Source organism: Vanessa cardui, chromosome 28 (assembly GCF_905220365.1).
Source record: "Vanessa cardui chromosome 28, ilVanCard2.1, whole genome shotgun sequence".
In the NCBI taxonomy this organism is placed as follows: domain Eukaryota; kingdom Metazoa; phylum Arthropoda; class Insecta; order Lepidoptera; family Nymphalidae; genus Vanessa; species Vanessa cardui.
In genome coordinates, this window is record NC_061150.1 from 526,177 (window position 1) to 781,678 (window position 255,502).

The 255,502-nt window shown below is 34.6% G+C and overlaps 11 protein-coding genes across 14 annotated transcripts; 5 read left to right on the plus strand and 6 right to left on the minus strand.

Moving 5' to 3' along the window:
- The first annotated feature begins 293 nt into the window (after nucleotides 1-293).
- On the plus strand, nucleotides 294-21,703 carry LOC124541745 (aldo-keto reductase family 1 member B1-like). The gene is made up of 7 exons (XM_047119689.1): nucleotides 294-409; nucleotides 13,157-13,299; nucleotides 16,205-16,346; nucleotides 17,770-17,964; nucleotides 18,782-18,981; nucleotides 20,538-20,693; nucleotides 21,226-21,703. Exons 1-7 carry the CDS (start codon nucleotides 338-340, stop codon nucleotides 21,263-21,265), a joined length of 948 nt encoding a protein of 315 aa, XP_046975645.1. The 5' UTR covers nucleotides 294-337; the 3' UTR covers nucleotides 21,266-21,703.
- A 1,139-nt stretch (nucleotides 21,704-22,842) lies between these two features.
- On the minus strand, nucleotides 22,843-29,487 carry LOC124541583 (zinc finger protein 681-like). 2 transcript variants are annotated; one of them, XM_047119499.1, is made up of 7 exons: nucleotides 29,309-29,487; nucleotides 28,207-28,851; nucleotides 27,268-27,357; nucleotides 26,239-26,343; nucleotides 25,729-25,851; nucleotides 24,212-24,334; nucleotides 22,843-23,137 (listed from the first exon to the last, which is right to left on the minus strand). In XM_047119499.1, exons 1-7 carry the CDS (start codon nucleotides 29,423-29,425, stop codon nucleotides 22,949-22,951), a joined length of 1,392 nt encoding a protein of 463 aa, XP_046975455.1. In that variant the 5' UTR covers nucleotides 29,426-29,487; the 3' UTR covers nucleotides 22,843-22,948. The 2 variants fall into 2 exon arrangements, with proteins under 2 accessions (XP_046975455.1, XP_046975454.1); XM_047119498.1 differs by having other exon boundaries at nucleotides 25,729-25,863.
- An 854-nt stretch (nucleotides 29,488-30,341) lies between these two features.
- LOC124541717 (WD repeat-containing protein 74) lies at nucleotides 30,342-43,356 on the plus strand. Its single transcript, XM_047119653.1, has 8 exons — nucleotides 30,342-30,501; nucleotides 30,867-31,021; nucleotides 37,415-37,637; nucleotides 38,759-38,930; nucleotides 39,972-40,061; nucleotides 40,781-40,973; nucleotides 41,269-41,429; nucleotides 43,127-43,356. Exons 1-8 carry the CDS (start codon nucleotides 30,438-30,440, stop codon nucleotides 43,338-43,340), a joined length of 1,272 nt encoding a protein of 423 aa, XP_046975609.1. The 5' UTR covers nucleotides 30,342-30,437; the 3' UTR covers nucleotides 43,341-43,356.
- A 787-nt stretch (nucleotides 43,357-44,143) lies between these two features.
- On the minus strand, nucleotides 44,144-46,998 carry LOC124541690. The gene is made up of 5 exons (XM_047119619.1): nucleotides 46,753-46,998; nucleotides 46,139-46,227; nucleotides 45,322-45,446; nucleotides 44,812-44,888; nucleotides 44,144-44,289 (listed from the first exon to the last, which is right to left on the minus strand). Exons 1-5 carry the CDS (start codon nucleotides 46,829-46,831, stop codon nucleotides 44,153-44,155), a joined length of 507 nt encoding a protein of 168 aa, XP_046975575.1. The 5' UTR covers nucleotides 46,832-46,998; the 3' UTR covers nucleotides 44,144-44,152.
- Nucleotides 46,999-47,398: 400 nt separating this feature from the next.
- LOC124541692 (segment polarity protein dishevelled homolog DVL-3) lies at nucleotides 47,399-59,098 on the plus strand. Its single transcript, XM_047119620.1, has 9 exons — nucleotides 47,399-48,531; nucleotides 51,345-51,516; nucleotides 51,884-52,066; nucleotides 52,649-52,794; nucleotides 54,354-54,511; nucleotides 54,912-55,013; nucleotides 56,046-56,128; nucleotides 56,840-56,981; nucleotides 58,623-59,098. Exons 1-8 carry the CDS (start codon nucleotides 47,647-47,649, stop codon nucleotides 56,977-56,979), a joined length of 1,869 nt encoding a protein of 622 aa, XP_046975576.1. The 5' UTR covers nucleotides 47,399-47,646; the 3' UTR covers nucleotides 56,980-56,981; nucleotides 58,623-59,098.
- A 9,180-nt stretch (nucleotides 59,099-68,278) lies between these two features.
- Nucleotides 68,279-88,873, minus strand: LOC124541472 (UDP-glucose 6-dehydrogenase). Its single transcript, XM_047119385.1, has 2 exons — nucleotides 87,210-88,873; nucleotides 68,279-69,751 (listed from the first exon to the last, which is right to left on the minus strand). Exon 1 carries the CDS (start codon nucleotides 88,661-88,663, stop codon nucleotides 87,224-87,226), a length of 1,440 nt encoding a protein of 479 aa, XP_046975341.1. The 5' UTR covers nucleotides 88,664-88,873; the 3' UTR covers nucleotides 68,279-69,751; nucleotides 87,210-87,223.
- A 3,010-nt stretch (nucleotides 88,874-91,883) lies between these two features.
- On the minus strand, nucleotides 91,884-103,571 carry LOC124541527 (U4/U6 small nuclear ribonucleoprotein Prp4). Its single transcript, XM_047119443.1, has 14 exons — nucleotides 103,218-103,571; nucleotides 102,554-102,663; nucleotides 102,017-102,111; nucleotides 101,187-101,345; nucleotides 100,161-100,266; nucleotides 99,337-99,407; nucleotides 98,857-98,986; nucleotides 97,805-97,926; nucleotides 96,038-96,168; nucleotides 95,218-95,302; nucleotides 94,069-94,210; nucleotides 93,566-93,635; nucleotides 92,963-93,084; nucleotides 91,884-92,008 (listed from the first exon to the last, which is right to left on the minus strand). The coding sequence occupies exons 1-14, from the start codon at nucleotides 103,378-103,380 to the stop codon at nucleotides 91,916-91,918; spliced, it is 1,599 nt and encodes a 532-aa protein (XP_046975399.1). The 5' UTR covers nucleotides 103,381-103,571; the 3' UTR covers nucleotides 91,884-91,915.
- A 228-nt stretch (nucleotides 103,572-103,799) lies between these two features.
- On the plus strand, nucleotides 103,800-125,626 carry LOC124541581 (U4/U6 small nuclear ribonucleoprotein Prp3). Its single transcript, XM_047119497.1, has 15 exons — nucleotides 103,800-104,183; nucleotides 105,281-105,445; nucleotides 105,844-106,018; nucleotides 106,286-106,484; nucleotides 107,991-108,074; nucleotides 108,971-109,092; nucleotides 110,690-110,878; nucleotides 112,198-112,325; nucleotides 114,139-114,329; nucleotides 119,753-119,900; nucleotides 120,995-121,148; nucleotides 122,713-122,768; nucleotides 123,825-123,974; nucleotides 124,609-124,741; nucleotides 125,425-125,626. The coding sequence occupies exons 1-15, from the start codon at nucleotides 104,056-104,058 to the stop codon at nucleotides 125,536-125,538; spliced, it is 2,136 nt and encodes a 711-aa protein (XP_046975453.1). The 5' UTR covers nucleotides 103,800-104,055; the 3' UTR covers nucleotides 125,539-125,626.
- Nucleotides 125,627-128,687: 3,061 nt separating this feature from the next.
- LOC124541574 (AT-rich interactive domain-containing protein 5B-like) lies at nucleotides 128,688-205,593 on the minus strand. Of its 3 annotated transcripts, none has more exons than XM_047119491.1 (13): nucleotides 205,259-205,593; nucleotides 181,308-181,449; nucleotides 180,730-180,839; nucleotides 137,990-138,194; nucleotides 136,733-136,905; nucleotides 135,729-135,920; nucleotides 135,200-135,371; nucleotides 134,370-134,490; nucleotides 133,615-134,135; nucleotides 133,189-133,316; nucleotides 132,307-132,382; nucleotides 131,390-131,544; nucleotides 128,688-130,379 (listed from the first exon to the last, which is right to left on the minus strand). In XM_047119491.1, exons 1-13 carry the CDS (start codon nucleotides 205,277-205,279, stop codon nucleotides 129,294-129,296), a joined length of 3,102 nt encoding a protein of 1,033 aa, XP_046975447.1. In that variant the 5' UTR covers nucleotides 205,280-205,593; the 3' UTR covers nucleotides 128,688-129,293. The 3 variants fall into 3 exon arrangements, with proteins under 3 accessions (XP_046975447.1, XP_046975445.1, XP_046975444.1); XM_047119489.1 differs by having other exon boundaries at nucleotides 132,307-132,379; nucleotides 136,733-136,908; XM_047119488.1 differs by having other exon boundaries at nucleotides 136,733-136,908.
- Nucleotides 205,594-235,322: 29,729 nt separating this feature from the next.
- On the plus strand, nucleotides 235,323-243,388 carry LOC124541606. The gene is made up of 9 exons (XM_047119526.1): nucleotides 235,323-235,484; nucleotides 236,677-236,819; nucleotides 237,052-237,113; nucleotides 238,486-238,629; nucleotides 239,295-239,380; nucleotides 240,221-240,303; nucleotides 240,854-240,946; nucleotides 242,112-242,196; nucleotides 243,082-243,388. The coding sequence occupies exons 2-9, from the start codon at nucleotides 236,682-236,684 to the stop codon at nucleotides 243,207-243,209; spliced, it is 819 nt and encodes a 272-aa protein (XP_046975482.1). The 5' UTR covers nucleotides 235,323-235,484; nucleotides 236,677-236,681; the 3' UTR covers nucleotides 243,210-243,388.
- Nucleotides 243,389-250,881: 7,493 nt separating this feature from the next.
- Nucleotides 250,882-254,351, minus strand: LOC124541536 (U4/U6.U5 small nuclear ribonucleoprotein 27 kDa protein-like). The gene is made up of 2 exons (XM_047119451.1): nucleotides 254,263-254,351; nucleotides 250,882-254,181 (listed from the first exon to the last, which is right to left on the minus strand). The coding sequence occupies exon 2, from the start codon at nucleotides 254,174-254,176 to the stop codon at nucleotides 253,718-253,720; it is 459 nt and encodes a 152-aa protein (XP_046975407.1). The 5' UTR covers nucleotides 254,177-254,181; nucleotides 254,263-254,351; the 3' UTR covers nucleotides 250,882-253,717.
- Nucleotides 254,352-255,502: the final 1,151 nt, after the last annotated feature.

Below are 255,502 nucleotides of genomic sequence, written 5' to 3' on the forward strand. Positions count from 1 at the left end.
AACCCTATTTTTTTTTCAAAAATTAAATTTAGCCTATATCACTCGTGAATAATGTAGCTTTTAAATAGTGAAAGATTTTTTTCAAATCGGTCCAGCAGTTTTTGAGTCTATTCTTTCACACAAACAATCTAACAAAGTTTTCCTCTTTATAATATTAGTAAAGATATATGAAATCACATACAGCCAAACAAAATAATCACAACATATTATTAAAATTAAACTGTCGCGTTAGAGAAACCAATCCTTAACAACCTATATCGTAAATAAAAATAGATAAGGTCACACAGCGCGCTCAGTGCCGTGCTGAAAGTGCTCCGATACACTTGCATACTCTAAAATGGCGGAAGTACCTCAAATCGTGTTCAACAACGGCAGGTCGTGTCCCGTCATCGGCCTGGGGACCTGGAAGGTGAGTCAAAACATTAATTGAACGATAAATATTAATCTAAGGTAGATTAATAAAAAAAATTTATAAATGTACTTTATAACTATATTTTTGTGCAATAGTGTAAAACAAAGTCGCTCGCCGCTGTCTGTCCCTATGTATACATAGAACTTTAAAACTACTACTTTACTTGGTGGTAGCCCGTCTGGTTATGTACCACCCACTCATCAGATATTCTTCCACCAAATAACAGTACTCAGTATTGCTGTGTTTCGGTCTGAAGGTTAGTGAGCCAGTGTAACTACAGGCACAAGGGACATGACATATTAGTTCCCAAAGTTGGTTGCACATTGACGATGTAAGGAATAACTAATATTTCTTACAGCGTTATTGTCTATGGGTGATAGTGACCACTTACCATCAGTTGGCCCATATGCTCGTCCGCCAACCTATACCATAACAAAAACTACGCAATGGACATTAATGCAGTGTTTCTTAATAGATAGAGTGATTCGAGAGGAAGGTTTTTGTTTATAACACATGGACAATATAGTAAAGAAACCAGAAAAAGTCTGTAGTATATTTAGTATCAGCATTGCACTCGTGCGAAGCCGGGGCGGATCGCTCGTTTTATAATCATTGAAATGTATTATATATTATGATTAAATGACATAAAATGATTATATATTGTAGCCTATATGTTATTCTGATGTATAACCTATATTACTGTAAGATTTCATCCAAATCCGTTAGGTAGTTTTTTCGTGTAAGATTTAATATTACTAGGTGTAGGATTGATTGTAACTTACTGTTTCGGAAAGAACGACGCACGTAATACGAACCGGCCAGCGAAAAGTAAATATTGTTTCATTAAATGATAATCTATCAAGGTATATTACAACAGGATCCCAGAAAACGTTCAACAATATTCAATTATAAAATTCAAAAGAATCGTTAAAGAGTGTTTGTGTGCTAAAGGATATTACAGCACTAACGACTTTCTAGTTGACTGCACACCTTGGGAATAAGATGATCGCCTCCAGGCTGTTTCAAATAACAAGAATATATTTATTATTGTATATTGTAAATTGACATTATAAAAATAAATAAAATTTTAACAAAAAGAAAAACCGACTTCAAACAGAACACAATTTTAAAACAAATAAAAATGCTCTAAAAAGCAATAAAAATAATTACATATTTAACATATTTTTTAGAGTCCTCCTAGGTAAAATGTAATGAAAAATATTAGACTACTTAAAAGTCGATTTACGATTATATAACGTAGTTTTAGTTATTGTTATATTTGGAGCCTCGAAAGAGCTGTAATCGACCTCAGTAAAAAAACTTTGCAAAAGAGCTACTCGTATGCTATGTCGTACATCACATCATATACACAAAATTTGATTAAAGACAGAAAGAAATTCTGCCCCAAATCGCACCCTAACTATAAGCCGTTTAGGAGTTCCGTCAATACATAGTATAAAACAAAGTCGCTTTCTCTGTCCCTATATATTTAAAACTACGCAACGGATTTTGATGCGGTTTTTTTTAATAGATAGTGTAATTCAAGGGGAAGGTTTGTGTATATAATAAATGAACAATATAGTAAAGAAACACTGACAATTTTAGAAGTTTGCAATGTGATGTCGTAAATAAACAAATTCTTTAGTATATTTAGTATCAGTATTGCACCCCTGAGAAGTCGGGGCGGGTCGCTAGTTGATTATAATATTCGATTATGACAATTACATGAACATAACCACGTTCCGGAAGGTGATTCAAATATCCAAGTAACCCATAAATAAAAGATTCGACCGAGTATTGCTAACGTGCTCTTCAGAATTGTTCCGTTCCCTCCCGTTCCCTTAATTTGTCATGGATCCTGTGCTCAGAACCTTACCAAACTTTCACCAAACTACCCTTAAAGTATATCCTTTATAATAAAAAAAGAATTATCAAAATTGGTTAACGTGATTTTGAGTTTTTCACCTATTTGTCGCGCATATACATAATGCAAATTTAAGACTTATGTCGTTTTCATACGGATACCATCATCGGAAAAAAAAATAAAAAAAATGGGACCCCACGGGAAGCACTACCTTTCGAACAAAAAAAAAATTATCAAAATCGGTCCACCCAGTGAAAAGTTATGAGGTAACAAACATAAAAAAAAAAAAAAAAAAATACAGACGAATTGATAACCTCCTCCTTTTTGAAGTCGGTTGAAAAAATAATAGATCCCGCTGAGTTTCTTTCGCCGGTTCTTCTCAGGTCTGAGGTATTATATTCCGAACCGGTGGTAGATTTTCGACAATCAATAAGAAAGTGTAAACACTTCTATTTTTAATAAAGGTTTTTGACTATATATATATACATACTAGTAGTCGCCTGCAACTACGATCGTTTTTTTTTTTAATAATGGACAACATCACATCCACTACTCTGATCCCAATGTAAGTAGCTAACGCACTTGTGTTATGGAAAATCATAAGTTACGACGTCACAAACACCCAGACCCGAGACGACATAGACAACTAATCAACTTTTTCTACGTTGACACGGCCGGGATTAGAACCTCGGAATGGCGTTGCCATCAAAACACTACTCGACCACGGAGGTTGTCGATTAAGTGTGTTGGTTGTCATGTATAAGGCAAAAAAGGAGTATATAATATCCTTTCTTGCAGTTCATGTTTGCTTTACTTTACTTTACTTTATGTTTGCTTCGCAGCGGTTTGGCCGTGAAAAGGCGACGGACAGACAGACAGAGTTACTTTCACATTTTAAATATTAATATAGATAAAAGCGAAATAAAATTCACTTAAACAGTGATCACGATATCTCAGAAACTATAATAACTATAAACTTGGAGATGAGCTCCTTATAGGGTGTAGATATCCGAAACTCCACCCCTAAGGGGGTGAAACAGATATGGAAAATTTTTTTATAAATTTTGCGCGCTTAAAGCCGCAAGTTTTTTAAAACCTTCATTACTTTTCAATTTCATTCCTTTATGAAGTCGTAAACTCTTAGTACCTTTTGTAACTAAAGCATTGAACTGACAACTGCATATAAGGTTCAAAATTGTGTAACATATTTTTAAATTAGATAGATTATCTTCTACTGAATTGTCAAAATATGTCTGTCAGTGTCATACATTCTCGATCGGTGAAGCAGATTATCGCTCGCACTGAGCACGCGAAAATAGATCTTAAGGTGACGAACCTTTTCTAAACCCGACTGTACATACACCAATTTTTTACATTTTATATTAAACATTTGGCGTTTTATATTTTATACTAAACATCAGCAGATCTTCGCTGGAAATCATTCTTGTCGTCTTCTTGGGAGACGTGGTCCACACTGACATTATTTTTTTTTGTATTTTAAAATAATATAAACATAATCTATAATAAATAATATATAATAAAAACATGTAGCAGTATATGAGTAATTCGTATTACTACAGTACATACACCATTAGCCTGTCAGTATATTGTGTAATGAATTTAAAAACACTCCTTATAAACTTCACAACAATAAAATGCATTATTATAATCACAGCGAAGTATTTTACTTTAATTTCAACTTTGTACAAACAAATAATCACAATAGATAATAATTATGCATAACAAGATGTAATATAAAAAAGCCATTTCCGGTATTTGGAGCCTTTCCGACTCCGCACGCGTCAAATAAGGTTTTATTGTATTACATAGTATAAAACAAAGTCGCTTACCGCTGTCTGACCCGGTGTATGCTTAGATCTTTGATATTACGCAAGGGCGATGTGGTTTTTTTAATAGATAGAGCGATTCGAGAGGAAGGTTTTTGTATATAACACATGGACAATATAGTAAAGAAGCACTGATCATTTTAGAAGTATCTAATGTAATGTAAATTAATAAACGCGGAGATAGTAACTTATTCAAATCAAATCAATTTTATTCAAGTAAACTTCACAATGAAGCGTTTTTGAATCGTCAACAATTAAACACTACCACCGTTTCGCAAAGCAGCTTCTAACGAGAAGAAACGGCAAGAAACTCGCATTGTTGCTTTTTTCATATAAACATATTTACAATGCTGTTATTTACAGTAATTGGTGTCCTATCATGGAACCCGAGCCTAACTCCAGGCGTTTCTTTCGAAAAAGTATTCTTTTAATGAATAATACGATTTATTTATTCATTTATTCTTCTTTTTAAATTGAATAAAGATTTTTGATTTTAATACGGAATTATTAAAATTAGTCACAGTAGCAATACCTATTGGATTAGTGACCAATTCAAAAATTGCCTTCAGGTGGCGCATTTGTCAGACCCCTTATATAAATTAAATAAATAAATATTAGACAACATCACATACATTGCTAAAGTATAGTACGGCTTAAATTAGATGTAGCATCGGAAAATGCGACGGAATGAAAATAAAACCGATTACTGCCGATTTACACGACCAATAGAAATAGCTCCCTATCGCGTCATTCGACGCTATTCGTCGCTACAGATTCTCGCGTCAGTGAAAGCAAGTGCATGTAAATCGACGTGTCAAATTAACGAATATATTAGTTCATATGATATTACAAGTTTGTGCAAAGATCATATTCGCATGAGAAATAAGTATTGATAATTTGGGATAGCGTACTCCATTCGGATGCGATCGGTTTTACGAATTTTGCCGATGCGAAATCTAAGTTGTGTCGTACTATAAGTAGTTATTGCACTTGTGTTATGGAAATCAGAAGCAACGACGGCACCACAAACACCCAGACCCAAGACAACATAAAAAACTAATGAACTTCTATGTCGACTCGAGGTCTTTGAGGTCGTCAATATAATTCATAAAAAAAATATGTATAAAATGCTTTTACAGGGGAACATTGCTAAAATTGTCCGTATGTATTATAATACGTCATACTTCAAACTAGTTCATTCCCATTCACTTCCTAATATCGTGTAAAAAATGATCTAGCGTCTCTTTATTTCAAAAATATTAATCAATTTACACGATATTCGGTAATTGTGTTTATTGACATTGATACATCAACAATTAACACATCTGAATTCACAGTTCGTAAACAAATCGTTTTTTTTAACGCACAGATGTTAAAAAATGTTTCATGTAATTTTTTTTAGTATACAACCTGTCATAAGTCTAATGGCTGTATGATGCAATACTTAGTACAGTTAAAGAGTACTGAAAAATAATGAAAAATGTCATTTGACATTTAAAGGTTTTTGTTTTTTTTTTTTATTGTAATTATAGCACTATTTTGGAATGGGTCAATGATATTCTAATAAACAGATATGTTATATCCATACTAAACAAAAGAAAAAAGTGTGCCGCGCCGGGCACCGTTTATTTTAGTTTATTTTTACATTTCGTTACAAGTAAGAAGGATAGCTTGACAAAAACAATAATTAAAAGGGATAACTAGATGTTTTAATTATGTAAAACGTATTACTAAGTAATTATGATGTATTATAAGTATTATAACGTATTACTACGTAAAACGACTAAGGCAAACGTCCCAATTAGGACGTTTTCTCGTCTTCACTTTTTGCGCGTTAATGACATCTGTTTACTAGAACATCATTGGAATAGGTATAAAGAAAATGTAATTGATGAACTAACTTGTTTTACTTATATTAGCTTTTATATCATAATTATTATAAACGCAAAAGTTTGAAATAATATATAGGTTATTTTTTAACCCGGATAAAAGTACCCGTTTGGTCGCCATGATAAAAATAATGAATGAACGAATAAGTGAATTATTTTAAGTACTCGCAGCCTACTTGAATGATTCATGATTTTTTAAATATACTTATAAAATTTTAATTGAAGTAGTAATATTTAGTACGGTTTTGATTTTTATAATACGTTTTTTTAATTGAAATAACATTTATTAGTATGATTATTGATTCGGTTATCGACACCGTATTGTGGGACTCCCGCCAATTCCCCTCGTGGCGTGGAGCGGCGACTGGTACTGCCTGGCACGAGAAAAACAAATGGCGGCGGATTTTGAACGGGCAAGGGAGAAGAAAGCTTACATTCGTGGATGGGTGGTCAAAGGATATAATTATATACAATAAGCGGATAAATAATATATATCTATCGATTGGTAAATTAACATAGTGACATAAATTAATGTTATGTGAGCAGTTTTGAGTCGAGATGGCCCAGTGGTTCGAACACGTGCATATTAACCGATGATTGCGGGTTTAAACCCAGGCAAGCACCGCTGTTTCATGTGCCTTATTTGTCTTTATAATTCATCTCGTGCTCTGCGGTGAAGGAAAACATCGTGAGGAAACCTGCATGTGACAAATTTCATAGAAATTCTGCCACATGTGTATTCCACCAACCCGCATTGGAACAGCGTGGTGGAATATGTTCCAAACCTTCTCCTCAAAGGGAGAGGAGGCCTTTAGCCCAGCAGTGGGAATTTACAGGCTGTTGTTGTTGTTGTTGTTGTTGAGCAGTTTTATTGCAATAGGCTATTTGACAATGCGAAAAATAAATTGTGAATTATTGTAATCAGTGTATATTAGTTTAAAAATGGTTATTTACTAATGAAATTTGAAAATAATACTTAATTTATTCAAAAATCCATAAATAAAAATGCAAATTTTGAAACGTTTGTCATGTGACACAAAATGCTCCTGATTGGCCGGGCTTATGATGAAGTCACTTTGTTGTAGACTGTCAAGTATAAGTTGGCGTTCCTGTGGCAGCACCTGCTACACATTTGTCTTGCCACTTTTTTGTTTATTTTACCAATATCTCCCTAGAAAATAATTCTCTTCATCTCATTTTTAATATATTTTGGGTAAGTTTTCTCAATAAGGGTAAATAAAACAAATAAGATATTAAACGAACAGAAAAAATTAGTACATGTTTTTGCCACACGCCAACTTACACTTGACGGGCTATATAAACCTTGCTTTTCTACTATATGTACCACAGATTAAAATACAGGAAAGTGACGTCATCGACCCCATTGCAGCGCCATATTGTCCAAGTAGCGTTTTTGTGCGCTATTTAAATATGGAATTTATAATATGATATTTTTCGACAAATATGTACTAAAAATAAAAAAACACAACTTTTACTGGGTTCTTTAATTTCCACTAAGTAATATAAAATGGATTTTAAAAACCAGTCAAATAGCCTATTATTGTTAGATTATTTATCCTGTGAGTATATCTAAATATACACATCAACACCGTCTAGGGATATTTTGTATAAAATTCTTAAACTCAAAAAATCATATCCGGTTTTAAAATCTTTTGATGAAAGACTATTTTGTAAACCTTCTTGGACGATTCTAAATTTGAATTTGAAAAAAATAAATAAAAATAAAAATTTTACGCGACATAATGGTAGCGATGGCCGAAGGTTTCGTTTACCTACCGTCATATTAAGATTTTTTTTGGGTCCAATTTAAATTTTATAACAAGTTATCGATTAATTTCGAGTTAAACCTATTGTGTTTATCATGCAGCGGTGCCATTTAACGAGAGAAGAAATGCTAAGGGCAGGAGGCATGCTCCAAGCTGGGGCTACTCAACAGAGAATTGCTGAGGAGATTGGAACAAGACAAAACGTCATATCTAGGTTATGGTCACGCTACCGTGCTACTAGTGAAGTGACTGAAAGATATCCAGGTGGGAAGCGCATAACCAATCAACGACAAGACCGATATTTGCAAGTTGCCGCGAAAAGAGAACCAAATGTTACGGCACTTCAATTGGTTCAGAGGCTCCAGCCAGAGGACCAGTTGCTTGTGAGTGACCAAACTGTAAGGAGAAGGCTGCATGAAGCTAACCTTCATACTCGCAGACCGTTTCGTACTCCAGCACTACGCCGAGGAAATCGTGGACGACGACTAGAGTGGGTTCGTGTAAATTTGCTGTCGGATGATAACCAGTGGTCTGTAGTGCTGTTTACCGATGAGTCCCGGTTCTGTTTCCATCCCGATACACGTAGAGTACGTGTTTGGCGATTCCCTGGTCATGATAGCCGTCTGCAACATCTTCAGAAAGTCCATTCATACCACGGCGGCATAATTATGGTTTGGGCGAGAATTTATCTTGGTGGAAGAACAGACCTCGTTTGGATCAGAAACACCATGGCGGCCAAAAAATGCCGTAACGAGATGCTTGTGCCAATAATTTAGCCCCATAGACTAAAAATGGGCCAAGAATTCACGCTGATGCACGATTGCACCCGTCCGCACACAGCGGGAGTGGTGACGAGATGGTTGTAGGAACAAGACGTATCGGTCTTAGGCTGTCCCGCTCAATCACCTGACCTAAACCCCATAGAGCACGCGTGGGCCATACTCCAAAGAAGAGCTTCGAGGAATTTTCCTGCAAATATTGCGACGGATGAGCCACTTTTTTGCATCTTAGTCGGACCTGGGCCAATGTACCGCAGCAAGACTTGGATAACTTAATCCAAAGTATGAAAAATTGTTGCAGGACGTTATAAATGTCTTGGATGGTTTTACAGACTACTGATTTTTCATATGACTGTTAAAAACAATAACTTTTCTACATTTTTCACATTTTCTCAAGACAAACATTAATTTTTAGTTTTACCATTATTTTACGGTTTTTCTTTATTTAAGGATAAAATTGTTTACGCAATATAATATGGTTTATTTTTTATTCTGGAGTATAGTCAGATAAATGGGCTTTATAAAAATATAAACATGTTGCATATTATCTTTAATAAATTTTGAAATAATTGAGTAAATTCAAAATATCCCTAGACAATGTTGATGTGTGTATGACACCTGGCACATTTTTAAATTATGTAATACAATAAGATTGAAGATACAATATCAGATAAAAATCGATATCAGCTAGCGTAAAAAATAGTTTTTACATTTACGATAACGTCGATAAGACGACGAAACAACAAAATAGTGAAGTATTTATTTATTTTAACCCAATGATATTCTAATAAACAGATATGTTATACCCATACTAAACAACAGAAAAAAGTGTGCCGCGCCGGGGACCGTTTATATTACATTTCGTTACAAGTAAAAAGGATAGCTTGATAAAAACAATAAGTAAAAGGGATAACTAGATGTTTTAATTACGCAAAACGTATTACTACGTAATTATGATGTATTATAACGTATTACTACATAAAACGACTGAAGGCAAACGTCTCAATTAGGACGTTTTCTAGTCTGTTTATTAGAACATCATTGATTCTAACCAAATAACAACTTAACATATTATTAATAGATACAAGAAATACACAAATGAATTATTATATAAGGTAACATCGAAATGATCGAAAGCCTTTGCACGAATGCTTACACTAAATATACAACAGAATATGTTCGTTTACATCACATTAGAAACTAAAAACATCACTTTTTCTTTATTATATTATCCATGTGTTAGGTATATACAAAACCTTACGCTCGAATCACTCTATCTATTAAAAACCGCATCAAAACCGTTGCATACTAAAGATCTAAGCAGACATAGAAACAGACAGCGGTAAGCGACTTTGTGTTATACTATGGAATACATACAATAAAAAAAGTAACTGTCAGTTAGTAAAAATGAAAGTGTTTAAAATAAAATACTATCTGCAATGATGTTGTAGTAACCAGATACGTTATTAATGCGCAAAAAGTGGAGACTAGAAAACGTTCTAATTGGGACGTTTGCCTTTAGTCGTTTTACGTAGTAATACGTTATAATACATCATAATTACGTAGTAATCTGCGTAACTGAAACATCTAGTTATCCTTTTTCCTTATTGTTTTTATTTAGCTTTTCTTCTTACTTTTAACGAAATGTAAAAATAAACTAAAATAAACGGTCCCCGGCGCGGCGCACTTTTTTCTGTTGTTTAGTATGGATATAACATATCTGTTTTAGAATATCATTGATTATCTGTATTTGATTTGTGTTGTTTTTTTCGAGATCAAATTTAAACGTCACTCACCATGACACACGTGGTGAGTGAGTGATATTGTCAGCCCTAATTGTAAAACAATCTTAATGTTTATGTATTTAGAAATTTTCCTAACTATATTATAGTATGAGATCTATTTTTGTATATCTGTGTACTTTGACACTTAGATTGATACCACGTCAGCGCTGTAATAAATTAACCTTTTTTTTTACGTAGACGACACCGGGACGAGCAGTTAGTATAAACACTTTTAGAACTAGAAGTAAGAAATAGGCTAACCTCTAAAACAATTATCTTTTATTTACAATAACAATCAATCATCAATTCAATTCGAGGTAGGGCTTTATCAATTCACTTGGGCTTTATGCAAGCCCGTCTGGGTAGGTCACCCACTCATCAGTTATTCTACCGCCAAATAACAGTACTCAGTATTGTTGTGTTCCGGTTTGAAGGGTGAGTGAGCCAGTGTAACTACAGGCACAAGGGACATAGCATCTTAGTTCCCAAGGTCGGTGGCACATTGATGATGTAAGGAATAGTTAATATTTCTTACATCATCGTCATTCATCGTCATTGTCTATGGGTGATGGTGACCACTTGCCCATATGCTCGTCCGCCAACCTATACCATAAAAACTTCTACCAAAAAAAAAACATTTAGTATACAACACAAATGACCACACTGCAGAGTAATAATCATAATGGTGATCCCAATGTGTCAAACGCAAAACTACCGCCTATTTTTTTTTAAGATAATGTTTACATGACACAGATGTTGCTTGTACATTCCAACAATACCATTTTCCAACCGTACTGCTAGCGCGCACTGGTGATTTTTGTCACGGTGACTGTTTCGTCACTCTTGTCAAGTCCGTGAATATGTATGGAGTTGCGCGCACATTACGACGTGACAATTCGGTGACATTTGTGTCCGCCGATCGGCGAACAAGCTCGCGAAGAAACTGTCAGCGTCTTTACGTTCTTTCATAGCAATGCGCGCACAAGCGATAAATTTGTCATTCTCGTCGTCAGTCTTTCGCTGACGACTTTGGCGCGCGAAATGGCGTTACCATCTATTCATAACGTAAAACATCGTGAATACGATACTGATAATTATGTTCTAATAGAAGAAGTGGAAAAGAGAACAGCTCTTTATGATAAAAAATTGATAAAGTATTCAGATATTCACGTGAAAATTAAAGCGTGGGAAGAAATTAGTACCCAGTATTCTCTTCGCTTTCTTTTTTTCCCGAGTCTCACGAGTTCACAGAGAACCACCGTCTCTTCGAAATCCATAGTGGCAAATGAAACTTCGATTTCGAAAATGTTTTATCACTGTCTCTATTAATGAGCGGACTCCGCTTTGGAAACGTGATGTGACAATGACAAACACTTTAAAGTCACCGTGACAAAAGTCACCAGTGCGCGCTAGCTCTAAGAGGAGAAAAGTCAAATAAGCATTTGACAGCAAATTGACGCGTTATCATTGATTGATTGTTTAATCTGTTATACTCACCATGAATTTGCGAAAAAATCCCGTTTTGCACGTCGACGATACCTATCGGAACTATGGAAATAAAACTAACGTTGATATAAGTAATTAAGTGTAATAGTGTTGTATTATTAATAAAGATATATTAATCATAAACGGAAAGGAGGAGCTGAGATGGCCCAGTGGTTAGAACACGTGCATCTTAACCGATGATTTCGGGTTCAAACCCAGGCAATGTAAGTGCGCTTAATTTGTGTTTATAATTCATCTCGTGGTCGGCGGTGAAGGAAAAACATCGTGAGGAAACATGCGTGTGGCTTATTTCATCGAAATTCTGCCACATGTGCATTTCACCAACCCGCATTAGAACAGCGTGGTGGAATATGTTCCAAAAACTCTCATTAATGGGAATTAGCCCAGCCGTGGAAAACTTACAGGCTACTGTAATGTCCCTTAATTAAGATCGAAATATGCCTAAAATAACTTTTTAGTAAATACATGTGACAATTATAATGAACAGCACAGTTATGTAATCTTTAACATAAATCTGTTTAACTTATTAAGAGCTTAAATAAAAAAAACGCTATTTATCATTAATATTTTTGTTTTTTTTTTAAACATTACTTTTTATGGTTATCAATTAATCACTATTTAATTATCTTATTGGATATACTCCATGTTTTATTGTAACATTGAAAACTTTGTTGCTTTTGTGTTATTTTGTAATTGAATACGTGTGTACAGTACGAAACATGCAGCATCGGCAAAATTCGTAAAACCGATCACATCCGAATGGAGTACGCCATCCCAAATTATCAACATTTATTTCTTATGTGAATATGATCTTTATACAAACGTAATAACTTGTAATATCATGTGACCTAATATATTCGTCAATTTGACGCGACGATTTACACGCACTTGCTTTTCGAGTTGAACTGACGGGGGAATCTATAGCGACGAATAGCGTCGAATGGCACGATAGGGAGCTTTTTCTATTAGAACTAGCGCGCACTGGGAACTATTGTCACGGTGACTGTTTCGTCGCTCTTGTCGAGTCCATGAATATGTATGGAGGTGCGCGCACGTTACGACGTGACAATTGGTTGACATTTGTGTCTGCATCTGTACATATTCACGGATTTGACAAGAGTGACGAAACAATCACCGTGACAAAAGTTACCAGTGCGCGCTAGCTCTTAGTTGTGTAAATCAACAGTAATCGGTTTTATTGAATGCTACATCTAAGTTATATCGTACAGCGTACTATAATATGTTTAAATAAATGTATATAACTTTACGGAGTTGTTTTTTATTGCAGTCTAAGCCCGGTGAAGTGACACAAGCCGTAAAGGACGCGATCGACGCCGGCTACCGACACATCGACTGCGCCCATATTTACGGCAATGAAAAGGAAGTCGGCGAAGCATTAAAGACTAAGTTTGAAGAAGGGATTATTAAACGGTGAGCTTTATAACACTTGTGACCTTTCGTTTATTCGTTTGTTTTCTTTTTTTAATTTCTGTGTTTTGATGAAATAACTGGATAAAGACCCTGCTTTTAAATACATATAAATAAAATAAATATGAGACAACATTACACACATTACTCTGATCCCAATGTGAGTAGCTGAAGCACTTGTGTTATGGAAAATCAAAAGTAACGATCGCACCACAAACACCCAGACCCGATACAACATAGAAAACTAGTGATAATTTATATCGACTGGAGAATCGAACCCGGGACTTCAGAGATTCGACCACGAAGGTCGTCAATATTATTCATAAAAAAATGTACTCCCATTCACTTCCTAATATCGTATAAAAATGATTTAACGACCACCACTGGACCGAAGAGAAGTTTATATTTATTATATTTATTTATTATTTATGTTTCAAATAACTATTTTTAGAACCAGAAGTAAGAAGTAGGTTAACCTCTAAAACGGTTCTATTTAATTTCAAATAACAATCAATCTACCACAATAAAAAAACATTTAGTCAGACAACACAAATAACCATCAATAATCACATTACACCGTAATAATTATATTCGCGATCCCAATGTGTCAGCCGCAAAACTCCCGCCTTTTTTTTTTAAAGGGAAGTTGTGTGACTTGACGCAGATGTTGCTTGTTTATTCCAACACTATTTTTTATAATCGTTTCGATAATCAATCATCTGTATTTTCTATGTTGGTGGTGAAAACTAACAATAATAATTCTAGCTATCAAACATGGCCGACAGTTTAACTGTCATTGATATTCCAAGATTTAATATCGAACTATCTCTACTATTTTTGCGGAAACATGTTGTCGAGTGAGCCGAGATGGCCCAATGGTTAGAACGCGTGCATCTTAACCGTTGATTACGGTTTTAAACCCAGGGGAGCACCACTGAATATTTATGTGCTTAATTTATGTTTATAAATTCATCTCGTGGTCTGCGGTGAAGGAAAACAGCGTGAGGAAACCCGCATGTGTCTAACTTCATAGAAATTCTGCCACATGTGTATTCCACCAACCCACATTCGAACAGCGTGGTGGAATATGTGCCAAATCTTCTCCTCAATGGGAGAGGAGGCCTTAAGTCTAGCCGTCGGAAATTGACAGGACTTTTTTATGGTATAGGTTGACGAACGAGCATATGGGCCACCTATAACCCCACACATGGTGAAAAAGAGTAATGCATTTTTCCAGCAAGAAATAGACAACAAAAGTAGGTCAGCACTCTATTTAAGATTAAAATAGTTAAACTAATTAAAACGTAGTGATGATAATGTCTAAGCCATCAATCATTGTGTTGACAGTGTCTGATAACAAGGTCACGTATTATACTTTTTGAAGTTATACAGCTCTTGATGAATAAAATATGTGTATGTAAAAATAATAATGATTTCGACAACATACAACAACAACAATATTATTCTTAGTCCAGTCTTAGTCTGGGTAGGTACCACCCACTCATCAGTTATTCTACCGCAAAATAACAGTACTCGGTATTGTTGTGTTCCGGTTTGAAAGGTGAGTTAGCCAGTGTAACTACAGGCACAAGAGATATCTTAGTTTCCAAGGCTGATGGCACATTGACGATGTAAGGAATAGTTAATATTTCTTACAGCGTCATTGTCTATGAGTGATGGTGACCGCTTACCATCAGGTGGCCTATATGTTCATAAAAAAAATGTGAATTATAATCATGTTAAAATTGTCGAATACTGAGCTGCAATAAAATATTTGTTTGAGATAGTATCAAACTCACGTCTGCACATAAAACCGTCGTAGCTTTCCGTGTTTAACAGTGGAAAATCAATCGCTAATACAAGGTTGTCAGCAGTATGACGTCATTTGTATGTATAGACATTTTATTGACAATATCAGGATCATTCATGATTCATTACACAGTATAAAACAAAGTCGCTTACCGCTGTCTGTCCCTATGTATGCTTAGATCTTTGAAATTTCGCAACGGATTTTGTTGCGGTTTTTTTTAATAGATAAAGTGATTCAAGAGGAAGGTCTCTGTATATAATAGATGGACATTATCATGCTGCTCTTATCCCAATTTTATTCTGTGTCGGTGCAGCATGTCTTCTCCTTCCATACTTCTCTGTCAGACGTCATCTCACAAGTAACATTCTTTCTATCCATATCGTCTTTCACACAATCCATCCATCGTTTCCTTGGTCGTCCTCTACCTGTGTATCCATCCACATTCATGCTCAAGGCCTTCCTCACAGTGTGTTCCTTATTCCTCCGCATTACATACCCATACCACGATAGCCACCCTCCACATAACTTCTCGTACATAATACATGGACAATATAGTAAAGAAACACTGACAATTTTAGAAGTATCTAATGTGATGTCGTAAATAAACAAATTCTGTAGTATATTTAGTATCAGTATTGCATTCATGCGAAGCCAGGGCATAGTTTGTGATAAGCGGGCGTATATTCAAACTATTTTTTTCAAATACAGTAAGGTTTTAATTAAGCAAATCAATTACACAGATAATAAATATCGTTACGTTAAAATATCATATGCAAAAACACATAGGAATCACTGCAGTGGCGGATTTACAAATCTGTTTTTCCCGTTATTAGTATGATTATGAACTAGGTGATATTTCTGTCAGTTACTAGATTATTTTTCGAACCCGCTATGTAGTGACGAGTATACGGATTACGGACGTAATGTAACATAAAATTATAAGTTTTTCTTTTTAATTTCTGTAAAATAATATCAAATTTGGGCTAAATTCGCAACCCTCTAAATCTGCCGCCCTAGGCTCCAGCCTACTTAGGCTATTGGTAAATCCGCCACTGAATCTATTATAAAATACCATTTTAACTTAATCAATTTTATCAGGGAGGATATCTTCATCACTTCCAAGTTATGGTGCACCTTCCACCGTCCAGACCTCGTGGAGGGCGCTCTGAGGACAACACTGCAAAACCTCGGCCTGGAGTACTTAGACTTGTACCTGATTCACTGGCCTCAAGCTTTCCAGGTAAGTGCCAGAAATCTCTTAGTTAATTAAAGGATTTTTTTATGGTGTGTACCACTTATGAGATATTCCATCGACAGTAGGCAGTATTGTTGTGTTCCGGTTTAAAGGGTGAGTGAGCTAATGTAACTACAGGCACAAGGGACATAACATCTTAGTTCCCAAGGTTGGTAGCGCATTGGCGATGTAAGGAATGGTTAATACAACTTAAACCGCCATTGGTTATGAACGATGGTGACCACGTCCCATCAGGTGGCTTATATGTTCCTCCATTAACATCTGATATAAAAATAGAACTTGGCACGTCACCTAGTGGTGATACTCGGTGGTGTCTACTCAGACGGTCATGGCCCTACCACCAAGTGAAATAATAGTATGTCAATAGCATATCGAAAAGTACACAGCATGATTGTCGATCAATAACTACGAACGCATTTTGAATAATTTAAACGAATCGATTTAACTGGAGGTCATAAAAAATACATTAAGTAAAACTACTAAATACAAAAATAAACCGACTTCAAAATGAGAAACAGCTAGTGAACTACTGGACCGATTTTAATGGAACTTACATTAGAGGTAGTGAAATTAAAATATATAATTTGTGAAACTACTCGACCGATAATAATCGAACTTACACTGTTCCCTAAGTTGAACTAACGGTTTCAATCCCAAGGAAACACCGCTGAATTTTTATGTGCTTAATTTGTGTTTATTATCTCGTGCTTCGTAAAAGAAAACATTGCGAGGAAACCTGCATGCGTCTAATTTCAACGAAATTCTGTCACATATCTACCACACATTGGAGATTTACTAATGCGTGGAGGAAAATGCTCCTAAATCTCGCCTCAATGGGAGAGGAGGCCTTAGCTCATCGATGGGAATTTTCCAGAGCGTTATTATTATTATCTATATTAATATTATAAATGTGAAAGTTACTCTGTCTGTCTGTGCCCGTCTGTTGCTCTTTCACGACCAAACCGCTGAACCGAATTTGATGAAATTTCAACTCCAAGAAAGGACATAGTCTACTTTTTTGCCTGACACATAAAAAACCAGCACCCTAAAACAACTGCTAGTATATCATACAACAACAACAATAGCCCGTATATTCCCAATGCTGGGCTAAAGGCCTCATCTCCCTTTGAGGAGAAGGTTTGGAACATATTCCACCACGCTGTTCCAATGCGGGTTGGTGGAATACACATGTGGCAGAATTTTTGTGAAATTTGTCACATGCAGGTTTCATAACGATGTTTTCCTTCACCGCTGAGCACGAGATGAATTATAAAGACAAATTTAGCACATGAATCAGCGGTGCTTGCCTGGGTTTGAACCCGCAATCATCGGTTAAGATGCGCGCGTTCTAACCACTGGGCCATCTCGAGTTATTACAACCACAAAATAATTCCTCTAATTTTCACAGGAAGGAGGCGAACTGTTTCCAGTAGACGACGCAGGGAAAGTGATCCCGTCGTCCGTGGACTATGTGGACACGTGGAAGGCTATGGAGACCCTCGTGGACATCGGCCTCACCAAGAGCATCGGTATATCCAACTTCAACAAGAGACAGATCGATAGGGTGATGGAAGTTGCCAGGATTAAGCCGGCAGTTTTACAGGTAATTCACTCATTCTAATTATTTTGAAATCTTAAAATAAAAATACATCCTATTCAAGTATGAGCTGAGATGGCCCAGTGGTTCGAACGCTTGCGTCTTAACCGATGACTGCGGGTTCAAGCCCAGGCAAACATCACTATATATATGTGCTTGATTTGTGTTTATAATTCATCACGCGCTCGGCGCTGAAGGAAAACATCGTGAGTAAACCGGCATGTGTCTAATTTCATCGAAAGTCTGCCACATGTGCATTCCACCGACCCGCATTGGAACAGCGTGGTGGAATATGTTCCAAACCCTCTCCTTAATTGAAGAGGAGGCCTTATCCCAGCAGTGGGAAATTTACAGGCTGTTACTTTACTTTACTATATTCAAGTAGCACCTTCCAGAATCAAGAATCTTAACCGGTAGCCTTTTAGCCCTGTGTTTAGGATTTATATTATGCTGTCAGTGAAGAATACATTGTGAGGAAACCTGCACACTGCATAGAACCTAAAATCGAACATAGCCAGTGGCAGCTAGGTGAGGAGGCCCCAGTGCATAGAAAAAGAATCGGGCCCTCACCCCCTCTGTAACTTATAATTACCCTTTAAACTTATAAATTCCAAATAAGAAATCTTGTGCGCAGGGTCGTGATTTTCTAGCTTCAGAAGCTTAAGGTTTAGTTTAGAGGGCCCCCTGGACACCGGGGCCCTGGTGCGCTGCACCTCCTGGCCCTACGATAGCTAGGTCACTGAATATAGCCCTACTTACTTATGATACATACAAGACAAATTATATAATTTCATTTATTTTTTTTCTTTTTCTTATAAACTAGATCGAAGTCCATCCCTATTTGAATCAAGATAAACTTATCAATTACGCCCGATCCCTCGGTATGGCGATCACTGCGTACTCGCCCCTCGGCTCCCCGGACAGACCCTGGGCGAAGCCTGGTGACCCTCAGCTCTTGGAAGATCCTCTACTCAAGGCAATTGCTGAGAAATACAACAAGACCGCTCCTCAAGTCCTTATCAGGTTAGATATTCAATTTACTTTAAAAAAAACGTAATATATAACTAGCTGAAACTGCGGTGTCACCCGCGCGAAATACATATAGGCTACTACTATACTATATAGTATGTTATTGTTATCAGCATGTAACATTTATAAAATTCATTTTAAAGAATTAAATATATTCAATCAGTAATAAATGATTAGTTAACTTGGTGGTAGGGCTTTGTGGAAGCCCTCCTGGGTAGGTACCACCCACTCTTCAGGTATTCTACCGCTAAACAACAGTTCGCAGTATTGTTGTGTTCCGGTTTGAAGGGTGAATGAGCCAGTGTAACTACAGGCACAAGGGACATAACATCTTAGTTCCCAAAGTTGATGGCGCATTGACGATGTAAGGAATAGTTAATGTTTCATACAGCGTCGTTGTCTATGTTTGATGGTGACCACTTACCATCAGGTGGCCCATATGCTCGTCCGCCAACCTATTCCACAAAAAAAGGTGTACGTAGATACTATGTATTTTTAAATCTGAACAAAATGCAAGTAAAATATTTTTTTCGAATTAATTGGCAACACTGATAATATTAAAATGAATATTATTTGCGAAAACAGTACTATTGAAATTTAATTTAAATATTGTAAACAAAGCTGTTTACATTAAACACTTACTGTTATCAACTTCGATACTGACACGACTATAATAAAAGCCGGTAAGCCTTATAAATAGTACTTCAACATGTTAATAATGGTACTATTAAAAACTTCAGCTAAAGAACTTTATTAAAATATAACAGCTGTTTTCAAATGAAGCATTGATATGATTATATATCTCTCTCTTTTCTGCAAACAATGAGAGCACTTTCGCGAAAAGAGACGGGAAGTGTAATGGTGTCGGTGAAGCGCGCGCTTTTTAATTTGACCAATGAGAGCGCGCTATTTGATTTGACAATGATCGCGCGATTTTGTAACTGACCAATGAGAGCGCGCTGTTTGATTTGACAATAATCGCGCGCTTTTTTATTTGACCAATGAGAGCGCGATATTTTATTTGACAATGGTCGCGCGATTTTTTATCTGACCATTGAGCGCGCGATGTTAGAGTTGACCGAAATATTTATAAAAACAACTATGGTAATAATTTAATACATTTTATCTGAAAGGTGCCATTCATTTATGACGTAAGACAATTTTTATCGTATTGTTTTCGTACGAATGGTGGGAATGAGTTTCTATAGTTCTTACGTTAGATCAAAAATTGCGTAAAGTTAAAATTATTAAAAAAAGCGCGGTACCTTCTTTAGAACCTTTTAAATTTTAAATAAAAATACGTTGAAACATAAATATTGAAATGAACCAAACGTTTGTTCATTTTTCCTTTAGATTCTTACGTTATAATAACTGTTATAGACGGCTGATCTATTCTTATTTTTTTTCTTTTAATAGGGGTCAAAAACTGGCAAAAATAGTTTTACGTAATAAATAAATAGCCTCAAATTGGTAGAATATTTAAACACCATAAAGTACACTGAAATTTTAATTATTTACAAACAGATAATAAAATTATATTTTCGCCACAGATACGCCATAGACCGCAGCCTGATCGTGATCCCGAAGTCAGTCACCAAGAGTCGAATCCTCTCGAACTTCGACGTTTTCAACTTCCAGCTGTCCCCCGAGGATATCGAGACGATTGGCACCTTAGAATGCAATGGCAGACTCTGCACCATGAGCGAGTAAGTATCTTTAATAAAACCTCCATGGTCCTGTGGTTAGAACGCGTGCATCTTAACCGATCATTGCGGGCAAACCCAAGCACCATTGCATATTCATGAGCTTAATTTGTGTTTATAATTCATCTCGTACTCGACGGTGAAAGAAAACATCGTTTGGAAACCTTCAGCGTGGTGGAATATGTTCCTAACCTTCTCCTGAAAAAAAGAGTAGGCCTTAGGCTGTTGTATCGAATGGTGTATACACCGGTTTTCAGCTTGTAAATTTCCCTCGGCAGGGCTAAGGCCTCCTCTCCCATATTCCACCACGCTGTTCCAATGCGGGTTGGTGGAATGCACATGTGACAGAATTTCTATGAAATTAGACACATGTAGGTTTTCTTACGATATTTTCCTTCACCGCCAAGCACGAGATGGATCTATGAACACAAATTAAGTACATGAATATGAATGCACGCGTTCTTACCACTGGGTCATCTCGGCTCGTAATATGTATTCGATAATTAAAAAAAAAACTTATTTTTCTTTGTTACAGTTTCCACCACCCGGATTATCCGTTCGCGGATGAATATTAATCAAAATATTTAATTATCACCTTAGGAAAAATGATATAGAATTATATTGTAATTTATTACTAAAAACTATTTGTAATAGTTTATTGTTTCTCTTGAATTGAAAATAAACAAATTGTAACGTACCAACTTCACGTATTATAACAATTAAATTTCAACCAATATTTAAGCTTTGTCAAAGAGTTCCAAGTACTAACCCTTAATATATAAGCTACATTAAACCTATTAATTAATTTTGTAAAATAATTTTGCCAGTTTGTTATAATTTAAAAAATAACAATCAGTATTACTTCAAACGTAAAAGATAAGAAAATGGCGCTAATATTGACACAAACATTTATTATCTGTTGTAACCAGTCATTGTTACCAGTCATTAAAATAATTTTGTTTTCTAACTATAATTAATTGTTCGAAATGCTTCAATAAATATGTTCAAACAGATTTTTGTATTATTATTTCTCAAATCAAATTTAATATTATTTTAGTGTTTTATACTATAACTAATTCACAGTTCTTAGGTCATGGCGACGCCAGTTTTTATTTTAATGTTGGCGATATGTTACAAGTTTGCAACGGTTTTTACTGACAGACATTTTGTTTACCGTCATTTATTTCCCTAAAAAACTAAAAGTTTTAATTTTAACATATAAGCCATTAGCTAAAATTATAAATCGTGGTGATTGTATGTGCCGCTGTGGTGTTGCGTCAGATAGCCAAAAACTGTCATTTCAATATGTAATTCATTATTTTCTCAAAATGACTGACAGCATTTTCGCGGCAATAATAAAATTTAAAACAAATAAAACGCACAGATTATATAAAATAATTTAATTTTTGTTTGGACGTACTGTATAGAACAGGAACTATAGTCACAGAGAAAATTATTAGGTTTGTGGTAGGCAACGGATATTTGGAATTCAGATATCGCTTTGTCTCTGTTTAACGTAACATTTTACGATATGTGTGAAAGAGATGAAACGTATGATATCGAAATCGACTTAACATTCGCTTCATCTCTTTCTCACAGATGAGGTACTGTAATGTTAAAGAGAGATAGGGCGAATATCAAGAGTTTCATGTTATCGTACTTTGGAGTTTGGATGCTTTGACGTAGCAGAAAGATATCCATATTTGTTTAGATGCGGTCGAAACGGTTACTCGTCATCATCAAAGTTCCAGTAACATCCGATTTTAGATTAGTTTCGACACATCGGACACATGGCTAGTATCAATGATGTTGTAGTAAAAAGATATGTTATTAACGCGCAAAAAGTGAAGACTAGAAAACGTCCTAATTGGGACGTTTGCCTTTAGTCGTTTTACGTAGTAACACGTTATAATACATCATAATTACGTAGTAATACGTTTTGCGCAATTAAAACATCTAGTTATCCGTTTTACTTATTGTTTTTATTTAGCTATCCTTTTTACTTGTAACGAAATGTAAAATAAACGGTCCCCGGCGCGGCACACTTTTTTCTGTTGTTTAGTGTGGGTATAACATATCTGTTTATTAGAATATCATTGTTTACAGCTTACAGTTATCGTTTTACCGCATCTAAACAAGATGCGGTAAAACGATAACTCGTCATCATAAAATGGATGACATCTGATGTTACGGTAACATCCGGTTTTAGATTAGTTTCGATGTATCGGACACATGGCTTGTATGTGGGGAAGTATGAGTCAGGTCTGGTCGAGCTGCGGCACGGGCCCCTTGTAGCGGTGCACGGCGCGCATGTGCTTGACGGCGTAGTGGCGGCAGCTGTATGCGCGCGCGCACACCGCGCACGCCACGCGCGCGCTGCTGTGGCACGCGCGCCGGTGCATGTGCAGACTATTGTTAGCCTTGAACGACGCCGGGCACTGCTCGCACTGACAAAACACGCTATACTTATGACTACAGATTATAATATAGATTTCCTGAGTAACTGCGATCATTCAATGGAGGCGAATCAATTAACACATACCTCGCTGTCTCAATCAGATGACATGGCATTCTGGTGGTAGTATTTAATAGGCTATTTGACTGGTTTTTAAAATCCATTTTATAATATTAAGTAGAAGTTAAGGAACGCAATAAAGTAGATTTTTTTTAATTCTAGTACATATTTTCCGAAAAATATCATATTAAAAATTCCATATTTAAATACCGCGCAAAAACGCTACTTGGACAATATGACGCTGCAATAGAGTGGGTAACGTCACTTTGCTGTATTTTAGTCTGTGGTACATATAGAAGAAAAGCAAAGTTTACAAGAAAGTGACATCATCATAAGCCCGGCCAAGGAGCGTTTTGTGTCACGTGACAAGTTTGAAAATTTGCACTTTTATTTATGGATTTTTGAATAAATTAAGTATTATTTTCTCGTTTCATAAGTAAATAACCATTTTTAAACTCATAATATACACTGATTACATATGCCTATTATTGACGATTCAAAAACGTTTTACTGTGAAGTTTACTTGAATAAAATTGATTTGATTTGATTCTGATAAATCATTTGATATTGACTTCGTGCAACGTAATACTTAACTTACAAAAGACATAACATCTTAGTTCCCGAGGACCATTATCGATCAGCAAGATCATCATCGTCATATATATCCATAATGGAGGAAAAAAATTGTAAAATATTATAATTTGGTATATATTTTATGTCACGGAATTTAGTGCCTCTTCTGGTGGTAAAATTTCACTTCCATCAACATAAACGCAAACAAATCACAGTATCCAAGTACTCGTATGTCTAGCAGAAGCAGGAATAATACAATATTATAAATTTAATATATACTGTTTCCCTCCTCATCACATACATATTAATCTTTCTGTCTTTATGTTTTTGTATTTGATGAGTTTGCGTGATGTGTGTGTGTGTGTGTGTGTGGTGTGTATGCGTGTGTGTGATGCAGTGTATGTACGTGAACGTTAAAGATTTTATCTTCTACCTTGAACTGTTTCTCAGTGCGGTGCGACTGCCTGTGCTGAGCGAGTAGATACGCTGCGTGGAACTTCGCCCCGCAAGTCTCGCACACAAACGGCTTCTCACCACGGTGACGTCTCTCGTGATTCTAGTCAACAACAACAACAACAACAGCCTGTAAATTCCCACTGCTGGGCTAAAGGCCTCCTCTCCTTTTGAGGAGAAGGTTTGGAACATATTCCACCACGCTGTTCCAATGCGGGTTGGTGGAATACACATGTGGCAGAATTTCTATGCAATTTGTCACATGCAGATTTCCTCACGATGTTTTCCTTCACCGCTGAGCACGAAATGAATTATAAAGACAACTTAAGCACATGAATCAGCGGTGCTGATGCACGCGTTCTAACCACTAGGCGATCTCGACTCAAGTAATTTCATATAAATAAATAAATATTGGACAACATCACAAACATAACTCTGATCCCGATGTAAGTAGCTAAAGCACATGTGTTGTGGAAAATCAGAAGTCACGACGGCACCACAAACACTCAGACCAGAGACAACATAGAAAAATAATGAACTCTTTCTATCTTAATCGTCGTGGGATAGCCATGAAAACCGGTCTACACATTACTCGACCTCAGCGGTCGTCAAAATCATAATAATTCATTAATAATTCATATCAATTTTAGACAAAGTACTCAAATGTAAACTTTAGTCATTCTACCGCCAAATAACAGTACTCAGTATTGTCGTGTTCCGGTTTGAAGGGTGAGTAAGCCAGTGTAACTACAGGCACAAAGGACATAACATCTTAGTTCCCAAGGTTGGTGGCGCATTGATGTAAGGAATAGTTAATATTTCTTACAGCGTCATTGTCTATGGGTGATGCTGACCACTTACCATCAGGTGACCCATCTGCTCGTCCGCCATCCTATACCATAAAAAAGTCAGTACGTGTGTCATCGTAAAATTGTAAATAGCGTTAGATTATAATCTATCTCCCGTATTTGTAATCTGTCGAAAGATTGTGAACTTTCAATTGTTCATAATTTAGATTAGGTTAGAATTTTTATAATTCAACTGAAATTTACTTCTATAGATTATAAACTAGCAAATAATAATGCGTTAAATTGAAAACAGTATATTACAGATCACAATCGCGCGAGCCGAGATGGCCCAGTGGTTAGAACGCGTGCATCTTAACCGATGATTGCGGGTTCAAATCCAAGCAAGCACCACTATATATATATGTGCTTAATTTGTGTTTATAATTCATCTTGTGCTCGGCGGTGAAGGAAAACATCGTGAGAAAACCTGCACGTATATAATTTCATCGAAATTCTGCCACATGTGCATTCCACCAACTCGCATTGGAACAGCGTGATGGAATATGTTCAAAACCCTCTCCGTAATGGAAGAGGAGGCCTTATCCCAGCAGTGGGAAATTTACAGGCTGTTACTTTTTTTTACTTTACAATTTTACGGTGACATGTACACGAATTTAATAGTAAAAAGGTTCCATTTATTTATTCATACCCTCATGGCCATCACACCAGCGCTCTGGAAGTCGCAGTAATTGCATTTGAACTTCTCGTAACCATGCTTCGCTCGATAGTGTTCGTGCAGGCGAAGCTTGTTCCCGAAGCGTTTTCCGCAGTGCTGGAATATATACTGTTACCGTACAGCTGGAGTTTAAATGGAATAACTGGGCCTTAAGATACAGGGTTTCTTATTTAGAGGTACAGGGCCTCTTTGATGTATTAACAATAAATATATTTGATTTTGATTTGAAAGTATTAAATATCATATAACTGTTTGATGTTCCGCTAAGAACTAAATAGAAAAGAAAATTAATAGTGCTATTTCATATTAGTGGCGCCCAATGTGGGGCAGCTATTAAAAGCACTGTTATGACAAAACCGGCCCTGTACGTAATGATATTAGATATAAAGCTTACACCGATTGAGAATGAAGATTATACTATATAGTACTAACTAGAAACCCAGTAATTACTTAATTAAACCTAAATAACTAATGCTAACGTACCTCGCAAACGGGTCCCAAGCCGGCGTGTTTGACCGCCTTGTGCATTCTCAGGCTCGCCTTCTGCATCTTTTTATGGCACACATCACACTCAGTGAGTTCGCGACTCTAAAAGAAATTACGTATATTTTAATGACAATTAATTTGTTTACAGTCTTTTCTAAAATTAAAAAATAGAGTGTTATAAATACCCAACAGCGGGGCAGTATCCTTTGCTAATTTACAGCCTTCTGCTGCAATTTCTAGATATAATTCTTTCACACTGCTTAAATGCAAACTGCAAAATGCAGATATTATACAGGATAATTAAACAACAACAACAGCCTGTAAATTTCCCACAGCTGGGAATTTTCCACAACAGTGTTCCAACACGGATTGGTGAAATAACCATGTGGCAGAATTTCTATGAAATTAGACATACATAGGTTCCCTTCACCGCCGAGCTCGAGATAAATAGTAAACACAAATTAAGCACATGAAAATTCAGTGTTGCTTACTTGGGTTTGAAGACGCAATCATCGGTTAAGATGCACGCGTTCTAACTAATCGATCTCGAATTTCACTACACAGGTAAATTTCCTCAAGGTGTATTTCTTAACTATCCAACACGAGACAACAACAACGGCCTGTAAATTCCCACTGCTGAGCTATAGGCCACCTCTCCCTTTGAGGAGGTTTGGAACATATTCCACCACGCTGTTCCAATGCGGGTTGGTGGAATTCACATGTGGCAGAATTTCTATGAAATTTGTCACATGCAGGTTTTCTCACGATGTTTTCCTTCACCGCCGAGCTCGAGATGAATTGTAAACACAAATTAAGCACATGAAGATTCAGCGGTACTTGCTGGGGTTTGAACCCAAAACAATCATAGGTTAAGATGCACGCGTTCTAACCCCAGTGTCAAATCTTAACCGAGTGCACCTTAGCCATCTCGAATTTTACTAGACAGGCAAATTTCCTCATGGCATATTCCTTCATTATTCAACACGAGAAAAATTAACAAACAAATAATTCGTTAAAATGACTCACCGATTCACACGTCCTGCGTCTCTTCTTAACGTTGCAGTTCGTTACATGCTTGACTAACAACTCTTTGCTGTTGAACTCCTTTTTACAATACTGCAATACAATGTATACAATACAGTTCGTACTCTTCGCAATTGCGGAAAATTAATAAATCCTCTTTTAAGCTGTTAAAATTCCGCAATTACATTTACAATTAGTAAAAGTTATGAAATAAGTACTTGAGACTTAAGTATAATATTTGGCAGTACGTCAAAAGTCTCAGACTGAGTGGGGAATACGCTCGAACTCTGAAGTAATAATTAGTGTACAATCGATTTTTTAGTTAAACAAGTAACTCATTAGTGATAACAAAGTAGGGCTAAGGTAAGTAGGGTAAGTTGTAGGGCTTTGTACAAGCCCGCCTGGGTAGGTACCGCCCACTCATCAGATATTCTACCGCTAAACAACAGTACGCAGTGTTGTTCTGTTCCGGTTTGAAGGTGAGTTAGCCAGTGTAACTACAGACAAGGGACATAGCATCTTAGTTCCCAAGGTTGGTGGTACTTTGACGATTTAAAGAATAGTTAATGTTTCTTACAGCGTCATTATCTATGGGTGATGGTGACCACTTACCATCAGGTGGCACATATGCTCGTCCGCCAAGCTATACCATAAAAAAAAAAATTTACTTCATTATTTTCCACTAGTTGTTGCCTTTGGTTTCGCTCTCGTTGCAGAGATTTGGTTGTCATGTGTTAGGCAAAAAAGTAGCTTGGAGTTCAAATTTGTTTCATACCAAATATCCTCAAATTCAGTTCAGAGGTTTGGTAGTGAAAGAGCGACAGACAGAGAGAGTTACTTTCACATTTATAATATTACTATACATTTGTTTATCTAGTTAATTCATCCTCCATTTTCAAAACTAATAAGTAATTAAAAAAGTAAATCACTATAAATACTCACTCTGCATTTAAAGTTGTCAGTACCATGTATAGATGTTAAGTGCCGATTCAAATTATCCTTCAAGATGTAATCATTGCAGAGTTCGCATTTAATCCTGGTATTATCAGCACCGGGGTGGTGCCTCGCCATGTGCATGGTAAAACTTCTCCTGGATAGGTTCTTCTGACATAACTTGCAAGTTATCCTGGAAGTTTTATCGTTATAATCATATAAAACACTTTCTTGTTCCGTGCTGATGTCTTTTTTGTCCGTTTCAGTAATTTTCTGTGAATCTTGTGCGATTGAATTGTCTGTTAATAATATTAAAGGCATGTCATCTTCATCATCTGATTCAAAGTCTTCAATTTTAACCTCAACTTCCTTAAATATATCAATATTTGGTAATTTATTTTTAATATTCTGTAGTGTATTTTGATTATTGTCATTAATCAATTCAGGCTTATTTTCTATGTGTAAAGTTTTTGGTTTTTTATCATCATTATCTGTAACAATGATTTCAACGTCTATTTTGTGTTCATTGTCTCTCTTGATAGCTAGAAGCACTGTTTCAGCATCTTTACATTTTTTTCTAAAGTCTATATTACTTTGAACACACTTTAAGCAATATATACACATTTTTTGAGGAAGACCATCATTAATTTGCATCTGAAATTATCAGGAAATTATTTAACGTAAGAGAAAGATGGAGATAAGAATTATATGTAAGTGAAATATGTATTGTAATGCAAAGTTCTTCATTTAAGGTGTTATGTACATTATTGAGTCCACTAATGACAGGACTCATTAAATTATTTTCAAGAGGATCAAAATTGTCGTTAATCAGAGAAATTTTAGCATTCCATTTAATTTATTTTATTTGCCAATTTTCCGGATAGTCGTGAATTATACAGTAACTATGATAAATTCTTATTTATTTATAGTTAAGGGCTCAATGTTAATAATTAATTTGTAATAATATAAATAAGGACATAGTATCTTGGTTTAATGTTTTACCATTTGAGCTAAGCTGTAAATCACAGACAATTTAGATTTTTTTAAATGTAATTTTTCCAAATACTGTTTTAATAAAAATCAATATTCAAAAATGCTTATGATATCTCACCTTCACACCTGTTGCTGCGAAAAGTGTTTGTACATCGATGGTTTCATCTTTATTGGTAAATATCGGACTTAGGTCGTTTTTACCGAAACAAGTTCTACAAATACTATTAAAATCCATTTGTTTTAATTTATATTATTATCCAAATTGTTATGACGCAAATTATGTTATAATCTTCAAAATATTGACTATAGGAGTCGTTACACTTATGTAAACATAGAAAACATAAATAAAAAACAGTTTTAAGATATCGAAATTAACTTTATTATTCTCTCCACGAATGAAATTAATATTAAATATAATATTAGGAAAGGGGTTAATTAATAAATAGTGGTCTGGTGATTCTTTTAAGTTCAAATTGTTAACATAGTAAAAACTATATTGACAATACTTATAAAAACACACATAGTATGTTGCTTTTGTATTGTTAAATTTGACGTCTAATCAAAACTAATAAATATGAGGCTGACCGTTGAACGGAACGTTAAAATATCCATATTGGTTAAATGACTTATTTCGGTATTATTATTTTTTTTTAAATCAATATCTATATTTTAATTAATTAATTATAATAATTTTAAAAATTAGTATTTCATAACTTGGTACATTGCACAACATATGGAAATAAAGCATAAGCAAATGTAACAATTAAAACCGAATATTTAAACGATACAAGACAATGCGTTGAAAATAATTTGTTTTTGCTAATTTTAATATAAAATCTAAATAACAAAAATTTTTTTTTAAATAAACATTACTAATTTGTCATACGTATTGGAACGTAAAAAACAAATCGGTTTCACGGAGTGATTATTAATAATTTTATATATAACTTACAAAGTACATGAATTTAAAATTTTGACAAAATATATAAACACAATCATTTTAAAGTACATGTTTTTATAAAATTCAATGATTTTATTGTAAGAAAATTAAACTCTGTTTTTTTTTATATATTATCAGTGCCAAAAGAAGGTAGTATGCGTGAATTGATAATAAAAGTCAATGTCTCGTTTCATTTCAATGAACTGTCACAGTGACAATGCATGAGTTTCACGTGTTTTTGAATGAAAATTGTGTACATTTATTAAATAAATTGTTTTAAAATACTATGTGATTATCGCACATCAAAATGGTTATCACAGAAGACAAAGAAGTTGATATATTCGTAGCTAGTAAAATAGGATCTTTCAAACGTAAGTTATCATAGCTAGTGTTTTATTTATTCCAATGTTATTATAAACTGTTATATACTTTTATATAAATAAAATATGATTATATTTTTGAATAAAAATCGGCATTTTTTTAAGAAAATAACCTAATTATTCTCTTTCTTTTTTTGGCGCCTATTAAAAAAGTTTTTGATTTAAATAAAAGCTTAACTGGAAATTGGAGGTAGGACTCTTTGATGCTTGCTTTATACTAAATTTTATCAAATTCAGGCAGAGTTACTTTCGCAATTTATAATATAAGAATAGATTATTAAAAATATTATTAATAATATTGATCCCAGTAATAAATAATGATCCCAAAATCAGTAATAAATCATTCTTTCTTTTAGATATAAAATACCACACAGACTCAACAAAAAACAACAAGAAATGCATAGAGAACTTGGTTGAAATTAAAAGCTTACAGAAAGACGATGCAATAACCTCCATGGTATGGGGGAATGAGGAACAAACACAAATATTAATCGGAAAGAAAAACCAACAGGTAATCAAAGAACCAAACTTTCATATTTACATTACCTTAGGTCAAACAGTCTTGCTACTTTAAAAGACAGTATTACTAGACACCGTATTTAAGTAATTATTAAGATATCTTTAACTCAAAATCAACATATACTTAGTTCGAGTAGGCTGTTACAAGCATTTTTGAATCGTGATTTAACAATTATATTTAGTAACACTGCCACTGGTTCGAAATGCATATTCTACTGATAAGTAAAGTAAGAGAAAACTAAAATCAAAACACATTTCATTCCGGTAGACAAAATTTTAGTCATCATTTTACATGATTATATGCAGTATTATTGTTTATAAAAAATACATTGGTGAAAAAGGCATATTATTCGATACAAGATTTTGTAGATGATAAAAAAGCATGGAATTAATACCTGTTGACTTCTAAGCAGGATACATAACATACATATATAATTGTATATAACTAATATGATTGTATTTTTTAAATGTTTAAAAGTACTGATTTTCTTGTTGGTTCTTCTCGGTAGGATCTACTTTCCAAACCGGTGTTAGCTAATTGTTAAATGACAATTCAAAAGTGCTTGTAAAAGCCCCCTTGAATAAAGTTTATTTTGATTTTGAGTCAAAGCTATCATCAATTTCGAATGTTCCAGCAAAAAACTCAGTAGTTACTCAACTCCAGCATGTAGTTACATATAGTATGACACAAACTAGATGTAGCATCGGAAAACGCAATGGAATGAAATTAAAACCGATTACTGCCGATTTATACAACCAATAGAAATAGCTCCATATCGCACTATACGACGCTATTCGTCGCTATAGATTCCCGCCTCAGAGAGAGCAAGTGCATGTAAATCCACATGTCAAATTGACGAATATATTAGGTCATATGATATTACAAGTTATTATGTTTGTGCAAAGATCATATTCGCATGAGAAATAAATATTGATAATTTGGTATAGCATACTCAATTCGGATGTGATCGGTTTTACGAATTTTGCCGATGTGACATCTAAATTGTGTCGTACTATAGATGTTTATATAATAGTTTAACTATTACTTATTCTGCATGGAAATCAATATACACAAACTAAACACCAATATATTATTAATTAAAGGGTTTTTTTTTATTCCAAAAAGTGTTAAACCTATTATACTGTATCATCCAAACCAAACTATGCCCTAAGCGATTATTTAAAGGGTGGGTAGTTAAATATCTAGGTTTGTGCTAACACCCACTAACTCAAGTATACTAAGTAATATAATTTTACATGGTAATAGTTTTGTGCAAGCATGTCTTGGCAGTGGCGGCCTCGCGGTGCAAAGGGCCTCGCGCCCGAAATTTGAAAAAAAATCCAAGTGCCTCGTAAACTCTTGCCCATATTAAGATTCGATCTTGAGCCGCCACTGGTAACATACACTCACGGCCTCGCAGTGCAAAGGGTCTTGCGACATTTGAAAAAGTACATAAAACATTGGGATCAGAGTACTGTAAAAAAAAAGAAAAGCCTCGCAAACTGTTTCTTGCCCACATTAAGATTCGATCTTGCGCCGCCACTGTGTCTTGGTATGTATCACCCAATCATCAGACATTCTATCCACAAATATCAATCAAATCATATATATAACGGCACATTGCCGTTATCATTATTTTTGGTACCCATATGTGGCTGCCGAGCGATCGTGGGTTGTCGGGCGAAGATAATTAAAATCACGTGTATGAGATTGTTTTACAATATCCAATAATTATTACAACGAAATATTATCAGTAATACAAACAACTCAGGTAATGACGCACCACCAGGCACGTTTTGTTTCTGCGAGATGCAAATGGATTGTTTTCCGTTTGACTTCGCTTACACAAGAGACTGAAGTCAGAGCGAAGAGCCGTCAGAACCGCCATAATTTGAAAAAGGTTGCTATCCGATGTTATTATCGCTTTTGACGTTTCTTGACGCTCTTAAAATACAGTGGCGCCGTCATATATTTATTACCGTTTATAAATCAAAAGGGCCCTGTACTGTACTGCACCCTAAAACTAGGAGCCCCCGTATCTTAGGCGCCAGGTACTTCCCAAGCAGTGTTTGCATCAATTAGACTAATTTATTAAGTTTTAATTTCCTGGTGGTGTTCCTCAATAAATATTAGAGATAGATTTTTGAATTAAACAAAATAATCTGGGAAAAAGAAACATACTTCCTTTATTTAGTTAGTCATAGTATCACACAATAGTAAATTAATGTAACACAATGAAAATGAATGAATTAGTCAATGATATTCTAATAAACAGATATGTTATATCCATATTAAACAACAGAAAAAAGTGTGCCGCACCGGGGACCGTTTATTTTACATTTCGTTACAAGAAGAAAGGATAGCTTGATGAAAACAATAAGAAAAAGGGACAACTAGACGTTTTAATTACGTAAAACGTATTGCTACGTAATTATGATGTATTATAACGTATTACTACGTAAAACGACTAAAGGCAAACGTACCAATTAGGACGTTTTCTAGCAGGGGCGTAGCTACCGCCGTATCTGCCGTATCAATTATACGGGGCCCCCGGGCCACGGGGCCCCCAACTAGCGTAAGCAAAAATTATTAAATCATCCCAACTTCTTTTTTTTATTTCACAAATGACAAAATTAAAAAAAAAAAACAATTTCTCTTATTCCCGCGTAATGGCCTCTACACACTGTGCTGTGACGAGCGATATCTAATGAGAGCTCTGCTGCTGAAGCAAAGTTTGTTGTTGTAGATGTTTTTTTTAGTTTTTTGTTTTTAAGATATTTTTGAGGAAAAAAGCAATAAAGAAATCGTTTTCCAGTCCGCATTTTTAAATTTGGACCGATAATTATTGTTTAAATACTGAAAATTTTCCAGTGTTTAATTTCTTTTATAAATCAGAAGATAAAAGTTAATTTAATAGATTTAAATGATACTTTTTTAAAATAAATATTTGAAGTTGCATTTTTGACAAATTTTGAAAAAAAACTAAACAACGTGATAACTCAAAAACGGTTCACTTTTGCATGATGCATATGGGGGTTAAAAACATTGCAAATAATCACCCCTATCACCTCCTAACGAAAATACGTTGAATTACCAATAACCCTGTATGTTTTATTGAGTAACTCCTGGAAGACTGCTTTGGTGCATCCGATCCCTAAAAAGGGCAACTGCCCAGACCCGTCCGATTAATTATAGGCCTATAGCCATCACCTTCTTGTTCTCATTTTCGTCGGGGGCGTTCAGCCGATGATCTTCTAGATTACCTTACTCATAGATGGCCAGAAGCAGTTGAGAGCAAGGAGGGGGCATTAGCGCATAATTTCAACGGGTTTCTGGGATATTAAGCTTTATGGTAGATCGGAGCATTAAATTCGTTATACATGGTGAATGCTCTGATTTAAAATTCGTTAATGCTGATGTTCGACAAGGTTGCTATCTATCACCCACTCGGATTCTTCTACATATCAATGACTACTGTAACATTCATTGCTATGAAGATGACAGTGCCGTAGACACCGTAGGTGGCCGGTGTATGAGACACCGGCCACCGGCTGGAGAACGCCGGAACAAACTTGTGTGTGAAATCGAGTCTTCATTATACAAATTCTCGGACTGGGGCCGGCTAATCTTAGTCCAAATATGATTGATTTATTACTCTATTAACATATCTGATGGCGGGGAAGTAGCTCCCTGCCTTCACCGGTTCACTTAGTAGCTACGGACCTTCGGCTAAACTTCCATTCAACCCCAAAAAGACAAAAATTTGCGCGTTTACTGCTAAAAAATTTGCCAATTGTCGTATCTCCACGATTTCAGAAGTTTCCTATAGCCGCCACAGCTAGTATCGGAATACTTGACGTGGATAATTCAAGCATGTTTCGGTCAGTCCGCGGTCAACTGGAAGGCAAAGCCAAATTGGCTTCAAAAAATCTCGGTGTCCTTAGCAAGTCAAGACAGGATTTCACGTCGGCCCATCGCCTATACAAGACGCAAAATCGACCCCACATGGATTACTGTTCTCACCTCTGGGCGGATGCTCCCCATTACCAGCTCCTTCCATTTGACCGTATTCAACGCAGAGCGGCTGGAATTATATAGACTATCAAGCCTTTTCAGACCTGCTTGATTCTTTGGATTTGCGTAGCGATGTTGGATCACTGTGCACCTCCTACCGAATTTTCCACGGGAAATATTCCGAGGATTTATTCAGATTTCACCTTCGGACATCTCGTTAAAATTCAAAGCTTCACACGCACCACCTTGATGTTTAAAAATCCACATCAGCGCGATTTTTAAGGCAATTTCTACCTTGCACAACAAGTCTGTTGAACTAACTTTCGCCGACGGTTTTTCAAAACCAATACGACTTCGGAATCTTAAAAAAAAAACGTACTCCTTCCTTAAAGGCCGGCAACGCACTTGCAAGTTCCCCAGTGTTGTAGATATCCATGGGCGGTGGTAATCACTCTCCATCAGGTGAGCCTCCTGCTCGTTTGCCCCGTTTAACATAAAATGTCTTAGGTTGTCTTTTGAATACATTTGTATAAATTATGTATGATTTTAATATATGTATGCTTAATTTAAAATAAACCTGTAGCTTTTTTTCTGGAGCTCGAAAAGTTAAAATTGTTGTACAACGGGCGGACAGTACGGGGCTTATTAGCCATCTCTTCCAGACAACCCAATCAGAGGGAGATTTTAAAACCATCGGCGTACGCGGTGCAGTCATAAACTTACATACAAATATTTACACACTAATACATACTTAGATAATAAAATAATATATAATACTTAGATACTAATAGATAATAAAATGGTATAAAAATACATAAAATTATACAACATAAAATTAAACATAATAAATTTTATAAAAAGGTAATTAATTAAAGTCGTTTAAATTATTGTTTAGGTAATAGTTTTTAATGGCTCTTTTGAAAGCTGAATTTGATGGAGTCTTTTTATGTTTACTGGAAGGGAATTCCATAACCTTATAGCCTGTACCTACCTATACAGGAAACGAATTGTTTAAGAATATTTCTCGGGAGAACGTCGAAGAAAACCGGAATAAACTTGTGTCTGAAATCGAGTCTTCGTTAAACGAAGTCTCGAACTGGGGCCAGCTAGTTCATTTCAACCCCAAAAAGATGCAAGTTTGTGCTTTAACCGCTAATTTGCCGTATCTCCACGATTTGAGAACACACCGATTGCCGCTACAGAAGGCAAAGCCAAATTGGCTTCAAAAAATCTCGGTGTGCTCAGCAAGGCGAGACAGTATTTTACATCGGCCCATCGTCTTAAACTTTACAAGGCGCAAATTTGGCCTCACATAGAGTACTGCTCTCACCTCTAGGCGATTGCTCTCCAGTATCAGTTCCTTCCATTTGACCGTATCCAACGTAGAGCGGCTCGAGTTTTCGACAATCATGCCCTTTCTGATCTCCTTGATTCTTTTGGCTTTGAGCAGAGATGTTGGATCACTCTGCATCTTCTACCGAATTTTTCACTGGGAATGTTCCGAGGAATTGTTCGAATTAATGCTGCTGACTTTTACCTTCGGACATCTCGTCAAAGTTTCATCAAATTTTTATTTGCCAAAAAAAAGGAAGGTGAGTGTGTATGTATTTGATTTCAATTGTTTATAAAAATTTTGGAAAAAGTTACAGACAGATAATTATGATGAATAAATATTTCTATTAATTTTATGCATTTTTTTTTGTGAGAAATCTTTACCCTTCCTAAGGGCCCCCAAACAAATTTTTATACGGGGCCCCGCTAAGGCACGCTACGCTTCTGTTTTCTAGTCATCACTTTTTGCGCGTTAATAACATATCTGTTTACTACAACATCATTGGAATTAGTACTCATACTGCACTAAGGGAAAATAATGATGAATAAATACTAATTTCTTTGCATTGAGAGTGTAGCAGTTTTTTCATCACAAGGCCAGTTCCAAAAAAATGTCTTTATGATTTTTCTTCACGGATAGCCAGATAGGCGGCCGGATCTCCGGCTATCCGGCCACACGGTTTTTATTTTATGGAATAGGTTGGCGGACGAGCATATGAGCCACCTGATGATACGTGGTCACCATTACCCATAGACAATGACGCTGTAAGAAATATTAACTATTCCTTACATCGTCAATGCGCCACCAACCTTGGCAACTAAGATGCCATGTGCCTTGTGCCTGTAGTTACACTGGCTCACTCACCCTTCAAACCGGAACACAATAATACTGCGTACTGTTGTTTAGCGGTAGAATATAGAATATCTCATGAGTGGGTGGTACCTACCCAGGCGGGTTTGCACAAAGCCCTACCACCAAGCAAAACCGGTCGGCCATCGCATCAATTTCATCTCTAATAAATATATTTCAACCCACAGGTACAAGTATACGATACAATCCAAGGCTTCACAAAGTCATACACAGCTGATTTTGGAACCGGTGACATAGTTGGACTTGGTAAGCACAACAGACGTCTGCTGGCGGCTCTGTCCAGTGGAGTGGTGCAAATATGGAGTAAGAAGGAGAATGTGGTGGTCAATACTGGTGGTAAGCTGGATAAGATGAGAGTGTGTGACCAAGACACCACCTTGTTCGCTACTGGTGAGTACTATATCGTATTGTTTGGAAGAAAAAAAAATTACCTGTTGCCTGTAAAGTCGTTATACGGGCGAAAGTTTTACGTGACAACGACTTTGAGTGGTAAAATGATTTTAATGTGAATATTCATTCGTATAGTAGGATGAAGGATGAAATAATAGTAACAATTTAAAACATTTATTTATACAAATAATTATATTTAAAACATTAATTTATACAAAGAATCTCGCACTGAATTTTGTCTGTCTCTCTCGCTCTTAGGCGGGCTAACCACGCCCGAGTGGAAGGGCCGCGTGCCTCTCACGCGCTCTCATTGTGAGCGCATAACGTGAGCGGAGCGTAACGCAGTTTCTTGAAGTGTCTCCCGGCAAACCAATTTATAAGACGTCACGTCAAAAGGGAGCCCTTTTTTTCTTCCTATTATACTGTATAAGCAATGCATTCATGAGAAAAAGCATTGTATTATGTAGATGATAAAAAAGCTTGGAGTTAATATTTGTTGATTTCAAGGCAGGATGTATTATATACATTATGCATGTAATCAATCAAAAATCACTATCAATTTTGTGTATAATACATAGAAAATTTAGTAAAAAAAAAGATTAATTCTTTCTTTCTTTATTTTGTTAATATCATAATCAAATTCAACTACATGCATACACACACGAGAAAACACATATAAAAATTGTAAGTTGTGGATTATTAGTAAAGTTATTATGATAATTATTGGTATACATCATGATGAATATAAGGACATATATTAAATACCTACGCTTTCCATTATACAGGAATAGCATAACTACGTCACCATTAATTTAGATACTCGGAAGTAACTAGTACCTATAGTACAGGCGCGGCCTAGTTTAGGTACTAGAGTAACGTGTACCACTTAAAAAAAAAAACAAATAAATAAAAAAAATAATAATAATTCTGTAGTATATTTAGTGTCAGTATTGCAACCGTGCAAAGCCGAGCGGGTCTCTTGTGTTGAAAGAGTAACTACTGACTTTCTTGTCAGTTCTTCTCGATAGCTTTCTCAAATATAGTCTGTTAAATGACGATTAAAAAGTGCTCGAATAAAGTGTATTTTGACTTTGATTAAATTATATCAATTAATCGTTAAGGCGGTGAAGAGAACGACCTCAAAGTTTGGCGGATAGGAGAGCAGGCTCCTCTGTTCAGCGCTAAAAACCTGCCCCATGACTGGCTGCAACTCAGGCAGCCAGTGTGGGTCTCGGACCTGACCTTCCTCAGCCCGGAGGTATTGGCTGTGTGCTCGAGACATGGTTATGTTAGGTGAGTCTATTGATAACCATAAGTGCTGACGTATGTAACTGAACGGTAAGGAATCTCATGCTACACCAATAACAATCTATAGAAGATTTAAAATACCGCGAAATAGATTATAGATATTTGAAATTTTACGGTGAAGTACACTTGGTGGTAGGGCTTTGTGCAAGCCCGTCTGGGTAGGTACCCACTCATCAGTTATTCTACCGCCAAATAATAGTACTCAGTATTGCTGTGTTCCGGTTTGAAGGGTGAGTGAGCCAGTGCAACTACAGGCACAAGGAACATAACATCTTAGTAAGGTTGGTGGCGCATTGACGATGTGAGGAATAGTTAATATTTCTTACAGCGTCATTGTCTATGGGTGATGGTGACCACTTACCATCAGGTGGCCCATATGCTCGTCCGCCAACCTATACCATAAAAAAAAGTAATATGGCGGATGCCGGGTGGGGGGGTGTCACACAACGTTCAACCAATCAGCGCGCGACATGCATACGTTCTTCGCCAGTTAACAATTGCAATCATGTCCATTATGATGACACCGCAGTTTTTGGATTTCTATTAAAAAAAAATATGCCCAGTATATGCTATGATGTGCCGCTTGAAAAAAAAGTAGAAAAAGTGAAGTAACAGCCTGTAAATTTCCCACAGCTGGGATAAGGCCTCCTCTTCCATTAAGGAGAGGGTTTGGAAGATATTCCACCCACTGTTCTAATGCGGGTTGGTGGAATGCACATGTGGCAGAATTTCTATGAAATTTGTCACATGCAGGTTTCCTCACGATGTTTTCCTTCACTGCTGAGCACGAGATGAATTATAAACACAAATTAAGCACATAATGGACATAATATGCAATCATATTTCACGGTTCACTATATTTCGACGAACGAATTTTGTAATCTTACGGTGACATATACATTTCATAATCTTTTTTTATCTGTAGACTGTAGATTCCTTTAAGAGTTTGTCATGTCCAGTAATTATTCCATGTTTGTCCTATCCTTTATTAATATATAGATTATATATTATTTGTGCCAACTGCAGGTTGTACGACACGAGATCACAAAGGCGGCCTGTGTGCAACGTGGAATTCCAGATGGCTGCAACTTGCATGGCACCCGCCTTCGATGACCGGTGAGTTATACCCAACAACAATAACAGCCTGTATATTTCCCACAGCTGGGCTAAGGCCTTTGAGGAGAAGGATTGTAACATATTCTACCACGCTGTTACAATGCGGAATGGTGGAAATTAGACACAAGCAAGTTTCCTCACGAGATGAATTATAAGCCCAAATTAAGCACATGAATCTTCAGTGGTCCTTGCCTGAGTTTGAACCCGCAATGATCGATTAAGATGCACGCGGAGTTATACCCATTAGTTCATAATTATTCAAGATAGGATTATTTTTCAAACCTTATAAATGCCATCGATTCTTACTTGTTAAGACTTTAATTAGGACCTGACTGAGATCGCCAGTGTTACAGGTGGTGTTTTGGTGATGATAGGAATGGTTAATATTACAGCGCCATTTTCTATGGGTAGTCGACCACTTACCATCAGATGGCCCTTTTGCTCGCCTAACTATATCATGAAATTTGACGACCTCCGTGGTCGAGTGGTGTGTACACCGGTTTTCATGGGTACGCCACTCCGAGGTCCCGGGTTCGATTCCCGGCCGATTCAATGTAGATTATCATTAGTTTTCTATGTTGTCTCGGGTCTGGGTGTTTGTGGTATCGTTACTTCTGATCTTCCATAACACGAGTGCTTTAGCTACTCACATTGGGATCAGAGTAATGTATGTGATGTTGTCTCATGGTTATGTTGTCTCAACTTATATGTATTTTTAGACATGTCCTGGTGGGATTCGGTCGTGGCCAGCTCCAACAAGTGGACCTCAGGAGGGGGAAGCCGGACAAGGCGTACAAGGGCGCGGTGGGGGCGGTGTCCAGCGTGGTGGCGGCGGGGGGAAGGGTCATCAGCACCAGCCTGGACAGACATCTGCGGGTACACCAGGGAGACAGCAAGGAGTTACTGTATAAGGTACGAGTAATGAATCGACTGTTACTGACTTCGTAGACTATACCATAGACACGAAGGCCTACCGCCACCGCTGAGCACGATATGAATTATAAAGACAAATTAAGCACATGAATCAGCGGTGCTCTCCTGGGTTTGAACCCGCAACCATCGGTTAAGACGCACGCGTTCTAACCACTGGGCCATCTCGACTCTACGTGACAAACAACCCCCTAAAACACATAATAATGCCACAAGACCAACCCCTACCCCCACTCTACCAGCTTAACTAACAAAATCGATAAAATCCAATTTCCAGCAATACATGACATCTAAGTTGGCGTGCGTGCTGGTCCAAACCGCGACCACGACGCCTCTCAAGAGAGAGGACCCAGAGGTCAAAGAGGAGGATCAGATCGAAGGCGCGGAGGTGAAGGAGGAAGATATGGATGATATCTTCGAAAATATGGAAACTATTGGGTGAGTGTTAAAATGACGATTTATTTTGTGATTACATCAAAACATAAGGCTTATATCATATTAAATATTGGACTTATTGGTTTCTATTATGTGTAAGTATTTAATTCCACAGGTAATTTTAACTTTGCCTAATAACAAATTTTAAAGCTTATGTCAATAATATATAAAAAAATTACTTTACTGATATATTCTGTATTCAAAATTAAATTTAAGAGTATCTACTGATATGCTTACTGGTTTTTCTCGGAGACATCTATTTTTTGTACCAGTTTTAGCTTGACTTTTAACAGTAACATGATAACAAAAAGTGCTTTTATGAGCTTACTTAAATAAATAATACTTTGATCTTGAACCCGACACGAACCTCCCCTCATCTTATCAATTTAAATAGGTAGTTAATTTAAAATAACAAAACAATTAAGTAATCTAAATTACTCCTTATTAAGGTTATCTGCCAGTGAAGGCTCATCAAAATCGGTTCAGCCGATCCATATATTAGCCAGATCATACAGATAATAGTTGAAATAAAAAAAAACCGGTCAAGTGCGACTCGGACTCTCACACCAAGGGTTCCGTACATTATCTATAAAAATGAACAAAAAAAATATGTTCTCCCACACATTCCACCTGCAAATGTAAGTTGGTACGCACAATATTGAGTGATTTACCATGTAATTTTAATATCATGGACTTCTTATAGGTTTTCCTATAATCTATAAGGAGAAAACTAATTTCTGTATTTTTTTCAAAATTTTAGGTTCAGTAGTTTCGTAGATTAGAGGGGGGGTGAATGGTCAATTTTCGTCTATTTTCTTGAATAACTTGGAAACTATTTATTTTAAAATTTAAAAAAGAAAATACATTTAAGATCTTCTCAACAAGACCTTTCGTTTGATATGCCACACGATGCAGTTTTCAGAATTTTTTTTTTTAATTTTCCCCTTCCCCCCCAAAAATGACCCCCCATATATAGATTTCATCTGCTCACGTCACACCTCTGTATTTGGGTTACAGGAATTGATATGTGTACCAAATTTCAACTTAATCGGTCTAATAGATTCGGAGATAATTGACTGTAAGCGACGGACGGACAGACACACGAGTGATCCTATAAGGGTTCCGTTTTTGTATTCAGACATACGGAACTCTAAAAATGTTATTTTGGCATATACACTATGTATATGCATATGCTTTAATAAAAATCTGTTATTAAGCGAACTTCTTTTAATATTACAAACAGATACTTCAATTTTATCATATGTCTAGATATTATTAAACTTGCTACAGTAACAGTGCAGTGTTCAAGATTAAAACCATATGGTGGTCCAACTATTCAAAAATTATGTTTTTTATGGTATAGGTTGGCGGACAAGCATATGGGCCACCTAATGGTAAGTGGTCACCATCACCCATAGACAATGACGCTGTAAGAAATATTAACCATTCCTTACATCGTCTCTGTGCCACCAACCTTGGGAACTAAGATGTTATGTCCCTTGTGCCTGTAGTTACACTGGCTCACTCACCCTCCAAGCCGGAACACGACAATACCGAGTACTGTTGTTTGGCTATAGAATAACTGATGTGTGGGTGGTACCTACCCAGACGGGCTTGTACAAAGCCCTACGACCAAGTAATTTAAATTCTAAAATTTAATTATTAAATTCCTAACTAATCATTAAATTTAATACTTACAGTGAAAAACCAAGTTTGAAAAGAAATAGAGACACTGGCATAGCAGAACCAAAGAAGATGAAACCGTCGACAGAGGGCAGCACTGTAGACATAGAGGACAACGAGGACCCTGAGGAGGCGATAGTGAAACTCCTCCGGAGCACAGAGAAGCAGAAGAAGAGAATGGAAAAGAAGAAACGAGAGAAGAAGGCAAAGAGCGTGTTTCATAATGCTTAGAATAAATATCTGTTACTAAAAATTGTTGTTATTTATTTCGTACTGAAATATTAGTGAAAGAAATCAAATCAAAATATACTTTTTTTGAGTAGACTTATACAAGCGCTTTTGAATCGTCATTTAACAACTATTTTAAGTGAAGCTACGACCGGTTAGGAAAGTAGATTCTACTGAGAAGAACCGCCAAGAAACTCAGTAGTTCTAGTTAATACTTTATTAAATAATCTTTTTATTGAACAATTTTTTGCTTTTTGAGCAATAAGTAATTGTTTTTGAAAAGTTCATTATAATAATTATATGTTATAAAAATAGACTGTCTCCTGTTACTAAGGAATGAATATTTCGGTATTCTCAAAATTCCCCAAATCCAGGGCGTTATGAGGCTACCCATCATCGTATTGTACCATCCGTCGCAGGTTTCTTAATTAATTTATTTGTAAATAGATAACTAGTAAATTGCGCTTATGCCTGGATATATATGTGTTTAAAACAAAGCCTGTTTTATGAATACCAAATACGGTAAGTCAAAAAAAAATTTAAAAATCCTTTAAATCTCCCTTGTGAGATATGTGTAGCGTCAGAAGAACAATTAAATGAACGTAATAAAATAAATTATAAATTTGTTTTGTAAACTTGTCAACAAAAAACTATTAAGATGTAGTTGTTTTGAAATTCTAAATTAATAAGATTATAATGCTTGCAATGTACAAAAATAAATAACTTAACGTTGCTGACGGTACAACGTTAAATGACGTCACACACAGGAAAGAAAATGATTGAGCAAGGTAAAAAAACGTCTTTTATAAAGATAATTATATTTTATTCGGCGCATGATTCTCCTTATCCGGCCAGGTCGGATCGCAGGCAGTCTTGACGAGGTCCCAAAGGGCATCACTGTTTGATTCCATTTCAAAAGGCAGTAACAGCCTTCGAGCTTCATTTTTCACATCTAATTTTAATTATTAAGGAGTATACTTGTGAAATACAAATAAAACTGTAACATAACCTATATTAATATATGTCCAAAATATATATAATATTTTAGTTAGAGCATACTCCTTCAGCACCGCTGATTCATGTGCTCAATTTGTCTTTATAATTCATCTCGTACTCAGCGGTGAAGGAAAACATCGTGAGGACACCTGCATGTGACAAACATAGAACTTCTGCCACATGTGTATTCCACCAACCCGCATTGGAACAGCGTGGTGGAATATGTTCCAAACCTTCTCCTCAAAGGGAGAGGAGGCCTTTAGCCCAGTAGTGGGAATTTACAGGCTGTTGTTGTTGTTGTTGTATAAGGAGTATACAATATACAAAATAAATATACAAAATAAATATAATACAAAGTGGTGTTTGCCTGGGTTTGAACCCACAATCATCAGTTAAGATGCCCACATTCTAGCCACTGGGCCATCTCAGCTCTTTTTTATTAATAACAATATAATATTAGATAGATAAAAAAGGATACATCCTTTGGCAATGTTTGGTGGTGCACTAAAGTCCAGACGAATGCCTGTCAACTCTTTTGCTAGCTGATAGCTTTCTCTGTTAACATAAAAACAATTACACACTCCGCTCGAGTTATGATTCTTTGTTAATTTTTTTTATTAAAGATAATTCACAAAATTTGATTTCTGTATTAGATCCAATGTTATTTTACTATTATTTTCCTGCACTGATCTCTTTTTTTTTTGCTTCATGGCTTTTATTTGTACCAAGAGGGCACAGATTATTTCACCAATGTCATGTGCGATGGAGAAGACACGATGGAGATTGAACGGTGCAGTCGAGATTGCAGGCTTAAATTAATCTGAATAGATCTCATATTTATTCAATGATCATACAATACGTTGGTTTGTCAAGGGATATGTATCTTCAGAACTGTAATGGCTTAACATCTATAAACATCACAAGGCGAAAGACTTAATGGATGTGATCAAGTTTAAAATAATTAAAAATAAAAGGACTTATAACTCACTTAGCATTATCCAGCCGATGTTGATCACTGTCCGTGATAGTGAGCCTTGACTCAAACACAGCACATACCCGTTCTAACTCACTACCCCTCCGAGACAGTTCGGACAATTGCTGAGTCAGCTCTTTCTGGAAATTAATTTTATTTATTTAACTTTATTAGGGAAACAAACAGTACCAGGGCGGGTCTCAGTACCCCGGAAAACCCCCTCGGTGTTGGAGGCCCGCATAGGCGGGCTGACCGACAGAGCATCACGGTAGCATGCGTAAGCGATCCCGTGGCGCGCCGAAAGACGGAGAGTTTACCGCTGGTTTTTTAATGGGTAAACCCGGTGGACCTGGGCGCACTGTGCGTCTAGGAAACCGGGGAGTTCCACACACCAGCCAGCGATAAAAAAAAAAGAAAGGGAAACAAACAGTACAAGTCACTCTTAAAGCTATAACATAAAAATTAGCAAATATACCAGTAAAGTTTCCACTTAACTTAAAACATAGTAAGAATAGAATAAATTAATATTATACACATTATTGAGATGAGTTGGCTCAGTGGTTAGAACGCGTGCATCTTAACCGATGATTTCGGGTTCAAACCCATGCAAGCACCACTATATATATGTCCTTAATCTGTGTTTATAATTCATCGTATGCTCGGCAGTGAAGGAAAACATCGTGAGGAAACCTGCATGTGTCTAATTTCATTGAAATTCAGCCAAATGTGCAGAGATCCATTTCTGTTAACTTTTGGACAGAAAAAAAATACAGACGAATTGATAACCTCCTCCTTTTTGAAGTCAGTTGAAAAGAAAAGTCTTCAAACTTACTTTGATCGATAACTCTTGAGCGAGTTTGTTTTCCAATTCATTTCTTTTCTTACACGCCTTTAACTGTTGTTGTTGCTTGTCGATTCTATCTGAAAAATTAAGATTAACATATGAAACAAACATACATTTGTGCCAAATCAACAGATGATTATTTAATTGAAAAACCGAGTGTAATGCAGAAAATATATGAACTAAATAAACGTATATATTATTCAGGATTCTTCATTGGCGCTAATGATGGACAAATCTTGGAAAGATAAAATCTTTTTTGAAGTTAAGAATAGTTCGCCCAAGTCCTGGTTGCACCCAGCCGTGTTGTACAGACAGACTGAATTGAACTTACAATTTCATATTTAAATCATCATATTACTATTATTTCTATGTGAAAACATCACTACGTGAATCATTAATAATGAAATTATAATATGTTTAATATTAATATCAACGAAAACTAGCTCGTACGTTTCTTTTTTTTTTAAACTTTTTTTTTATATTTATTGATCTTAGGAAGACGGAAATAAGGTCTTAAAATGTTTTGACGATATATTTGTATTATTGTAAATGTAAAATAAAAAAAACTCGAAAAGAGTTGTGATGTTTACAGTAAAACTTACCATCGACTTTTTTACAGAAAGCATCGAACTCTTCACAGACTTGAAGGAACCACGGTTCTGACACATTCATGGCACTCATTTTAAAGTTTTTAAATTGTTATTATTCAGCTTATTATAGTAAGATATACTTTAAAATCGTATCATGTACATGTACTGATTAGTTTGAATTTAAAAAACGATTTTGTTGTTGACATTATATGACATTAATTCAAAACACGATAAAGTGATGCCAGTATAATTATTTTTTATTTACGTAATTGCTTACCTAAATAAATATCTCTGTTTATAAATAAGATTAATGTTCTCTAAAATTCAAAGTTCATTAGTTATTCTTAACTACAATATTGTACACAAGTTGCAGAACCTATAAAGTAGTTTTCTTAGTGATGCTGAAAATCGGTATCGAGTCCAAAAATAAAATCGGTATACACTTATGTTACTAGGTTACGATCATTCATTTTGTTCCATCACAATTTGGGATAATTATAGCATAAAAAGATGGTTAATAAATATTACTAAAACTTCTTAATGTATTATTAAATATTAAAAATTATTATTTTAAAAATAATGACATTTAGTTGAAAGCCCAAAGGCTTCTTATCAATTATCATTATCAGTGATATGATGATAAGAATTATAGATTGTATAATATTTAACATGAAAAAGTTTCTTTAATATAAAATATATTTTTAATTTTCATAGTTCTAATAATTGAAATACACACGTATTGATGTAAACATCAGACAGGAAAAGCTAGACAATTTAATATACCTAGGTGACGGTGGCGCTGCATATAGTCATCGAACGGAGTGATTTTGTGGCCATTTTTGTGATGGCGGCCGATATTTATAGATCGTAAGGGTGTTGTTAGTTTTCAATAATAAATGTTATAAAATGGAGGAGACAAAAGTTATTTATTATATAGATGACGAGGAGACGCCGTATCTGGTTAAAATACCGATATCGCCTGAAAAAGTGACATTGTTGGATTTTAAGAATCAATTGAATAGGCCGAACTACAAGTTTTTTTTCAAATCAATGGACGATGACTTCGGTGTTGTTAAAGAAGAAATAGTCGATGATAACGCTCATTTGCCGTGTTTTAACGGTCGTGTTGTGTCGTGGCTAGTGTCGGCCGAGGGTTCCAATCCATCAGACGGTGCATCACAGTGTACCGACAGCAATGCTGGTAAAACGAAACAAAACATCCACGGAGCACCGACGGTGCCTCTCACGAGGGACACCTGCACGGACACGGACAGTACGATAAGCTCCCGACCGGGCCACAGGGCTTCGTGTGACAAATACAAATACAGAGGTCTACGGATAAATGGTCATTCAAAGTATGGTAACCATGGTCTCGAATATGAGACTGCTTCCGTTCTCAGCTCAGACCTGGACTCCACGAGCTTGTTCGACAGTCAATCTGAGATTACGACCACCACGGGAAGGCATACGAACGCGTCAGTCGATAGGGCTCTTACAGAGTGCAGTAGTGTGTCGCATTTGCAAGTCAGTTCGAGAAAGAGACCCCAAAGGAGACGAAAGAGGCCCCAAGTTATGTCGAGGACGTCCTCGTACTCCTCGATAACGGACTCCACAATGTCAATGCACATAATAACGGTGACTCTGAACATGGACACAGTGAATTTTCTCGGGATTTCCATTGTGGGGCAATCGAATAAAGGTGGTGATGGGGGTATATACGTGGGGAGCATAATGAAAGGTGGTGCTGTGGCTTTGGACGGCCGTATTGAACCTGGAGACATGATTTTGCAGGTAATTTTAATAATTTATTAAATTGACAAAATAAAATAATGAGAGGAATAAAAATTATGTTAATTAAAAAGTATGATTCAGATGAATATCGAGTATTATTGTATGAGTCTCGTGATATTGTCATTCATAGATAATGTCTAAATATCGAGCTCCACCGAATAAAAATAAAAAACATGGTAAATATCCCGAAATTAATAACTTTAGTAATAAAAATAACCATGTTCATTTCAAATCTTAGTATTGAAGTTGTAAATAATATTAAGAGCAATATTCAGTATTGTTCCGTTCTGTTTTAAGTATGAGTGATAGGCACAGGGGATGTAACATCTTAGTTCTATAAGTTGGTTGCGCATTGTTCATAAATATTTTTAATATTTCTTACAATACCAAAATCTTTGTTAAGTAGACACCACTTAATACCAGGTAGTACATATGCCAATCTGCCAACCTATATGACGTAAAAATAAAACTATTGCTTTCAAAAAGTCATCACAGAGTCAGTCACCAAGAGAGACGAGAGAACTCACATCCACAATTATATATTATATTGATTACAACTTAATTTAGAACAGTCCGTCCCAACTTATCAGTAAAATTTGTACGAAGTTACTCATTTCTTCTGTTTAAATTGAAATTTCGAAATAACTTATAGAGTATCTTTATTTTAAAGAGATAAACTATGCTAACTGTCAGATTTTGGATGCTATTAAGTCAGTCTTACTTATGGTGTCCATATTTATATCTACATTAGCTTACTAGCTTACGTAATGTAAAAAATCCTTTATTCAACTTATCTACGATACACTCAGATTATATAAAGGCGAGATATCTTCATTCAGTCAACTTAACTTGATTAAGTAATCTTACACTCATTGTAACTCGTATCAACTAAAATCTGCTATAATCTAAATAGTGTACTTACCGAGGATTTAGATCAATGCCAATGCATTAACACGAAATAATTACAAAAACAATAAAAAATTAAAAAAAAAGAAAACACAACAATAATAGAAACTATATTAACTAATTATAACTACTGACTAAATTAATCTACATAAAAAAAAAACAACAAATCAACAATAGTTTATGTATCCTAAACATGTACCGGTCAGCTTCCAAATTGCATTCCAAGAACCCAATGCTTATTTTCAATTGTACCATACATATTGCAGTTTATCCTATTTACTCTCTAGTGTGCTATGTATGTCTGCACCTATATGTTTGGTTGGTTAAGATCAAGAGTACATCATTTTTAAGACATACAATTACTAATAAATCTATTATATTACCAAAAAGAGTAACTACTTTTTAGTACTTCTCAGGATCTACTTGATTCTACACTACACAGAATCTACTTGTCGAACTGGTGGTAGCTTTACATGTAATTTAACCTAATGTAACAATAAAAAAGTGCCTTTATGAGCCTTGAATAAAGAATATATCAATATTTTTAAAGATTCTATCATCGGTAGATCTAATAATTTATTCGTAGATTTATTCATTTGGTATTGTATGGGCGCCTTATGGGCAAAGGCTATGCATATGGAGGTTTTGATTTCAGTCCATTGTTAAAGTGATAATATAAATCAATAGTATTATTGATGGGAGTAAATGTTTTATGTCTATGCTATGTTTGATAATTAGCAAAGATTTAATGCATATAAACATCAATTACACAATTATTAAATTGAAATGTTAATTGTTTTCTTAATATATGTAGTTATCCTTACACACACACATATAATGCAATTAATATAATAATAATGAACAGAAACATTTGAGCTTATGTATAAGCAATATTGAAGATAGTATGATACAAGTATTTGATGCCATATTTAATATAGCTACTGCATTGTATCAATTGTTGAAAGATAGGATTGTCAACTTATGTGCCTCGGACAGCATGTCAGCCTGTTGGTCCTGAGCTTGACCTTTTTCTATTTGTGTTAAGTTCTTATGTAAATAATGCACCTGTATTCTTAGTGGTAGTATTTTGTCGAAGCCCATCTAAATAGGTATCGGTATCGGTATAATATAACCCACCTATCAAAAATTCTACCACCAATTTGCAGCAGTAGTTATTGTGTTCCAGTCTGAAAAATGAGTGAGCTATTGTATCTATAGGCACAAGGGATATAACATCTCAGTTGCCAAGGTTGGTGGCGCATTGGTGATGTAATGAATGGTTAATATTACTTACAGCACCATTGTCTGTAGGTGGTATTAAACACTTTCCATCAGATAGTCCATTTGCTCATAAAAATAGTGACAAAAACCTGTACTTGAGGACATATTTAAAGTATCTCTAGTATCTCTTACGCACTTTGCTAATCTTCGTTAAGAATGGCTGCTGGGAAGATATAAATCATATGAGATATACATATATTTTTCTAATAACTAATAAATCATGAATATGTTACTAAAGTTCGATAGATATAAATGGATCATAAAAATATTATATGTTACAAATTGAAGTACAACCTACTCATACTATAATACAAAGGACTATCCCACATATAAAATAGAATCTAAGGCCTTATTAATACAATCTACAGAAATTTTATAATCGCGAAAGTAGCTCAGTCAGTTGGTCTGTTATGCTTTCCAACCAAATTGCTGAATTGAATTTAATGTATTTTCATATGAAGCAGGCTAATCTCTGGAACGGCTAGAGCGATTTTGATGTGGCTTTCACTGGTAGATACCATACGTAATAAGAAGCAACTTGACTACAACAAATTTGTTAAATTTAAACACTCACGAAGTCAGCTACTTTGAAATGTTTTTCATCAATGGAAATATTTATATTACAGGTGAATGACGTCAATTTCGAAGACATGACAAACGATGAAGCGGTGAGAGTGCTCCGTGAGGTGGTGCAGAAGCCGGGCCCCATCAAGCTGGTCGTTGCCAAGTGCTGGGATCCCAATCCCAAGGGCTACTTCACCATACCACGGACGGAACCTGTCAGACCCATCGATCCTGGTGAGTTTCCAAACGAATTTTGCTTGTCTGATTTTATTGGAGGTATTTTATATTGAAGAAATTCAATAATACATCACATTAACAGCCTGTTAATTTCCCACTGTTGGGTTAAGGCCTCTGACCTTGAGGAGAAGGTCTGGAGCATATTCCTCCACTCTGCTCCGATGTGGCTTGGATCGTGGATTCACTTGTGGCAGAATTTCGTTTAAACTATACACTTGCAGGTTTCTTAATGAAGGTTTCTTTCACCGCGGAGCACGAGATAAATTATAAACACCAATTAAGCACATGAATATTCAGCTGTGCATGCCTGATCTTGAACACTGACCCATCTCTGCCCTACTTCTATAATGTTTGTTGTTTTTAGGTGCCTGGGTGGCGCACACGCAAGCGCTACGAGAGGCATATCCCCCTCCCCCTCTATCCACCCTCCCCGCTGCCTCAATCCCCGAGCGGGCCTCCGACGCAGGCTCCCTGCCTTCGGAACCACAGTTGTCTGTCGGAATGGATATGGCGTTAGTCGTGAGGGCGATGCTAAGGCCTGATTCTGGTAAGACCTAATACAAAAGCCTTTTATTTCTTGAAGAAACAATTTTTAGTTTTTTAATTTAATTTGTTACAGTAGACCGAATACTGGTTCCAAAACATATACAAACATAGCTCATTGTAAAGTAAAACGGATCTCCACTAAAGCCATATTAGGGATGATAGGGAAACTTCGCCTAATGTTAAGGAAAAAAATCATACCTGATTCCTGTGGCAGGATGTGTTACAGCAGATTTACAAATAATGTTTTCCAACACCAAGATGAAACAAAGTATGACTGAGAAATAAATATCTTAGTGCTTGTCGTGAAATGTTCCAAGTATTAGATTTTCTTATGAAACTACGAGATATTTAAAAAACAAGAACTATTTGAATTAAATTAAAAAAAAAACTTGTAATGATAACTTTTTGTTCCAACCGTACTGATCGCAACATGTATAGTCTGTTCCAATCGAAATAGGAATAAAGAATAATCTTTATATATTGTGTTGTTTATGTTTGGAATGGACTGGACCACTAATGCGCGAGAGAGATAGCATTATATCAGAATTTTCTCAAATGTTGTAATTATTTTGTTTTTTTCCAGGTCTGGAGATACGTGACCGCATGTGGCTGAAGATAACCATACCGAACGCGTTCATCGGCGCCGACGTCGTCGACTGGATCCTGCAGCACGTGGCCGGCATCGCGGACAGGCGCGACGCGCGCAAGTACGCCTCGCACATGCTCAAGGTACGGTCGGCAAAACAGTTTCGATCTTGTATTTACTTTCTTTATATTGACGACCTCCATGGTCGAGTGGCGTGTACACCGGTTTTCATGGGTACGCCACTCCGAGGTCCCGGGTTCGATTCCCGGCCGAGCCGATGTAGATTACCATTAGTTTTCAATGTTGTCTCGGGTCTGGGTGTTTGTGGTACCGTCGTTACTTCTGATTTTCATAACACAAGTGCTTCAGCTACTTACATTGGGATCAGAGTAATGTATGTGATGTTGTCTCTTATTTATTTATTTATTTTATATTATTTTGTTGTATTAAAACTGGAGGGTCGACAGAATAAAGGGGATGGTAAAATATTTATGCATTGATTAAATTTATGTTTATAAAAGACTTGACTGGAAAATGTACTAAACCAATATTGATAAAACTACCCTGACTGACGACCTCCGTGGTCGAGTGGTATGTACACCGGTTTTCATGTTCCGGGTTCGATTCCCGGCCGAGTATTGGGTCTGGGTGTTTGTGGTGCAGTCGTTTCTTCTGATTTCCCATAACACAAGTGCTTTAGGTGTTAGCTACTCACATTGGGATCAGAGTAATCTATGTGATGTTAAAAAAAAAAACTTAGCAAAAGATCAGTGCGTTTTCTCCCAATTTTTTGTTGTGCTAGTTTGGCGGACGAGTATATGGGCCATCTGATGGTAAGTGGTCACCACCGCCCATAGACAATGGCGCTGTAAGAAATATTAATCATTCCTTGCATCGCCTAGTGCCACCAATCTTGGGAATTAACCAGTCATGTCCCTTGTGCCTGTAGTCACACAACAATGCTAAGTACTGTTGTTTAGCGGTAGAATATCTGATCAGTGGGTGGTACCTACACAGACGGGCTTGCACCCAGCCCTACCAACCAACTGCTTCCACATATTGCATCAAAATCCGCTGCATAATTCTAAAGGTATATCGGAGATGTCAATAATACGGATGGTGATTTGACGAATCGCAAGCGTTGTCAGCATTGCATAACGCTTCGACGGAGTCTAGATTGGGTCGGTGCGAGTCGGCGACACACCACCTCACCACCACTTTGCCACCGTACAGACAACTCGTCTAGAAACTGTCTTACGACTCGTTATCATTGTGATTTAAAAAGTGTATACAAGTAAATCGTTTGAGTGATAACGGAACTTTTATTAACAGCACTTTTATAACGCCCGCACATAATGTCTGATTGTGAGAACAACCACTCAAATCAACCACCTCTGCCGTTAGGTATATATAGTGACAGACAGCGGTGAGCGACTTTGTTTTCAACCCAGACACCGGCTCCAAATATACCAATAACTATAACTACATGATATAATCGTTAATCGACTTTTAAGTAGTCTAATATTTTTCATTTCATTTTACTCAGGAAGACTCCAAAAAATATGTTGAATACGCAATTATTTTTATTACTTTTTAGTGCATTTTAATTTGTTTTAAAATATTGTTTTGTTTGAAGTCGGTTTTTCTTTTTGTTAAAATTTTTATTTATATACTGTGTAATGATGATTGTATGTTCTCACAGGCTGGTTTCATCCGTCACACGGTGAACAAGATAACGTTCAGTGAGCAGTGCTACTATGTAGCTGGAGAACTGTGCGCCGACCTCGCCGCCCTGCGCCTGCGCAGCGCCGACCAGGACAGCCTCGCCTCCGACACGCTCGCGCCGCTGCCCAACCCCAAGTCCGTATACACACACACACACACACACACAACAACAACAACAACAACAACAACAACAACAACACCAGCCTGTAAATTCCCACTGCTGGGCTAAAGGCCTTTGAGGAGAAGGTTTGGAACATATTCCAATGCGGGTTGGTGGAATACACATGTGGCAGAATTTCGTATGAAATTTGTCACATGCAGGTTTCCTCACGATGTTTTCCTTCACCGCTGATCACGAGATGAATTATAAAGACAAATTAAGCACGTGAATCAGCTTGCCTGGGTTTGAACCCGCAATCATCGGTTAAGATGCACGCGTTCTAACCACTGGGCCATCTCGACTCACACACACATAGATGTATAGATTAGTCGCAGTGTGTGGAGTTGAGATGTAATTTTGTTTGTATCTCCTCAGCATGATGGGTCCCGGGTACATGCCGTACGCGGGCTCGTACGGCTATCAGCCGATTCCCTTCAAGTACTCCTCCTGTGTCACCAGTGAGCATACCATATATGGGTGAGTTGAAAATTAACAATATACTGATATATCATTATATTGACGACCTCTGTGGTCGAGTAGTGTGTACATCCCATGTGTGTGTTCGATTCCCGATGTAGAAAAAAGTTCATTGTTTTTCTTTGTTGTCTCGAGACTAGGCGTTTAGCTTCTTACATTCAACATAATCGCACAATCTTTAGCTACTTACATTGGGATCAGAGTAATGTATGTGATGTTGTCCAATATTTATAACATTACATTATAGTAGGACACAAATTAGATGTAGCATCGAAAAATGCAATGGAATGAAATTAAAACCGATTACTGCCGATACACAACCAATAGAAATAGCTCCCTATCGCGCCATTCGACGCTATTCGTCGCTATAGATTCCCGCGTCAGAGAAAGCAAGTGCACGTAAATCCACGCGTCAAATTGATGAATATATTAGGTCATGTGACATTACAAGTTATTACGTTTGTGTAAAGATCATATTCGCATGAAAAATAAATATTGATAATTTGGGACAGCGTACTCCATTCGGATGTGATCAGTTTTACGAATTTTGCCGATGCGACATCTAAGTTGTGTCGTACTATACATACATATATCATTGTATTTAACTAATATGACTGTATTTTTTAAATGTTGAAAAAGAGTAACTACTGATTTTCTTGCCGGTTCATCTCGGTAGAATCTACTTACCGAACCGGTGGTAGCTTCACTTAATTGTTAAATGACGATTCAAAAGTGCTTGTAAAATACTACTTGATAATAAAGTTTATGTTGATTGATTGATATATAGATACTGTCTGACCGTCCCTACTTCGAAAGAGTTAAGTAAAGATTTAATCCTGAGATAAGACATTACTTGATGGAAAGACCTATACTTAGTGATACGCCAAGCCCTTGAGCAAAAATGCAGCGATTGTACCAATGTACTCTAAGAAACATACACAGCAAAACCACAGGGTGGCTACCACTCACCATCAGGCAGGCCCTTTGCCCATCATAAAATACATATTATATATTTAATCATTTATGTTACAGGTATAATCGCGAAGAGAGCGTCCTGTCGGGCAGTGGGGGTTCGAGTGCCGGGTCAGATCATCTTACCGCAAAAGAACCGACCGGTAAGCTTTAGAATCTCTTACTTGAGTTTAAAATTGGTCTCAACTCTTCTACGGTAATTTACATAATATATAATATAAGAAAAATTTTTTTTGATAACCATCCTTTTAAGTGTCATGTCAAAGCGTCAGCAGCGATGTACACGGCTTAGTGATATTATAAAATTAATGTAATTTGCAAGTCAATATTTTTTTGCTAACCAAGCGTCAGGTCAGAGCGTCAGTAGCGACATGTACGGTTTACTTATGTAAAGTGTCACAGGTTAAATTCTAATCCCTTACCACAAGCCTAAATCTTGATTGGAGGCACTGTTACTATACTTCTTTAAAAAAAAACACCAGCAGACCACCTTCACGTAGCAGGTTTTTTTTTTATGGTATAGGTTGTCGGACGAGCGTAATAGGCCACCTGATGGTAAGTGGTCACCATCACCCATAGACAATGACGCTGTAAGAAATATTCACTATTCCTTACATCGTCAATGCGCCACCAACCTTGGGAACTAAGATGTTATGTCCCTTGTGCCTGTAGTTACACTGGCTCACTCAACATCAAACCGGAACACAACAATACTGAGTACTGTTGTTTGGCGGTAGAATAACTGATGAGTGGGTGGTACCTACCCAGACGGGCTTGCGTAAAGCCCTACCACCAAGTAAAGTAAAAATACGATATGTTATTATATGTTAATGAGCTGTCCGCTTGCGTTCCAGCGGCGAGCGAGGCGAAGTCAGCGTCGAGCGGGTCGGGCGCCAGCGCGGCGGCCGAGGGCGGCGGCGGCGGCGCGCGGCGCTCGCACTCGCACTCCAGCGGCTCCGACCGCGCCAACGACCGCCCCGTGCTGTTCCTGTAACGGTGCGCGACCCCCCCCCCCACCACTCAACAGTCACTCAAAATCAAAATAAACTTTATTCAAGTAGGCTTATAAGCACTTTTGAATCGTCATTTTACAATTAAGTGAAGCTACCACCGGTTCGGAAAGTAGATTCTACCGAGAAGAACCGGCAAGAAACTCAGTAGTTACTCTTTTTTAACATTTAAAAAATACAACGTCATGTTAATTAAATACAATTATTTCAATTAATGTATACTACCAAAGCTCGGCTCAACTGGCGAACATGACAATCTCCATAAATGCATGCGTGTTGTTCGACCACACCTCCCCCCCCACTCAACTGTCACTAGGAACATGATAACCTATATAAACGCATACATGTTGTTCGAACCATCCAAAACCAGACAGGCACCGCTAACCGTCAGGGCGTCACGGTAGCATGCGTAAGCGATCCCGTGGCGGCGACCGAAAGACGCAGAGGGTACCGCTGGTTTTTTAGTGGGTAAACCCGGTGTGCTTGGGCGCACTCGGCGTCCAGGGCTCCGGGGAGTCACACCCGCCCCCCCACTTTCCATCACGGGGGGAAGTGCGTAATAGCGTTTTTCGAGCGAGAAAAAAAAGGCAGGCACCGCTGAATATTCATGTGCTTGGGTGTTGGGTGTGTGAAGGAAAACATTGTGAGGAAACCTACATGTGTCCAATTTCATCGAAATTTTGCCAAATGTGTATTCGACTAACCCGCATTAGCTCTATAACCTTCTCTTTAAAGATATAGCAGGCCTTAGCCCATTTGTGGGATATTTACAGGCTGTTATTGTTGTTGTCGTTGATAATCTTTGGGCATTAAAAGGGTCCTATGTTCAAATCTAAGCGCACGTTACTATTCGTGTGTCACTTATGTTTGAATCACGCGCTAGTTGAAGGACAATATCGTAAAAATACGTAGAGCCTATGTCCTTGGAGTTTAAGGTTGAATAAAAATTTCATCAAATTCGGATCAGCTATTTAGTTGTGAAACAGCAACAGACAGACATAGTTACATTCACATTTATAATACTAATATACATGTGTATAAATATATAACTGTTGGGAACTCGCAAGGCCAGACAAAATAAATTTTGATGTCCGTAGTCGAGTAGTGTGTACACCGGTTTTCATGGTTACACCACTCCGAGGTCAGGGTTCGATTCCCGGCCGAATCGATGTAGATTATCATTAGTTTTCTATGTTGTCTCTGGTCTGGGTGTTTGTACCGTCGTTACTTCTGATTTTCCTTAACACAAGTGCGTTAGCTACTTTTTTTATGGTATATGTTGTCGGACGAGCGTATAGGCCACCTGATGGTAAGTGGTCACCATCACCCATAGACAATGAAGCTGTGAGAAATATTAACTATTCCTTACATCGTCAATGCGCCACCAACCTATGTCCCTTGTGCCTGTAGTTACACTGGCTCACTCACCCTTCAAACCGGAACACAACAATACTGAGTACTGTTGTTTGGCGGTAGAATAACTGATGAGTGGGTGGTACCTACCCAGACGGGCTAGCACAAAGCCCTAACACCAAGTAAACTTACATTGGGATCAGAGTTATGTATGTGATGTTGTCCAATATTAATAAAAAAAAAGTAATTTAATTTTTTTTTTATTTCTTTCCAGGACAAAGTTCTGAAGCGTCCGCCACTGCCAAATAATTATAGGAATTTACGTACGTATTAAATGTTATGAACAATACTATACATTGTATTATAATTATTATTAGTAACGTCATCGGATGTAAACACCATGTATTGGACCAGATTCGGTCCATGGTATATGTCATGGACCAACCGTGGACCGTCGAGAAACGATGGACCGCGTTAACGAACAACGTTTTAATTTATTATACATTTAAAATAAAAATTATTAATTTTATAAGAATTAATACTGTTTTTTTTTTTGTTGATACAATATGTTATAGTAATTATTTTTTTTGTATTCGTGTAGGGATTACTATGTTTGATACTTCATTTTTGTACGTCGGTAAGTTTTGTAAATGTTATTTTTTCTATAGTACATTTCAATGGTAGGAGAACTCATTGCAAAAGAAACTATTACATAGTATAAAACAAAGTCACTTACCGCTGTCTGTCCCTATGTATAGATGTATAGCTTAGATCTTTGAAATAACGCAACGGATATTGATGTGGTTTCTTTTTAATACAAAGTGATTCGAGAGGAAGATTTTTGTATATAATACATGGACAATATAGTAAAAACGCTGATGATTTTAGAAGTTTCTAATGTGATGTCGTAAATAAACAAATTCTGTAGTATATTTAGTATCAGTATTGCGGACATGCGAAGCGGGATTATAAACTACAAACAGATTTGTTAATATATCTTAATTTGAATTAATAATTAAGAATTAATTAATTCTAAATTAATGTTAAAGTTCATCAGATACTCTGAACGTTACTTTTTCTCAAACCACAGATAAGGTATTCTACGGTGTTTAAAATAGTACTTCAAAATTTTATTTATCCTAATTAATAGCCGCAAAGAAATATATCTTGTCAAAATAAACACCTTTTCTTGCCCGAAAATTTATTACTATTTTTATTTCCGCTAAAAACGCTGTCAGTCGTTTTGGTGACGTCACACCTGTATAAATAGGGTTCATATTCATTCAACGCTAATTGTTATAATTGGTGTTTTTTTTTGGGATAATAATAAACAGAAGTCTGGGTTACATGTATGAAAGTATAGTACGACACATATTAGATGTAGCATCGGCTATTTCTAATTTCTAATTCGTAAAACCAATTACTGGCGATTCACACAACCAATAGAAACAGCTGCCTATCGCGCTATTCGACGCTATTCGTCGCTATAGATTCCCGTGTCAGTTCAACCCGAGAAAGCAATTGCATGTAAATCGACGCGTCAAATTGACGAATATATTAGTTCATATGATATTACAAGTTATTACGTTTGTGTCATCATATTCATGTAAGAAATAAATATTGATAATTTGGGATAGCGTACTTAATTCGGATGTGATCGGTTTTACGAATTTTGCCGATGATACATCTAAGTCGTGTCGTACTATATCATATTAAAATCTCAATGTTATGTCAATTTGTTAAGTAAACTCCTAGTTATCCTATCATTGGAATGTACTATACTATATCTTAAATTGTAATGTGCCATTATTTAGTAAAAAATATATATTTGTATAATTTGAAAATAACCCCTAACACATATGTGATTTGATAATTTAATTATATATTATTCGAAATTAATGATGTATTAATTTTGATGGGATTATAATTTGCTAACTCTTTTATACTCCCTTGAGGGGGTAAAAATGTTAGCAAACTTTTTGGTCGTTATTTTGTGCAAAAGAAAATTAGGAAGCCATTAGTAAGAAGGGGGTCAAATATTGAATGAAAGAAAAGAAATGCTTTCCACCGTTAAAATGAGTTTTTAAGTGACTATTTAATTAGATTTATGATTTTTTTCATTCGACCGTATATCTTTTAATTAGCCAGATTAAAAACGCATTTAATCTTTAATTTTTTTTTTAATTTTCATAATTAACGGTTTTCATCCTTTGCCTAAAATATGAACAATGAAAAAATAACAATTGTTTTTTTTTAATTTAATTTGAATGAATATTTCGTAATTTGTATTAATCTATTTGCTAGTTTGAATGAATATAAATACGTAAAAATGGTAGAATATCAATATAGACAAGAGACATGGTAATTTTGGATTTAGAATGATGAAATCAAATTCATTTATTCCACGTAGAAGCATTTATTGTTAGTCAAAGTAAAAACTTACCGGTTCTGAAACGATACTGACCTGATCCGTTAAACCGGCGATAGAAACTTAGCACGTTTATAAAACTTATTTTGTAAATGTTTACAAATAAATTTAATACGCGGGACTCTTAACAAATGCAATAGTTTCTATGTATTTTTTTTTCTTTGCATGTCTTTATAGTCTGTGCTAGAGATAATACTTTTTTTTTATCTACAATACAAACTGAAACGGTAATAACTTACGCGTCAATTACATTAGCACTTGTTATAATGCAATTTATTAGTTATCTGATACGAATTCTCCTCCATTTCTGTTTGGGGGTGTAACCCTGAGGGAGTATGTTCGGTTACATACACAAGGGGCATAACCGCTCGGATCTCATTGTTGGTAACGCGTTGGCGATTATATTACCTTCGTCTCCCTTATATTTTAATGCGCCCTTAGGGGTTACTTTTGCTTAACAACTAATAACCGATTTCTATATTAATAATTAATCGTTATTGAATTACATAATTGCGATTTTCAAACTTATGTATCGTATAAGTGAAACGGATAGTTTTTTTACTAACTGGACGTATGTATACATTTCATAACAGACATTTTTCTTTTGTATCGAATGATAAAATACTCTCGATAAATGAAACCGGACGTGACTAAGCCGATTTTGATATTGTTGAAGCCAATTATTAGTTTACGTAGCGACGCCATATTTTTTAGTCTTTTGTGTAAAATAAATGTAATTGTATTCTAGTAATTGTGAATAGGTTTAGTATTTAATGTGAAATATATAGACTATGTAAGCATGGACGCTAGGTAGGTGCTCTAGATATAGTATTTATCGAATGGGAGGGGTGGGTTTTTTAATTTCTGACGTCAATTCGAATTTAGAACGTTCGGAAACGGCGTTTTCCATCTGTCAAAGAATGAAAATATTATGAATACTAAAGAGGTTATGTTTATTTAGTATTTATATTATTTTATTTGTTTTTTTTTCTATTAATTCGAATTTTCGTCAGAAATTAATACGCGTCGGATCTAGATTGTAGTTGAATTATATTTTTCATACAAATAATATTACTCCGTTTAAACAGCAGTTCTTTAAAATGAAGGATTTTTTTTTGACCTCATTAGTAAAATAATCTTAAACGGATCATACAAAATTGTCTTTTAAAATGTTGATTGCTTTCTAACAATGATATCAGTATGTTATTTTTATTATTAATACACATTTAATGATTTTAATATAAATTAACCTTCAAAAATAATTGGAATTATGTAAAAATAAAAGTCAAAAAATGGCATAGATTATTAAGATCACAAATGTCAATGTTTTTAATTTATTTTTCCCGCCATTCGAAGCAACTGTCAAACAGCATTTTTTTATGTAATGATTTGATAATAATAAAATTATTGTTATAAATTCAATGAATGTAACTCCTTTTTCGACTGGTTTTATGTTTTTTGTTTTCTTTATAAGGCGAAATGTAATTTAAAAGCGCAGATTGAAAATCCTTATCGATGTAATGACAGGTCAGCTGTTAAAAAAAGTCAAAGCTTTATTTAAAAAAAAAAAAAATAGGGCACACTTAAGAGAATGTATACGGAGATTGATTGAATCGGAATTTTATGTATGAGGGTAATACTATACATGTATTTAATATGTTCTAGATTTAAGGGACGTAGTTATAAAAAAAATATTTATGATTTTTCTTTTTTAGTACTCTGAATTACGCCCTACAGCCTAGTTATATTGTATAATCTGTAGAATAAATAAAAATTGTATTTATATGTTATTTTAAAATTAGTTCGAACATATCAGAATGCTTTTAGCCATATTGGAATGCAGTAGATTTTTTTTTTAATTTTTAATCTATATCGTGCGTATTTATTATTATCAGTGACGTCATAAATTAATTATAATTGATATCGAAAGGTAAAACATACATCGAAATATTTCTTTCGTCACTGAAAGCACAAAAATACGGAGTTTATTTTAAATATATTCTTAGTATCGTGTATCACATATATATGCGCCATATTTAATATTGTATGTCTATACAAAATCTATGATTTTATTTTTTGTCTTTTTCTTTTCTAGTCCCCGAAGGCTTTCTTCCCTGCGTATTGTCATTAGCATAGAGTATGCAATTTGCAAGATTTTTATTTTTATTTGTTTAACAGATTAATAAATGTTTGTATATTGTCAACAGATTAACTTTGAATACAGATTAAATAATATTTTTGAGATGTTTCCGTGAGATTCAGTGTAATATACAATATTTGTTAATTAATAATCATTTTCATATTAAATTTAAACATGAGTCCTAAATAAAAAATTCAATTTATTTTGTTTTAGACGTAATTTTGTAAAATTGGTCGTGAAAAGATTCTCATGTATTAAAATTAGATATGTTTTCCGCCTTCGTACGGGGTATCATCATTACATTTTTATTGTCCAGCTGTTTGGGACTACAGTGACAAACAAACATACAGAATAATTATATGTGTATTAATCCGTAAAATTTACAACGTAATCGGTTATAATTGCTTTGTATTTTATACTCCGTGTTAAATTGCATACTTTATAATGATGATTTAAACTAAGCGTGTAATGGCCGTACTCGGTCGCGATCGATAACAAATATTTTTAGATTTTGTATAACATTAAAAAAAATGTATTTTTAAACATTTTTTTTCTTTACATTGTAAATAGATAATGATTATTTCGACGATTTTATTTTATAATACTCATACGGTCACATTAAAAGCATTTATTTTTCGTTTTTCGAGCCGCCATTTTGTAAACGTTTTTGAAATTGACGCTTCGAAATGTTTTCGAAATGGCGGGAATGTCGTTGTGATAGTGGCAGCCTAAAATATTTAAGTTGTGTATTTTTTATGTATATTATTAATTATCGTTATTTTATTTTTTTGAGATAATTTCGATGGGCGATGTTTATGACGTGTAATTTTTAATAAACAAATAGCAATTTGTAATTTATTATGTTGTTTTATTGATAATTTTCATCCCGCCTTATGTACACGATTTTGTCGTATAATATACTATGTTGCAATGACGATCGAATGGTGTGTACACTGGTTTTCGTGGGTAAGCCACTCCGAGATCCCGGGTTCGATTCCCGGCCGAGTCGATGTAGATTACCATTACTTTTCTATGTTGTATTGGGTCTGGGTGTTTGTGGTACCGTCGTTACTTCTGATTTTCCATAACGCAAGTGCTTTAGCTAACCTACATCTGAGTAGTGTATGTGATGTCTCATATTTATTTAAAAAAAATATTTAAAATATAAACGAGCCTCTAATCTGAAGCTAATCTACTAATTATTCGTAATTACGAAAAGAAATAAGCAAGTTTCACCTGCACCTGCAGACATTTTCTGCCACGCACAACTACTCTGTGGAACCGGCTTTCATTGGCAGTTTTTCCGAACCGATACGACTTGGAAACCTTTAAGAATAGAGCGTACTCCTTTATTAAAAACCGATAACGCATATGCAAGCCCCTCACTGTTCCATATGCCCATGGGAGGCTGTGGTCACTTTCCATCAAGTAAGCCTTCTGCTCGTTTGCAACCTATGACATAAAACAAGAATCTACTGATTTTCTCATGGCCTTAAACTTTTATAGTGAACACTTTCCTCCAAAATCAATATTAATTACAATACACATGAAATTTAGTTCTAGTTCTAGTTTGGCCTGAAAAATTAATTAGTGCGTCGAAATACTACACAAAAAATCAGAACATTTGCAGGTATGGGTTTTTCAAAGTACTCCCTTGTATACTAAGGTTTAGAGTTTGTGGTGTTAGGCCTTAAGTTTGCTCTTCATGAGTACTACCTGTTGCAGAACTATCGAAGTATTCAGGATATCGATGATATCGTTTTGATCAATACTATCGCTAAAACCTTCACTAGAACTGGATAGTCTATCGATATGCAACACAAGTACTACGACTATGAATATCTTATGATAACTAAAGTTTTTACTGATCTATTCAAACGAATGGGGGTTAAAGTATTCTTATAGGTGAGTCTTAACTGCTATTCAAAGATAAATTGATAATGTCGGCTAAGTGGAACGCAGTCTTGAACATTTTTAATATTTACATAATCTGGACTTAACTCGAATTGCGTAAACGGTAGCAAGTAAAATCGATCCCGTGACATCCTTAAAACCGTCAGGTCATCGCTGATCTTTAGTGGGCATAGACATCAAACACCGGTGACTCCAACATAGGCCCCCATATGAAAGAAAGGCATATAGGTCGCAACTAATTTTCACGGTGTCACTTAAGCCCATTACACAATGAAAAAAATAAGGAATAGCACAGCAACCAAAACACAATAGGCGATAGGCAATATTACAATATTCAACCAATCACGGCGAATTAGTACCTGCAGCTGTTGGGTCCACAAAGTACGATTATCAAAATCATAACCTAATTGTTATGACAATTCGTTTAAAAAAATCCCTTTGATTGGCTGGCTGTAAGAAATAAGAAACAAATTCCCACCGCGACGGAAGTTTCATTCTTATTTCTTACTCCCTATTTTTGAATTATGAGTTGATTAACGGTGCTGCCATCGCTGCATTCCGCTATTTCTTATTCCTTATCTCTTTACCTTATTTTTTTTCATTGTGGGCTTTATAATACATATAAATTATAATGTGAAATAAAACAAAAAGATATTTGATTACTCATTTAATTACAATAATTATTTTACACTGGCAATATACAATGATAAAAATAACATTAGGTATATCGATTGATTGAAATATAAAAAATATACATTTATGAAAAATAAAATATAACATTTACCAAACGTCGCCGATTCAAAAAAAAAAACATTCATGAGAAAAAAAATAATCAATTTCACTAAATGCCAACAAAATTTAAAAATAAAAAATAATACTTTAAGAGGAATATTTTTTTCTTACAAGCTAAGTGTGACAAAGGAATACTCATAATCTCTTTAAGAAATTCAATCATAAATTCATTTTAAATTACAATTATAATAGGCATTTAATTAAGATATACTAGAATCTATACATTACTTAAACAATACATACTATAAATATACTCCTGTTTATATATGTTATGCAGAATCGGATTTAGAGGTCTGGAGGCCCCCGGGCCACAAAGCAATGGAGGCCCTAGACCAATAGAAGCGTGACCACCCTAATAATTACATTATTATGAATTAATTAGATTTTTTTTTTAATTTCAATAAGTAAGCTATGATTTATTTACTTGTATCGGTAACTTTTAAAATATTTAGTAGTAATATTGTTATAATTTGACTATATCTCGGTATTTGTTAACTTGCTGAAAACTGTGGCCCCCACTAATGTGGAGGCCCCAGGGCAGTAGCTCCGGTTGCCCTCCCCTAAATACGGCTCTGATATTAAGGGATGAATGAAAGACAACTTCACGTAGCGGAGATGAATGAATGAATCTTGAGAGGAATGTCTGGTGTTACTTGAATGGATGAGTACATAAGACAGGAAACAGTGGCGGATTCACAAATTTGCTGCTAGTACGCTAGTAGGCTATTCGATTTTTGCCGCATTTACTGACTTTTAAACGATACGTTTGTTTAGTTCACAATCACAATTTATTCTAAAAATAAAAAAACTATAATTCGTTTTCTATCTTCCTCATTACATCGGTTTTTTTCCGTTATTAGTATGATTATGAACTAGGTGATATTTCTGTCAGTTACTAGATTATTTTCCAACCCGCTATGTAGTGACGAGTATACGGATTGCGGACGTAATGTGTATACAATACATATAGTTATAAGATATTTTTATTTCTGTAAGATAAAGACAATTTGGTCTAAATTTGCCACCCCCCTAAATCTACCGCCCTGCCTACCTATTGGTAAATCCTCCACTGTCAGGAGGTCGATGATGAATATGATGTAACCCATATGTTAACACGCTATGCCAAGTAGACATATAGAAAGATGCTGTATAGCTTTGTATGGGTGGCTCCAATTAATGACGTCACAAAACCACCACGACGCCGATTTAACAGTGCTATAGGTAGAATCTCATCGGCGACACCCTCAGGGTTTTAGAAGTCTGAGTCTAGTAGCTACTCCATGCCCGATGACGCTGTAATGGCCAGTAGGTTCAAACATATGTTATAACGACTTATGCCGAGCGTAAAAATTATTTGTAACTAGTCCATTCTTGGACTTCAAGTTTTCTTCATACAAAATTTCACAATATACAGTTCAGAGGTTTGGTCGTGAAAGATCGGCAGACAGACTTACATTCAAATTTATAGTATTAATATAGGATTAAAAACCGAAAATTTAACGTGTATTTTTGGTCGTCTTCGAAACCGTTTAGTTGAATTCGATTAGTGTTGCCATACGTGTGTATTTTTTCACGGATTACCAACCATTTCTTTTGTAGCACGCGACAATACATCAATCTAAAACGCCAATCTCTATACCGTTCAATCGATCGCCATGACAAAGGATATTTAAATCACCGTGAAATTGTTAACACAGTTAGATTATCTGTCGAGCGAGATTGTAAACCGCAAGTGTTGTCAATCTTAATACATGGCTTGCAATTAAACGCATTATTTTTTGTTTATATAATCTATCGAAGTGTTACTAGCACCACAGACGATAAAAGTAATTTAAAAAAAGTTATTTCATTCCAATTGAAGTAGGAAATTATATAAACTAAACCTTTGATTTTCTTTTTTTGGTATGGCAGTGAGTTGTCTTCCAGTATTTTGAAGTGTAAAAAAAAATAATCTTTAAAAATCATAGCAATCCTTTGAGATAATTATAAAAAATGTAATTAATTAGTTACCTGATAACAGATTACATTATATAAATGTATAATTTCGAGACATTTATGTACATATAATTATTAAATACACAGAATATAATTAACACTTATAAATAAATAATTCGGCAGTAAAGTGTTGCCATATCTGGTGTTTTGTATTTTTCATTCGAACACAAGAATACTTAATTAAATATAAAATTACAGTACGTGACATATTAGATGTAGCATCGGCAAATTCAATTACTGCCGATTTACACAACCAATAGAAACAGCTCCCTATCGCGCCATTCGACGCTATTCGTCGCTATAGATTCACGCGTCAGTTCGACCCGAGACAGCGAGTGCGTGTAAATCGACGCGTCAAATTGACGAATATATTAGGACATATGATATTACAAGTTGTTACGTGTGTGTAAAGATCATATTCACATAAGAAATAAATATTGATAATTTGGGATAGCGTACTTAATTCGGATGTGATCGGTTTTACGAATTTTGCCGATGTTACATCTAAGTCGTGTCGTACTATGTGTATAATATGTAATGCATAGATTCACTTTATATTTGAGACATAACAAGAGTATATACAAATCGACCAGTATTTAATGAAAACGGTTACAAAAATGAACAGACAACTCCATATACATATTAAGCATACATAAAATCCTTTGACTTATGACCTATTCAATCTAGAACCTTCAAACTAGGAACTTAAGTTGAATTAAACTCTCCTGATCATACATTCACGTGCTTTATTCGTGTTTATAATTCATCTCGTGCTCAGCGGTGGATGAAAACATCGTGAGGAAACCTGTATGTGTCTAATTTCACATTGGAACAGCGTGGTGGATCTTCCAAACCTTCTCCTCAAGGGTAGAGGAGGCGTTAGCCCAGAAGTGAGAAATTTACAGGCTGTTGTTGTTAGTCATACAGCAAAACTTTTGTGTTCAGGTTCGAAGGTTGAGTGAGCCAGTGTAACTACAGTTACCATATACAGTCTGTTACTTTATGTTAAACTATATATGGACCATAGACAACAAAATATTAGTTTTTTTTTAATTGCTCTAGTTTTAATTATTATATGGGTCAATTAATCTTTTATTAATATATTAACATTTTAGAATATAAATAAATATCTTTAATATTGATTTAAATAAAGGTCATTCATTCAATTAAGAAATGTCAATTTTATAAAGACTTTTAATTAATATCAATTTATTCTTTTGATGTACGAGATATAGATGCGCTGGTTCATAAAACATACATATATATGTATAATATATATTCACATTAATTAATTTTGTGGGTTTTATAAAACGCTAATTAGATGCCGCCTCGGCGCGGGTACTTATGACCAAATAACATAAAATCCTTATAAATTGTAGCTCATGTGTTATTCTTATATATAACCTATATTACTGTTAAATTTCACCCAAATCCGTTCAGTAGTGTTTTCGTGAAAGGGTAAAGCATACATACATAACAAACTTTTGCATTTATAATTTAAGTATGAACGTGTGGTTTTACCATCAATCATAGGATATAGGGTACAATGTCCAATTCCATCTTCTTCATCTCTTTTTTAAGTATGGATGAAACTCGTAAACAGTCCAAGTTAGGATATGATGTATACTGTTGAGTCACAGATAAAATGATCGTTTTATTAGGCATTTAAAATTGGATCTTTGAAAGGAAATTGTGCGTGTTCTAAATTCAAAAATTACGTTACCATTAAAAACCGGTCAAGAGTATTTAAATACAGAGCAATTAAACTATACGCGTTACAGATAATATTCGCTATCATTAAAATAAACTATAAAAAATAAAATTTCTTAAAATTTTTAGGCTAGCGATACAATTATTAAGATTACAATATTTGTCCGATAAAAATAATTTTACGATTTAGACGATTTTATAATAGCTCAATCTTTCTATAAATTTGAGAGAGAAAAAAAATAAAAATCTCTAGCAAAGGCACAAAGAAATTATGCCAAAATAAAAAAAAAAACATTTCATCCATAATTTCGTTAACGTCACAGATTAAAAATAAATGATTGAGCTATATTTTTTTTTTATTTATATTACCTTCTATACCTGCGTCCATAGTTATTATAGTAGATTGTATACTGAATTTTCGTATCTGAAACAAAAAAGAACAAAATTTTATTTGAATATCTTAATGTAGTATCAGTGAAACAACAACAATAGACAGTAAATTTCCCACAGCTGGGCTAAGGCCTCCTTCCCCTTTGGGGACAAGGTTTGGGACAAATTAAACCACGCCGTTCCAATGCGCTTGGGGGAATATACATGTGGCAAAATTTCTTTAAAATTTCACGCATGCAGGTTTCCTCACGATCTTTTTCCTTCACACAAATTAAGCACATGAATCAGAGGTGCTTGCCTGGGTTTGAACACGCAATCATTCGTTAAGATGCACGCGTTTTAATCACTGGGCCAGCTCAGCTTCACGGAGCTTTGGTGTGACCACGAAACCCAAATAGACAACATCGAAATGACGAGAAGTCAGTCCAGCATCAATAATGGATTATTCAAGAAATTATCCATGATTTTTTTAAATTTAATAGTAACAAACAAGCCCCACCCTCTACACAATTTAAAAAAAATTGAATCCTGTCGCACTCCTTTGTAGTTCTGATTCCTTGTCAGATTGCCGCAATCGATTTATTAGCCACAGATAATAATAACATTTGTAATAACATAGATATTTCACATTTTACGCCGAATTTGAACCGTCGTAAATAACGATTTTATCTATTGCGACTAAAAGATAAAGATTGCTTAGATTAACATATTTCATGCGATTTGCCAATAGATATACTATACTAGCTGTGCCCGCGACCTACGCCTTTGAATTTAACCAAAAAAATATATTATTTTGGCCTAAGTTACTCCTTATTATATCAGTTATCTGTCAGTGAAATACCCGTCAAAATCGGTCCAGCCGTTCCAGAGATTTGCCGGAACAAACAGACAGACAGATAAGAATTGTAAAAATATGTTATTTTGGTATATATAGGATATATTTATTTATAAGGACAACTTACAAAACATACACCATTCATAGGTTTTAAAATAAATAATTACATTTTTAGCTAAGTGTTGTTTCAATTAAAAGTTATCACGGCATGGAAAGGACAGTATTTTCTATTAACCTAACACAACTTTTTTTTTCTACTTCTATTATACAAAAGGGGAAAACAAAAAATACTACCAATAATAATACAATATAAAATGTAAATATATTACATACATATATAATTGTATTTAACTAACATAACTATAGTTGTACTGAGTGACTACTGAGTTTCTTGGCGGTTCTTCTCGGTAAAGAAATCTCGAACGAACCTCTGGTAGCTTTACTGGGTATAATTGTTAAATGAAGATTCAAAACTTACATCACTACATAGCATAAAACAAAGTCGCTTTCTCTGTCCCTATATCAGTATATATGCTTAAATCGTTAAAACTACGCAACGGATTTTGATGCGGTTTTTTAATAGATAGAGTGATTCGAGAGGAAGGTTTTTGTATATAATACATGGACAATATAGCAAAGAAACACTGATAATTTTAGAAGTTTCTAATGTGAAGTAAATAAACAAATTCTGTAGTATATTTAGTATCGGTATTGCACCATTAGTATATTAAACTTATAGTACATTTAAATTAAAAAAATATCCCCGATGTACACAACGGATTCGTTAAGTATAATCATTAAAAGAGTACTTTTTACAAAGAAACGCCTGTATTTAGGCTCGGGTTCCATGATAGGACACTAATTACTGTAAATAGCAGCATTGTAAATCTGTTTATTTGAAAAGAGCAACTATGCGAGTTTCTTGCCGTTTCTTCTCGCTAGAAGCTGCTTTCCGAAACGGTGATAGTATTTAATTGTTAACGATTCAAAAACGCTTCATTGTGAAGTTTACTTGAATAAAATTGATTTGATTTGAAGTTACGATCTGTCAAAAGTTCAAACAAAACTCGCCACAGACAACACAAAAACACTTGACAATGAAACTATTGTAATAATCGTAAACAAGAACTGTTGACAATATCGAATTGTTCTCGACATCGCCGTCCTCTCCGACCGATTTTTTCTTTATGTTATAGGTGGCAAACGAGCAGGAGGCTCAACAACAACAACAGCCTGTAAATTCCCACTGCTGGGCTAAAGGCCTCCTCTCCCTTTGAGGAGAAGGTTTGATACAAATTCCACCACACTGTTCCAATGCGGGTTGGTGGAATACACATGTGGCAGAATTTCTATGAAATTTGTCACATGCAGGTTTCCTCACGATGTTTTCCTTCACCGCTGAGCACAAGATGTATTATAAAGACAAATTAAGCATATGAATCAGCGGTGCGTGCCTGGGTTTGAACCCGCAATCATCGGTTAAGATGCACGCGTTCTAACCACTGGGCCATCTCGACTCAGGAGCAGGAGGCTCATCTGATGGAAAGTGACTACCAGCGCTCATGGACATCTGCAACACCAGGGGGCTTGCAGGTGCGTTGCCGGCCTTTGAGGAAGGAATACGCTCTTTTCTTGAAGGTTTCCATGTCGTATCGGTTCGGAAAAACCGCCGGCGAAAGCTGGTTCCACAAAGTGGTTGTGCGTCGATACACACTAGCTTGGACACCCAACTTCACACAAGTAGAAGTAACACATAAAGAGTTTATTACAAATTACTATGATCGAACACAACAAGAGCCTGTAAATTCCCACTGCTAGGCTGAAGGCTTCTTCTCCCTTTGAGGAGAAGGTTTTGGAACATATTCCGCCACGTTCCAATGGGGGTTGGCGGAATACACATGTGGCAGAATTTCTATGAAATTTGTCACATGCAGGTTTCCCTTCACAGCTGAGCACGAGATGAATTATATAACACAAATTTAGCACATGAATCAGTGGTGCTTGCTTTGAACCCCCAATCATCGGTTAAGATGCACGAGTTCTAACCACTGGGCCATCTCGACTCTCAATGACCGATATATAAGAGAAATACTTCATTTTATATGTTGTTTTGTCGCTCTCTCATTTAAGGGTACGGTCAGGTGTATTGTTTATAAATATAATTATTCAGGCGTTCATTAACAAAGCGATCCTGTGGTGTCTGTCGAAAAGACGGAAAGGATACCGCTGTTTTATTAAGTGGATACTCCGGTGTAATAGGGGACAAGGCGCTCTGAGCATCAGCCAGTCTTACATACCACCCCCCACTTTATGCGGGGTAAAGTCATAACACGTTTTTCCAGTCAGATAAAAAAGAGGTGTCGATATAAAAAACGAATCTCCTTCTTTGGGAGTTCAAAGTTCGTAATTAATTTTATCAAATTTGGTTTAGTAGTGAAAGCGTAACAGACAGAAAAACAAACATAAAGTTTTGTGCGGATAGGAAAGATAAAGGTAATCGGCATTTCTCTAATACAACAAGTATGATAATAATACATACTATAATAGGGCTTATAAACCCACATATAATCCTTCTCTATTAATCAATCTATTCATTGACGAAAACCACATCAAAATCCATTGCGTAGTTTTAAAGATCGAAACATACAAACGGGAAGCGACTACGTTTACTATGTAAACATTTTAAAAACAGGCGTAATAAAATCTTATCAAAATCTACGTTATCACGTTTAGAACATATAAAAAATTAATTAAACATCAAAACTACATCTATTAATTAGCGATGCTATCGTCAGCCAATCCTTATCGGGAACCTTACATATAGCGACACTAATAACACATTTACATAAATTGAAACACATACATATTAGGTATATTTGTACTGTCAAAAATTCGAGATGGCCCAGAGGTTAGAACGCTTGACCATCTCAACTGATGATTGCGAGTTCAAACCCAGGCAAGCACCGTTGAATATTCATGTGCTTAATTTGTGTTTATAATTTTGACGACCTCCATGGTCGAGTGGTGTGTACACCGGTTTTCAGGGGTACGCCACTCTGAGGTCCCGGGTTCGATTACCGGCCGAGTCAATGTAGATTACCATTAGTTTTCTATGTTGTCTTGGGTCTGGGTGTATGTGGTACCGTCGTTACTTCTGATTTCCATAACACAAGTGCTTCAGCTACTTACATTGGGATCAGAGTAATGTATGTGATGTTGTCTCAGTTTTTTTTTTTATATTTCATCTCGTGCTCATAGTAAATCTGCCACCACGCTGTTCTAATGATTGTCTTATAGACAATCATTAGAACAGCGTGGTGGAATATGTTCCGAACCTTCTCAAAGGAAGGAGGCTTTAGCCCAGGAGTGGGAGGCTGTTGTTATATGTCCTGTCCACTACACATAGACTTTCATTCCCCATTCCTCATCCTCCTGCCTTATCCCAATTTTAGTCACAGATATAACGAAAAATAAAGACGATTATTGAATAAAATTTACTAAATTGTGTTTTAACAGAGATTTAATATTAGAGTTTCTGGCCGGTTAGAGAGGGGTGCTAGGGATGTATAATTTTTTTTTAATTTATTAAACGTAAACATGGTGGTAGGGCTTTGTGCAAGCCCGTCTGGGTAGGTACCACTCACTCATCAGATATTCTACCGCCAAGCAACAGTACTCAGTATTGTTGTGTTCCGGTTTAAATGGTGAGTGAGCCAGTGTAACTAGAGGCACAAGGGACATAACATCTTAGTTACCAAGGTTAGTGGCGCATTGACGATGTAAGGAATAGTTAATATTTCTTACAGCGTCATTGTCTATGGGTGATGGTGACCACTTACTATCAGGTGGCGCACATGCTCGTCCGCCAACCTATACCATAAAAATAAAAAAAGCCTTTCTTTTGGATAAGCGCAGTTTTCCTGGGACCAAATAGTCTATATTTGATTCTGCTATTAATTCCGCCTTGAACCCTTTGTCGTATTAGACGGTCGGGCAGATTTTGGCCCCGCCTTGTATATTTCATAATAAATCTATTTGCATACGTCGATGGCAGAACCTGGCAGACTTTGTGGTTGAACGGTTTAACGATGTGCTGTACTGTTACAGCACTGTTATGGGGTATGTACAGGAGGTATGTTAGCCAGCAACCCTACAACAACAACAGCCTGTAAATTCCCACTGCTGGGCTAAAGGCCTCCTCTCCCTTTGAGGAGGAGGTTTGGAACATATTCCAATGCGGGTTGGTGGAATACAAATGTGGCAGAATTTCTATGAAATTTGTCACATGCAGGTTTCCTCACGATGTTTTCCTTCACCGCTGAGTACGAGATGAATTATAAACACAAATTAAGCACATGAAACAGCGGTGCTTGCCTGGGTTTGAACCCGCAACCATCGGTTAAGATGCACGCGTTCTAACCACTGGGCCATCTCGACTCTTAGAAACCCTACCCTCCTCGGTAATTGTTATGTAATATTAATTCTAAGGTAGTTTTTTTAACTTTCATTTTTAAAGTACATATGTCGTATTTTGTTTATTAAATTTTTTTCGTTACGTTTGAAGACATCGTAGGTATATATTCTTACTCATTGTATTTAGATTTATATGTATATTTATTTATTTTATATGTATTGATAATATAATTTATTAATGGATATATAATTTGTGTATTCTACATTTATATTTATCATAGTTTTAATAATAGACTCATTTTATTTTATTTATTAGTACAGCACCACCTTAGATTCTATGACCTATCCTACCGTTGGTTGCCTGGAAGAGATCGCTATGTAGCGATAAGGTCGCCAAAATTGTACGCCTGTTATATCAGGGCCAAATCTTTGTTATATTTATTTTTATTTCTCTGTGTGGTGTATAATACAAATAATAAACTAAACTATATCAATCAACATCGACCTTTCAAATTTCAACGTCAAAATCATGACCCTAGAACATATACTTAAGCCATAAAAATATATTTTTTGTTTCTGCCCGATCAAGGGTCAAATTCGACATTAAAAACCTAAACACGCCTTATCCCCGATTAGAATCCATGTAATGTTATGACGTCAGCTGTCAAATTTTATATTGACACTAAGGAGGTTTCATATTGACAACTCAATTTGATATTAATGATTTTTTTTTAAACTAACAGTGGACAGAGCCGAGATGGCCTAGTGGTTAGAACGACTGCAACTTAACCGATGATCGCGTGGTCGAACCCAGGCAACCACCACTGTATGTTCACGTGCTTAATTTGTGTTTATAATTCATCTCGTGCTCCGCGGTTAAGGAAAACATCGCGAGGAAACATGCATGTGTCTAATTTCAAAGAAATTTTGCCACATGTGTATTCCACCAACCCGCATTGGAACAGCGTAGTGGAATATGTTCCGTACCTTCTCCTCAAAATTTACAGTCTGTTGTTGACAGTGGTCTGATTTGGAATTATATGTGATATTGTCACATTTAATTCACTGTAACATCACGATTCAAATATATATTTATAACAAAAGCTATTCCAATAGAACAACTACAAACAAACTACAGATTTACATATTCCATTCAATTTTCTAATAGCTTAACTATATACACAACTATAGTACGACACAACTTAGATGTATCATCGGCAAACTCAATAAAACCGATGACTGCCGATTCACACAACCAATAGAAATAGCTCCCTATCGCGCCACTCGACGCTATTCGTCGCTATAGATTCACGCGTCAGAGAAAGCAAGTGCATGTAAATCGACGCGTCAAATTGTCGAATATATTAGGTCATATGATATTACAAGTTACACGTTTGCGCAAAGATCATATTCACATGAGAAATAAATATTGATGATTTGGGATAGCGTACTTAATTCGGGTGTGATCGGTTTCACGAATTTTGCCGATGTTACAACAAAGTTGAGTCGTACTATAACAATTTATGTTTAACTAGCGACCCTCTCTTTAATAGGAGAGGAGACAGGACCCAGCAGTGGAAAATTTACGGGCTGTTACTTTATAATACAACACTATTACACTAAACTATTTATGTCAACTTAAATTTAACTCCCAGAGTGCCCATAACCACTTCTTCGACGTTCCATGTCTGTATATCAAAACAAAATCAAATCAAAATATACTTTATTCAAGTGGGCTTTTTCAAGCACTTTTGAATCGTCATATAACAATTAAGTGAAGCTACCACCGGTTCGGAAAGTAGATTCTACCGAGAAGAACCGTCAAGAAACTCAGTAGTTACTCTTTTTCAACATTTAAAAAAAAGTACAGTCATGTTAGTTAATACATAAAACATATATCCTGCCTGTTGTTGCCTGTTTCTAAATAACGTTTCAATGATCGTATCGAAAGATCTACATAACAAAAACCGATCAGGCATCCTGGTATTAATCTTCAAATTCCCACGCTTTAATTTAAATTCAGAGTTTTTTTTTTTATTAACACATCAATACCGAGGAGACGATTGAATTAATTCAGCGCTATGTAGCGCTTACATCACGAAAACCTAACGGTACCACATTCCAGTCTTAGTGATTCGACTTAATCAAATATACTCTCGTGAATATAAGTTATTTATTATCTGTCCGAATAAAAAATGAGGTTCTATTAGTCTAACTGAAAAAAAAAATCTCATACTAGAAGCTACAGATAGTAAATCATTACACAGTATAAAACAAAGTCGCTTACCGCTGTCTGTCCCTATGTATGCTTAGATTTTAAATTACACAACGGATTTTGATGCGGTTTTGTTTATTTATATATAGAGTGATTCGAGAGGAAGTTTTTTTTATTTATTTATTTTATCTTAGAGTCTCCAACAAAGGACACACACACACAAATGTGTACTTAACAAATTCAAAATAAAACAGCATAAGAGTTACACAAGTTATGTGCTCCTTCAATTATAGGATACCAAAGCATGCATAGCAAAAATATTTTTTAAACGTAATAAAAAAGAGAAAATAATAAAAACATGGGCAATATAGTAAAGAAACACTGATAATTTTGGAAGTGTCTAATGTGATGACGTCAATGAACAAATTCTGTAGTATATTTAGCATCGGTATTGCACCTGTGCGAAGCCGCTACCTCGATAGTTTACATAAAAAATCAAAGTTAAAAAAAAATTGATTATTAATATAATAACGCACGTCTGGACGCGCCCTAAGATCACGTATACCTGCGCGAGCGCAGGAAACAATAACACCAAGGCCGTCGGTTCACCTTGCCGTGATCGTCTGATGCATTTCTGATGTTTGATTAATTAATTGATCGCAATCATTATTATTTCATTAGACCTTCGTTTCCAAAGTCACCGATTATTGACACAGACAGACAACGAAATACAACATACTAGCTGCCCCCCCCTGACTTTATACATAACCAACATATAAAGTTTTTCATGGTTACGTCACTCCGGCCGCGTGGATATAGAAAATTTTCATTAATTTTCTATGTTGTCTTGGGTCTGGGTGCTTGTACCGTCGTTACTTCTACTTTTCAATAACACAAGTACGATAGCTACTCACATTGGGATCAGTGTTATGTATGTGATGTTGTCCAATATTTTTTTTATTACAAAGTGGTCACTACCGGCCTAAGACATTAACGCGGTAAGAAATTTTAACCACTCCTTGCATCGCCAATGCGCCACCAACCTTGGGAGCTGGGATGTTATGTCCCTTGTGCCTGTACACTGGCTCACTAAGTCTTCAAACCGGAACCCAAAAATACTAAGTATTACTGCTTGACAGCAGAATATCAGCCTAACAGCAATAAGCTACAATAAAGATTTTTTTTTAAATCGCTTCATAGAGAAATTCTTATAAAAGATATTTTTTGTTTTACAAATTAAAAAATTGTAAAACGATCCTTATTATACACATATGTGAAGCCGGGATGTATCGCTAGTTCTTCAATAGTATAAAAAAACAACATTTTTTAATGCTACTAATATTATAAATCGAAAGTCAGGATAAATGTATGTTTGTAACTCTTCCACGAAAAAAACTACACATCGGATTTCGATGAAATTTCACAGTAATATAGATCATACATCAGAATAACACATAGGCTACAATTAACAATGATTTTAAGTAATTCAGTCATAATATAACCAGTGCCGGCGTTAGGGCCCAGGGCGCCAAATTTGGGAGGGCGATAGGTGGAGTTGGAATACTTCCCCCAAACAATAAAAAATATTAAATAAAAAAAAATAGAAGCTACATAACTTTCCACGTCTACTTCGTTAGCTCTAGGTCACGCTAAAGGAAAGATAGGTTTCTTAATAAACGTTCACATTGGTTCAGGGCTCAGAAAAAAATTAACACCCGATTTCGGTTTCCTTAAGTGGGCCGAGTGGGCGCCAAAATATTCTTGCCCAGGATGTCAGTCCCTGTAACGCCGGCACTGAATATAGCGATACATATACACCGTGCGAAGTTGGAGCGGGTCTCTAGTTTAAAAAAAAAACTTTAGATATTTTAACAAGAAATGTCTTAAAACATTTACGACCACATCCAACCCACATGTGTTGCACAGACGATACAACAACGCTTTGAACGAAGAGGATATTACATCTGCATTACAAAAAAAAAAAAACAAATTCCCGCCTTTTATTTTCCCGCGCAACTGTTTTATTTTTTCTCACACAACGTTATAAGATCGATAGTTTCGTGCAAATGAATTCATATATACATCCTAAACTAAAGCGCTTTTATAAATAGTACTGAATTATGCAAGCGATTACATCGCTTATAGATTCGTTGTTTATAAAGATTTTTAAATAGATACGCCGATTCAATTATTTAATAATTAATTAGATATAAATCTAAAATCTATTTATTTATTTATTCTTAATTGCACCCAATCTTACAATTGAAAAAATAAAATTTTTGGTACATAAAAGTTGCATGAGGTGCAACTTTTGGGTAAAGGATCATAATATTGATATAAATGGGAAGGGTGCAGTAACTTTTATAAAAAAAAATCTATGTTAATATTATAAATGTTGAAGTAACTCTTTCTGTATGTCTGACACTCTTTCACTTCCAAACCGCAAATTTGAACTCCAAAGAAGGACATAGGCTACATTTTTTACCTAACACATGACAACCAAAACTCTAAAATGCGAGCTAAGCTGCGGGCGTCAACTAGTACATATGTAAAAGCGAAAAGCCGCTCACAGACTTGAAATATGGCAGGTAGGTTCCTTATAGGGTGTAGACAGCCGCTAAGAATTTACGAAACTGAATCCTTAAGGGGGTCAAATTGGAGTTAAAAGTTTGCTATAATACAATAATAATTAGTCATTCGTTATTCTTCTCCCTGGCTCGTTTTAGGTCGACATCCGCTAATAGATTTTACAAAACTCCAACCCTGAGGGGGTAAAATGAGACTTACAATTTGAGCTTTATAAATTACGCGTGGGTAAAGTCGCATCTTCAGCTAGTATTATGGAATATTTTACACTTAATTAACAACCGCAGACAGGATGGAACCGTACCATGGTTATCAGTCCAGCAGTGGTCTAAATACATCGACACGATCACAGCCATTCCGACTTGTGTTCCAAGACCCTACCAGGGTTCAAATGGGCAACAATCCCACATAACCTTACTTCTCTTTCAGGGATCCGGCTTTCTGGGGTTCTTTTTGAGAAGATATATAAGAGCAGTGGCGTTGTTAGGTGGGGAAACGCCCGATGCATGGAAAAATAATCAGGCCCTCACCCCCTCTTTCCCATCCCTCTTTAATTAATAATTACCCTTTAAAATTATAGATACCAAATAAGAAATCTTGTGCGCAGGGTCGAGATTTTCTACAGAAGCTTAAGGTTTAGTTAAGAGGGCCCCCTGTTCTCCGGGGCCCTGGTGCACCGAGCTACGCCACTGATTAAGAGATTAGTTAAGTCGTGATTCATTATAAAATTAAAAATCGTGATCAGCAGTGAATCAAACTGATGACTTCAGATTATAATCACGTGAAGAGGCGATGGCCCAGTGGTTAGGACGCGTACATCTTAACCGATGATTGCGGCTTCAAACCCAGACAAGCACCACTGAATATTCGTGTGCTTAATTTGTGTTTATAATTCATAACGTACTCGGCGGCGAGGGAAAACATCATGAAGGAATCTGCATGTGTCTAATTTCATAGAAATTCTGCCACATGTGTATTCCACCGAACCGTATTAGAACAGCGTGGTGGAATATGTTCCAAACCTTCTTAGCAAAGGGAGAGGAGGCTCTGATGTTATTATTGTTTGTTTGTAGCCACACCCCCATAGGGGTTACGATGTTAAAAATTCAAACAAATAAAAAAACACTAGTAAAAAATACAATAACAGACATGGACGCTTGTATTTTTAATACAATTAAATTCTCGAGTTAGATACAGCATTTCCGAGGTAAAATGTAACCTAATATGCCACAGACATACATTAAACTCATAACATATATTTATATAAACTTGTTGTTATGAATGTTTGTGAATTCAAACGAAAATCATATCCTTTTGAAAATAACGAGAATTTGTTACAAAAACCTATACATATTTCATCGTAACATCATCCTTGCTTCTTAATACTCGGAATCCAACCCCTCCCCCCTCCCGACCCTGAGACCGTATCCTGTTGTGACTCAGGCGACTTTATCAGTTAGACGCTTTGATTTCCCGCGATAAATAGTATTTTACTGCATATATTACGATATACTTTTACAATCGTAATAAACCAATGTTTATTGAGTTGTTATATATATAATATAGATTAACGTAACGTAAATATGTACAATACTAGTGATCCGCCCCGGCTTCGCACGGTTATTTGATACGTATCGTTATATTATGACCAAATTGCATAACAACAACAACAACAGCCTGTAAATTCCCACTGCTGGGCTAAAGGCCTGCTCTCTCTTTGAGGAGAAGTTTTGGAACATATTCCACCACGATGTTCCAATGCGGGTTGGTGGAATGCACATGTGGCAGAATTTCTATGAAATTTGTCACATGCAGGTTTCCTCACGATGTTTTCCTTCACCGCTGAGCACGAGATGAATTATAAAGACAAATTAAGCACATGAAACGGTGCTTGCCTGGGTTTGAACCCGCAATCATCGGTTAAGATACACGCTTTCTAACCACTGGGCCATCTCGAAATTGCATAATATGATTATTAATTGTAGCCTATGTGTTAATTGTATTCTGATGTATAACCTATATCACTGTAAAATTTCATCCAAATCCGCTTAGTAGTTTTTTCGTTATAGAGTAACAAATAAAACATACATGCATACATACATCCTAACAAACTTACGCATTTTGTAATATTAGTAGGACTAACTGAACCGGCTTTACGCGACCTAAATTTACAAAACTACCTATAGTAGACAAATTGTCACCCCATTTTGCCTCCTCAAGGAGTGACATAAAATATATGTCCTTCATGACTTCAAACTATCCATGTAAAAATTTCATCAAAATCGGTTCAGCGGTTTAAGCGTGAAAATATGCGACACAATTTAAATGTAACATCGCCATAATGACATTATATAAAAAAAAACAATAATTCGTCAATTTGGCATTACAGATTATTACGTTCGCGTATTTAGTCATTTTAAATACGCACTTAATTCGGGTATTGTCGGTTTTACGAATTTTGCCGATCTAAGTTGTGACGTACTCATACTACATAGTATAAAACCTACATAGTATAAAACAATAACCGATGTCTCTCCGTCCCCTAATGAATATTTGTGAAGATATTACGGATTTATAACTCAAGGACGTGGCTTGCATTGTCTTAGGATAAAAAAACTGTCGTTGTGTCACTCTGCATTAAATTTAGTATCAGCATTGCACCCGAGCAAAGCCGGATCGGGTCGCTAGTATAGACACATAACTAATAGATATATGAGGCAGTCTGCACCGAGATTATTAACCATAGTAAAATATAGTAAAGCTACATATATAATTTACTACTAATCAGTATATTAGTCGCATCTTTTCAGAGCTATTCTAAGAAATGAGTCTCAGTGAGTCGCAAAATAAGCAATCCTATTTTATTTTCCACATTATTACAGAATATTTATAAAAACACATAAAATTTAATTCGTGCTACTTGTATAATTAAATAAAAAAAATGAAAATTGTTCTTTAAATGTTGATTATTTAAATGTCAATAATGACGTCACATTGCATTCCATTTTTTTTTCGCTCCACTAAAAAAATCAAAGACATTACTCATACATACAGGCATGTCGATTAAATTAATTATTTCAATACTATAAATTACCTTTAAATTTGTAGTGTACATAGTGAAAGCTTGTAAATATATATAGTACGACACAACTTAGATGTCGCATCGGCAAAATTCGTAAAACCGATCACATCCGAATTAAGTACGCTTTCCAAATTATCAATATTTATTTCTCACGCGAATATGATCTTTACACAAACGTAATAACTTGTAATATCATATGACCTAATATATTCGTCAATTTGACGCGTCGATTTTCATGCATTGTTTTCTCTGACGCGTGAATCTATAGCGACGAATTGCGTCGAATGGCGCGATAGGGAGCTATTTCTATTGGTTGTGTAAATCGGCAGTAATCGGTTTTATTTTCATTCCATTGCATTTTCCTTTGCAAGAAAATTTGAACCAATCCAATATTTATAGATTTAGGTGACAAATTTAGCGCATGAATGTACGTTCAGTCAAAATCTAAATAAACTTTATTCAAGTGGGCTTTTACAAGCACTTTTTAATCGTCATTTATCGACAATTAAGTGAAACTACCACCGATTTGGAAAGTAGAATTCTACCGAGAAGAACCGGCAAGAAACTCGGTAGTTAGTCTTTTTCCACTTTAAAAAAATACAAAGTCATGTTATTTAATACAATTATTTAAATTAATATATCCTGCCTGGAAGTGAACAGATATTAATTCCACGCTTTTTTTATCATCTACAAAATCTTGTATCGAGTAATACGCCTTTTTTACCAATGTATTTTTTATAAACGATTTGAATTTACGAGACGGCAAAGTTAAAAATATCTGCTGAATTTTATTACAATTTTTCAGTAATATTTAAGTTCAATTGAAACAAGCAATCTTCGTTGAGATTTACTGTGTAGTCTTGCCACTAGACAATCTAGGCAATGCCAATTTTACTGATCCAGATTAATTAAGAACAACACATTACATCTCAGATAAAAAAGCTGATAAATTGTAGTGTGATATAGTTTGTATGTGTTATAAAGCCAAACAATATGATTTCCTTGAATGCTTTCCAAATTTAAATTTAAAATATATTGATAGTGTGAAATGTACCTATAATAAAGCGAAACAAAAAGACACATCAAAAGGTGGGCAATTTCCTTGAATGCCTTCCAAATTTAAATTAAAAATATATACTCTGTGCTCAGCGACAATTGCGCCATAGCATAGCATGATAACGACGAAAATTATATAATAGAGGAAGTTAAAGTAATGGGTCATACAAATCATACATAGTAACTTTTGATAAGGTTGTTATATTTTATATTTAATGGGGAATAATATAATAAGTTGTAACTAGAATTATTCATAACAAACAAAAACAACGACAATAGCCTGTAAATTCCCACAGCTGGGCTAAAGGCCTCCTCTCCCTTTGAGGAGAAGGTTTTGAAACATATTCCACCACGCTGTTCTAATGCGGGTTGGTGGAATACACATGTGGCAGAATTTCTACGAAATTTGTCACATGCAGGTTTCCTCACGATGTTTTCCTTCACCGCTGAGCACGAGATGAATTATAAAGACAAATTAAGCACATGTATCAGCGGTGCTTTCCTGGGTTTGAACCTGCAATCATCGGTTATGATGCACGCGTTCTAACCACTGGGCCATCTCGACTCATCAAACAATCTATACTACTATATTATATATGTGAAAGTATTGTCTGTCTGACGCTCTTTAACGACAACACTAATGAACCGTATTTTATGCAAAAATAGGGAATCAAAACTCATAAATTGGCAACCCTTTTCATTTGCGTTTGACGGGGAATCCAGAAATTATTAAGGGAATTACAGAAAAACGTTACGGTGCGTTACAAGAGGGGTCAAAAATCTTCAAAAATTGTGTTTACGTAATACTTGAACGCTCCCTCAGCCAAATATCCGACCACACAACGAATGCTAGTCATGTTTAAAAAGTTAACATATCTATACATATAATAAAATTGGAGTGTCTGTTTGTAATAAAAATACCCTCTCCTACTCAATGCATATGTGCAATGCAAAATAACATTTTTTACAATTTTTATTTGTCTGTTTCTTCCATCTTATCTCTGGAACGGTTGGACCGATTTTGACGGAACTTTTCACTGGCAGATTATTGATATAATAAGGAGTAACTTTGGATACAATAATACTTTTTTTTTGTTAAATTCAAACGCTTGTACGCGTTTTGCTCGCGGGCACAGCTAGTAAACAGTCGCGAATCGCTTCGAGAAAAGATGGTACGGCCGTGCCCGTTTTGCTCGAGACTTGGCTGGGGCACTGCCGAGCCCACAGATTATGAATTCTTTTTAGCACTATATATTTTAAGCACTAATAGAGTATATTTAGATGCTAATTTTCCATACTATGAAACATTTATACATAACTTGTATACCATTATTACATGTATTTTATTTTTAAATCTTTAACTAAAAAATACTTTTAAAATGCCAAGGTTTTTTTAATAATCCAAGTACACATTTAAAATATGTATTTTGAAAGTTAAAAGGTATATTATTTTTGTATTTTTTCCCTATGCACATACATTTGCTATAAATAGTTTACCGACATTATGTTTAAGAGACAAAAGTGTAAACAATGAAATCATTATATATATCTTATATTCAGTATATAAAGAGTACGAAACATTGCTTATATTATATTTTAAACAAATAAACATATGAGTCGAGATGGCCCAGCGGTTAGAACGCGTGCATCTTAACCGATGATTGCGGGTTCAATCCCCGCCAAGCACCACTGATTCATGTGCTTAATTTGTCTTTATAATTCATCTCGTGCTCAGCGGTGAAGGAAAACATCGTGAGGAAACCTACATGTCACAAATTTAATAGAAATTCTGCCACATGTGTATTCCACCAACCCGCATTGGAACAGCGTGGTGGAATATGTTCCAAACCTTCTCCTCAAAGGGAGAGGAGGCCTTTAGCCCAGCAGTGGGAATTTACAGGCTGCTGTTGTTGTTGCTGTTGTAATATTTATATATCTTCGTACTCTGTCTTCTATATCTATACTCATATTATATATTTGAAAGAATCCCTGTTTGTCTGTCTGTTGCTCTTTCACAACCAAACCGCTGAACTGAATTTGATGAAATTTGGTATGAAGCTAATATGAACTTTAAGGAAGGCCAGACTATTTGCTTTTTGCCCAAAACCTAATGCCCCTAAAAAGCAAGCTATACCGCGAGTTACAAGTAGTATATATAAAAATAAATAACTTCGTTGCTCTGAAATAATACTTTACATATGATTTAAGGGGTTTCTAAATGGTGTCTATCAAATTTCATTTCATCGTATGGTACGCCATACAACACATATTTTTCTGTATATTATATATTACAAAACACAAGCTTGTATGTGTTTGTCATAGTTGATTTTGACCTTTATAAGCAATTAACTTTACTTAGAAGTAAAATGACCTTTGTGGACTAGCGACAAGAGTGCAAATCCAGAAGCATCAGTTGGAAGAGGCCTTTACCAAGAGGTAAATATTCAGATAGAAAAGTTATCTATCCATTAAACTCTTTTCTATTAATAAAGTCTATTTAATTTTACAACATAATATATTCCATAGCAATCATTATTTTAACTGATCATTAACTTTAAAGTACATATATATTTAATAACTTGTAGTCATTAAATTTGACGATAAAATATAAAAATTAATCGCTTTTAAAAACCCATATATAATTATTTTAAATAAATAAATGTAAATCTTCGGTAATAAAACATTAATTAATGATTCATGTTTCATTAGAATAATTAAAGAATGCAATAAAATATATATAGTAAAGTTGCTTTTAGAATGACTAATCTTCAGTAAAAATTCTGTACAAGGAATATATGTTATGGGAAAGTTATGTTTTGTATTGAAGTAACATACAAATGGGATATATTATGTTGAGTAGCTATGTTATGGTCATTTATACTCTGTAAGAAACATTAATTACCCCTATCTAGTCCAAATTCTACCATATTATGAGAATTATGATGTTTCGACCCTTGTAATTATACTAACTCAAGAATCTTTCTAAATAAAACTGAGTTATACTGTTTCACTGTAGTTTGCAGTCTCCAGAATACCGTACAATGTAGAATATTATTGAGATATCTATATGTTTAATACTAGAATTCCGTGCCAACTTAGTATGTGTTAAAAAAGATATTTCTCTAAGTTTTTTAAGTCTATCATAGATTTCACATGAACAAACAGTATATTAAAAATAAACCTATATGATGTCAATATCATTTTCAACTATAGTTAATAACAATCAAGGCGACCTCTGTTTTGGAAAAATTACGAACATATAATCTAATTATTTTTATATAAATGTTAAAGTAAAGTGTACTTACAGTGAGTTTATCGCCTAGGGCATGGTTTGGCTGCCTTGTGCTCTAATGCTACTCGTCCTCGACAGTCTCTTCCCAATCGTCTGCACATGGAAACCAATATTCAACAATGCTTCGTGATCCAAAATTTTACGACCATCAAAAATGTAAGCCGGCTTCATCATAACTTCATATATCTTCTTATAATCTAGTGATTTAAATTCATCCCATTCCGTGCATAAAACAATTGCATGGGCCCCCGATACAGCTGAATACGCTGAGTCGTGGATTTCAATATTCTTACGAACTAATTCTGGTTCATTTGTGACTTGCGGATGGAGTAATTCGTAGTATATTTGATCATGTTCTACTTTTGGGTCGTAGATGTGCAATTTCGCCCCTTCGTCTAATAACGTCGTTGATACATAAATAGCTGGGGATTCTCTTGTGTCTCCGGTATTTTTCTTGAATGAAAATCCGAGTACAGCAATCTTTTTGTCGGCAACTGTGTTAAATAATGACTCAATAACTTTACGTGTAAATCTTGTTTTCTGATAATCATTTAAGTTGACGACTTGCTGCCAATATGCGGCTACTTCTGGTAAATTAAGACATTCCGATAAGTAGATGAGATTTAGAATATCCTTCTGGAAGCAGCTGCCTCCGAAACCGATGGATGCTTCGAGGAATTTAGGGCCAATACGAGAATCCCTACCTACAGCTCTGGCTACTTCAGACACATCAGCACCAGTAGCCTCACAGACTGCAGATAGTGAGTTAATACTGGAGATTCTTTGAGCTAGAAAGGCATTAGCAGCCAGCTTTGACAACTCTGAGCTCCAAGTGTTGGTTGTCAGGATGTTTTTAGCGGGTATCCAGTGTTCATACACCCAGCAGAGGGCCTGTACAGCTTTTTGGCCTTCAGGCGTGTCTTCACCGCCGATAAGCACCCTCTCAGCCTCAACGAGATCCACAATAGCTGTACCCTCAGCCAGAAACTCGGGATTCGACAATATCTGATATTCGACACCGGGCTTCGTGTTAGCGCGTAGTATTTTCATGATAATTTCAGCCGCTTTCACTGGCACGGTACTTTTTTCTACGACGATTTTGTTACTCGTAGCGATGTCTGCGATCATACGGGCAGCTCCCTCGATGTATTTGAGATCAGCGGCTCTGCCTTTACCATTGCCGATCGTTTTAGTCGGCGTATTCACCGAGATGAAAATTAAATCGGCCTCCACGATGCTAGTTTCAATGTCAGTCGAGAAAAATAGATTTCTACCGCGACACTGCTTGACAACATCGTCCAAGCCGGGCTCGTAGATAGGCAGTTTATCAGAATTCCACTGATTTATTCTCTCTACACTCTTGTCGCAAACGGTCACTTTAATATTAGGACATTTTAACGCAATCACACTGCACGTAGGACCGCCGACGTAGCCAGCACCAAGACAGCAAATTTTTTGTATAACCATTTTTCAATTTTGTATGAAACGTCTTGGATTAATTTAAGCGAACAGAAGTGATTTTGTAATTCGAGCTGTACTTATACACGCTATTCACTCTGCCGGGGCCTCGAGGCTAATAACGGGCGAAACGGCTATGCAATCATTTTATTGTGAAGTTGTAAACCAGAACTTCTTCGTATGCAACAAGCCACATTCTCTCTGATGTCAATGACATTTGGACTGTAGTTTAGTGTAGTACATTGCACGATAATATTGAACTTAGTGATGTACTCTTTAATTGTGATTCATATTTAATAAAATGAATTAATCACTGTATTATTGCGATAGATACAATTGTGAAATGTTTTATAATACTAATTGATAAACATAAAGCGCTGTTTGAAGTTTGTAATAATTTAGTATTATCTTTTCAACTGTAAAAAATAAAATACATATTGTTCCAATTTCATTTCTGTCGTTTACAACTATTGGCAGCATTGGTTCAATTTGTGATAAAGAGTGGCGGCAAAATTTGATAATTTAAATATTATCCTGAATAGTAACAATAATCTACAATATATAAACTATACAAACAAACACAACAAATGTGAATGTGAGTGAAAAGGATCTGTTGATTTTCACAAAAACTTTAAGATTTGCGAAGTAAATAATCTAGTGTATGCTAGTATTCATTGAATTTTAACATATATATGTAATTTAATTATGTATAATTGCTATGTAATATGTGGGTAACTATTAAGTTTCATGTTTGTGGCTTCAAACTTGTGGTAACTTTACTGTTAAATTAATAATTTTGAAACACGATACGGTTATATTTTTATAATTAGTTTTAATATCTCTTCGATTTTCATCGATAATCGACTGATTTAACTGTGGACATGTCCACGGTACATCTCTATCAATACTTTTACCATTGCTAATGTTTCTATAAATTATAAAGTCAAAAAACGTTACGCTAAGCGTAACACGCTTTACAGTCTATGTTACATCTATTAACGTAAGCTATACAAATACAGGTTTGGTTAAAAAAAATCTTTACATATTTTATGTAATTACTCGTAGAGTTAAAGTCTAGTCAATAAATTGTATTTCCTAAGTAATTAAAATAAAAAATGTTAAGTTATTTTCTATTGTATATAAGTCATCTAGAAGTTTTTCCCGCTATTTCTAATTCCTGTCTTTATTTGATTAATTAGATCAGCAAAGCCGTCGGAGGAAGTTGTTAGCCATATTATAAAAAAAAAGTAGTCATAAAAGTACTTTTGATATTTAAATCGTTGCATTAAAGTGTTGAATATATTCTAAGCTTGGTAGCTTACCAGTTAGTAAAGTAAGCTCTACACTTCTACAGCGAAAAACCGGCAAGTAACGCTGTAGTTACTGTTTTTAATTTACACAATTTTAATTACAGATTATATCATTTATATCAGTAAGTACCAATAAATTTATATATATCCAGTCTAGATATCAATAAATACTAAGTCCACACTTTTTTAGCTTTAATATTATTAATGATATATAAAACTATACCAACTGCCCGTCCTGGCTTTTTTATATATAAATATTTCAAGTATATTTCGACGGCAGCGGTTTTTCAATATTGCAAAATTATAGTACCAATGATATTCTAATAAACAGATATGTTATATCCATACTAAACAACAGAAAAAAGTGCCACGCCGGGGACCGTTTATTTTACATTTCGTTACAAGTAAAAAGGATAGCTTGATAAAAACAATAAGTAAAAGGGATAAATAGATGTTTTAATTACTCAAAACGTATTACTAAGTAATTATAATGTATTATAACGTATTACTACGTAAAACGACTAAAGGCAACCGTCCCAATTGGGACGTAACCAGCTTTTGCCAGCGGTTTTTGCGAACCTATACATACGACTTGGGAAACTCCAAGAAAATACATACATTTAAAAAATCTTATAGGCAATGGGGGGCGTTAGGCACTTTGCCTCGGGTGAGCCCACTGCTTTGCCACCTATACCATAAATAAATCCAGGGAAATTGAATTTTGTGCTTTTCTGTATTTATATTTTATTCCTTTCATCATCTATACACTGCCAAATTTGTCACCCTTCATTTTGAAGATTTCATGACCCTTACGTAGGTACCTACACAGGCTCACGACGCAAGGCAGCAAACGAAAATATTAAAACTATTATTCTCGAGGGGAGGTGTTATCTACGTAAACGGCCTTGCATCAAGCTGTGAGGTCGTAAAAATCTTCATTTTTTTATTTGTTTGTTGTTTAAATCACAGAAAATCGTGTAAGCGAATTCGTGAGCGATCTTGACATCAAGGTTTAAGGTCATAGGTCTTTTTCGTATAAGGTTTCCTGCGCTTTTAATTTAATATATTTTTAAATTTGTTTAGTTTTACAAAGTTAATAAATAATAAATATGAGACAACATCACATACATTACTCTGATCCCAATGTAAGTAGCTGAAGCACTTGTGTTATGGAAATCAGAAGTAACGACGGTACCACAAACACCCAGACCCAAGTCAACATAGAAAACTATTGGTAATCTACATCGACTCGGCCGGGAATCGAACCCGGGACCTCAGAGTGGCGTACCCATGAAAACCGGTGTACACACTACTCGACCATGGAGGTCGTCAAAAAGTTATTACTAGGGAATATTTTATTTAATTAATTATTCTCGTCATGTGGACTTTTGTGTTAACTGCAACGAATGTGTGTCGACTTAGACATTTAAAAACTATTTGTCAAACAATTTTTTTTTCCTAATGATATAATGGAATAAACTTGTCTTTTCGATGAACTGTTCAGAAAAATAAATGTTTTAAAAAAAAAAAAAATTGTTGATTGCCATCATTTGGTCATTTTGTAAATAAAATTAAAATTAGAGTATCGACACATTCAGTTTTTTTTTTATATTAGATATGTTACATTCATTATAACTGTCAAGAAACAATAACAGAAAATATTATAATTGACAAATTTTAAGATAGATAAAATGTCTTATGAGTTAAATATTAGAAAAAAAACTATCAAATGTATATGTATAGGCAGACGGGTACAACGGCCACCTCATAAGTGGTCACCGTACCCTTCAAAACCTCAATACAATTAGATTAAGTATGGCTATTTGGCAGTACATCTATCAATTAGGTGGTACATACCCAGGAAGGTTTGGACAGGGTTACCACCAAGTTAAATACCAATTTTGAAATAAAAAAACTCATTATATCAAATAGTTTATTTTTAAAACTTATACTAAGCTAAGTCCGGGGTCCACAGTTTGAATGTTCTGTCATACGAGCAAGTCGCTATGTATTTATTGTCCATTGATATATCAGCACTCATTACCTGTAACAGATATATATATATATATATATGACAAGCAAGACAACATAACTATGACATTACTATATTTAGTTAAAATAGAAGTATTTACACATTTTGCATTTGGTGGTAGGGCTTTGATCCACTCATCAGATATTCTATCACCAAACAATGGGTACTCAGTATTGTTTTCCTTTGAAGATTGATTTAATCAATATAGAAGTATTTCTTACACATATTGCGTTTGTTGGTAGGGCTTCGAGCAAGCCAGATGGGTAGGTTACCATCCACTCAGACTGAGTGAGCCAGTGTAACTGCTGGCACAAGGAACATCTCAGTTCCCAAGGTTGATGGCGATTTGGAAAGGAATGGCTAATACTTCTTACAGCACCAATATATATGGGCGATACATTTTGTATTGGCTAAATGGTTACCTCAATATAATTATGTAGTGAATATATCTAATTTTTTAAAATTACGCGACTGATTTTGATGCGATTTTTTTAAATAGATAGAGTGATTTGATAGGAATGTTTATATGTGTAATACATGTACAATATAGTAGAGAAACACTGATAATTTTAGAGGTTTCTAAAGTTATATTGTATAAACATACTCTGTGGTATATATAGTATCAGTTTTGCACCCGTGCGAAGCGGGGGCCGTTCGCTAGTATATATAGATATATAAACAATTTGACATATTTTTTATGAGATGGCCTTAACCGATGATTGCGGGTTAAAACCCAGGCAAGCACCGCTGATTAATGTGCTTAATTTGTCTTTAAAATTCATCTCGTGCCCAGCGGTGAAGGAAAACATCGTGAGGAAACCTGCATGTGACAAATTTCATAGAAATTTGTATTCCACCGACCCGCATTGGAACAGCGTGGTGGAATATGTTCCAAACCTTCTCCTCAAAGGGAGAGGCCTTTAGCCCAGCAGTGGGAATTTACAGGCTGTTGTTGTTGTATATTACCTTATTATCGTGACCGGATAGCGTTCTCAACGGATGCCAAGATGGATTCGACCAGAGCTTGGCACTCTTGTCATACGATGACGTCAGCAGGAAGTGGCCGTGGCTCTTTTGGTATCTTACATCTGTTAAACAAATTATTACATGACTTAACAATACCATAATATGAATTAATAAGGGTATGTATAATACTGTATAAATCTAAACGACCGCGTGAAATGGTGGCAAGAACAAGAACGAGCCTTCCTGTCACCAGTGGATGACATAAGGACTTACTAATAAGGGTTTTAATGAAGCTTGCAACACTACCCCAAAGGGTATGTGTTTCGACAGAGAATCAGACAAGAAAGTAATTTGAAATGCTGGGCTTTTGAGCTGGAAGAACAAATAACATACCCCCACTTGAAATAGGGGGAGGGGGAAGGGGTTTTTGTGTCTGAATTGCCAAAGATGCCAAGCGCCACCAATGAACCGGAATACCCGCTTAAAAACCAGGTTACCCCTCTCCACTTCTGAGGGGATAAACAAGTTAATCAACGATTTTCGAATTTATAAGCTAAAGTCTAAGAAGGAGAAGCGAGGCTAGCTAGTGTTATATAATTTTACCGCTTAATAGATGCGTGTGCGCTGGTATCGTGTATATCGCAGCTCGTCGACGTAGATCCCAGATTTTCGCCTGAAATTGAGAGTAAAATTAATTTAATACATGTTTCTAAAATATGAACGGTTGGTCTAGAGAATGTAGCAATTGAGTGTTTTAATCTAGTGTCACAATTAAAATAATAGTTAAGAGAGTGTAGCTATTGAGTGCAATAATCTGGAGTGTCGCAATTAAAATAATAGTTGAGAGTGTGCCGCTATTGAGTGTGTTGATCTAGAGTGTCGCAATTAAAATAATAGTTGAGAGTGTGCCGCTATTGAGTGTGTTGATCTAGAGTGTCGCAATTAAAATAATAGTTGAGAGTGTACCGCTATTGAGTGTGTTGATCTAGAGTGTCACGATTGAGTGTGTTAGTCTATAGAGTGCTGCGATCGAGTGTGTTGGTCTAGATTATCGCGAATGAGTGCGACGGCCTAGAGAGTGTATCGGGCGAGCGGGCGTCGCAGACCTGGTGGTCGGCGGCGGCGGTGGCGACGTGGTGTCCGGCGGGCGCGCAGTCGGCGCCCAGCACGGGCCCGAGGTGTCCCTCCAGGAACATCACGCAGCGCCCCGTGCGCGCGTCCCACACGCGCCCGAACGCGTCCATGCCGCTGCAACGCGACGATATACGACGTGTCAGTGGAATATGCTCCAATCCCCACAATGGGATGTGAGTACAATAAATAATAAATATGAGACAACATCACATACATTACTCTGATCCCAATGTGAGTAGCTAAAGCACTTGTGTTATGGAAAATCAGAAGTAACGATACCACAAACACCCAGACCAGAGACAACATAGATAACTAATGAACTTTTTCTTCATCGACTCCGAATACCGGCGTACACACTTCGACCACGGAGGTCGTCGTTACACTTTACTTTTACAACGCGATGCCTAAAGCGTGTAAGATATCCAATCAGTGTTAGTGGAATATGCTCCAATCCCCTCAATGGGAGATGAATGCTTATATGTTACTATGTTCGCAAGCTGTTTATTTATCTATTTACAAATTATGTGAGGCGAGATGGTCCAGATGATCGCGGGTTCACAGGCAAGCACCACTGAATATTCACGTGCTTAATTTGTGTTTATAATTCATCTCGTGCTCGGGAAAAGGAAAACCTCGGGAGGAAACCTGCATGTGAATCCGCCAATCCACATTGGAACAGCGTGGTAGAATATGTTCCAGAACCTCAAAGGAGAAGGAGGCTTTAGCCCAGCAGTGGGAAATTTACATGCTGATGTCGACTACATATGACAGTTAGGTAACTTTGAATAATCTTAATTGGTGGTATATATGTTGCCCAAAGTGATCTGATTTTTTTTTATATTATGGGCCACCTGATGGTAAGTGGTCACCATCACCCATAGACAATGACGCTGTAAGAAAATACTAACTATTCCTTATATCGTCAATGTGCTACCAACCTTGGGAACTGAGATGTTATGTCCCTTGTGCCTGTAGTTACACTGGCTCACTCACCCTTCAGACCGGAACACAACAATACAGAGTACTGTTGTTTGGCGGTAGAATATGATGAGTGGGTGGTACCTACCCAGACGGGCTTGCAAAGCCCTACCAACAAGTAATGAAATAATGTAATGGCTCACCCGGTTACAATAAGAGAACCGTCACACTGAAACGCGACACTGTAGACTGGCTTCGCGTGTCCCTCCTGATGTAGGACCTCCTTTTCTGAAAAAAAAAACAAAAAATATTACAAAAATATTTTCTTTATCATTCAGAAATTTCAGTTAAACTCTTTGAAGTTAAAGCTGAAGAATTATGTATAAGAAAGTAAAGAAGCTTTTGGTAGTGGAATTAATTAAGTTAAATAGGAATTTCTTTTTATTATTACTAGTCGATCCTGCGGCTTTACCCGTTCGAAACATAATTAATTGGATAAAAATGAATAAATATTTTAAAGTTAGCGAAGAGTAATTGTAACGAGTTGTAATTATTCCCCTTTTCATACCGTTAAGCAGGGCCGGATTTAGGGGAGGGCAACCGGGGCAACTGCCCTGGGGCCTCCACATAAGTGGGGGCCACAAAAGTTTTCAGTGAGTTAACAAATACCGAGATATAGTCAAATTATAATAATCTTACTACTTAATATTTTAAAAGTTACCGATACCAGTCAAGAAATACTTGCTGATTCAAATTAATAAAAGCTTAAGCTAAACCATTATCCATGATATAATTATTAAGATCTCCACGCTCCTGTTGGTCTAGGGCCTCCACTGCTTTGTGGCCCCAGGGCCTCCAAACCTTTAAATCCGACTCTGCCGTTAAGGGATAATTTTTGTATGAAAAACTAACCTATATCCTTCTCTGAGACTCAAGCTACCTTCATATAAAATTTCACCCAAAGGTATCAGAGTAACATTCGCATTTATAATATTAGTATAGCTTATTTCGTTGATATCTTACGCGTCTCCAGATCCCAGAGCCGCCACGAGTGGTCGAAGACTGTGGTGGCGAGGAAGCGGCCCGACGGGTGGAACTCCACGCGGGACACGCGCGCAGGCCCGTGCCCCTCCAGCGACGCCAGGGGGGAGTCGCTAAGGAATAAAGTATCAAGAGATGAGATGGCCCAGTGGTTAGAACGCGTGCATCTTAACCGATGATTGCGGGTTCAAACCCAGGCAAGCACCACTATATATATGTGCTTAATTGTGTTTATAATTCATCTCGTGCTCGGCGGTGAAGGAAAACATCGCGAGGAAACCTGCATAGGTATAATTTCATCGAAATTCTGCCACATGTGCATTCCACCAACCCGCATTGGAACAGCGTGGTGTAATATGTTCCAAACTCTCCTTAATGGAAGAGGAGGCCTTATCTCAGCAGTGGGAAATTTACAGGCTGTTACTTTACTTTACTTTATACAGGGTTATTGGTTACTCGACCTATATCCGTTAGGAGGTGATAGGAGTGACGATTGGCAATAATTTTAACCCCCATATGTATAGTGCAAAAGTGAACCATTTTTGAGTTATCGCGTTTTTTAGGTTTTTTCAAAATTTGTCAAAAATGCAACTTGCAACAATCCTGTATTTAGCGTTGTCACCTATGTATAACTAGTGAACCGCCAGATTACAGTACAGATTTTTATCTTGTTTCTTTACTATATTGCCCATGTATTACATAAAAAAAACCACTCGAATAAATCTATCTATTAAAAAAACCGCATCAAAATCCGTTGCATAATTTCAAAGCATACATAGGGACAGATAGCGGTAAGCGACTTTGCTTTATACTGTGTAATAATATAGTCAATTGAAGCTGTAGCAATCGTCCACAAGACATTCCCCCCCCCCCATCTTAAAAAAATCAGAGGAATGTCATTGTCAATAAATTAATGTTCTGTAATGATTTTTTTTTCTAGCAACATTTAAAACACTATGATTGTGAAAAAATATTTACAATTAAATTTTAGATACTTCAACAATTTATATATCAACTTCAAAATTAAAGCTTTATTTTCTTGGAATACATAAGAAGTTTATTTATTTCTGACTAAGAGAAGATCAAATTTTCGATATACTATAATCAATACATCCTTGCCAGGTAACTTACTTTTTCCATTACAAAATCCTGCAGTCACAGAATACAAAATAGGCATATTTATACACAATAGGCTATTTGACTAGTTTTTAAAATCCATTTTATATTATTTAGTAGAAGTTAAGGAACCCAGTAAAAGTTGTGTTTTTTTATTTCTAGTACATATGTATTTGCCGAAAAATATCATATTAAAAATTCCATACTTAAATAGCGCGTAAAAACGCTACTTGGACAATATGGCGCTGCAATGGGGTCAGTGACGTCACTTTCCTGTATTTCAATCTGTGGTACATATAGTAGATAAGCAAGGTTAACAAGAAAGTGACTTCGTCATAATCCCGGCCAATCAGCAGCGTTTTTTGTCACGTGACAAACGTTTGAAATAATGCATTTTTATTTATGGATTTTTGAATAAATTAAGTATTAGTTTCAACTTTCGTTTGTAAACAACCATTTTTAAACTCATAACATACACTGATTACAATAATTCACAATTTATTTTTCGCATTGTCAAATAGCCTATTTAACCAACACAAATTCTATCAATCACGACTTTAACCCGACAATTACGCACCAAGCCAAAATGAACCCTATCTACAATGAACATAAGAATGATTTTGCTATAAATACCTGGCAAAGTTCCACAAGTGCACGGAGCCGTCGTACGCGCAGGACGCCATCGACACCGTCTTGGAAGACTCGTCCGTATCCATCTCCACGGACGCCTTCGTGTCTTCATCCTTTTTTTCTATCTGAAAATTTTGACCTTGAATTTGACAAGTTGGGCGAGTTGGGTGTGCACCGGTTTTCATGGGTACACGAGATCCCGGGTCGATGTAGAAAATGTTCATTAGTTTTCTATGTTGTCTCTGGTCTGGGTGTTTGTGGTACCGTCGTTATATTTGTTGCCTGATTCTCCATAACACAAGTGCGTTAGCTGCTCACATTGGGATCAGAGTAATGTATGTGATGTTGTCCAATATTTATTTATTTATTATGTATTTTGATTTTGATTCGCTGAAACATTTCTGGCACAAAGAGGTAATGCGTTAAATTCACAGGATATAAAGCTCAAGCAAGACTCTTGCACACACACACACACAATATTGTAATGTGTGTTATGGACAAGTGGATATTACTAAATGTATTCTACCCGTGCGTAGCCGGGGCAGCTAATGTATATTAATATTATAAATGTGAAAGTAACTCTATCTACCTATCGCTCTTTCACAACCAAACCGCTGAACCGAATTTGATGAAATTTGGTATAAAGCAAAACTTGAGCTCCAAGAAAGAACATAGGCTACTTTTTTTGCCTGACACATAACGTCCAATCCTCTAGAACGCGAGCGAAACCGCAGACGACTGCTAGTGATGTGTATTTAGGTATCTTGGTGGTAGGGCTTTGTGCAAACCCGTCTGGGTAGGTACCACCCACTCATCAGTTATTCTACCGCTAAACAACAGTACTCAGTATTGTTGTGTTCCGGTTTGAAGGGTGAGTGAGTCAGTGTAACTACAGACACAAGGGACATAGCATCTTAGTTGCCAAGGTTGGTGGCGCATTGACGATATAAGGAATAGTTAATATTTCTTACAGCGTCATTTTCTATGGGTGATGGTGACCATTTACCATCAGGTCCATAAGCTTGGCAAACAATAGCATAAAAAAAGGTTGTGACCTTGGCCCGGAAGTGGTGGGGCAGATGCGCGTGGGGGTGGAAGGCGGCAGCGCTGACGTTGCACGTGTGTCCGGCCAGCGTCTGCAGCAGCTCGCAGTCCGGCACCGACCACACCTTCACCAGACCCGACCTGGAAACACGAATCCCATTAGGAAGCTGACTTTCATCATGGTACGGCTCAAGCAAGCTCAGTAGTATGTATAAGAGAATTTCTTGTCGATTCTTCTCGGTACAGTTAACAGTTTAACTTTTTTGGATTACAATATAACGAAAAACAATGCGTTAAATTGCAATCATATTTCGCGGTTCATAATATTTTATAATCTTATGGTGCATATATATTGAATATGTATAGATATTCTATACTATAAATAGTTTATTTCTTTAGATCTGAGGGTTAATCCTTGCAATTTATAGAAGATTTTTGTTACATTTAGCCAATTATTGAGGAATGTGTGACCAAAGTCTTATTTGACTCACCAGCTAGACGTTATCAGCATCTGACTGTCGCTGCTGAATCTACAGAAGCTTATAGGCCTCGTGTCGCCGATCTGAAAAATGTAATAAAAGAACATTAAAATTACAGTGATATATTATAGTATTAATTTATATACATACTTATAAACAGTGGCGGATTTACCAATAGGATAAGTAGGCTTTAGCCTAGGGTGGCAAATTTAGCCCAAATTTGTTATTATCTTACAGCAATTAAAAAAAACAAAACTTATAACTATATGTATACACATTAGGTCCGTAATATTTACTCGTCACTACATAGCGGGCTGGAAAAATAATCTAGTAACTGACAGAAATATCACCTAGTTTATAATCATACTAATAACGGGAAAAACCGATGTAATGAGGACGATAGAACACAAATCATAAATGTTGGAAAAAAGTAGGGGCGGCAAAAATCTAATATTCTACTAGCCTACTAGCAGCAGATTTGTAAATCCGCCACTGGTTATAAACCGTATTATTACTCCCATAGGGTTTCATTTCCAACTTTAAGTATGATACAGCATTGACTCCATACTATTTTTCTGTCCATTTCAAAACTAATTGATTGCATACAAAAAAATATGAAGAACAAAAATTTCATCAACATCAGTTTAGCCATAATCACTGTTTGTGCTCAATACACTAAACACAATAAATGCTTAAATATATATATACAAATATTAACTAAAACCAGTTACTGTATAAATCTTGATCGCGTGGAATGGTGGCAAGAATGCTAAAAAAAACCCCTGAAACTACCCACTAGAAGCAATATTTGACTATGTTCTTATACAACGGTATACCTGACTGCAGTAAATGGAGACGGCGGAAGCCCTCCGCTGAGACTCCTGCTTGGCCGCAGCCCGCACGCTGCCTGCCAGCTGCAACTCCTCACGAGCTTTGTTCAACCTGGAATACATTAAGACAACACTTAAAAATCAAGGTCAAGTAAAGTTAAACTATAGCTTGGAAATGTGGCAACACTTAAATGCTACTCAAAGGTCAAAGCTCTCAAAGGTCGCTTTGGAGTTAATACTACTTAGCTTAACTTAGTAACATATTATATGTAAGCCAATCTGGGTAGGTAGCACACACCACCAAGTTGTGATACCTTGATGTGTTAAAGTTTGAAGGGGGGTGAGCCAGGGTAAAAAATACTGTTTTAATATAGTTTAGTGGATAATTAACAGGAATTAAAGAATGCAATCAAAAGTTAAGTTGAATTCAGACGGGCCTGCAAAGCCGCTTACATTTGGTTCCCCACTATACATAATAAGGTCGACTTTTAAAGAACGATAATTATGTTTTTATATCTTTCTATATTTACATTATAAGAAGCGATTTGTTTCAATTATATCAAGTGGATTTTGGATCGTAGGAGCACATGGTCCTTCGAGCCGGATTACCTTTTGACAGCTGAATTGGTCACTATGGTCCATAGGTGTACAGAGTATCTATTTTCAAATTATGTTGAAATGTAAGATCGTTGGGGCTCCTGTGGGAAATACACAAGGGTTTTCACACCCAAAGTCAAAACGGGGGGGGGGGCGTGTGACGTAAGAAGGGACCTCGAAGTGTGAGAGAAGTAAAAAAGCTGTGCGAATTGGACCAAAGAAACGATGGGTGGGTGTGAAAGACGATATGGTTAGAAAGAATGTTACTTGTGAGATGACGTCCGACAGAGAAGTATGGAAGGAGAAGACATGCTGCACCGACACCAAATAAAATTGGGATAAGGGCAGGAGGACGATGATGTAAGATTATTGGGGTTAGAAGTCTTGAACAAAATGAACTGAAATCGGCAAAATAAATAAAGAAATCTAACTCACCTATGTTTCGCTCTGGGTAGAGAGTACCTAGCTATCCACAACCTCGCGTCTCGTAGCTCCGGAGGTCCTTCGTGGTACCATGTGCCCTCACGACCTCTGTCCCTCTCTATTCGAGCCTCTTCCTCTTCTAACTTCTTGTGTATTGCGTCTTCACCGAGGCTGGGGAAAATTGTTGATTAGGAATAATTATTTTTAGTTAAAAAAATTTAAAATATATAAGACAAAATAAACAAAAACAGGATCTAATATTTACATATATTTTTGAAATCAAATAATTAAACAGATTATAAAAATCACAATAAATGACTTTTCGCACAACAATCAAACATCAATAGAGTATATCAGTGTGTATGGGCGGATTATTAATTATATAGCAGTGTACGGCTCCCACAGACATTAGTTTAAGGAACCCAGTAAAAGTTTTATTTTTTTCGATTAGATATTAGTCGAAAAATATCATATGAAAAATTCCATATTTAACTCTACTTGGACAGTATGGCGCTGCAATGGTGTCGGTGACGTCACTTGCCTGTATTGAAATCTATTGTACAAATAATCCACATACAGTATACGTCATCATAAGCCCGACCAATCAGGACCATTTTGTTTTAGGTGATAAATGTTTAAAAAGGTACCTTTATTTTATGGATTTACGAATAAATTAATAATTATTTTCAACTTTTGTTAATGAATAAACATTTTTAAATTCATAACATATACTAAATACGATAATTGACACTTTATTTTTCACATTGTCAAATAGCCTATTGTGATATGGTATCACAAGATAAATTAATTATTTTTACAGTAATTGTTTTCTATATACTCACTAGCTGAGCAAATCCCTGAGTCTTACTCTCCGTTCTGCTGGACCTTCTCCGAACAAGCACACAGGCTCGCCCAGCTGTCTTAAGCTTCTTCTAACCTGGATTAATTAATCATATTACAATTTACATTTGATACATATGAAAAATTCATATGAAAATAACAAAATTTCAATTATCATTAAATATTTAAACATTGGTAATACCTAAATTATTAAAAGGATTATATTAAGGTACCTTTTAGTTTTTATTTGTAATCGGTAACGTAAAATCATTTCTATCGTCATATCAACTAAAATCTATTTAGGATTAACATAAAGATATAATTTTTTTAAGAATTTTTATCCCAAGCCGACTTTAACATCAATTCTGCTTTAATTCAACTAATTAATATAAAAAGTTGAACATGCAATTTCAATCTTTAAACATAACGATCCAATTGCAAAAAATGAAAGATTATTGTAACATAAATTTCATACTAACTTTATGAGCTGTACTGGTTTAAAAAATCCTATGATAATGAAAATAATCATTCATTCATACCTCATCATCATCTGTGGATACATTCAACTGCCGAGCTTTTCTTCTCCTTTCGAACTCTTCAAGCAACGCCTTTTTATCCCTTGATATTTCTTCCTCTAGCTCCATGTATTCTGCAAACATTTTAGAGTTTGACCATTGAGTTTTAGGCATAAAAAGTATGGTTATGTATTAATATAGTATTTATTAATACATAACCATATATATAGTAATATAGTATTTCCTTCGGGGTCCAAGCTTGCTGAAGTGATTGCCGTAAAATTAAAAGCAACAGGCAGACAAGTAGAGTTACTTTAATATGTGTAGCCTTCAAATTGAATAGAGATTAAATATATTGTGCATTATCTTAGTCTGGATCTCCCTTTATAGTCTCTGAATGTGAATGTTGCGGTTACTTTAATAAGCACTGCACTGCCTAATGATTACTGTGTTTATTTGGTAATATTGGCAGTGTTTTTGTACTAAGCCACTAGTAAAGTAACGTAAAGTAGCCACTTTACGTTACTTTTTGACGAAATTTAAGTACTATGTATTTACTAAGACCACTCAAATTGGTAATCTAAATGTTATAGGAACAAGCATTTTATTTAAGCAGAAGGCTTTGTCTGTTTATGTTAGTAATTCTTGAAATCTAAGAATATACTGTCGATATAATCACTAAACTTACCATTAGAAATTTGAATGTCTCCTAGCTCTTTACCACTCTCCTCAACTCCTTCTCTGGCTGCTGCGGCCAGAGCCGCCAGCCTTGCCTTTTCTTGTTCCTCCAGCGAGCCATAGTAAACTGCTCTGGGCTTTTTTGCTACGATTACTTCTTCATCGTCAGACATTTTTAGGTTAGAATTGATTTTATATTTTAACACTATATTAAGAGTTATTATTCTGGTAACCCTTAGATATGTTTAATTTTTTTAATTGATGTTAATTGGATTTCACGCTTTTGATAATAATTGTTTATTTTATTCACAAGGCGGTTGGTAAACATAAAACATTGAAGCAAAACAATAACGTTGCCATTATCAATTACAATTGACTTATGACATTTGTCCTTGCCAGTCTCTATTAACCATTTAAGATTATTATTATTTAACTAATAAGATTAATTAACAGGCGAACAAATTTGTGTTCACAAATGATTCCTAATAATTAGCCTTACCAGTTCATTTACACTTGGCTGGACAATATAGAAATAATGACAAATAATAATTGTCTAATCTGTGGAGTGTCGATCTCTATATCTATAATTCAATTTCTATTATCGTTTGATTTTGGTCTATGATTATTGTTTACGTCAGATTATCCAAAGTAAATGCAAATATTACGCATAAATATTGCATTTTTTCTTAAATAATGCGTTACCACAATCAAAACATTTAACTAATCTGTTAAATACTTTAAAAATGTGTGCAGTTCTGGAGAAAAGATATTAATGTATATAACCAGACACATAACCTATAAGGTATTGGATACTTCAGGATTATATTCGTTGTGTACGAGTTTTAACCATGGCTTACCAGTTATCAAGGAGGGAGGTTGAGGATTTACGCTCTTCCCTAGACCGCGCTATTTACAGGACTATAGGGAAATCCGATAGCTCCTTACTCTCCACTGTGTCTTCTTGTCTCACAAATGGGTAAGTTTACATTTAAAATATCACATTCATCGTGTTCTCTGGTAGGAAAACATTTAAAAATATTTGTTTCTTAAGGAATTATAGATTCATTATAACTATCCGTATATATAAATAAAGTATACATAGTCTTCCTAAGAATTTCTTAGTAATATACATATATGCTAAATTGTATTTGTTTATTTGTATGTCTGTTGTACATTAATGTATTAATTGTTCATCATGAAATTTAGCATATACATTGTAAAAACAATAAAGGTTATAGGACACCTAACACCTGAAATCACAGGCTCATACTAATGTAATGTATTGTAAAATCCCTTATAAATCCATTATGCTGACAACAAGAGTCAAATCCATACATATAATAGCAATAAATATGTATAAATAATGCTTTATGTGTGTATTTTTTAATTCTTTTATTCTTATTTTTAAAACTTAAAAATTTTTAAAATAATTCTTATTTTTAAAACTCACTGTACAATTTGCGTAAAGTGTCAGATTTGAATGTGCAACTTTGACTATTGTAATTATATAATGTATAGAATACAAATATCACAATGGCATATTACTGTAAGCCTTTTCTTACAGAATTCCACTTAAGTATTAGAATATTCTTTCGGGTATTATGGTGTCGGTGTTCAAGTTTCCTTCACAGCAAATTTCATTGATTTCGGTTCAGTGGTTTCGTAGTGAAAGAACAACAGACAGACAGGCAGACGAACAAAGATACTTTTATATTTATAACATTAGTAGAGATTTTGAAACCTTTGACAGGTTTTGTTTTAATTTTATTTCATTTTAAACTGACGACGTCTGTTTGCATAATTAACTTTTTTTTTATACAGCCATATCGCCGCTCTCTATGTGGCCAGCAGCTTTTCTCCACTTATTTAAATGTGTTTTTTGTTATCACAACAATTCAATAAACAGCAATCAAGAATTCTCACATTTTTCTGCACATCAACGTCTGGAGCTCATCAAAATGAGACCATAACCAATTTCTTACAAACAGCTATTGTCTTATCAATCACTGGGACTAAAATCCAAGATGTACCAAAAGTATGGCTTCATTAATCTCTTTCCCTTCACTGAACCAGGTATGAGCGTCGCAAGATAATAGACAAGATATCATCACACATCGACTCAAAGAAAGCAAGCAAGCTCGCTGACAAAGTAATTGCTCTCGCCCAAGAGCTGGTCTCCACGTCTAAGACACAGAAGCGGAAATATGACGACAAGGATAAGGACAAGGATTCAAAGAGGTGATTAATATTATTGGAATATACTTAGAGATTAAGTTAAAATTATATATTTTACACCCTAAGGGGTAGAATATCTGTTAACGCTTAAATACGTATCGTAAAGTTTCATGTTTCTAAACTAAAAAATGACAGAATTACATACAAACTTTCAAGCCCCATTTCAACCCCTTAGGGGTAATATTTCCAAAACTCTCCTCAATAAAATTATTTAATTGTTTACGCTCGGCGACTATGTATCAGTCAATCAGGAATTTTTAGTTTATATAGAGGTATATAAGAGATTTTTATACTGATTTTCTTATTGACTAAGGCCACCCTATCCTAGAGAGGTCAGGTCAGGTTTGGTAGATTGTTGGTTTGATGATGCTTAGTCCTATACATGATTTTATATTTTTCAGATCCCGTCATGACGATAGACATGAATCCCGGGACGAGAAACGTGACCGGGATCGAGATAAGGATAGGGAGGATAAGGAGAAGAAAGCAGATAACGGCATGGAGCTACCCTCCATACTCCCTGACGGGGAGACCATTGGGTCCAAGATGGCCGGTCTGAGTGCTGATAAAATTAAGGTACCTGCTTCGATCATCATTACATAGTCTATATCAAAGTTGCTTACCGCTGTCTGTCCCTATGTATGCTTACATCTTTGAAACTACACAACGGATTTTGATGCGGTTTATTTTAATAGAAAGATTGATTCAAGAGTAAGTAGAGAAACATTTTGGAGAAACATTTTGAACATTTTGAAACATAATTATGAAGTTATTTATGAACGTTTTACATAGTTGAATAAATAATGGAATTAATGTTGATTTAAAAATTCATACCCCCTAAAGGTGATGATGGCGAACGCCCAAAAGGAGATTGAGGAGCGCAAACGAGCGCTCCTCGCCCTCAAGGGGGAGCCCGGGGGGAGGAACGTGAGCACCGCGGCGGCAGCAGCTCAGCAGCTGAAGGTGCAGATGCAGCAGAACAACGCGATACCGCCCCCGAGCGTCATCAAACCGGTCCTGTACTCCAAACCTGGTGAGTCCGGTGTCTGGTCAAAGTCAAGGTCATACAATCAGACCGTAGATATGTTTGTAATAGTGCAATGTTATATTGTATTATGTGTTTAGCCTGTAAATTCCCACTGCTGGGCTAAAGGCCTCCTCGTCCTTTGAGGAGAAGGTTTGGAACATATTCCAATGCGGGTTGTTGGAATACACATGTGGCAGAACTTCTATGCAATTTGTCACATGCAGGTTTCCTCACGATGTTTTCCTTCACCGCTGAGCACGAGATGAATTATAAAGACAAATTAAGCACATGAATCAGTGGTGCTTGCCTGGGTTTGAACCCGCAATCAAAATCAAAAATCAAAATCAAAGTATACTTTATTCAAGTGGGCTTTTACAAGCACTTTTGAATCGTCATTTAACAATTAAGTGAAGCTACCACCGGTTCGGTAAGTAGATTCTATCGGCAAGAAACTCAGTAGTTACTCTTTTTCAACATTTACAAAAATACAGTCATGTTAGTTAATACAATTATTAAATTAATATCATCATAGTATCTGATCAAAGTCAAGGTCATACAATCAGACCGTAGATATGTTTGTAATAGTGCAATGTTATATTGTGTAATATGTTTTAAGGAATATAATCAATGCAACATTTACAACAGTTTATCAAGAATAAATTAATAAATATGTAATTTCAATAAATCCTTCTTGGGACAGGGTATCCGTTTCTATAATAAAATTCCGCAGACATTTTTAACATTGCCGTTTCGTAAATTTTGAATTTAATTTGTTTGTAAAAAAAGCGTATTATTCGATACAAGATTTTATAGATGATAAAAAAGCGCGGAGTTAATACCTGTTGATTATCAAGGAGGATATATTAATTTAAATAATTGTATTTAACAAACATGACTTTGTATTTTTTAAATGTTGAAAAAGAGTAACTACTGTTTCTTGCCGGTTCTTCTCGGTAGAATCTACTTTCCGAACCGGTGGTAGCTTCACTTAAGTGTAAATCGACGATTCAAAAGTGCTTGTAAAGGCCCACTTGAATAAAATTTATATTGATTTATTCATTAAAGTAATACTTTTTAGAAAAAACCCCTGGAGTTAGGATCGGGTTCCATCTCAGGATACTGATTATTGTAAAGGACAGCATTGTTAACCTGTTTATTTGAAAAGAGCAACTATGCTAATTTCTTGTCGTTCCTTCTTACTAGAAGCTGCTTTCCGAAAGGGTGTATAGTAGGTAGTATTATACTATTGATGATTCAAAAACGCTTCATTGTGATATTTACTTGAATAAAATTGATTTGATTTAATTTAAATGAGCTAAAACGCCACCTGATGGTAGGTGCTTACCACCAACCACAGATATGAGTGCTGGAATAAATATCAACCATTTCTTACATAGCCATTGACCACATACCCTAGGAACCATTACATAATAATAGTAAATGGGTACCTTTTGTCAAAATAACTCAAAACCCTACCAAGAGAATGATGATTTTTAAAGAGAATTTTAATTTTAATTTCAGCCGCCCAACCCATAACTGCTGAGGAGTTGGAGAAGCAGAGAAAGATAGCAGAACTCCAGGCCAGGATACAGAGGAAGCTAGCGGGTACGGTCTATAGTCTATGGGGTCTATAGTTTTTTTTTTTTTTTATGAGAGATAATAAAATTTCTTATTGAGACCGTTATATCAAATTTATAAATGGTATTTAAAAATTTGGCTAAAAAGGGGATGAGGCCACAAAAGTGATGACTGAAAGACAATTGCATGCTGTGGAGATGAGAATGCTGAGAGGAATGTGTGGTATTACGCGCATGGATAGAGTAAGGAATAGTAGTAGTAGATCGCCTCCTGGCTATTTAATCTCATATTAAATTGTTTGATTTAATATGATCTCATATTAAATAATTGATGAGACAAACAAAAAAAAAACCCGCTGAGTTTCTTTCGGTGGTTCTTCTCAGATCAGGGTAATTTCTTTTCCGAACCGGTGGTAGTGTTTCAATTGACCATCAATAAAGTGTAATGCTTCTATATTGAATAAAGTTATTTGAGTTTGAGTATATAAGAGGAAGTTTGAAAGTGACACCGATAGCCGAGAAGTTATGTGGAAGGGAGCTGTCTATTATGGGCATGTAATGCGGAGGAATGAGGGACATATTGTGAGGAAAGTCTTGAGCATGGATGTGGATGGATATAGAGGTAGAGGACCAAGGAAACGATGGATGGATTGTGTGAAAGACGATATGGTTAGAGAGAATGTCACTTGTGAGATGACGTCTGACAGAGAAGTATGGAAGGAGAAGACATGCTGCCCCGACCCCAAATAGAATTGGGATAAGGGCAGGATTTATAATTATTTTATAAATATTGATATTTATTTTGGTTGTTCCATGCTAATTTATTGTTAATTTAATTTGTTTATAAATGTAAGTTAAGAAACATGCTGGGTTATGTACAAGTTTATGTATTTTCACATGATGTCTGAATGGTATTTGTGTCAGGTGGAGCCCTGGCCGCGGCCGGCGCGTCGGGCCCGGCGCCGCTCATCCTGGACCGCGAGGGCCGCACCATCGACACCAGCGGGAAGAGGGTCCAGTTGACGCACGTCGCGCCCACGCTTAAGGTTCACGAGTTATTATCGTTGGTTCAACGATGTCCTCTGTTTTCATGGGATAATGTGGTTGTGACTTTGTGCGCATTGGAATTTAACAAATAAGTTATTTTTGTGATTTATGTTACTCTTTATAGTCCGTTATCTGTCAGTGAAAGTTTCGTCAAAATCGGTCAAGCCGTTCTAGAGATTAGCTTGGACAAACATACTGACATAAATTGAAAAAAAAAATTGGTATATGCACCATGTACACATAGGGTTTCAGTAAGAAGCGGTTATTTTAATATTACAAATAGACACTTAAGTTTTATTGTACGTGTATAATATGTTTGACTTACTACGCTACGCTTAACACACACACACACACAAGTTTATCTTCATAATATTTAATATACAATATCCATAGATTACGTTCATCCTGTCAAGGACAACGCACGTTGTGTCAAAGATGAAAATCGACGACATCTTGAATTTACATTTTGTTTTTTTTTTCGTAGTAGTGACAAAGGCCTCATTTCGCTGAGCCTAATATTCTTACATATATATTAGTAATGAACTACAGTCGAATGTAATGCGATGAGCGTGGAGTAGTAAATCGACGACATCTTCAATTTACATTTTCTTTTTTTTTCGGAATAGTGTCAAAGGCCTCGTTTCGCTGAGCCTAATATTCTTACATATATATTAGTAAATTACTGTAATGAGCTCTGAGTAGTACACTTAGTAGTAGTAGTAGTATACGTTCATCCTGTCAAAGACAGCGCACGTTGTGTCAAATATGAAAATCAACGTCTCCATCTTGAATTTACATTTGTTTTGTTTTTTCGGAATAGTGACAAAGGCTTCATTTCGCTGAGCCTAATATTCTTACATATATATTAGTAATGAACTACAGTCGAATGTAATGCGATGAGCGTGGAGTAGTAAATCGACGACATCTTCAATTTACATTTTCTTTTTTTTTCGGAATAGTGTCAAAGGCCTCGTTTCGCTGAGCCTAATATTCTTACATATATATTAGTAAATTACTGTAATGAGCTCTGAGTAGTACACTTAGTAGTAGTAGTAGTATACGTTCATCCTGTCAAAGACAGCGCACGTTGTGTCAAATATGAAAATCAACGTCTCCATCTTGAATTTACATTTGTTTTGTTTTTTCGGAATAGTGACAAAGGCTTCATTTCGCTGAGCCTAATATTCTTACATATATATTAGTAATGAACTACAGTCGAATGTAATGCGATGAGCGTGGAGTAGTAAATCGACGACATCTTCAATTTACATTTTCTTTTTTTTTCGGAATAGTGTCAAAGGCCTCGTTTCGCTGAGCCTAATATTCTTACATATATATTAGTAAATTACTGTAATGAGCTCTGAGTAGTACACTTAGTAGTAGTAGTAGTATACGTTCATCCTGTCAAAGACAGCGCACGTTGTGTCAAATATGAAAATCAACGTCTCCATCTTGAATTTACATTTGTTTTGTTTTTTCGGAATAGTGTCAAAGGTCTCGTTTCGCTGAGCCTAATATTCTTACATATATATTAGTAATGAACTACAGTCGAATGTAAACCAATGAGCGTGGAGTGTTAACACGTGTGGTCTGCAGGCCAACATCCGCGCGAAGCGGCGCGAGGAGTTCCGCGCGCAGCTGAGCGCGTCGGGCGGCGACGCGGACGACGGCGCGCGCTGGCACGACGCGCGCGTGCGCGCCCGCGCGCCCGCCCGCGCCAAGCGCGCGCTGCGCTTCCACGAGCCCGGCAAGTTCACGCAGCTCGCCGAGCGCCTGCGCATGAAGGTAACCCCCCCCCCCTTGATAATTGAGATATAGAGCCCCCCTCCCTCCCCCCTCTTGACAATTGAGATATAGAGCCCCCCTCCCTCCCCCGCCTTGACAATTGAGATATAGAGCCCCCCTCCCTCCCCCCCCTTGACAATTGAGATATAGAGCCTCTTCCCCCCTGACAACACTCACCTAACTATTGAGGATCCCCCCCCCTAACCTATCACCAAACTATAGGCTATTTGACAATGCGAACAATAAAGTGTCAATTATTGTAATCAGTATATGTTATGAGTATAGAAATGGTTATTTTGTTAACGAAAGTTGAAAATATTGATGAATTTATTCAAAAATTCATGAAAAACAAAATCACTAAACTATTGAGGATCCCCCCCCCCTAACCTATCACCAAACTATAGACTCCAATAGGCTATTTGACAATGCGATAAATAAAGTGTCAATTATTGTAGTCATTATATATTATGAGTATAGAAATGGTTATTTTGTTAACGAGAGTTGAAAATATTGATGAATTTATTTAGAAATTCATGAAAAACAAAGGCATTTTTTTAATGTTCAAGAGTTCACAATAATAATGAGATTATTCAGAAAATACATCAACAAAAATGGATTTTTTTAACGTTTGTCACGTGAGACGGAACGCTCCTGATCGGTCGGGTTTATGATGACGTCACTTGTTTTGTAACCTTGATTGCCTGCTATGTGTACCACTGATTAAAATGCAGGCAAGTGACGTCACCCCATTGCAGCGCCATATTGTCCAAGGAGCGTTTTCACGCGCTATTCAAATATGGGATTTTTAATATGATATTTTTCGGCAAGTATGTGCTACAAATAAAAAGATCAACCTTTACTGGGTTCCTTAACCTCTACTGAATAATATAAAATGGATTTTAAAAACCAGTCAAATAGCCTATTACGCTGAAGTGCCACAACATGTAAACGAATCTTGTGATCAACCTATTCTAATCTTATTCACTTCCAGTAGGGTTTTTTTATGGAATGGGTTGGCAGACAAGCATATGAGCCACCTAATGGTAAGTGGTCACCATCACCCATAGACAATGACGCTGTAAAAAATATTAACTATTCCTTACATCGTCAATGTGCCACCAACCTTGGGGACTAAGATGCTACGTCCCTTGTGCCTGTAGTTACACTGGCTCACTCACCCTGCAAACCGGAACACAACAACACTTTATTTGAAACCATCTAAAGAAGTACCTAATAATAATGACCTTAATTAATAATGATCCGTTAAGGTCTTATCACCGATATCCATAAGATGTAAATTGGTAATGTGTCATGCGCAGGCGCAACTGGAGAAGCTCCAGAACGAGATATCGCAGATCGCGCGCAAGACGGGCATCTCGTCCGCCACCAAGCTGGCGCTGCTGGCCGCCGACGTGCCCGACTACGACCGCGTGCCCGACATCGAGTGGTCAGTGGGGGGGGGGGCTCACACACACACACAGAGAGACACTAAAGACATACGAATCTTTATATTCAGACTAGATGTCAGTGTGGGGGGGGCACACATACACACAGAGACACTAAAGACATACGAATCTTTATATTCAGACTAGATGTCAGTGTGGGGGGGGGGTGGCACACAGAGACACTAAAGACATACGAATCTTTATATTCAGACTAGATGTCAGTGTGGGGGGGGGCACACATACACACAGAGACACTAAAGACATACGAATCTTTATATTCAGACTAGATGTCAGTGTGGGGGGGGGTGGCACACAGAGACACTAAAGACATACGAATCTTTATATTCAGACTAGATGTCAGTGTGGGGGGGGCACACATACACACAGAGACACTAAAGACATACGAATCTTTATATTCAGACTAGATGTCAGTGTGGGGGGGGGGTGGCACACAGAGACACTAAAGACATACGAATCTTTATATTCAGACTAGATGTCAGTGTGGGGGGGGGCACACATACACACAGAGACACTAAAGACATACGAATCTTTATATTCAGACTAGATGTCAGTGTGGGGGGGGGGCACACATACACACAGAGACACTAAAGACATACGAATCTTTATATTCAGACTAGATGTCAGTGGGGGGGCACACACTCACACACACATTACAGACACATGAATATTTATATTCAGAATAGATGTCAGTGGGGGGGGGGCACACACACACATTACAGACACATGAATCTTTATATTCAGACGAGATGTCAGTGGGGGGGGGGCGCACACACACACACAGACACTAAAGACATACGTATCTTTATATTCAGACTAGATTACAGTGGGGGGCACACACACACACACACACACACACATTACAGACACATGAATCTTTATATTCAGACTAGATGTCAGTAGGGGGGGGTGCACTCACACACACACACACACACACTTTACAGACACATGAATCTTTATATTCAGACTAGATGTCAGTAGGGGGGGGGGCACTCACACACACACACACACACACACATTACAGACACATGAATCCTTATATTCAGACTAGATGACAGTGGGGGGGGGGGGGCACACACACACACATTACAGAGACACGAATCTTTATATTCATTCTAGATTGTTATTTACTGATATATGTACAGTCAGGCTAAGAAAAGGTTCGTCACCTTAAGATCTATTTTCGTGTGCTCAGTATGAGCGATCATCTGCTTCACCGATCGAGAATATATGACACAGACAGACATATTTTGACAATTCAGCAGTAGATATTATGTCTAATTTATATATTATATAAATGATATGATGAATGAAATATTTATATATTCTTAGTTCTTCAGCGGTTGCTTTGGTAAATATCTGATGAGTGTATAGTACCTGCTTAAAGTTGCTTGCTCAAAACCACCAAATAATTGTTTGATTCAGTATTTATAGCAATATTAATATATTTTATCTATTTACTTGGTGGTAGGGCTTTGTGAAAGCCCGTCTGAGTAGGTACCATCCATTCATCAGTTATTCTACCGCCAAATAACAATACTCAGTATTGTTGTGTTCTGGTCTGAAGGGTGAGTGAGCCAGTGTAACTGCAGGCACAGAGGACATAACATCTTAGTTCCCAAAGTTGGTGGCACATTGATGATGTATGGAATAGTTAATATTTCTTACAGCATCATTGTCTATGGGTGATGGTGACCACTTACCATCAGGTGGCCCATATGCTCGTCCGCCAACCTATACCACAAAAAAAATGTTTTTTCAAAAATCCAGTATAACATTATATATGTTTGTCCGAAGGTGGGACAGCGTGATCCTGATGACGCCGGAGGAACGCGAGGCGAAGCGCCAGCGCTCGGCGGCGGGCGACGGGCGCTCCGGCTCGCAGCGCGTGGAGGCCTGCAACCTGGGCGCCGACGACATCGTCGACAACGTCAACGAGGACGCCATCACAAACCTCGTGGAGCACCCGCAGCAGCTCAGGCCTCCCAGTGAGTACGGCGGCCGGTGGTACCACCAAACCGTGCGATGTCTTCCAAACTTGAGTACACCTGGTGGTACCACCAAACCATGCAATGTCTTCCAAACTTGCAATCATCGTATGAATGGTCTAACTAGCCACCCGCCCCGGCTTATAAAATATACTAAAGAATTTGTTTATTTACGACATCACATAACAAACTTCTAAAATGAAGTGTTTCTTTACTATTGTCCATGTAATATATACAACCACCTAACCGTGCAATGTCTTCCAAACTTGCAATCATCGGATGAATGGTCTGACTTCGCACGAGTATAATGCTGATACTAAATATACTACAGAATTTGTTTATTTACGACATCACATCACAAACTTCTAAAATGATCAGTGCTTCTTTACTATTGTTTATGTATTATATACAATAACCTTCTTCTTGAGTCAATCTATAAATTAAAATAATCGCATCAAAATCGGTTGCGTAATTTTAAAGATCTAAGCATACATAGCGACAGCGTTGAGCGAATTTGTTATATACTGTGTAATGAGCAGTTGTCGTCTGTAAGATGTCGGAAAATATAGTTAATATGTGTGCTATGCATGCGTTCAAAATAAAATCAAAATATACTTTATTCAAGTAGGCTTTAACAAGGAAAAGAAAGAAGGAAAGTAGATTATACCGAGAAGAACCGACATGAAATTCAGTAGTTACTCTTTTTCAACACTTAAAAATACAGTCATGTTAGTTGAATACAATCATATATGTAATTTATCCTGCTTGGAAGTCCACAAGTATTAATTCCTAGCTTTTTTATCGTCTTTATAATCTTTTATTGAAAAATATGACTGAATGAATGAATGAATTATACTCTATTGCACACCACAAAATAATAAATAAAAATAAATAACACAAAATGAATAAAATACAAAAATATAATATTAAAATGTACTAAAAAAAACAGTTTCAGATTAATTTTGTTAGGAAAATTTATTTAAATAAGAAACAAATACATCAACCCCTCATCTTGACGCACATGTAACCCACCCGTTTATAATTAACCGGACACCCCACATAACTACACAATATACATCCCTGTATAATAGTAGATTCGGTCGTTGTATCAACATCTACGCTATCCTTGTAGTCCGTAAAGTTATTAATGGATTGGTTATTATTAATTGGAGAGTTATTTTTGTTATATTGGTTATTATAGTATGGGTTATAATTGTATCCATAGTTATATGGATACGTACGGTATGCGTTGCTATACGGCGTATTGTATATGTTATTATATGTATTATTGGTAGGTGTGTATAAGGGATATCGTAAGTCGTTATATCTATTTGTGTTGTAATTGTTATAATATTGGTTCGCCTGGTTATTTATGAAGTTGTTATTGTTATTCTGTCGATTATATATATCCTGGTTATTTATGTAGGCGTTATTGTTATTGATGTTATGTTGGTTATATATATCGTTGTATTGGTTATAGTTTGAATTAACGCTGAAGTTATTTTGTATGTTATTGTTTTCAGTGCTCGGATTACCTGGGTGTGTTATATTGTATACTTTGTTATACATTGTGCTGAAGAAGTTGGTAATGACGCTGTCTGGCGACGCTCTCCTCTTATATCTATCTTTTGTGATTATTTCAAGGATAGATAGATTAGGTTTTGATCTTTTATCTTTATTTTCCGCTGTTCTATCTGTATTATTCAATGTTACGATCGATTTAAGATCTTTGATTATATCGTTAAGTTTAAGTATGAAGTCTGTGTTTTCTAAATCATTATCTATTGATTTTGTTGTAGTTTCATCAAAAAGGGTTATCACTGGTTCGTTTTCGGCCGTTTTATCTCCATTCGTTTCAATATTTTCTTTTTTTAATTTATCTTTTAGAATATATTCGTCTGTTTTTAATATATCATCAATGTATTGTCTTATTTTATCTATCTTTACATTATAATTTTCAAGCGTTGCATCTGAATCTATGGGAGTATCTTCTGATTGATTATTTGCGTTTTTATCTTTTATAATCTCTTCCGATTCATCGGTATTAACTATTATGTTGACAAGTTTACTTATAAAATCGCTCGTATCTAGTTCATCGTCTATTGATTCTGTTGTAGTTGTATCGAAATCGGTACTTACGTTTTGATTGACATTTGTATCATGGTGGATTTTTATGTTGTCATTTAAAGGCGTATCTGTTTGATTGTCTGTATGTTGTTTAATTGTTTTAGATTCACTGATTGTTATTTGTTTGTTTATAATGTTTTCTAATTCGTCTAGAATTCTTATCGTTTGATCTTCGTCAATTTCTTGAAGTATATCATCTATGATTGTGTCTCTGAAGGCATCTGTGTCTGTTATAACAGTATTTCTTCTTACGCGTATATCGAAATCGGGATTTTTAGGTATTTTTATGTTGTAGTTATGACTCTTTGCTATGATTTGTACCAACGTGACGATTATGACAATGGGTATTAACATTTTGAACCGCGTTGTGTGATCTCACTCTTGTTAATGACAGTGTTATCCTTTTAGCTGTGTTTCGTTGTAGCTTATCTGTGTTCAAATATATGTATTAACGTTCAACTTTGCTCGGTCGGTTATTTATTTATTACTTTATTGCATGAATTCAACACACGGTGTTATCGCTAAAGAGTAAGAGAGATAGAGCTGAGTTTTGGTTGTAAAATGTTGGGATGTCGTTAATTTTTTTCGATATTAGATTAATGTCTTTATTTTATAATCGTTTTAATATTGAGTATAGTTAGTTTTTAATATGTTTTCAGTAACGACTGAGTTTCTTGTCAGTTCTCTGTTCATTTTAGATTCTGAATTGGTACTTAAAATTACGATTCATAAATCATTTTTTTTTGTTGACTCAAATAAATAAGGCATATTATTGAATACAAGATTATATATATGATAAAAAAGCGTGGATTTAATACTTGTGACTTTTAGGCAGGATATTTTATATATTGTATTTAAATAATATTTCTCAAATATGTGATGATTATATAAGGTAACTACTGAGTTTCTTGCCGGTTGTTCTCAGTAGAATCTACTTTCCGAACCGGTTCACTTAAGATAGTTGTTAAATAATTCGATGACGCTTATAACAGCGTACTTCAATAAAAATAAAATGATTTTTGATTATTACTTAAATAAATATTTATGTATGATAGTATTTTATGTATATTTTATGAACAAATTATGTGTTGTATGTTTTATATATATAGTATGTTAACGTGAAAAAATATAGAGGAAGTTGTTTGCGATAATGCGTCGTAATTAAATTCGTAAATGATGTGTTTTGTATATTATTAGTATGTTGTTTTCTATGAAACATATATTTGTATGTTTATCAAAGTCAAGGATATTTTCGACAAAACAATCAATATATATGAATTTACTCAATTGGATTAAATATTAATTAGATTATATTTACTTTATGAAGTAAAGTTTAACACTCATATGTCCCACTGGTGGGGTAATTTGAGGAGAAACTTTTGGAATTTATTTCACCATGCTTTACAGAATTAAGTTGAAATTATACTTATGCAGGTATCCTCACGATGTTATTGTTTATTAAGCTCGAGATTAATTCTAAATTAATAAGGTATAAAGACCAAAATATCATCAAATTTGGTTTAGGATTTTAACCGTGGAAGAACGTCATACAGAGAAATTTATTTTAAATTTTTAAATTATTTTCGCATTTATACTATTACAGTAACTGTTAATTTCTCACTGCTGAGATAAGGCCTCCTCTCCGTTAGAGTAGGTTAGGAGTAGTGATGTGCCGGATATCCGTATCCGTATCCGTATCCGCGGATATTCGAGGCAGAAGAAAGATCCGTATCCGTATCAGAATCCGTTACTTTTTGGCGGATCTATCTGGCGGATCTATTTACCTTATTAATTTTAAATTTATAGATAATATATTCTTTGAGGCGAAGGGTAAGGCGTACTAGTGACGCCAGTTGCCGAGATTGTGACGGTCCACAATTACTTAAAAAAGATTCGGTTTAGTAGCTAACAATTTCCAGCAAGAGGCGTCGCTAGTGCGCCTTACCCTTCGCCTTTAATAGGCCAATAGGTAGAAATAAAAAACTATTAAATTCAATACGGATATTTTTTTATTTCTTAAAATCAAATATTTGGCTCCTTTATGTTGCAATCTTTGGCGTAGTTATCATATTTATCATTTATCATTAGTTATCATACCAATAGTATATAACTTCAAGGTTCTAAATAAACTAGCTTTTTAATGAGATCAGTAGTATAAAAAGTTATGAGATCACTTTTAATTAACAATAAAAAAAACTTAGATCTTCGTAATATTTTAAATTCGAATTAAATAATTTTTAATCAACAAAACTAATACTGCGTGACACATACAATGTTAGATTAAAATCACAATGACAATTAATGAAACTTAAAAAAAATTATAAGTCATAATTGAAATTAAGTAATGGTATATTATACATCAAAAAGAGTAATTTGGCAGCTCTGTCCCCCAAAAGTCTTTTACGATGAGGATTATAAACAATTCCTGCTGCACTGAAAAATTGCTCACTTGGAATACTTGTTGCAGGTGATGATAAATATGTACGAGCAATGTGACTAAGACCTCCAAACTTTTTAGTGTTAATTTCCCAATACTTCAGTTGGTCTTGATCTCTTGGTAATCTCTTTTCTGACATATATTCGATGAGCAAATTAGCTTTCGTATCTGATATATGATTTTCAGATTGCTCGTCGTCATCATCACTATCTAACATACTAGCAAAAAACCCTTCGAGGCACGTGCAATGTTCTTTTCTAACAGTAATTGATTTATCACAGATTGTGTAAAAAAGTTAAGATCCGTATCCGTATCCGTATCAGCGGATCTTGACAACAAATATCCGTATTCGGATCCGTATCCGCGTATCTACATTTTATACGATCCGGCACATCACTAGTTAGGAGCATATTCCACCATGCAGTTGAAATTAGACACATGCAGGTTTCCTAGCGATATTTCCTTTTCCCGAGCAAGAGATGAATTATAAACACAAATTAAGCACAGGAATATTCAGTACCGCTTGCCTGGTTTTGAACCATTTAGATATTAAAAGCTATAACTAATAATAATATACATGGATTAATCGTTTTTATAAATCAGAAGAAAAAAAATAGATTGTAATTGATACTTTTTTTAAATAAATTTTTGAAATTGCATTTTCGACTTATTTTAAAAAAAATCTAATAAGCGCGATAACTCAAAAATGGTTATCTTTTGTATGCATGCATATGGGGGTTGAAATTATCGCACATTACACCCCTATCACCTCCAAACAGGAATACATAGATATATAAAATAACACTGTATATATGTAAGTATAGACTGTCAATAAATATTCTCGTTATGTAAATCACAGCGGAACCATTAAAACCGACCTACATGCCAGTCTTCCTCACGAAAAAGGAGAGGAAGAAATTGAGGAGGCAAAGCAGGAGGGAGGCCTGGAAGGAGGAACAAGAGAAAGTTCGATTGGGACTCGAGGCGCCGCCTGAACCGAAATTGAGGTAACTTATACACTATCAGCTGGCGACATTTGGAGGAGGCTTTTGCCGCAAGAGGCCCTTACATAGAATAGAAAATATAGATAGAGAAAAAATAGACAACATACTAAAATACTAACACATAAACGATAGCATTGTTAAATTAAGTAAAGTAACAGCCTGTAAATTTCCCACAGCTGTGATAAGGCCTCCTCTTCCATTAAGGAGAGTTTGGAACATATTCAACCACGCTGTTTCAATACGGGTTGATGGAATACACATGTGACAGAATTTCGATGAAATTTGTCACATGCAGGTTTCCTCACGATGTTTTCCTTCACCGCTAAACACGAGATGAATTATAAAGACAAATTAAGCACATGAATCAGCGGTGCTTGCCTGGGTTTGAACCCGCAATAATCGGTTAAGATGCACGCGTTCTAACCACTGGGCCATCTCGACCGCAGCATGAGCTCCAGTTATGGAGCTATTTCACTCATCCAGGTCCCACTTAACCAAGTTTCACTGTATATATATTTGGATAATAATAACGTTACGTACTCTCAATGCGATAGCAGACAGAGTTGATTTGTTTTGTTGCAGTATGAGTGAACTCACAATAGTTGCTGCTTGGAATATATCATATACAATTTAATATTATATATATTATTATAACATGGATAGATGTATTAAATTTGTCTTTTTAAAGTGCTGTAATATCGAATTGGGGCACAATCCTGTAATTATATATATACAGTGTGGCATTAAATAAATAAATAATTAATTCGAGTTTGTCGCTGATGCTGTACAGGAGAGTCGAGATGGCCCAGTGGTTAGAACGCGTGCATCTTAACCGATGGTTGCGGGTTCAAACCCAGGCAAGCACCTCTGATTCATGTGCTTAATTTGTGTTTATAATTCATCTCGTGCTCGGCGGTTAAGGAAAACATCGTTAGGAAACCTGCATGTGTCCAATTTCATTGAAATTCTGCCACATGTGCATTGGGACAGCGTGGTGGAATATGTTCCAAAGCCTCTCCTTAATGGAAGAGGAGGCCTTATCCCAGCAGTGGGAAATTTACAGGCTGTTACTTTACTTTACTTTATTTACTTTTCAGGATATCGAACCTGATGAGGGCGTTGGGCACGGAGGCGGTGCAGGACCCGACCGCCATCGAGGCGAAGGTCCGCGAGCAGATAGCAAAGCGCCAGAAGACGCACCTCGACGCCAACAGGGCGCGCGCGCTCACCAGGGACCAGAAGAGAGAGAAGGTATCTGGCCACACGTGGTCTTCTACGGTCTTCTATACACGATTAATTGTTGTAACCTTGTATATGTGAGAGGAACGGGTGGGAGGAGAGAGAAGGTATCTGGCCACACGGTCTTCTATACACGATGAACTGTTGTAACCTTGTATATGTGAGAGGAACGGGTGGGAGGAGAGAGAAGGTATCTGGCCACACGGTCTTCTATACACGATGAACTGTTGTAACCTTGTATATGTGAGAGGAACGGGTGGGAGGAGAGAGAAGGTATCTGGCCACACGTGGTCTTCTACGGTCTTCTATACACGATTAATTGTTGTAACCTTGTATATGTGAGAGGAACGGGTGGGAGGAGAGAGAAGGTATCTGGTCACACACGGTCTTCTACGGTCTTCTATACACGATTAATTGTTGTAACCTTGTATATGTGAGAGGAACGGGTGGGAGGAGAGAGAAGGTATCTGGTCACACACGGTCTTCTACGGTCTTCTATACACGATTAATTGTTGTAACCTTGTATATGTGAGAGGAACGGGTGGGAGGAGAGAGAAGGTATCTGGTCACACGTGGTCTTCTATACATGATGAACTGTTGTAACCTTGTATATGTGAGAGGAACAGGATGAGGAATGAGTGGGTTTGGTGGTAGATCCGACATTTGGAAAACTGTATTAGTAAAATATAGAACAGTGTACTTAGGAAGCCTTAGTACGCTTCGGTGTTGTGAAAATAGACATACACACAGAATATCACAAACATATATATCACAATCCCCCCCCCCCCTCACGTAACTACACGTATCTCCATACAGATTCGTCCTAACGCTCGCACACGCAAAATTACAGACACAATAACAGTTGCGAAAGCAACAGCCTGTAAATTTCCCACTGCTGGGCTAAGGCCTCCTCTCCCTTTGAGGAGAAGGTTTGGAACATATTCCACCACGCTGTTCCAATGCGAGTTGGTGGAATACACATGTGGCAGAATTTCTATGAAATTTGTCTTTGAAAATTTAAGACAACATAAACTTGTTTATGTAAGAGGAATGGGATGAGGAACGGGTGGGTTTGGTGGTAGATCCGACATTTGGAAAACTGTTTTATTAAAATGTAGAACAGTATGAATTAGTTGTGCTTTAGGTAGTACAGTTAGGAAGCCTAAGCATGCTTATAGACATACACACAGATTCTGACAAACATACATATCACAATCCCCCCCTCACGTAACTACATGTATCTTCATAGAGATTCGTCCTAACGCTCACACACGCAATATTACAGATACAATAACAGTTGCGAAAGCAACAGCCTGTAAATTTCCCACTGCTGGGCTAAAGCATCTTCTCCCTTTGATGAGAAGGTTAGGAGCATTCCACGCTGTTCCAATGAGGATTGGGATTGGCGTGTGGCAAAATGTCGTTGAAATTAGACACGTGCAGGTTTCCTCACGATTTTTTCCCTCGCAAATTAAGCACATAATAATATATGGTAGTCATTTTAATATGTTGCGACCTGCTTGTGAATTTAAGATATATAGATTGTTATAAACTTTTTTTTTATTATCTATTTCAGATAGATAGAAAGATACGGGAGGACACGTCGATGAGTGTCCACGTGGCTGTCTACAGGTACGCCCCACTGCTGGTTTCACGTTACTGGATAATCTATACTAATCATTAAATCTAATATATTATTATTAACATAATATATATGTTAACATAAAGGTAATTTAACTTGATGGTAAGCAGTCACCACCGTAGATACCGCCACTGTCAGAATAATACAATTTCTCACATGTCGTCGTCAATGATAAGGTAGTAATTGTAATGTTATGTCTAGAACGATAACTTATATGTCGTTTGTTACACTGGCTCACTCACCCTCCAAACTGGAACAAAACAATACTATGTATACGGTGGTAGAATATTTGTTGAGTGGTACCTTATATATGGGCTTACACAAAGCCCAATCAAGTATTTAAAAAGGAATATAGAAAAAAAATTAGCCATATATGATAACCTTACTAGATAAAAGTCAGCTAAAAATGATTTAATTATATTAAAATTTCAGATCAAGTGTTCTTTCATTATTACTTGTATCTACAGCATAAGAAAGATTATATTTACTTATTAGTAGATATAATACGTTACATGAAGATCTATTTTTTTTTAAATACATGAGATACCACTTTATTAACGGTGGTTATTTGTGGTGCTGGTTTAGTTAAAAATCACCGTACGTGCTATTCCAGACTTAAATCTATCTCTACGCCAAATTTCACTCAGATCCGTTAAGGCATTTATAGTATAATTAAGAGGTATTACTGTTGACCGCAAATTCCCCCCCCCCCCCCTTATTCAAGTAGGCTTTTACAAGCACTTTTCAATTAAGTTAAATTAATTAACGATTAAGTGAAGCTACCACCGGTTCGGAAAGTAGATTATACCGAGAAGAACTGACAAGAAATTCAGTAGTTACTCTATTTCATCGTTTAAAAAATGCAGTCATGTTAGTTTAATTTCGGATTGGGTGACAAGTATCAATCCAATCGCATTTATAATGTTAGATCCCCAATCGTGGTATCCCTAGTGACTGCTAATCCCCCCCCCCCTAATGTTAGATCATCATCCCTGGTGATCATCAATCATGGTATCCCTGGTGACTGCTAATTACCCCCCCTCCAGGGTTAAGGACCTGTTCGAGTGCGCGTCTGCCAAGTTCAAGGTGGAGGTGAATGCCCAGCAACTGCACATGACGGGTTGCGTGCTGCTGCATCGCGGATGCTGCGTCGTGGTCGTCGAGGGCGGGCCCAGGCAGCACGCCAAGTACAAGCGGTCAGTCGGACCGGTTACATCCGGAATCATTCAAACTCAAATAACTTTATTCAATATAGAAGCATTACACTTTCTTATTGATGGTCAGTTGAAACACTACCACCATTACTACCACTATTGGAGAATAATTATTATGTTGGAGGAGTCCAATAATATATACTTATGCAAATATTTATGTTGATAAGATGCTGACGATTGGATTTTTTTTCTGACTCTACCACATAGTGTCAGAAAAAAAAGGAATGAAAATGGACTTTCAAATGTATAAAAAGGCTAGTTCAATAGTAGAATTTTGGAAATTAAATTATAATAAGATAAAAAACGGGTGAAGTATGGGTTGAAAGTTTGTATGGAAGTCTGTTATTTATTAAGTTGGAATTTGAAAGTGACGTTAATTTTAAATTAATAATATCCAACCGTTCCAGAGATTAGCCGGAACAAACAGACAGACAAAAATTATAAAAAATGTTATATTGGTATATGTACCGTGTATACACACATATGCATTGTAATATTACAAACAGACACTTCCATTTTATTATATGTATGGATCAGTATTGCACCCGTGCAAAGCCGGGTGCAATACGGGTCGCTAGTTTTTTTATAGTGTAGAATATTTTGTATTTTTCAACAGATTGATGTTGCATCGTATCAAATGGGAGGAGGAGATGGTCAAAGATGCTGACGGTCAACCGACCGGGAACAGCTGCCACCTCGTGTGGGAGGGCGCCACCGCCAAGAGGGCCTTTGGGGACATCAAGTTCAAGGTGAGACAGGGGATCTGATGTCAGTGATATCAAGTATAGTAGCAGCCTGTAAATTTCCCACCGCTGGGCTAAGGCCTCATGTTAGTGATGTAATAGGGGTGGGATGTGATTGTTTGTATGTAGGGGTAAATATGTGGAACTAATGTTCTGATTATAAAAATGTTTTAAACGAAAGATACATTGTTCCTGAGTGCTATATGTATTAATGTATTGCAACCGTGCGAAGTTGCGGCGGGTTGCTAGTTGTTTTTTGTTGGATACAGCATATGGCCACCTGATGGTAAGTGATCACCATCACCCATAGACAATGACGCTGTAAGAAATATTAACTATTCCTTATATCGTCAATGCGCCACCAGCCTTGGCGACTAAGATGTTATGTCCCTTGTGCCTGTAGTTACACTGGCTCACTCACCCTTCAAACCGGAACACAACAATACTGAGTACTGTTGTTTGGCGGTAGAATAACTGATGAGTTGGTGGTACCTACCCAGACGGGCTTGCACTAAGCCCTACCACGTTGTTAAACACCATTACACTAACTTATTGATGGTCAAAGTAAATATATTAATTGTATTATTTATACTAGTTTTATCATGTAGCTTTGTAGGGGGCAGTGCAGTAGCTTTTCTGGACCATTATTAATATTAGTTCTACAATTTTAATAATTTTGTTTCTACCAGGTGATGCCGACAGAGAAACAAGCGAGGGAATTGTTTAGTAAGCACGGCGTGGAGCACTACTGGGACCTCGCCTACAGCGGAGCCGTGCTCGGCGCCGGCGCGGAGGAGCCCTAGGCGGGAGCCCCAGAGGGAGACCCCTACGAGAGACTAACATGCAGTTTTAAAGATGTGTAAAAGATTATAAATAAATACATGAAATGTCTTTGAATTGTTTTATTTAATGGTTGTTTTTTAACCAATAAAATAGAGGGGTGATATAAGTGTATACGGATAAGCTTATAATGCCAAGTTTCCGACTCCGCAAAGTCAATAAATCCTTCTTCGGGCAAGGTATCCGTTTCGATAGTAAAATCCCGCAGACATTTTTAACTTTACCGTCTCGTAAATTCAAATCGTTTGTAAAAAATACATTGGTAGAAAAGCATATTATTCGATACAAGATTTTATAGATGATAAAAAAGCGTGGAGTTGGTACCTGTTTACTTCCACGCAGGATATATTAATTTAAATAATTGTATTTAATTAACATGTTAAAACCCGCTGAGTTTCTTTCGCCGGTTCTTCTGAGGTCAGGGTGTTTTCTTTTCTGAACCGGTGGTACTGTTTCAATTGACCATTAGTAAGAAAGTGTAATACTTCTGTATTGAATAGAGCAGTATGAAAAGAAAGAAAATGGAATATTAGTATTTTTTAATAAATCTGGGGCATTGCTAATATTGCCTTAGAAAAAAAAATGTTGAATTTTTATGTTTAAATTTATCATAAGCCTTTCTTGTTGACATTTGATCTGTTATAATTTATTTTTTGGATTAATAAACGTGAAAGTTTACTGTTTTAATTTTTACTAAAATATATTTTTTTTTTTTCATTTTCATATGTTAAACAGCTTTTGATTATTCAGAAGTATTCCGAAATATTTTCTTTACACATATTACAACCAAAATCTAGTATTAAATCAAATGTATTTTATTCAAGTAAACTTTCCAATATAAAAAATACAGACGAATTGATAACCTCCATTTTGAAGTCGGTTCAAAATCAAATTAAACTTTATTCAAGTAAGCTTTTACAAGCACTTTTAAATCGCCATTTTACAACTAAGTGAAGCTACCAATGTTAACAAAACCATTTAAAAAGAAACATTTTCTCATTTCAGTACAAGTAATGTAACGCCATTAATAATCCCAAGACTCTGAGATATTTACTTAATTTTATTTTAATCTTCAAGATTTTGAACGAATCTAACTAATATATTTATATATATTTATGTATCTCTTAACACGGCGCCTGTTACAAGTAACGCGCCACAAAAATTTCTGATGAAAAGTGGTCACCAAGCCACATAGACAACGCAACAAGGTCGCCGCTACGTTTTACTATTTCAAGAGAGCACAACGTTAGCGCGATCTAACTACGTACAGCGCCATCTAGTGTCAACTCTATTGAAACCATAACAGGAAATGTCAAATGAGCAACTTTTGACAGCTAATTGACGCGATATGATAAGTATTCACTATGGATTTGTAAATATAATAGAGTTTTAAAGGTTGACAAAATTTACATCGGCAGTTGGGTGTTATCATTACACAGTATAAAACAAAGTCGTTTACCGCTGTTTGTCCCTGTGTATGCTTGGATCTTTGAATTTACGCAACGAATATTGATGCGGTTTTATTTTTCTATTTAATAGATAGAATGCTTCAAGAGAAAGGTTTTTATGTATAATACGTGCATGTTATAGTAAAGAAACGCTGATAATTTTTGAAGTTTCTTATGTGATGTCATTAATCTACACATTTTTTTTGTGCTTACATTGCAAACGATGAAAAGAATGTACTATATACTTTAAAGAGATCTTCAAAAATCTGCGATGGTAATATGTTAAGCTCTGTGGGAGCTGTAATCATTTTTATCCTTAACTTTTTCTGTTGAATAATTTTAGATATTTAGCAATACAGCATTAAATCTGATACTATTAAGAATCTTAAATACATTGTGCATTTCATACAGATTAAATGAATATTTTCGAAGATATTACAGATTTAAAAAAACCAGGGACATAGCGGTTAGTATTGCCTAAAGCAAAAAACTCTTAAACTTATTATTATTAATTATAATGACAGTCTGTAATAAGTTTAGTATCAGCATTACTATGTTATTTCCTAATTTCCTATTGATTTGCAAAAAAATGCCGAATTTTATCGGAATCTTGTTTGTAAAATTGAAGATGGGTATAAGTCAATGATATTCTAATAAACAGATATGTTATACCCATACTAAACAACAGAAAAATGTGTGCCGCGCCGGGGACCGCTTATTTTAGTTTATTTTTACATTTCGTTAAAAGTAAAAAGGATAACTTGATAAAAACAATAAGTAAAAGGGATAACTAGATGTTTTAATTACGCAATACGTATTACTACGTAATTATGATGTATTATAACGTATTACTACGTAAAACGACTAAAGGCAAACGTCCCAATTAGGACGTTTTCTAGTCTTCACATTTGCGCGTTAATAACATATCTGTTTACTAAAACATCATTGGTATGAGTAGTTAAGTGAGTTGATAAATAAAGATATATTAATCATAAACTCTTACTATTGTACAATGCTGAGTTATAAGCAAATCGCATGTAATACGTGAATCTGAGGTTTTTTTATCCGTTATCCACTTCCCACCTCACTTTGGAATATGCTTTATATGTATATGTATATTTTATAGTTGTATATGTATATCTTATAGTCAATTCATTCATTCAAAATAAACTTTATTCAAGTAGGCTTTTACAAGCACTTTTGAATCGTCATTTTAAAATTAAGTGAAGTTACCCCCGGTTCGGAAACTAGGTTCTACCGAGAAGAATCGGCAAAAAACTCAGTAGTTACTCTTTTTTAACATTTAAAAAATACAAAGTCATGTTAATTAAATACAATTATTTAAATTAATGTATCCTGCTTGTAAGTCAACAGGTATTAACTCCACGCTTTTTTATCATCTATAAAATCTTGTATCGAATAATATGCTTTTTCTACCAATGTATTTTTTACAAACGATTTGAATTTAGTATTTACGAAACGGCAAAATCTTTCATAGTTTTCTAATAATAATGATAAATAATATACAAACCAACATCAATTGGCTTTTCTATATCCGATTCCTCCTCTAAATATGTTCTCAATAAATACATAAAAATAACGGAAATATATTAATAATATCAATATGTTATGTTAAAGTAATGGGTTAAAAGGAAATACATTGAATTTTTCAATTGTTTATTTTGTACAGCGATAGAGACACCGTCTCGGCCACGTTTGGTCCAACGTTGGTCCAAACAGCTAACGGCGTATTTACATCCGAATTTAAAAAACATTACCCTAAAAACATCCATCGTTAAATTTAAACTACAATTCAACTAACCGACGTAACAGCTGCGCGACAATACATCAACATACAGAGCTCATACAACCATTAAAAAAAATGCATTCATCTTCACACGGAACCCTCAATACTTTCAGTGTTGCCAGCTTAAAATAATCGTCACGTAGTCATCGGTCGTAAAGGAAAAAGAACCGCTTTATTTACAAATTATTTACAAAAAAGGGAATCGTTCCCCGCGGCCCGCGTGCGACAGAGACGCCTAGCTGGTGGCGTCTCTGTCGCACACGGGGGCCCGCAGTCCCCTTGAAACAACTAGAGATCGACTTAGAACTACTTCCATATCACAATCAAATAAAATATTAAGCTTTTATTGAACACGTTACGATTTACATTGCTATACTTTGTGCCCCCCCCCACGCGAGGGGTTGGGCCGTGAAACTCCCTCGTGTCCAATAAAGCGTCAACTCCAATCTACCGACTAGATTAATCAATTCTTCGTCGTCGGCGTGCCGATATTCAGCAGGCCGCTGTACCCTCGGAACTGGCTCGTCATCAGGTCACGGTACATCGCCAGCTGGCGCTGGTCCATGGGGCCCAGGCTGTTGTAGAACGCATTCATGTACATCGGGTCCATGAACGGGTTCAAGTTGGGCACTGTCTTCTGCATTTCCATCATCTGCGCCAGGTTTTGACCCTTGAAGGCGTTCTGGAGCATGCCGCTCTGAGTTTCCTTCGCCGTGGTCGAACTCGTGGGTGATATGTCCTCTCTACTCGGTATTTGGTAGTTGGGGACCACTATCGGGGGCTTCTTGGGGGATGGGGACGGGTAGGGCTTGGGGTAGTCTTTGGGGGGGGTGGGCGTTTTCGCGGACACGAATTTCCCATTCGAGGAGCGCTTCTGCGGCGGCCGCTTCGGCGGAGTTTGGGACTTCGAATTAACTAGCGTTATCTCTAAATTCGAACCGACGACTGCTTTCCCGTCCAATAGGGTGTAGTTTTTGCTCAAATTCTGGGGGGCGTTGGGGGTTTTCGATGGGGAGGGGGCCGAGGGTATCCTGACTATTTCCACGGCAGGCTTCTGGGCTGGACTGGTCTGGGTTTTGCAGGTTAAGTCCAAGATATCTTGAGGGGTTGTTGTGGGGGTTTGGATACTTCGTTGCGGTTTGATGGGGGTGCCCTGCAGCACGTGCGGCGGGGGCATGAAGGGGTCCTTGGGGTTGCCGTACACTGTCTTCTCCGGTCCAGCGGTCCCGAAGGCACTGGACGCCTGGATGACTTTCGGCACCTGGATGCCGTTGGGATAGGTCGGCGGTATGATGTTATACATTTGGAATATTTGAGCTTGAGTCATAATCTGGTGCTGGACCGCCGGATTGAGGATTATAGGGCTGGGGTTTATTAGGGGAGTGATGGGGTTGGGGATGGGGGCCGCCCAGACGGGCCCCGGTGGGACCGCGGTGACTTCCAACCCCCTCTCTTTTAGGATTTCTAGTTTTTTCTTCTTTATGCCCTGAGGGCTCTCCGGGTACTCGTCCAAGTCGATAATTTCTGGACTCTTCGGTTTGTACGGGACCTGGAACGTACGATAAATATTAATTAGTACGATAATTACAATAATTAAAATTAAAGAACGATTTAAAACTATAACTTAATAGTTTAGCTGTACTTAAATAACTTGTCATAAGAAAATATAACCTTATTCTAGATCTTAAAAGAAAATTTAACCGACTTCTAAATTAATAAATACAGCCAGTGAACTCAAAACATAAAAACAGTATATATCTATGAAATTACTGGACCGATTATAATGATACTCACACTGTTCCCTAAGTTATAGTGTACTTAACATGGACTAAAATTATCATCTCAGTACGACTTTTAATTTTTGAGAAATTAGTTTTCAAACACACACTTAAGAAATTAAGCAAACGCGCTTTAAAGCCTGTGTGGATCATCATAATCAAATATAATTCAATTGTAACAATGTTACATACATACATGTCGAACTGATGACCTCTTTTTTAAAAGTCGGTTAAAAATAATTATATGATGTAACTATAATGTAATCTAGTATATATATTAAGCCTAAAAGTGGATTTAGATTCTACCGAGAACCGGCAAGAAACTAAATAGTTGTACCTTGTCATCTATCGTATATGTAATAAATAATATTTATATAGAATAGGCTATTTGACTTTTTTTAAAAAAGGAATTTAGTATCAAATCATGTGAAATTAAAAATTCCATATTTAAACAGTGCGAAAAAACTGCAAAAGGTCGGTGACGTCATTTGCCTGTATTGCAATATGTGGTACATATAATGCACATATAGTAGGCAAACGAGGTTAACAAGCAAGTGACGTCATCATAAGCCCGACCAATCAGGAGCGTTTTGTGTCATGTGACAAAAGTTTTAAAAATGCATTTCTACTTATGCATTTTTGGAAAAAAAAATAATTAAATAACCACTAATAAAACTCGTAATATATACTGATTACTATAATTGACACTTTATTTGTCCCATTGTTAAATAGCCTATTGTATATAACCTTTATATGTATATGATATTGTAATAAGGGTTACCTCCACAATTTCATCGTCGCTGTGGCTGGCGGGCGGCGGGGGGTGGTGGATGCCGAAGTTGTTGATGGTGGTGGTGGCGGTGGTGACTGCGGGCGGCGCCATGCCCAGCGGGGGGGAGGACGACGAGGAGTCCGTGCGGAGGGGAGGTATCGGGGCTGTGAAAAGATACAAACATATTTAATTTTGTTAAATATTACTGACAAATTGTATTTTAACAGATTCATTGTGTATTCATAGTGTAGTTATTAGTATTATTCGTAATTAGTAGATTAGTACTGATGTTTGATTTAATAAAATAATTAATTTAATAAGATATTATATTAATATAGTTATTTTTATTATAACATTTATTAATTACGGGATATTTACCATTGTTTTTATTAAAACTTGATGGAGTTCGTACCAAGACATTCATAGACAAAATAGAGAACACGGTAAATACGGTAGTATGGTATGGTAGTATTAAAACATTCATTTAATATTCGAAAATATATTAGTTGTATAGCAGATGCTTCGGTTCTCCTATACAAAATTTATCAACACAGTAATATACATACAGATGACATATTGTATTTGTGTGTGTTTAGGAGTCGAGATGGCCCAGTGGTTAGAACGCGTGCATCTTCAACGATGATTGCGGGTTCAAACCCAGGCAAGCACCGCTGATTCGTGTGCTTAATTTGTATTTATAATTCATCTCGTGCTCAGCGATGAAGGAAAACATCGTGAGGAAACCTGCATGTGAAAAATTTCATAGAAATTCTGCCACATGTGTATTCCACCAACCCGCATTGGAATATGTTCCAAACCTTCTCCTCAAAGGGAGAGGAGGCCTTTAGCCCAGCAGTGGGGATCTTACAGGCTGTTGTTGTTGTGTGTTTATGTGTGTGTGTGTGTGGGGGGGGGGGTGTACTCACGCGTGGCGGCGGGGGGGCGCGCGGGCTTGACTCTGACGGCGCGCAGGGAGCTTCGCCCCGCAGGCCGGGAGCGCTGCTGGGGGGGGGACGGGGGCACAGTTAGGCATACACTTTGAAATGGCTCACATAATGTTGTCTTAAATATTCGCGATTATTACACATTTAAATAAAACTAGCTATAACAGACCTAAAGATACAGTCAGTGCCTTCTGCGTGCAACCGGAACGTTACTCAAGATACCAATTGAGAAATCGTTGGCGGTAGTTGTAAATAATATTTCCTTTGTTCTTCAAATAGACAAATGCCACCTTAGTCTACCCGTGACCACGAACGCTGTAAAGTGCTCGAAACGTCGGGATGTCCAAAATAATTAATGTACGCGATTCAAATCCGTTATAACTAGTTTTATTTAAATATTTAATTTTAAACTTTTAAATGGCGCCTACCATTTACAAATTACTTATTAGGGGTGATTAATACTACTTATATGATGATGAAGACGTCCTAACTGCTTTCGACGACGGCGGCAAATCTCAGGGGAGACCCATCAAGTCAAAACGAATCAAAATATACTTTATCCGAGTAGGCTTTTACGAGCACTTTTGAATCATTCAAGTTTTTGAGTCATTTCGAGTCGACAAGAAAAGCAGTATTTATTTTGTAAATATAACATATTATAGTATCCGCTAACATCGTGAGGAAACCTGCATGTGACAAATTACATATAAATTCTGCCACATGAGTATTCCACCAACCCGCATTGGAATATGTCCCTCCCTTTGAGGAGAAGGTTTGGACCTTCTCCTCAAAGGGAGAAGAGGCCTTTAGCCCAGCAGTGGGAATTTACAGGCTGTTGTTGTTATTTGTTGTATGAAATCTTACCATGTCGGTGGTGTTGGTGAGGTTGGTGTGGCCGTTGGTGTACTTGTCGCCGAGGCTCGAGAGGCTCGAGAGGCTGTCGGTGGGGGGCGCCTGCGACAGCTGCTGCAGGAACCTCGTGTCCGTGTTGCCTGTACAGTACAGACATACGGTTAGTCCAGGTAATACTACACTACAGACTTTGAATATAAGGAAAGTTTACTTAAGACTGTTGGCTGCTGCATAATGTTGTTAACCTTTTCCATTCCTGCGATACGAGGCGTTTAAGACCTCGTATGTAAACTACCAAAAGTACACATACAAGAGCATTCCATTTTTTTTTTTACTTAAGACAAATGACCAGCGAACTTATTATGTAAGGGTTCCATTCTCCCTGAAAACCTTATCAAAATCTGTCTAATATTTAGTTAAATGATTGACGCGACTCACCTAAGTTCAACTTTTGTGCTAACTCGTTCAGGAACACGGACCCGTCGCCCGGCTTGCTGCCGACATCCGACACCTTGCCGGACTCCATCACAACCGGCTTGCCCGGATCGGCCGGCGCCGGATCCTGCAGCATCTTGAGGCCCGGCTCGATCAGCTTCTCGACCGGCTTCACGAAGATCTTCCCCTTCTCCTCCTCCCTCGGGTTCGGGAGCGAGTCGAGGAACTCCCTGTTCAGCTCCTCGGCGGGCTTAGAGGTCACGTCCATCTCCTCCTTCGTCAGCTCGCCCGTCTCGTTGTCGAGCACCAACTTCTCCGGCCTGAGCTTCCTCGGGGAGGGAGTCCGGAGCCTCTTCTCGGGCAGGTCGGGTGACGCGTCGACGTCGCGCACGGGCGAGTCGGTGACGTCGATGGTGTCGATGGGGCCGGCGGGGCCGACGGCGCCGGGCTCGTCCAGCTTCCCGTTGGGCTTGGGGTGCATGAGGCCATTCCACCGCTGGTAGTGCTCGTACTGCAGGAGGTACCTGCAACAGCGAGCGCGCCGTGAGCGACTGGCACGTGTGTGTGTGTGTGTGTGTGTATGTATTTGCATTTGTGAGTGTGTGTGTGTGTGTATGTATTTGCGTTTGTGAGTGTGTGTGTGTGTGTGTATGTATTTGCGTTTGTTAGTGTGTGTGTGTGTGTATGTATTTGCGTTTGTTAGTGTGTGTGTGTATGTATTTGCGTGTGTGTGTGTGTGTGTGTGCGTGTGCACTGACCGCTGGTAGAGCGCGCGCAGGGCGGCGGCGCGGGCGCCGTAGCGGCGGCGCCACAGCGCGGCGCGGCACGCGCTCAGCCCGCCGCGCCGCGACACCCACAGGTACACGGCGCGCAGCGACACTGCAACCCAAACAACGACGGTTATATTATATAACAATTCCAATCTATTTCTTAAACGCCCCCCCCCACTTCACATCAAACTTGTACTGAGATTGAGTACGATAACATCGCAGCAAGTCTGTGTTGTGCTTACGTAAACACTCAGTACTTGTTTCTTTCTTTAGAGCAGAAGAGATTGAGACGTCTTAAATAGCTCTGCGGCAAATCAAAACCCTTCCAATGGCCGATTGGAATGCCTGCTAGCCCTCTACACTTATCTAATTTTTCACTATCCAATAACTATTAGTGGATAAGATAGATAGATAGAAGATAAATAAGGTAGTCTGATAGAAAGCCTCTATCAGCCCACTTTTACTTGGCGGTGGGGTTTTGTGCAAGCCCGTCTGGGTAGGTACCCCCACTCATCAGTTATTCTACCGCCAAATAACAGTACTCAGTATTGTTGTGTTCCGGTTTGAAGGGAGAGTGAGCCAGTTTAACTACAGGCACAAGGGACATAACATCTTAGTTGCCAAGGTTGGTGGCACATTGACGATGTAAGGAATAGTTAATATTTCTTACAGCGTCATTGTCTATGGGTGATAGTGACCACTTACCATCAGGTGGCCCATATGCTCGACCGCCAACCTAAAACCTATACCATAAAAAAAAAAACTATCCACTTAGCTATCGACCCATGTAACATAAGAGCCAGCTGTGGGGTACTCACCGTTTTTCAACGAGTGGGATATCTTAAGCGAATCGTTCTGACTCTTGAGGAACTCCCTGAGCTGCTGCAGGAAGGCCTCGTCTTTGGCGATCTCCTCTGGCTTCCTCTCCACTTCCTCCTCCTCCTCGCTCTGCTTCTCCGCTCCGTTACGGAGTGACAGTCTTCTTGGCGTCTGGAAATTTGAACACGTATTATAATATCATATTTATATTTGAGGATGTTTTCGGTATTTTCGGAATTTTTGGAACTTTTATAAAGCTTAGTAATTCCCATTGTAGATGGCTAAGAACTATTAAAGTTAAGAACCTGTGCACTAAGTATCTTCTGTAAAGGAGTCTGACAATCCAAGACTTCTGACAATACAACACTAACGATACCCAGACTCCACACTGCCACCGAAAATTGGTCATCAGAAACATCCAATGACTTTCATCAGCCCGACCTAGAGTTTGACCCCAAAACTTGAGACATCTGACTTTATAGACCCAGGAACTAGTTGGCATGTAACATAGCTGGTGTAGTCACTCACCCTTGTGTCAGGCGTGTTCCTGTCACTATCACTGGAGCGCGAGTCGGGCGATCGGTCGGGCGACCTGTCGGGCGACCGGTCGCGCGACCGCGCCGCTCGTCGCCGCCGGCCACGTGGCCTGCCCTTCAGTTTCGGCGCGAGATGATTACAGACGAACTCGTGCCCTTCTAGTTCGGGGTATTCGAAGGTATCCTGGAAAACAGACTTCATTTTAGACTGAATAAAATGCTCGATCATAAAACGTGCTGGAAGACGACCTTTACTGCTGTTAAAGTTACTGAAACTACATAAGACAGGATGGCTCAGGATTTCCTTCACCGAATGTTAGAAAGAGTGAGCAGTCAAGCAGGTGATAAATCGAGGTTCTTTGACTAGGGCCCAAAAATCTTGGCTTAATATTCGGAATCAAAAACACATAAAAATGTACTTTATTCAAGGCTTTTAGAAGTACCTTTGAATCGTCATTCAAAAAACTACATTAAGTGAAGCTACCGCCTTTTAGGAATGCAGATTCAATCGAGAAGAACCGGCAAGAAAATTAGTAATTACACTTTATCAACATTTAAAAATACCGAGTCATGTTAGTTAAGTACAATTATATATGTATGTAAATACATCCTGCCTAAAAGTCAACAAGTATTAGCTCCAAGCTTTCTTATCATCTACAAGATTATAATCTTGTATTGCACCAATGTATATTTAACAAATGATTTGAATTTAAATAAAACTAGTTATTACGGATTTTAAATCGCGTATATTAATTATTTTTGACATCCCGACGTTTCGAGCACTTTACAGCCAGTGACAGTCAGACAGACAGTCTACCCGTGACCACGAACGCTGTAAAGTGCTCGAAACGTCGGGATGAAATAATCCAAAATAATTAATATACGCGATTAAAATCCGTTACAACTAGTTTTATTTAAATGTGTAATAATCGCGAAAATTTATGACAACATTATGATTTGAATTTATCAATCGGCAAAGTTGTGAAATCCACTCACCTTGCAATACAATATTCTGGTGTTCTTCGTGGGGGCCGCGTAGCCCCCGAGGGCGGCCACGAGCGAGTCCCTAAGCCAGTCCGCCTGAATGCCATCGAGGCGCGCGAGCAGTGCTCGGTAGCGGCAGTAGCGAGGGTACGAGAACACGACCACACCTGGATCCTCTACTTCGACTGCTGGAAAACATTTACAAAAATTTATTTTAATAAGACCGTATGGAGACCGAGTCGAGATGGCCCAGTGGTTAGAACGCGTGCATCTTAACCGATGATTGCGGGTTCAAACCCAGGCAAGCACCGCTATATATATGTGCTTAATTTGTCTTTATAATTCATCTCGTACTCGGCGGTGAAAGAAAACATCGTGAGGAAACCTGCATGTGACAAATTTCATAGAAATTCTGCCACATGTGTATTCCACCAACCCGCATTGGAACAGCGTCGTGGAATATGTTCCAAACCTTCTCCTCTAAGGAAGAGGAGGCCTTTAGCCCAGCAGTGGGAATTTACAGGCTGTTGTTGTTGTATGGTGACTATCTCATTGGAAAGAAGCCTTATAGTACACATTTGGCCACAAACGAAGAGCAGTTGTGATCAGCAATAAATTAGGTATATATTTGGTGGTATGGCTCTGGACATATAACATCTTAGTTCCCAAGGTTGGCGGTGTGCTGGTCATATAGAGAATGATAATATTATTAACGGCGCCAACGTTCTTCAGATAGTATGTATATTTCTCAGACTACCTGAGGCCAAGGCCTTCTGTCCCTTTGGGGTTTGGAGCATATTCCGTACGCTGCACTGATACGGGTTGGTGGAATGCACATGTGACAGAATTTCGTTAAAATAAGACACATGCAGGTTTACTCACGACGTTTTTCTTCGCCGAAGAGTACGAGATAAAGTATAAACACAAATTACCATCTATATGTTGTAATATTTCTTTTATGGTATATGTTGGCGGACGAACATATGGGCCACCTGATGGTAGGTGGTCACCATTACCCATAGACAATGACGCTGTAAGAAATATTAACTATACCTTACATCGTCAATGTGCCACCAACCTTGGGAACTAAGATGTTATGTCCCTTGTGCCTGTAGTTACACTGGCTCACTCACCCTTCAAACCGGAACACAACAATACTGAGTACTGTTATTTGGCGGTAGAATAACTGACGAGTGCGTGGTACTTACCCAGACGGGCTTGCACGAAGCCCTACCACCAAGAATGCATGTATTTGTAAGAGACACTTACTTATAGAGCACTTCTCTTTCTCCACGTCGCTGAAGTCGAGCTTCGTGTGGTGCAGCGGCGACGTGACGCAGGGCGCGCTCGGGGGGGCGCAGGCGCCGCGCCACACCGCCCGGAGGCCCCACCTCCACTCGGCGCCGTTGCACACCCAGCTGAGCAGGTCCTCCGCGCGGAGCACCACCTTGTCGTTGATGGCGAGGACTTCGTCCTGGAAAACGAAGAAATATACATTTTAATATATGCGAAATAACTTACTTAACGCAAAATACTGTTGGGGAAAACGTGTTCTAGAGTGGAGACTGCGTCTCAGCAAACGTGGTGTAGGGTAACGTCCTCAGGCACGGTGGTGTTATATACGCAAGACGGCTGGCAGGAGCTGGATGCAAGTAGCCGTAAAAAGACCACAGTGGGGTGCACTTGGAGAGGCCTATGTCCAGCAGTGGACTAACATGGGCTGCTGATGATGTTGATGATGAACACAAAATATATTCCTTTGTATCGCGTTATTGTTTCTGAGATTAAAGCTTTCAAACAGACAAACTCTTTAACGTTATAACACCACTATCGACCCGCCTCTACTTCGCACGGGTACTTGATAGTAACAGCCTGTACAATTCCCACTGCTGAGATAAGGCCTCCTCTTCCATTAAGGAGAGGGTTTGGAACATATTCCAACACGCTGTTCCAATGTTCGCGGGTTGGTGGAATACACATGTGGCAGAATTTCGATGAGATTAGACACATGCAGGTTTCCTAACGATGTTTTCCTTCACCACCGATCACGAGATGAATTATAAACACAAATTAAGCACATATATATAATATCACAGTGGGGCTTGCCTGGGTTTGAACACGAACTCATCAGTTAAGATGCACGCGTTCTAACCACTGGGTCATCTCAGCCCTAATACTTGATATGTATCGTTATATTATGAACAAATTACATACAATCATTACAGATTAGCCTATGTATTTTGCTATATGAAGTATGGATGCAGTACGAAGCAAGTTTGAACTATTGGAGAGGAGGACACAGGCTACTTTTTTGCCGAATACATGACAGCCAACAACCTAAAACGCGAACAGAACCGCGGCTCACAACTAGTCTCAAGTATTTACTCTGTACGGTAGCGTTACATTTTTATTTAATTGACACATACATGTGTATTGGTAACGAGTAGCCTATGATGTTCTCGGTGGAATATATAGATATCTTTACGTTCGTTCGTTCAAGTTTGCTTCACAACAAATTTCATCAAAATCGGTTCATTCATTTGATAGTGAATGAGCGACAGACAGACAGAGTTACTTTCACATTTATAATATTAGTATAATTAGTACAGACGATCTATAATTGGATATATATAAATCTTTATTTTTCGAATTGTGTATTGCTGTTAGCCCTATTGGCCTCTACCGCGTCACCGGGTCGGGTAGGCGAGCTACAATACTCAAGCCTAGTGATGGGAGCCCACCTAGGGGCTTAATATAAATCTAGAAAATTCATAACATCACATATAATCGTTTTCGAATCTTGACATCGCGATTTAGAAAATTACTTATTTTGTCTTAACGCCATCTAGTATCTGCAAGTTACATTAATTACGTGTACATAAACAATAAAAAAAAACAAATATCAACACAATACAACTACTTAACAAACATCGAATAACAAAACAGACATTCGAAATTCGAATCGAAATTTAAATCTATTACGAAAAAAAAAAACAACAAAAACAGCCTAAAGACCGATCCTTACGTACAAACAGACTTACACGAATAACCGTCAAAGTTTCTTTTTACGAAATAATTCGGAAACGCACACATTAACATTTATTTATTTTTTTCATAATAAACACACACATGTTTAATTTTTTTTTTTCGTATACGGATACAGACGCTATTAACACATACACAGCGCACACACACAGGCGTCGTCTATGTAGTTGTGTTTGCCTCAAACAAGGTGACGCTATACAGCGTGTTCGAGTTAACATTTAATTATTATTATTTTATTTTTAACACTCAAGGTCGTTTCGGATTATCTTTATATTTAAATTGTTGTTTTCATATAATATATGTAATTAATATATGTTGATATATGCACGATGTGTTATTACATTGCGACCTCTAAGATATTTATTTTAATTCGAATTACGGAATCACTACTGTGTATAATCGGCTTGTCCGTCTGTGTTTAATTAATTATTATTATTTTACCAACCGCACTTGAGTGGCGTGATGGAATATGCACCAACCATCTCTGCGAACACGGGAGATCTTAGCCCAACAGTGGGATATTTACACTTTTCATTTCGTTAGTTCAGTTACCGATTTGAAAAATCTCTTTTCTGTTTAAGAGGATACACTTTCCGATTGATCCCATTGAAAATTGCAGGAAAAATACCCTAAATAACCCTAAGGGCGAAAGACTTACGATTTTTTAGGACGCCACATTATTTTAATTTATTAACCAGAGTATTATTATTTGTAGTCAGTTATTTTTAACAAAGAATTGTGATTACGATGTTCTATTAAACAATTTCCAAGATGGCGGTCATTCTTACTACTGCCAAACTACACAAAATAAGTTATAGACAACGAGAAAGATTCGTTATATATTATTTATACACCTATACCTTGTTATAATAAATAACTCCGACCTCTTTTAAAAACTGTTCAGTATTTAAGTTTCTCGATTAAGACAGACAGACAGACACGGTGGCTTATTAATATAAATAATATTAAAATGAAAAAAAAGAAACGCAATGATTACAGAAAAGTTAGCCTTTTTTTATTCAATGTCAAATATATAATATTAAAAACATAAAAAAAATTAACGGCCATTAATTAATTATACATAAACTTGTCATTAAAATATAACTAACAAAAATAACTACTTTAATGAATGATGACACGTTAATTTTTAAACATCTTAAAATAGTTACTAAACCAATTTACATAAAACTTCTACCGGAATCTAGAGTGCGTTTCGTAAATAGTTTTAGAATACAACGTACAATGCAACAGCGATTCACAGTTTCATCTGATATTCAATTTAGACTATCAACGAGAGAAGCATGGAGTTCATATTCTTGTCTTAATTCATATTAAAAAAAAGGTAATATTTGTTTGTTTGTATGTTGGTGGTAATCTTCGCTAACGTTCCAATTTCAAAAATAAATCATGGATAGAAAGCGATATTACCCCTAAGTACTGTAGGGTGTTAATCACAATTATACCATACAATGTTTTTTACTTATAAATTGCACCCGAGTAAAGTCGTATGGCGTCGCTAGTCCTATCCTATCCTACTAACATAACATTATAAATGAAAAAACTACTGAACGGTTTTGGATGCAATTTCACAGTAATAATGGGTCACATCAGAATAACACAAAGGCTGTATTTTATAATGATTTTACGTAATTTGATACGTCATAGTATAACGATACATACATTATTATAATGGAATAGAACGCACGGTGCGTTCCATTCCATTACAATAATAATAATAAAAAAAAAACACACAATTAATAAATATTTTTAAAATAGATAGACAAACCCGGCGGTCGGGCCTCGTATCGCAAACAGTACTAAATTCTCATCACCATGTACACGACACACATACACGCGCACACACAGACGGAATTGATAGCGAGCGATCTATTCGGTGCAACAACCCTGGGATAGGGCGCGCACAGACGAGCGAAATTATATTATAATATTTAAACTGTTACTATATTTTCTTATTAAACATATTTTATTATTTTAATACAATTAGAGTTCGAAGTTTATTTTTGTAACACTATAGTAAAAAAGGATTATATTAATCACTAGTGATCCACCCCGGCTTCGCACAGGTGCAATACCGATACTAAATATACTACAGAATATAGTACATACAAAAACCTTCCTCTCGAATCTCTCTATCTATTAAAAAAACCCGCATCAAAATCTGTTGCGTGATTTCAATTATCTAAGCATATATAGGTACGTATATCTCGAGTGTTATTCGATTTTAATATTAATAAAACATATTACTGCTTAGCTTCGACTAAGTGTATAATTATTATTGTAATTATTATATATCTTTCGGTGAAATAACGATTCAATTCGTTGTTATTTTATTAATTATATTGTTTATTGAGGTTAGTGATACGAGATATAATATAACTTTGTATGTATATATATATAATTACAACTATTTTTTTTGTAACAGGGCGTGCATGTCTTCTGTGCTTTTAATATGATTGAACGCTCAAATTCTTATGTTAAATCTATATCTTAACCACATATACATTCAAAGAATAAAACAATCATTAATAGTGACTTAATTTTAGAGTTGTTTCACTGTTAAAGTTAATTATTGAGTCTTATTAGTTAATACATAAAGTACGTAAGTAAGTAAGTAATTTTAAATCGTCTTTATATTATTTAATCAATGGTAAACCTTGAATCGGTAATATAGATTACATAGTTGATTTCATTCTATATTAAATCATAAAAGTGAAGTATGAAATGATAGAAATAAATTCACAGCAGTCAATCTCAAGGTAACTATGAAGAAAAAAACTTCAGAGGACAACAGTAGCTGAACCCACGATCCTCTGTATCCATATCTGATAGAACTTCAATCATGACAGAGTTTAAGGGCAGAAGCTATAACCTTACCTTCTTTTAGAAGGTCTTAGAATATTTGACTAATGTAAAACATTTTTACTATGTAATCTCCGTCTCTGATTGGAGGTATCTGCAGCATTATATTATAACCCAAACGCCAAACGGGTAGACGTGTAAACCTAGTCAATGGTCAATGCTAATAACAATTATTGAATCATGATTCAAATATTTTAATATATACGTTGAATGAATATTGTTTAAATTTTAATTTAAAAACAGCGTCGCTTGCATTATTATTACACTGTTCGCAGTTTTTTTCACGTATTCAGATTAAATTCACCTGTCAGTATGTCTGGGTCAAATCTTAAAACTGAAACACGCATTTTAATCACATAAATTGAGCTGAGATTTTCCATTTCTCATAATTATACTCAAATAAAAGAATATACTAATGATAGGGATTATTGTGAAACCGAACTTAAAATATTACTAAACCAATATACATAAAACTTATACTAGGAGACGCACTGTAAATCGAAGACGGTTTTAGATGGAATAAAATGCCGTTCTTACTATATAATTAAATATATCTATATTAATATTATAAATGTGTAAGTAAATCTGTTTGTCTGTTTCACGACCAAACCGCTGAACCGAATTTGATGAAATTTGTTATGAAAAAGGACGTAAAGGCTACTTTTATGTCTGACACATGACAATCAACACCCGAAACATGCGTCTACTAGTAATTAACGAGTAATTAAAACAAATCGTCTGCTAGTGTATTCGAAAGCAATTAATATTCATTACGTTTTATCGCATTATAGATTTATTTTCGTCGATTCGGTTACGAGCGCTCCGATAGTTACATATTTAAGGTAAATAACCAGTTTCTTAACGACCGTCAGCCCGCAACAATATATTAAAGTCTTAATGTTTAAATTATCAAATCTAGGTCGCGACAATTATAATATATTTTTCTACGTATCGTGTGAATATTTTCGATACACAAAAGTTTCACTTTGACTGAATAAAAACTACTTTCGTTTTTTTTTTTTTGGATTTATTCTTGTATAAATTCAACACGCGACTCCGTTCGTGTCGAATTGATGTTTAGATTTATACTTAATACTAATATCGAATAGTAAATTTTGCGTAGAAATTATAATTTTGACATTTCTTCCAATCATTTGATGCTCAATCATTGATGGGTTGATTATACGTGTGTAATATTTTATTAATAAATCGTAATTAATAAATCGTAAACAATTATAAAAAAATAATTTTCCATATATAATTATAATAGTTATAATAATACCCTATCCGTGCCGTGTGTACGTAGCCTTAGCGACATAAATTCTCAATAACGCAAAATGGCGGCGCGGGGGAGCGGGAGGGGGCAGGCAGGGACGTACTCGCTTTAGTTATTCTTATTTTCATTGTGTATTAATTAAATAAATATATATTTTTAGCTTGTTTTTTTGCTAAACGAATAAATGGTTCTCATATTATGTTTGTATAATCCTTATTAATTTTAGTACGTTTGAAGTTATTTCACTTAAATCATGTGGAGTAACTAACGAGTTTCATGAGGTATCTTCTGTATAGAATCTACATTCCGAACCAGTTGTAGCCTTACTTAATATTGTTCTGTAAAATAACGACTCAAATTTGCTTGTAATTGTCTACATGCATAAACTATTTTATTTTTAGGAAGACTATAGGCTTTATAATGATCGTCACCCTTTTCAATATATATTCTACTGCTTGTCAATCATGCTTAGAATTGTTGTGTTCCTAAATGTACAAGGGACATGACATTACAATTCCCAACATTGGATACCCATGGCGACGTAAGTGGTAGGTAATGTTACTTACAGGCCCTTTGGTGGTGATCACTTGCCACCAGGTGACTCATTCATAAATCCACCTAGCTGTTTCAATAATAATCAAAACATACAATAATTTCCACCGTCATTGAGCGGGGGCTAAAATAATTATGGTGTGTATTTGATCACATATAACATAACCTAAAATAACCAAATACTAACTTACTTGGCAAAATAAACATTTAGTAAGACTTTGGATTAATTATGAAACGACTGATCATAGTTCACATTATATGCGTTTAAGGATACACATAAAGAATCATACAAAGTTATATAATACTTTATAAATATATAATTATTCAAAATTATAAACAATATGTATATTTTATACGCAAGTCTGTTGAATCTACCATTACAGACATTGAATAGATATGTAACTAATTATTCCAAAAACAATTCGAAAACAGCAACAACTAATTAACGCTGGCGACTTTACTCGTATGTCTTTCTTAGGAGTTCGAACTTACCTTACATAACAAATTTCATCAAAATCGATACAATGAATTGACCGCGAAAGAACAACAGTACATTCGAACAAGCGACAATTAATTTAACTTTATTTATATAATAACAATTAAAATATATACCATCGATTACATGAGTTAATTAGTTCGATAGAACAGTTAAAAATATCACGCTTGAGACGTGACCAATTTATAAATTCGTCACAACATTGTCGTTAAACTGAGTCACATTATATGTATAGTCATCTACCATAGATCCCCTCTACCATTTACTTTATTTTTTATTTTAGTGAATAGGTTTGGCGGACGAGTATATGAGCCACCTGATGGTAAGTGGTTACCATTACCCATAGTCAATGACTTTGTAAGAAATATTAACTATTCCTTACATCGTCAATGCGCCACCAACCTTGGAAACTAAGATACTATGTTCCTTGTGCCCGTAGTTACATTGGCTCACTCACCCTTCAAACCGGAACACAAAAATACTGCGTATTGTTGTTTAGCGGTAGAATATCTGATGAGTGGATGGTACCTACCCAGGCGGACTTGCACAAAGCCCTACCACCAAGATTTACGGCTTATTATATACAAACAGACGTAAAATACAACATGATACGAGTATTATCATACGATTTATATTTAATAACGTCCAAGGTCAAGTAAATCCGAGCGTTCCGTCTTGTGTTACAAACAGCTTCGTAACAATGTAACGTGCATTCGTAATACCACCGGGAAATCAATTAAGTTTCAAAACTGAGGAATAATTAATCTAACTGCATTTATTTATACAATCGTATCGCTCGGTTTTACACGGTAAAATCTCTCATATTTATATATCCTATTATCATTATGTATGTAACTATTGTTTTTATTAGAATACGAAATAAGGGCTGGATGTGTTAAGATTACATTTAAAATAGAGATAACAGATATACTACCTAATAATTGTGCTCAAACTCGGTCGAAACACGAAATAGAGTCGTGAGGTTTATATATAAAGAAGTTATACATACATCTTGTACATCTACATCTATAAATCAGTTAAAAATAAACTTTACGTACTTTCTGATTTAGAAGAGTCGAAATGAACTTTTAAACTGAGAATTTATCGTCAATCGTTTTTTTTTATTTGATGATAAACCTTTGTATTTACAAAAATATAAAAAGTAGGTAGACTTATTTTTATAAATAGTACTTAAATAAAGGTCCGATATTGCCTAGCTCTACGAAAAGAATTTTAGCCCTATCGGATAGCCCACTCCCCGTCTTCCTATATCATAAATATTACTTTCTAAAATCAATACACACTTTACAACATAAATATTCACTGGCAGATTATTTCGTGTAATCTTAATTTGTGAACTTTAAAACAGACCGGAAGCATTTTAACTCAGCGGTTAATTTACTGTTACACGAATGACCGATTGTTTCATTATTCTTATTTTAATTTCAATAAATTAATTTATAAACTGTATTTTAATTCACAAACAGGTAAATGATAAAATTATTTTATGGATAAACTAGAGACTCGCCCCGGCTTCGCTCGCGTGCAAAACTAATATTAAATATATTACAGAATCTGTTTATTTACGACATCACATTGCAAATTTCTAAAATTATCAGTGTTTCTTTACTATATTGTCCATGTGTTACATACAAAAACCTTACTCTCGAATCACTCTATCTATTAAAAAACCGCATCAAAATCCGTTGTGTAGTTTTAAAGATTTAAGCATACATAGGAATATAAGGACAGAGGAAGCTACTTTGATTTATACTATGTAGTGATGTAAAGTAGTCTAAAGATCTAAAGGTCTGTAAATTAACTGGAGTAAGGTCGACCTTCTTTTTGAAGATGAAGGTTTTGGAGATATTTCAGCAGGCTTGTCTTAAACACGTGTCAGGCTTTATTTAAAAGACACATCCATATCTTACGATGTTTTCCTTAAACGCTGACAACGACATGAATTATAAACTCTAATTATAAAAACTAGTTGTCTTCCACAGCTTTGCTCACGTTTTAAAGGGTTATGTGTTAGGCAAAAAGCCTATGTCCTTCCTTGGTATTTAAAAAAATTACACCAAATTTCATCAAATTCGGTTCAGCGGTTTAGTCGTGAAAGAGATACAAACAGACAGATAGACAGACAGAGTTACTTTCACATTTATTATATTAATATATCTTAAAACCTAAGAGGTTTCATTGATCGCTCAATCGAAAATACAAAAAAAAAAACATTAGTCACGTATAATTCTAAAATTTAAAATAATAATTCATTAAAAAACAAAAAACAAACACAAAAACATCTATTAAAGTTCGGCCCTGGCGAAAGCAGTGAAAGATGAGAGCGGGTCAAAACAGTGACGGGACAATTTTGATACTTTTACATTTGATTAAATTTATTATTATATTTTTTGACAAAAATATATATTTTTTAAAATATAATCCTAATCAAGAAGAAAAATGTTCACACTATAACATAGATAGTATTTAATGTATTACAATAATTTTTAATAATACGCTATCATCTAAGAAACGAGATTATTATTAATAATGATAACGTTAAGTTATTCGTTATCTTTCAAAAGCTACGTATATCTATACGTTGATACGATAATGATGTTACATAGATAATTACATAAGACAATCACGAATGGTAAGAATAGCCAAACTAAAATATTATACTAGAAATTAGATTTTACTAGATATTTCGTTTGAAAATAAAAAAAGAGTATTGATTTTATCTGTAGTTACATTGGGGTTGTTTTAAAAGCATCAATATCTCACCCTTTCGTTATATCTATTTAAAAATTCTCAACCGCTTGAAACACAAACAAGAAACGATTCAACAGTACTATCAGAAGATAATTATAATAATTGACGGATTAATTATTGATAAAGAATACAAACAGACAGATCAATTTCTACACGTCATATTAGTAAGCGGACTACCAAATTATATATATAAGCATTGATACTGTAAGAAATCTTAATATCGCTTATGCGCCATCAATCTTGGACACTAAAATGTTACATCCCTTATGCCTATAGTTACTAGCTCACTCACCCTTTAAGCTGGAACACAACCATTATTATTTCGCGGTAGAATATATGATGGAACCTACCCAGACGGGCTTGCTAGATAACCCTACCAATATGTACAAATATACTATCGCAAATAACAGTATAAAGTTTCACAAGACAATCAAACAATGACTCATAAAAACATATCACTATAACACGTTAGAAAAACAAACAAGAAGTCGTTAATTGGATAAATATCAACTAAGCAAATTATTATTGTATGCATCCTCTGTACACTTAGAGCTAAACCACTGACTCACCACTAGATCTCCGAAACTATCGGTCCGATGACTTTAAATATAGCATTGATACTCCTTTCTTGACGTACAAAGTCGGGACCAACGGATAGTATATGTATAAAACAACTTATAGTAACAACAAGCTTACTATATAGGCATTCATATTTATTTATTCATAATTAAACCTAATATGCTTCGTAAATTCACTACGGTGATGCATACTTAGCACTAACTACTCTTTATTTTATCACATATATGCCATCTTATATAAATGAAAACCGCAATCATAACAATTATTAAATAATTTCGTACTGACTAAGCCTCCAAGTTCTCGATAATTTATACGCAAACGAACAATTTCAAAACCCATAACAAAGTGTACGTGTGTTATTATGTTTTATGTGACTTAAATGTCACCAACGCATATATATTTCAAACGTTACAACATTCGTATAGTTGCTATGTTGTATGTGTTTGAGCACGTATAGCGATGGGTCCTGCGCTTGATCTCACTCGAGCCGCGTCGGAATATGAGAGCGAGGATAGTACACCTGTGTTTGCGCACACACACATCTGCATAATATAACATCAATACATGTATATTAATTGTTAACCGAATTTAAAAAAAGAAACTGACGCATTTGTTATATTTTAGTATATATATATATTTATAGACTTTACACTTTGTATGATATAAATTTCTATTGAAATAGACCACCAATACATATAACACACATACGTCTGTATATCTTGTAATATTACAAGATATTTTAATAAACATTACATTCATGTAAGTAGAAAGTAATTTACTTGATATCAAAGTAAATTGCCATTAGACTACTTCACTTTGATTATATAACGAAAAACACACACATATTAGCCTACATGATTACTAGCTTCTGTATTTACATAAAAATTACTACAAAAGAAAAAAAACAATGTTGAATTATTGAAAAAAAGAGTTTCCTCTTTAGTTTAAGTCAATAAATACAGTTCACAACCTTATACAAAATGTCTATTTGTCTTAACCCACTAATATACCTCTTAGTCACTCGTATACCGTATTCTGATCTCATGCGCTTCATTCACAGAGCGATCAATAATCAAACCCATTCATATTCCATACCTACATATATTTACATTCAAAATACCTATCTAGGCGAGAATACATTCTCAGAACATAACATACAGTTTCCCCATCATTTTCCTCCATCAAAATCACCTTAATCTTAAATATAACATAAAAGTTTATATGTTAAGATATTTTTTTTTTAACTCTATCCAAGCTGTTCGTTTTTCTTCAAACGTATAACTCGAAAACCTGTTTTCGATGTACTTGTTTCTACTTATAATAGGTATAACGCATTTAAAAAAGTGAATAATTTTAAACTTAACAAATAAGCGAATGTTATAATTGCTCGATAAGAAATTTTGTTTTTACTATAAACTACTACCTCACATATCTTGTCTATAACAAAACCCATACAACTTACACATTGCCTTATTAACTTAAGTTACACAAGTTACAAATTTAGCTATGAATATTTTTTACATACTATAATGCAAAAAGTATGTAGGTAATATTCGTTGATTGCCATACATGATATATTACATTAATTGTATACCGACAGGTACATTTTCTATATATTCGTGAAATAGAATAATTACTAAGTTTGTATTTGTAAGTTATTATCAAATGTGTTTAAAAACACTTTTTTCCATAAAGTATATTACTATCCTTGTGACACGTCGACATATATGCTGATAGAAATAACTTTAAATCCCAATAACTTAATTGTATACGATCCTGGAATTGTGCGAGTCGTAAGTTCAATCCTATCATCCCCACACATAACTAGCTTAACGTATAATATCAGTAATTACTTAAAAACAAACATAACATTCTCACAACGATATATAATTAAGTATTTAATTTGTATACCACGCAAATATCACGAAACAAACTCTATAATATATACTACTAATACTAATAAATAAATAAAACAAATTAATTTACAACCGATAACAGTTTTAAGAAGGTCAACTAAATTATTTATTATAATTCTGTTTGTAGAAGTTTAACCCATGCGTTCAGTTTGACCTTTAACATTACACACTTGTAAGATATAGTCGAGATATCTTTTCACTCCAAGGCGCCCCCTACACGTCATATTAATTCATTTTTAACCGACTTTTAAAAAAAAGGAGGTTCTCAGTTCGATTGTTTGTATGTATGTATGTATGCGATTACCTCGCGTTTGGCTAAAGCTATTTGGATGAGGTTTTCAGAAAAGTGCTTGTTACATTCAAGAGAAGGTTTTAGTGCCTTAACCCATAATTATTATCAAATGTTTAAAATTGATACAAAAATACATATCATTTATTCTTATTAAATAACTATTATGTTTATTAATAAAATAAACTTAACAAATACAATCTTATTTCTTTATTTTGGTTCTTTACCCTCAACTCACGCTAACAAAGACGTTTTGTTCTATTATACATATATACGTACTTTCTCTGTATCCTTTATTGCCTACCCTACGACGTCATCTATCCTACAGCATCTTCCTTTCAATAGGATACTCTACCATATCCCAGTCAGTCGTCATCCATCCACCATCCGAAACAGTTTCATTGTTAATAAAAATTCCGTTTGTAATTAAAATAACGCGTAAAATCCAAACGACAATTATTTTTTTAAAAAACCGAAAAAAAATTATATAATAATACGTACGAGCGTCACTCACTGATATAAATGATAATAATTATATACAAAGATTATTTACAATTACATCTTTACATAAATGTATTTCAAATATCAGTAAAAAAAAATACTTAAAAAAATAAAAGAATAATAGCTAAAGTATCAAGACTAACCATCCACAGTTAACTGTTCACGAAGTTTTGAACGTTTAATGAACAAAAGGGTGTAACTGCGAATTCATTTTAAATTATACAAGCGAAATTAAACTTTAAAATTAAGTACATAGAGTTGAAACTAACTACACTGTTTGCCTAACTTATTAATACCGGCTTATATAGAATTTGAAGATTAGGAAATCGTATTTTTTGCCTTTTTTTTTTATTCCGTGTATTTACTCTTGTAGTGCGACGCGATGTTACTCGAACTATCTCTACATAGAATAATAGGTCAATAATTTGTCTGTTTGTATGTATAATATATCCTTCTTAATTAATATTATAAAAGTGAAAGTAACTTTGTCTATCTGCATTTCTGTCGTTCTATAACTACCAAAAGGCTGGACCGATTTTGATGAAATTTCCTATGAAGCAAACTTGAACTCCAAGGAAGGACTACACAGGCTACTTTTCTTCCCTAGCACATGACAAACAACCCTTTGAAGGCGAGCGAAGTCGCGGCCTACATATAGTATTATTATAAATGTGCGGCATATCAACGCGACGTTATTTTAAGCCTTTGATATAGAATTAAATCAATATATATATATTTTTAATTAGGCAGGTAATTAAGTCATCAGATGGTAAGTGGTCACTACCATCATCATTGCGAGACCAACCTCTGTAAATATACTGGCTGATTCTCCCATCAAACCGTAACATAACGAATTGTTGAAGTCAATCGAAAGAATAATAGACTTATGGGCGGTAACTGCGCAGAACACTTACACGATTTACACAAAGGCCGTACCGTTGAAAATTAAAATAAATTTGATAATAATAGGAATCGAACCCACACCCCTGACGTGGCGGGGCTGGCGTTACGACTGGTTGCCATGGCGACGTGATTTATTAATTACCGAGACAGCTACGTTTATTGGGATACTGTTATATTTTATTATAATACCCATTACACGATACCGAGTTGGCTCAGGGGTCAGATCTTACTTGGTCGCGAGTTCGAACCAACGTCAGATAATATTCATGTGCTTAAATATAATTAACACATGAAATGATAATAGTTAACATGTGTATTATCAAATTTCAACCACATCAAAAACGATTCAGCAAAATCTCACTACAACTAACATACATATGTACTTAATTAATTATAATACAACTAAACAACCCCTATAATTTCCAATATGTTATACCTTTAATTACAAATACATATATATGTGTATATGTTATTAATTCGAACAAACAAACTTACGTATGAAATACATAATGTCACATTTAGTCGGGTTTATCGATTGGTCCTAACTAATAATAGCACGGACGGCGCGTGGCGCAAGACACGAGCGATCGGTTATATATTACATAACGATACGAATAGTACATATATATCATCATAAGATCAGATTTAATATATCTACTGAAACCAATGACAATACAAGTGACCATACACAGTATGTATTTATCAAATTGCTATATTATTTAGGTCAGAAATTGTTATAATTACATGCTGTTACTGCTACTAAATTATAACACAGCTATAGCTTTAATTTCTCTTATGTGAAGGGTTACAACGCAACTAAATTCAAATTATTGATTTAAACTCAAAGCTTTATAAAAATTCCACTCACAACTGCTATCAACAATTTTCTACGATTAAATTACAAAAACTTAAAAAATCTATTAAAAACTTGGTAATCGCGTCCGCTTATCAATCGGCCGTTATAAACCACCTACAAGCGGAATGAACTGGATTAAGGCGGTTCCCAGTTGATTTTAGATTTACGAATATTTGGTAAACAGGGGTTACGTTTGGACAATTGTCTAATATCATTACTTCATGTATCGTGAATTCATTTGATTCTCGACACGAATTTAGAAGATAAACATACAAAATAAATTGTATATTATGTTAACGTTATCAGATAGTAAGTATATTAAAATTTCAGCCTAGTGCAAACTTCGCTTCGGGATTTAAATATCAAAGAAATCCAATACATACATATATAAAACATATCTCCATAATCATATTATAAATGTGAACGAAACTCTATCGGTCTGTCTGTTTGTCGTTCTTTCACGACCAAAACGTTGAACTTAATTTGATGCAATTTGATGTGAAGCAAACTTGAACTTTCGAAGACGGACATAGGTTACGTTTTTAGCCTATCACATGACAACCAAACATAAAACGCGAGGAAAGCTGCGGGCGACAACTAGTATGAATATATAAGATGCTATTGGATTCAAATATGTGATTTTTACGTCAATAAGCGAGCAGAAATAAACGAGATTGAAAGGTTTGGGGGTCAAATTAATTTGGTAAACTCTAATTTCGTAGATCAATGTATTTTTAATCTATAATTAGCTTAGCGCAATCAAGCCCCGTTATATCCGTTAGTCATTAAATATTTTAAACTATGTGAGCCAAACAGCAATACTTCAGTGTTGTTGTGTTCCGGTTCGAATGGTGAGCCAGTGTAACAACAGTCATGGGACATCTTAGTTCTCAAGGTTGCTGGCCATTGTTATGTAACGGATTATTACTGGCTATGGACCGAAACAATGTCATTAAGTAATTTTCAAAAAAAAAATGTCATTTTAAATAAATACACGACCCATATACTTGTGTTTCCTATATGTAAAATTAATACTATTGTCATTTAAATCTATGTTTAATAGTACGTAAAGACAAAGAATAAGAAACACTTGCTTCCAATATAAAATTACAGTACAAAAATTAGAAGATTCTTAAAGCAATTATACAAACGAAAACAACGAGAAAACTAATATACTTTTCTTTACTAAATAAACTACAGAATTTGTTTATTTACGAGATCACATTAGAAACATTTAAACTTATAAGTGTTTCTTTACTATCATATACAATCTTATCATATACAAAAACCTTCCTCTCGAATCACTTTATCTATTAAAAAAACCTCATCAAAATCCATTGCGTAGTTTTATAGATCTAAGTATATAAATTTACAGACAGCGGGGAGCGAATTTGTTTTATACTATTTATAGATAAAGATGTATATGGGTTTGTAAGTTTTTTTCATTCAGGCATAGCAAAAATACCCCTCACAGCATAAGATACTATACTGTGTGTGTGTAAGAAACTGACTCTCTGGTTAAATATAATTTAAAGCCAATGGATTTATGGAAGGCTGTGGCTTCACCGCTCTACTTCCGTGCGGTCAGGGAGCTGCACTTGTCTCCCGAAACACGTCGGTTTAATCAGTATTTTCCTTAACCGACCACGAGATCTGTGCGAGATTTGGTTGAATTACTATCCAAGCCATAATGTATTATACATCCTTAATAATATTAAACACTAGTAGCCTCCCGCGGCTTTGTTCGAATTTTGTGGTGTTGGTTGTCAGGCATAAGGCAACAAAATAGACCATGAGCTTTCTAGGAATTCAAGTTTGCTACATACTAAAATTTCATCAAATTCGGTGTAGCCGTTTGGTCGCAAACAAACACACAGAGTTACTTTCACATTTATAATATTTATAATTTTAATAATATAGATTAGAAAGTTAGACAGATAATATTTGTCTATTTATAACACTATTACATTAAAACGTAGTTAGCCACCATTAAAGACGAACTCGCGAGCGGAAACTTGTATATATTTAAACTTATATGTATGATATAGTACAATTTGTGTCCAAAGGCGGTCGCATCTCGTCCAGCGATCTAGCACCGACAAACTTTCAAAAGGATCACATACATTTACTATTAATAACATATACACAAATTATTACCACACGGTCATAATTTATAATTTTTTATTGATTTTTATATTGGATTTAATATCAATGTAGACTATTTCTACATACAAAAAAAATATTTCACATAAATATATACATATATATAAAATATTAAAATAAATATAACAAAAGTATCAAAGCGTCTCGGTCGCGGTACAGGACGGAATCCAACGTCGCGCGTCGCTTACGAAATGTTACAAGGGTTTAAATTTATAACGTTGTATGTGAACTTTTTAATATTAATTATGTATTATAAAAAAAAAACAAAAAAAAAAAACAATTAAGAGCTCAGTGGGTAATTATGACATTTTGGTTTATTGACTGTTTGTTGTATATTTATTAACATACCAAAACATATTTTAATTATTCTTTAATATAAAGTAAATTTAAACAAAAACTTGTTTAATAAGTCGTTAAGCGATTTTTGCTTCGAAGTATTGTTACCCATATATGCATTGCTATAATATAAATATGAATATAAATTTGTAGAACTCAAGGAGAATCCTAGCAGACAATCGATTCTGACAAAGAATCTGAATTATGATTAATATAAAAATAAATATATTAAAATGAATATTAGTAATTATAAATAAACTAAGTAGCAACTTTCAGTGTCGCCCTTCTGCGGCGGAGCCGTACTAAGTAAAGCAAGCAAACGAGGCAAACCCGGGGGCACAGGGCTGTCACGCGTCCCATATTATATATTAATATATTAAATATATTACACAAAAAAAATATTTTATAATACACTGACGATACGACCCGGTTTTACATGAGTGGAATTTATAATTAATAAATTTAAGAGATAAAAAAAAATTTACACGATTTTTTTAAAATTAAATCGTTACTTCCAACGCTTACCCCCTCCTACATATAAAAATAAAATAAATGTATATTTAAAATATTAGCACACATAATTCATGGCTACATTGTTAACCGTAGTTAGATTAAATTAGACATTTAAAATCAGAAAATATGAAATTTAATATTGTATTAGAATAATACTGCGATACAATCATTAATAGGGTAAGGTCTTATCTACGCGTTCAAATAAAGTTATTCCCCGTGTCTAAATAATGACATTTAATGAATTGTTTACTTTGATAATACATACATATATCTCTACATAATTTACTCTATATAATTTTTTATACAAGCTACTATAAATATATTCATTTTATCCATAATATGATTATCGATTATGTAGATACTCTAAATTCTATTTATGTAATTTAAAATTTACATATTCTTCAAAAATATATAACTATGTAACTAATCAAATATAAAATCTTATTGAAGAGAAAGAGACAAAAAATGAAACAAATACATTTTCAACTTGTTGCAAAAACAACTTGAGTCATTTTTACATTATTAATTTATAATGAAGCGATAGCACTTCTTAACATATAAAACAAAATAATGTTTTATACATAATACAATTTAATTAGCAACTTATTTTAGATAATTATATTAACATACGACTTTCAGTTTAACATTATGTAGAGTCAATGTTGTATTATTTATAATTATAACGTAATTACTTAAGTTAGCAAAGACACAGTATGAACAAAAATAATAACGGTACTTTAATTCAAGGATGAATTTTACCAGCCATCAAACGTAGACTAGTTGTACTATTACTGAAATAATCTACATTGTATATAAATATTATAAATGTGAAAGTAACTCTGTCTGTCTGCAGCTCTTTCACGATCAAACCACTGAACAAAATTATATTAGTATTTAGACTACTTTTATTGTTTGACACATGACAACCAAAACGCTGAAACGCAAGCAAAGTCGCGGGCGACTACTATTTACAAATAAAGAGTGAGTCTGTGTATGAACATTGAAAGATATAATATGTATGTCAAATGTTGTTGTGGGCGTGTTGTTGTCTGTGTGTGTACGTTAATATTACAGGGCCAATGTTTATGGGTGATCACCTGCTATCAGCGGAATAGTTGCTCATCTGCATTCCGAATACAAACAAAAAGATCTCGATGTGACATTGAAAATAAATTGTGAAAGAAAAAACCACAATTTAATGCTCGAAATTTACATATACAGAGTCAGAGTTGTATATAATATATTTATTTTCGTCCGGATTCCGTATCCACGCATAATCGATTGTTTTAATACTTCGTATGGTTATTGTCACCATAAGAATACAACAGATTACGCGGGGTCGTTTTAAGATAATTGCTAAACAAAAATAAATTAAACAGACAGTATAACGTATACCGATCATTGATCTATTTAATGATATATTTGCATTTATCTCGCATTGATTGCGCTGAGCGAGAGCAAATTTAAAAAAGATTTTTTTTTATAATATTGTTAACATTACTTATTTCAGTTATTGCTATAAAGATTAATTAAAAGTATCTAATGTATGTAAATTCGTTTGAGAGGATATAAGCAGAACAATTATTACAGATTATATATACAATATTAATAAAACAATGCTATGTCGTATATGATATAGATTTTAAAGATACTATTATTAGATATATATTTAATTCAGCGATACTGTAATATGCGAGTGGCAGCCCTGGCCGCTCGGCAAGTATGCGCCGGCCGATATTTTTTCACTGCAGAACAGGAAACGATCGAGTCGAATTAGTAATATATATTTTTTTTATTTATAATTATTTCGTCGAAGGTTTTTTAATTTAAATACTACTGTTTAATTTTTTTCTAATTGATTAATAAAACGATTCGACTATAAAATAAAAAATTAACGTTTTTCGTAACCTACGGTATATATACGGTATATACATATATATATATATGTATTTTTAATTTTATTTGTTAAGTTCAATTTAAAACTCAATTTAGATAAGTGCTGTTCATTTTTATTCATTTATTTATCGTAAAAGTTACAAAACTTTGACTTTTCACTAAACACTTAAAAATAATATTTCATATGGGTGACATTCGAGGTAATACATCTTAATAGGTGTAAACATTGAGCTTAGCTTCACTTAACATAAGAAAAAGTTGTTAAATGACGATTCAAAAGTGCTTGTAAAAGCCTACTTGAATAAAGTTTATTTTGATTATTGCTATATTCCATAGGGAAGTGCAGTATAATAGCCGTGACTTGTCGTGAGCACATATGGCCAGTGGTGGGGATAAGTATATACATGTACATTTTTAGTCGAATTACAATCGAATGACATGTGAACGTCCAATAGACGATAAGCAACGACTGACGGACCAATTGCGTGCAACCTCGGTAACCCTAGCCCTTTCATTGCTCCAAAGATTGAAGGTTATACTCACGGCTGATGCCGCTTACTATATTTACCTTATATTTAGTATAACAAATATAGAATCCTTATACATGAAAAAGAACATAAACATAATATATCATAGTTACAAAAAAGGGCAAAGGATATCAAAAGCGGGCGATTACATGAGCGGAAATAAGTTAAGTAAATTATTGTTTTAACAAACAGACAAAACCTAAAAAACAATATTTATCATTATTATATTTATCTAATTCATATTTAAATCTAATTGTTTACGAGATCACGACTTTAACTTTAATTACCTTACTTAAAGTAAATAAATAAATTATTTACTTTAACTAAGGTATTCCCTAACCTTAACTTTCATATATAATTCAAATTTAAACAACAATAAATACCACATATAAGTTCCAAGCAATGCAACATATCTCAATAACATAAAGATAATTCAACTCAAAACTCTACAAACACATTAAAAATTAATTAATTAAGACAAAAAAATATACATAATTAAATTATTCAATCGAAAAAAAAATTAACAATCACGAAACGACTCCACGGCGCGCGTAATCGGACAACAATCGTCCGTCTCGCTCGCACGTTAATGCCGTCCCCCTCCCCCGGCGCGGGGGGGACGCGCTGTTGTATGTAACCGGCAACGTTTGAATTTATTATCGTTATAACAGCTGATGGTCACGTGTCGATCAATTTTGTTATATTACACTTACATTATATGACAATTGTATATATATTTAGGTGTGGATATTGTAGTAGTTATTGGTTCCTACATGATAAAAATTTGAAAGAGTAACTACTGAGTTTAGAGGTGGTGGTGGGTGGTCAAATCGGTTAACATTATTTGAAATAAGGGAAACCGCGTGATAGCCGAGGTTCACTAGATTCACGTATACTTTTAGAACTTTTGAAACTAGTAATAAACATTAAAATAAACCAAACGTATTTTTACTGTAAATTCTTACGTAATAAAAAATAAATAGGGAGGGGGTCGGCCTATTCTTATTTATTTCTGGTGGTTTCAGTAAAAAAATATCGAAATTATTTTTAAATAATAAATGAATCGTCCCTCATTTAAAATATGTCAGAACTCAGCTTTTATTTGTTTTTTCTTTTAAGTTACCCTATTTTTATTAATAAGCTTATATTTGTAAACTCATATTTAATTAAACACTGGTAGTCCTAGTTTCAATTTTATCATATGTTTTCGTATAGTTTTACTTTTTATAGAAACTGTAACTAGTTTTAAGTGAAATTATATGTATAATTGCAACCTAAGGATAGATATTTATGTAAAATATCCAGATGTAATTTTGTTGGTGGTTCTTTAATAAATAAATAAATAAACTCCCCCCCCCCCCCACTAACATAGTATTATTAATAAAGAGCGAGGCGGCTACATACGCCCGCGCGGCCGACGCCGCACCGGAGCCATGTGACCGCGTGACGTACCGTTTATTATTATTATTATTATATAAATATATATTAATATTAAACAGACGGTGAGTGTTCCGTATGTTTGTTACGATTTTTATTTCACATTTGACGACCTCCATGGTCGAGTGGTGTGTACACCGGTTTTCATGGGTACGCCACTCCGAGGTCCTGGGTTCGATTCCCGGTCGAGTCGATGTAGATTACCATTAGTTTTCTATGTTGTCTCGGGTCTGGGCGTTTGTGCCGTCGTTACTTCTGATTTCCATAACACAAGTGCTTCAGCTACTTACATTGGGATCAGAGTAATGTATGTGATGTTGTCTCATATTTATCGTATATATAACATACAAACGATAAAACATCACTTCACCCCTTCGAGGCAGGGAGATGAAGAATCTCAATTTGTAAAGCCTAATGTCTAATTATTATAATTATTTCATAGAATGTAAAACTTCAAACTCCAATTTCACCCCCTTAGGGCGTGGACTTTCCTAAAATTCTTATATTTCTCTTTTATAGTATACATACTTCCTGTGCCCGTAAACCTTGTACGCGTTTGAATTTAACAAAAAAAAAATTAGTGTAGCCAAAGTTACTCCTTATTATATCAGTTATCTGTCAGCGAAAGTCCCGTAAAAATCGGTCCAGCCGTTCCAGAGATACGCCGCAACAAACAGACAGATGTTATTTTGGTATATGTACCATGTACACATACGTATGCATTGAATAAAAAGGGCTATTTTAAAATTAAAAACAGACACTCCAATTTTATTATATATCACCCGATATAATTGTTAACTTCACTTAATTGTAAATGACAATTCAAAAGTGCTTGCAAAAGCCTACTTGAAAAGCATATTTTGATTTTGCCATAAATATGGCCGCTGTAACAACTTACAAATCCTTCGAAATGAATGCGCCCCCAACCTCGGGAACTAAGATGTTAAGTCCCTTGTGCCTGTAGTCACACTCACCCTTCGAACCGACACAACGGTACTCAAAATAATCATTGATGCTTGACTGTAGGATGTATTAGTTACCAGCCGTACCAGCATTTAGCCCTACCACCACATATATGATTAATTTAACTAATTAATTTATTAGTAATATTATAAACGCCTGTATAATTTTTATAACACTTTATTGACACCACTGGTGACATTTCTCCTAATTCATCATTTGCACACATTCGCCTAAGATTGGAAACAAAACACACACACACAGCAAATACTGCTTGCATTCTTGCCACCAATCCACGTGACCAATAGACCAGCCATTTTTAATTTACATTTTGTTGTCAAACGCGGCTTCCCACGCGTTTAGGGATTAGTTGTCAGGTGCTTAAAAAAGTTAACTAACCATTCTGGGGATTCAGGCTTGCCAAATACCAAAATTACTTACATAGAAATATATTAAATTGGGCTCAAAACTACAACCAAAATCACTGTAAAAATTATTTTATAATGGACTTTTGGAAATCCAAGTCTAATTGGGAGTAAATCTGAGAGACATTTTGTATTTGCACCCTTAGGGATTCGAGATCGCTAACTAGTTATAATAATCCATCGAATCACTTTACGAGTCTATTCGTACGGAATATGTTTATTACATACAACAACAACAACAGCCTGTAATTTACCCACAGCTGGGCCAAGGCCTCATCACCCTTATTTTGGTATATGTACTGTGTATATAATATATGCATTTAGTATAAAGTGGTTATTTTTATATACAAACAGACAATCCAATTTTATTACGTGCTTAGATATTTTGATGTAACGGTCAATGGTGATCGAGTGTTTGACTATAGTACATACAATAACAGCCTGTAAATATCCCACTGGTGAGCTAAGGCCTCTTCTCCATTTGAGGATAAGGTTTGGAACACATTCCACCGCGCTGTTCCAATACGGGTTGGTGGAATACACATGCATTTCCTCACGATGTTTTCCTTCACCGTCGAATACGATATTCAGCGGTGCTTGCCTGGCTTTGAACCCGTTATCATCGGTTAAGCTGCAGTCATTTCATAATGCAACAAAATACAATATAACCATGTTTATAAACTAAAAACAAAGTTATCTTCCCGATCGCGCCGTCTCGTTCTAACGTTGTGCCAGAGCGAGACGGTAAATCGGTTATGTAATCAAAGTCGTCACGTCAGTTACAAATTGTGTGAAACTGTGTCGGATTAGACTAAATTGTAACCGACAACGAACGAAAGAGGGTTACAACTTTTACTCTGTATTTGGAAATTGCATTCGTTCTGATCACTGTAGTCTCTAGATTAAATAAATATGAGACAACATCACATACAATACTCTGATCCCAATGTGAGTAGCTAACGCACTTGTGTTGTGGACAATCAGAAGTAACGACGGTACAAACACCCAGACCCGAGACGACATAGAAAACAATTGACAATCTACATCGACTCGGCCGGGAATCGAACGTGGGACCTCAGAGTGGCGTATCCATGGAAACCGGTGTACACACCACTCGACCACGGAGGTCGGATTAATTTCAACAACTCTTGAATAACTCATTTCATTACAACTAGCGACGCGCCCCGTTTCCTTACGGGTGCAACACTCAAAATTCCTATAATTACTGTAAAATTTCATCCAAATCCGTTCAGTTGGTGATAGGGCTTTGTGCAACCCCGTCTGGGTAGGTACCACCCACTTATTAGTTACTCTACCGCCAGACAGTACTCAGTATTGTTGTGTTCCGGTTTGAAGGATGAGTGAGCCAGTCTAACTACAGGCACAAGGGACATAGCATCTTAGTTCCCAAGGTTGGTGGCGCGTTGACGATGTAAGGAATAGTTAATATTTCTTACAGCGTCATTGTCTATGGGTCATGGTGATCACTTACCATCATAGCCCATATGCTCATCCGCCAACCTACGGCACTTTAAGAAATTACCATTTAATAATCATCATCGTCTCCACTTAGGGAGAACGCTTGGAACATACACGGATTTCCAACGCGGGTTAGTGGGTTCAATTCAAAACTGTAACATATCCCAAAAGTGCTTATATGAGCCACTGAATGGAGACCATTTTGTCATCTACTCTTAGAGACATACATATAGGTCACCTAACGATTTTGTCACGTTAATATAAAACGATTATTGTATTTGTTCATTGGACGAAGACCGTATACACTTACATTAAATACTAACTTAATACCTTTGCATATGTCATAAATCATAATATGTAATACTTGTTGATTATCTATTTGTCGCCCTCGCCCCTTACAAGTACTTTTGAATCGTCATTTAACAATTAAGTGAAGCTACCACCGGTTCGAAAAGTAAATTCCACCGAGAGGAACCGGCAAGAAACTCAGTAGTTACTCTTTTTCAACATTTAAAAAGTCATGTTAGTTAATACAATTATTTAAATTAATATATCCTGCTTGGAAGTCAACAGGTAATTATCATTTGTCAGGCAAAATCAGCAGCCTATGTCATTCGTTGGATTCGAAGGTTGCTTCATAGCAAATGTCATCAAATTCGGTTCAGCGGTTTGGTAGTGAATGAACGACAGACAGACAGACAGAGATACTTTCACATTTATAATATTAGGCCCAATGATATTCCAATAAACAGATATGTTATATCCATGCTAAACAACAAAAAAAATTGTGCCGCGCTGGGGACTATTTATTTTACATTTCGTTACAAGTAAAAAGGATAGCTTGATAAAAACAATAAGTAAAAGGGAGAACTAGATGTTTTAATTGCGCAAAACGTATTACTACATAATTATGATGTATTATAACGTATTACTGGAATAGTTATGATGAAGACGACTAAAGGCAAACGTCCCAATTAGGACGTTTTCTAGTTTTGACTTTTTGCGCGTTAATGACATATGTATCTGTTTACTAGAACATCATTGATTAGGTCTAAATTAAAAATATATATTTATTAAAATGGCGTGCACATGAAACCTATAGTAGGCTGTGCATTCGTTATTATATACAAAATTATATTCGTATATAATTAATTAATAAATTCATTATAATTAACAATCCATTCTAACATTATAAGCAGGTACAATGTGTTTGTTTGTCTGTGTTAATATCTGAAAGTAATAAAACAATTACGAAAACGTTTTCCCAGAATCATAACATTCGTCATAATACCTGAGCTAAATATTACCTCTGCGATCGAGTGGTGTGTACACCGGTGTTCATGGATACGCCAATCTGAGGCCTCGGGTTCGATTCCCGTCCGAGTCGATGTAGATTGTCATTAGTTTTCTATGTTGAATTGTGTCTGGGTGCTTGTATCGTCGTTACTTCTGATTTTCCATAACACAAGTGCTTCAGCTACTTACATTGGGATCAGAGTAATGAATGTGATGTTTTCTCATATTTATATGTTTATGTAAATATATTTATTTTAATCAATAACAATGAAATACAAATATCTTTAAAAGTCTTATTAAAATAATGTATAGGGTGATGGGTATACCCAAGGTGATGTATTATTTCGTAAAGTGCTATAGGCGATGGTGACCACTTAACACCTTAACAGGTGGCTTATTTGTGAAGGTGGTAAGGCAAGCAAGACAGGCTAGATAACAGGTAATACTGTGTTGTCGTTTTCCAGTATAAAGGGACATATAACACATTAGTTCTCAAGGTTGGTGGCGCTCTGACCATCTGATTATTTGCCAGACTGCCTGCCTCTTACATTAAAAAACAAACACCAAAATATAAAAAAATACAAAAAAATCTTCTCTCTATCTATAAAGGTGTGGCAATCATAAAATAATAACTCAAAAATATCACATACAAAATTCAAACAAAACTTGAAAAATAAATAAAATATAAAACGCGAGCAAACCCGCGCGCCTCACACTATAGCGAAGAGTGAAATTACCTCGATTGTACATTGATATTTATGCGGTTCACGGCGACAACGTTGTAACTCGTAAATCTACGAGATCATTTAAAATATATATATTTTTTCGAAATCTAAATTTAATTCCACAAATTATACACAAATAGAAACACCCGGCTGCGCACGTGTTCAATACTTATACAAAACATACTACAAATTTGTTCTTGTTTCTTTACTATATTGCCCATGTATTATATACAAAAACCTGCCTCTCGAATATATCTATTAAAAAAAAATGGCATCAAAATCCGTTGCGTAATTTTAGAGATCTAAGCATACATATGGACAGACAGCGTTAAGCGTCTTTGTTTTAAACTTTGTTGTACAATTAAATTAAACGAAATGTTTAAATATAAAGTGTAAAATATTGTTCAGAATTTATACATAACGTAAAATCTCACCCGAGAGTCGCTTGGGGATGTTTTAAACACCGTTCTAGCTTCACACGACTATACACAAGTATTATTGTCTTTATTGTATAATGCACGTATTATACATACATACTATTTATTGATGAAAGCCGTATTAAAATAAAGGCTAATTTTCGATACTTAGATGACAAACTATACAATAGGTTATTAGATACTAAATCATTTGTGAACAGTAACAACATAGCTTCTTAGATTAAACACGTCATATTCTACTATATATGATCTATCAATAATGAGTAACCTTTTTTTGCAATTATAATTATCAAAACTAAATTATTCTGTAATATTTTTTCTTTTGTATTGGACGAATTAAATTACTCTGATGCCAATGTAAGCAGCTAACGCACTTGTGTTATGGAAATATAACGCAACGACGGCAACATAGAAAACTAATGACCTCTATCTACATTGACTCCGGGAATCGAACCGGGGACTCGACAACGGAGTTACCTCAATAAAAAAATCACATACAAATACCTAACAACGATTCGAGTTACAATATCATACAGCTCAACCGAACAACCTTTAATATACGCACACAGGAACATCTAATTTTATGGTCACACACACATCGACAACTCAACGACGACTCCGATACAATTAAATACCAACCTTAATCAATTGCAATAGAGCTCAAAATCGTATAAAAATACAAGCACTTATTACCTTCTGTCGTTTGACAAACGGACGTGAGTCGAATTTACGAACGCTGTCATTGTATTTACAACTCTAAGCTCTAGTTGTTAAGGTTTAAATTATTTTTATTAATACGTTTATATGAATATTTGAACTTTATTTTGTAGGGCGTAAGGTTCATTTTCCTTTGTCGGTACTGTGATGTAATAATCAATTAATTTTTTAAGTTTATTTCTTTGATATCTGAGCCTAGGTCTGGTATGAGAAAATATAGGTTTTTTTTTATTTGCATTAGGTCATTTTGTTTAGACGTTACGTATTCTAAATCGAACGGTGGTACCATCGGTTGGTGAGCCAGTGTAATTATCGGACTTTCTACGTTGCTCTGACGATACATCAGTGTTGGTACCGCTCACCGTCGAGTGCTGTATCACCACTTACGTAGCATAATACACATTTAATGATCATACATTGTATATACTTAACACATTTATAATTAAGTTGTTAGTGATATATAGACAATGTAACTTGACTGCATTGACTAACTTGTGGGATCGTAGGTTCGATTCCCGGGACATATAGAAAATAATTCAGACCAGTATCTATCCAGTGCCCCGGACAGCACGTAAAGGTTCCAATCCTAGACTGAGACCTTTACATGAGATAATTTATATAAACTCTGCTATGTTTTAACTTCCCACAGAAATCAAGATTCATTTGCAAACGAGGTCAGGACATCACTAAACTATATTAAGACGCAGATTCGAATCCGTTTGACAATATTCATTTAAAAAAAAAAGGAAACAATTGGTCAAGAAACATGACCAGGAAACTTATATAGTTGTAATCCTGACACAGATATCCGCCTCGCAGAGGACCAATATTACGATTATATTATTTGCATAGGAGATATTTGCCCAGCGCTGGGACTAATCTTACCAGAGACGTATAATCCACCAATTAGTGTAACAATGAAATTTATATTCTTGAGATTACCTTTCATTTATATATTTTGTTGCTTTTTTACACGTTCAACAATTTTCCTTCTTTTTTCTACTTATTTACACATAAACCTTAATAAATCATATACTTAAACCTTCCTTATGCATCCCTCTATCTATTAGTGAAAACCGCATGAAAATCCGTTCACTAGATTTGGATTTTGACGCAAACTTACAAACAGACAGATGCGGCCGGCCATTTGTTTTATAATATACACACTGACAGACATGCGACCGGGAGACTTAGTTTTATAATACATAATTATGTAATCGTAGATTAATATAATATATTTAACAGTTAACCAAATAACGTAAATATCATAAAACAGCATCACTTACACAAAAAAACAACGAATTATTATTATTATTAATACGATGCAAAGGGGCCAAGGGCGGGCTCACTCGCTTCGAGAGAAAAACCTGAGCCGTTGACCGACTGCGACCGAAAGGCACGTAATGCGATCACATTTATGTTATAATATACATAATAATATAGCACATAAGTACATATAACACATAACACGGTAAATATCCCGTAATTAATAACTGTAATAATAAAAAATACAATATTAATTTAAAAATATTATTAATAATTTCGTGAAGTTCTACGAAAGCTATCCACAATTATATACTAATAATACATATATACCGACGAGATATATACAAAATTCGTATAATCGAGATATTTCAATAATTCCGCGAAATTCTATGATATGACAGTTCATGGCGGCCATGTTTGACGTTTACGGATGCGTTCGGAAATAATATCGATGCAAACTTATTAAGAGTAGCAACATTAATGTATAAAATATAGATTTGATAATCACTAATATTATTAATAGTTAATATTACATTATAAATGTGAAATTAACTCTGTCTGTCACGACAAACCGCTGAACCGAATTTGATGAAATTTGTTATAGGAGATAGTTTACGTGTTTCGAAAGGACATAGGTATACTATTTTAATTCACCCCTTTAGGGAGTAAAGTGTAACTAGCTGTATGTTATACTATTGTTGTTACCAGAATTATATACCGTATACATATAACTATATATGTAAATTATATATTATGCAATGAGCAATCGCACACACGTTCCGTTAAATCGATTGATAACATCAAATCGAGTTTCGTATCACAAACAGTAAGATCGATTATATAGATGGGGCCATGGGGGCCTTTATGTCGGACGACATAACGTCGCGAGAAACATCGCACCATGGAAATATGCCACTACTCTGGGCCTATATCTTTTGTGAAGGTTTCCTACCGTGATGCTACAATATGGCGTAAACATATGAATAACGACATCTATTGACGCAAAGTAGAAGCAAAATAAATGTTTACAAAATATAAAAGTAAAGTAAAGTTCCCACTGCTGGGCATGCTGGCACATTATCCACCACGCTGTTCGAATTTGGGTTGGTGGAATGCACACGTGGCAAAATATCGATGAAATTAGACACACGCAGGCACGATGTCTTCCTTCACCGCCGAGCACGAGATGAATTATAAACACAAATTAAGCACATATATATAGCGATGCTTGCCTGGGTTTGAACACGTAATCATCGGTTAAGACGCACGCGTTCTAACCACGGGGCCATCTCAGCTCCTTGCAAAATATACACACACTTATAGCTGTCTAAAACTGTCGTATATACATACATACATAAAGTTCATAAAGGGCTTACCTATATTTGTATATTAATATTATAAATCTGAAAGTAACTCTGTCCGTCCGTCCGAAATTTGATGAAATTTGGTACGAAACAAATTTGAACTCCAAGAAGGGATATAAGTTACTCTTCATCCCTAAAACTAGACAACTAACGCGCTAATACGCGAACGAAACCTCGGGCGAATACTAGTCTATATATATAATAAAATTGGAGTGTCTGTTTGTCATATTAAAACAGCCCTTTTTACTGAATGCTTATGTATGTATACCAAAATAACTTTTTCTTACAATTTTTATCTGTCTGTCTGTTTATTCCGGCTAATCTCTGGAACGGCTGGACCGATTTTGATTGGACTTTCACTGGCAGATAACTGATATAATAAGAATTAACTTAGGCTAAAATCATATTATTTTTCTTTGTTAAATTCAAACGAGTGCAAGTTCGAAAGCACAGCTAGTATCATATATAAATATGTATAATAAATCTTTCTCAAATGTATATACCTTCATATACTATAGAAACATTGCGTACAAACCTAAACTTAATAGTCTTAAAATCTCATTTATCTATACTGAATTACAAAAACGACTATAAAAAAAGCCATACGTTTTTTCCACCTGGGTTTAAGGGTGGCTGTGTGGTTCAAATCGAAACGGGATCAAACGGGAAGTACACCCTTACAAACAATAAAACGTTACCAAACTTCTTAGGTTACAGACAATTAAAAAAAAAACCGTTTCGAGAAACGACTTTATTTTAAAGTCTACTTAAATCATTATCCAAGACTTAGTGAATACGTTCTAAACCCTCTCCTTAATGGAAGAGGAGGTCTTATCCCAGCAGTGGGAAATGTACAGACTTTACTTTACTTAGTGGAGGAAGAGGAGGCCTGCGTCTGTATACTTGTAACTTGTTGTTTGTTGTAAATATACTAGTTGTTGCGCGCGGCTTCGCTTGCCTTTTATGGGGCTTATGTAATTTGTTATGCAAACAAACCCGTCTGGGTAGTTGCAACCCACTGATCAGTTACTCTACCGCCAAACAGTACTCAGTATTGTTGTGTTACCAGTGTAACTACACTACAGGCACAAGGGACATAGCATCTTAGTTCCCAAGGTTGGTGGCGCATTGACGATGTAAGGAATAGCTAATATTTCTTACAGCATCGTTGTCTATGGGTGATGATGACCACTTACCATCAGGTGGCACATGTGCTCGTCCGCCAACCTACACCATAAAAAAAAAACATGTATTTATCATGGACAATATAGTAAAGAAACACTATTAATTTTAGATGTTACCAATGTGACGTCGTAAATAAACAAATTCTGTTGTATATCTAGTATCAGTATTGCACCCGTGCGAAGCCGGGGCGGGTAGGTAGTAAGATCTAAAACACATGGGAGCAGAGAGCGGTACCGGAGGGGGGGCGTGACGTCATGACACAGCGTCTTGCACTTCGCCGTAACGGGATGCGAGTCTATCCCACCCCCGAGGCGCGGGAATAGTTTCATAACTATAATAAACTAATTATGATTACTTAGGTATATACTAGCGGACATTTTTTCACTTATTTGCACAAAAACCTAAATAAACCAATATACCTAAACCTTTCTCATGATTCCCACTGTGTATTAGTGAAAACCGCATAAAAATCAGTTCAGAAGTTTTGGAGTTTATCGCTAACAAAATGACAGACGCGGCCGAAGGCCTTTGTTTTATAACAACATCAAAACAAACTTAGGTCAAGTTGGCCTTTACAAGCACTTCTGAAACGACCGGTTCGGAAAGTAGATTCTACCGAGAAGAACCGGCAAGAAACTCAGTAGTTACTGTTTTTCAATATGTATGTATGTAGTAATAACAGATAAACATATAGACATCGTTAAAGCATCACACTCATTAACATTGCAATCGCTTAAGACGATAGGCAATCGAACTAATTCAAAAATTCAAATTCAAATTTCGAACGATAAATCGGTTCCATCTTTAAAAGTGTAATCCGTGAACGTTGGCAGCCCTGTTCTTTGTCGCTGTCAAATAATTGCCGAATTCGGGTGACGCGGAGTCGAATCGTACTTGAACTATTCCAAAATTATAAATGTAATATATTTTTTGTTCTTTTTTTAAATTTATTATGTATTCTATATTAATTATTTACATAATATATTAATATTAAGTCGTTATAATCCAAAGATAATACTGAATAGCTGTTACCCACGAATTTGCTCGCGTAAAATACAAAAACACTTCTTATTGGGGCCATGATATGATACTTTGTAAGTTAAAATATATGTTTTAGCGTCTAGATCTAACATGATTTAGTACTTACTATACTTTCATACAACCCTTTTCAACCCTTTACAACGCTACTTTCCTTTCTCAGACTCTAGACTATTTGTGTACCAAATTTCATTTGAATCTGTGTAGTAATTTGGGCGTAGAAATGAGATAGACAGACAGACAGAGTTACATTTATAATATCAGTAGTATGTGTACTTAATGTAACAAAGTATACGAACAGAGACACTACAACAGTAGAATATAGACAATGTTATATTTTTTAATTATAACCTTTTTTCTATAAGACCATAAATGGATGAAAAATTGTAAATTTCACCGGCGTTCATATCTACAAGCGCAATTGTGTCATTGACCTCGTAAAGTTATCGGTGAATATTTCATTTCTTATTTTACGATACAACAGTAATTTCGATACTAGTACTCTCATCCAGATTTCGTTGGAGATAACGATGAAATTAAAATAATAATAATACTTTTGTTGATAAAACGAATTATTAATTAAGCTTATTGACAAGCGATAAAAATGTCATAATTGTTTTCTTTTAGTATTTAATTTCATATATTATCAATCAATGTAACTTAAAAAGGATTAAAAAAAAATTAACGATGCTAAGTCCTAGGTGATTATTTGTAGTGTATTAATTGTATTTCTATGTCAATAAATAAATGAATAATCACTTGGTGGTAGGGTTTTGTGCAAGCCCGTCTGGCTAGGTACCACCCATTCATCAGTTATTTTACCGCCAAACAACAGTACTCAGTATTGTTGTGTTCCGGTTTGAAGGGTGAGTGAGCTAGTGTAACTACAGGCACAAGGGACATAACATCTTAGTTCCCAAGGTTGGTGGCACATTGACGATGTAAGGAAGAGTTAATATTTCTTACAGCGTCTATGGGTGATGGCGATCACTTTCGATCAGGTGGCCCATATGCTCGTCCGCCAACATATACCATAAAAAAATCTATTATAGTGTCCGAGCGTTTATACCTGTCATCTTTACGCCCACATAACTGATACAGTGACACTTGAAATGTGTCATGATTGAGTTTAATAAGTAATATAATTACAGTTCATTTAAAAGCAATAATTTAACGTTTAAATAGAATAAATATATACATGATTTTCCGCATTTCACAAAGTAAAAGTACATTAATTATGAAAATTAATTAAAATAACAACCATATGTTAAGATACAAACGAATAAATACAGTAAATCAGTGCGTGTTCAATACAAATATAAATAAGAGTTAATACATTAGTTTGAGGAGCGCTGCTCGACGCGGCTTATCGCTGCGGACATTAAAAAAGGTATTCACATCGTTCGACTTACAAAATATCATTATTATTACTTTGTTGGACGGTCGCGGACAAAAGTTGAATATTTTAAAACTAATTGCGGAGACAATGCTGTCTTAAAGGACTTGAATATGATTAGTGCTTAGTTTTATTCGTTCTATTGGTTATAATTTATAAACTGTGACAATCCTTACTTCTTTTCTTCAAATATTTTAAATTAATGTATGTATGTATATATGGTTTTTATTCTTAAACGCTTTACACTGACTGCTTATAGATCGGAATATCAAAAAGGATATAATTTATATAGATACTAGTAGTCGCCCGCTGCTTCGCCCGCGTTTTGATTTTAAGTCTGCTTCATTACATATTTCATCACATTGGTCTTGATAGAGTAACAGACAGACAGAAAGAGTTACTTTAATATTTATAACTTTAATATAGATTATGTGAATAACACCTGACAAGCAATCACTAGAACGGGAGAGAAGTTGCGGATAAAAACGAGTATTGACTATATTGCAAATATGTGTCGAAAATCGTAAAGCTTTAGGAATGTTATTGAGAATTAATGGATGACGATGTATAGGCTATGGGGGTCATATTTTGTACACACCGAGTAATTACTTTCATATATGAATCTAAACGCTACGCATGCTATAGTAAAGATAGTATGCTATTTTGTCATTATATAAATAGCTAAGCATATAGAAGACAATAAGGCTGTATCCTCATACTCACGTCAGAATGCCATACACTTTCATCTTGGTGCGTATTTGTCGCCGTACTACACAACATAATATACACTATTATTTAAATATATATATATATATTTAGAGATTACTTAATAATTTATTAACGCGGTCAAGATGTATACAGTAACTAGTTTTAGTTCATATTTGTATATATTTAAGTATTTAATGTTATTTATTTAAAAATAACATAATCGATAGAAACTAAACTATTCAACATTTCATTACGCCTGTACCGCTCGTTTCGTTATCAGTTATTTACACAGAGCGAACCCACGATAAGATATACATATACGACAACTCGTCAATAAGGACGATTTGGTTTCGCTTCTATTATATATCGAAGTTTATATATTTTTACAACATAATTATTTACAAATGATAATAATCCTCAAACACAGTACCAAAAAAAAACAACATTTATGTATATGTATACAATAACAGCCTGTAAATTTCCCACTGCTGGCCTCCTGTCCCTTTGAGGAGAAAGTTTGGGACATATACCATCACGCTGTTCCAATGCACGTTGGTAGAATACACATGTCGCAGCATTCTACGAAATTTGACACGCAGGTTTCCTCACGATGAATTATAAACACAAATATACGAACATATATACATAGTAACCATTAAAAAACCTTCCATTAGTACAAATGCATCAATTAAGTAATTTAAAAATATGATAATTACTATAAAACACCCATTAACGCAACGTTTACTTGCAAGCTAACCGTCTCGTTATCATTCCTTACCATTAAAACTTATAAATATTATCAGTTTTATTTATTACCGATGAATTTAATTAAATACATCACAATTGATGTGTTATCTTGTGAGAGTAACTAGTTATTTATTTTTTTGCACGTTCTCGGTATAATCTACATTCCGAATCGTTGGTAACTACGTTTAATTAATACTGTAAATTAATAACAAAAAATGCTCGATAAGCCCATTTGGATGGATTTTATTTTTACGTTACAAACATCAACGTTTTATAGAACGCGTCTGTTATTATTATCGACGTAATATTGACGAATACGGAACGTGTTCTAATGCTGTTTACATTATAAGAATATTTGTCAAGGTATAATACGTAATCATATTCAAAAACTATTAATCTAACTAATAAATAATAAATCACTTTTGATAGTTGTATCAAATTGACAAACATTATTGAACATGGCAACAAAACGCTAACTAAAAACATCTCATTATTTAATAGAGGATATATTATTTCATTATTATGATTATTAAATAAATTTTATTTTTTATGTTTATGTAAATAAAAATAAATATAAAAATAATAATTAAAATAAGTCATTACACGACTCCATGCATTCTTGTTCGTAAGGTTTGAGCGCATCGCAGCAAATGTATTGTATACCCGGTTGAACAATCTTGATCTTTTATTATTTTTATTTTTGATACTTCCTTAAAAGAAAGTTGTTTCGACAACGTTCTAAGCAACATTTATTGAATTTCAGTTACGACGTTTTGTTTGCTTATCGCGATATCCGTTTTATTAGAATTAAAATCGTATTGCACTAAGTAACTAGAAGTATAAGCATAGTACACATATATCTTAAACGAAAACATATATCGTTACAATATAGTGTTACTATTTAACTAAGAGCATTTTTAAACATTTATATAGTTTTTATATGTATCAACAGATGTCGTGGCTCACTAATACTTGTTTCAAATCATGCCAATATTTTATTAATAATACAAAATTAATAAACTCTTTATTTTGGAAAAGAGTCTTGTTTAATTAAAAATAATAAATCCATTCCTAAAGGTACATATTACCTGATCGAATCTGGTATGTACCTACGCATCATAATACTTCTACAAAGATATTAAAGTTTTAATTGCATTTTAAAAATGGTCACGTTATAATTTTTGTGAAGAAAATAATGTAAACTATTTTCATGTTAACACATATATCACATTAAACAATGTTATTCACATAACGCGATAAGTTATCTAAGCCTCAGGTACAATCGCGCTCGTAAGAATGTAGATGCTGAATACTGCGATTTCGGTCGCAGAGATTATCTTCATCTTACACTAAGTTGTATCATTACTCTTTAAGATGAGAAATAAAGTTAATACGTAACTTAACAATTATCACTAATATTAAAAATGGAATAGTAAGTTTGTTTGTGACGCATCGTCATAAGTCGTAACCCAACACAAGCAAGCAAAGCCACGGACGGAATCTATATGTTACTATAATAACAATATTGTAATATAATACAGTTAAAACATATACTTAATTATAATACACCAAAAATACGTGTATTGTATTGATTTAGATCTACATACAGTTACGAACGTTTAAATATACTTCTGTACATTCCCGTCGCGGTTGTAAAATAGATAACTACAAATAATACAATTTTATCGGAGTGTCATCTGTAACATCTCAATCGATCACAAAGGTCAATAATAGATGCGTGTCCTATCGTGATGTAACATATCGAAGCGCGAACTAGCTCCCGAGCGCGACTTCGTTCGTATATATATGTTGATTTTTTAAATTTAATGGTCGACATTTTTTGGTAAATGCGTGCGATACGTTGCTCAGGTGTTCGGAGTCACTCGCATTTATATATTTTACTATGTACATATATGGTAAATTATATAACTAACAGTTAGCCTCTAAAATTAAAGACGACAAACGCGTTTTATGTGTTACAAGGTCAAAACTAAACTAACAGTTGGAAAACGTACCAAAATTTATATTACCTTTTATAATACGTGAAAAAATTCATACAATAAATTATGTTAAAGATATGATAGGTCAGCATATTCATAGTAGTGACTTGACAATTATAATTGATTTCATAAGTACATTATACATATAATAAGAAATAAAATCTGTATGTTTGTATTATGATATTTCAACGTTTAGTAGGTTAAGAAGTTAGTTTTATTTGTAAATAAAATATACGCACGCCATATTGTATATTGATAGCGTTATGCAAGAAACGTTTACGCAATTTCCAAATATTAGTTATACAGAATCAATAGAACCATGAAGAGGACAGAGTAACGAGTTAAAGAGACTTGCTTCATCTTCTATGACACTCGCGGTATGTTAATAGGTTGTAGTCATTAATCTGCTGTCGATTATATATTTGGCAAGCCACCAGTTTTATACGGAGCACTTGTCGAGATGTGTATACACAGCCAAGGGCGAACCGGTTCTATGACAGATTACTCTTAATTATCGAACTAAATTACATGTATTTATCAATTTTGATTAAATTTCGTCAAATGATTAAATGTACAGACGACCGGACACGGATGACCTAGTAACAGTGGTATAGATAACGAGTACTCAACGTCAGTACTTAACTGTCAAGTGTAATGCTTCTTTATTTAATAAATTAACTTGAGTTTTAGTTGACAATTCGTCACACTTGACTGACTGGGGAGACGAATAGATTTACTATTTTATTATTTTCAAAGTGATATAAATATTATAAAAATAATTATTCATTAACTGAAATATACCGATTCTGGAAGAAACTTTACATCTGAATAGAACCGAAGAAAGAAACAAATAATATGATGCAAGTTTTGTGTTTATTATATTTGTGAATGTTTTTATATACATAAGAATTAATAACATTAAATGCTTAAATATATACAAATATGAAAAAAAAAAACTAAAACTAGTTTATTTTATTTATTTAGGTATTTTACAATCCAAATTTATCATAATACTTATATCATTCGACATTCAAAAGATCCTAAATATATATCCAATAAATTAATCCTCAATTTTACACAAAATAATCGTTTTTTTCTAAAACCAATTAATTATATATAACACTTTAAATTAAAACAAAAATAATAACATCGTATACGTAACGTACCTCAGAGCTAAAACCGTTGCCAAATTTTGCTATTCTGGCGAATAACAGAGAATACATTAATTAGATTATTTCTTCGGCCATGATATTCACAAACTGAAATAAAATCAAAATGGCCGCTATCTCACACAATTCTAAGGTTCTATCGTGACATAAAAAACTTATAAATTTATAATTGAAATTTAAATGCCATTAAAATAAATTAAAAAACCAAAAATGGTAAAGTACCAAGACGAGTTATTCACCGTACAGTCCCATAACGTACTACACAATTACTTGAAAAGCCGTACATTTAATATTCAACTTTGTGTCCTAAGTAATAAGATACGATTTCAGTTCAACGTGTAGCAATTGTGTTGTGGCGTGGTGCAAGTGAAGAATAAATATTTGTGTTTTATTGTATTAATTAAAATTAAGGCGTTTTAATGACATATTAATGATATAAATTCCATTGATAGAATATCCTTCATTTATTATCCGGTCAGTTACAACACAACCCAGATAGGTATGTGAAAGAATTTTGATTTTTTTTATGGATCATATTGAAATCTAATATGTCAGCATAATATAACTAATAATAACTAATAATGACATACAAGAGGTTATATCTAAATTATACTTTTAAATAATGTTTTAATCAAAATCAAAATATACTTTATTCTAGTGGGCTTTTACAAGCACTTTTGAATCGTCAAGCGCGCGCATATATGAAAACTACTCGAAATAGGCAAATTCACGCCTAATCTTATTTAACTACAAACTAAAATAACGAATGTTTAAACATTTTAATATAACTGTTGAAAAAAGAAGAAACTCTATAAAATATTTTTTTTTCAAACACGCTGGCATAGTTCTGAGTACTTCTCAGTTACACTTGCATACATAAATAACAATTACATTTTAAACAAACCTATATTTGTGTAAAATAAACAAATACACTTTAAACAAATAAATTTGTGTAAAATAAATATCAGTAGTGAGTTCAAATCATTATTAAAAAAAAAACAATAAAATATATTCAATAATAAAATCGCTCGTCGCTCATGACACGCGCCACACACTCAGTAATTTCATCCATGAAATAGTTGGCGTTACCAAATAGGGCTTAGAGCGGGACGGCGCGACGGGTGCGAGCGGGACGGCGCTATTCGTAGAAACTCAGGGATTTTTGAGGTTTTAGAACGTTTTTTTTTTTTTGTAACATTCGCGCCCGTGTCTTTGTTTGCATATCATTTTTTTTATCTTTACTTTAAAAAATTGTTTTTCTACTGTTGTCTATGCATACTTACTTATTATTATTATAAATGCGAAAGCATTCAACTGTATGTCTGTTACGTATTCACGGCTAAACCTATGAAATGAATTTAAATCAATCAATCAACGGCTTTTACAAGAACTTTTGAAATCGTCATTTAACAACTATTTTTTTATATTAAGCGAAGATACCAATGGTTCGGAAATTAGATTCTATCGAGAAGAACCGGCAAGAAACTCAGTAGTTACTATTTTTCAACATTTAAAAATACAGTCATTGTATTGTATTTGGTATTAAGCAAGTTTGAATCCTTGGAAAGGACGTAGGCTACTTTGAACTACCTAGAAACAACCCCCCCCCCCACTAACTCACAGGCGAACACACGCATATATTATAACTTGTATGTTTTACCGTTACAACATACCTACCTAATTAGTTAATTTTTAATTAACAAATAATATAATAATTATTATAGTTTTGTAATAAATGTAAGTAGCTAACGCACTTGTGTTGTGGAAAATCAGAAGTAACGATACCACAAACACTTAGACCCAAGACAACATAGAAAACTAATGATAATCTACTAATCGAATCGGGAATCGAACCCGAACCTCGGAGGTCGTCGCCTAATACAGGCACAAGGGATAAGACAGTTACCAAGGTCGTAAGGGTATCCGTTGTTAGGGGTGGATAATATTTCTTACAGCGCCAATGTTTATTGAGACAACCCCCTCAGTTACCCCATTTGATAGCAAACTTAACTCGTTTCCATAACATATATAACTGACACTAACTTATTATATATGTAGGTATGTAATCTATGGACAGCTGAAATGGCCCAGTGGTTAGAATGCGTGCATCTTAACCGATGATTGCGGCTTCACAGGCAAGCACCACTATATATATCTGCTTATTTTGTCTTTATAATTCATCTCGTGCTCAGTGGTGATGGAAAACATCGTGAGGAAACTTGCATGTGTCTAATTTCATCGAAATTCTGCCACACGTGTATTCCATGTAACCGCATTGGAACAGCGTGGTGAAATATGTTCCAAAACCCTCTCCATAATGGGAGAGAAGGCTTTAGCCCAGTAGTGGGAAATGTACAGGCTGTATGTAATCAACACTAATATTATAGATGTGAAAGTAACTCTGTCTGTCACTATTTCACAAGCAAACCGCTGAGCCGATTTCGATGAAATTTGTTATGAATCTAACTTGAACTCCAAGGCAGGACATAGGCTACTTTTTTACCTGACACGTGACAACCAACTCCCTGAAACGCTAGCGAAACCGCGGGCGACCACTAGTCAAATATATTTAAGAGACAATCCTGGTGGTAGGGCTTTGTGCAAGCCCGTCTGGGTAGGTACCACCCACTCATCAGTTATTCTACCGCTAAACAACAGTACTTAGTATTGTTGTGTTCCGGTTTGAAGGGTGAGTGAGCTAATGTAACTACAGGCACAAGGGACGTAACATCTTAGTTCCCAAGGTGGGTGGCGCATTGACGATGTAAGGAATAGTTAATATTTCTTACATCGTCATTGTCTATGGGTGATGGTGACCACGTACCATCAGGTGGCCCATATGCTCGTCCGCCAACCGATACCATGAAAAAAGCAATAGCACAAATGTTTAATAACCTAGCGATGTATAAACTCACTAGTTACTCTTTATCAAAATTAAAAAATAAAAAGTCAACGTCTCTATTTAAACATTATAATTTACATAGACTACGTTATAATTATACGAATTACGTAATTATTTAAATATACTTTTCATATCAAGTACTGAACACGCAAGTATTAAATATATATACATATAATAAAATTGGAGAGTCTGTTTGTAATATTAAAATAGCCCTTTTATACTCAATGCATATGCATATACGGTACATATACTGGACTGGCTCGACCGATTTTGACGGGACTTTCACTGACAGATAACTGATATAATAAGGAGCAACATAGCCTACAATAATATTTTTTGTTTTCAAATTCATTCGGTATGTATACAATCTAACTAAACTAAATATATAACCTACTAGCTACCCTATTTATACTAAAGAATATGTTTAATTACGACATCACATTAGAAACTTTTAAAACTATCCATATTCTTTACTATATTGTCCATGTGTTGTATACAAAAACCTTCCTCTTGAATCACTCTATCTGTTAAAAAAAACCGCATCAAAATCCGTCGCGTCATTTCAAAGATCTAAGCACACAGGGACAGACAGCGGTAAGCGACTTTGTTTTATACTATGTAATGACAATTATTACATCAGAAATCGTGGTATTTTTGAAATATGCAGGCGTTCCTTAACAACACAAATATGGGATCCACTGAGATATCGTGATTTAACTTACTTCTTATACATACTATATAAACTTCTATATAAAACCCTTACATAGCTACATATAGGAAAATATACATAGCACTCAAAAATTAACAAAACGAGTTTTCTGTTAAGTATAATAACTGTGTATGGCGTCACAGTTATGTATCCGACACCGTTCATGAATTGGAACGATTCCCTTGGTGGTAGGGCTTTGTGCAAGCCCGTCGGGGTAGGTACAACCTACTCATCAGATATTCTACCGCCAAACAACAGTACATAGTGTGAGTGAGCCAGTGTAACCACAGGCACAAGGGACATAGCATCTCTGTTCCCAAGGTGGATGGTGCATTGGATGTAAGGAATGGTTAATATTTCTTACAGCGCCATTGTCTATGGGCGGTGGTGAACATTTACCATCAGGGTGTCCATATGCTCGTCAGCTAACCCATAGCATATAAAAATACTGGAGTATTAACTATGAGATGAAGTATCATGAGAGATGAACATCCATCAGGATGACAATCCCAAAGCACCACAACATCGATCAGGTAACAAACGACTCACCTCCCCATGAAGGCCCCTGCCATCCGGCGTGTTCTCCGGCAAGAAGTACAGCCTCAGCGAGACCAGGGTCTGATCTGAGACTCTGTCCGTCCACAGCAGTTGCAGTTCGCCTGAACAAACAAGTATATTAGATTAACTACTCATAATTCACCTTGGTAAAAAAAACATAGATTTTTCCGTCGATGTCTTGCGAAGGCCGTAACATCTATTTGACATATCGTAGGAAAGCGAGAAATATATTAATATAATACCAATTGAAAACAGAATTACAGTGTGCCTACTTAATACGGGGCCTCATTGACCACGCTCTGAAGAAATAGACCTTAGACCCCGTACGAGTCTCTTGGACCACATAACGCACTAAAGAAAAAAAATTCGATCACATTACAGCATCACATCACATCGAATTCAGTTTCTTAAAGGGGTCTTATAAGCCCGGTACCGGTGTTATGATAGTTTTCACACAGTGCACAGGTCTCCCGTCACCCAGAGTGATCAGCACGAAGATAAAATGCTTTGATTATTATGTTTTGATGTTTGGTCTTTTGGGTATACCAATGATAGATTAAAGACCTTACCTATGGACACCAGCTCTGAATCCTGCCATATCCTCACGAAGAAGAAGTCCCCGATGGCCACTATCCTCTCCTTGGGCCCGGTCAGTCTGATCGCCTTGTAGAACGTGTATTGACCGTGGTGCCCACAGGGCGCACCGACCAGCTGAAACAAGATTATAACAATATAGTAAATATTAGACAACATCACATACATCACTCTGAGCCCAATTTGAGTAGCTAAAGCACTTGTGTTATGGAAAGTCAGATGTAACGACGTCACATACATCCAGACCTGAGACAACATAGAAAACTATTAAACTTTTTCTACATCGACCAGGAACCGTACCGATTGGCGAACCGAGTGGCGTACCCATGAAAACCGAAGTACCCTAGTCGACCACGGAGGTCGTCAAAAGTGAAGACTAGAGAAAACATCGAACATGAAAACAGAGATACCTATAAAGGTTCATATCTAAACCTTCAAGGGGCGCATTGGGCACAAAAAATATAAAAACACTTAGACTTAATTAGAATATGAGCCATAACACAAATTTCTGTTGAATCGTCCAAGATTGTAAAAACTAGTTTTTTGTTTAAATTTATTACACTTTTATAGTAATTGTATATCTTCCAAGAAAGGAACTTTGATGCTGGCTAATTCAAACGATAGCTGAAGTACTGTTATCCTGTGTGTCCATTAATAAATTAATTAAACTGTTAATCGTACTCCATCCGAACCCAATCATGCCGTACTTACGACAAAATGAATTTGTATTTATATATCACAAACCATCAGGTCCGGTCACCACCGCCCATAAACAATGGCGCTGGACAGAAACATTAATCATTCATTCATCGCCAACGCGCCACCAACTTTAGGAACTGAGATGTTACGACCCTTGTGCCTGTAGTTACACTGACTCACTCACCCTTCAAACCGGAAAACAACAATACCGAGTACTATTGTTTGGCGGTAGAATATCTGATGAGTGGATTGTGCCTATCCAGAAGGGCTGGCACGAAGCCCTACCACCAAGTAAATACATGGGCTACTTTTAATGCCTAACGCTTAAAACTCGAGCAAAGCCACGGGCGGCAAGCTTGAGGCTTTATTTAAATATTCTTGATATCCGACTCTAAAGATCTATTTTCGTACCGACTCCCACGTTTCTTCTCAACAGACACGACTCACACGAGGATGCTTCTGTTTCCATGAAACCATACTGGAAAATATTTTAGAAACAGCTAGTGAACTTAAAATAAAAAAAAAATCTGTGAAACTACTAGACCGATTTTGATGAAACTCACACTGTACCCCAAAAGTTGAAATGTACCTAACTTAAATTAAAAATGACCATCTCAATACGACTTTTAGTTTACTAGGAATTTTCGGACAATTATGCTATTTTTCATTAACACAGTGTCCTGTGATGGAACCCGATCCTAAATGCAGCGTTTTTTTTTTATTGTATTCTTTTAATAATACGTTTAGTGGTTTAACCGTCAAAAAGCACGAGACGAAAAGACAGACAAGGTTAATTTCGTATTTATAATATAAACATAGATAGTAGATTATGAAATGAAATTTAAAAATTCTGAATCACGCTATCAATATTTTCTAATTTTTCGCTAATATATACCAACTCTTACAGTCCACTGTGCGACGGCAGAGTCTTCTGTGACTCGCCCCCCGCCCGGTGACGCTGTAGAGGCCACTCTGGCCAACAGTAAACAGTCAATTCGAAAAAAAAGCACGGTGTGTTGAACTTCATAGAAAGCACCTTAAGGACATATTCTCCATCTGACAATGATTTACCAATAATTCGCCACTGAAACCAGTTGTGGTAGGGAAGACGATCATATTTTTAGCCAGGTGTGGCACCAGGTGTGGCAATATAGGATATTGCGTCACTTTAAGCCTTAAGTTGGATTACCAAGATCTGGATGATTTGAAAATGCACCCAAGTAGTCCGAAATTTAAGTGGTCCGAAAATTAAGTGGCGACCTCCGTGGTCGAGTGGTGTGTACACCGGTTTTTCATGGGTACACCACTCTGAGGTCCCGGGTTCGATTCCCGGCCGAGTCAATGGTAGATTATCATTAGTTTTCTATGTTGTCTTGGGTCTGGGTGCTTGTGGTACCATCGTTACTTCTTCTGATTTTCCATAACACAAGTGCTTTAGCTACTCACATTGGGATCAGAGTAATGTATGTGATGTTGTCTCATATTTGTCTCATATTATGTTGACTGCTTAGATCTTAGGACCATGCAGACTCAGGATCCTAACAGACAATCTTCCCTTAACGCCCATGAAAATAGCGACTTCAAACATTACAGAGTATTTTAGTCCACAACTCTCGAATTTAAATGGTTTATAGTCTTTAAAGTCGGGTGGGGGTAGGTCGAGGGGGTAGGTAGGTTAAATATACTAAAATTTGCTCGTAATATTGAAAATTGAATAAATTGAATTACGATTTAGCGTCCGTTCACAATTTTATAAACTACAGCAGCCATTTGCAATTATGTTAGAGATGTGAAACGTTTTTTTCTTAATTTTAGAGTAGAATCTAAGTGATAATGTCATCGCCCAGAAAGTATAGTATTACAAACATATTCAACAAATAACATATAATATACAGATTGCATATGAGAATAATTAAAATTAAGTCCTTAACTATCTACACATATAACTAAATTGGAACGTCTGTTTGCATTATAAAAATAACGAATTTTCATTAAATACATTTGTATACACGGTACATGTACAATATTTATCCGTCTGTGTGTCTGTTTGTTGTCCGGCCACTTGCGTATACACTAAACTGCATTGCATCAGCGTTTTGGAATATTTTCAAAGCTTCTCCTCAAAAGGAGAAGAGGCCAGCCGTGGGAAATTAACAATAAATAAATTAATTTATTTATTGTTGATGATTCAATTCAATTCTTAGTTTTATGGCTTTTAGTTGTGCCGGCAGGGCACAGATTATTTCGCCAATGTCATGTAGGATGGAGAAGACACGAATGAGATTGATATCGGTACGGTTGAGACACTAAACTCAATTGAATTTTAAAGCCAAGAATAGTAGTATTAATTTCCTTGTTAATCCTTAACCTAGAATAACACAAACATTAAGAGTTAATAATAGGTAATAAAATATGAAAAATTGGACTATTCACAACTTAATTTTATTAAATTTGATGATGAAGATGATCACTGCCAGAGCCTATCCTAATATGCCCAGAGCCTCCAATAGACGGCCTTGGCCAGGTCATAATACTAATAGCCAACAACCTATTCTTCGTTAAGTAAAACATTTTTCCAAAAAAACATCACTATACAGAACTCGGTCGCACACTGGGTTAGAATTGGCAGAGCGCCCGATATACTGGTCATACTTCTCGATAAATAGAGGACCACGACGCTGCTGTTCCACTGACATACCCCTTCGGTTCAGTGGCGAGCACGTAGCGGAGGATACTGAGTTCTTAAATAAATATTGGACAACATCAAATACATGACTCTGATCCCAATGTTAGTATCTAAAGCACTTGCGCTATAGAAAATCAGAAGTACCACGATATAGATCGATGGTACCACAGACACTCTGGGTGTTGTGGTACCTGAATCCTGAATACATATAAAACGCGATAAGAACTATATAAATACAAGAAATATTAACAATGACGGTGTTTCGAGAGAAAAGAGATCTATCCAAGTCGAAAGGGTTCGAGAAACTTGGAAAAACTGCGCTTACACTTAATAACATAATTAAGCAAGTCTTATAACTGTTCTGAGATCGTAATCTCACGACCTTATATAGTAACAGCAGTAACAGCCTGCAAATTTCCCACAGCTGGGCTAAAGCCTCCTCTCCAATTGTGGAGAGGGTTTTGGAACATACTTCACCACACATGTGGCAGAATTTCGATGAAATTAGACACATGCAAGTTTCCTCACGATGTTTTCCATCATCGCCGATCACAAGATGAATTATAAATATAAATTAAGCAAATATAGTGGTGCTTGCCTGGGTTTGAACACGAAATCATCGGTTAAAATGCACGCGTTCTAACCACTGGGCCATCTCAGCTCAAACCTTATAAATGTTTCAAAATCTAAATAAACTTTATTCGACAATTTACAAGCACTTTTGAATCGTCATTTTAAAATTAAGTGAAGCTACCACCGGTTCGGAAAGTAGATTCAGTACTCTTTTTCAACATACAGTCATGTTAGTTAATTATATTGGAAGAATATAAACAACGCCTAACCTCTTTAATAATTCTTATTGTCCATCTCTTAACTTTTTCTATGCGCTTGTCAATTCGTTATGTCACTTGCACTTTTTTCAATAAACCGTTTTAATTGTTGTACTCTAAATCGTATTATTTCTACAAATTACAATTATATTTGTATGTAATATATCCAGCCTGGAAATCTACAAGTATTAACTCCACGCTTTTTTTTATCTCTTCATAATACTGTACTGAATAAATCTTCTTTAACAATGTATTTTTGACATTTTAGCTTATTTTCATTTAAAGCACCTACATCCCTATCTTTTATCATTAATTTGACATTTGCGAGAAAGAGACGGCATGTCCCAAGTTGATATCGTATTTACAATAATATTAACAAAGTTTTAGTTAAATTTACTGAACGCACTAACAATTCTGAAACCGGATGTAGCCATTTTGTCTGGTACGGTTAGCAAAAAAAGATTTTTTTTAATGAGACACAGAGATTTAGAAAAATAATTACTACATTTATGGTCATTAATTTTTTAAATTATAATATGATTTTTATTGTTAATTAATAAAATATGATATTAAAAAAGAAAAATTAAAATTGTTATCGTAAATCTTGATCGCGTGGACATTGAGAATGCTAGCAACATTTCTCTATCGCTTTTCAGATTCTCATCAATTAAAGTCCATCCTACATATTACAAAACAAGATACCACCACTCATTCAAGACATAGTAGAACAACATATCTTCACCAACCAACAACAACAACAACTGCCTGTAAATTTGCATTGTTGAATTACGGCCTCACTAAGCAATCAAATTCAATATAAGATTTGGAGGAGGTTCTACATTTCCAACCTCTTTTCCATTCTGTACTATCAAATAATTCGATAAGTACATTTAAAATATATCATCTGAACATGCTAACTTTTAACACGTGTACGATGCTATACTGATTTACATTTTTTTTATGGAATAGGTTGGCGGACGAGCATATGGGCCACCTGATGGTAAGTGGTCACCATCACCCATAGACAATGACACTGTAAGAAATATTAACCATTCCTTTCATCGCCAATGCGCCATTAACCTTGGGAACTAAGATGTTAAGTCCCTTGTGCCTGTAGTTACACTGGCTTCACCTTTCAAACCAGAACACAATACTGCGTACCGTTGTTTAGCGGTAGAATATCTGATGAGTGGGTGGTACCTACCCAGGCGGGCTTGCACAAAGCCCTACCACCAAGAAAACTAACTATTGTTATTAACATTTATTTGTTATTAACATACTGTTAATAGTAATTTAAGTTGTTTTTCTTTGGTTACCTTTTTTTTTATTTATTTCTAATTTTGAAGTAACTTATATATATTTTGATATTTTTGTACGGTCCCAAATAAAAGTGTTCTTTCTTTCTTTCTATTTCTTACAAAAAACAATCTCAATTAACTTAGTTATATTGTTTACGATACCATATAACTATAGCCGAAATACAACTCTTTTTACGTCTACGACGATTCAAAAGTGTTTTTAAAAGCCCACTTGAATAAAATATGTATTATATAGTATATGATTGATTGACTAAATAGCAATGATTACAATTCGATTCGATAACATTGTCGCCAACTTCTTTTTCATGTTCTCCACCGACCGTGGACATGTCCGATACTGAAGGCTTATAGGCCTTTTAGCCAGTGGAATAATAACACACAGGTACTAATGTTTACCAAAACATTTACACAAAACGCTTCTTACAAACACAATAATGTTATTGTACGAGACAAATCAACAACATCAACACAGATGTAATCGCCTCGATACGATATTATCGAAACTATATTTGAGGCACGTTCACAAAACTTCACAAAAAAAGTACCCATATTTAAATAGAAATATATAATATATACAATAAAGTAAAGAGCTGAGATGGCCCAGTGGTTAAAATGCGTGCATCTTAACCGATGATTGCGGTTCAAACCCAGGCAAGCACCACTATGTATGTGCTTAATTTGTGTGAAGGAAAACATCGTGAGGAATCCTGCGTGTGTCTAATTTCTTCGAAATTCTGCCACATGTGCATTCCACTAACCCGCATTGGAACAGCGTGATGGAAGAGGAGGACTTATCCCAGCAGTGGGAAATTTACAGGCTGTTACTTTACTTTTTTAATTTTAATATATACAATCACTGTATGCTGTAATTAAATAGGCAATGGCTCTTTCACTTATATTGGACCCTTCAAAATGATAGACAGGAAAGAATATCTTGTGAATATGTGAGGTTTTCTAGCTCCAGAAGCTGTCGAGTTGGGTAACCTGCTCTTTTCAAAGCTTAGGTCAGAGAGCCCCTGAGCCCTGGGGCCCTAGTGCACCACCTGACCTGATACACACATACGTATGATAAACAATCTTACTTTTATGTTTAATTGAGAAAGTATAGATGGATGGATATTTGGCATATATCACGTCAAAACGGCTAAATTGATCTGAATGAATTTTGGTACAGGGATAGATTTCTCTCAAACAAAAATGGAAAATTGACAGCAAATTAACGCATAATCATTGGTCACGAGCTTGTTAAATCTGTGTTGTTTAATTAATTTTATATTCTCTATGGATTTGCGGAAAAATTGAGTTTTGAAAGCAGACGAAACTGTTATCGAAATTTCGGAAGTGAAATTAAAGTGGCAATGAGTAGTAAAGTGTAATAGTGTTGCATTATTAATAAATATCAAATACTGAAAGTAGTTCACATTGTAGGTGAACTATTAGCAAATCACATGAAATACCCAAATCTAATCTACGTTTATCTCTTTTCCTACTTACATTGGAATTTGGATATAGGCTACTTTTCATCCCCAACCTTAACGATTCTCATAGGGATCGACCTGTATCTAAATTAGATGCAGATTAGATAGATAAAAAAATATTTTCTTAATTACATAACACAAGTACTCTTCCCACCGACGTCAGTATCACTGTACCCCCCATAATTAGTCGCGATGACGTCAAAAGACCAATAGACGGACACCGCTTTCCTGGTAACGGAGACGGGCCATTGTGTCAACGTACACTGCGACATATTTCTCCCGTCTCGTATCCAGCAAACAATGGCAAACACCTCACAGAAACGAAACGATGCGAATATTCATCTCAAATTCGATCTTCAGATACAGATATATCTACAATCGGAACACTTGGAGTTGTTTATTTAAAAAAGCGTCTTTATCCATATTAATATTATAAATGTGACTTTGTCTGTCTATCGCTTTTACGACCAAATCACAGAATTGACAGAATTGACTGAATATGACGACCTCCGTGGTCGAGTGGTGTGTACACCGGCTTTCATGGGGACACCACTCCGAGGTCCCAGGTTCGTCCGAGCGAGTCGATGTAGATTATCATTAGTTTTTTATATTGTCTTGGGTTTGGGTGTTTGTGGTATCGTTACTTCTGATTTTCCATAACACAAGTGCTTTAGCTACTTACATTGGGATCAGAGTAATGATGTCTCAATTTGATGAAATTTGGTATGAAGTAAATATGAACTCCAAGGACACAGGATACTTTTTTGCCTGACGCATAACAACCAACGCCTTACAACGCGACCGAAGTCGCGGGCGACTACTAGTATGATATATGTTGGACGAGCATAAGACAGTTCTAGCATTACATTATCAACAACTTTGAAAACTATGTACCTTCTTCCAGCAGTTACACTGGCTATTCCACATTTCACCAATAATGAATATTGCTGTTTTGAAGTATAGTATCTCATAAGATACTCATAAGTAGGTAGCTTAACAAAACCTTACCACCAAGAAAATATAGGATTATATATGTAAGAGAGTACTTTGACGTTTGTTTTCGCAGCTTACCAAAACGGTGGTACAAACGTAAATTTAAATATATATTGTAAAGTTTACTTCAATAAAATTTTACTTGATTCGCTTGGCCCCACCATTACCCCCACTGGTGACACGAGGCCTGGTACACATAACTAAGAATTTTGCCATCAACCCAGTCATGATACATCAGCTAATTTCAATCCTTATACCACATACAAATGTACTTATTAACATCCTCTATATAAATAATAATTAAAATTAATTAAAAAAAAAAAAATTACACGTAATATTTTTTCACCTGTCGCTACAAATGGGACGAGTTCGGAATCAATAAGTATAAAATTGAAATAGCCTCGGCGTACGTGCGAGCGAGACGGCAACATTATTAGGGTAACGACCCAGTTTATATAACTAAATATGTATTACAATTATAACATTAGATTATTTAAATAAATAATTAATATCGCTCCCGTTTATTTAACACTTTAATTTATCTGTGGCACTTTAGCTTCTAAGCAAACCGGTTCGAACCGGTTCAATCCAATTCTTCGTATTGGTTTTATCCAGTTTTAGACGTAATTGATAAGTTATTTAAAAAAAATTGTTACAAACTGTCTTATTATTTTGTATGTGCAAATGGCGATATGATGGCTAGTGGTCACCATCGCCCGTATGTATATGAAACAGTAACTTAATAAATATAATAAATTTCTTGCCGGTTCTTCTCAGGTAGATTCCGAAAAGGTGGTAGCTTGACATTAAAACTGACCACGTAAGAAGACGTTGTAAGGGCCTATTTCAATAAATAATTAAATCATATTTCTTACTTACTGATTTTCGATAGCTTTCGGTTGAAATCATTTATCTAACTAACAGCAATATTTACCTAGTATGCCTGTGCTGTGCGCGGTAATGGACAGTATTTAGACATTACTGCTGGACTTTATTACTTTATATATAATTTTAAAATAAAAGTAACCTACTCTAGTTACTCCCTATTACTACCTATTACATAAAAGTAACCTACTCTAAGTTACTCCCTATTACATCAGCTATCTGACGAGTCTCGTCAAAATCAGTCCAGTCGTTCCAAAGATTAGCCGAACAAAACCCAAAAATAAAAGATAAATATTGTAAAAATGTTATTTTGTTATATACATATACTGTGTAACCATACATATGCAATTAGTATGAAGCGGACATTTTAATATTACCTATATTTAAAAAAGACCATAATTCGATTTTTTTTAAATATAAGGTAAGAACCTTCTTTTTTGAAGTCGGTTAAAGATATATAGTAATACTAGCGACCCGGCCCGGTTTTATATGTATCTTTAGGTATATTATGCATTATTTGTATTAATTCCACGCTTTTTTATCATCTACAAAATCTTGTATCGAGTAATACGGCTTTTTTGACCGATTCGCCAATTGATCATCAATAAGAAACTGTAATACTTCTATATTGAATAAAGTTATTTGAATCCGAGTATTACATACAGACGCGAAGCTACTTCGTCCAGCTTGTGTAATTACCGGCTAATTATAAAAATAGTACACAAAGACTCGTGCCGCGTAGTCTATTTTTAAAACGAGTAAATAATACTATAAATAAAATATTCGCCATGGATTTTAATACGAGTTTAAACATTGCTTTAATATCCAATCCGGGCGAGATGGCCCAGTGGTAACAACGCGTGCATCTGAACCGATGATTACGGGTTCAAACTTCAAGCAACACTGAATATTCATGTGCTTGATTTGTGTTTATAATTCATTTCTAACTCGGCGGTGAAGGAAAACATCGCGAGGAAACCTGCTTGTTTCAAATTCCATAGAAATTCTGTCACATTTGAATAACCCGTCAAAATCGGACCAGCCGTTCCAGACATTAGCCGGAACAGACAGACAGACAGACAGACATATTGACAAAAATTGGATCAAAATCGGACTAGCCATTCCAGAGATTAGCCGAAACATAAAGACACAAAAATATTGTTAAAAATGTCATTTTGGTATATATACCGTGTATACATACATACATACATACATACATACATACATACATACATACATACATACACACATACATACATATGGAATAAGTAACAAGCGTTTATTTAATGATAACCAATGGGTTACCATTTGGAATATAATATAATACATAAGCACAATAACAGCCTGTAAATATCCCAATGCTGGGCTAAGGCCTCTTCTCAGAGAAGATTCGGAACATATTCCACCACGCTGTTTCAATGCGGGTCGGTGGTAAGTTTACAACAATAATTAAGAACACATTACATCTTTGTCGTATCGTATCGTCGATGGAATTTCACGAAACGTCCAAACGTCGTTGACGTACGAGTTTGCCGTAACAACGTAAACGTTTTTCGAGTTGGCTCGTGAGAGCTTTCGAATCGTCATGACAACAAGATACGCGTGCTCTTATCTATATCAAGAAACGATACAGTTGTCAACATACGTTTATAAAAACAATACAACGAATAAAATAAAAGTAAAAGTAAAGTAATAGCCTGTAAATTTCCCACTGCTGAGATAAGGCCTCCTCTTCCATTAAGGAGAGGGTTTGGAACATATTCCACCACGCTGTTCCAATGCGAGTCGGTGGAATGTGGTAACAGAATTTCGATGAAATTAGACACATGCAGGTTTCCTCACGATGTTTTCCTTCACCGCTGAGCACGAGATGAATTATAAACACAAATTAAGCACATATGTATAGTGGAGCTTGTCTGGGCTTGAACCCGCAATCATTCGTTAAGGTGAACGCGTTCTAACCACTGGGCCATCTCAGCCCAATGCAACGAATAATAAATAAATATTGGACAACATCACATACATTACTCTGATCCCAATGTGAGTAGCTTAAGCACTTGTGTTATGGAACCACAAACGGCACCACAAACACCCAGACCCAAGACAACATCGAAAATTAATGAACTTTTTCTACATCGACTCGGCTGATCGAACCCGGGACCTCGGAGAAGTGTACCTACCCATGAAAACCCCTGTACACACTACTCCCTATTACATCAGCTATATGCCAGTGAAAGTATCTTAAATATCGATCTAGCCGTGGCAGAGATTAGTCGGAACAAACAGACAGATTGTCAAATCAAACACTACCTTATCCCAATTATTCGAGATCAGCGCAGCATATGTTCTTCCATACTTCCCTTTGTGACGTCATCTCACAAGCAACATTATTTCTAACCATAGCGTCATTCACACAATCCATCCATCGTTTCTTTGGTCTTCCTTTTATTATTATTTTTTATATTATAGATTGGCGGACGAGCATATGGGCCACCAAGTGGTCACCATCACCCATAGACAATGACGCTGTAAGATATATTACCTTACATCTTCAATGTGACACCAACCTTGGGAACTAAGATGTTATGTCCCTCGTGCCTGTAGTCACACTCACTCACCCTTCAAACCGGAACACAAAAATACCGAGTAGTTAATGTTATTTGGCGGTAGAATAACTCATGAGTGGGTGATACCTACCCAGACGGGCTTGCACAAAGCCCTACCACCAAGTAAACTACCTCTATATCCATCCACGTCTACGCTCAAGACCTTCCTCACAACATTGTCCTCATTCCTCCGCATAACAGGCCCATATTCTTACAGTCTTCCACCTAACTTCCCACCATAATAATCAGTACAATTGACCGAACCGCGACCCCAAAAGTAATATTCGTTTAATAAATATTAAGAATAACACACGGAACCCGCAAATTTAAAACCAATTACACAAATGAACCCTTTTTACGTCGGCATGAACTTGATTTCAAATATTAAAATTTCTCGTCAACATATTCCTTTAAGCATATTTATTCTCTATTGCTATACAAATAAGGTCGAAATTTAAGTTAAAATATAAGTTGTTCAAGACAAATACGTAAGATATACAGCTGTCTCGCTCGCACGCGCGGTCTGTGTATCGCTATCTCTGTCTTGTGTTAAGGGACGATAGAATAAGGGTTGCTGAAGTTTTTATTTAATTTTTTTGGGTAACTTTGTGACTCTTTGTGTGTATATGAATATCGCATCGTTTAAATATGAAATAAACACTGATTTTTGCAAAATATATACACATACAAATACGTTGGTCTAACATACTATCACTGTACTAAAAATAAGCTCTAGTCTAAAAACCTGGAATTTAAATCAAAATTTTATTTATTTATTCAAAAAAATAATTTGAAATGTAGTAAGCACCTATACTAAGTATATTCCAACCATAAGAGGAGAGAAGACATATAAACATAATTTGTTAGTTATGCTTAGTCAATATTTATTAAATATATCTCCCAGTGAAACTACCGTCAAAATCGTTCCAGAGACTAGTCGGAACAAAAAGACAGCCAGAAAGTTGTAATTTCGGTATATGTATCGTGTATAAATACATATGCATTAAGTCAAAAGTGGACATTTTAATATTACAGACAAAACAATATTATGTATAGATGGGAGGGTAATCAGTATTTCGAAATTTGGTGGCCCCAAGGTTGATGGCAGATTAGCGATGTAAGGAAGTATTAATATTTCGAGCAGCATCACTGATCAGTACCACGTATAGACGTAAAAATATATATATCTATGACAGTCGTGACCACTTATCATCACGTCTCATTAGGGATCCTTAACCCCCCCCCCTACATTTACAATAAAAAAGTATCTTTATTTTAATATTATCCTTACGTTCGTAATCATTACATAGTATAAAACAAAGTCCTATACCGCTGTCTGTCCCTATGTATGCTTAGATCTTTGAAATTACGCAACGGATTTTGATGCGGATTTTTTTAATAGATAGAGTGATTCGAGAGGAAGGTTTTTGTATATAATACATGGACAATATAGTTAACAAACACTGGTAATTTTAGACGTTACTAATGTCTTATATTTAGTATCAGTATAGGCTATTTGACTATTTGAAAAATAAATTGTGAATTATTGTAATCAGTGTATATTATGAGTTTAAAACTGGTTAATTACTAACGAAACTTGAAAATAATACTTAATTTATTCAAAAATCCATAAATAAAAATGGATTTTTTCAAACGTTTGTCACGTGACACAAAACGCTCCTGATTGGCCGGGCTTATGATGAAGTCACTTTCTTGTAAACTTTGCTTTTCTATGATATATACCACAGATTAAAATACAGGAAAATGACGTAACCAACCCCATATTGTCCAAGTAGCGTTATTGCGCGCTATTTAAATATGGAATTTTTAATATGATATTTTTCGGCTAATATGTACTAGAAATAAAAAACACAACTTTTACTGGGTTCCTTAACTTCTACTTGATAATATAAAATGGTTTTTAGAAACCAGTCAAATGGCCTATTGCACTCGTGCGAAACCGGGGCGGGTTGCTAGTCCTTAAAAAAAATAAAAGAAATCTTCAAATCGAATTAACCTAGCCGTTACAATAGATTCACAACCAATAATGACAATAATTCGATACTTACAATTATAAATATTACATAAATATCAGTTACATAATCTATTTTTATTCAAAAATCCATCGAAAACCGACCAGCCAGTCGAGCGCGACGGCGGCAAACTTTCACATTTATAACATTAGCGTTACGTAACCCAGGCGAAGCCGAGGGTTATTTAACGACCTTTATTTAAAAAAAAAAAAAAACAAACTATATATTTTTAATTAATTACTAGTAATCGCCCTCAGCTTCCAAAACTTACTCCAGGTTATGTTGTAAAGTTTTGGAACTTAAGAGAAATATTGAAATCAAAATTATCCTTAACACTAAAAAAGAAAGTAATGGATGGATGTTTGCTCCCCTGCCTATCATATGGATCACAAACATGGATATATAACAAAAATACAAGGGATAAAATACAGAAGACCCAACGTGCCATGGAAAGGAATATACTCAACATTAAGCTAAAAGACAAACAAAAATCAGAAAGTATACGCAAAAAAACCAAATTTTTAGATACTCTCCATCATATGAAACGATTAAAATGGAAGTGGGCTGGACACGTGGCAAGATTGACTGATGGGAGATGGACACAACGGGTTACTAATTGGACAGGACCAAGTGGCAAGAGACCCAGAGGGCGTCCCAGAGAACGCTGGGTCGATGAAATTAAACAAATTGCAGGACCGGACTGGACAGAAAAGGCAAAGCAAAGGACAACCTGGAAGATGTTGGAGGAGGCCTATACCCATTAGGGGCCTTAACTTTTTTTTTCTTTTCTTTTTTTTGTAAATTTATATAGCATACTTGTAAACGTTGTACTGAAGTTAAGGAAATAAAAGGCTTATTATTATTATTATTATTATTATAATCGCCCTCAGCTTTACTCGTTTCAGGCTGTTGGTAGCCTAAGTCTTTTCTTGGAGTTCATGTTTGCTTCATACTAAATTTAATCAAATTCGGTTTAGGCTTTCAGTCGTTAATGAGCATCAGAAAGGCAGACAAAGGTACTATCTAATTTATAATAACACTAACTGTAACACTGGAAAACACAGACTTCAACCAGAACACAACAGAACTGAGTATTGCTGTTTACGAATGGAATATCTGATGGGTTACCTACCCAGGAGTTCCACGAAGTTATCACTAATTATGTAGTCAATTATGGACAACATCACATACATGTAAGTAGCTAAAGATTGTGTTATGGAAAATCAGAAGTAACGACGGCACCACAAACACCCAGACCCAAGACAACATAGAAAACTATTTCTACAAAAATCAAATTTTTATTTTTATTATATTTAGTTTCATGTGACAACCCTAACACAACCCTACAAAATAAGACCTGTTATAAGGGATAGCGTGACGCGGTTCCCAAACTTTAGTCGTACATATAATTTGTTTATTAAAACGTTATATTATATGTTGTTAACGTAACGGCGGATAATGAAATATTTAATAATTTTGTATCCCTACATTTTCGATTCACATATTATTTTATATGTATACTAGCGACACGACCCGGCTTCACACAGTTGCAATGCTGATTTGAGAGAGAGAGATTACTTAGACATAAATACTCAAAGAAAAAAAAGAACATTATAGAAATATTATTCGAAAATTACACAGAGAAGCACAACAATTAGCACAGGTAAAGTTAACATGGAGAAAGCAATATATTAAATTAATAAAATAACACAAACAGTTTACAATCAATGACGTCACATCAATAACAAAAATAAAAATCAATGATACTCTTAATGACATTTTTTTTTCAATTGTAATTATGGTAATCATCGTTCCGCCGAACCTCATTACTTCTACCTTTCGAATCAATGTATTTTATATCTTTATTAAGTAATTATTATAAAAATAACATCATCGACTATTAAGAATTACATTACTATTAAGAACCGAGATGGCCCAGTGGTTAGAACTCGTGCATCTTAACCGATGATTTCGGGTTCAAACCCAGGCAAGCACCACTGTATATATGTGCTTAATTTGTCTTTATAATTCATCTCGTGTTCAGCGGTGAAGGAAACATCGTGACGAAACTTGCATGTGACATTTTTCATAGAAATTCTGCCACATGTGTATTCCACAACAGCGTGGTGGAATATGTTCTAAACCTTCTCCTCTAAGGGAGAGGAGGCCTTAACCCAGCAGTGGGAAATTTACAGGCTGCTATGGTAAACACATAGGGAAAAATAAAAATCCATAATTATTCACTGCAGTACTACACGACGCCCATAGTCATCAAACTTACTGACCAGCCATTACATAATAAACATTATACATTTATATGTCCCCACGGATCTTTCGTTTTATTATTATTACATTATTTGTTATCATTGATTTGTTGAGTTCATATATCTCGCGATAAAAACTGAGATAACGCATTCCAAATACGGGAAAACGATGAAAATTGAACTGAATGATGAATTTTTACAATATTTTTTATACAACTTTTTTATTCGCCATTATACAAACTGTCATTAAAATTGGCATTTGAGATGTTGCCAACATAAGATCCTATTATAATCGTAATTGTATTGGTAAATAGGTATACCTAATTGATTCTTATTTGTTGCATCTTAACCGACGATTGCGGGTTCAAACCCAAGCAAGCAACACTATATATATGTGCTTAATGTGTGTTTTTAATTCATCTCGTGCTCGACGGTGAAGGAAAACATGCATGTGTCTAATTATATCGAAATTCTGCCACACGTGCATTCCACCAACAGATTGGAACAGCGTGGTGGAATACGTTCCAAACCCTCTCCTTAATGTAATAGGAGGCCTTATATCAGCAGTGAGAAATGTACAGGCTGTTACTTTACTTAACTTTACTGTTACGCTGAGGATAGTTTTTGGTTGGAAAATTAGAAAATAACAAGAGAATACAAAATAAATTTTAGAGTTTTGTGATGTAGTAAACAAAACAATTTTTTGCGCTTATATTGACTGGCTGAAGACTACGAGTTAGATCACAATAACGTACTGCAGTACACCTAAAAAAGGTCTATAAGATATGTGTCTATCTCTTGGGATAACCTACAATAACCTTTTTTGTCCTATACTATTTACAAGAATTAATATCATTATTACAAAGCGATTTTAAGCAACGCAGCATTAATGGTAATCCTATGAAATACCTTATATACATTGTGCATTTAATATAGACCAAAAAAAGCTATGAACATTTTACGAAGTCGGGGCGTATCGCTAGTTGAGAAATACATTAAATTCGTAATTTCTTGATTATGTATAAAATGATTACTAATATCGTAACACTAGTATATATACACAGTCATTCAACGAAACCACACTTACAAAACCGTTAATTGGATCCAATAGAACGTTACACAAAACGCCAAACATTGTCCGACCATTGTGACTTCTGATGGGAATGTCGTAAACTTCGAACGCCGACGAATTTTTTTTCACTTCTCATTTACAAATCGACGTGACAGATTTCGTAATTGTATGTATTTATTAGCTGTACCCGCGACTCCGTGAACATTTGAATTTAACAAAAAAAGTTATTATTGAAGTTATAAGAATATACCAGTGAAAGTCACTACAAAATCGGTCCAGCCGTTCCAGAAACAGACAGATATATAATGGAAAATAAGGTTATTTTGGTATATGTACCGTGTATAATTACATATGCATAGAATAAAAAGCTGCTATTTTAATATTACAAACAGACACTCCAATTTATATACATGTATATATTATAGATATGTATATATTATAGATATGTAACTATTGTTAGACAGAGTTTCATTTCTATTGTTAAAATTAACTTAATAAACAAAACATATCATTCAACACAATATTACACATATGATAAATATCGTGGAGTTTTGGTACATATATCTAGCTGACTCTAAAGCAGGATATATGTTAGAAACTGCTGAGTACCTTGCCGTTTCTTTTCAATAGAATCTACATTTATAATTTTAGAATTTTTCTTTCATTTCGTATACGTTAAAATCTACATTTATGTACCTATATAAAAATATTTATGAATCTAATGTACTATTGAAGCCTTATATTGCCTAGTGCATTAGGCATATACCACATAAATAAACAAAATTAAACAAACACAAAAGTATTCACAGAAAAAAAGCGCAATAAAACTAACAAATAACTAAAAAGGGGGAGGAACAGTTTGAGAAGTTGTGCCAGAAACTAATACAATAACGACAGCCTGAAGTATACCGCTTGCTAGTTAAGATACACTGTGTTTACTCGTTATTTGTACTATTAGTGTCTTCATTGTCTATTTTATTTATAACTATGTATTAAATGCTAGTGAAAAAGAGTAACTACTGAGTTTCTTGCCGGTTCTCGGTAGAATCTACTTTTCAAACCGGTGGTAGCTTTACTTAATAGTTCATTATTCATCACATACATTACTCTGATCCCAATGTAAGTAGCTAATGCACTTGTTGTGGAAAATCAGAAGTAACGATACCACAAACACCCAGACCCAAGGCGACATAGAAAACTAATAAACTTTCTACATCGACTCGACCGGGAATCGAACCCGGGATCAGAGTTGCGTACCCATGAAAACCGGTGTACACTACTCGACCGCAGAGGTAATCAAGTCGTAGATTTGATTTTGAAATGTGTCAGGTCGGTTAAACCATCCCTGATAGCATGCTATCAGCGTTACCGACTTCAAAACTATCATTTGTTTAGTTACACTTGCTGTCTCTTTCTAACAACATTGATTTCGCATACGAACGAAGAGGACAGAATAGTTTCAGTGACAACCCCCCCCTAAACGACATTTATAGTTAAAACTGTCGAGTTTAAACATTATCACAAGCGTGCACAGATCAGAGACACACGCGGACATGACATGAGGTATTACTTTCAATGTATGGTATACGTATATATAATAAGATACCGGAAAATATAATCAATTTACCATTTTCAAAATTTAAAAAGATTATTAAGACTAAATTAATAACTAAATCATATTATTCATTAAAAGTGTACTTTTTAGAAAGAAACGCCTGGAGTTAGGCTCGGGTTCCATCATAGGACACTAATTACTGTAAATAACAGCATTGTAAATTTGTTTATTTGAAAAGAGCAACTATGCGAGTTTCTTCCCGTTTCTTCTCGCTAGAAGCTGCTTTCCAAAACGGTGATAGTGTTTAATTGTTGACGATTCAAAAACTCTTCATTGTGAAGTTTACTTGAATGAAATTGATTTGATTGATTGAATAATTTTATTAATTCTATAACGGGGAAGTCCCTACTTAAACTATATCGATAACAAGACGAATATTTATTGATAAGGTTACACTAATAATAAAATATATCTCAACCATAACAGGAAAAAAGTTAAAAAAACAACATTTGAAAGCAAATTGACGCGATGTCATTGGTCGAGAGCTTGATTAGTCTGTGATAATCACTGTGGATTTGAGAAAATACCGTTTTGAACGTCGACGAAACTGTTATCTGTATTTTGAAAGTAAAATTCTACTTGGTGGTAGGGCTATGTGCAAGCCCGTCTGGGTAGGTACCCACTCATCAGTTATTTTACCGCCAAATAACAGTACTCAGTATCGTTACGTTCCGGTGTGTAGGGTGAGTGAGCCAGTGTGACTACAGACACAAGGGACATAACATCTTAGTTCCCAAGGTTGGTGGCACATTAACAATTTAAGGAATAGTTAATATTTCTTACAGCGTCATTGTCTATGGGTGATAGTGACCAGTTACCATCAGGAGGCCTACTTGCTCGTCCGAAAACCTATACCATAAAAAAATGAAAATGGGAATAAGAAGTAAAATTTTATAGTGTTGTATTATAAACAAAGGTATATTAATCATAAGCTCTTAGTAGTGCACAATATAGCTGAATTATTAACAAATCGCATGTAATACCGAATAAAATAAAAAGTAACCCTCTGATCATCAGCAAGCCGGATGCCGTATTACATCTCTTAGGCAATGCTACTATATTTTACTAATGTATATATATGTATGTATTATTCTAACCAGTAAATAGTCAATAACAATAGCAATGTTTATGCATTAAGATTTCAAATTCACATTTAATATAACGTTTCATTTTGAAACGTTTACGATGTATACGTGTTGCATCTCTACATAGTATAAAAACAATTTTGGTGCGATTTTTTTAACAGATAGATTTGAGAGGATGTTTTTTGTATATAATACATGGACAATATAGTAAAGAAACGCTGATAATTTTTGAAGATTTTAATGTGATGTCGTAAATAAACAAACTCTAAAGTACATTAAGTATCAGCTTTGCGTCCGAACGAAGCCGGGTCGGGTCGCGAGTAAATAATAATCTTCACAATAATTTAATGCTTTTTAGTTAAAGAAGCGAGATAAAATATAAACAATACTCACCTTCACTAAATTACAATACTATATAAGGAATCATTTAACAATGTACGTTAAATAATATAATTAATAATTTTCCTTGAAAATAAATACTTGTATACAATATATACTAATATTATAAATGCAAAAGTTAATCTGTCTGTTTGTTTTACAGGCAACTATACCTAATTGGATGAAAATAACATAGGCTTGTATATGACCAAAGCCGCATTAGACAATTAGTTTTATTCGACGAATCATCACATGATCACCACAATATGATGAAGCTGTTTTTAAGTTATGATGTTCATCATACCGATTTTAACCAAAGTGACCATGTATACGAGACACCGCTAACCCGAAACTTGCAGCACAAATGTTTGACATCCATTATGATGACACCGCAATTTTTGACTATTAAAAAAATTGTGCTGAAATGTGCCCAGTATGTGAAAAGTAGTTATAAAGTAGCCGTGCTAACAGGACTTGAAAAAAAGGGCCTTCTCATAATAATTATATTTTTTGAGTATATCTTTTTTTTCAAGCGGCACATCATAGCACATACTGTGCACATTTTAGCACACTTTTTTCTTAATAGCAATTCACAAATTGCGCCGTCATCGTAATGGATATAAATGTTTGCACGATTACATTATCTATACATAAATACACAATATCAAACTGTTCAGTATAAATCAAAATCCTTTATTCGATATAGAAGCGTTACACATACTTTTCGATTGGTAAATTAAACACTACCAACCGATTCGGAAAAGAAAACATCCTGATATGAGAGCAACCGGCAAAAGACAAGCTTGTACACACACACACACAGAGAGACACACAATATGATCAATAAAAAAAAATATTCAAAGTAAAATAAAAATCATATACATATATTTTTCATATATATTTCATTAACGATCTTGATCATCATAGTTTTACTGAATAGTTTAAATAAAAATAAGTACGTTTCCTAACTCGAGCGACACAGCGCATGGCGCGATGTCACTTCCAACACACTTAATATTCTTAAGTATAAATACACAGGACTCGACAAAAAAATGAAACGCCATAATGCCAAAGAATGGCTTCCGTAGGGCGGGGGAGGTGTCGATAAAATTATATTATTCTTATCGATAAACTTATTTCTACATATATTTAAAAAAGCTTCGAATCTCGTAATGAAATAATTAACAAATTTACTTTAATATCAATAATGAATTATTATAATATATTAAACTATCTTTATTAGGAGTTATGAAATTCCAAATGTTACTTGAAATCATTTAAAATATTAAGCAAACTTAAACAAAACACGAAATTAATTAAATTTAGAGAGATATGTGCAAGCAATAAATCTAAAACATAAAGAAAATATGATTTTATTTAATTCAAAACTAATGCTCGGATCACAACATTGCCACCAGTACTGTAATATCAGCTCGATCGCTTGTATGGATTTAGTTTAAAATTTAATATCAAGATTAAACCCACACACAACGGGCGAACAATAAGAGCTTGTGCAATCGTTGTTTACAAGTTATTTTTCTTATTAAACCGACTTATACCTCGTCTTTATATTTAGACGAAATTTCATTTCCATTTCGGTTTTGTTTGACCTAATTAACGCTGACGAGTCGATGTTTGGTCTTATTTGATTATAATTTATATGCAGAACATTTTAAACTCTATCGCATCGACATAGGGTTCAAATTATAATCATAGAAATGCATACAGCATGTTATTAAACACGTAAGCCGAATACAATATCGTTTCATTAACAGATAACTTTAATTATTTCTTGATTTGGAGTAACTTGTAAAGATATTATGTTATTTAGTTATTTTGCATATACTTATAATTGTAATATATATTTCAATGAGAAGACTATCAACGCTGTATATTAAACACGAGTTATTAAATAGCAGGAACTCCAATTCCTGGGAGTATTGATTAATATATCACACAAAGATTAAAATTACCAAGAAAGCTAAAAACAACAAGGAAAACCAAAGCGGCTCGGACACAGGCGACTTAGATAATGAACGATCTTAATAAAAAATATAGTCTTGATGACTTAAAGATACCATGGTCAGCTATGACTAGGTAAAAAGCTAAACTGAGGTCAAGGCTATGTCAAAGTCAAAGTCTGACAATTAAAATTATGTTTATATACAACAGCTTTAATGGAAGTGATAGCCAATACTCTTCAGAACCTATATGGAAGAACACAAGTATCAATCGATTGTAGGTGGGGGAGCAATGCATATATTTGAGTGCCACGTGGTTTATAAATACTGTCAATAAGTAACAAGGTGTAAATGTCCCAAAAAACTGGACTGGAAGCCTTGCCATGTTTAGTGAGCATTTAGATATAGCTATTTAATTTAAATAATATTTAATATCATATCTATAAAACTGGATCAACGAAACGACATATAGTAAATTACTACAATTAACCTTAAATATAAAAATCGTGTAAAAATGGCGATTAAGTAAACAACGCCTTATATTCTTCTTCCAAATATCAAATCTTTGTTAACAGAAAGAGACGAAAAGATACTGTCATAAGTATTTTAAATTCATTCAGTCAATCATAATTATAGATATAAAAGTAATTACTATAACAATTATACGTAATAGTTATTTCGAAACAGATAAACCCGTCAGGTATTAACGGCGACGGTTAAATTTAACTCATTACCATTACATTACAAAGAAACTCATGATAAATTTAGAGAGAGACGGCAAGAACGGCCGTGACGTCACGGCATTTATTTACGTAAGTTTTTATTTAAAGATATCTGTATATAATATGTTTTATTTTCACACAAAACAGATATATTTGTTTGATTGGCATATTTAATTTTAAATAAGTATATATAGCTATGAATATTTTTCACCTAAGTGACTCTATACAAATATACTAATAGTATTTGCTAAGAGAGTATAATACAAATCGTATAATACGACTTTGGGTATTAATAGATACAATATACATAAACAATAAACATATATTGTAAATTTACCCTACATCAATATATATACAAATATTATTTTTTTTTTAATTTACATAAAACATATTTACCATACATACACACATATATATAATAAAAATGGGTCGTGTACAACAACACCATACACTTCATAAAAGTCGGTTAAATCTAAAACTCGCTATAATCCAGGATCAGTGTTCACGTGGCTGAGATTAAACTTAATTATTGATAAATTAATATTAAAACAAGCTAAACTATATTGTATAATCATTATCTATATTAAAACTACATAATCTCCACGTGCCACGCCTATAACGATTCCGATAAAACTTTCGTCCATACAATTATAAAGTTGAGACATCCTTAATTGTCCGTTTTTTTATATTAAAACAATTCAGTCATAAATTTCATTAAGCGATCATAAACTTCTGGTACGAGCCGTGAGGTGCTATTTATAAATAGACGTTCTGATTCAGTTTAATGTACTATCTAAGGCTATATTCAAACTGTAACATTAAAACACTACGTTTGAAACGAACCTTATTCAAAGAAAAACATTCAACACAACAACGTATCATAATTATTTATAAGCACTACATGTTATTTTAATCTCGATAAAAAAGTGCAATTAAGAACATCACTAGTATTAATTTAATGCATGTGAAAAAAAAATCGATATCGACATTTCCGAATAAGGACAAGCACAACACTATCCGCTGATATGGCGCACAGAGGCAGGGTTGGACTTAATAACATTTGCTTCGATCCAATTCTAATTAAAAAAATATTATCTGCGATAAAATTTTCTAACAATTTAACATACCGAGAACAATGGATGACATCAGCACATTAACGCACGAATCTTTTTATATTATAATTCGAATTAAGAATTATTTTAATATTACCATAACAAAAAATGTCATGGCCATATTGAAATTATATCAATATTAAAATAACATCGTACGACTAATTAAAAATTTATAACATTCAAATTACCTTATAAGATGGCTTCTCCATGATACATAAATCCAAGAATCACAAAACTATATCCACATTTCATTGGGTTGGTACGAACGATTCCAACACACAAAACATTTCACTAATATCATATATAACTAAATTAAAAACTATATTATAACACAAACAATTATAATTATAGAACACAATCACAACAATTAAACACGACGCGTCAACAATAACAACATAAAAATTATTGTTAAAACATTTAAATTAATGTCAATAAAAATGTGACAACATGGCGCTCGAGAAAATTTTTTTGAAAGAAAAAAAAACGCGGGAATAATGACGTCACACGACCGTTCCGTTCGACGGTCGGGCCGTATCTGTGTTATACTTCTTACCCTCTCACACGCGCGCGTTAGGGCTGTGGGATAATTTGTTTTATTAATTTATTAACAATTAATTATATTACTATTATATATTTTTATTTATAAAATAAAATTATTGTTTAATATTAATCACGATAAATACTAAATATAATATATTAACATTGAGTTATTTAATGTAGGGCATTGGAAGAAATGTAATATAACATTAAATAATAACGTTAGACAATATGTATTTAATTAAGAAAACATTTCGAAATATTTGAAGGTTTATGGTCATAGAGTCAGCTATTGACAACAAAAAGAAATATCATTTTATTTATAGATATAGGTAAACGTTTATAAGGCTTATCTGTTTGTCTTGGGAGCTTATTTACATCCCCTATGCTTGTAGTGATACTAGTTTACCCACCCTTCGAAACAGAACACAACAATACTAAGTTACTGTTTGGCAGTAGAATTTCTGATGGAACTCTACCATCTTATAAAAAGCCCATCCAAAAAGACAGGATTAAAAATGATTTTGCATTTATAATAAATTTCTTAAATAATAATTTAAAAAAAATTAAATATTATTATTAAGAGGTGAAGTGACAACCCTAACATCTCAACAACATAAAGTCGAGAGTACAATAAACCGTATTTTAATAGATTAATTATTTTTAATTTTTTATCGTTATGTCGCACAAAACAATATCGATTCTCGTCACAAATAATTTTTAAACTAAAAAAAGCTGTTCGTAGCTAGTTCTTTGTGCGATAAACGAATTCTTAAAAAAAGTAAGTAATTTTGAACATTAAGTTAAAATTTTAAATTTGAATTCGAACGCGTTCCATTTCTATAAACAAATATTTTTTAAATATAATAAATAATTGTACCATTAAATAATACTCACGAAATTTAAATATGATTAAATAAGTAAGATATTATTAATGAAATAAATAAATATTACATATTAATAATAATAATAATTTTAATTATGAACGCGTCCTTACAATCCTAACTCATATGTACATATATTTATATACACAGTATGTCAATTCTACTTAGGTATTTGTTGAATTTAAAATTCTTGAAATTATACAACATTAGTGCCGCGACTGTGTTTATTTTTTATTATTATTTTTTTTGGTTAGTGTTTTTGAAAAGTGTCATGTGTGATTTGACCAATGACCGTGAGGTACTATATTGACTTTTAAATCGTACAAAAACATATTTTACTACTAAGGTAAGACATCAGATACTTCTACAAGATTCCCACGTTTTATTTTTTCGAGTTATTTTTAATTGACGAAATCGTTATTTTTTTAATATATTGTAATTATTAACGTTACTTATAACGTTATTTACTGATAAACTTTTTATTTTAAGTTTTTATTTGTTTACACTAATTTGAAATTCGAATGTAGACGACATCAACTTTACGGCATTTATAGAAGAAACTGTATAAGTATAATTACATATACAATAAGATAGTTATTTAAACATAATATACTTACAGTTCATTCGTTTCAATATATATATATAAAACATTTTAATTGTTTTCACTATTAGCGTCGATTAATTCCAAGAAAAAACGTCCACGTGAGAACGACTACAAGACTTCATTGTTGTAAATAAAGATATCCAAATTAAGAGTTATTTTACTTTTAAATTTCTTTCGTTTTTTGTTTACGAAATTGTTCACTAAAAAGGCATCATGGCGATGTAATTGATGAATACATCAATTTGTGTCCTTTAGAGTAATTCTATTTTTAAAAATTTCATCGTTAAAAATATCTCAAGTACTATCTCTTTCTAGTATATTGTATTAGAAAGAGATGGACATATTTTCCGAATATCTACTAATTGAGTAGAAATATTCAATAACAAAATCACCTAATGTGTTCCGGTGTTACGCACACATTGACAATGTATTCGTTTTCAAATAATCTATGGATGAAATTTATATGAAAATCTACTTTATTCTTTAGTTCATAAAGTTCAATTTTAATTGTATCATTATTCTTATTATCACTTACACGAATGTATAGAATGGGTCTGCATCAAAACTAGGGTACATTTGTGAAAAAAAACCATAAAAAATTTAAAAAAAAAGCCGTGACGTCAGATTCGATGTTTGAATTTTAAGCGATAAGGTTTTGACAAATGTTGGGAATTCGTTCTTTTTTTTTTCAAATATAGAACGCCAATGTTTAGTGTTTGTGTACAGATAGCGTTATAATGAAAGATCGAGCGATTTCCAGAAACTTCGATGTTTGAAAGACAATAGGCAACGGTATGGATTAAAAAAAAATAAAATTTGAATACAGTACGACACAACTTAGATGTAGCATCGGCAAATTGAATAAAACCGATTACTGATATTACACAACCGATAGAAACAGCTCTCTATCGCGCTATTCGACGCTATTCGTCGCTATAGATTCCCGCGTCAGTTCAACCCGAGAGCAAGTGCGTGTAAATCGACGTGTCGAATTGACGAATATATTAGGTCATATGATATTACAAGTTATTACGTTTGTGTAAAGATCATATTCACATAAGAAATAAATATTGATAATTTGGGATAGCGCACTCAATTCGGATGTGATAAGTTTTGCGACTTTTGCCGATGCGACATCTAAGTTGAATCTTTATCAACTGATATAACAACACTCGTAAATATTTATAAAGCTGGGGATATCCATAATATAGATTAAATGACGCGTTTAATTTTACAGTTGAAAATGAGTAAATTTCGAATTGATTGCCGGCTCTTCATTACTAACAGTCTGTAAATTTCCCACTGCTGGGCTGAGGCCTCCTCTCCTTTCAAGGATAGGGTTTTGGAACATATTCCACCACACTGTTTCAATAGGGGTTGGTGGAATGCACAAGTGGCAGAATTTTGATGTAATTAGACACATGCAGGTTTCCTCACGATGTTTTCCTTCACCGCCGAGTACGAGATGATTATGATTATGATGATCTTAATACAAAACCGGTGGTAGCTTTTTGTAATGTTTTTTTATTGTGAATTTGAATTGAATTTCACATATAAACATTAGTTAATAACAATAAATAAACATAATTAAACATTAGGTGTATTGAAAAACAATTTAAGATAATTTCAAAGTATCAAAAACTCATAGTAACTAAAATTTGTTTAGTTGAATAATAAATACAGAACAAACAGACGTACCGATGTGTGTTCGTCCTTAACAGCAATTTCGACAAAACGAATGCGATCGATTCACACTTCACGTTTTTTTAAATGACATCCTATTTTTATTGTTACCAACTTGTTTCCATTAAACATTCGTTATCACTAGCGACCCGGGCTTAGCACGGGTTTAATACTTATATTAAATATACAATAGAATATTCCTATACACATATACATGTTACTTTATATATTTACATTTAAATATATTACGGCTAAATAAAATACTCAAATAAAGCTTAGACAATATCCTAAAATAGTGTAGTATTTCAATTGATTCTTTCCGTTCAGATTTTAAAATTTATTTTGACTAATAATATGGTTTTTATTTTGACTAAAAACAAAGCTTATAATTAAAATAGGACAACCAGCCATTCGTTGGGCTACACACGAGCTAGAGAGGACTGCTGGTTAATAAATACTTATACTATCAAAGTAGTAAGAGTTTATTTGCTATAACTAAAATCCTAATATCGAATAATAAGCTGCGTAGTGTAAAAAGATAAAGTTTTGTGAAGTTTGAGTGATTTACATAGTAAGGACGTAACATACAATTATTAAATCTGTAATTTGAATTTATATTCATACATATAAAAGTCATAAAGTATTTAAGGTACATAATTGGATGAGGATTAATGTTTAAAATCGATTCATAAAAAATACATTATTTCGCAAACAAAGCAAAGGAAAAAATGTTTATTGTGGTTCGCTTTAAGAGATAGATGTATACAATTGTGAACTATTTGGACATTACATTAGAAACATCTAAAATTATCAGTGTTTCTCTATATTGTGCATGAATAATGCATATAAATCTTCCTCTTGAACCACTCTATCTATTAAGAATCGCGTGCATCTTAACCGATGATTGCGGGTTCAAACCCAGGCAAGCACAACTATACATATGTGCTTAATTTGTGTTTATAATTCATCTCGCGCTGCCTGAAGAAACCTGCATGTTTCTTTCATCGAAATTCTGTCATATGTGCATTCCACCAACCCGTATGGGAACAGCGTGGTGGAATATGTTCCAAACCCTCTCCTTAATGGAAGTGGAGGCCTTGTCTCAGCAGTGGGAAATTTACAGGCTGTTACTATGTATTAAGAAACGTCATCAAAATCCATTGACAGACAGACACGCAGACAGCTGTAAGGGAATTTGTTTTATATCGTGTCATGATGATGATGACAAAATACTAATGACGTCACGTGTCTAGAATAGTAATTGTAAGAAAATTGAGATAAAAGTGTATTAAGTAATTATCATTTTCGTGTTTACGTTACTGTTAATCACGAAAACATGATAACACATTATCGACTGTGATAACTTTGATAGATAAGCATGTGTAAGCTAGTCGTGTCCCGGGGAATCCCATACGTTAAATTTGTGTGTCTGCCTGTTTGTCTATTATGTGTACTAGATGATATATGATTACAGTATTATACATGAAGCTTCACTTAATTGTAACATGACGATACAAAAGTGCTCGTAAGAGCCTACTTGGATAAAGTATATTTTGATTTTGATTTTGGTAGGGCTTTGCCTAAGGCCATTTAGGGGGGGTTAGTAATTAGGGGTCAAGGATTTCATCCCCACTTATTTAATTTATGAAAAGGAATACATTATATATTAAATGACAGTTATACAATATATACTTTGTTTATTGGAGTTTTTTTTAGAAAAACGTTAAAAGTAAAATAACTCCCCCGTGTGTTCGCACAGAGTGAAACACGACTTGCTTCTTTCAAATGAATACGGAGTAGTGACACACAGGTCGATATGTTATATTACAACATATATAAACATTAACAATAATTTCGATTTTAATTTCATATTTACAATAATATTTTTTATCTATATGTCAAGGGATTATATATGTAGTTAGTAGTAACCTAACCAAACTTTAAATAAAAATCAAGATAAACTTTATTCAAGTGGGCTTTTACGGGCACTTTTGAATCGTAATTTAACAATTGAGTGAAGCTACCACCGGTTCGGAAAGTAGATTATACCGAGAAGAACCGGCAAGAAACTCAGTGGTTACTCTTTTTCAACATTTAAAAATACAATCATGTTAGTTAATACAATTATATAAATTAATATAAAGATTTATTAATTATAAACTCTCAGTACTGCACAATACAGCAGATTTAATAGCGAATAAAATACGTAAAACTAAGGTTTACCTTTTTTCCGACTTGCACTGGAATAAGCTATAACTACCCAGATATTAATCATTCTTACATTTGTGGCAACACATAATCACCCTTCCTAACAACAATACTGAGTATTGTCGATCGAGCTATCTGAAAATGAAAGTACCGTCAAAATCGGTCCAGCCGTTCCAGAGATTAGGTAGAACAAACAGACAGACAGACATACTGACATTATTGTAAAAAATGTTCTTTTGGTATATTTAACGTGTATAAATACGTATGCATTGAGTAAAAGGGTTATTTTAATATTACAAACAGACACACCAATTTTACTATATGTATAGATTTAAATTGTGAATATTCTATCAGTAGTGAAAATGGAAAAAATTGCGATAATCGTAGTTATAATGATTATATTATTATTAATAAGTAGGTATATTATTCTATTTAATTATTTACATGCAATTAAAAACTATTCTTAATTACGCTTAAGAAGCAAAGCTAACTAGATTCAGTTAAAAAAAAAACTGCACAATCTTGTTTTTATATATATATATATAAATATATGAATAATTTATAGTTCCGTTTGTATATAATTAAATAACTTACGTACAATTCTAACTTTAACATCAGTATTTGGCATTAATGACTTTAATACTTGTATATGTATATATGTTGTTGACGGAAAACATCGTAAGGCAACCTGCACATGTCGTTGATCAGCCGCACGTGCGCCATATTGGAAAAACATTATGGAATAAATTCCATTATCTCTGAAATAATTTAACTTTTTCAATTAATATAATAATAATAAATATTGACCATTCCTTACATATATATACTGGCATTATAACGGGACCCCAGTTATATTAGATTGTTGGGTGGTAGGTCTGGGGTGGTACCACTTATAACGAGACCATACAAATACCTAAGGGTGGTACCACCGTCACAGAAATTTAACTTAAGTTAATTTATGTTGAAATATAATATAAATTATAAAATATAATGTCTGAAAATTTGTTATTACAGAAAAAATACAGAAATCACACGCAAACACGAACACAATCCCTTTTGCGACGTAATCGGTTAAAGGAGGGTAGGACGAGAATTCATTGAAATACATTCTGCGGCGCAGAGCGGGGCGTGGAGTCGATGGCGGGTTGTTTGTTCATTATCATTTTAAAAACAAAAACGTTACGTATTTGCATTTGTATTAAAAGTATTTTATTTATTGAACACATACATAAATGTATATCTTGCTTTTAATACTTAAATTTAATTAGGAAATTTACTATAAGTATATTTAAAACTTATATTAATTGATAAGTATACTCGTTAAGAGCTGAGATGGTCCAGTGGTTAGAACGCGTGCATTTTAACCGATGATTGCGGGTTCAAACCCAGGCAAACACCACATATATATATGCGCTTAATTTGTGTTTACAATTCATCTCGTGCTCGGCGATGAAGCAAAACATCGTGAGGAAACCTGCATGTGTCTAATTTCATGGAATATGTTCCAAACCCTCTCCTTAATGGAAGAGGAGGTCTTATCTCAGCAGTGGGAAATTTACAGGCTGTTACTTTACTTTTACTATGTGTTATCTACACAAATAATATATTAGAAAATAATATATATATTGAATAAAAACAACAAGGCATTCGTATCCACGCCACCCCTGTCCCCACCCATCCTTTCCCTCAGAAATCCTACGCGACGAAAGTTTTAATTATATCCCCGTCTTTTTCTAACGTATCATATTTAACTCTGTTTCTGTCTCGCTCGCTCAAGATACATCTGTCTCGCTCGCACGTCACTTCGACCTGACTTTACGAAGCTATCTAGTACAATACATTTTTGATAATAGTTATTTATTTATTTGATGACGTCATTATGTCATCTTTATTTAAGTGTAATTATGATAATACTAGTAGTCGCCCGCGGTTTCGTTTGCGATTTAGGGGTTGGTTGTATAGTTAGTATTCATATTAAATTGTTTATATAATAAATATTCAACAACATCACATACATTACTCTGATCCCAATGTAAGTAGCTGAAGCACTTGTGTTATGGAAAATCAGAAGTAACGACGGCACAAACACCCAGACCTGAGACAACAAAGAAAACTAATGGTAATCTACATCGACTCGGCCGGGAATCGAACCCGGGACCTCAGAGTGGCGTACCCATGAAAACCGGTGTACACACCACTCAACCACGGAGGTCGTCAAAATAATATATGAGACAAACAAAAAAAAAAGAAACCCGCTGAGTTTCTTTCGCCGATTCTTCTCAGGTCAGGGTGTTTTCTTTTCCGAACCGGTGGTACTGTTTCAATTGACCATCAATAAGAAAGTGTAATGCTTCTATATTGAATAAAGTTATTTGAGTTTGAGTTTTGACTAGCCTGTGTCCTTTCTTCGTGTTTCATCAAATTCGGTTCAGCGGTTTGTTAATGAAAGAACGACAGACAAACAGAGTTACTTTCACATTTATAATATTATTATAGATTCCTTGATTCATATGAGTACAATAATGATATCCATAAAAAAAATATAGATGAAAAAGACATTAAAAGAAAATTATTGTTATCATCCGATTCTTAAATTTAAAATAAACGGTTTCTCTCTTATAACAAGCATGTATCATACATATAAACCTTCCTCTTAAATCAGTCTGTGTATTGACGAAAACCGCATCAAAATCCGTTGCGTAGTTTAAAAGATATAAGCGAACATATTACAAGCGACGATTTTGTCTTGTGTGAACTACTAGCAGCGCGTCCCGACTTCGCACGGGTAAACAGAAGTATTTTTACCTTTAATTTATATACTTATGTTGCTTTTTAGGGCTTTGTGCAAGCCCGTGTGGGTAGGTACCACCCACTCATCAGTTATTCTACCGCCAAACAACAGTACTCAGTATTGTTGTGTTCCGGTTTGAAGGGTGAGTGAGCCAGTGTAACTACAGGCACAAGGGACATAACATCTTAGTTCCCAAGGTTGGTGGCGCATTGACGATGTAAGGAATAGTTAATATTTCTTACAGCGTCATTGTCTATGGGTGATGGTGACCACTTACCATATGGGCCCATATGCTCGTCCGCCAAACTATACCATAAAAAAACTTGTTTAACGTTTGTCATTCGATTTTAACGTATTTACACAAAAACCTTGATAATGTTTATACCCAAGCCTTCTTTATGAATACCTCTGTCTATTCATGAAAATCGCATGAAAATCCGTTCAGTATTTTTTGAGTTTATCGCAAAGATACAGACAGACAGACGCGGTTGGGTGACTTTGTATTAATAATATGTAGTAATGTAGATATAATTAATTATTCTAAATTAATTATGTTTGTATTAATGTTTTAAGTCTTTATTTCCTTTGTATATTTTTTTGACAATCAATAAAGATAGCTTAAATTTTATAAAGATTTTATGTAACAAAATATATATTATTTTATTTTATTAAAAAAAAAGTATTAATTAAGTGTGAACAATTTGTACTTAGATCTACAAATGTCACCTGAAAACTTTTGTGTTATCTGTTATATTCTGGCTGCGTTCGTTTTAAGAGCGACCGAAACGTCATTATATTTGTGACAAACTCATTCATCCTGCAAAAAGATACTATATAATATAAAAAGTTCCATAAAAATCAATCCAATTTTGCTAGATTGAGAAAAACAAAATAACCATGATATTTATTTATCACTTTATATAAAAACATAAATTACAAATAACCCTTTAAAATACCTCTTTATCTATAATTCTATATATGTATAGCATGACATTTCAATCAAATAAAAAGACAATATATGTACTATAAATTAATGAGGCTCGGATTTTACTGATTGTAAAAGATCCTCCATCTTTAGATCAAGTTAATTATTAGTAATAACAATAAACAACAACTAGATTACACTGTCATTAATTTAACTAATATTATAATTAAAATGCAATTAAATGTAAATCATAATTAGAGAAATAAAAGGCTTTCTATTCTATTCTGTTCTAATAACAATAAACTCACGATATATGTAGAAAAGAAATGATCTTCAATACTGATAGATGTTTAAATCATAGCTACCATGTTAAAGCCCTCCTTTAAAAGATAAACCATGTCCAAATCGCGCTAAAACTACTTAAAAAAGTTTTATGCATATCGCTTCAGTAAGCATTACAAAAAATGTATCATTAATTGGTACATATAACTAGCTTGGTATGACAGTCTATAAGAGATCGATTCACGATAACACCGGAATATGCGAGCTATTAATATACTTAATCGTGAGGCATAATATATATTTTTTTAATTTATATGTGAAATAAATAATTCTATAAAATCGATTTTATTTAAAATCGAATTGCCGTATACATTTAAATCTGTGCCAAGGATAGTATCATTAAAAAAAATTGTACCAAATATAAAGTCTTAAAGAGTACTAAAACACAAAAAATTCTATTTTTAAATTTTCGAATTAAACATTACATTTATTTTGAATCTACGTTATTTATTTAAAAAAAAAAGAAACTTTTATTATTAAAAAAATCATTCCTATATTTAAAAAGCGTTCCATTTTCAAAATGTTCGAATATCGAAGTGAAACCGTAGCATCGAACTAGCCCACGAGTTTATGAAACAAAAAATATATAATTCATGGCGGCCACGTTTAGCGCTAAATCGGAAAATTGAGTATAGCGGGAACGCGAGCCCTTGATACTTGCTAATATAATATTTTTATTTTTAAACTTATATTAAAACACTAATATTTTAAATAACATAAAGCGATTGATTTTAACTGTACAATTATTGTAATGTTTAGTATTTTCATTATTTAACTATAGAAATCCAAATTATTAAACGTAAAATACCCTTGAAACTATAATAAATAAAATTTTCTATGGAATTATTGAAAATCTTAAATAAAAACAATTTTTATGTTCTTATTCATCTTATCTGTGCAATTAAAAAAAATTAAGAAAAATATATTTATAATGTAAATGTAGCATATTAATAGTCAATTATTTTAAATTTCAATACACCAAGTATCAAGACGCACCAACCTCTTCAACTAGCAGGTCAATATTGTGTGTATGCCAACGCTGCATGTCGTAACTGCTACCTATACATATACATTACCATTCCAACTGACTAATGAACACACTAAACCTTACACTGTGTCCAAAACTCCCTCAAAATTTACACACAGTAACGTCAGTTGGAATACGAAAGAACGTGACGTGGAATTCCATTTACCGTTTCAAGCGACACTGTGTCGCACTGTGTTCATTTTTGTATGAAGTATTTCGACACAGAGTTGCAACTTAAAAACCTTTCGACTGTATACAAAGTTATTTCACCATACCTAAAAGTAGATTTTAGATTTTATTGTTTACAAAATAAGATTCAATTTCGTATACAGCGATTGTTTAAATACCGATGTTTCAAGTTCCACGTTCAAAATTTTAGAATGTGTGCGTTATAGCTATAAATTTTATGTAAGTGTGCGTCACTTGTAGTCATATGAAACCGGAATGTCTTTCCTCTTTAGTGCTAGATTAGAGAGATAAGACTTAATTTATTTTAATTGCTTATTTCATTTAAGTAATTGTAAAAAAAATGGTAAACATGGATTAGCTTATTATTTCTATGATAAATAAAATTATATGAACTTTTGATCAATTGAATAAGAAATTATTAAATTAGTGTAATATATACTGTCATAAATTTTATTTTCATATTATTACTTTAAACATAGAACTAAGTTAATGGCAGATGTATTCAAACCTTTGTCGGTGAATTTTAATTAATCATACGATGTAAAATAAAAATTTTTAGATAATTCTATTTTTGAAATAAGTTTACTGATATTTAAAAAATAATAAAACATTTAATATTTAAAATAATCATTTTAAATGTAATGTGTGTAAAATTGAATCAACAAAATATAAATTTAATTAAAAATAATAATAATAATATTAATGTATTATCCATACTATCCAACGTAACACACACAGACCTAGATAAGCCTTCGTTCGTAAACACTCGCGTATATGAATGCAGATAAATAAATATATTAGAGATGACGATTAATATTACAATAAATTTAAATATATGCAAATATTTTTTATTATTTTATTATTATAGATCAATTATACAATAATTATGCAATATTTTATGCGACTTTGTTGTATGCGTTTTTATACTCAATTTAAAGTCAGTTCTAAATAAGATATATTTAAATAAATTTGGCTTTAATCAAAACTTTTGTGTTTTTCTTTGTTAAGTTGTTTTTATAGTTACTGTCATTTAAATATTTTTTTTTAAATTGAAATTACATTTAAAAAATATTATTAACATTTATTTTAAATAACACACAATTCTTAAAAAAATTGTAACCATCGATGTATAATAATTAATTTGTCAACAATCTATAAAAAAAAATAAAAACTGATTGTATCGTGAAACAAATAATCTAAAATTAATTTCGCCGTGTCTACATTTCAGTAGCTCTATAAAGTTCAGAGCTTCGTAGTTAAAACTACAAAAAAACTTCAACTGTGATCACTTGATCCATTATAATTAAATAAATATTTAATTTATCATAAAATATTAATTGTATGTCTCTTCGAATTATTAAATAAAACATTAATTAGGTACGTAGTTATCGACGAACTAAAAATAAGTTCACAAACGGACACACAGTTTTTTTTTGGGTTCGATTTTTAAGAAGTACTTGCTACTTCATTAATGTAAAAAACAAAATACTTCGGTTATCTTCAACATACAGTAACATACTGTATCTTCTTTATACGGAATAAAATCATTGTTCAGAATCACATATGATTGTAAAAAAAATAGTGTACGAAATAAAGTTTCTTCAAAATCGGTACTTTCAATATCGTATAAGAATAAAATTCGATTACTTTCAAGTTAATAAAAATAATTGTTGGAAAATATCGTGATTAAAAGAAGTTTCTTAACGATGTTACGATGTTGGACATTTAAATATTGTACAACATCACATACATTACTCTTATCCCAAAGTTTTTTTTTATGGAATAGGTTGGCCACCTGATGGTAAGTTGTCACCATCACCCGTAGACAATGACGCTATAATATTAACTAATCCTTACATCGTCAATGCTTTTACTGATTACTGCTGTTTGGTGGTAGAATATCTGATGAGTGGTTAGTACCTACCCAGACGGGCTTGCACAAAGCCCTACCACCAAGTAATATGAGCAACTATCGCACACATGTTATGGAAATTCAGAAGTAATAACGGCACCGCATTCGAATATATCTATATATGTTAATTAGCCAAAGCTTTACTACCAGTAAATACTTCAAGGTGATTTTTATCCATGGGAGAAATTTAAAAGGTTATTCTTTTGTTTCATAAATTAATAATTGTTAATGATTAATTAATGATAATAGTTCCTTGTCGTTGTTATTGAAATCATTTGTCCTGACTGACTATCAAGTTACAGTTAAATTATTGAGTTTATTTAAACTGTAGTCGCTCAGGAAGGGCTTTTTAATAAAACCTTAAAGTGGAGAAATGGGAGGGTTGCTATGTGTATTAACTCTACGAACGAGCGGCTTGTTTATATTTATATATATACATATAAAAAGTATAACAAATGTCATATACCTATACCTTTTTTAAAATATGCGTGATTCCAAGACGGATAAACATTTATGTACTGGATTAAATAAGAAATGTAGATTATATCTTAAATAGATACATTGACTCATTTATCAGTAACCACTCTCTCCAAATGACACCATTAAAATAAAAAAAGTATTAAATTTTGACAAACAGACTAACATATTATGAGATTGGATATTATATATGTTCTCGTAATTGAATATAATGAAGCGCATGCGCAGACGACCTTGACAAACAAACGCGTGTATCATTATATATATAATAAATAAATAAAAGTGTATTTATCAACACAAGATAATATACATGATAAAAAAGAACAAATCAAAATTTAATACATTTCGATTAACATACTGAGGCCCCCATCAGTGGGGGGTTTCAAATTTTAACAAAATATTTTAAGTTGTATTATAAAATTTCAAGGCCCCCAAATGTCGGGGGCCTTTTTTAATGTACCAATCCTAAGGTCACACAAATGTGTATTAAGTCTTAATACAAGTCGGGGACCCTGGAAATGATTCCGTACAGCAAATTGGCTTACTCTTCTAACGATTGTACGTTACAGAGTAACCTTACATCAGAGGTTATATATAATACAATCGTATATTATTTTCAGCGGATATATAAAATGATTTACGTACATATATTTAATTAAGACTTGTAAAAAAGTATATTAGATGGTTTAAAATACAATTATGTGAATAATATATGTTACTTAATCTACGATATACGTATATTGTTTGTATTTTATGTTACTGTATATTTGAACGAATATTTATACAATTATTTTACTAATAGGCGTTTATATGTCTATAAATAAGACAAGTATTGTGAAACAAAAGCTTAAAAGTGTTACTCTATTAATACCACAAAAAATAATGACGAAATTCAAAATAATAAAATAAATAATAATAATAATAATCCTTCTCTGTTCACTCACTGCTCTACGTCCGGTCCTTGAAAACGTTAGGGCTCGCTCACATAAGGGCAGCGTGATCGAAATATTTATTGTTTAATTTAAATAATAATCAATATTGCAATATTTTTTAAAGTAACATTGTTAATATAGTTATAATAATATTTATGCTGATTATTACATATATATTATGTATATATAAGTTCGCATTTAATAATTATTTCATATAATATATATATTGTCATCATTACAGAGTATACTCACGTAAAAAAAAGTCGCTTACCGCTGCCGTCCCTATGTACGCTTAGATCATTGAAATTACGCAACGGATTTTGATGCGGTTTCTTTAAATAGATAGAGTGATTCGAGAGGATGGTGTTTGTATACATGGACAATGTCTTTGTGCAAAAAATTATAACAGCTGTATTGTGTGTGTTTTGTCTTTTGTAAATTTTTATTATTATTATTACTAACTATTGTTTAAGAATCGTCAGAGCACAGTAAAACCGACTGTGGTTTATGCTGCACTGATTATATGAAATATTTGTTATTTTTTCTTAGTAAATAAATAAATAAATAAAAAAATGTAGAAAGGTAACGCTGATAATTTTAGAAGTGTTTAATTTGATGTCGTAAATAAACAAATTCTGTTGTATATTTATTATCAGTGTTACATCCGTGTTACATCCGTAATTAAAAATTAAGGACATAAAATAATACAAGTTATTTGATTCAAAATTAAGTAATATTATTTTGGTCAAATTTGGCGGGAACCAGCCCAATAGACGGTATAAATGGATAAAAAATATTTTAATATTATCTTTATGTATTGCAATAAAAGCATCAAAATTAGTTATGCCTCATATTTTATTTTTTTTAATAATTTCGAACGAAATTCAAAAATAGAATCAAAATATTCGTATTCGAAATGACAGCGTTCTGTTCGAAGCTTTAGTCTGCTAATAATAATACGAGCATACCTCGCGCGACTCTCCCCGCTAACGCGCAGGGATTGACGTCTGTCGATATGAGATATCGATAATACATTTTTAACTATTTCACATTTTTAAATTAGTACGTAATTAATTTCCAAATGAAATAAATAATATTGAAGGTAATTTTGGTCATTTCATTAAAAAAAAATATTTAAAGATTTAATCATATTTACAAAAAACATTTTAAAGAAAAATAAACACTTTTTGTTATTTTTAAAACTATTCAGTTTTTTTTATGAAATCCTTATATTTTAAAATTTCAACGTTGCAATACAATAAGGATACTTTTAAATATATATTATCCCTATTGTATATTTTAGTACTAAAAATAATACTTTTAAGTTAAGAATATATCATTATTCTTGAAATGCTTAAAAAATATTTTGATGATTAAATTTTCTTTGTTTAGTTACATAGATTACACGATTTCTAGAAAATAAAAAATATCGATACATCGATAGCGTGTGCGCTGCGTCGCGTCCCTCGTAACCGTATCCATTTAGTTTGACAAGCATTCGGTTTCATATATCCGTTGTTTGTCTGTGTTTGAGTTCGTGTTAGTGTGCGTCAGGGCTGTCTCAAATATGTTATAATATTAATATTTCTAATCTCTTTTGTTATTAAATTTTGATAAGATTTTTGATTTGTGTAGAAACAGTTATCGTTACTACACATTACTTATTTTAGATTTTTGAACTACAGCCTCTTATTTTCCTGCAATCTTTAAGGATTATTTCGTGAAAAGATAATTGGCTCGCGCAACTTGATGTGTCGACGCCTTTTTTTTTTGAGAGGGTTTAATGTTAATATTGCTAATAAGCATCGGTAATATTCGACGAGAGATGTAGGAGTTCAAATTGTGTTTTATGGACTTATTTTTAAAAATATTATTATTTTATATATTATCGATAAAAACATTTTAAAATATTCCATGTGAAAATTTATTTTATAAAAAAAATTCAAAAAATTGTTTTAATAAATTAAGATTTCTGGGCTGTTAGACGTAATAATTCATTATTTACACATCCCATTATTTTCTATTTATCGAACTGGCTTAGCATTATATCTAATTTGTATAATGATTATTGTCGACTACACTGACTGGAGTCTTGAATTTTATCTTGATATTATTGCAATCTAATTATACATTGTCTCTTTAGCATTAGTAGTTAATAAGCGAAAAAAAAAAAAACAAAAGAAGATCACTGAACATTCGCTTTGACAGATTACTTCATAAATGTTGCAGAAAAAAGATTTTATATAAGACAAAATTAAGTTAATTAAAATTAAATTAATTTAAATGTATATATATATAAAATATATATTATTAAAGAAAAAAACGTTAGCGCGAACAATTATGTATAATGCATTAAAATAAGTAATAAATAAAATAACTTTGAGTTACACTCAGCAATTTCTATGACTGTTAGTTCATTATATAAACATAAATAAAAATAAAACAAAACAACGTAAAAATAAAAAAATAATATTAAAAAATAAAAAATATCGAAGTGACAACCCTAACTTTTAGATCAACAAATCACAATGTGTGCTATACGTGTAACAGACGACGCACACAGATATTTACAACGATAATTTTTATGAGTAACAAAAGTTTTATAACTACACAAAGATCAATATTTCATATTAATTTTATAATGAAATCCAATTATGATGTATTTATTGTAATTTACAATAAATCAATGACTACATTATGCCCTTTTATGACGAGTCATGGCAAGTGTACGCCGAATTAAAAAAAAATAATGACAAAATGGTTTCCCGCCAAATCTTCTGTCAAAGTGACAAGTACCTGTCATGATGTTTTCGATATCCGAATGTGTAAAATGTATTCATACTAATATTTATTACTAGTTTGTTAGCTAATTATAGCTGTTACATAATAATCTAAGCATATAATAAAATTGGAGTGTCTGTTTGTAATATTAAAATAGCCCATTTTTACTCAATGCATATACCCGGTACAATATAACAATTTATTTTTTGTAAAATTCATACGCGTACAAGGTCGCAGGCATAGCTAGTATTTTATATACGTACATATATAATTTCAAATACCACAGATTATAAAATAACTCTAGGCTCTAGCGCACATCGTCACGGTCTCCGCGCATAAAATATATTAAAAAAAAAAGTATTAGGCACGAAATACGTTTTATTTTATCAAATGCCAAAAACAGATTAATTGGTTCAAATAATCGAATATTTGCAACTAAATTTAATTGAAAACATTTCATATTTAATATTTTAATGTGTAAGAAGGGAATATTTCGTCAAAATGTAAGTTTATTTGTAGAGCTGTGTTGAAAGCCATTACGATACATATTATAAAGCCCCAAGACTATCACTTATTCAGCCACGAATTGTGTTACCTAGACGAAATCTCACACGACTTGATCTGTGCATAGCTGTATATCTTCTTATCTTTTAAGCTGTTCTTATTATTTTAAGGTTGGTAGCACTTGATTTTTATTTTGGTATTTGACAGCCACTTTCCTTTTTAATTTCAATTTTTTTTTATTTGTTCAATAGCACAAGACAATCAATTCTTTAGCTGTTTTTTTTACATTTGGTTTTGTTAAAAAAATTATTGATTTTTTAAATTTAATATCAATATAAACTAAACGTAACTAAAGTACTTTAAGGTTAAAAACTTCGTAGTAATAATGCAAAAACCCTTTAGTAAAAGCATAACACCTCGCCTTTTTGCCTGCACTGGTGACAGGAGGCCTGGTTCAGTTTTTGCACGGAGAATCGGAATTGCGATTCATCGGAGATATACTAGAATTCTTACAAACATTCCACGCTAATAATTTGTACAATTATTATTCAATTATTCTAATATTATAAATGTAGAAGAAGAGTCGAGATGGCCCAGTGGTTAGAACGCGTGCATCTTAACCGATGATTGCGGGTTCAAACCCAGGCAAGCACCTTTTTCAGCAAGCAGTTTTCCTACACCGCTGAGCCCGGGCTCAGCGGTGAAGGAAAACATCGTGAGGTAACTTGCATGTGAAAAATATCATAGAAATTCTGCCACATGTATATTCCACTAACCCGCATTGCATAACAGCGAACATATTCCACTGTTCCAAACCTTCTCCTCAAAAGGAGAGGAGGCCTTTAGCCAGCAGTGGGAATTTACAGGCTGTTGTTTTAAATCTAGAAGTACCTAACTCTTTCTATCTGTCGCTCTTTGATTACCAAACCGCTGAACCGAATCTAGTGAAATTTGGAAGGAAGGACATAAGCTACTTTTTATGCCTAACATTTGACAACCAATCTCTTAAACGCGAGCAAAGCTGCGGGTGACAATACGTTATTGGTCAAAAGTTTTAATACGGGGAATACCCTCATTTTAAAAAAATCGAATTCGAAATCTGAATTCCGCACAAACAATAATTTCGCTGATTGATTGACAAAAATATAGATTTGTTTATGTATCGAAACATTTATGTACAAATACATAGATGTACCTATGTGTTTGTTAATCTCACTAATGGCCGGGTCATAGCATGCTATTGCCTTTGCACTTACGCTCCTGTGTAGGGCAACCAAACGCCATGTAGGAATGGGATAACGAAACCGTCCATGATGAATTCAAACGAAAATTCGAAGCGAAACTTCTTAAAATAAACAAATATTACACATCACGTACATTACTCTGACCCCAATGTAAGTAGCTAAAGCACTCGTGTTATGGAAAATAAGAAGCAACGACGGTACTTACACCCAGACCCAAGACAATATAGAAAACTAATAAACTTTTTATACATCGAATCGGGACTTCGGAGTGGCGTACCCATGAAAACCGGTGTAGGTACACACCACTCAACCACGGATGTCATCAAAAGTCTTCTATAAGACTAGAATCAATTTCGACGACGAATATTATCGATTTATTGATAGCAAGTTGAGTGTTTTAGTAGTTAAATGTGTGGAACCCAGGCAAGCACCACTGAATATTCATCTGCTTAATTTGTGTTTATTCATCTCATACTCAACGGTGCAGGAAAACATCGTAAGGAAACTTGCATTGGAACAGCGTGGTAGAATATGTTCCGAACCTTCTCTTCAGAGACAGAGGAGGCCTTAGCCCAGCAGTAGGAAATTTTCAGGCTGTTGTTGTTGTTGTGCGGTCAAATATAGCAGATCTTCCTTTGATTATTTACTTGTTTAAATAATTGTCAAAACTAAAAAAACACGTCGAATAGAATAATGCCCAACAATAATTCACAATGCGAAAAATAAAGCGTCAATTATTGTAATCAGTATTTATTAAAAGTTTAAAGATGGTTAATTATCAAGTAAAAGAAGAAAGTAATACGTCTATCACGTGACACAAAACGCTCCTGATTGGTCGGGTTTATGATGACGTCACTTGCTATTATTTATTATATTGCACTTGTTAACCTCGTTTGATTACTGTATGTGTATTATATGTACCACCGATTACCATACAGGCAAGTGACGTCACTGACCCCATTGCGGCGCCATATTGTCCAAGTAGCGTTTTCGCGCGCTATTTAAATATGAAATTTTCAGTTTGATACTTTCCGGCAAATATGTACAACAAAAAATGAAATAATTACTGGGTTCCTTTACCTGTACTAAATAATATAACGAGGATTTTAAAAACCAGTCAAATATCCTATTGGCTACTCAGTACACGAACACTAGTATAGTGAAATGACCTTACGCACACAGAGATAATAAAGTTGGTTAGTTTTAGTTCTTTTGTAAATAATGTATGAAATACTTAATGACAATGAGATGAAACAAAGACAATTATATTATAATACGACACAACTTAGATGTATCGTCGGCAAAATTCGTAAAACCGATCACATCCGAATTGAGTACGCTATCCCAAATTATCAATATCTAATTCTTATGTGAATATGATCTTTACGCAAACGTAATAACTTGTAATATCGTATAACCTAATATATTCGTCAATTTGACGCGTCGATTTACGTGCACTTGCTTTCTCTAACGCGTGAATCTATAGCGACGGATCGCGTCGTATGGCGCGATAGGGAGCTATTTCTATTGGTCGTGTAAATCGGCAATAATCGGTTTTATTTTCATTCCATAGCATTTTCCGATGCTGCATCTAATTTGTGTCGTACGAAACTATACTTTTTAGTGATTTTATACAAGTTAATGATTTAGCAAAGCAGTGAAGGAGTCATTATTTACGAAATAGCTGTGCCCGCGACCTTGTACGCGTTTGAATTTAAACATTACAAACAGACACTCCAATTTTATTATATGTATAGAGAGTAAATTAAAAATGAAAATAAAATCAATAATATTGTGTAATTTACAGAAGATAACATGATAATTTAACTAGATAATAATTAATAATTCTAAATACCACGCTCAATATTGAAAGTAGTTAAATTGATAAAACATCTTCGCCTTATAGCATTGAGTGGCGTTCTGTTTTAGCGCCATTTTGTTTCATTACACGACGGTCGAACAATTGCACACAGATAATATAAATCCAAATAATAGCGATCCGCCCCGGCTTGCCAGGTGTAATGCTGGTACTAAATCTACAGTATTTATTTGTTAACCACATCACATTACAAAATTTTAAAATGATCAATGTTTCTTTACTATACAACAACAGCCTGTAAATTCCAACTGCTGGGCTAAAGGCCTCCTCTCCCTTTTGAGGAGAAGGTTTGGAACATATTCCACCACGCTGTTCCAATGCGGGTTAGTGGAATACACATGTGGCTGAATTTCTATGAAATTTGTCACATGCAGGTTTCCTCACGACGTTTTACTTCACCGCTGAGCCCGAGATAAATTATAAAGACAAATTAAGCACATGAAACAGCGGTGCTTGCCTGGGTTTGAACCCGCAATCGTCGGTTAAGATGCACGCGTTCTAACCACTGGGCCATCTCTACTCCTTTCTTTCCTTTCTTTACTATATTGTCCATATATTATATACCAAAACCTTTCCTCTCAAGTCACTCTATTAAAAAACGGCATCAATATTCGTTGCGTAGTTTTAAAGATCTAAGCATACATAGGGATATAGGGACAGAGAAAGCGACTTAGTTTTATACTATGTAGTGATAGGTATTCCTTCGATATTTAATAAAACTTTGTATTTATTTGTTTTAATAATAAAAATATTTAAAACGACAAGGATTTACGAGTCATTTAATAATTTCCGACTTTTCGGAGTCGCTCACCTTGATTTTTTAATCAACAAAAATAATACCATGTTTAAAAAATAAATTAAAATTCAAAACGTAAAAAAGTATACGTTTTTGAAAAATAAGCAGTCTCATTTATTTAATAACTATGTAAATGATTAATTATGCCTACCGATCTATATATTGCCGACCTCCATGGTCGAGTGGTGCGTACACCAGTTTTCATGGGTACGCCACTCTGAGGTCCCGGGTTCCATTCCCGGCCGAGTCGATGTAGATTAGTTATATACCATTAGTTTTCTACGTTGTCTTGGTTCTGGGTGTTTGTGGTATCGTTACTTGTGATTTTCCACAACACAAGTGATTTAGCTACTTAAATTGGGATCAGAGTAATGTATGTGATGTTATATCATATTTATTTATTTATTTATTTATATTCTTATTAAAAATGTGAAAGCAACTCCCTCTGTCTGTCTGTCGCTCTTTCACGACCAAACCGCTGAACCGAATTTGATGAAATTCGGTATGAAGCAAACTTGGACTCAAAGAAAGACAACCAATGCCCAATACATGACAACCTAAAACGCAAGCAAAGCCGCGGGCGACTACGAGTACATTTATATATATTTTAGTAATTACGATAATATCCTTCTGTAAGATTTTAGTCACGGAAACCAAGGACTTACCTAGACAAGACATATTAAAGTGGCGAAGCTAGGTGAGGAAGGGCCCAGATTCATAGAAGAAGAATCAGGCCCTCACACCCTCTTTCCCATCCCTCTTTAACTAATAATTACCCTTTAAAATTATAGATACCAAATAAGAAATCTTGTGCGCGGGGTCGTGATTTTTTGCATAAGTTTAAGGTTTAGTTTAGAGGGCCCCCTGAACTCCGGGGCCCTAGTGCACTGCACAACCTGCCTTACGATAGCTATGCCACACACACACACGATTACAGAGCACAAGTATATCTAGCAGGTGTACACGCTGGCTCATGATCAGCTGGGATAGGAAACCTGAATCTAACCCAGGGTATGGACCAAAATCTTTACACCAACTCTCGGAAACAACAACTACAATTCACTAATACACTAATAAAATATCTCATTTAAAACTAGCGACACGCCCCGGCTTCGGACGGGTGCAATACTGATACTAAATATACGACATCACATCAATAACTTCTAAAATTTTATCAGAGTTTCTTTACTATATTGTCCATGTATTATATACAAAAACCTTCCTCGCGAATCACTCTATCTATTAAAAAAAACCGCATTAAAATCCGTTGCGTAATTTCAAAGATCTAAGCATACATCGCGACAGACAGCGGTTAGCGACTTTGTTATATACTATGTAATGATGATAATGATAATCAATGCGTTCTTAGGGCTCACAACAAAGTACCGGCAATGCAGAGAGTGATGACCTCTTTAATTATAAGAGGACAAATTAAATTAAAACACTCTAGCGTTTCATTATAAGTGTACAAATTTAATGTAAGATCAGAATCGTTGATTCACTCTATTTATTAAAAAAAAACCGCATCAAAATCTGTCGCGCAGTCACGAGACATATGGACAGAGAAAGCGACTTTATTCTATACTATGTAGTGATCTTTGATTCGTCAATTTCGATTCGGAATGTTCGATAAAAAAAAAAAACAATAAAACCTTTGTGGTAAGTATTTTTCAACAATTTAATTACATAGATATTATGTTAATTAAATACAATTAAATAATTATTTCTGAATGAACAATGAACTTCGACGAAGACTAATGGGTTCCTTTTTTATCATTTATAATATTATAGTATTACATAACCTTATTTATCAAGCTCAAGACAGCCGCCATATTGTATTTCGATACCAAATTCGCTAAACTAACTCTTATTATAAATTATAATAATTATTTGAGCTAAGATGGCCCAGTGGTTAGAACGCGTGCATCTTAACCGATAATTGCGGGTTCACAGGCAAGCACCACTGAATATTCATGTGCTTAATTTATCTGAAGGAAAACATCGTGAGGAAACCTGCATGTGTCTTATTTCATGCCAATGAAATTCTGCCACATGTGCATACCAAACCGTATTGGAACAGCGTGGTGGAATATGTTACGAACCCTCTCCTTAATGCCCAGCCATATAGATACATATAGCCCAGCAGTGGGAAATTTACGAGCTGTTACTTTAATGATTTTCCTCCAAAATGATACAAGATATTTATATATAATACAGATCTAATAATAAATCTGCAGAAAAGAATCTCATATGAGAGCAATATCACAAATAATATTGTAAATTTACGAAAATAACTATCAAAACAATATGTCGTCGATGTAGATCGTGGAACTATCTAGTCGGTTTGTGGAAAAAAGATGGCGGCGGCGCGCGAAATGGCGTAAGAACGGAAAACGAGAGAATTTATATTACAATATTTGTTATCAATGTAGATTAAAAATTAACCAATATTTTTTTATTATTATGTAACTTATTTACATTTTACAACAAAAAACACCATGACGTTAGTTTTTTCAATTAAATAATTTATCTGCGGAGGCCATTACGATTTTACGTCAAAATAACAAATAATATAATTTCGATATTATAGATAACAATTAATGTAACCAAGTAAAAATAATTTCTTGAAAAAGACCCAAAAATAATGAAAAATGTAGTCTTAATACTACTTTTTATATTTATTATATTTTAAAGATTTTTTCTTATCTTTAATATTTGAAAAAGAAAAAAATTGTTTGTTATTAGCACACAACTCTAAAACCACTCAACTGATTTTAACAATTATTTCACCATTAGAAAGGTCTTGTCTAAGCCACTAGTAATTATTAGTGGCTTATTCTATTTCAGTAACTATAATACCTGAGTGTGTTTAAAAAACATACAATCGTAAATCTTAATAATAAGATTTTTCATCGAAATCAAAAACGAATATTTTACACCGAAACTAACAAAATAATTATGTAAATATTTTTATTTAACTAATTAATTTATAATTCTAAAGATCGCGTTCAATCTATTTTAATTTTTAAGCTTTAAATATTTTTCCTTTTGATATTATAAATTAAAAAAAATAAAACATATATCTTAGTTATACCATTTCCTCGATATCCCAAATAGAACCGACCCTAATTCGATACTTGTTTGTGTGAGTGAGACATCTGTCTATGTGTGCAGAGATAACGACAGGGCTGGCAAAAACATGTTATATTATTTTAATATATTTTAATATGGATTTTAAGTTTAATATGTGGTTTTAAATTAGTATACAATACATTATACCGAAAAAAAGATGAATTTCACTATTGTTATTGTTTTTGCATTAACTATCTGTTGAACTAACTTTATAATTATCTATTAAAATAGCGTAGAATGTTCTAGATATATTAGTAATAATCGTTTCATGTTATAATTGGTAATAATAGGAACACGTAAGCTTATACAAAGTTTCAAATATAACTTTATTGATGTCGAATTAAAAGTATTGCGTAATTTGTAACAAATTTTAGTTTTAATTAATAATATATTAAAAATATAATAATACGAGTGTGTTTCAACCCTGTACCGTTTAGTTTGCATTCCGTTCACCGACACGCACGCCACAATCAAGCACAATACCCGGACGGACAGAATAGAGGGGATACGACTGTTTCATTTTATATATAAAATTATTAATTCAATATATATAAATTAAATTTAAATGGTTTAAATTTTAATCTTGTGACTGCGAAGTTCACCTACATGTAATAACAATATAATGTCTAGGCTTAAATATATACATATACAGTAACTGAAAAGCTATATAAAAAGAAAAGAAATATTAATGTCATATGTCAAATTACTTTTTTTATGCATTTGCTGTTCAGACACTTGGCGTTTGGAATAGTGGTGCGAAAAGCTTCATCAAAAGTATAACACCTCGCCTACACTGGTGACATGCGGGCTGGTTAGTTTGCCCAGAGGATCGGAATTGCGATTCAACGGGGAAATTAGTATTCTTGCTTGGAATGACGCGGTCAATATTTGTACAGTTACTAGTTTTAATTCATATTTGTATATATTTAAGAACTGAGTGATGTTAATTCTTATGATAATAAGAATATAAGTTTTATACAATATAAGAAATAAGTTTTTGATAAATAAACCAATATACATTAAAAAATATTAAATGACATGCCTGCTCTGTTAGAATAGATAGATAACCTAAATTTCTTGTATAATTACTTTGTAGTGATCATGTATTTTTTTAAATATATATTTTTATTTTTTAACTGCAAATACTAACTCATAATTTAAATGAATTTGTATTAAAATAGCAATTACATAAAATGTATTTAAGTTCTGGTCATTGTCATATATTTGGTAGTAGATTATTTGCGAGTCCTTCATCTAAGGTGCAGGGGTGCAAAAAGTTTTGCGTGTTTAGGGCGCATAGATGTTGATATAGCATTCGCCTATCAGTAAAGCGGGTCTTTTTGGCCCCTATGAAATTTATGTAGGTTTTAAAATATAGATTGATGGATTATCTATATATCTACCACATGGTCACTACGATCCACAGATATTGGCTGACACAACCTTGGAAACGATGAGGTTATGTCCCTTGTGCCTGTAATTACCCTGGCTCACCCCCCCTTCAAACCGAACCACGAAAATACTATTGCTGATTTATTTCATTGGTATTGTAGCGTTAATAATACATATAAATGTCTACATATTATTAATTTTATAAATAATACAATAATAATCTAATATTATGTTAATTTATAAATTGTATAATTTACAAAGAATCATAAATAAGGCTTATCTATTAATTCTTAGTAATGTTATATCCACAATATTCCTATCCACGCACACATGCAATAGTTTACATTATATACAGTCGGTACATACACACACATGAAGTCGGTTTTAATTTTAAAATCGTATGAACGCTTACAAAATATATTCAGATTTCTGAATAAAAATAATTTTATTAAATACTTCAAACGCGTCTATTTGTCCGTCTGTTTAAATGGTTATTTGTTATTTTTTTAATATTGATTTCTGTTAATAAACAAAGAAATCTTTTTTTTTTAATTCAATTTAACAGACATGACAAAGGTCTTATATTTTACAGCCTATTTTTTTTTTAAATTAAATTTCGAATCGAACTTTACAATTAATTAAATAAATTTAATCCAAATAGGATTAAAAATTTATCTATTTTGAATTATTAATATTTACTTGTACAAAACATTTATTGATTAACTATTATTCCTTTTAAATTTAAATACTTTTTATTTCTTTACTGGAATACAAACTATTATTTAATATTGACAATACTCTTAATAAGACATTTAAGAGGCTGTCTCTTATAATTTTCATTTCCAGATTAATACAGTGAGAATTGCATTTGACAGCAGAATCAAATGTTGCCCATTAATATTATTAATAAATAATATTTATAATTAATATCAATTAATGATTTCATTTTGTTATAATAATAAGAGATATTATTCTAATTGTTTCAAACAGTGTTGCCATCAAATCAACAATCGTAAAAAATGTCATTTGATATCAGAAACAAAGTCGCGAACGGAATAGAGTCGCTTTAATGAAATGGAGTCAAGGTTTTTTTTTTAAATGTCACAGTTCGTATGAAAATCAGACAATTTTTGTAATGACCGATTTGTTTTTTACTGATACCTTATTCAAATACTAATTAGGCACTGTTAACAACAATTATAGTATTATATTATTTATTATATGTATGTTAATGTATAAAGTCTCGTATTTAGTCCATTCCAAAAGTGGGAGCTTCTATAATAATATTATAATAAATATATTAAGAATGTATTTGAGAAAAAATAAGTTTTCTATATCGACAAAGTTATTAGAACTTTATATATAAAATTAAAGTCGATATAAGTAAGTGTAACAGTGTTATATTATAAATAAAGATATATTAATCAAGAACTAGTAGTAGTAGTACTAGTAGTGCACAATATACATGAGTTATTAGCGAATCGCATAATATATGTAAGTCTAAGATTTCTTTATCATCATTCCATCTGCTATTGACTATAGATATACTATATCTATTGATATATTTAATGAAATCACTTTTAAAATAGTTGTGATTTGAAACTCATTGAATTTCGAAATCTTTTTAACCGACTTCAAAAAAGAAAAAAAAGGAGAAGGTTCGATCTGTTTTTTTTTTGTTTGTTACCTAATAACTATTAAATATTGACTGAGTTATGTGATTCTTTTCAAATATTAGTTTTGTTTTGTATCTGTGGTTAATTAATATGTCTCTTGAACCAGTACACACATTTGTTACTGTTTAATCCTAAAACAGACTTTCTAAATAATTATCACACTTTTATTGTTGCGAGGTACTTTCGCCCGAATCAATAAAATAATACAAAAACACAATAAACCGGAACACAACAATACTACTGCATGCGAACTGTTGTTTAGCGGTAGAATATCGGTTGAGTACCTACTCAGGCGGCCCTGCACAAAGCCCTACCACCAAGTATAATGTTACAACAATTTCAATTTTGTTTCGTTTCGACCAATGACAGTACATATGAATATAAAGTACCGTATCATTGAAGTTAATTAATTGTATAAAATATAATAAACAATACTTCACTTAAATTAATGACATATTTAATATTTTTTTTTAATAATTTAAATATAAGTTCTGTAAGAAATATTAATCAAAATATACATATCCAATGGGCCACCAATTTCGAAATTTAAATAATTCGAAATCTTCAATCAACACATAAATGTGCGTTCAAAATTATATAAAAAAAAAAACTAAAAATTGAATTGGTTATACATGAAGAAATACAGATAAAATATATTTTTTTCATTATACGAACCACACCCCAATTTAACACTACAAGCTATTTCTACAGGACAGAGGTTTATGTGTGTTTGTGTGTACTATTATAGGTATAAAAAACAAGGTACATAACTATAATTTCAGCACATGTTCAATATTGAGATGCTATTTTTCAAAACACAGACAGTAATTTTATTTTTTTTATAATTATCATCAATTTGAGCAATTATAACAAAAAGTAAAAGTTGCTACTTAAATAACCTTTTAAAAATCCATTAACAAAACTCATTCACCTTCCCACATACAAATAAAGTATGTTATTTAATAAATATCCGAACTCAGTTTAAATGTACGGAAAAAAAAAACATATAATAAAATAATACAGTCATTTCTTCAAATGTCTAGTAACTCATCTCTAACTGCAGCGAATATTAAACACAGTACATAACAAAGCTATGGGTTGGTTATATATATACATAGGTTTCGGTTTTGAGATAGGCTTACATGAGATTCAAACATAATATGCTATTTGACAAATATATATAATATACGAAAAATAAAGTGTCAATTATCGTAATCAGTATATATTATAAATTTTAAAATAATATATATTTTTTTCATGAATCAATAAATAAAAATGATTTTATTCCGTTTGTCACGTGACACAAAACGTTCCCGATTGGTCGGGTTTATGATGACGTCACTGGCTCGTTAACCGCGTTTGCCTATGTATGTGCATTATATGTTCCAGAGCTAACAATAAAGGCAAGTGACGTTACCGACGTCATAGCAGCGCCATATTGTCCAAGTTTCGTTTTCGCGCGCTATTTAAATATTGAATTTTTAATTTGATATTTTTCAGCAAATATTTACTCGAATAAAAAAGAAAATTTTTACTGGGTTCCTTAACCTCTACTTAATAATATAAAATGGATTTTAAAAACCACATAGCGACTTTTGCAGGAGCAACGAAATATAGATGAATAAAAAATAAATAAATAGAAAAAACAAAATAAAACCTTCTTGGCGAAGCCTTTTACCAGTATTAGGTCATGTACAGACTGTAGCTGATAATATAATACTTTCTTTTCAAGTTACAAAGATAAAACGAAAATAAATTTGGTAATCTTGTTATAACTTCATGTAATCCGAGCTCAAGCAAGCGAATACCTTGATAAACATGATGCGAAGCGGACGATAGCTTGTAGCGATTCAAATAGAATCAATAAGTGTAATAATATTTATGACTACAATTTTAATGCTACATACACCTTTAGTTTTCTTTTATTTTTTACCTATTACTTATACATATTACATTGTATATATATGCTTATATTTTGAGATTAGGAAACGTTCTTATAACATCTGATTTATCATTAAACATATATCGATATATTACTATATTTTAAGATAAACGTTGTGTAAAAAATTTCGGATATAAAATTTTAATGTTGATTTTATTTAACTGCTAGTGACATCTATGTTTTTTTAAATAAATAACATAACTACTGCAATAGATGGCGCTGCAATCGATACATGCTTTATTTTCTAATTAGCTTCGTGATTAATTTATAATTAATATGTATAATGAATTCAAAATGAAATAAAGGATGATAATTTGATTAATTATAAATTAATAAATGAAATCTAAAAATGTTTCATTTTAAAGTTTCAGTTTTAGAACGTGTCGTCAGTTTGACGTTTAAATAGATCGACGCAAAAATTTTGATGTTTTGTAATAATACCATGTTTATATTGAAATATCATTGAATATATAGTTGCTTGTAGTGTATAAAAAGGATAATAATCTATTTAACGGTGCGGTAAATATACACATTCGCCGTGGATCCCAACATAAGCGGTAAATATTGCTCACTATTCGTACTCCGGTTCACGCCGTACAATATACTGTGTCCATTTTTTATATCAAATCATTGTTATTTAAATGCGACATCTGACAGCAACAACATTCCCTGAATTCTCAATAAATATTGCTGAATATGTAACACAAATATGGAATAACAGCTAATACCAAACGAATATACAGAAAACGTTTCAAAACGGTCACGTGATCAAAACATCATAATTTAATTAACTATTTAACAAAATTTCGATAAGAATGTCGTAAGAAACTGTAACTTACGAATGACGAAGGAATTTCAAAGAACGCTGTTTACTTTTAAAGCGAAACTTTAATTTCATTCTTAAAACTTAATTATCGTAAATATGTGAAATATTAATGATTAATTTAAACTAGCTAAAATTTGATCACATAACGAACGTAACACTGTCATCGGTAACAATTAAAACCTTACATTTATTGTATTTGAAGAGTTTTACATAACACTGTTTCATGATAAGGTAAAAAGCTAGAATGCCTAAAGCAATTTTTTCATTCAACAGCCCTTACAGATGTTTGGAAAAGGTTCTGGGATCTTTATAATGTATTGCTCTGAGTTTATTCTGTACACAATAGAACTCCATCTGATCATATATAAACTTTATATAAACTTTCACATATTTACAGTAAAGGTCTACAAACAGCTTTTAGATAATAAATAAAAAAAATCCTCTTAGTCCCAACTAGGAACATTGAAATCCTTAATGATTTCCTATAATAATATGCATGTATTATACAAATAAGCCTTCCTCTAGAACAACTCTGTTTATTGATGAAAATAGCATTGAAATTGGTTGCAAATTTTAAAAGATCTAAGTGTACAATTTTATATAATGTTCTAGTGGTCACCCGCAGCTTCGTTTGCGTTTTAGTTGTTGGTTGTCATATTTTAGGCAAAAAACGGTAGCCTTTGTCTTTTCTATGAGCTCAAATTTCCTTTATACCTAATTTCATTATAATTTGATATTGAAAGAGCGACAGACAGACAGTCAGAGTTACAGTTAGTAATATTATTAGTAGTTACATAATACTTATATATATAATATTATATTATATATATAAGTGTATTTGTTTTATACAATGAAGAGTAGCGTCAGTTCTGAACCGTGTAATGTGTCTCGAGTTAAAGATAATTTAATTTCTGTGTCTGTAGTGGAAATGTGCACGGGGGAGGCGTGGCGGAGCGCAGGGGTGGCGCGCTCGCCGTCCCACGAATCGGTGACCACTGAGCTATCCCTGTTCAGTGTATCCTCAGCGGCCTCGGATGCTCGTGTGCTCCGATTGCTTGCCAGTAAAGTGAGTAAACTAACCTAACCGTAAGTTACTTTATAGTACACATTATGTATAAAGAAACTTGAAATTTATAACAAACATTTATTATGCAATATCGGACATTGTCTGATAAAGTTACTGACTGAAATATCCACGGCAGCTTAAGAGGAAACTATCTGACTTATAAAGCACAGGTTTGTGCAACCCGGTGCACTCACATAACCCAGTAGAGTTAAGTTGTAGTTTTGTTTTTCAGGCAGGACAAGGTCCAGATCCAAGTTTGAGGGTGGCCAGCCCGAATCCTGAAGGGAAATTGAAGTGAGTAACTGTTTAATATATTGTTAAAGTTTGTTAATTATCCATTGTTGGATACAGGCTGTTGATAAGGATAGGGTGTATAAATGACAGACTCGCATCAGATATATTAATATTAATTTACCGAGGAAGTCTTTCAATGACAACAACAAATATCAACAACAACAGCCTGTAAATTTGCCCCTGCTGGGCTATCTCTCCTTTTGAAGAGAAGGTTTGGAACATAGTGAATGAGACTGATGCAAAAATCTTAATTTCCAATTAACAGATGTAAGTATTACTGGTCAGTATTAGATAATTATTATAAGTATAAGTAATATACAATTTACAAGAGGTTGTATAAAATCTAGAGGCAAAGTTAAATTTTCCTAGCAAACTGGTTGAATGCTGGTTGATTATATACAACAACAACAACAGCCTGTAAATTCCCACTGCTGGGCTAAAGGCCTCCTCTCCCTTTGATGAGAAGGTTTTGGAACATATTCCACCACGCTGTTCCAATGCGGGTTGGTGGAATACACATGTGGCAGAATTTCTATGAAATTTGTCACATGCAGGTTTCCTCACGATGTTTTCCTTCATCGCAGAGCACGAGATGAATTATAAAGACAAATTAAGCACATGAATCAGCGGTGCTTGCCTGGGTTTGAACCCGCAATCATCGGTTAAGATGCACGTGTTCTAACCACTGGGCCATCTCGACTCTGATTGATTATATAATATACTAGCGACCCGCCCCGGCTTCGCACGGGTGCAATACTCATACTAAACATACTACAGAATTTGTTTGCTTACGACATCACATTATAAACTTCTACAATTATACGTTTTGGCATGTGTACCGTATTGTAAGTATATACGTATTCATGTCCACGTAGTAGAAAAATTACAAACAGACAACGACGTCCGCGTGGCGTGGGAAATTTGCAAAACGCAACGCAACATACACCCGATCAAGTACCATAAGTATCAAGTATAAGCTGACCCCCAATTCATATCGACAACCATATCAGAAAGAGCTCAACTTAAGTTGGGCGTTTATATTTCCAAAACTTTGTATCATTTGCGTATAAAAAGTAGCCTAAGTTACGCCTTAGTACATTACCTACCCGCCAATGAAAGTCCTGTTCAAATCGGCCCAACCGTTCCAGAGATTACCCGGAACAAACAGACAGACAGACAGACAGACAGACAAAAATTCTAAAAATGTGTGTTTTGGTATGTGTACCGTATATAAAGACAAATGCATGTAGCAGAAAGTGGTTATTTTAATATTACAAACAGACACTCCGATTTTATTTATTTGTATGGATTGTAATGGCAAGGATGGCTTGGAAGAATTGACTCTTTGATCATTGGTACATGTGTGTCCCAGACGCGGCTCGGGAGCGCTGCAGGCGGGCGACGCGTGTCGGGAGCTGCTGGCAGGCTGCGCCGCGCTATGCGCTCAGCTCGGGCTGCGGCGCTCCTTCAGCGCGGGGGACGTGGCCGCGCCCGGAACCTTCGCCCCTGTGCGCAGGTATACACTATCTATACAAAATATACAAGATAATTGATATTTTATATGGTGTACATATGTATATTTTTGATCTGCTACTTTTATGGCTGCAATGCCTTTACTAAATATATTACGGAATGTCTAACAACCTTCACAGTTTTTCAGTCATTCTCTTCTATTTTGCACGTATTATACATAAAAACATTTCTCTTCAATCGCTCTATCTATTAAAAAAAACCGCAACAAAATTAGTTGCTAATTTTAAAGATTTAAGCATTAATACTTGGTGGTAGGGCTTTGTGCAAGCCCGTCTGGGTAGGTACCACCCACTTACCAGTTATTCTACCGCCAAATAACAGTAATCGGTATTGTTGTGTTCCGGTTTGAAGGGTGAGTGAGCCAGTGTAACTACAGGCACGAGGGACATAACATCTTAGTTCCCAAGGTTGGTGGCAAATTGACGATGTAAGGAATAGTTAATATTTCTTACAGCGTCATTATCTATGGGTGGTGATGACCACTTACCATCAGGTGGCCCATATGCTCGTCCGCCAACCTGTACCATAAAAAATAACATATGTATTGTCAATATTTATACACTATGACAATTGCCGAAAGCAGCCTATATTTGCTCTTCATAAATAAAGAGATTGACAACTGTGTGTGCTAATTATATGTGTGTGCAGTGCGACGTCGGAGGTGGGTCTGTGCGCCGCTCTGGAGGCTCTCACGCTGACCGCCGCCTCGCGCTCCTGCAGCACCTGGGTGGCTGGTGAGTGACCAGCTTCTCCACTGACCAGCTATGGCTGCAGACCCTAAAATTTGAGGAGGAATTCTTGATAGCAGATACTTGGTAGTAGGGCTTTGTGCAAGCCCGTCTGGATAGATATCCACTCATCAGATATTCAACCGCCAAACAACAGTTCGCAGTATTGTTGTGTTCCGGTTTGAATGGTGAGTCAGTGTAACTACAGGTACAAGGAACATAGCATCTTAGTTCCCAAGGTTGGTGGTACATTGACGATGTAAGGAATGGTTAATATTTCTAACAGCGCCAATGTCTATGGGTGGTGACTTACCATCAAGTGATATAAATATACTGACAGTACAGTCAACTCAGATAAAAGTATATCATAAAATAAAATTCAGAAAACCTACAAAATAGTTTATTTATTTGGTTCTTTAACAATGTGTACGCTGATTATAAATATAATAAAACAAAAGTTAAATTATATTCTAAGTGTCACAATTACTTAAAGAATAACACGCCATGCACAAAAATCAACATCTTAACCTAATCGGAAAGTTATTTGAATATATTTTAAGTTGCTCAAGCAAGCACCACTAACGCGCACGTTACGTACTCTCAATGCGATAGCAGACAGAGTGGATATGTTTTGTTGCAGCCATTGCTGCTTGGAATATATCATATACAATTTAATATATATATATATATATATATATATTATTATGACATGGATAGATGTATTAAATTTGTTTTTTTTAAAGTGTTGTAATATCGAATTGGGGCACAATCCTGTAATGATAGGTATACAGTGTGGCGTTAAATAAATAAATAAATTTTTCAAGATGTCGTATTTGCCAATTTCAGTGGGAGGCTCGCAGTTGCCGTCGCCCCAGAGGTCACATCCGGTGCAGCCGCCGCACAGATCGCTGCCCAGCGACAACAAGAAGGTAATATCCGGCTCGAAGGACCAACATTACCATACATAGCTATTCATACAAAACTAAATGTAAAGTAACAGCCTGTAAATTTCCCACTGCTAGGATAAGGCCTTGTCTTCCATTAAGGAGAGGGTTTGGAATATATTTAACCACGCTGTTCCAATGCGGGTTGGTGGAATGCACATGTGGTGGATTTCGATGAAATTAGACACATGCAGGTTTCCTCGCGATGTTTTCCTTCGCTTCAGTACGAGATGAATTATAAACACAAATTAAGCTTAATTATGCTTGCCGGAATTTGAACCCCAAATCCCAGTTCAAACTACATATCTATACATATAATAAAATTGGAGTGTCTGTTCGTAATAAAAAAAAACTCTTTATACTAAATGCATATGTATACAAGATAGATATAACTTTGCCTTCTTGCCGGTTCTTCTCGGTAGAAACTACATTCCGAACCGGTGATAGCTTCACTTAATTGTAAAATGACGATTCAAAAGTGCTCGTAAAAGCCTACTTGAATAAAGTTTATATTGATTTTGATTAATAATTGCAGGTCCGACAGAATTACATCAAGCGTCGTCTGCTGACAACATACCGCGCTCTCGAGAGGATGTCTCAGTCAGAATTCAATCTGGACAAACTAGAGGTAATATATTATCTGTTACTCGATGGTGGTAGGGCTTAGTGCAAGTGCAAGGTAGGTACCACCCACTCATCAGTTATTCTACCAAACAACAGTACTCAGAATTGTTGTGTTCCGGTTTGAAGGCTGAGTCAGTGTAACTACAGGCACAAGGGATATAACATCTTAGTTCCCAAGGTTGGTGGCGCATTGACGATGTAAGGTAATATTTCTTACAGCGTCCTTGTCTATGGGTGATGGTGACCACTTACCATCAGGTGTCCGCCAACCTATAACATAAATATATGTATATATATATATATATTCTACCCCTAATACATAGTATTATTATGTTACGGTTTGAAGGGTGAGTCAGCCAGTGTAGCTACAGGCACAAGAGAGATATCATCTCTATTTAATATACTAATATTATGTTAGCAAAGCTAATATGTTTGAAAAAGTACTTAAATATGTTGATTTTCCCAATGCAAAGCCGCTAAAACAGTATATATGTCACCGTAAGATTATAAAATTTTGAACAAAGAAATATAGTCAACTGTGAAATATGATTACAATAGGCTATTTGACTGGTTTTTAAAATCAATTTTATATTATTTAGTAGAAGTTAAGGAACCCAGTCAAAGTTGATTTTATTTATTTCTAGTACATATTTGCCGAAAAATATCATATTAAAAATTCGATATTTAAATAGCGCGCGAAAACGCTACTTGGACAACATGGCGCTGCAATGGAGTCGGTGACGTCACTTTGCTGTATTTTAATCTGTTGTACCACAGATTAAGCAAAGTGACGTCACCGACTCCATTGTATTGTATAGTAGAAAAGCAAGGTTTACAAGCAAGTGACTTCACCATAAGCCCGGCCAATCAGGAGCGTTTTGTGTCACGTGACAAACGTTTGAAAAAAATGCATTTTTATTTATTGATTTTTGAATAAATTAAGTATTATTTTTAATAATCGTTAGTAAATAACCATTTTTAAACTCATAATATACACTGATTACAATAATTCACAATTTATTTTTCGCTATATTGTAATCTACATATAACAGTTTATATACAAATGTGTGGTGTTGCTCTCCTCAAATGGAGGCCTTAGCCCAGCAGTGGGAAATTTACAGGCTGTTGCTTTTCGTGAATAAACACTTGGAATGTATGGTTTTTTATAGGCAGCTGCGTCGGTTGCGGTGTCGGGGGGCCCGGGCCCCACCACGCTCGCCGTGCCCACCAAACCCGCCAAATATGTGCATCCAGGTATGTTACAATATACTATAGCGATATATTAATTGCCAAAATCATTACTTCAACAAAATTCATAGACGAATTTTCATCCCCAATTTCACCCAATAACGTGATGAATTTTAGAAATGTATTTTCGATATAACTCATATCGAATTGACATACAAACTATGTTCCAAGTTTCATTCTTTTATTTGATGTATTTAAAAAAAAATTAATTTATTAACATAAATCTCAATACGGATTTACTTGTAATATCGGATGTGATAACTTTCCATACAATAATTTCATCCCCCATTTCACCCTCCTGTAGAAATTGTCATTCATATAGACCTCGACTTTATGTGATCCAATCTTGATTGTATGAAAATCATTTATATTTTATTTGAAATTAATTTGAAGATATACTTAATTTATATGCTTTGGAACTTAGTTTATATAGAAGTGCAGTTGATAAGGTTTTTGATTATCTGTACACTCAAAAGGCCTTCTCTAAGTATGTGTGAGTGAAACTCGTGTTCTTGTCTTAGTGTGTGTGACTAAAAGTAGCGACAGCATAAAATTTTTTTTTTTTTTTTTGACGACGATAATTTGTTATGGAGAGCCGCTTAGCTATGTGTATAAATCAAAATAAACTTTATTCAAGTAGGCTTTTACGAGCACTTTTGAATCGTCATTTAACAACCAAGTGAAGCTACCACCGGTTAAGTAGATTCTACCGAGAAGAACCGCCAAGAAACTCAGTAGTTGATCTTTTTAAACATAAAAAATATACAAAGTTTAAATTAATATATATTGCTTGGAAGTCAACAGGCGTTATAAATAGGGCGTTTGAAAATGCAACAGAATTCGTGTATTGAATATTTGCTATTGCTGAATCGATAATGATGCGATTCGCAGAGGCTGCTAACCTGGCGCTGACAGCGGCGGACCTGGAGCGCGAGCGCGGCCGCCCGCTGTCCAAGTACGAGCGGAACATGATCATCTTCAACTGGCTCCACACCCTGGACGAGGCTGCGCCCTTCTAGAGCCCTACGAGGAGTAGGACACACACAGAGTTGCTACAACCACCTTATACATCATTTTCATAATACAGTGAAACCTGGTTAAGTGAAACTTCATTGTTGTTTTACTTACGAGCGTAGGACACACACAGAGTTGCTACAACCACCTTATATATCATTCTCATAATACAGTGAAACCTGGTTAAGTGAAACTTCATTGTTGTTTTACTAACGAGCGTAGGACACACACAGAGTTGCTACAACCACCTTATATATCATTTTCATAATACAGTGAAACCTGGTTAAGTGAAACTTCATTGTTGTTTTACTTACGAGCGTAGGACACACACAGAGTTGCTACAACCACCTTATATATCATTCTCATAATACAGTGAAACCTGGTTAAGTGAAACTTCATTGTTGTTTTACTAACGAGCGTAGGACACACACAGAGTTGCTACAACCACCTTATATATCATTTTCATAATACAGTGAAACCTGGTTAAGTGAAACTTCAATGTTGTTTCACTTATAGAGGTATTCCACTAACCCAGTGTCTCAGATACCCGGGTATAAATAAATACCTGACTCAGATATGGGTGCGCTTTGACATTTTGCAAATAAACACCTTTATGGTATTAAGCAAAACTAAAACTTGAAGTCATTGATGCTTACAATTACATACATAGTTAAGTGCGGTTTTGCGGGTAGAAAAAGAATAAGTTAGTAAAAATACAAAACAATGTTATCTCAGTTACAGAAGTTTATGCGTAAAAAAATCATTTGCTGTCTCATTTGTAGAGGTTATTGTAATGATGAAACAAAATAACAAATCCCAGTTATAGAGGTTTGTTTCGTCCCACTAACAGAGGTGATTCAATGATGGGACCGCAGTATGAGTTCCAGTTATGGAGGTATTTCACTTATCCATGTCCCACTTAGACAGGTTTCACTGTATTACAATCGACAAATCAAATCAATATACTCTTTAAAACTATATACACAAGAAATAAAATATCTAAGAATATAAGTAATCTTAATATTCAATATAACAGCTTCCAAATTCAGAGTAACTCGCTAAATTTTTAAACTTTTTAAAATTAATGTTAATATTTTTGTTTGTTTTAAGTATGTTTGAAAATTTCTTGATTAATTAATAGCGCTGTGGTCTCCTATAATTGGAAGAGTTTATAATATATATACTGTGTATTAATTTAGTAAATATATGTGTGTCGAATCGACAGCGACATCAGTACGATCGTCAGGCATCATAGGGGCGTATTACTAGGGCGATCGAGTAAAGAGGAAACCGCGAATATAGGAACACGTTTAATCTACGTTTAAAGCACTTAATACACTAATTCAAGAAGCGAACGACAGTCCCTAGGATGGAGGTATAGTACGACACAATTTAGATGTCGCATCGGCAAAATTCGTAAAACCGATCACATCCGAATTGAGTACGCTATCCCCAATTTTCAATATTTATTTCTCACGCGAATATGATCTTTGCACAAACGTAATAACTTGTAATATCATATGACCTAATATTCGTCAATTTAACGCGTGGATTTACATGCACTTGCTTTTTCTGACGCGCGAATCTATAGCGACGAATAGCGTCGAATGGCGCGATAGGGAGCTATTTCTATTGGTCGTGTGAATCGGCATTAATCGGTTTTAATTTCATTCCATTGCATTTTCCGATGCTACATCTAATTTGTGTCACTATACTGATCCTCATGAGAGCGGAATCGTAAGTGAATCGTCTTACTACTACCTCCATCGGGTAGGCTCCGTCGTAGCGCGAAGTTAGTCGTTAGTCGTGTCGTGACGTCACGACAATGCTGCCGCCTCGCGGGAATCGTACCGCGCTTCGTTACGCTAAGGAATTCACGACCGTCTCCGGCATATATATATTTTGTTGGATTCATAATTTACTCTATTCAAGCTAACTCGTATTTGCGCAAAGCTTAAGCTGCCACCCGTTCAGAATGTAGACAAGAACCGGCTAGAAACTGAGATAACTCATCACCATTAATATACTGTCTGTCGCACTTTCACGAACAAACCAATGAGCCGAATTTGATGAAATTTGCTGTAAAGCAAATTAGAACTTCAGAAAAGGACATAGGTTACGTTTTTGCCTGACACGTGACAACCAACCACCGAAAAGGCGAGCGAAACCGCGTGTGTCGACTAGTCTGATTACATAAATTAATTAATTTTAACAATAATTTAAATGAGGCTCGGTTTTATAAAATTATATAAATATATTTGGAGGTTGTAACAACTCTATAAGATCTCAAAATTCATTATCAATAAATTTATTTATATGTTTGTAAGGAAATTAAATGTGTGACATACTATAAAAAACATAATTGTATAATTAGTTGCTTCTCTATTTACTATGATACCTGCCTGTTAGGTCTTTTAAACTCTGCAACGGAAATTATCATCAAATAAAATCGAATCAAAATAAACTTTATTCAAGGGCTTTTACAAGCACTTTTTAATCGTCATTTAACAATCAAGTGAAGCTACCACCGGTTCTGAAAGTAGATTCTACCGGCAAGAAACTCAGTAGTTACTCTTTTTTAACATTTGAAAAATACAAAGCTTACTTGCCGCCTTTATTGTAGATAAAACATAAATAATATCAAAGATTAAGATTTCGACCAATCAGGTCAACCCAATTCAAGATCAAAGTATTGCTATCTCTCTCTATATTGCTTGATCAAGAGTTATAACGCGTTCTAAAAGTTTTCGCATATCTATATGACAAACTGTAATGCAATACTTTTGTATTATATATAATTAAACTTTTATTTATTTCAAATGATTTCACATATTTACTAATTTGAGGTTATTTTATAGTGTATGTACTTGTAAATAATTTTCAAGTATTTTATTGTTATTTAAAGCATATTTGAAGTCAAAATACAGTTAATTTGGATTGTATATGTTATAGTACTAAATATATGTATATTAGTGAACTATAACACCAACAAATTTAAACTTTTTCAAGTATCTTATTCCCCCTAAGAGGGTAAAGGGGGTGGGAGTGTTTTATAAATTTTGCATGGTTAAATATACAGCTTCAGCTACTAGAATGTAAAGTTACTACCGGTATGAAATGTAGATTCTAGAAGAACCGTTGCAAAACTCAGTAGTTACCCTATCTCTCAAATGTAAAACATAGTCACATATACATATACAGAATTGTATATGTCCTGTTTTTAACTCAGGGAAAATGAACACCAAGCTAATTGTCTGTAATATATAGTATCATATGTGTGTTTTCTTAATATAACATATAATTATATCGAAAGGCAAAGTTAGAAATATCAGCATAACTTTATTATATTAGTGTATTGAGTGTGTGACATATCTATTTCGTGTGGTTTTTATATTATATAAATAACATAGTATATGTTCAGTATATTGTCTAGCTGAAATTTCTGAATTTTACAAAACTAATTTATATTTATGTTGATAATTTTGTTTAACTTATATTTTATACCCTAAAGGGGTAGATAGGGTTTCAGTAGGGGGGAAGGGGGAGGAATAGTAATTTGAGGGAATAAGGCATTGAGTAAGACTAAGCAAAGATCATATCCTATCTTTAATGTATATTTGATGATATATTCATTCATTCATGAAATTTTGTGCCGACATGACAATATGACCATGCATGGGGTACATGGCCCATGTGATCTTTGCCCAGCAGTGGGACGTGTATTATGGTACTATATTTTCTCTGTAACTAAAAAAGGCTGGTATCTTTTTGCGTCCGTGTGTATAGGCACAAGAGCTATAGATAGCTTGTATTAGACCCTATTCTCTGATTATTAGTACCGTTTAATATTTCGAAATTCAGTGCAACCTCGATGTAACTATGTGTCGAGATGGAACAGTGGTTAGAACGCGTGCATCTTAACCGATGGTTGCGGAACCAAACCCAGGCAAGCACCGCTGATTCATGTGCTTAATTTGTCTTTGTAATTCATCTCGTGCTCGGCGGTGAAGGAAAACAGCGTGAGGAAACCTGTTTTTAATTTAATCGAAATTCTGCCACATGTGCATTCCACCAACCCGCATTGGAACAGCGTGGTGGAATATATTCCAAACACTGTCCTTAATGGAAGAGGAGGCCTTAGCCCAGCAGTGGGAAATTTACAGGCTGTTTTACTATATTTTTTGTGATAGTTGAAATTTAGTTATAAAGAGGTTGTTCGACATAAATGTTCGCAAAGTATTACATTGCCTCTTACGGAAAATTCAAGGGGATTAAGAATAATTTGTTACATCGAGGAAGTCGTTATATTGAGGTCGCACTGTTCTTTCCATTATTTCCTTTAGGGGACCACGCCTAGCTTACCCATCAGCTACGTTTGGACGATATCCAATTAGGATTCCATAGCTGTGTACAATAGTTGTATATTTATTATATAGAATATATATTGTGTAAAAATCTACGATCTCATGCTAAAACAGATTTTTGCATCAATTCCCAGATATGCTTTTAATTTTATACTGACATTATAATAACGTGCTTTTATAATATTTGACAAATCGCCTGAAGAATGATGTGTATAGTTTCATATGTAATGTAAATTTATTTCTTGTAATTGTTTTATGTAAAAAGCGTATTGTTTATAGGACCAGTAGTATGTTTAGATGAAAAATTGCTCGTATAATTAATTGTTTATCACTGAAATATATTAATGAAATGACATAATATATATTTATATTAAGAAAATTTTAATGTTATATGTAATAATTGATAACGCTTGTGTTTTGCGATGATAACAAAATTGTGCCAATAATTTATTTAGGTTTGTGAAAAACATTATCAAAATCGGCACGTCCCGTTTTATTATTTGTCCAATTACATGCACAAATATGTAATATCATTCCTAATGTATAGTATGATATATATAGTCTGTAAGGGGAGATGTTTTAAATATATATATGTTTTGAAAATGTGTAAATTAAGTTATAAGAATGTATTTGTGGTTTTGTGTTGTATTAGTCAAGTTCCTAATTTATTTACTATGAATCTCATTGTGTAACAGTTACGTTGTTAAAATAACGCTTCGTTTTACTTACGAATGGTAAAATTATCTTGCCTATATCTTTAATGTAACCGTTTTCTTTTAAAAATGAAGGATCATTAATAAATAATACTTTTTGTATAATAAGGCAAGTCATTTATGCATATGAGGAATATAAAAGGTCTGAGAATTGTACCTTGAGGGGTCCCCGTACAAATAAAATGTAAACATTTATGTATCAGTAACTCGTAGCCTTCTAATACACTTGTATGAATTGTTAGCTTCGAATAACGTCTCGTAGATAAATGAGTTCGTAAGTAAAACGAAACGTTACTTGTTTATATATTAAACAGCATTTGGTTCTTTACGTTGGTTACCTGTAAGAAATTATTAGTTATTTAATTTATCTTTTTTTTTTTTGTTACATACTCTATATTTCTCTCAACTGAGATATTATGTATAGTACGGTCCAACGATGTATCATCGGCAAAATTCATAAAACCCATCACATTCGATTTGAGTACGCTATTTCTCAGCGGGATTTGTTTTTGTAGTTAAAACAGTTCAGATTCTGAGCATTGCAGTGCTTATCTTGTAATGTTACATTGTAACATTACATTATAGAGATACATTGTAACATTAATGTGTCAAAACTGATACGATTGCTCAAAATGTTAAGGTTATATTACAGGCAATATACGTTGAGTTAAGAATGATTTCTTGCAGTGAGCCAGTGTAATGTAAGTTTAAATTTCATCATTTTTTGTCTATCCGACAATTATGTTAAGGCAATACAGTATTCTCTTGTAAGCTATTGTAAAATTAACTCCTTGATGATGAAATGAAGTGTTACATATGAAATAAATGTTATGTGAACGATGTTTAGTGTTTTATTTAATAAATAACGTCGTATTTATGACATATTAGTTCCTGCACGCGGCTTGTACCGTATGTGAGGAGGGGTGTTTACAGTTAGGTAAATAATAAATAAATATTGGACATCACATACATTACTCTGAGCCCAATGCAAGTAGCTAAAGCACTTGTGTTGTGGAAAATCAGAAGTAACGACGATAACACAAACACCCAGAACCGAGACAACATCGAAAACTTATAAACCTTCTACATCGGCTGGGAAACGAACCCGGGAGCTCGGAGTGGCGTACCCATGAAAACCGGTACACGCTACACGACCACGGAGATCGTTTAAGTCAGGTAGGTATGTTTCTGGGATACTATGAAACTTGTGTACTGTTCCAGACAGTGTATCTATGGCAAATTTTGTTCAGATCTGAAGTGCGATTCTGTAGTAAATCTCACTCGTGAAATATTGACAACTAATTTAGAGTGATACGCGATTTTGGTACGTGTCTTTCTTTTTTTTTATGGTATAGGTGGCAAACGAGCAGGAGACTCACCTGATGGAAAGTGACTACCACCGCCCATGGACATCTGCAACACCAGGGGGCTATACAGATAGGAGTAGGCTCTTTTCTTGAAGGTTCCCATGTCGTATCGGTTCGGAAAACCCGCCGGCGAAAGCTGGTTCCACAAAGTGGTTGTGCGAGGCAGAAAATACACTTTTCTTTTTAAATAATTAATGATTATATTTTCTGATACTTGGCACTCATGTTCTGCGGTGAGATTCGAGTGTCTTGTTACAGAATAGCCATGTTCGTGATTTATATATTTTTATATATTCCGCCTTTGTATTACTTAGATACTATTATTGGAATATCTTTGAATCAAGCCCTTCTTTATCCTCAAATCCAAGGAAAGACCTTAACTTTAAGATTGATGAATCTTAATTCTTAGCATTAATTTTTATATTTTATCGCAGTCTGTTCTGGCAGTGGCAGCAGTGGCTGGCAAATCTGGCAGTTCTTCAGACCCATTAGGTATTTAATAGGTTAGTTTAATTTTGATTTTGCTATGGGTCGTTCGAGTTCGATATATCTAGTCTATCTATGAAGCCTGGAATCACAGACTTATCAAAAGCCTTTGATTTTGTTGCTTATGAGACTAAAACTTTATCACTATGGAATTAAGTACTGAACATTCCGCCTTTAGATTACTTACTAATTTTAATAAATTTCAATGAATTTAGTTGGACTTAATGATTGACGTTTAAGCTATATCTTCTAGGTGGTCAGTGAGTTTTAGGAACCCCTCAAGGAACAATTCTTAGACCTTTTCTATTTCTCACACACAAAAATGACTTGTAGGGAACAAACATGATCTAATATTGTAATGATACAGACTTTACAAAAGAATGCTGGTTCAGCATGTTAGTAGCTATCATGTCATGAGACTTCCTTATTATGTAAATAGTTTCGACTATAATCATTAAAATAATGTTATATAATAATGACATTAGCACCATATTGGAGGCTTGGGTTACTCGCTAACATTGTCTGCCGATTTCCATCATAAGTTCTGGAAATAACCTATTAAAAATTGTATTGTTTACCTCTTATAATCTATACTAATATTATATATGTGATAGTACTGTCGCTCTTTCACGACCAAAAACAATGAACTGAATTTGAAGAAATTTGGTGTTAAGCAAACTTGAACTCCAAGGACACAGGCTGCTGTTTTGGGGAAGGGGGAACAATTGGGTTAATGAGAACAACTCGTTTCAATCCAAATCAGTTTTATTTTGAATTTTACATCCTTGGACCGAGCAAACTCTTTTTACATATGAATAGAAATTGCCAAATCAATTATTACAAGACTTGATCGTTGACTGATCAATATTTTTCATATGTAAAAAAAATTACTATTCTTAGTGACTATTGTAAGTACAAACAATTAATATTGAAATTTTACAGATTTCAAATCAATGTAAATCTGCTGTCGAAAAGCAAATATTGCAAATTTAAAGGTAACATAAAATCAGTTTTTCATTTCTTGCTATAGCCTGCTACGGAGAAATATTCCAAAACAATTTTCAACCAACTCAAAATATAGTAATTTATACAAAAATTATATTGTATTTTGTATTGTACAATACAAATATTAAACAAAATAATTTTGCAGGTATATAACAGGTAACAGCATATAATATAGTTTTTTAATTCATACAAATTTTAAACATAGACAAATTACTAAACAAAGTAATATTTTTTTAATCATAGAATTACATGAATCATTCAAAATATACAAATTCTCAACATAGTGAGTCGTTGTCATTTTTGTCTTGAACACAAAATTGATAAGTCAAATTTAAAAAAAAAGTGAAGTTTACATGTAAGAGAAAAATTAAATGTTGGAACAAGTATTTATCGGACAGAAGCTTCCAAGGATTACGAATTATAGATATGTTTTTAGATCTAATATTCACAATTTTAAATTATATATAAGTGTGAGAAGTACAATTTAGAATTACAATAGAAAATAAATACAAATTCGTGGTATGTACACGTGGGAATGAATCTATTAGATTCCTGTGTTGTTGTTGTCGTATATAAAATTAAAATTATACATATTTTTTAAATTCTTTTTAAGCCAAAGATATTGTATGTTATAAACAAAAAATTTGTTGTTTTAAAAATCTTTTAAACCAGATATAAATACATATATAAAGAATATTGTTTGTTGTAACATAAAACCTTCTTTAATTTTCATTAATTATTTTTTCATTAGTTTTTGGAAGAGAAAATATATCGGTTCAATATTCCAGTCATAAAAAAATGCATGTTTTCTTAAAACGGTATTTTAACTCAATGCATGCCAGTAACTTTGTAGTCGTTTCCAGATAGCGACTAGACAGTTCAAAGTGACTTTTTTCATCGGACAGTGTATTGTTTTTGCTTTAGATTCATTCAATGGGTGCGGTGTAGTGACAAATCAAATGAAGTCAATTCGGGAACGATTCGTATTGCTGCCGGAGCCCCCGCGCGGCGCGTGTGCGCGTCTTACACTAAATATATCACATATATGCAACATTTGTATATTATTGTATATGGTCTATGGAGACGAACGATACAGAATGCGGTGTCATCAACATTCATTTGTCATTTAAGAATTACTTCAGGTGAACAATCTGAATTTAAATTATATACTTTTTGTATCTTAACTTATTATTAATCCTAAGCTATAGTAATTAATATATTTAAATAATTTTTCAGTAAAAACAATATAAAATAATTAATTTCTTCTCTGTTTATATATTTAAAATGACTCTAAACATAAATAGACTAGACAAAACAATAAAGGAACTACATTCTAGACCCAATAACTCTTAAACAACAAAAACATTGATGAAATCACACTCTGCTCCGTACATCTGTAACTATTGTACATTGTGGAGGATAAAGGTCAGGGGGAGGGGGTGTAAAGTGTATAAATATAACTATGGTTCCTGTGTGTGTCGCGTCGCGCGGGCAACGTTCAACTTAGCTACGACAAATCAGTCTTATGGTAAGGCTATGTGAAGTTACACCATGAATATATAAAATATAAGTATGCGGTATCTTGCGGTGCTTTGCAAGTATTGCTAGACTATTGATGGTAATGTCAACCTGTACGCTTGCATGTCAAAGATTTATTCAGTTTAAATTGCAGATTGGAGTCAAATCAACTTTATAATCTTGAGATATGTCAATATTATTATGAAAATAATTTTGTCTGCACTACAAGTATAATCTTTGATCGTGTGACGATGGAACTAACTTCACAAGCCATGCTATCGTTTCCGAATCAACTCCATGAGATTTCTTGGTGCGCTGAGCGCTCAACCAAAACCCGCGCGGGCAAGAGCTGCGCGCGGGCACTGAGGTAACGGGCTTACATCTAACTTAGAACCTAAGTTTTGCCACAAAACAACATAGAATCAACGTCTTACTTTTAAAATCTTACTGATCGGTCTTTCAAATAGTCAATTTCTTGTTGTTTCTCTGTGAATCACAGTAAGATTGATTTTGTTGTTTGTACCGGATATTTACAAATGATATTTTTCAGTGTAGTGCGGCAAAATATTATTATTTCTGAGTTTTAATTGTGATATATATTCAGTAGTGTTGTGTGATTTTTACTCGTTAACTAAAATTTTTGTAATTTCTTTTATAACCTCAAAATATATTGTTTTATATCAACTGATTGAAAATAAATATCATTTAAAGTGTATAAAATAGTGTTAATTATTAAAAATGTATGTGTATATCACAGCCAAAACTCAAAAACTAGTTCAATACAAAATGGAAAACAGTTTAACACTTAATCCTAATAAAATTGTTCTTAAAGCTTGTCCTCACAACTGATGTCGTGTAGAAATTCATCTTGTCTGTCCTTGGCTTAAAAGGGTCAAGGTTACACGTCTTGCAAGATCAACGGAGACAATATCGTCCAAAAATGTTCCTATTCTTACTGGAATAACATCAGTTCATGTATGAACAAGCTTTAAAAGAACCAATATCACATCGGGCGACCCTGGAGGCCTAACAAACAATAGAAATAGGTTGTGGGCTACCGTTACGCGACAAAGTCCAACGGCCTGTTGAAACCGCCCTTCCTGTTCATGTATTGTCTATATTTACGTTTCAATACTACGTGTACGTCTCCTTCGACGTTGCCGTCGACTTTCTTACCTTTCGTCGTGTCGAAGCCGCAGAAACCCATCACCTTCAGCATTTCCTGTTCCTCGGGCGTTTTTCCCTCCAAATCTGCCGGCGTGACTATGGGCCGTTCGCCGAAATTCTTCTTGGGTTTCGGGACGAACGATGTCGTCGGCGTCGCGGATACGGACCTGGATCGCTTCCGGCGTGGAGACGGCGACCGCCTGCGTTCTGGGGAGCGCCTTCGACGGTCTAGGGATCGCGAACGGGACCGGGTCCTCGGCCTCCGCCTGTCGCGGTCTCGATCGCGTTCCCTGTCCCTCTCACGGCGATCACGACGGTCCTCACGCCGCCGCGGACTCGGCGAGCGACCCATTAAAGCTGTTGCAAACAATGAATATAAATAAATATAAGTTTAATTAATGTAATTGAATAGAAAGAATTGATAATTCATATATTTACCTCAATGTCAAGTCAACAGCGTGTAAAATTTATAAAAAAACAAAAAAGATAACAGTAACACACAACCTAAACGTTCGCCATTTTGGAAATGAATGAATTATTATTAATTTTTTTTAACGACGAAATCGATGCATTTCGTTTCACGCTTACAAATTTAAATAATTTATTTCATAATAAGTTTTTTTAACAGCAAGTTTATTTATTTAAAGATAATAGTTATTTTTTGAAAATAGGAATTAGCATTTCATTAAAATTAAACAGTATAAGTCTCTTAAGCAAGAAACAAAATTATAGTTTTGTCTTATTGACAAACAGAAACGTATTATTGAATCAAATAAATGAAAAAATGATTATTAAATGTACACAATTATTTAATTAATTTAATTTTAAATTATAAATATATTTGCTGAAAATAAAATTATTGCCTCGAACGGAGCGGTATAACTGTGTTGCCAGGGTCTAAATTTTCCCTAATAAAGTGAAATATTGCATCAACAATAGCTTTATTAGATGACATATATAAATATTCTTTGCTTAAGAATTATTTATATATGGGAGTAAAATCCTTTTCTATACTAAATAAATTAAAATAAAACGTATTTTATTGAAAGTTAGCTTTCTTAGGAAGGTCACAAATGGAAGTAATGAGGCGTAGACAAGGCCAAGGTTATGTTTAAAGAGAATTTAAAAAATAGACTAATGTATGTACGATGTAGATAAATTATTCTAAGTTTTTGGGAAATATATCTACCTAATTCAGATCATGCAGCTCAAAAGGAACAATTACGAAAAGAAAGCCAATCGAATAATTCGCTTAGCATGGGAAACATTTGGCAATCTTAGTTAAGGCCTTATGTTGCCTGAGCCACAGTGTTTTGAAACATCCTTTAGTTTTCAACCAAAATGTGTAACTATTACGACTTATGGTCTCAAATACGAGGTGCGGGACTAGTCCCCAAATTCAAAGTCACAAGGAGACGTGCAATGGAGTTAGCTGTACTTTACTTATGTGTATATTTAAACATTAAAATCGACGATTACGATATACAAATAAAAAGATAATTGCAGTATTTGTTCACTTTAGACTTTTTAACGGCACGGGTTATTTGACTATGTTAATTAATGAATATACGGTTAAAACAATCATTTAACTAATGTTTTGAAATAAATTATTGAAAAACCACTCTGATGATAAGGATGTCATAATCGTGTTTTCTTACATTACTTACTAAAAAATATT

Coding starts and splice junctions, on each gene's coding strand:
- LOC124541745 (XM_047119689.1), top strand. CDS start 338: ATGGCGGAAGTACCTCAAATCGTGTTCAACAACGGCAGGTCGTGTCCC. Junction 13,300..16,204: donor GAAGAAGGGATTATTAAACG/GTGAGCTTTATA, acceptor CAATTTTATCAG/GGAGGATATCTTCATCACTT. Junction 18,982..20,537: donor GCTCCTCAAGTCCTTATCAG/GTTAGATATTCA, acceptor TTTTCGCCACAG/ATACGCCATAGACCGCAGCC.
- LOC124541583 (XM_047119498.1), bottom strand. CDS start 29,425: ATGGATTTTAATAGTATTTGTAGAACTTGTTTCGGTAAAAACGACCTA. Junction 26,344..27,267: donor GACGCAGGACGTGTGAATCG/GTGAGTCATTTT, acceptor AATTTCTTTTAG/AGTCGCGAACTCACTGAGTG. Junction 24,335..25,728: donor CTGGTGTGATGGCCATGAGG/GTATGAATAAAT, acceptor GTTGTTGACTAG/AATCACGAGAGACGTCACCG.
- LOC124541717 (XM_047119653.1), top strand. CDS start 30,438: ATGGTTATCACAGAAGACAAAGAAGTTGATATATTCGTAGCTAGTAAA. Junction 37,638..38,758: donor CACCACCTTGTTCGCTACTG/GTGAGTACTATA, acceptor TTAATCGTTAAG/GCGGTGAAGAGAACGACCTC. Junction 41,430..43,126: donor GAAAATATGGAAACTATTGG/GTGAGTGTTAAA, acceptor TAATACTTACAG/TGAAAAACCAAGTTTGAAAA.
- LOC124541690 (XM_047119619.1), bottom strand. CDS start 46,831: ATGAGTGCCATGAATGTGTCAGAACCGTGGTTCCTTCAAGTCTGTGAA. Junction 46,228..46,752: donor TTTCTGTAAAAAAGTCGATG/GTAAGTTTTACT, acceptor TTAATTTTTCAG/ATAGAATCGACAAGCAACAA. Junction 44,889..45,321: donor CATCGGCTGGATAATGCTAA/GTGAGTTATAAG, acceptor TTATGTTAACAG/AGAAAGCTATCAGCTAGCAA.
- LOC124541692 (XM_047119620.1), top strand. CDS start 47,647: ATGGAGGAGACAAAAGTTATTTATTATATAGATGACGAGGAGACGCCG. Junction 51,517..51,883: donor TGTCAGACCCATCGATCCTG/GTGAGTTTCCAA, acceptor TGTTGTTTTTAG/GTGCCTGGGTGGCGCACACG. Junction 52,067..52,648: donor GATGCTAAGGCCTGATTCTG/GTAAGACCTAAT, acceptor GTTTTTTTCCAG/GTCTGGAGATACGTGACCGC.
- LOC124541472 (XM_047119385.1), bottom strand. CDS start 88,663: ATGGTTATACAAAAAATTTGCTGTCTTGGTGCTGGCTACGTCGGCGGT.
- LOC124541527 (XM_047119443.1), bottom strand. CDS start 103,380: ATGTCTGACGATGAAGAAGTAATCGTAGCAAAAAAGCCCAGAGCAGTT. Junction 102,112..102,553: donor TATCCACAGATGATGATGAG/GTATGAATGAAT, acceptor TAATTAATCCAG/GTTAGAAGAAGCTTAAGACA. Junction 96,169..97,804: donor CACTTGTGGAACTTTGCCAG/GTATTTATAGCA, acceptor TTTATTCCTTAG/CGACTCCCCCCTGGCGTCGC.
- LOC124541581 (XM_047119497.1), top strand. CDS start 104,056: ATGGCTTACCAGTTATCAAGGAGGGAGGTTGAGGATTTACGCTCTTCC. Junction 104,184..105,280: donor TCTTCTTGTCTCACAAATGG/GTAAGTTTACAT, acceptor TCACTGAACCAG/GTATGAGCGTCGCAAGATAA. Junction 122,769..123,824: donor GTCCACGTGGCTGTCTACAG/GTACGCCCCACT, acceptor CCCCCCCTCCAG/GGTTAAGGACCTGTTCGAGT.
- LOC124541574 (XM_047119488.1), bottom strand. CDS start 205,279: ATGGAGAAGCCATCTTATAAG. Junction 180,840..181,307: donor TTCAGAGCTGGTGTCCATAG/GTAAGGTCTTTA, acceptor TTGTTTGTTCAG/GCGAACTGCAACTGCTGTGG. Junction 135,372..135,728: donor GGAACACGCCTGACACAAGG/GTGAGTGACTAC, acceptor TCAAATTTCCAG/ACGCCAAGAAGACTGTCACT.
- LOC124541606 (XM_047119526.1), top strand. CDS start 236,682: ATGTGCACGGGGGAGGCGTGGCGGAGCGCAGGGGTGGCGCGCTCGCCG. Junction 237,114..238,485: donor AATCCTGAAGGGAAATTGAA/GTGAGTAACTGT, acceptor TGTGTGTCCCAG/ACGCGGCTCGGGAGCGCTGC. Junction 240,304..240,853: donor TGCCCAGCGACAACAAGAAG/GTAATATCCGGC, acceptor TAATAATTGCAG/GTCCGACAGAATTACATCAA.
- LOC124541536 (XM_047119451.1), bottom strand. CDS start 254,176: ATGGGTCGCTCGCCGAGTCCGCGGCGGCGTGAGGACCGTCGTGATCGC.